A 242,512-nucleotide genomic window follows, 5' to 3' on the forward strand; every position below is an offset into this window, starting at 1 on the left:
TGAGCTTGGACCAGCCTATCTGTATGGCTCTCCCACCCTCTCTGTCCTCCCTAACATCTGGCTCTAATGGGACCTTTGATTCAGCTCGCAGGCTCCCACCTCACCCTCAGGTTTCTTCTCTGACTCTCCCCAAACTATTTCCCCATCCTCCCTCTGGATAGCTCTTCCCAGCACCCCACATTCACTCACTCCTCCCACATCGTTTATCCTCTCCCCCTTCCTGCCTTTTCCACTTCCTATTTCACTCCCCTCTCTTTTGGTCTACCTTTGTACCCTACCTGTCTCCAGCTCTCTTGGAGTCCAGCATCACCAATTAGTCTTTATTTGCATCTCCCTGCCCAGTTTCCTCCCAATCTTCCTCTCCTCGCACCTTGTCACACCTCCCAGACTCGCACACCTCGCTTACTTTGTCTTACTTCATTTTCTCTCTCCTTTTCCCCCCTCAACTCTCACGCATTTCCCATTTTTTTGTTCCTCCCTCTTAAACATGTCTCTATAGGTCTTTCCTTCTTGTATTCAATAAACATATTAAACAACTCAATTAATTTGTTTTTCTATAAAATGCAGACTTTAATGAACTCTTTTTAAAAAATATATTTTATTGATTTTTTTTTTTACAGAGAGGAAGGGAGAGGGATAGAGAGTTAGAAACATCGATCAGCTGCCTCCTGCACACCCCTTATTGGGGATGTGCCCGAAACCAAGGTACATGCCCTTGACCAGAATCGAACCTGGGACCCTTCAGTCCACAGGCCGACGCTCTCTCTATCCACTGAGCCAAACCGGTTAGGGCTTTAATGAACTCGTTTATTCATTCATTTTTGTTCTATTTTTTGGTTAATGGTCTTTTTTTTCTTGTCTTTTTTTTTTTAATTGATTCCAGAGAGGAAGGGAGAGGAAAAGAGGGATAGAAACATCAATGATGAGAGAGAATCACTGATTGACTGCCTCCTGCACGCCCCCTACTGGGGATAGAGCCTGCAACCGGGGCTTGTGCCCTTGACTGGAATCGAACCGGGGATCCTTCAGTCCGCAGGCCGCTGCTCTATCAACTGAACCAAACCAGCTGGGCAATGGTGTTTTTTTTTAAGGTGTTTTCCAACTCTAAAATTCCATATTTCTCATTACTTAAGTATACACAACTTCTCTCCACACTCACTGCCACCACCTCCGGCCAAGCCACCATCACCTCCTGCCTGGACACTAACTGCCTCCAAACCAATCCCCTGCTTCCCTTCTTGTCCTTCTAAAATCTAGTCTCTGGAAGTGACTTTTTCTTTTTCCAAACAAACTTCAAGAATCTTGTCACTTCCTGTTGAAATTCCTTACTGTCTTCCAATGGCACTCTTCTGCTCCTATTGCCCTGCGGGATTTGGCAAATGCCATACCAGACTGCTCTAGCCACACTGGCATCTTTCTGTCCCTGAAACATTCTTCCCACCAAATTGCCTTTGCACACTCTGTTCTCAATGCCTGGATGTTCTTCTCCATTTACCCCCACCCACTTCCCTCTACCCAGCCAACCAACTAATCCTTCAGCTATCAGCTCAAATATCACTTCTCCTAGGAAGCCTGGCCTGACTACCCCACCTCGGACTGAGTCAGATCACCTGCCGAATGCTGTCACCGCTAATTACTTATACTTTACTTTCAACGCTCTTATCACAGTTTGAAACTATTTACATTGTGTGCTTATTTATTCAATGTCAGTCTCCCACTACACTAAGTTCCAAGGGGCAGCGATGTGTCTGGGTTTTATCACCAATAAATATTTGATGGCCCGACTAGCGTGGCTCAGTGGTTGAGCATTGACCTATGAACCAGGAGGTCATGGTTTGATTCTCGGTCAGGGCACATGCCCGGGTTGCGGGCTTGATCCCAGTGTGGAGTGTGCAGGAGGCAGCCGATCAATGATTCTCTCTCATCATTGATGTTTCTATCTCCCTCTCCCTTCCTCTCTGAAATCAATAAAAATATATTTTAAAAAATATTTGAAGAATAAATGAATAAATTTGAAAACGAACTATCTTTTCATACACATGTTCAATAAATACTTCCTGAGTGCTTGTATAATGGACCAGGCACCATGTTTGACACTGAGGACACAGCTGTAACCAAGAAAGATAAGGACACTGCTCACGTGACTTACATTCTAGAGAAAGGAAGCAGACAATAAAATCATAAACAAAATGGCTGATGTTTTGAAGGCAATAAAACAGGTTAATGTGATGAGGTTGGCTCCACTCCCGAGGGAGACCTTTCTGGGAAGTGTGAATAAGAAGCCAGCCATGTAAGAATCATGTTCTAGCCAGAGGTCATAGCAAATGCTGAGACCCTGTGTCGGCTGCCCCTTTGAGACTTGTAGTATTAATTTAAAGCAGGATCTATTAACCTCACACATTGATAGTTGGGGCCAGATAATTCTTTGATATGGGTGATGGTCCTGTGCATATGATATTTAGCATCCTTAACTTTTACTGATTAGATGCCAGTAGAATCTACCCTGAACCCCAGTGTGACAGTAAAAAAAAGGGGGGGGGGGGTGCAGCTCTGGCCTGTTTGGCTCAGTGGATAGAGTCCGAGCCCACAGACACAGACTAAAGAGTCATGGGGTTGATTCCAGTCAAGGGCATGTTCCTCAGTTGCAGGTTTGATTCCCATGCAGGAGGCAACCAATCAATGTGTTTCTCTCACGTCGATATTTCTGTGTGTGTGTGTGTGTGTGTGTGTGTGTGTGTGTGTGTGTCTTTCCCCTCCCTTCCACTCTTTCTAAAAATCAATAGAAGGTGGAAGGAAATCCTTGGGTGAGGATTAATAATAATTAAATTTAAAAAAAATAATAATAATTTTTAAAAATGGGTGCAAGGAGCAAGTAGATGGATCATTGGGATTAACCAAGGTGGATTGCTAAAAAGAGAGAGAAGGGATTTTTAAGGTATTTGCATGAGAGTGTTTTATGTGTTATAAATGCATTTTATTGATTTTTTTACAGAGAGGAAGGGAGAGAGATAGAAAGTTAGAAACATCGATCAGCTGCCTCCTGCACACCCCCCACTGGGGATGTACCCGCAACCAAGGTACGTGCCCGCAACCAAGTTACATGCCCTTGACCGGAATCGAACCCGGGACCTTCCAGTCCGCAGGCCAACGCTCTATCCACTGAGCCAAACCGGTTTCAGCGAGTGTTTTATATGTTAGATCAGTGATATAAATTGGGTAAGAAGAAGAGTAAAAAGGGATTGGTAGATGGTACAAAAACGGATAGGATCAATGGTTTAGAGGTCTCTATGACATGAAGAGAATAATACATGAGTAAGTACATGAGTACTAAATGAACGGGAAGGCTAGGAGGTGATCATCAGGGGTGGGAGGCTCAAGTTCAGTAAATTAGAGGAGGTTGATTTGGAGATGACAAAGCCTAGGAATGAGCTAAAGAGAAAAATCATTGGAGATGAGACTGAAGGCTGAGAGGCTACAATTAGATGGAGAACCCTGATGGATTGTGAATTCAACAACAATGATAGGGACATAAGTGTAAAGAGGAAGTTAAAGTTATTGGTGTTAAAGTTATCGGTGAGTGCGGGTGAAAGAGCAGGCTGGAAGACCCTAGCAACAATTAGAGACAGTGAGTGATACACTTGCAGACATGAACTTCAAAGGAGCAGAGGATTTCGAAGGATGAAGAAAGAATAATGGTCTAGAAGCAGCATTGGGGAGCAATACTGCCAGCTCCAGACCCTGAGGTATAAGAAATAAGATCAAGACATGGCTGGTTGCTCAGTGGTTACAGCATCCACCCACAGACTGGAGGGTCACGGGTTTGATTCCCAGTCAAGGGCAGATACCTCCTTGCAGATTCCATCCCTCGCCCCAGTCAGGGCATGTACGGGAGGCAACCAATCGATGTGTCTCTCTCACCTCTCTCTCTCTCTCTCTCTCTCTCTCTCTCTCTCTCTCTCTCTCTCCCTCCCTCCCTCCCTCCCTCCCTCCCTCCCTTTCTTCTACTCTCTAAAAATTGTTGGAAAAAATATCCTCAGATGAGGATTTTTTTTTAAAGATAAAAAATAAGCCTCTGTTAAGAGAGTTGACAAGGAAGTGTGTCCTCCAAGTCAGCCAGATATTTTTTTAATATATACCTCATTTTAAAAATATATTTTATTGATTTTTTACAGAGAGGAAGGGAGGAGGAGAGGGAGAGGGACAGAGAGTTAGAAACATCGATGAGAGAGAAATATCAATATATCCCTACTGGGATGTGCCTGCAACCAAGGTACATGCCTTTGACTGGAATCAAACCTGGGACCCTTCAGTCCACAGGCCAATGCTCTATCCACCGAACCAAACTGGTTAGGGCAGACAGCCAGATTTTAATAAGGTCTAGGAAAGAAACATTCTGAGAACAGGCTGGGAATATAAGGAGTTCAAAAGTCACAGAGAGTCTGAAAGATCAAGTCTGGTTGGGGGGTTGGGTCAGATTAGGGGATATACACCACAGCATGGAAATGACTGGTGATATGATGAGGTAAGCAACCTGGTATGGAAACCTGACTAACTTGTTTGTTTCTATAGGAAAGTGTGTTCTGAGTTCTGAAAAACTGATAAACATTGGAAACTTGCAATATTATTTTAATACTAGAGGCCCGGTGCATGAAATCCATGCACTGGGGGGGTTGTCCCTCAGCCCAGCCTGCGCCCTCTCACAGTCCAGGAGCCCCATGATCGATCCCCCAGCAGAGGGAGGCCTGGGCCTCCCTCTTTGGGGTGATTGTGGGGCGATGGCGGGGCCCCACAACCAATCACATCGAACCCACCTTGGCTGGCCTGGTGCCAGTGCGTGTCATAGCATGATCCTCTCGACGGTTGTTCTGCTGTTCAGCCGTTTGGTCGATTTGCATATTATTCTTTTATTATTATAGATTATACATTATTACTAAAAAACTAATTATTATATTGATCACTGATTTTTATTTTACTAGTTAGGCCCCAAGGCAGATAGAATATTCCAACTTCTAATTCCACCTTAGTTTTATTTGGGGGGAAGGGGAGGTGTTATTGATTTTTTTTTTTTTTTGAGAGAGAGAAACATCTACTTACCCATGCATTCACAGTTGACTCCCGGGTGTGCTCTGACTGGGGATGGAACCCACAACCCTAGGGTATCAGGACAACATTCTAACCAACTGAACTACCCAGCCAGGACTAATTCCACCTCATTTGGAAATTGTCTTGGTTGGGTGGCTCCGTTGGTTGGAGTATGCTACAGTACATCAAAAGGTTGCTGGTTCAATTCCCTGTCAGAGCACATATCTAGGTCTTGGGTTCAATCCCTGGTCTGGGCACGTTTGTGAGGCAACCGATCAATGTTTCTCTCACATCATTGTTTCTCTCTCGGCCTTCCTCTCTCTCTAAAATCAATATTTAAAAAAATTCCCAGCTGGTGTGGCTCAGTTGGTTGAGCATTGTTCCATGCACCTAAAGGTCTCCGATTATATTCCCAGTCAGGGCATATGCTCGGGTTGTGGGCTTGATCCTCAGTAAGGGGTGTGCAGGAGGCAGCCCATTGATGTTTCTCTCTCACATTGATGTCTCTCTCCCTTCCTCTCTCTCTAAAATCATTAAAAACATATATTTTTTAAAATCCCTCAGGGGAGGATAAAAAAATAGAAACAACCAATGAATATATAAATAAGTGGAACGACAACAAATCAATGTCTCTTTTTATCTCTCTCTTCCTTTCTCTCTAAAACCAATACATTAAAAAATAAAATGGAAATTTATTCTTGGGCCTTCATTGCCTCATCTGTAACATAGGAGTGGAGATATTTTGCCTGCTTAGGAAACAGGAGGCTAGGCCAGACGATCCCCTGTGGTTCAGCCGAGAGTACATATTTAAGATACAGTTCCTGAGGAGTGACAAAGTGACCAGCTCATTTTATGAAGCGAGGGTAATCTCGCTTCTGAAGTCAAAGATATTGTGAGAACCCTGACTGGTGTGGCCCAGTGTGGTTACAGCAATGGCGGCCTGTGCACGAAGAAGGGTCTCGGCTTGGATCCCCACCCCAGGGCATGTGCTGGGAGCCTGGGGGAGGCAGCCAATGGATGTAGGATGTTCTCTCCCCCTTCCTCCCTTCCACTCTCTCTAAAAAAAATCAATGGCCAAAAATGTCCTCCGGTGAGAATTAACAACAGCAACAACAAGATAATGTGAGAAAAGTACTAAAGGCCCACTTCATCTATAAATACAGACATGAAAAGCATTTGATAAGTCTCCACACCTACTTATGATAAGAACTCTTAGAAAACAAAGATTAGAAAGAAAATTCTTTTTCTTTGTATGAGTTTATTTGAGTCAAACAGGGAGCAAGATCTCAAATGCTCCCAGAAAGGAAATTTTTATACTTAATGAAGAAATGTTAGACTTATCTCTTTTATGATGGAAAAAGGACAAAGATGTTCACTGTTTGACAAAGTCCTAAAGGTCATGATTAATACAAGGAAGGAAAATAAATAAGTAGTGCAAAGATTGAAAGGGACAACATAAAACTGATTTACAGATGACATAATCATCTACTTGGAAAAGCAAACAGTATCAACAGAGAACACCAGAACCAGCAAGGATGCTCATTAAGGTTGCTATATACAAGAAAAAAATTTTTTTCCAAAAAATATATTTAATTAGCATTTTACTACATCAGTAGTAACTAATTAGGAAATGTAATAAAAAAAAATAACATTTAGCCCTTGCTGGTTTGGCTCAGTGGATAGAGCGTCGGCCTGTGGACTGAATGGTCCCAGGTTCGACTCCAGCCAAGGGCACATGCCTGGGTTTCGGGCTCGACCCCCAGTAGGGGGCGTGCAAGAGGCAGCTGATCAGTGATTCCCTCTCATCATTGATGTTTCTATCTCTCTTTCCCTCTCCCTTCCTCTCTGAAATCAATAAAAATATATATTAAAAAAATAACATTTAATTTGCACCAGTGACAAAATTATAGAGCATCTAGCAATTAACCAAGTATTCATAGGACCTTGATGGAAAAAAAAACCCTTTTATTTCTAATAAGGTACATAGAAGATGACCTGAATAAGTCATTACAAAGATATCAGTTGTCCCCAGGGAAATTTATTATTTGATACATTACCAATAAAAAACCAATTTAAAAAAAGATCTTGATAAGTTTACCCCCAAATTTGTATGGAAAAATAAAAGACCACAAATGGTAAGTTGACATTGAAAAGGAAGAGTAAAAGAGGGGTCTTGCCCTTCCAGAAATTTAAACTTGCTACAAAGCATCGTGAAAAACAGATATTTGTAGTCTTAATTGTGGTTGTAATAACAGTGCAGCATTAGTGCAAGAACAGACCGCTACACCAATAAAACAGAATCCGAGCTCAGAAACAGATACTTTTATATATCAGAATTTGATATGTGGTAAGTATGGCTCAATAAGAGAAAAATAAATTGGATCTCTAACACCTAAAACAAGGGTGTACTCCAGATGGACTAAAAAGACCTAAATGTGAAAAGTAAAACTAAGCCCTGGTGGGGTAGCTCAGTTGGTTAGAGTGTCATCCTGATACACCAACGTTGTGGGTTCCATTCTTGGTCAGACCACTTACAAGAATCAACCAATAGCCCTAGATCAGTGGTTGGCAAACTGCAGCTCGCGAGCCACATGCGGCTCTTTGGCCCCTTGAGTGTGTGGCTCTTCCACAAAATACCACGGCCTGGGCAAGTCTATTTTGAAGAAGTGGTGTTAGAAGAAGTTTAAGTTTAAAATATTTGGCTCTCTTGCCCTGGCTGGTTTGGCTCAGCGGATAGAGCGTCAGCCTGTGGACTGAAGGGTTCCGGGTTTGATTCCAGTCAAGGGCTTGTACCTTGGTTGCAGGCACATCCCCAGTAGGAGGGTGTGCAGGAGGCAGCTGATCCATGCTTCTCTCTCATCAATGTTTCCAACTCTCTATCCCTCTCCCTTCCTCTCTGTAAAAAAAATCAATAAAATATATTTAAAAAAAATTTTGGCTCTCAAAAGAAATTTCAATCGTTGTACTGTTGATATTTGGCTCTGTTGACTAATGAGTTTGCCGACCACTGCTCTAGATCAGGTGTCCTCAAACTATGGCCCGCGGGCCACATGCGGCCCGCCGAGGACATTTATCCGGCCTGCCGGGTGTTTTTGCCGTTTTGTTTTTTTACTTCAAAATAAGATATGTGCAGTGAGCATAGGAATTTGTTCATAGTTGTTTTTTTTAAACTATAGTCCGACCCTCCAACGGTCTGAGGGACAGTGAACTGGCCCCCTGTTTAAAAAGTTTGAGGACCCCTGCTCTAGATGGTTTGGCTCAAGTCGGCCTGTGGACTGAAGGGTTCTGGGTTCAATTCCTGTCAGGGGCACATGCCGGGGTTGTGGGCTAGGTCCCCGGTGGGGGGCGTGCAGGAGGCAGCCAATCAATGATTTCTTCTCATCATTGATGTTTCTATTTCTCTCTTCCTCTCCCTCCCTCTCTGAAATCAATAAAAATACATTTTAAAAAAAGAATCAACCAATGAATGCATAAATAAGAGGAAAAACAAATCGATGTTTCTCTCTTTCTTCTCTCTCAAATAATCAATAAAAATTTAAAAAATATATATATTTTTATTGATTTCAGAGAGGAAGGAGAGCAAGAGAGAGATAGCAATATCAATGATGAGAGAGAATCATTGATCGGCTGTCTCCTGCACGCCCCACACTGGGGATTGAGCCCACAACCCGGGCATGTGGCCTTGACCAGAATCGAACATAGGACCCTTTAGTCCACAGACCAACACTCTATCTACTGAAACAAACCAGTCAGGGCTCGATAAAAAAAATTTTAAGTAAAACTATAGTTTTTGGAAGAAGAAAATAAATATATGTTTTTTGTTAATCCTCACGCAAATATATTTTTTTCCATTGATTTGGAGAGAATATAGAAAGGAGGAAGGGAGAGAGAGAGAAACATCGACACACAATGAGTGGAGATCCAACCTGCAACTCAGGTGCCTGCCCTTGACTGGGAATCGAACCCTTGACCCTTTGGTGCACAGGCTAACAGCATTCTAACCACTGAGTACACCATCCAGGGCTGGAAGAAAACTTTTTTTAAAAGTCTTTGTGGTGCAGAGATTGAAAAGAACATATGCAAAATTTTCAAATCATCTATAATAATAAAAGTGTAATGTGCTAATTTTAGACCTTCCGACCTTCCGGACGAAGCCAGGGCTGCGAGGGAAGCCTGTGTCCCGGGTGCCAGAGGGAAGCTGGTGCCGGCAGCCGGGGGAAGGAAGAGCTACTCTTGCACGGATATTGTGCATCGGGCCTCTGGTTAACCATAAAGGAATATGTCATTTTAATTACACCAAAATTAGGATTTCTATTCCATGAAGTTCATTGAGGAAAATGTAATGGGTAAATGATAAAATGAGGGAAAATATTTGCAATGTTTGTCTGACAAAGAACCAATTTAATTTTTTAAATGTTGCCAATCAACAAGAAAAATACTCTAAGAGATAATAGGCAGAAACTATAAGAAGAGAATTTATAAAAAAAAAAAAAAAGTCAAAGCACAGACTGGCTGGTGTGGCTCAGTGGTTGAGCATCAAGCTATGAACCAGGAGTTCACAGTTCAATTCCTGGTCAGGGCATATGCCCCGGTTGCGGTTGTGGGCTTGATCCTCAGTAGGGGGTGTGCAGGAGAGAATCAATGATTCTCTCTCATCATTGATATTTCTCTCTCTCCCTCTCTCTTCCTCTCTGAAATCAATAAAAAAAATATTTTTAAAAGAAAGCCAAAGTGCTAATAAGTGTCTAAAGGGATGCTTTAAGCCATGACTAATCCGACAGAACTTCTTCAGTAAAATATCACCTTTCACCCATTGAACTGACAAATATTAGAAATCCAAACCAATTCTCATGTGTTTGATCAAAATCTAATGAGTGTATTCTGGATTTTAAAAGACTGATCAACTTATTTGTGACAACATGGGTGAAAATTGAGAGTACTATGCTAAGTGAAGTAAGTCAGATGGAAAAGAACAAGAACAATATGATTTCACTCATATTTGGGATATAAAACAAAAGAGCAACAGATGAAAACACACACAAATTCATAGATACAGACAACAGAATGGTGATTAGCAGAGGGAAAAGGGGTTTGGGGGAGAACTAAGAGGGTAAAGGGGATCAGATATGTGGTGACAGGGGAGACTAGATTTCTGGTAGTAAACACACAATGGAGTATACAGATATGGTGTTATAAAGTTGTACACCTGAAATTTATATAATGTTATTACCCAATGTTACCCCAATAAATTTAATTAAATATTTTAAATTTAAGAAAAGAGTGACTATCTTAAGTGTTGTTGAGGGTGTAGATGAGTTAGAACTCTCAAACACTGCTGGTGGGAATGGAAAATGCTACGACCACGTTGGAAAGCAGTTTGGCGGTTTCATAAAAAGTGACATATACACCTATCATACAATCCAGCCATTCTACTCCTAGGTATTTCCCAAGAGAAATGAAAGCACATATCTGTACAAAGACACTTGTACAAGAATGCTTCTAGCAGCTTTATTTGTTATAGCCTGACGTTGGAAATAACCCAAATGTCCATCAACAGGTGAATGGATAATCAGACTGATCACCATTAATAATCAAATAAATAATATTCAGCAATAAAAAGGAATGAACTATTGATACATGGAACAACATAGACGAATCTCAAAATAATTGTTAAGTGAAAGAAGCTAGACAAAAAGGGTACATTCTGTATGATCCATTTACATACAATTCTAGAAAATGCAAACTAGTCTATAATAACAGAAAGCAGATTAGTGGTTACCTAGGGAATGGGGAAAGTGCTGAAGGGAAGAATTATAAAGAGTTACAAGGAAACTTCGGGGGATAATGGTTATGTTTATTATCTTTTTTTTTTTTTTAATTGATTTCAGAGAGGAAGGGAGAGGGAGAGAGAGAAACATCAATGAAGAGAGAGAACCATTGATTGGCTGCCTCCTGCACGCCCCCTGCTGGGGATCGAGCCTGCAACCCTGGCATGGGCTCCCTATCAGAATTGAACCTGGGACACTTCAGTCCCCAGGCCAACACTCTGTCCACTGAGCCAAACCAGCTAGGGCTACTATCTTGATTATTTGGACAGTTTCATGGGTATATACAAATGTCAAAAGTTAAACTGTATACTTTAAATATGTGTACTTTATTTTTGGCAATTATGCCTCAATAAAGCTGTGTAAAACAAAAACAAAACAGAAACAGCCCTGGCCAGTGTGGCTCAGCTGGTTGGAGTGTGATCTCATATACCAAAACGTTGTGGGTTCGATTCCTGGTTCAGGCCCATTCAGAGGTCGGCTGATCAATATTCTCTCTCTCCCCCTCCCTTTCCCTTCTCTCTAAAATCAATAAGCAACCCAGCTGGCATGGCTCAATGTTGAGCATCAACCTATGAACTAGGAGGTCACGGTTCTATTTCTGGTCGGGGCACATGCCCGGGTTGTGGGCTCGATCCCCAATGTGGGGTGTGCAGGAGGCAGCTGATCAATGATTCTCTCTCATCATTGATGTTTCTGTTTCTCTCTCTCCCTTCCTCTCTGAAATCAATCAATAAAAAATATATATTTAAAAAAATACGGGGGTGAGAGTGGCCGGGGAGAGGCCAATGGGGGGAAAAGGAGTCATATGTAATACTTTAAACAATAAAGAATTTAAAAAATAAAATCAATAAGCATATCCTCAGGTGAGAATTAAACACACACACACACACACACACACACACACACACACACACACTCACCAGAAACAGAGCCCTGGCCAGTTAGCTCAGTTGGTTAGAGCGTCATCCCAATACACCAAGGTTTTGGCTTTGATCTCTGGTCAGGTCACATACAAGAGTCAATCAGTGAGTGCATGACTAAGTGGAACAATAATCGATGTCTCTCTCTCTCTCTCTCTCTCTCTCTCTCTCTCTCAAATAATAATTATTTAAAAAAGAAGCAAAACACCTTATTCAATTCAATCTATTCTAAGCATTATATGAGTATTACATTATTCACCTTCATCAAAGCTCTAAGATGTAGATACTATTATTATCTCCCTTCTCATTTTACAGATGAGGTAAATAGGGCACAAAGAGCTTAGGTAACTTTCCCAAGGGCACACAGTTAGCAAGTATCAGAGCTGGGCTTCTAACTCAGGCCATTTGGGCCCCAGAGTCCATACTCTTAACGATGCAGCCTTTGGGTGGTAGGACTGAGAGGGTGTGGTGGTAGCAAAAGCCTTCCACACTGCAGATGGGAGTTGAGACTGGGACAGTCATTCTTAACAGCAAGCTCTTAGTCATATTAGGTATAAGTATACCCTGTGACTCAGCAATTCCACTTGTGGAGATAGATATAAATAAAGACATAGACATAGGCAGAGGCAGAGCTATATCCTCCAAGGAAGCTCTCACAGAAGTTCATAATGAACCTTGTATGACAATGTTCATTGCCACATTATTTGTTTAGCTGGGAACTAGAAGGTGCTCCTCAGTGGGGTTATAAAATGTGGTGTGACTGATAATAATAACCACAGAACATGAGTTTTTAAAACAGCGCTTACTGAAAATAAGATCAGAATGAAAGATATAACAAGATGCTATTTATATTAATTTAAAATGTTTGCACACAAAACAATTCATATCTTGCAGGACCACAAATAAAAAATGAGCATTAAAGGCATTATAATGGTTGCCTTTGGAAGGAGAACAAACAAGAAATGGATATGTAACTAAGAGAGAATAGTTTTCAACATAAAAATAAAGCATAGATCAATGAAAACAGTGTACCATAAACTGTGTTATTAATTCAGCCCTCCACATCTGAGACCCTAATACACAGACAAATGTGAAAGGACAAAGGGAGATGATAGCATTACTGGAGCTCAGGAGTCAAGGTTTCCCTCCGGAAGCAAGAAGCAAAGAGGACCTGTAAGAGTAGGAGCTGGAGGCAGGGTGGGGCTGTTGTGTGAAGGAATATGCTGGCTTTCTCTAGCCCACCTATCTCCTAGTGGCATGGGCTGAACTCAGCCAGAAAGCAGTGAATACAGGAGCTTGGAAAACAAAAGCCTGCAGGATTTAGCTCCCATGATATAGGGCAGAGTTTAGGAAGGGCTGCAATTGGTTCTGAAATCACATGGGCCAAGGATTACTATGCTAAATCAACACACACACACACACACACACACACACACACACACACACCCATGCATGAACTCCAATTCAAAGTTCCCACTGTTTCATAAGTCTCTCTCCTTCATTTTCTTTCTTTTTTATGTTTTTAAAATATATACAGAGAGGAAGGGAGAGGGGAAGAGAGATACAAACATCAGTGATGGCCTGGCCCCTGGCCAGTGTTGCTCAGTGGTTGAGCATCGACCCATGAACCAGGAGGTCACAGTTTGATTCCAGGTCAGGGCACATGCCTGGGCTGCATGCTGGAGGAAACTGATCAATGATTCTCTCATCATTGATGTTTGTATGTCACTCTCCCTCTTTCTTCCTCTCTCTGAAATCAATAAAAACATTTTTTTTTTTTTTTAAGAAACATCAATGATGAATCATTGATTGGCTGTCTCCTGCATGCCCCCTACTGGGGATGTGCCCTGATCAGAATTGGAACCATGACCTTCTGGTTCATAGGTTGATGCTCAACCAGAATCAGGCCAGCCAGGCTCTCTCCTTCATTTTATTTTTAATTTTTATTGATTTCAGAGAGAGGAAGGGAGAAGGAGAGAGAGCTTGAAACATCAACGATGAGAGAGGATCACTGATTGGCTGTCTCCTGCACACCCCCTACTGGGGATTGAGCCTGCAACCCGAGCATGTGCTCTTGACTGGAATCGAACCCAGGACCCTTCAGTCTGCAGGCTGACGCTTTATCTACTGAGCCAAACCAGCTAGGGCTCTCCTTCATTTTCAATCTTCTATCAGTCAACATCTTTCTCCCATTTTCCATGCCATTTTTTCTTTCTCTCTCCCAACTCTCTCATTTCTTTTTTTGTAAATCCTTACTGAGGATATGTTTTTATTGATGAGAGAGAAAGGAGAGAGAGAGAGAGAGAGAGAGAGAGAGAGAGAGAGAGAGAGAGAGAGAGAGAGAGAAACAGCGATCGGTTCCTTCTGTACACACCCCAACTGGGGCTTCTTATTTATTTTGTCTCCTCTTCTACTTTCCAATAACTTCTCCACATTTTTTATATCTAGATCTGACTTGCTTTTCTTAATCCTGCTTTTCCTGGGATTTAAATCCCTAGACTGGTCCCTGAGAAGCATCAGAAACAACGCATCTGAAGGAGAGCGGCAATGTGCCTTTGCTGGGGTGGCAGGACAGACCCCAGGAATGGGCCCCAGGCCTGCACTTCACCTGCACTGACTTTGCACCTGTCCCCAACCTGTGCTTCCTGCCTCTGTCCTTCTTTCTTCTCGGCGCCTTTCTCTGCTTTCCCCTCTCCCTGACCTCCTCGTCCCTGGTTCTCCTTTTACCTTCCAGATCAGTCTTCTCTGCTGCCATCTATTGCCTCTTCTCCTTTCTGCTCATAAATGATGGGTTCTTAATGTTCAGACTTCAGTTCTTCACCTACTCCCCTTTAGTCAGATAGGTGAAGCCGTTTACCAAACGGTTCTCTCTGTTGTGATTGCTCCTCAGCAGGTGTTCTTGGCCATTGGGAGCAGACCCTCATTTCACTCACCCTAGGCTGGGTGCTGGGGATACAAGGTGACTTTCTTTCCTCAAGGTTAAAGTACAGAGAAGAAATGATAACAATATACTCTATTGGGGATACATGGCTTTCTGGAGGAAAGCCAAGGAAGGTTTCACAGAGGGGGTGAGCTTTTTTTGAAGGATGAATAGGAGTCCTGTGGTGTTCCAGACTGAGGGATTATTCGTGTGACAAAGACACCAAGGAACGACAAAGCACTGTGTGTTCTGGGCACAGGAAGTAGTCAGGTATTGAGTGGAGAAGATAGAAAGCGAGGAAGAGACAGGAGAGGAGAGGCAGGGGTTTTGTTCACTCTAAAAAAGGGTTTGAACTTGACAGTGGGGGCAACAAAGAGCCAGTGACTTTTGGGGCTCGAGTGATGAGGTTGAACTTTTTTGTATGATACTCTACCTTCTGTGTAAGGGAAAAGGAGGAGCAGGAATACCAGTCCGGTCTGGACCAAATTGGCTGCAGAACAGGTGAAGAAAATCAGATGATTGTGCGTTTCAGAGGTCCAAACACCAATGTTGGTAACTGGATAAACTAGACTAAATGTTACCGTGTAGTTGGAAGCTGTGAGGATTAGGCAATTGTGGCATATTGTGTGCAAAGAGGTAAAGGGTACAGTGGTCGGCAAACTCATTAGTCAACAGAGCCTCATTTCATTCACCCTAGGCTGACCACTGGAAGGGAGCTGCAGGAGAGAAGTTGACTATGACTTCCAAGATTCTTTTTTTTTAATCCTCACCCGAGGATAATTTGTGTTTCCATTGATCTTTAGAGAGAGTGGGAGGGAGAGGGAGAGAGAACCACCGATGTGAGAGAGACACATGGATTGGTTGCCTCCCAAGTGCCTCCCACCAGGACCAGGAGCCTGCAACCGAGGTAGGTGCCCTTGCCCGGAACAGAACCCAGGACCTTCAGTTCGCAGGCCGATGCTCTATCCACTGAGCCAAACCGGCTAGAGACTTCCAAGATTCTGATAGGAGTAACAGGGTTGCTATTGAGGCCATTCGCTGGATCAGAAAGGAGGAGCAGGTTTGGACTCCCTCCAGGCAGAAGCTGAACATTCGGATCTGGAGTTCCATAAAGAGGCCTGAGCTGGACGTAGCAGAAGCCCTAGAAAGGTAGCATGGCCAGGGACCATGGGCCGGGACTACCCTGGCCCGATCCGCAAGCGGGTCCCCGCTCTCCCTCCAGGTGGCACTGCTGCCCCGCGCTTCTGAGCCGGGTTTCCTGAGCCGCGTGCGTTCGGTGTTCATCCCTCGTCCCGCTTTTCTCTGGACGAGCCCCCCTCTAGGTCGCGTCCTCCTCGCGGGGCAGGAGTTAGCTGGGGATTCAAACCAGGAACGGCCTCCAGAGAGAGTGTCCAAGTTGTCCACGCGACCAGCACATGCGTGGGCGCTCAGGGACCTCAGCGTGGCGTGGTTGCTGTGACCACCTGTCCCTCGGGCTGCTTCCAGGGACCAACGTGGGGAGCGGGGGTAGGGAAAGGGCCAGATAGGCTGTGCCGGGAGCAGGGATGAATAGAAAGAGGGCCACCCGACGCGCTACGAACGGAATTTCCCGTCCTCCGTGGCCACCCCCGCGTGGAAAACATGTCGCGGACCCTTTAAGGCTCCGTCTCCCGGCCCTCCCCAGCCCAGGACAAGCCGGGACACCCGGGACTTGACATTTGGCTTCTCCCAACGTGGGAGCTAAAAATAATCGCTGTGGGTTACTTTAGGCCATTGCTTCTCAAGCACCCCGCGCGGGCCGCCCGAGTGCCCTCCCGGGCGAGGATACCTGGCCCATCCCCTCCTTTCGAACCCGCGGTCCCAACTTGCGGCTCCAGACTTTCAAGTCAGTCGCCTCTTCAGCCCCCAAACCTTGGCTGGTGGGAGGAGCCTTCACGCGAGGGGGGCGGGGCCTCCTCGAACCTGGCGGGAACCCGAGGGGCGTGTCCCGCCGGCACGCTATGGGGTGTGGCCTGGCTGACAAACCCGCGAGCAGGTGCCAAGCTCTTAAACCCTTCGTTTAGGGGGCGTGGCCTTCTGGGGTGTGCGGGACCCTGGCCAATGGGTGTCGTGAAGGGCGTGGCCCTTGGTGGGGTGGGGGCGCTCCTCGGGTCTTTTCCCTCCAGCCCGGCTCGGCCAGATCCCCGGAGCCCTGAGGCTCTCGAGCTCCCTGGCTGGCGGCTGTGGGTCCCGCTGGGCACCCCTCCGCACTTCACCCGGGACCCCCGTCGCCCCCGCGCCCTCTGCCCGCCAGGCGGGGCCGAAGACCCCCGGGCGCCTCCCTCTCGTTAACTGCAGCTCCTTTGCCGGCCTCCAGCTCCTAAGACAAGATGCCGTCGGGCTTCCAACAGATCGGCTCAGAAGTAGGGTTCGGCGTGAAGTGGTGGGACGGGGCACGGGTCTCGCTTCTCTCGGGCCGGGGTCGCCGCCGGGGTCAGCCAAGGGGCGGTCCCCGCGCAGGCGCAGGGGTGGGGGTGGGGGTGGGAGCCCGGCTATTTATACTCGGGACGGGACAACCCGTGACTGTCGGATTCCAGTCCCTTCCGCAGGCTGACGGGGTCTGGGGGACTGTTCGGGGCCACGGGCCACGACTGGACTCCGGGAGACCAGGGCTTGCCCCCTTCTCTCGTGCCCGGCGAATTGCGCCAGAACCAGGGACACTCTGCCCTCGATCCAGCTTGAGAAAGCGGATCCAGGCGGGTCTTGAATTCCAGGAGCTTCGTCCCCGGCTCCTGGGAAGTGCTTCGAGGGCCGGCGGCCCCATGCTGGCCCCCGCCCCCACTCCTGGTGGTTCTCCAGAACGCTGAACTTTCCCTTGGCCCCAGGGCTGGTGGAGGGGCAGAGAGGAGTGGCACCCCCCCCCCCCCCCCCCCAGCTCAGGTTTCGGCTCGGAGACAGTCTGTGCCGCCAGTGAGCGACCGCCACCGCCCCTCACACCACTTTCCCGCCCCCATCCCCTGGGCATGGCCCTTCCACGCAAAAGCTAGGCATGGCCCCCTGCCCTTCGACGGGCTTAGAGGGGGAGGGGAGGCCGGGCGAAGAGAGAAAAGGCCACCACAAGGGCCACAGGCAGGGAGGAATGACCGCGATGTCCTTTCTGGAATCACTCTTCTGGAGCCTGTCGGGGGCCTCCAGGAGCCGCGGAGAGAACCCCCAGGGGGCGGGAGGGAAGAGGACCGAGGCGGAGGATGGAAATGCACTGTCGGTTTATAAAACCAGCACTGTCCAGGATACCCTTAACATTTTATTTTGATTGTCACACTTTCGTTGACAGGTAGGCAAAGCAAGCCACATCCCCCCTTCTCTCCTAACCTAGAGGAAAGCCGTGTTCAGGGTGGGGAAGTGACTTGTCCAAGGTCACACAAAGCTGAACTCAGGTCTCTTAAGGCCAAACCTGTCCCAAGGTCACAGAGGAATTGTGAGACCTAGGTCCCCAAATATTTCTCTGCCGGCTGGACGCAAACATCCAGTTTCTCCTCCACGCCCTGGTTACTGTGGGGTTCTTCCTGCTCCTGTTTATACTGAGATCTTCCCGCAAGTCCTAATATGGCCCAGTTTCCCTCACCCAACATGTTGGATGGAACCCAGTAGCATAAGGCTCTGGCTGGGCGCAGGCCCAGGCCCCTGGAAGAAGGAAAGAAACCACGTTTCCGTGTGACATGCCTCCTCTCTTCTTCTGCCTGCCCAGGAAGGGGAACCTCCTCAGCAGCGAGTCACTGGGACCCTGGTCCTCGCCGTATTCTCTGCTGTGCTTGGCTCCTTGCAGTTTGGCTACAACATTGGGGTCATCAATGCCCCACAGAAGGTGAGGGTCCTGCGGTGGCAGAGTGGGGGTGCCCCAACAAGGAAGGCAGGGGACAGCAGGGATGAGCAGAGAGGGAAGGGTCTGCAGGAACTCACTCCTCTGCTGTCTCCCCAGGTGATTGAACAGAGCTACAATGAGACGTGGCTGGGGAGGCAGGGGCCTGATGGGCCTGGCTCCATCCCCCCAGGCACCCTCACCACCCTCTGGGCTCTCTCCGTGGCCATCTTTTCTGTGGGCGGCATGGTCTCCTCCTTTCTCCTTGGCATCATCTCTCAGTGGCTGGGAAGGTACGGGGCTCAAGGACAAGGGTAGGGAACAGGAAGGGGGCTATAGTACAGGCACCCTGACTCTCACAGCCCACTCTCTGCCTGCCAGGAAGAGGGCAATGCTGGTCAACAACGCCCTGGCATTGCTGGGGGGCACCCTCATGGGCCTGGCCAACGCTGCTTCCTCCTATGAGATGCTCATCCTTGGACGGTTCCTCATTGGTGCCTACTCAGGTACCCAAGGGCACCACGGCCCTGCCCAGTGCCCTGCTCTCCTTTACTACCCCTGGGTTTGGTGGGAAGGAGTGGGCAGCCAGCTGCCTCAGCCCTCTCTTCTTCACTCTGCCCAGGGCTGACATCAGGGTTGGTGCCCATGTATGTGGGGGAGATCGCTCCCACTCACCTGCGGGGCGCCTTGGGGACACTCAACCAACTGGCTATCGTCATTGGCATTCTGATTGCCCAGGTGATTGGGCCTGACCTCATTTGGGGGTAGGGAGAGGTTTGGGGAGGGGCTCTGGGGCACAGGCTGAATGATCTGCCATCCTTCTCCCACAGGTGCTGGGCTTGGAGTCCATGCTGGGCACTGCCACACTATGGCCACTGCTCCTGGGCATCACAGTGCTGCCTGCCTTTCTGCAGCTGGTCCTGCTGCCCTTCTGCCCAGAAAGCCCCCGCTACCTCTACATCATCCGGAACCTGGAGGGGCCCGCCAAAAGGAGTGAGCCTCCACCCCATCTTGCTAGTGCCTGTTCCCGCCCCTGAGCCTCTCCTTGTCCTCTCAGTCCTGACCCTCCTCACCTCCAGGTCTGAAGCGCCTGACAGGCTGGGCCGATGTGTCTGGAGCACTGGCTGAGCTGAAGGAGGAGAAGCGGAAGCTGGAGCGCGAGCAGCCACTGTCCCTGCTGCAGCTCCTGGGCAGCCGTACCCACCGGCAGCCCCTAATCATTGCAATTGTGCTGCAGCTGAGCCAGCAGCTCTCCGGCATCAATGCCGTATGTATGCAGCAGCCTCCAGGAAGGGCAGGGTCAGGGAGCAGCCCGAGAGGAGGGGAGAAGGGAACAAGCCCCCTCCCTTAAAACTCAGGGTCAGTCCAGCTTGGTGTGGCTGCAGGGAAGGAAGGAACATCCCTGCCATCCCCTTTTTTCCTCCCCACTTCTAGGTTTTCTATTATTCAACCAGCATTTTCGAGACGGCGGGGGTAGGGCAACCAGCATATGCCACCATTGGAGCTGGTGTGGTCAACACAGTCTTCACCTTGATCTCGGTAACTGCTGGCCTCTGGAATGGCCCCACCATTGGCTTCGCACCCCTTGGTTGTCTCCATCCACCCAGTCCCTTCCACTTCCCATCCTGAAGGCTCCCTGCCAAGCCCTGACTCTCCTTGCAGGTGCTCTTGGTGGAGCGGGCTGGGCGCCGGACTCTCCATCTCCTAGGCCTGGCGGGAATGTGTGGCTGCGCCATCTTGATGACTGTGGCTCTGCTTCTGCTGGTGAGGCCTGGGGAATAGGAAGGGGACCAGTGGCCCAAACCCACGGGGACTGCTCCAAGAGGCTGTGTGTCCAGCAGGGCCACTCCTCAATATGTGTGCTTTTGATCCTGGAGCCGATCTGTGCTCCCTAGGGACCCAGGTTGCACTTCCTCCCAATCTGGCAGCCAGGAGGGAGAGCCACTGTCCAGCCGTGGGAACAAAAATTCCCAAGGACCCAGCTTTAGAACCAAGGGGAACTGATCAGCTTAATGGCTGAGAGTCCACAACATCCCCTCTGTCTTGAATTGGCGTAGGGAAACCAGCTGAATGTCAGTGTTTAGAGATGCTCAAGGGTCTGCTTTAACCTAGGGTGGCAGGCCCCCTTCCCCCACCAGCTGCTGAGGGGGTGGATTTTAGTTTTCTGGGTTGAGGGCAAAGGAAGCTCCAGAAAGACCTGACCTGAATTCCCACCTCCCTGCCTGGTCCCCAGGAGCGCGTTCCAGCCATGAGCTATGTCTCCATCGTGGCCATCTTCGGCTTCGTGGCATTCTTTGAGATTGGCCCCGGCCCCATCCCCTGGTTCATTGTGGCCGAGCTCTTCAGCCAGGGACCTCGCCCAGCAGCCATGGCTCTGGCTGGTTTCTCCAACTGGACGTGCAACTTCCTCATTGGCATGGGTTTCCAGTATGTTGCGGTAGGTGGCCTGCTCCTATCCAGTCTCCCACAACCCTAGGCCAGAGGGGAGGGTGTGGACTCATAGCTAGCCCATTGGCTTTCCAGTCAGGCACTCCCTCAGCTCACAGACCGCTGGTCTTGAAGATCACTTTGGTGGAAACTGAAGACACCTGCTCCACCAGAATCAAAGCAAAGAAGGGAGCTGAACTAGATTGCATAGCAATAGAGGTGTCTTCAAAACAAACTAGTGGCATAACTTATTTAGACTAGGAATAAAATTATAAACGTCATTATTAATACTGTGAATGTCTGGGAATCCACTCTGAGTACAGTAACTCAGGATGGTAAGAGGGTGAAAAACTATAGGAGAGTTGGGGTTCAGAGGATCTTTTTTCACTAAATTCTCATTCCTGGCTATTTCCATTACCCTGCAAAGGAGCCACCTGCTATCTGCAGTATCCCTGTCCCCTAGGAGAGACTTTAGTTCCTAGCTTGCCTGGGACTGCCCCTCCCCTCCCCTCTGTCAACACCTCTTTCTCTGCCTGTCCCAGGATGCTATGGGTCCTTACGTCTTCCTTCTATTTGCGGTCCTCCTGCTCGGCTTCTTCATCTTCACCTTCTTAAAAGTGCCTGAAACCCGGGGCCGGACGTTTGACCAGATCTCAGCTGCCTTCCATCGGACACCCTCTCTTTTAGAGCAGGAGGTGAAGCCCAGCACGGAACTTGAGTACTTAGGGCCAGATGAGAATGACTGAGGGACCAGGCGGGGGTGGGAGAGCCAGTTCTCTCTATGTCCCCAGAGACCCCCTCCTTTCCTCTGTGGCACTTTAACCCTCTCTTCCCCAGCACTTCCAGGGGGAGAAAGCCCCTGCTGCCTGGTGGGACTGGGAAGCTGGAGGGAGGGGTGGTCCGAGACCCCCTCATTTCCCTCGTGTGACTTTGTTGGATTATTTATGTGTTGTGGTTAGGTTGTGGCCATCAGGGTGGGCCATTCTCCCCTCTTATCCCCCTCCTCTTCCCTCCATAGTTCACCCCAACCCGCCTCAGCTCCAGAATACCTTTGCCCCTCTGCTAGAGAGGAGGGATTGGAGGAGAGGCTCTAGGACGGACTTTAGGGGAGGTGAACTGAAGTACAGAGCAGGAGTGGACAAGGGAAATCAGTTTCCTACCACCTTGGACTCCTCCCACTCTGGCACTTTCTCTGAATTCTTGTCACATAGACTCTGGGTGAAGAGGGCTCTGTCTTGACCCCTCCAAGGCAAAGGATGCACCCTCCCAAGGCCTAACCTCACTTCTCTCACTGAAGGCTCAGTCCTCTTGCTCCACCTCCCAGGGCGAGAGGGAACACCTGCCCATATATGAGAGGAAGGGATAGCAAGCTCTCGCCTCTAAACGCAGGGCTCTGCTCCCAGAGGCTCAGCTCTTTCTTCCTCTCCCATTCTGGGTGTTGAACCCAAAGGCTTTTGACCAACTAAGGGAAAGAGAGATTTGAAAGGCTGCCTGTAAACATTAGGCTGGGAGGAATCTTCAGATATTTTTGTATACGCTTGAAAAAGAAGGGGTAGGGAGAATAAACCAAAAGTCTGTTGTACTAAATGTAAATATATAGATACGTATATAAAGTCACTGTATGAGACAAGTGTCCTGTTGTGGAGGCACTCAAGGATGGGCTCAGACAGGGATGGACCACAGCTTCCCCTTCCCCCTCTTCCCCTCTATCCCGCCCCACCCCTCAGCTCCGGGCTGAAGAATCCACTGGATGCTGTCACTCATGCCCCCACTTATATTTCTAGTCATTGCTTTAATTAATAGTAAATTAATAAGTTGTAGCTGTAAGTGTCAGACTGTGCTCTCAGCACTTTACAAAACACTTATTCTGCAAGGGAAATATTATCCCCACTTTACAGATGGGAAAAGTGACTCTCACAGGTATGAAAGTGCTTGTTCAGAGCTCCACAGCTAGAAACATGGGAACGATTCATGACCAGGCCTTGCCCACTGCCCCACAATCTCTTCCCCACCTTCACCCGCTAGTTACCAGCAACTCTCCGAACAGAAAAGAGGCAGAGACCAAGACAACAAGAAAGCCTGTTTTTGTTTTTACTGGAGGCTCAGGTGGCACATGACAGTTCATAAAATGGCTTCAGAGGTAGTGGGTAGAGGGGAAACAAAAAATAAACTGGGGTGGGAAAGAAAAACAACCAGGAGGAGGTAAGAGCTGGCTGGTTCCTTCTCAGCCTGATTTAGGGGAGGGAGTTGATGCCTCTGAACAAAAAGGATGGATCCCTTCCTTCAACCCTTGGTAGGGGAGAGAGGAAAAAAAAGCAAAAAGCTGTTGCTTTGGCCCTCCTGAGTCTCGTGGAAAAGGGGGAAAAGCCAGTGTTTTGATGTCATGAATATGGGAAAGGGGGGAGGGGGTGCTGGGTAGGGTGCAGGTCAGTTGGAAAACCTGGCAGATACCTGAGAGAGAAAAAGAAATGGACAAGTCATGACTAGTAACTTCTCAGGACCCAGTCCCCGCCCTCTTGGCTCCCCACCCTGGGCCCTCTCGGAGCGCAGCCACTCACCAGATGGTAGTTCTGGGTGTCCTTGAGTTGGAATCACTCCAGGATGGTGGTGGTGGGGTCCCCACTGTTGATGGGGGCTGAGGTCTAGAGAGAAGGGTGGTCAGTTGAGACCTTCTTGTTCGTTAGGGCCCCCCAACTTCAATCTTCTCCCATCTTTCTCTTCCCATTCCTATAACCCCTTCCCATTCCTCCTCCAATTCACATCCATAGCAGAGCTGAAAGGGGAGTCTGCAGGGGCTGACCCGGGCTGGGCTGCCTCTGCTGGGGTTTCCCAGTGGGTGGGGTGCCTGCCAGAGGTGGGCCCAGCAGTACTGGCTCTGGTGTCAGGCTGAATGGAAGGGGTGGGGTGGGGTGGGGGCAGGGCCAGGAGGTGGGGGAATAGGAGGATAGAGTGACATGGGAAGGGGAAAGATAAAAAGGAGAGGGGAGGGGGGAGGGAAAAGGGGAACAAAGACAGCCCAAGGTCCTCACCTCCTGGGCTGTGGGCTGCCTGGGTCCAGGGGGCTGCTGCCGTCGCCGCTGGAAGTAGGGGCGGTTTCGTGGGCGCTGGGGCTCAGGCCGAGAACCATCAGTGGGACCTTGGCTGGGTTTGGTCTTGCCATCCCCACCTTCTGTGGTAGGCTGCTGGGGTGGCCTGGGGCGGAAAGGCCTGGGGAGAAAAGTGGGGACCCTAAAGGGCATGGAGGAGCCCAGTGCAGACTGCCTCCTTCTCTCTCAGGACTCCCCAGGAGAGGTGGACCAGCCCGCTTCCCATCCCCATCTCCGCCCCAGGAGCCAGCTTTTTTAGCCCTAGGAGTGGCTTCCCCATGGCACCTGTGCATTAATCTCTCTCTACCCAGCTCCTGGCAACCTCACCCCCACCCCAAACCACCAGCTTCAGGCTTGTCTGAGAACTTAGCTCTTCCCTTTCCCATCCTCCCGACCCTTCCTATACCCCTACACCCCCCACCCCCACCCAATACTGGACAGTGAAGGGTAAGACAGGACCCTGGAAAGTGAGTCTCACCTTCGGTATCTGGGCCGGAATCTGGGTGGGGGAACCCGCTCATCTCCCTGCTGTTGGTCCCCCTCCAATGGGGCTGTCTCTTTAGGTTCTACCCCATCGGTGCCCTGGGAACACACAGAGGCCCTGGTGAGCTGGGTAACAGCAGGCTGCCTGGGAGCCAGGTGTCCACAGCTCTTCCCAGCCCTGGGTTCCATCCTCTGGGGACTCTGGCTCTCTCTTCACCAGCTTCCACTCCTTTCCTAGGACTTGGGAAGCGGGTTCCACATCCCAAGTTCCCCTCACCTCTATAGGCTGCTGCTGGTTGGGGGGCCTTGGGCCTCGCACAAAGCGCCGTCGGTAGAAGAAGGGCGGTGGGCGCCGTCGTCTGGGCCTCTGCCCAGGGTCTTCAGCTCGTTCCCCTTCGATGCATGGTTCTGTCCCACCTGATGGAGCCTCTGCCACCATGGGTGGTGGGGCAGCCGGGCGAGGCCGGGGGATAAATCGGCGGAACCTACGTCGATTGGGGGCATAGCGGCTACCCTTCACTGGCACCCCCCCAGGCCCAGTTACATTAGCAGCTTCTGCACCCTGGAAAAGAGGTGGGGAGAACTTGCTCCAACAACAAATGCACACATTCCCAAAATGGCTCGAATCACTTGTCTCCCCCTTCTTCCAGCTAAATCCCCTCTCCAGCTTTCTTCAGCCCCTCTAACTTCTGTCCACCCTCCCTCAGGGGGGCCATGGCATGTTTGGACCCTTCTAGGAGGGGCCACCTCTGCAACTTGTCCTTTTGAAATAGCCGCTACTGAACCCTATTGAGTTTAAGACTGGAGGGCGAGGGGTGTGGGTGCAAAGTCCTGGCAACTGTCCATCTTACTAGAGAGCTGACTGACTCAGAGCCTGGGGAAGGGCCCCACGTGAAGAACAGACACAGAAATGCTTGAAGTACAAAGAAACCCAGATATGAATTACGGAGTGATAAAAGGGACATGTCCTTTAGGATGTCTCTTACAGCAGCCAAAGTGTTAAAGATTACAAAGACTGCATGAGAGCAGTCTGGGCTAACGCGCCAGAAGAGGAGTTGCTTTAAGGAGGGGCAAAGCCTGGGATGACATCCAGGCCACCTCCCACTCTGTATCCCACACCACAGCCCCCAAACCTTCTCTCCTTCCACGACATCAAACTCCACAGTCTCCCCATCGCCAACGCTGCGCAGGAACTTCCTGGGGTTGTTTCTCTTAATAGCTGTCTGGTTAGGGGAAAGGCCATGAGAAAGGTGAGGACTAGTCTCTCTCACCCCTGCTGGGCCCACCACCCAACTGCACTCTTTTCACCATTTTACTTGCGGGCTGGGGCTGGAGGGTGGAGCAAGGAGAAGGCAGTCAGAGTTTAGTAGGGGAAAAGCCATAAACTAGGGGCCTCAAGAACAATTGTGCAGTTACCACCATCCCTAGGACACACTCCCTCCTTTACCCCTCAGGGATTTAAAAAAGGGAGGCAAGAAACATGAACTTAAAACCAAAAGAATCAAAACGAAAAGCAGAGACAGTCTTAAGTTGCAAAGTGGGTAAAAAGTACGTGCTTCTTACCTCAATCCCACTGAGAGCTCTTTCCACCAAAGCAGTGGTTCTCAAACTGTGGCGGCATCAGAATCACCTGGAGCACTCGTTAAAGATTGCCGCCTCTCCCCCAAGTCTGATTCAGTAGGTCTGGGGTGGGGCCTGAGAATTTGGATGTCAGGTGATGCTGCTGGTGCAGGGACCACACTTTGAGAACCACTAGCCTGTGTCCTTTCCCTCTGAACATCGCCTGTGATTCATTCCTGTGGTGTTAACGGGTCACAGTAGGTACTGAGCATGCCATGCTCAGAGGGCAGCACATACATTTCTAACAGAAAACCCAACACAAGTGGGACCAATGGCAGTTAATTTGGGCACCTGATGCAGATGGGGAGGGAAACTATTTCCTGGTGGACATGCTGCTGAGGTAAAAGCTGCAGAAGCATGATCTGTGCTGCTAAGGATTACGACAAAAGCCTTTCAAGAGAGGGCAGGTTCCTTCCCTCAGAAAGCCAACCTAGCTCTTACCTGGTGAACAAAGACATCCTCCTTGGTGTCATTCCTGCAGAACAGGATGGGCTGTTAGGGGGTGGCTTTAGTGAGGTGCTCACCTCCCCCAAGGGCTTCCTAGCTGCCCATTCCTAAGATCCGTAGGCCCACCCTCTCCAGCCTTCCATGGCTGACTGGAGGTAGACAGGGCCCCAGAAGCAGGTATGAAGAGAAGTATACCTATACCTCGGTGGAAAACGTGGGCTTCATGGAGAAAGGGTGGAGGAGGAAAGGAAATTCACTTTGCAGGAGCTGAGCACTCCACCCTCTACCGCTTAGAACCTGGTAGCGCTGGGTATAACTGTCCCTGTCAACACCCCCTCATCCCCACCCCCATCATGGTTGGAAAATTCCACTCCTGTCTCCTTCCTTCTACAGTCAGGGAGCAAGACAGTGCAGGCAGGAGGAGAGGTGCAGAACAAGTGTGAGATGGGGACAATGTGTCAAGAACTTGCTCTAAACAGCCCCAAACTTCATTCTCAGCCTCAACCAGGAGGTGAACCCCAAAGTCAGGCCCCTTTTCAACACACCAAGGGACCAAGGGTGAGAGAGAAGATAATATTCGGTCATTCTCTATTACTACTTGCCTATTACCCCAGCTTATCCTAGCACCCCAATGCGGGGAGGGGAGGGATTTTCTTTCAGAACCTCCCAGGAGTCCTCAGTTTTCAGAATTAGAGAAGAGCCTTCCCTAGAACAAATATTCTAGCTGTAAAGCACTTGGATCTGCACAAAGGTCAGCCTGCTAAGAGGGAACTAGGGCCTCCCAAGAGGGCTGGGCTGGGCAGGGTGCCCAGGCTGGGGAAGGGCCCCCAAGGGGGGAGACCTGGCTTTGCTCAGAATCTGCCACTAGGGCCTTTCCCAGTGCATGGGGGGGGGGTGGGTGGTGGTGGTGGGGGGGGGGGTGTGAGGCTGCCAAAGAGAAGAGAAGCAGCAGCCTCTGGCAGGGCTGGCTCCTTCCCCAACCCCCACCAGCCTCAGTCCCATCAGGTGGGGGTTTCAAATGAACCAACAACTCTGTAAGGAAGATGAGTTATGAGAGTGCTATGTGTGCTACCCGAAACAGGAAAGTGAGTGCGGCCCAGAGCCCCGGGGCACAGAGAGCAGGTACATTCTGCCCCAAAGGTGAGGCAAACTAAACCAGGAGGTGAGACAGACAAGCTGGGAGGTCGGAGCAGGTTTGCCAACTTCCTAGATCATTAACCCTCCGCTGCCCTTGAAGATGAGGAGCTTCATCCAGCCCACATTTGTGTTACGATTAAAGACTTTCAATCAACATCAGCTGGACATTGCAACCATGTGCTTCGGCAGGCAGGGGTGGAGATGAGAGCGGGGAGGTGTCCAGTCCCACAGGCCAGCCGGGAAGACACCCATTCCTCCCCCTCCCTAGGTTCCTCAGATACCTGTTGATGAATCCGTAACCATTTCGGACGTTGAACCATTTGACAGTGCCCAGGACTTGGATTGCTGCCAGGCAGAGATGCAGTAGGGACAGCAAGATGGGGGGAGAGATGGAGTTGGGCTCAGTTTTGAGACACTCCAAGATCTAACCTACCTTCCTACTGCCTCCGTAAACTTAACTTCAAGCGGAAGTGCCCCCACAGTGAGGCTCGAGCTTTCAAAACCCTCCAGCACTAAGACTTGCTCCTCAGAGCCTTCAAATCCAGGCCTTTCACCTAGAATCGGGTACTCACCTGGCCCACAAAGTCTTAATGTAAGGGTCCCTAGTGCACCTGCTTCCCGGCTGAGCGATTTACGGGGTACTAACCTGAGTCAGCTAGGCCAAGTCGTCCGCCCCGGGGGCGTGGCCAGACCCTGAGGTTCCTTCTCCACCCGAGGCCCTAGCTGGACCTGCTTACCACGCCCTCCCGCCCAGGAAGGCAAGGCAGGACACCCATAGGGACCCCACTTTGGTCCGCTGCCCCTACCCCGGCTAGTCCTTTGGGCCTTGGGCTTTCCAGACCCCACCGGGCTCCACGATGCCCCTCACCCAGCCCGCCCACCCCCTTAGAACCGCCCTGGCTCGTGTCCTCCCCCCTCACCCAGCACCGGCTTGTCCGCCTGGCTCCGGGTTGAGGGCGCGGGGGTCCCCGAGGCCGCCGTCGCCGGGTTGCCAGGAGTGTGGGGGCCCAGCGCCGACGGGGTCCCAGCAGCTGGGCCGGAGGCGGCTCCGACCCCGCCGCCGCCCGCCCCGCCGCCTGCTTTCTGTGGCTCCCCCGCCGGCACCGACACCACCACCGCTACCACCCCTGCCGCCGTCGCGGGCACCGTCGCCGCGGGGGCCGCTGACGCCACCGCTGCCGCCTCCGCCTCGCTCATCCCGCCGGGTCCAGTACCGGCCCCCGCCACCACCTCCTCCTCCGCCACCACCGCCGCCACCGCCCCGGCCCCTCCCCCTGGCTCGCGCACCCGCCACCCCGCTCGGTCCTCGCGCCCCGAGCCTCGCCCGCACGCCGGCAGCGGGCCCTGACCCCAGGCCAATCGCAGCCCGCAGCCGCGGCGCGCGCAGACCCCGCCTCCCGGCCGCAGGCCAATCCCAGCGGACCCGCACGCCCGCCCCGCCTCCCGGGCTTCGCGTCGCGGCCGAAGCCCGCGCCCGCCGCCCCGTAAGTACACCTGGGCCCCGCCCCGTTAACGCCACGTGACTCCTCACAGCCACACCCATTGGCCGGCGGCCTCTTTCCCTCACCCCTCCGCCCCCTTCCACCGGCCGCGGGAAATCAAACGGGCTGGTGGCGCCCCAACGGCCACCTGTGCTCTGCGCGCAGGGCGGGGCGGGGCGGGCAGCTCCGAGGTTGCCCCTAACGACCTGGGTGGGGGCCGGACTCCGCAGGCTCCGTTCTGGCCGTGAGCGGCGCGGGCCACCTCCGCTCTCGAGACCGCCCAGGCCCGCTAGCTGCTCGCGCGTGAAAGCCTCCTCCCGGCCCGCCCCCACCCTCTCTGGAGGATGCGGGCTCGGGCCGCCGGGGCTGCGGTATTGGCCCGCGGAGCTAGCTGGAAGGCGCAGCAGAACAGGTTTCCAGCTCACGGCTCCTTTCACAGCCGGGGACTCTCACCTTTGCTTTTAAGGTAAAATTTACATGCAACAAAATGCACAACTCTTCACTGAGTTTTGGTAAACGTGTTAATCCAGGTAGTCGATATCCTGGTCAAGGTATTCTTCCCTCGCCCCCGGAAGTTCCCTGGAGCTCCTTGCAGACAACCCAGCCTCCCCGCAGACCACCGCTGCCCACCACCCTAGGTTAGGTTTAGGGTCCGTCGTGCTGGGCGCTGTGCTCTCTGCTCAGGCGGGGCCTCCCTCTCCAGCTCCCTTCTGCTGTCTTTTCTCCAGCTGGCCAGACTTAAGGCCTTTGCGCACGCAGTTTTCTCTGCCTAGACGTGTCCTCCGTGCCTTTCAGGTTGACGTCTTCAAATACCAGCTTACATATCACTCCTATTACATCATCCTTTATTTTTTCTCATGGTGTTTTTGAAAATATGAGAGTATTTATCATTTGCTTCTTTATTCTATTCCTGGCTCCCCACCCCCATGGTCCCCTCCGCAACGCTAGACGGTGAGCTCCACAGCAATAAGAATTCCGTAGTGATGCCTGACGCCTGGGACAGTGCCAGGCACAACACAGGCTCTCCATATTTCTTGAGTATATGAATGGTCCCCATTCCACAGATGAGAAGACTGGGGCCGGTGGGCAGCTTGCCCCGGTTTCTCGGGAGCCCTGGAGGTCTGTCCCGGGCGCCGCATTCTCCCTCCTTGAATTATGCGGCTCCAGAAGTCGCTCCTCCTGCAGGCTCCGCGACCAGGGGAGGGCCTGGCCCGCGCCGGGCAGCGTGTATTTTTAGCCGGGACAGAGTGCGGGAACAGCACACGTGCCCCCAAGCGCAGCTCGGCCCCACGTGCGCTTCCCCGGTCCAGGCGTCCCCCGCCAGACCCGGCCTCGGCTCCAGCCGCGGCCGCCGCGGCCTGTCCCGGTCCTGGAGCGCCCTCTCCCGGCGGGTCCCGGGGGCCGCCGGCACCGGTTTCCTTGCTGTGGTTCAATCACACCACCGTTTCGGAATTGAGGATTCTGTTTCCCAGGACACAATGGACAAAAAAGGAGAAAACAACTAAATCACCAGGCGAGGCAGTGAAGAATACAGAAATGATCACCCTCCTTTAGCCTGTTAAGGACCGATTTACCTGTGCCCACCCCTGAATTCAAGGGATGCCGGAAGCAGAAGACCAAGCAAGGCTGGGGGAAGGCAAGCAAGATAGTTCATAATGCAACAAAAGAATGGCGTGGCTCGGTGGTTGAGCATCGACCCATGAACCAAGAGGTCTCTGGTTGATTCCCTGTCAGGGCACAGGCAGGGGTTGCGGGCTTGATCCCGGGTAGGGGACGTGCAGGAGGCAGCCTGTTGATGATTCTCTCTCATCACTGATGTTTCTCTCTCTTTCTTCCTCGCCCTTCCTCTCTGAAATCAATAAAAATATATTTAAAACAAACAAACCAACAATATAAAAAATTAGTCAGGAGACTAGGGGTGGGGGGCTGAGGCCTCTGAGAGATGAAACAACACATGCCTACATACAACAGTTACATACTCTCTTTTTTCGTGGATAAGAATTAGCAGATGCCACCCAGAGGTGCTCAGCTGAATTAATTTCCCTGTTCAGTTGAAGGGTTTGTGCATGTAATTTCCTGGTTATTTAAATATCATTATGTGCTATGGATAACAAGGCATTCTAAGGAAAAGGCTTCATCCTTTCTCTGTCACTCTCTTTGCATTTGCTCATGCCCACCTGAAGTTGTCTCACCTACTTGGTTCACTGTTACAAAGCAAACACCGCCCTGACCGGTTTGGCTCAGTGGATAGAGCGTCCGCCTGCGGACTGAAGGGTCCCAGGTTTGATTCCGGTCAAGGGCATGTACCTTGGTTGCGGGCACATCCCCAGTGGGGAATGTGCAGGAGGCAGCTGATCCATGTTTCTCTCTCATCGATGTCTCTAACTCTCTATCCCTCTCCCTTCCTTTCTGTAAAAAAAAAAATACATATATATATATAAAATATATTAAAAGAAAAAACAAAGCAAACACCACCATGCCTCTTTAACTATTGCCCTGTATATTTCCATTAGTTTAACACCAGACTTCCTGAAAGCAGTGTTTACTGTCTCTACTCCCTCATCTTTCTTTCTCACCCCACCAACCCAAATCCAGTTCCTGCTCTCCCACTCCACTGAGATGGCTTCAGCAATGGTCTTACAATCCCTTCTTTTAAAAAAATTTTTAAAAAGATTTACCTGTGCAACTGGCCAGGCCAATCCCTTCTTAACGGAGACATTCAGTGGGTGTTTTTGGTTCTCCTTCTACTCCATCAGGAGAAGTGCTCTTTCTGTAGCTCCACTGCCCAGCCTTCCTCATGCCTCTCCTTTTGTGGCTTGCCCTCCTCACCAGCCTCAGTCTTTCCTGGACTGTCTTCTCTTGCCACCTGCATCTACCTGTAGGGTTTTATCCACTCCCCTGCTTTGGACGGCCACCTGCTACTCATGGCACTTAAACTTGTGTCTCCAGCGCTGTGTTCTTCCCACCGTCTATCAGACTCTGACCAGGCACTCTAGCCCATTGCGCCACAGGCTTCGGAAACTTGACAAGCCTACCCCTCAGCTCCTCTTTTACCTCCCTCCCACGTCCTCCTTGCTGAGTTATATCACCACATTCCCATGAGGGATCATTCTTCAGTACCCATTCCCCATTTGTAGAGCACTTCCTCCTGGATATGTCCAGACTTAGCACAGCAAAGGCGGAGATTTGTGGCATCAAACTGAGATAATATTTGAAAGATTTAAAAGGTGGGTCCGGGTGAGGCCGTGGGCCCCTGGATCCGGGTGAGCCTGGGTCCCGGGTCCGGGTGAGGCCGTGGGCCCCTGGATCCGGGTGAGCCTGGCCCCGGGTCCGGGTGAGGCCGTGGGCCCCTGGATCCGGGTGAGCCTGGGTCCCGGGTCCGGGTGAGGCCGTGGGCCCCTGGATCCGGGTGAGCCTGGGTCCTGGGTCCGGGTGAGGCCGTGGGCCCCTGGATCCGGGTGAGCCTGGGTCCCGGGTCCGGGTGAGGCCGTGGGCCCCTGGATCCGGGTGAGCCTGGGTCCCGGGTCCAGGTGAGGCCGTGGGCCCCTGGATCCGGGTGAGGCCACGCGCCCCTGGGTCTGGGAGAGGCCACGCGCCCCTGGGTCCGGGTGAGGCCACGTGCCCCTGGGTCCGGGGGAAGCTGGAGCCCGGGTCCGGGCGAGGCCGTGTGCCCCTGGATCCGGGTGAGGCTGGATCTCGGGCCCAGGAGAGGCCACACGCCCCTGGGTCTGGGTGAGGCCATGCGCCCCTGGGTCCGGGTGAAGCTGAATCCTGGGTCTGGGCGAGGCCGTGTGCCCCTAGATCCGGGTGAGGCTGGGTCCCGGGTCCGGGTGAGGCCGTGGGCCCCTGGATCCGGGTGAAGCCGTGCCCCTGGGTCCGGCCGAGACCAAACCAGAGGGAGTCGGTCCTGCATTACCACCATTTGTCCACCATCCAGAGCTGAGGGGTCAGTGCCGACATGTACTCATAAGGAACTGGTGGACATTGATATTGGGTCTCAAAAGAACTGTTGGTCCAGAAAGAAACTCACTACAGACTGATTCATTTGCCTGTCAGCATAACTATTATTGCTCGTCGCACATTCAATTCTTATAAGTATATCTCTAGTGACACATGATTTCGCTCATCTAGGGGAAATGATGAACAACATAGACTGATGAACAAGAACAGAACCAGAAACAAGGAGGCATCGATCGGACTATCGGGCCTCAGAGGGAGGATAGGGGAGGGTGGGGGGAGTGGGGAGAGATCAACCAAAGGTCTTGTGTGCATGCATATGAGCCTAACCAATGCTTAAGTTCAACAGAGGGTTGGGGCATCCATGGGGAGGGGTGTGGGATGGGAATGGGGGGATGAGGACAAATATGTGACACCATAATCAATAAAGAAATTTAAAAAAAAAGATTAAAAGAAATAAAAGGGGTCACTGCCCTAACCGGTTTGGCTCAGTGGATAGAGCATCGGTCTGCGGACTGAAAGGTCCCAGGTTCGATTCCGGTCAAGGGCATGTACCTTGGTTGCGGGCACATAACCAGTAGGGAGTGTGCAGGAGGCAACTAATCAATGTTTCTCTCTCATTGATGTTTCTAACTCTCTATCCCTCTCTCTTCCTCTCAGTAAAAAATCAATAAAATATATATTTTAAAAATAAATAAATAAAAATAAAAGGGGTCACTGCCTGACCAGCGTGGCTCAGTGGTTGAGCATCAACCTATGAACCACGAGGTCATGGTTCGATTCCCAGTCAGGACACATGCCCGGGATGCGGGCTTGATACCCAATGGGGGGCGTATAGAAGGCAGTCAATCAATGATTCTCTCTCATCATTGATGTTTCTCCCTTTCTTCCTCTCCATTCCTCTCTGAAATCAATAAAAATATATGTAAAAAAATAAAAGGGGTCACCTCTGCCCCTAATACCAAATACTCCCAGCAACATTCCCCTCCAACTTTCTTGTTACAGCTCAAATCAGATTTTACTTCTTCTCTCATCCAATTCCTGTTCTCTTATTTCTCACCTGTTACAGTGAGAGTGTTTCATACCTACAGCCTCCACCTTCTCCCATCTACTCTTTAGCTGCTGCTACCTCTGTCCTCCCCTATTTCCAGGCTCTGCTAGCACTCTGCCAAATCCTTGGTCTTTTCTCCACTGTCCATCTCCTTGTCCTATCTACCATATCTGATATTACTTACCACCTCCTTCTTGAAACCTCCTTGTTGTTGTTTTTTTAACCTAAAAGCAGTAACAGCTAATATTTGTTGAGCATTTACTATGTGCCATATACTCTTCTAAGCACATTAGAGGCCTTTAGTCATTTAGTCCTTGCAACTGTCCTGGGAAGTGGATACTATGAAAATTATCCCACTTTTCAGATCAGGAAACTGAGGTGTAGTAAAGTGAAGCAACCCGCCTAAACTCACAATACTGTGGAACACACTAAGCTGAAATTCAAATGCAGATCAGCCTAATTCCAGAGCCCAACTTCCAAGTCATCACCCTCCTTCTACCGTGCTGGGACGACACTTTTCCATCTTCCTCACCAATCTTATGGCCTCGCATCCCCTCTAGTTCTTTCCATATGTCAGGCTTTTCCTTCCAAACTAAATTTCTTGAAAGACTGTCTGCATTACCCAGGCTCTGCTGCTTCTCCTGGTCAGCATTCAAGAAGGACACTGACAGTTGTCATATTACTTAGTTCAATGAACACTTTTTTGCCCTTATTTCTGTCTATGTGGCAGATGCAACTGGAGGCCATTTTCTTCTCACATTTCTTCATGGGCTCCTCAGTCTTTTACTTGCCCCTTCCTAAAGGTCAGAGTCCCCAGCTCTTCTGTTCTGCCTCTGTAACCTCTCCTGTGGAGACTCATCCTCTCCCACTGCTTCAGATATGACCTGTTATGGGTAGAATTGTGTCCCCTAAGAATATATGTTGAAGTCCTAACCCCTGGCACCTGTGAATATGACCTTATTTGGAAATAGGATCTTTGCGGATGTAATCAAGTTAAGGTGAAGTCATTAGGGGGCCCTAATCCAATACGATTGGTGTCCTTATGGGAGGAAACTGCTACGTAAAGACAGATACAAAGGGAGAATGCCCTGTGATGACAGAGGCCAAGACTGAAGTGCTACAGCTACAAACCAAGGAATGCCGGGGGCTGCTAGAAGCTGGAAGAGGCAAGGAAGGATCCTCTTCTAGGCTTCAGAGAGAGGAGAGGCCTGCCAACATTTTGATTTCAGACTTCTACAGAACTGTGAGAGTGAATTTTTGTTGTTTTAAGTACCAAGTTTGTGGTACTTTGTTGCAGTAGCTCTAGGAAACCAGTAAACAACACAAATACAGAGGACTCCCCAATCTATGCCTCCAGCCTAGAACACCTGAGCTCCAGACCCATGATGGCCAACTGCAAGCTGGAAATCTCCAGGGTGCCCTATCTTGGTAAAGGGCTCCACCATATCTGGTTCACACCATCAGCAGCGTTCACCTCCATCACTTGGCTTCTTCACCTCCGGTGGTTTCCACCCCTCCAATCCACTTTTCACAAAGCACCTCACAAGCAAAATAGCCTCCCAGTCATTGTGTTCCATTGCCTACTTCATTTTCACTATGTATTTATTAGTACCTGATATTTCCTTGTTTCTAATTTGTAAGCTTGGGATCTTGTCTGCCTTATTCACTGCTGTATTCTCAGTACCTAGAACTATACCTGACATCCAGTAAGTGACCAGTAAATATTTGGCTGAATGAATGAAAGCAGCCAGAAAGATCTTTACAAAATGTTTTTTTTTCTGGCAATATTTAGGCACATTAAATATATACATTCCCTATGACCCAGAAATTCATCTTCTGAGCACATAACCCAAAGAGATTCTTTTACAGGTCTATAAGGAGACATGCATAAGTACGTGCAGGTGGGAAGTTGGAGGCATCCTGGGCATCCATTGCTGGGAGTGTGATAGGTACGATGTGGTGAGCTGAGTGTATACCATGGAGTATTGTGCAGCAATTAGAAAAAACAGTTAGAAGTACTTATGGTAAGAAAAAAAAAAAAAAAAAGTACTTATGGTAAAATAGATGCTTAGAGAAAAAGTAAGAAACAGAATGACATATACAATGGTTTTACTTAAAAACACATATTCCCAGCTGCTCTTATCTGTGGAGTAGTCACTCTCAGTCTCACTGCTTCCGTAATAAACTCTCTTTCACTTAAAAAAAAAAAAAGACATTCCCACAAATGACAATTATGTCTTGTCAGAATACATGAAAATAAAAAGATATATACTAGCACAATTGCCTATGGAAGGAAGGGGATAAGAATAGGGTTAGAACCCTGGCCGGGGTGTCGCAGTGGCAGTGATGGGCAACCTTTTGAGCTCGGTGTGTCAAACTTCGCCAAAAAACTGAGCATAACTCGGGTAGTGTGTCACTTTGAGGAAAAAACATTATTTTGCAAATGTTTCATCCTCGGCATGCGGCCGCCTCAGCGGCCGCGTGTCATCAGAAATGGCTACGCGTGTCAGTGCTGACACGCGTGTCATAGGTTCGCCATCACTGGGTTAGAGTATCTGCCAGAGCACCAATGGGTCGATGGTTCAATTCCCAGTCAAATTCATGTACCTGAGTTGCAGGTTCGATCCCCTGGCCCTGCTCAGGGCCTCTCTCTCTCTTCTCCCCCTCCTCCTTCCATTCTTTCCTCTCTCACTAAAAAAATCAATGGAAAAAATATCCTCAGGTAAGGGTTAACAAAAAGAAGAAGAAAAAGAGGTTAAAAAATAAAATAAACTTTATGAATGAAATACTCTATTCCGCTTAAAACTCTTCCATGACTTCCCATTGAAGACTCATAGGTAAAGTTCAGATCTCTTAGATTAGCCCTGAAGACCCAAGATCCAGACACCTGTCTTCCCATTGAGTCCCTACCCATTCGGGCCCCAAACATTCCTCCTGACAGGTCTTCCTGACACTGGTCTGAATTGTCCAATACAGTAATCACTAGCTATATTTCAAGAGCAATGGCCATAGGTAGCTAGTGGATACTGTATTAGTACAGATAAGGAATATTTGTCAACACAGTTCTAGTAAATAGTGCTGCTACAGAACTATCTATATTTTTAATGTTTTTATTGATTTCAGAGAGAGAGGGAAAGGGAAAGAGAGATAGAAACATTGATGAGCAACATCGATTGGCTGCCTCCTGTACACCCCCTACTGGGGGTTGAACCTGAAACCCAGCATGTGCCCTGACCAGGAATTGAACTGGGGACCTCTAGGTTCATGGGTCGATTCTCAACCACTGAGCCACACTGGCCAGACCAGATCTATCTTTTTAAATCTCAACTTTCATGATACTAAATCATCTGTTCTCTAATTTCACTGGCATTTACTGAGTACCATTTTCTGACCATGAAGTGAGGAAGACAAGTGCAGCAATAACTAATGATAATTGCAATGCTTGTTAGCAACTCTGTGACTTCTAAAAATATTTCAGATAGTTTACATTAAAATATGCATATTCATTTATTTCAACAAATACGTACTGAGTACCTATTGTGTGCCAGGTATGATAAAAGGTGCTGGAGATATAGTGGTAAATAAGACTTATAAGATTGCTGCCCTCATATGATTCACATTCTAGTAAACAAGACAGTGTATCTGTTTAGATACACATGCTAATTATAGATACAATAAAAGCCCTGAAGGAAATGCACAGGCTGGTGTGACAGAGAAGAGAAGGATGGGGAGTTAATCTAGATTAGGCTGTCAAGAAGACACTGCCAGGATGCGGGTCACAGCTGAAACTGTGACCTGAAGGCTGAGAAGAGGACAGCTAATGAAGGGATGAGGGAAGAGAGTTTGAGGCACATGAAACAACTAGTGCAAAGGCCCTGAGGCAGCAGAGTTTATTAGAGGGAAAAGTTTAGAGAATAAGGAGGAGGGTAAAGTAGGCAGAGCCAGATCAACCAAATGGATGTATTCCAAGAATGATGCGAAGTCTTTGAAGGGTTTTAAAAGGGGGAGTGAGTCATGTGGCCTGATAAACTTATTTTTTTAAAGCCTTTTTAGGTTCACAGCAAAATTAGGCAGAAGATACAGAAACTTCTCATATACTTCCCCTCCATGCACAATCTCCCCTACTTAATTTGTTTTTAAAATATTTGGCTATTCTGTGGAAATAAGTTGGAGGGAGGCAGAGATGCTGGGAGCATGGTTAGTGTGGGGGCAGTGAAAGTAGACCAGCATGAAGTGTGTTTTGGAAACTGTGTGCAGGACTTGGTGGTGGGATGCATGTGTGGGAATGTGTGAAAAGGAATCAAGAAACCTGGGTTTTTAGCTTAGGTGAACTTTGCTGGATGATGATGGTATTTGCTTCAGTGAGAAACCCTAGAGGAGGAACACAGTCAGGAGTTTGGTTTGAAACACCCAAGAGGAGAGCTCAAGCCAGCAGTTGGAGCCCTGGCAGAGTAGCTCAATTGGTTAGAGCATCACCCCATATGCCAATGTGGGTTTGATCTCAGTCAGGGCACATACAAAAATCAACCAATGGGTACATAAATAAGTGGAACAAAAAAATATCTCTCTCTCTCTCTCTCTCTCTCTCTCTCTCTCTCTCTCTCTCTTCCCCTCCCTCTCTCTCCCCACACCTCATCTCCCTCTCTCCCCCTTTCTTTCTCTCTCAGATCAATCCTATATAAAAGGGTAATATGCAAATCAACGGAATGGCTGAACGACAGGTTGCTATGATGCGCACTGACCACCAGGTGGCAGACGCTCAAGGCGGGAGCTGCCCCCTGGTGGTCAGTGGGCTCCCACAGGGGGAGCTCCCCTCAGCCAGAAGCCCGGCTCATGGTTGGCGAGCGCAGTGTTGATGGTGGGAGCCTCTCCCACCTCCACGGCAGTGCTAAGGATGTCCAGCTGACAGCTTAGGAGCAGGCCTAAGCTGTCAGCCGGACATCCCCCGAGGGCTCCTGGACTGCAAAAGGGCGCAGGTCGCACTGAGGCCCTCCCACCCCCCTAGTGCATGAATGTCATGCACTGGGCCTCCAGTTTAAAATAATTTAACAAAAGCAGGCAGTTGGAGGCAGGAGTCTGCAGCTCTGGAGACAGAGCTAGAGTCCTGCCTTTGGAGTCCTGAGTATAGATGAGGTTTATAGCCCTACCATTGGGTGAGCTCTTTACAAAGTACTAGTAAGTGTTAATCTCTCTAGTCTCTTAGATGAGGAAATGGTCTCAGAGAGGCTAAGTTAAAAAAGCAGTGAGGGCCCAGGAGTGGGAAAGGCATGACTACTATGTCAAATGCAGGGGCTATGGAAAGGAAGGAACAGCTGGGACAGGGAGGTTGGCACCTAACTCTGGCAGGCCTTGAATCCCTGCGGACACTTTTTCTGAATTGAGTGGCCCCTGATGGTTGTCTAAAGCCATTTACTGGGTTCTTGGTGGAATTGAATCATCTCTGAGACTGATGCCGTTGGTGGGGATTTAGGCTTCCCTGGCAGACTCCAGAAGGCAATGAGGGTGGTGGGTATTTTTCTGGACAGGCAGGTCTGTGTGGCCTCTCAAATCAAACTCTGACATGACAGCTCAGTCTGGGGAACCAAGGTAGCTCATAAGATGGACTGCTCAGATGAACTGTGGGGCTGCTCGGAGGACTTTGTTTTCCCCAGGGTGGCGGGAGGGGGGACTCCCTCTTCTGTAAATAGGCAGGAGACTTGGGCCTCAAGCCAGGGAGTAGAGGGATCCTCTTCCTTGTATAAGTTCCATCTTTAAGGCTGTTTTCCCCTTTGTAGAGTTTAGGATTTGGTGAATCCCACTCATCTCTGAGCCATCCAGCCCCCTCCCTTCAAAGAAATTGAGAGCACCAGTGCCGAAAGAATCAGATATTCTAAGCTGGACCAAGCGCCCTGAAGAGGAGAGGAGGAGAGGAAGCGAGCACAGGAGGGAGAAGGGCATGCAGGCCTCAGGCCTGTTTCCTGGCAGACAGGACAAGGTGGTCCTGAAGTGTGCCAGGAGTGTATTCTTTAATCTCCAACTTCAAACTCCCATCACACTGATTTAATTCTTTTTTTAAAAAAAATATATTTTATTGATTTTTTACAGAGAGGAAGGGAGAGGGCTAGAGAGTTAGAAACATCGGTCAGCTGCCTCCTGCACAACCCCTACTGGGGATGTGCCCACAACCAAGGTACATGCCCCTGACCAGAATCGAACCTGGGACCCTTCAGTCTGCAAGCCGATGTTCTATCCACTGAGCCAAACCGGTCAGGGCACAACATTCTTTTTTAAGAATCATTATATTGCCCTAGCTGGTTTGGCTCAGTGGATGGAGCGTCGGCCTGTGGACTGAGGGGTCCCAGGTTTGATTCTGGTCAAGGGCACATGCTCAAGTTGTGGGCTCAGTCCCCGGTGGGGGGCATGCAGGAGGCAGCCGATCAATTATTCTCTCTCATCATTAATGTTTCTCTCTCTCCTTCTTCCTTCCTCTCTGAAATCAATAAAATATATTAAAAAAAGAATAATTATATTTATTGAATTTTCAATCAAGTAGGAGAACAAAATGCAAATTAAATGGAATGTTTACAAATAAACCAGTACAAACTAATGTGCAGTCAGATGGAGCCATAAGACTTAATATCCTAAAACCAAAGAAATGACTAAATAAGCCATTACAAGCCATTAAGCAGCTAAAGTGTGTCATAAACTTTTTTACTGGAACTCATACTTGACTCATTATGAAGCCTCTTTAATCATAAACGAAAAGGCCAAATGATTCTTATAGTGTTTAAGTTGTCCACTTGTTCCAGTTACTACCTCAAAGCTTAGTGTATAAAATACAACTATTTTGTTAGGTTCATGAATCCTATAGCTTAGGAATTTGGACATGAATGGCCTAATGACGTTGGCTTGTCTCTGCTCAATGCCCATGGTCTCAGCAAGTACAACTCAAAGGCCTAGTTTCTAGAACTGTTGACAGGAGTCCTTATGCATGGCCTCCCCATATAGCTTCGGTTTCCTAACAGCCTGGATGTGGTAGTTGGATTTCCTGCATGATGGTCCAGGGCATCAGGTGCAAGTGTGTAAAAACAATAAGATGATAGCCGGTTTGAATTAGTGGATAGAGCATTGGCCTACGGACCAAAGCGTCCCAGGTTAGATTCCGGTCAAGGGCACATATGTGCATTGCAGGCTCCTCCCCCGCTAGGGCCCTGGTCAGGGTGCATGCAGGAGGCAACCAATCGATGTGTTTCTCTCACATGGATATGTCTCTCTGTCTTTCCCTCTCTCTTCCACTCTCTCTAAATATCAATGGAAAAATATCCTCAGGTGAGGATTAAAAAAGTAAAATAAAACAATAAGGTGAAAGCTGCATCACTCTTTATGACCCAGCCTTGTAAGGTCACATGGCAGCACTTTCACCCTATGCTTTGGTCAAAGCAACCACAAGCCTGCCCAGATCCATCAGACCTCTTGATGGGGAATGGCAAGATCACACAGGATAAGAACATGTGAGATGAGAAATATTACTGTGACAATCCTACCTAATAAAATAGTAATATGCAAATTGACCACACCTTCGCTATGCCAAAGCCACGCCCACCAGCCAAAGCCACGCCCACCAGCCAATCAGGGCGACTATGCAAATTACCAAACAAAGATGGCGGTTAATTTGCATATGCTGAGGGAGGGAGGAGTGAAGACTGAAGACAACTTAGAAGGAAGAGGGAGGAAAAGCGGAAAGCAAGGTGGCTGCCAGAGGGAAAGCCCCGGCGGGGCAGGCGGCAGCGGCGAGCAGGTGCAGGCGCGGCGGCCACAATGGCGGTGGCAACGGCAGCGCACGCCGGCCGCTTGCAGGATTCTTCCTGCAAATGGGCTACTAGTCTTTGGATAATACAATGTCTGCCCTCTCTCCAACAGTTCACCTCATTCCCATTGCAAAATGCACTACACCCTTCCCAAGACCTCCAAAGTCTCCATTAATTATGTCATCAGGACAGTTTCAGACCTCATCCTCTAAATCAGGCCCATGTATAGATTAGGCTCCCCAGTAGTGGTTTCTCAAGTAGACTTCCTCTTGATCTGAAGACTACTTTGACTATGTATCTGAAGCATCTAAAACAAAATAGTAATTCCTAGGTGTACTATGTATCATTTGTTACCAAACTGATGCATAAATGATCCGAGCTTTCATCTCCCTCTAGGAGAGCCCCTAGCACAGTAAGACCATCTACTTGAAGTGCTAAGAAGACTCAACACTCTTCCTTCCTGATATCCTTTTGAGTTCTTGGCAGTTTCTCCTGCTCAGATTGCCTCCTCCCTCCAATTAATTCATTCTATAAACATTCAGAACGGGCCATATGCCAGGCTGTGTGGTGGGTGCTGGGGATGGAAAGACTCTGCTTATAGTCTGGAGGGGTAGACAGACATGTTGTCTGTAGGACAAGTGCTAGGTCGGGTCATCACAGAGGTAATGAGGCAGAAAAGATGCCCTCCAGGTCAGCCTGGGAGTGACTGGGATGGCCTCAGTGGGAGGAGAAGCTAGATCCCATTCTGAAAAGCACACAAGATGCAGCAAGGGTATCCCCTTGGATTGGAGGCCTACAGCTGAGGCCCCAACCTGCCCTTTCAATCTTTCTTCTCTGAACACAGATGTCACCTGCTCCTCACCTCCTCTTTTTAAAAAAATACATTTTATTGATTTTTTACAGAGAGGAAGGGAGAGTGATAGAGAGTTAGAAACATCAATCAGCTGCCTCCTGCACACTCCCCACTGGGCACGCGCCCGCAACCAAGGTACATGCCCTTGGCCGGAATCGAACCCGGGACCCTTGAGTCTGCAGACTGACATTCTATTCACTGAGCCAAACCAGTCAGGGCCTCTTTTAAATCTTGAGCTATTCTTTTTATGGTTCTAGACCAGCCAAGATGGGTTGATACCCAGCTAATGTATATAAAACATTAGCTGGGTATCTAGAAGTTTTCAGGAAATGCAGTTTTATTCCCTAGAATGAGGGCCGGGTTAATGCATCCCAATATATATATTTCAGAGTGAAGAAGGGAGAGGGAGGGAGAGATATAAACATCAGTGATGAGAGAGAATCATCAACAGGCTAACTCCTACAGGACCCCCACCAGGGATCAAGCCAAAAACCCGGGCATGTACCCTAACCAGGAATTGAAACCTAACCTCCTGGTTCATGGATTGACGCTCACGCTCAACCACTGAACTACACCAGCTGGGCTGTTTCTTTCCTTTTTTAAAAAAATATATTTTTATTAATTTCAGAGAGGAAGGGAGGATAGAGAGATAGAAACATCAATGATGAGAGAGAATCACTGATCGGCTGCCTTCTGCACACCCCCTACTGGGGATCAAGCCCACAACCCAGGCATATGGCCTTGGCCGGAATCGAACCTGGGACCCTTCAGTCCACAGGCTGATGCTCTATCCACTGCGCCAAACCGGCTAGGGCTAGGCTGTTTCTTTATCTTGTCCACAGAACTCCCAGATCCTTCCTCACCTTGTTGAGGGCTGATCCTTCTGATTCCTCAGCTCTGGTGTCTCCACTGCCAAAAGACCCACCAGCCTTCCAGACTGGGTTTGACCCCATCTTGGTGCTCATTCAACTCCACATTCCTTACAAAGGGCTGCATCACACTGCCTGGCTTTCCCCCATTGGCCATAAAGCATGGCACAGAGCAAGGCCTCTGAGACCACCTGGAGAGTGAATGAATGAGCAAATGAATGATCATAGTCAACATGCTATAGTCAATCAACATGTGATTGACTCCTTGAGCTTCCTTCCTCTGTGAGCCGGGTCTATTTTCTGTCCCCAGCCTTGTTTCTATTCACTTGGTCCAGTTATTAAGAAATGTTCTGACTTTTCTAGCACCCAGGGTGAGCAAGATCTCATGGAGGGTGGATAGGTCTTTTCTTCCAGGCCCAGAACAACTCCAGTCTCATTCTTTTCCACCTACAGCCTCTTTTCTTTAACTTCCAAAGAGGCAAGGCCAGAATCACAAAGATCCCTCAGGCATATTCCAGGGGGATCCTCCTCCTACCAACTCTCATTATAAACCCATCACTTACTAGTGATAGACAGGCACTGGCCTGAGCACACAGACCAACATTGGATTTTTGTTTATTATCTAATAATCTCCTCCCCCCCCCCCCCCCCAACTGTGGGGCAGAGATCATACTGCTAAGCTCACCATCATTGTGTCCCAAGTATCTGGTACTTTCTAGACTCAGTAAATATTAACTGAATGAATGGGTGAGTAAGTGAGTGCAGTCAAGATTTCTGCTATGATCCCAGCAGCTGGGTGTTGTAAGAGCAGGTTCAAGACCTGTTCTCCAAAGCGTTACCTATTTGACCATTCTCAAGATCCATTTGATGAATTTGACTTTTATGCAAGCCCTTGAGGGTGGAAGGAAGAATAGATAGTTCCTGCCCAGGTCCCTGGATAAGGATCAGTTCACTGTGAAATATTTGTACCACAGAGAACCCTAATCCTTGCCTGATTTCTCTCTCTCTATGGGAATTCTGGCTTAATTTATCTTTACATGAGGCACAGACACAGTTTACTGTGATCTCATGTATGTTGTTAATCCTCACCCAAGGATATTCCCCCCCCCCCCTTTGATTTTCAGAGAGAGTGGAAGGGAGGGGGAGAGACAGAGAGAAATATCCTCCATGTGCCTGACCAGGGCCCTGTGACCAAGGTACATGCCCTTGACCAGAATAAAACCAGAATGATCTGCAGGCTAATACTCTATCCACTGAGCCAAACTGGCTAGGGCCAGAAAATTTTGTTTTACAAAGGAAAGGGCAGGCATTTCAGAAAATTGAGTGGAAAGAGCTGGGAGTGATAGTATAATCCTATATAATAAAAGCCTAATATGCTAAGTGTTCGGTCATAGGGTTGTCTGTTCAACCAATCAAAGCATAATATGCTAATGAAATGCTAAGGCTGCTCAACCCCTGCTATGATGTGCACTGACCACCAGGGGGCAGATGCTCCAACAGGTAGGTTAGCTTGTTGCTGGGGTCTGGTGATTGGGACTGAGCTAGAGGGTCTGGACAAGCCCTGGATCCCTCCCACCCTCCCCTGCCCCAGTAGTGCACTGGTGGGGTCCCTCGGCCTAGCCTGTGCCCTCTCCCAATCCAGGACCCCTCAGTGGATATCAGAGAGCTGGTTTTGCCCCATCCCGCAGGCCAGGCCAGGCCAAGGGATGCTACTAGTGCACGAATTCGTGCACTGGGCTTCTAGTGTGCTACCTAAATGTATTAATTCAAGCTGATGTTTGCAGCTCACATCTATCATGTCACAGGATTCTTAAACAAGAACCAGATTCCAGATTTTGGATTCTAATCTCAGATATTTAGTTGCCTGTCTTGTTCAACAGTACTGTTGTTCACCTAGCTTACTGAAGTAAACAAAATAGCCATGAAGGTGGTACTGGAAACCTAGGAACTGGTGGGAGACTAGAAGTTTTCAGGAAATGCAGTTTTATTCCCTAGAATGAGGGCCGGGTTAATGCATCCCAAGAGATAGCTTGTTTCCAGCTTCATGGACATCTATGATTTAAGAGAACGTCAGTGGAATTTAACATATCATTCTTTCTTATAATTTTTTTTTCTAAGTGTGCTCGCAGAGAATTGTTTTGGAGACCACAGAGAACAGTTGCCTTGGGGGGAAAGAGAAATTACAAATAAGTATCTTAATTCAGAATTCAGAGGTAGAATAGCCTCTATGTGAGCCATAGGGACCAATGCGGATCTAGCGTTTAAACAAGATGGTGGCTGGGACAGGACCGCTCTATCTTTCCGAATGAAACTCTATGGCAGAGCAGAGCCGAGCAGCTTAGAAACTGAAGCCGAGATGGGTGATAACCCGACCACACTAGCGCTCTGGGAAGACTGAGGGCGAAGAGCTCCGCTGCGCATGTGTGTAACCGGGTCGGAGGCTGGGTGGGTGGGTGGGTGGGGGGCGGTCTTGAGACAAGGAGCCCACCCCACAGGGCAAGTTTTCTGAAACGTGTGAGTCGTTTAGGTCCAGCTAAAGCCGTGGTGGGGCGTTTCCTACAACGCATGCGTTCTAGACGAGACTAGCGATACGGTGGCGTGGTCTTTTCAACGTCCGGCGTATAAACGACGTCTGAGGTGGAAGGGGTGGTCAAGAGTCCCAATACACATGCGCTTTGTGGTCGAGGCGTTTCCTTCAGAGGGTGCGGAGTCTAGGGCTCCTTATTGCGCAGGCGCAAGAACTGTCCGGTAGGGCTAGTGGTCTATCACGGGGAGGGAAGAGGAGGTTAAAGGGATTAAAAAACCGGGTGCGCCTGCGCGTTGCCTACTAGTGGGCTGAACTCAGTATTAGTGAGGGGCGGAGTCACGTATACACGTCATTGGATGGGTAGGTGGGAGGGAGGATGGAGCTTGGGGAGGATCTTTGCGCTTGCGCAGTGCGGGGGTGGAGGGCGGAGGAGCTAGATAGCACGCTTGCGCGGCTGTCACAGGGCTGCTTGGTTGGTCAGTGGGGAGTCGGCGCCTGCGTACTAAGACCCGTGTGCAGCAGCGGCGGCGGCGGCGGCGGCGGCGGCAGCGGGCTCAGAGGCAGCGGTTGGGCTCGCGGCGAGCGGACGGGGTCGAGTTATTGCGTTCGCGCGAGGTGAGAGCGGGCAGGGCGCGCGTGCGCGGAACCTTGACTTGGACCTGGGAGTAGAGATGGAACTGCGCGGGGGTCGGGGAGGGGGCAGAAAGGAGCGGCGGTGGCCGCCGCCGGGGTACGGTCGGCAAGCGGCGCGAGGTGCGGAAAGGCGCGGGTGCGTGCCCTGGTTAGCGCGTGCGGTGACGGTTGGGTCCTGCCGGGTGACGTTGGAGCGACGCAGGGCGGGGGACGGCGAGCCGCGAGGCCGCCACGCGGGAGAGGCCGCCAGGCGGTCACGCCGGGGCGAGGGCCGGGGGCCAGATCGGCCCGCCGGGACAAGGGTACCTGGGCGGTTGAGAACCCGGCGCCGCGTGGCCACGTGAGGTGGGGGAGGGGGCTATTCGGTGAGAGGGCATTTAGGGGGGGCTGGCGGCCAGCGGGGGGAGGGGAGGGCGGCGTGGCTCCGGACTGGCGCGGCCTTTGAGGAGGGGGCAGCTGCGGCACCGGAAGTGCCCCGTACGGAAGGCTGCCCTCGGGGTCAGAGGCCGCATGGCCGAACGTGGACTGGGTCCGCATGGCAGCGCGGGGACCCCTCCCCCCAAGTCCCGGCCACCGGAAGCCTCGGGCGGCCACATGGGCGGGAGTCGGCAACCCTCAGCGCGGGGAAAGCAGGTCCTCGTGGGCGCCTAAGGGAGCTTGGAAATTTGAGGAGTGGGAGAAGCCGGAGTCCGGATCGTGATCACTCGAGAGAGCCCACTGCGGGCATATGTTAGCGCTCTCCCACCTCATGGGCCCCTGGAGCTTTCCCCCCAAACCTCAGGTGAAGTGAGGGGGGCCAGCCAGGTGTAAGTGACACTGTTTCTTGCTAGGAAGTCAGAGAAATGGAGAAAACGAGGGCGATTGGACGGGAGCCCAACTCAGTGGTGCTGACAGCGCCTTAAAGTCCGGGGCACATGAGTTCCCCGCTGTTATAGGTGCTCAAAACCTTGTCACTGTCTTCCTCGATGTGTATGTTTTGGGAGTTCTGGTTTTAGAGTTTTAATTCTACTAACCTAGTATAAGCTATACTACTAATTACTACCAGTCTTTGCTTTCGTTTTATTGTCATTCACCACTCCCAACTCCCTCACTTTCTACGGACTTACAGGCCCCGTCTGAAAAGCCGACAGGACCGAAGCATCTTGGGAAAAGTGGGAGGGCCCTCGAGGAGACGCTGGGTTCCTGGGTTCCCTTTGGGAAACAAGATCGAGGTGTTTGGCAGGGGGATCAGTTAGAAAACAACTTTACTTTCTCCCCCTTGGCTGCATCTACAAATGCCTGTTGGAGAGGCGGGAATCCCCCAAAGAGCCCTTGTGGTTTCCTGTACCAATGACTAGCTTGTGTGTGGATAGGGTGGGGGGGGTGTAACAGAGACGGGTGGGGCCCTGTCCTCCGGTATCCACCCTCCCTTCTCCCCTCCACATTAGCCCCGCCCTTTGGCTGGCTCATAGCTGCTCACCTAATTATAGCCCTGGTTATGTGTGGGCTAAAGGGGTAGTTGGTTTCAGTGGCAAGTAACACCTGAGTCCTCCCCCTCCCCAGGGATTAGGTCTTTGCCCATCTCAGATTTGACATCCTAATGCCCCAAAACTTCTTTTCCCAAGTCCCCTTTAACTTTCATTTGGGGTGGGGATCCAGCTTATTCTCCCCAACATACACATGAGTTCTCAAGTATTTGTGATTCCAATCAGTATTTAATCTAGGAATTTTTATTTTAAGTGGGTAATGGAATAAACATCCTTGCTGACCCCAGTTTTTTTCTTGACTAGTTGGAATCGAAGCCTCTTAAAATGGCAGATGATTTGGACTTCGAGACAGGAGATGCAGGGGCCTCAGCCACCTTCCCAATGCAGTGCTCAGCATTACGTAAGAATGGCTTTGTGGTGCTCAAAGGACGGCCATGTAAGATTGTGGAGATGTCCACCTCCAAGACTGGCAAGCACGGCCATGCCAAGGTTAGAATTCCACCTCTTCACATCTTGCCTTCCCCACATTTCCCATGCCCGTGGGGCTCCTGGCAGCAAGCTATCAGCAGTCCTAGCCTTCTATTTAACTCTTTTCTTATTTTCCAATTTCTTGTGTTCAGCACTCAGCCCTGGATACTTCCTTTCTTTCGACACTTGCTACCAGCCTTGAGCCTCTTCCACCATCATCCTCTGATAACTCCTTCTCCCTATCTGTGTGAATCTGTAACTTTCTTGGTGGTCCTTTATGCTCTGGCTATTTAGCTGCTCCATCCTTATTCATGGCTTTCACTTTTTCTGTTTGTCTTTCTTTCCTTGAATCTTTATAGATGCTCTTTATTTCTATCACTTTGCCCAGGGTTTCTTCAATCCTAATGAAATACAGCCTTCCCTGAAGGAGGCCAGGATAGCTGCCCCCTCTCCTTAATAGAGCCTCCTTGCCTTTTGGGTCCTAACATTCTTGCCCAGTGCTTTTCCTTGGCACTTCAGACTTTTATTTTTTACTCAAAAAAGTTCAACCCTGTCTTCTGTTGACTTGGCATAAATCCTGGGTTACCCCCTGATGTCCTAGATTCTTCTACTTCACGTTTTTCTTATTTCCTAATTGCTTCGTTCTTTCTGATTTCCCCCAAGTAATTTTTTCCAGCTCTCTTCCTTTCTCAGTCCTTCCTGTATTCTCAGCTCTTTCCCTTCTACCTTTCTTATTTTCCAAGTTTTTAGCCTTTTATTTACCAATGATTTGATAGCTCGAGATAACTGTCTACTCCAAAACTAGCCTACATTTTCCCTTGTGCTGTGAACCAAGTCTCAATGGTGGTCTTTTCCCCTCAGGTTCTTTTTAGAAGTTTTAGTATTTCTTGAATTTATGGTTCATTACCAATTCCCCAAATCTTTGCCCAATCTAGTCTGACTTCCCTCACCAGCCAGGGACAACTTGAACTTTTATCTCCTCCATTCTGAAGTTTAGTTGGGTTTCTCTTTGATGTGATGCATACATACAGGTCCACCTGGTTGGTATTGACATCTTTACTGGGAAGAAATATGAAGATATCTGCCCGTCAACTCATAATATGGACGTCCCCAACATCAAAAGAAATGATTTCCAGGTATGTGGATAGTCTTGGTGTAGGGTTAGTCAGTTGGGGTGGGGGCGCAGATACTGATTGATCAGAAGAGCTTGTGCTGGGAGGAGAGGGTATTTGGTATGTCAGACCCTGTGTCCTCAACCTTCAGCTTCCTTCCCTCTTTCCCCAGCTGATTGGCATCCAGGATGGGTATCTATCACTGCTCCAGGACAGTGGGGAGGTTCGAGAGGACCTTCGTCTGCCTGAGGGAGACCTTGGCAAGGAAATTGAGCAGAAGTACGACTGTGGAGAGGAGATCCTGGTATAGTGCCCCACCCACTTTCTTCTGTGCCCAGCTTTGCTCCTTGTGCTTGGTCCCTGAGCTCAGATTTCTGATTCTCCCTTTTGCTCCCCGAAGATTACAGTGCTGTCTGCCATGACGGAGGAGGCAGCTGTTGCAATCAAGGCCATGGCAAAATAACTGGCTCCCAGGTGAGTGTGACAAACTCCCCTCTAGCCCCCTTCACGTACTTTGTGGATGCTTTAGTCTTAATTGTTCTAGGCTTTTGGCCCCTAACCCTCCTTCCTGTTGAAGGCGTTCTTGTCTCACCTGGTTTCTCTTTTGTACCCAGGGTGGCGGTGGTGGCGCAGTGATCCTCGAGCCTGCAGAGGCCCCTCCCCCAGCCTGGCCCAGCTCTGGCCCCGGCCCTTGGCTGGACTCCTACACAATTTATTTGATGTTTTATTTTGGTTTCCTCCACCCCCTCAATCTGTTGGGGAGCCCCTGCCCTTCACCCTGTTCCCTTGGCCAGGAGTGAGTGAGCCATGGCCTTGGTGAAGCTGCCTTCCTCTTCTCCCCTCACACTACAGCCCTTGTGGGGGAGATGGGGTGGGTGCTGCTTGTGGTTTAGGTTTTTTTTTTTTTTTTTTTTTTAATTCTGGAATCAGCCGTGGATTCTGGCAAATGGTCCGTGTGCCCTCCCCCCACTCATCCCTGGTCTGGTCCCTGTTCCTCTAGCCCTTTATCCCAAGCACCTCCCCCACAGACTGGGGACCAGCTCCTTCCCCATGCCTATGTCTCTCCCCAAATCCCTTTAGCAGGAGAGGGAAGAGGAGGAGAGGAAAGGGGACCTGCCCCCTCCTCAGGCATCTGGGAGGGCCCTGCCCCCATGGGCTTCACCCTTTCCTGTGGGCTCTCACCCTGACACATTTGTTAAAATCAAACCTGAATAAAACTACAAGTTTAATATGAAGCCCCAACTTGGCTACTCTGAATAAATGGGTACTTGCTGACTAAAAGGGAAACGGAACCAAAAATGGATTATAGATTAGACTGTGTCAATGAGTTCAATACAATCAACCCAGTGTCCCCAGTCTGGGAACACTAGTTTGCCATGACCTGTTACCTATCCCCCACCCTCTAAGCAGCCCTGGCCTAGCCCAGGTGGGAGTGAACACAAACAGTAGTAGCCAGGGGCAATGGCAGATAGATTTTATTGGCCTAGGACATACCAGGGACCCTCACCCAAGGTGGGGGGTGGTGAGGTTGAAGATGAAATTTGATGGTCACTTGTGATAGAATCTTGGGTTCTGGCTGTGCTGGAGGAAAGGGAGCCGGGGGCCAGGTTGGCTAGTAGCAGCAAAGCTGGACTGGTGGTGGTGATGAAAGGTGGGTTTGTCAGTGTGCATGTTCTCCCTTCTGCTCCATACCCATAGAACCACCCCCAAAAAAGAAGGGAAAACTATGGGTGTGGGCCTGTCCTACCCAATCCTGTTTTCCATGTACTATAGAAACTGTCAGGTGTGTTATCCTTACCTTCCCTGCTGGTTGCATCTGCACAGGGAGCTGGGGGGAGGCGAGGAGTCCAGGGGCTGGATGCAGAGCTTGGGGGTGCATGGGGCGCAGGGAGGACTGCAGAGAACAGAATCAGAACCTGAGGCAGCCTGGGGTTCCCCATAGCAAAAGCCCTTCCCCTGATCTCCCAAGCTCCACACTCACTGAGTCAGAGAAGCCAGTTTGCTGGTTAGCATGCTCCATTTGCTTTTGTAGGGACAGGGCACCACCAGGCTGGAGGAACCCTAGGTGGGGAAGAAGGGTGTGTGAAGTGAGTAGAGAACGGAAAAGGGAGAACTTGAGGGACCAGGGCCCCTGAACGGGGTGTTATCACCTGTCTGGGTGGGCTGGAAGTGGCTGTGCACAGCATAGGGCTGTGGCTGTGGCTGAGACAAGTACTGCACTGCAGGAAAGGCTGAAGGTGCTGAAAAAGGAGGCACAGCCATTAGAACCTCCCTTTAGTCTGTTCACAACTCTACCCTCTGAGCCTGAGGAAAGCACCCCCTCCCCTCTTTTCCCACCACTTACCTCTGAGCTGCTGACTAGGACTATAGGCTGGTTGAGCGGGTCCATAGTGAGGTGGGGGCTGAGCAGTCCCATAGGCACCACCTGGGCTGCCTTGGAATTGCCCATGCTCTGGGGTCCCTGTGAAAGCTGCTGAGCCCACGTAATGCCGGGTCTGAGAAGGATGAGAACTCACTGTAAACTTGAAAGCAGAATCTCAAGTGACTTGTGTATGCTCCCATTTTTCTCTGTACATTAAGTGTCACACTCATTGCTTGAATAGTGGTTTAGTAAGGTGGGTGGAAGTAGGGGAAACACCCCATTTTACTCCTCTTACTGTAAGCACTTGGGGTCCGAACATCTGTTTGGCTCTGTCAGCTGCCATGAGGGTGCCTGGGCGATTGTGTCCTCCAGGGCTCCCTAGAGACGGAGAGGGGCTTCATGATGCTGAAGTGGCAGTCTGCAAGACCCAGGGGGGCCCATCTGACAAGTGGTTTCTTTAATCCTCACCCTGCATGCTGAGGAGATGAGTTCCCGTGTGAACAGTCAGGCTCTGTGGGTATGCAGCTGATGTCAGAGTGGTTAAGTCACTAGAGTGAAAGGAAGGCAGGTCAAACATCAAGGACAAGTGGCCCCTCTTGCCACACACACCATCTTTTGTTACCTGGCTCCATCTATACGTTTTGCCCCAATTTTAATTTTAGCTCTCCAATCCCACCTCTGCTCCTTTCGCCTCCGTTTTTCTTCCTCATGTAAAACTTTCTTGAGCTGCAGGAAAAGCTGGTGCTTCTCCTCCTGAAGGGCCGAAAGCTTCTCTTGCAGCTTCAGGATCTGGAAAAGGAGGGAAGGAAAAGATGAAGGTTAGGAGAGCCAAGGGGAGAAAGCGCTGGGAAAGATCAAGGGACAACACATACCTGTTCTTTGGTTTCCTCTAACGACATTCTCTCTTCCATCTCCTTTTTCTTTCGTCTCTCCTGCTCTTCCTTCATCTTCTGTTCCATCATCTTGTCTACTTCTTCTTCCTCTGGAGTAAGGGTCAAACAGGAAAAGTGGCAGAATGGTTACAGTAATTAGAATGTTAGAGACTGAAGACCAGCAAAAATGGTTGTCCCAGTGCTCTTGATCACTGCAAGGGGACAGGGAGAGGTAAGGTTCATTAGGTGCTCTCCAAGGTCCTTCCCAGCTGAGGAATTCTGGAGTTCAGACCTGGCGATTTAAACTCCCACCACGATGAGGCTGTTCCACCCCTCTACTAGCTTCTGCCGCCGCTGCATTGATCTGCCCGTGGGTGGGGGTCTGGAACAGCGGTGTCCACATGGGGTGTGCCCTCCCGCCTTGGCCCCAGCTCACCCTGCCGCTTGCGCTCCCGCTCCATCATGATGTGCCGGTGCAACGCCCTGGCCATGGCGTTGGAAAGCTTGGGGCGCTCCAGGAGCGCAGGCATGGTGCTGCCGGGGGCGCACGGGCCGTGGGCGCCCGGCTCTGTCGCTGACTGCCAGACCTCGGACTGGGCCTGTGGGCAGGCGAGCGCTCAGGGACAATCGCGCTCGCTCGGCCGAGACAGAAGGCCGCCCGCCGCCCCGGTCACGTGTCCGGGACCCGCCGCCCGACCGCGGGGCCGCCCACCGCTGCTCCAGCGCGCACGCGCGCGTAGGGGTCTCTAGCCTCGGGGCTCCAGCCTCCGGCCCCACCAGCCCCGGCCCCAGCCCCTCCCTACCCTCTATCTCCGCGCTTTCTCCGCTCCCACCTGCGCGCCTTGGCCAAACGTCACATCCGGTAATTGGGCTTAATCCTTCCGGGTTCAGCATCCAGGGGCTTTAAGGGTTGGGCGGAAGGAAAAGGCGGAAGTGCCGAGGACGGGTGCCTGTGGCGTCCAAGCCTCTCCACTGAGCCCGCCCCACGCCGACCAGCCCGAACTCCCATTCTGGCGGCGCGCCAGCCGCCCGGAGCCAGCTCTGGCCCCGCGGTTGGGCACCTGACTGGGCGGGCCAGGAACGCCCTTAGGAAGCGCAAGAGAGGCGACGCAGGTGCTCAGAGACGGTGTTTATTGGCTCCTTCGAAATCAGAGTCATGACAACTGTACAGAGGACCCAACCCCTCCACCGCGCCCGCCCTTCCCCTTTCCTGCCTGGTGGCCACAGGAAAAAGCAGCTTCATGTGGGGCACAGGGAGACTCCTCTGGGATTCACAGTAACCAGGAACAAAAACGGAAATAAATTAAGTGATACAGGGGAGGGAGTCAGAGGGAGTCGTGTTCCCCAAATCAGTGCATGAAGAGGGGTTGCCCAGGGCCTGGAGCTGGGTTCCCCACAAGCTCCTCCACTTCAGAGTGTTCTGAGGCCCTGGACATGGAGATGTCCTCCACTTCCCACCTAAATTTGAGACTGCCTACATGCTCCTGTGCATCTGCCAGAATGAGCACCATGCATGCTGTGGGTCACTGGAATGAGGTGGAGGCAGTCGTCACTCCGAGTCCACGGGCCCAAGGCCCAACTGTGCTTGTAGTAGTGAGGTCTCCTCCCTCATTCCACCCGTACCAGCAGGGCATAGAGGAGTGTGGCCCCCTTCTCCTTGGTTACCCACTCAAGTTCGGCTGGGCTGAAGTGAGGGTCAGGAGGTTCTCTGAGGATAGCGGAAGGAGGGCCGGGGGTGTAGGAGCCAGGGCGCACACACACCTGGAATGCCACCTGGGCCTGGTGTGTCCGCTGGAATTTGGGGTCCCGAAATCTGTCAGGCAAAAAGCAGATACAGGGTGGTGAGGCCTCTGGCCACAGTCACCTCTCCTAACTGCAACTACGGGGGCCTTGCTAGTCCTAGGAATCACTTCTACTTTACAGGGACCTGGCTCCAGCTGTTCTCTCTACTCTAAATGGCCTTGCTCCCAATGCCTGCTCAACTCCCTCACCTCTTCTCCAGCCTTAATGATATCTACCCTGACTACCCTTTTTAATATGCCTGCTCCAACTACACTTTTTTAAACATATGTTTTTATTTATTTCAGAGAGAGAAAGGGAGAGAAACATCAATGATGAAAATCACTGATTGGCTGCCTTCTGTATGCCCCCTACTGGGGATCCAACTCACAACCCAGGCATATGTCCTGACCAGGACTGAATATGTCGTGACTTCCTGGTTCATAGGTCAATGCTCAACCACTGAGCCACACTGTGAAAGGGCTGGGTGGAGACTGAGGAACTAGCAAAACAAGGTGGGAAAGGAGAGAGCAAATCATGGAGACCCAAGTGGCCCTGGGGCCATCTCTTGTGTACTTACTGCACTTTGGATGCCAGGGTCTCAGCCCCAGCATACTGGAGGGAGGGAGAAAGCAGCACTGGAGGGGGCTGCTCCTCCCGAGGAGGTGCACAGTTCTCACCCGGCTCCTCAAACCCTCCCCTGGGCTCTCCCTTCAGGGGCCGGCAGCTCAGGATGGAGGCAGTACCTGTGAGGAGAACTGGGTCAGAGTAGCCCACAGGCTTCAGCCCACAGGCCCAGCCTGCTCTGATTCTGTCAGAGTTACAGTACCTGCTCCCAACTCCCCTCGGTCCAGCACCCTCCGGATGGCTGCCACATTGCTGCCGTGATACGCCATGTGCCACTTCTTGGTTAGTGTCCCAGCCTCCAGGTGAGGATTCACTCTAGGAAGTGGGCAGATAGGGCAGATGCGACAGAGGTTACTGGCTCCCCAAGGTCATGCCCTAGACATGCAGTTCTGTCACTTCCATGCACCCTCTTGGGGCCTTCCTTTTTCAAGGGGGCAAAGAATAGTAAGAGGGATACATGCCCCATATGTACCTGAGGTTGAACCTGCACCAGCCAAAGGGCAGGGCGTATTCCCGGGGAGGTTCCCCACGGCGCCTATGGGCTTCGTCCCCGCGCATCTTCCGGCAAGACTCACAGTAGCACAGGCTACGCTTTGGTTGAGGCATGAAATAATCCTCTGCGGGAGAGCAAGTGGCAGACTTGGTGCTATGGCTCCTGTTCTGGGTCTCAACTACACGGCCTCCTTCTGACTGGTCTCTAGGGCTCTCAGCATGGCCCTGCGCTGGTCCAGGGAATGAGGCAGATTCTAGGGGACTGGGGACTCACCAGGAAGCAGCAGCAGTTCTTGGAATCGGGAACAAAGGGCATGGTACTCGCAGCTCTTGAGAGGGCTGGCAGCAGACGGTGGACCCCAGCATACACTCTCCTTGATCCCTGAGGGAGCGAATGTGGCACAGGTCACGGGAGATGGGCTAGAGGTATGGGGTGGGGTAGGGTCCTGGTCCCTTTGGGCTGGCTCACCATCCACCATGTCAGCTTTCTCCATGTCCCCTTGGGTTCCAGCACTCTTCAAACTGGCAGCTCCTGGTTCAGGGCTCACAATTGTCACCTGCAGCACAGAGGGGTGGTCAGCCAGTGTCCCCAGCCTCCAGAGCCTCCTGATCTCTTCCCTGAACTTCCCCTTTACTTGGACAGTCGTCTCCAGGCATTCCCTCCTCCCTGCCTCCACTGCCACTCACCTGCTCACACTGCCCATAGAGGTCCACGAGCGCATGGCAGGGCTGGGGGACATCTGGCACAGCCACCCCCTGGTCCATCCCATTGACATGGAGATGCAGTCCCCCAGAGCTGTCGAGCCGCAGTCCCAGGATGGTACCTTCAGGACACGTGTCCAGATTTGGCCCAAACTTCTCACAGATCTGGGAGGGAGAGATCTACTGTCTTCCCAGAGAGCAGACTCCCACCAGCAGCAGCCACCTCCACCCTCCACTCTGCTTCAGGTCGCCAGTCCCTGGGCCTTGCCTCCACACTTGCCCACTGTCTGGGTTCTACCCCCTGCTTCAATGACCTAGACGCCACCTCCCCTTCCCCTCACTGCAACATTCTCAATGTTACCAGCATAGGAGGCCGCAAGCCTGAGACTGTCCAGATAATGATACTCACGCCCTTGTGTGAGTCCACTCACTACAGCGCCCCCCCCCCCTTCATATCTGTGACCCTACCTCCAAGCTCAGGATCCTTCTCCTTCTTTTTGGCCAGCTCCTCCCTACTCAGAGACCTGGCCTCTCACTCCTCCCTGCTCCCTACCCACCTTGAGGCCATTGTGGAAGACCCCATGGCCCCGCAACAGCCAGGCTGCCCGCTTAAGGGCACAGGCAGAGGCAGGGAAGTTGAGCCGCTCCGGTGGGCAGGTGATGACTCCCAGGACTAGGGAAGATGTCCACTGGCGGTTCAGGAAGTCTATCCGCACCTGGGAGAGAAGGCAACTATTCCCCGGTCCTGGCCTCCTGGGAAAGAGGCCCCGCCCCCCAGCACAGCCCTGCTTCTCACACCAGCCAGAGCGAAGATGACACCTCCCCGAGTGTGGCCTGGGATGCTGCCCCTTCTAACATGTGGAGGGACTGGAAACTGCAAATTCAGTTATTTCCTCTCCTCTTTCAGCCTTGCTCTTGCTGTGGACTCTGTAAGGATTCTTGTCCCTAGCGGCTCCCTTCCCCTGGCTAACAGTGACATCTCTTAGTTTGCAACAAAAGGGCCCCTCTGGAAAGCCCTCCCTGCTCCCATACGCAGGATCCGGCATCTTCCCTGGAATACCCCAGCTCCTCTCTGCTGCTTCCCTCACTAGGTACCAGGTGGGCACTGACCTGCAACTCCCACCACAGGAAAGGTCATTCAAGGGACATGCCTTTCATTGTCCTCAATCTGGAAAGGCCTTGCTCCAGGAAGGTTGGCCCGGGGTCACCCTGAGCAAGAGTTGCTGGGGACAAGAAGGGGACAGACAAGGAAGGCCCACCTGGACCAGCAGCTGGGGCACCAGGGGCTGACTGATGACAACGATGCCCTGGTTGTAGCTGGCCACCCGGGTAGCTGTACGGTTCCCATTGGACAGGAGGATATTCTTCCCATGGTTCTCCAGGAATTCAAGGGCTGTAGGCATAATGGCCACTTGATCCTCGCCCTGGTGTGGAGGAGAGACTGAGCTGCTAGGGTTGCCAAGGTGAGGCCCGAGCCCCCACTAGAGTTCAGAGCTTGTGCGCATAAGCTTCTATCCATCCTGGACAGGCCTGGAGAACCCAAAAATAACCTGGTGGCCAATGGCCCACCAACCGCTCATCCATGTGCCCCAGGGCCCTGCTGCAGCCTCTTACTCCCAGGCCGTGCTCCTCGTCCTCCTCGTCTTCATCGCCCTCACTTCCAGTGTCCGAGCTGGGGGAAGGAGGCTGGGTGCCTTCGGGCTCCTCCAGCCTTGTGGAGCTGACAATAGACACACTCCGCACTGGCCCGTATAGATCCAGCACGGCCCACACGTTCTGGAGGCACACAGACCAGGAAGTTGGAGAGGAGCAGAAGACCTCAACCCACTCCCAGAATTCAAGGCAAGTCATGGGTCTACCTTGGCAATGCCAGTGGCTGCAGGCCCCATGTCCTCTCCATCCACCAGGATGTGCATTGAGTCATCTGCCCCCCGGCGAATGCCCACACGGCTCCCCACCTAGGACCAAGGTGAGATAAGGACAGATGCTCAGCCCACCTCTCCCTGCCATCCCAACTCCCAACCCCACCCTTTTCCCCAGATCCAGCTGCTTCACCCCCAGCCTTTCTAGGTTCCGGCCATAGTTCATCCTCTGGAGCAGCCCGTCACGCCTCACTTCACAGCTGGACACCATCCAGGTGGTCTTTGTCCGGAGCTCTGGCAGGGAGGGAGGCACCCCAGGGCCACCACCTGCTCCAGGCCCCATCTCCCCTGGTGCCAGTGTTGTTAGCCCTATCCGGAGGGAACCCGCCCACTTCTCATCCAGCTCTTCCACTTTCACCTGTGAGAAAAAATGAGCTTGCAACTAGATGGGGGCAGGGGAGGGGGCAGGTAGGAAGCAGTCTGGTCCTGTTGTGAAGGGACTGGAAGCCTCCTTTTCCTATCTCCACAGCCCACCTCAAAGACTTCCTCAGTCTTGAGCTCCTTGGTGCTAAAGACAAGGCCATGAGCATAGCCAGCTGCCCGCACCGCCCTTGTGCCATCTTCCTCCAGAGTGACATTCTTGCCGCAAATACTGTGGAATCGGTGAGCCACGCCAGCCACTGCGGAAAGATGGTGCCAAAGAACAGAGAAGAATTGGGGCAGCAAGCTTCCGTTAGCACACAGAGCAAAGCTTTCAGGTGAAACAGGAAGTTGACATAAAGGTCCCATCTGACATCACCCCTTTACCTGTGACACCTCTTTTCACCACATTTAGACTCATCCCCAAACCTGGTAGACCCAGCTTATGATGTCCTAGCCCCTTGGTGGTAAGGAAGCATCCAGGCCCTGTGTACCAGGCATAACCCTGTCCTCTTCCTGGCTGCTTTCCACCATGGGTTGTTCCCTCCCCTTTGCCTGTAGCTGCTGCAGCCAGCCTGTCTTTGAACAGCTTCCCTGACCCAGAAGCTGTCTCTCTCAGGCCCACAGCAGGCAAGCAGAGCCCACCCTCCCTCCCTGTTGGCTGAACCTGGGGAGAGCAGGGGGAATGACTTCTCAGTAGCGGTGTTGCTGGTTGCCAGGCTGTTGTCCATGGGGCCGGTAGCATTGGTGATGGACACTTGGACACACTGGCCATAGAGATCCACTACCGCATACACCTCTGGGTAGGAAAGGAGGAGTCAGAACCTTGACACCTTCCCGGCCAGGATGAGGGTGGCAGGTCGAAAGCCACAGAGTAGTCACCTTTACCCGGAGGCAAGCCTGAGCAGGCAGCGCCTTGGTCCTGGCCGTTGATGAAGTAGTGCAGATCTCCCTTGGAAGTTCGCATCATGCCGATGCGTGCACCTGTGCCCAGCGCATCGAGGTCGCACCCGTAGTTGTTGCGCATTGTGTTACCATCTTGCATGATAGCTGTGCCACTGGAGGGATGGCAAAGGGGGAGTTCAGCCTCCCAGCTTCCTCTCCACAGGTCCCTGCCCAGTCTCTGCCTGTCAGATCTTCCAGTGCCTTGGATTAGCATCTCAATCTGGGGTCTGAGACCCAATCCTGTCTCCTACATCCCTGGGAGCTCTCATGAAAAAGTAATAAATACCCTATGAGAGAGGAGGGCTGAGCCGTGTGGAAGGAGGGGGGTGGGTTCCCAGAATTAAAGAGAAGAGGTAGCCAGATTCCCTAGTTCAGTGGTCGGCAAACTCATTAGTCAACAGAGCCCAATATCAACAGTACAACGATTGAAATTTCTTTTGAGAGCCAAATTTTTTAAACTTAAACTTCTAATGCCACTTCTTCAAAATAGACTCGCCCAGGCCGTGGTATTTTGTGGAAGAGCCACACACAAGGGGCCAAAGAGCCGCATGTGGCTCGCGAGCCGCAGTTTGCCGACCACGGCCCTAGTCTATCACACAAGCAGGCCTGAAACCCTGCTTCCCTTGTCCCAGCCAGCTCCACCCAGACCCACCCAGCTGGTCCCAAAGCAAGCAGCCCAACCTCAGCATCCAAGTATCGTAGTCAATGTCTGTCATAGTGTTGGGGAATTCAAGGTCCTCTGGCCGAATAGCAGTCACTCCTGTGAGGAGGCAGGGGTAGGTCAGAGCCGAGCCCCCAGGCATTGGCAGGCAGCACCTCCCCCAACAGGCATACACACACACACACACACACACACACACACACACACACACAGAGCTGCCCCTCACCAGCCTCAATGGAGCCTGACCAGCGGTCCACCATCTTCTGAATGACAATTTCGAACAGCTCTCCATCCCGCAGGGCCCTGCCCGGAGAGTGGCGATCAGACAGGCCCTATTGGGTTGCTCAAGCTGGGCAGTAGGAAAGTGGGGGCAGCCCCGTCCAGACACTGACCGGTTGGAGATAACAATGGCATCATTGAACTCGCTGCGACAGTTGTGACGGAGCGCAGTGCGGCCCCCATTCGTGATGACTGCGTTACTGCCATGCAGCTGGTGGAAGCGGAGGTCGGAGCCCCCCGCCCCTGATGATGGGGAGCTTGGAGACACCTGGTTGTTCCCCTCAGGGAGTGGCTCAGGGACTGGGGTCACCTCTGCAAGAGGGGACATCACCCATTAGGCATACAGTTGTCTCTGAGGCCTCCTGAGGCCACCCCACCATCCTGCCCCTGCCCAGCCCGGCCCTCACCCACGTCGTCCACAATGGTGGCCTGGGCAGCCTGGCCGTAGAGATCCACAACAGCATAGACACCCGGGGGCACATTCCAGGCAGCAGGGCCCTGAGTCATCCCATTGACAAAGAAGTGGAGAGTCCCGTCCTCCCTACGAACCACGCCCACCGTGTCCCCTGCCTTGGAAGAAGGGGGGCTGGAGTGAGGAGTCAGGCAGAGTCCCTGCCTGGGCTGGTCCTGCAGCAGCCCCCCCCGGCCTACTCCCCACTGTTGAGACCTGCCAGCACATCCACTCTCCCACCTTGAGGCGGTCCAGGTTGTGCCCATATTCATCCAAGATGGTTGTCCCATTGTGCATCACCCCATTCCCAGTCATCATCCAGGTCCCTAGGGGGTCAAGGAGCGGCAGAGGACATGAGGGAGAAGCCAGGACTCCTCCCCTTTACCGAGCAGTCCCCACGTTATTCCCCGAAGCCTTTAGCCCAGCCTGCCTTTTCTCTGACAGTCGCTTTTCCCCAGAGAAAGACAAGAAAACTACTGTTCTCACGCCAGCCAGAGCCCTGTCCGGGGCCACTCCTCAGCCACTGACTCAGCCGTCACAAGTGTGACAAGTGCAAAAGGGGCTGGAGAGCACGCGCCAGGGCTGTGAGGACAGCTTCCTCCCTAGGACCCTCTTCTGGCCCTGCCCCTCTCAGGAGCTCACCAGAACGCAAGTTGGTCATGGTGGAGGGCAATTGGAGGTAGGCAGGGTTGTGGGTGGTGACACCAATCTCAATGGAGCCAGCCCATTTGTCCACCATCTTGTCGATGCGCACCTGGAATACCTCTCCGTCCCGCAGGGCTCTGCTGCTCAGCACCACGCCATGATTGAAGTCATCGGTGGCACTGAGGGCACAGCAAATGGGGACTCAGACCCCCAACACAAACTCTGAACATGCCACATCTTTTTAGCCCAAGTCAACCAGATAAACATCATACTCAGAAGGCTCCCCCGCTCTGTCCAGGACACCCCAGACCAGACTCCTTGTACCTCCCACTTCCCCACCCCTCCCCCCAATTCCATTAGAGCCCTTTCTGCAGGCTTCTCCCCACCCCTTGGGCCATACTGGGGCCTCAGAGCAGTGCGTCCCTCGTGGGTGATGGCTGCCTTCTGCCCACAGTTGGGGTGGAAGAGCAGGCGCTCAGGTTCTGCCTGGGCAGCGGGAGCGGCACGGCGGAGAGCACCCTCAGGGGACAGCGCCCGCAGGATGGCATTGTTCCTGCGCAGACGGTCACTGTGGTTGTTATTGTGCACGATGGTCACCTTCACTGCCATCCCGTACAAGTCTACCACACCGTACACCACTGGGGGTGTCAATGGGGTAGCCACGCCTGTGGGGGTGGAAGGCACAGGAATGGGGGCGGGTAAGGAGAGAAGAGTCAAATATAGAGTCGGAGTATCAAGAGGCAGGAGGATGAGGTACAGACCACCCCACCGGGAGCCCCGGCCCGCCAGCCCTCTGACTTCCCCTTACCTTGATCAATGCCGTTAATGAAGAAGTGGAGGGCAGAGTTGGACTTCCTTGTGAGACCAATGTGGTCACCCTCCTATTCAAAACAAAAAAGAACAGTCTGGAGTTCATCCACAATCAGGCTCCAGACAGTTGGAACCATGAGAACGGAGCAGCCCTTGAGCCTTCCCACCACCCACATCACGGGAACAGCTCCAAAAGTCCTCCTGAGCCTCAGACCGCCCTGAGTGCTTCGTGCAAGTCCTCCCGTACTGCAGGAAGTCACCTTACAACCATGAACTTGCCTAACCCTCACAACGATCTGTAAAACACCACTAACAGGCTCATTTTAGACATCTGCAGAAAAGAAAAAACTACCAAAGAGGGTAAGCTTCTTGCCTCAGGTCACTCTCACACATGGCCAACCAGCAAGAGGACCTGAACCCACCTGACGTAAAAACTGAGTGCCTACCTGCGGGCAACCCTGCCTTCTGAGACAGAACCTTTAGGCAAAAGACAAAGGCCGAGCTCTAGACCGCGGGCCCAGGCCGGGATGCAGCCAGGCTGCCCACCCTCACCTGCAGCTCATCCAGACTAAATTCACAGTACTCCCGGCGGGTGCCCTTGCCGTTGGTCAGAATCCCACAGCCGCTCATCATAATGGTGCCTAGGGGAAAGCACACACCCTGGTTAGGGGACGAGTTTCCTTCACCTCAGGTGCCCCAGGCCCCCAGCCCCCACCCTGCCAGTGGCTGGTACCTGACTGCAGATTGGTCATGGTGGCTGGGTATTCCAAATTGTTGGGATTGTGGGTGGTGACACCAATCTCAATGGAGCCTGACCACTTATCTACGAGCTTGTCGATGCGGATCTTGGGTGGAATATGAGAAGGGAGAGGTGGGCATGTAAATGTAGAGAATGGACTCCCAGCCCCTGGTCCTTCCCCAGTCCCCACCCTTCCAGGAGCAAGGATCAAGCCCCGTCTTTAGCTCCCAAAGGGTGAGGTGCCAGCCAGACCCCAGGCTCTTGCACACCTCAAACATCTCATTGTCCCGGAGCGGGCGGTTGGTCATGACAACCCCATTGTTGAATTCATCCAAGGGCCGGCGCCGCTCAGCCGTCTTATTGTTGTTGCTGAGTTTGATGAGAGTTCCACACTTCTCATGAAAGAGCAGGGCGTCATTGGAAGTGAGGATGGGTGAGGTGGCAGCACAGCTAGAGCCTAGTCCTTCCCCTGCTGGTGGGGAGCTCAGGTTCACATTTAGGAGCCCCCCATTATAGGCAGACAGGATGGCATTGCTCACCACCTCAGACAGCTCCATACTGGCAAAGTCTACAGCAGCAGGACGAAAGAAAAGCTGACATGAGGCCCTACGCCCTCAGGTCCGCAGTCCTCTCCTTGCCCCTCTCCTGAGGTCCCTCCCTCGTCCACCTCATTTCCCGCTCCCCTTCCCGGGCCTCCCAGGAGCCCTCACCATTATGCGACTCAAGGCTGTTAGGAAACGTCTCCGGCCGGGCCTGCACTGGGGACACCATGAAGGCTGGGAACCAGGCAGGATGGGAGGGGAATAAGGGTTCAGCCCCTGCTGCAGAACCCACAGCCAGGAGACCCCTCCTCTAGCCCCTGCTCTCCCCTTCAACAGACTCAGGGGTCCGAGTGGCCCTGCCCACACCCAGCCTCGCTTGTCGCTCTGTTTCCCTTCAGCCATCCCCTGGGCCCCACCCCTCCACCACGGCCCTAGCTGCATTCTCACCTTCATCCCTAGAGGTCCCCTGTTCAGCCAAGGCAGAATCTTCAGGGGGAGCGGAGGGCTCGAGGGGAGGTGTGGGGATGGGAGTAGGGGAGCTGAAGCCTGGCTCAGGGGGTAGCACAGTGACTTGGGTGCACTTGCCATAAAGGTCCACAACGGCCCAGACGCGAGCAGGCAGGCCTGTGGCAGCCACACCACAATCCCGCCCATTCACCCAGAGCCGCAGCTCCCCAGCAACTGTGCGCTCCACGCCCACACGGTCCCCTTCGCCAAGCTGGTCCAGGTCCTGACCATACTCCTCCAGCACAGAACGTCCATCCCTCAGCACCGAGCAGCCCGACACTACCCACGAACCCCCCTTCAGCCCTGTGGCGCTGCTTGGGAAGTCCAGCACACTGGGGTCCAGTGCCGTCACCCCAATCTCAATGGAGCCACTCCAGGAGTTGACCTGTGACAGGGGTGGTGGACAGAGGCTCAGGATGGGCCGCCAATGGGCCTCCCACCACTAGGAAACCACAACTCACAGGCCACTGTGTCCTCCTCTCCCCACCGCGCAGACAGCTTAACTGACTTTTCTCTCTTGAGACACTAACCCAGAGCTGCAGCCCCACAAGTGACTTTCTGACTCTGTCCCAGGGAGGTTTGGTCCTCTGCTCTGTACTCTGCTCAGTGTCTGCATCAGCCTTTCCCCATCATGCTGGCTAATTTCCTGGCTCCAGCTCCCTGCCTCCTCTAACTTCATTGGACTCTGTGGCTCCTCAACCACCCAAATCCACAGCTAGCTCTCCATGTCCATATTCCGTGCTCTTGTATATCATTCTCTTCCCTTCTCTTCCTAGGCCCAATTCTCTCCTAGGCTCTGGCTCCACTCAGATTCACTCTCTGCCCAAAGTCAGTCTTTGTGCACCTGGCCTCTTCCCGAAATCACACACACCTCCCACTCCGAGTAGCTCTCCTTACCCATCTTCCCCAACCATCCCTGAGTTTGTCCTTCAATGGTCTGCTCTTTCTCGGTTATCTCTCTCCCCTGCCCATCACATCTCTGACATCTCTCCATCCTCCATCTCCCAGACATTGTCCGGGCTGGCTCCCTACTCGTTCTAGCGGGCGAGGGCCCGTGTCCCTTCCCTGCTCCTGGGTCTTGAGGAAATTCAAGCTCTCCTGGTCTCCTTCAGGCTGAATGCTTCTGTTTCATGCTCCCTCCCTGCACGTCACCTGGCGTCTGAGTCTGTCGGTTCCCCCTCGGTACCCAAGGATGTGGTTCCACTGGCTGACCTCCCCGTCTCCCTCTGGTCCCCTCCCACCATCCTCCACATCTTGGTTTTGCGGCCCCAGCTCCGCACCTTGCGGTCGATGCGGACGGTGAAGACGCGTCCATCGCGCAAAGGTTCCCGGCTCAACACCAGCCCGTGGTTAAACTCCTGGCCCGGCTGCTGCCGCCGCGCTGTACGCCCACAGGCCGACAGGCTGACCAGGCGCCCCGTGCGCGGGTGCAGCTCCCCGCCGCTGCCCAAACCCGCGCCAGACCCCGGTCCTGGGCCGCTCCCGCCGGGGCCTCCACCCCCACCAGGCCCCGGCCCGGGGCCTCCCCCAGACCCCCCACTCCCACCCGACCCCGCCGCCATCGCCGCTGACGCCGGGGCCGCACGACAGCCGCGTTTGGCGGCACCGTAGCAACGGCGGTGCACAAACACCCTGAAGGAATGGGACCCGGGGCTGGGGCCAGATATGCTTTACGGCACTGCCGGGCACTGAAGCATCCCGGGCTAAGGGCTAAGGAACTAACGGCTACCCGGTGGGAACAGAAGGACGACGGGGTCGGAGGCTTGCTTTACGGCACGATGGAGTGGCTCCGAGAGCGGGGAAGACTTGGGCTGGGAGTTTTTACGACAGTGAAAGAAACGACGGCCGCAGCCATCTTTACGACGGAAGGGGGGGGTGCCGGCGCCTGAAACACTTTCAGCTTTGCGACAGCGGCACCGACAGCCCCGCCCTCGTCGAGGCAGGCCACGCCTTGAAGTCGTCGCTTTACGGCAAGAGGAGGCGGTGTCTTCCTTCAAGCTACAAGCTTCGAAGCTGTGTGAACGGGGACCGGGAACCGGCAGCTTCAAACACGGAAACCTCTGCCCTCCACACCGCTGAGACCGGATATGTCTTGCGACAGGATCGCAATCCCTCCACTTTCCACTTTATAACACACCTCTCGTGAGAGGCAAAGCGGCCGACTTTTGGGGGGAAAAGGGCTTGCGGATGTTTCCAGTCAAGCCCACCTTGAACTCCAATTCATTCATACTTAGGTTTTAAAGCTACGAATAAAAAGCCCGAAGAAACCCCGGCGGACAATTTCTAGCAACGGCGCCGACGGTCCCAAAAGATTGCCCCAGAGCTATTAACAAGCCCCCAGCCCGCTCCGACGCTCGCGCTAAGGTTGGATGACTGTGAGGTCACAAGGCTTCTCGCCCCCCGGAGAAAAACCGGAACAAACCCCAGAGACAAAGATCTTTGAGGGGGGGGCCACGGGGGGCTCTCGGCCCCAGGTCCCTATATAGTCTTGATTCCGCCCACCGCGACTCCAGGGAGCAGAGGGGGCGGGGCCCGGTCCTGGCTCCCGAGTCCCCGGCCGGACGCGGCGGGGCGGGGGCGGGGCTATGTGGGGCTGGGAGGCGGGGCGGGGTAGCTGAGCGTGGCCCCCTGGTGGGGCAATGGAGAAGCAGGAGTCTGGGGGGGCTGCGGGCAGCCTCACCCAGGAATCCCCTGGAGGGGCAACCAGGGAGGTGCCAGGAGGCATCACAGGGATCGAGGCAGGCTCCGGGCTGCCCTCCGGAGTAGTCTTGTCCCAAGGTTCTCGCCGCTCCGGAATAGGAATTAGAAGCCCGGATTCCTGCCGTCACTCCCGAGTGGTAGCGGTTCATGGTCCCAGGCCCAGCCAGCATCCTGGGGAGGTTGTGGGCCACAGCCTTGCGTCTGGCACATACCCTAGCGGATTTAATCCCCCCATTCCTGGAACCTTTGCATCCGGGACGTCTGACTTTGGGTCCAAGGGGTCTGGGATGCACAACTCGGGATCCAGTCCGCGTTCCGGTTCAACTTCTTTGCACCCCCACAAACTCTATGAGGATCGGCCCCATAGCATCCTAAAGAACAGCAACCCCACCTTGACACAGAAATCCCCCAGTGCGGAAAAGTAAGGATCCCAGCTTATTGGGCAGGCAGCACGGAGCAAGGAGGGAGGGTTATGGACACCGGAGGGGGCGGAGCCAGGTGGGAAGGGGCGGAGTCCTGAGAACTAGATGTGAGGGCAATTGAGTGGGAAATGGGAGGTTCCAAGTCTTTGGGAGAGCAGCAGGTACCCGAGCTACATAGTACGCGATTATCATTAGGCGTGATCCTCATCCCTAGCCTCCTACTTCTCTGGAACGGCAAGCGGGTAGAAGAAGTTTTTGAATGACTGAAAGAATTAGGGAGGATTGTTAGGAGGAGGTCACTAGAAGGTTTCCTACCCCTGTTTTGTGTCCTTCCCCGACTCAGGAAAAAGGCTCAACACTGGGATGAAATGAATATCATGACCACTTACCACCCTGCTGACAAGGACTACGGATTTATGAAGGTGGATGAGCCTAGCACCCCCTTCCACAGGTGCGCTTTCAGCCCTAATCCTCAGCCCAGGCTCTCGCCTATTCAGCGGAGGGGAGGGGGGGCGAAGGCAGAGAGGCCTCAGGGACGGGATGCTACCTGACACCCTCCTCTCCGCACTGCTTCCTCCCTCTGCAGGCTGCCACCGCAGGACAGTGACGAGCCCCCCCTCACAGTGACTCCTGAGGCCCTCACAGAGAGGTGAGAGCCCGGCCGGAGATCAGTAGGGATGCGCATCTTCCTTCTTCCCCTCCTGAACTCTGGGATCTGAGCCAGTTCTGCTTTTTGGTCCCCTCCGTGGGAGGTACTACACTTCTCATCCAGCCAAGGCGAAGGTGGGGAGTCAACCAGCTGCCCCCATGGTCTTTTCACTTCGTGCTCCCAGCTAGATCCCCTCCCCTGCAGGTTGGCAGCAATGGACAATTTCTCCCCCAAGGTCCTTCAGCAGCACCCTGATAACAGAAGCTCAGGGTCTTCCGACAACTTTTCCAAAACATGTGAGATGAGGGGTGGGGACTGCATGGGAAGGGAAGGTGGAGTGAACCATGGCAGGAAAGCTGAGTTCTTAAACTGGCCCACAGACTCCAGTGGTTTTGAGAAGCACCGCAAGGCACACTACAACGAAGGAAAGTTCCTCAACACTCAGAAAAGCCAGCCCTTGGGTAATAACAAGAACAGCAATGGGGGTAGTGAAGGTTTGGGCAGTGGCGGTCGAGGTGTGATGCTGGGCCCAGAGTCCAGGCCTGTGGAGGGAGGCCAGGCAAGAGGACTGGCCAGAGGAGCCGAAGATGAGATTGGCCTGGTGACCAGGAACCACATCCGAGAAACTCAGGGTTAGTAGCTATGGTGGGGCCCCTGGGACTCAAGGGAATTGTAGTCCAGAACCTTCTTCCTCAGTGTGCATGGATTGGCCAAGGGCCCTGCTGCCTGAGGGGGAGGTAAGGCTGGGAGGTGACCCCAGGAGAGACAGAGGGGCAGCTGGGGTAAGTTCCCCATCAGGATAGTCCCCAGGAAAGTCTGGCTGATGAGGATGAACAGAACACCCCAGAGACCTGTGGGAGATAGAGGGGTCACTAAAGGTTTTCTAGAAGAGAAGGAGGTATAGAGGTGAGATGAGAACCTGGGGCTTGAGCTTCTCCCCTCTGGCGGTGGGAGGGTCACAGTGGACACCTAGGGGCCTGGACACCCTAGATGGCCGTAAGACTCAGATGAATTTGGGTGACTCCTCAGATCCCTCTACCTTCAGAAATCAGTCCCCAGCTTCGGCCATCATCACGTCGGACAAGGAGGCTGATCTGCAACGGAAGGAGTATTATAGCAAAGGGAGATACCTGAGGTGCTGTCCTCACCCGGAGCTTGAGGAGGACACGGAAGATGAACAGCAGGACAGTGACAGTGGGTCCGGGTCACCTGGGGGCGGGAGGACTGAGAGCTAACAGACTGATGGGTGCCCCAACCCTGGTCGGGGATGCTTCCAGGTTCTACAAGCTTGAGCTGGACAGGTGAGAATTCCACAGGAACTGAGGTCCGTTCGCTGGACCACAGAGGAAGCCCCCTTCGGGACCACAGGCCATCGAGAACTCCCTGACAGTGACAGGGACACCATGACAGCCTGGTGAGGGCACCATGCCACCGGGCCTGGCTCTTGGCAAGCTCCCACCCCCCAACCCCCACTCCCTTTAGGCCAGTAGATCTGCAACAGGTGCTAAGGCCCTAACCATCCTAGTGTGCGAGGCCTACATTGTCCAGAGAGGAGCCCGGGAAGACCATACGTGGTTGGGACCCCCTCCAGCTTGACACCATCTGCTGGTCCCAAGCCTCCTCCCAACTTCTCTCTGCCACCTACCCCACTCCTGGTACTTCCCTGTTTTCCAAAGAAGTGGGTCCCAAGCAGTGTCTGGCTACTGTCAGTGTCTGGCATCTAAGGGGCTGAACTGCCCAAGCCCACAAAGCTCAGAGAGGAAAACCAGAAGCAACCCAAACTCCTCAAACCAAAAGGAGTGCAGATATGAGCCTGGGCAGGGGCAAGTGGCTGCATGCACTGGCCAGGGAGGGAGAGGGGCTAAGGGTAGGTTCTAGGGAGTCTGAGGGGTCACACATGAGCCAGATCTCATGCCTGCTGTAAGAAAACCACTCACCCAACCCCTCCTCTCTCCAGATGAATCCCTTCGGCTTTGATGGACTCAGGACGGGGAAGCCACACAGCAGAAAATGTAGCCAGCTGGAGATGGGGAGGGGGCCAGTCTTCCCCTGCCCTCACCACCCTCGGGGTGGAAAATAAAGAGAAGAAGAGCAGCAGTCTGGGTGCTGTGAATTGGGGGCCCAGGCAGACCTGCTCAGTCACTGAAGAGAGGAGAGGAGGGAGGGAGAGTCACACAGGAAACCCCCATGAGCAGCCAGAGCAGAGAAGAAAGCTCGGAGTAGTGTGGGGGACTGGGGTCCAGAGGTCTTCGGAGTCTGAGAAGGCCCAGCTGCAGCAGGATGACAGTGATTGGTGTGATTCAGTCAACATAAACTCACTAGTATCATCTTTAATTCTTACAACAACCCTGGAGGCAGGAGTTGCCATCCCCATCTTCCAGGTGAGGAAACTGAGGAATCAGACAGCTTGCTCAAGGTCATGCACCCTGTAAGTGACCAAACCAGGATTTGAACCTATATCTGCCAGGCTCTCAGTACTCAACCACTAAAGGAGAAAGGAGCAGAGACCTGACCCAGTAGGAAGGTGACAGCATATCTCTGAGGGCGGGGCTGTGGCTTCTCTGATCTCAGGCCCCTCTCCTCTGCCCAGGCCCCGCCTCTGCCCCTCCCAGCACTGCCTGGAAGTGTGGGGTGAGCGCTCCTCCTAGGACACCCCTTCCCCTTGGGGAAAGCATTATCACCCCTCCCAGGCTCTACCCAGGGGGGACGCTTTTCTCCTTCCTCATCAAGGCCCCTTTGGGGGCAGGGAGTGCCTCCACTTGCATTCCCACGCGCCTGGCCCCAGGATCCATCGGCCTGAAGTGATCAAGCTGAGATGACAGTCAAACTGGACTTCGAGGAGTGTCTTAAGGACTCACCCCGCTTCCGGTAAGTGTGCACAGGTCTGGGGGGTAGAGGAGGGGTGGCCCGACACCCCCCTACACACACACACACACACACACACACACACACCCTTCCCCAGGCCAGATGTCCTAGCAGGGAATAGGTCTTAAAGGGACAAGATTGAGCCTGTGGGCCAAAGTAGTGCCTCTGCTATCAGACCCAGAGGTCTCACCGCCAGAGCTGGCATTCCATCCTTCCTCTCACTGGGACCCCTGCCCCTCCCCCAGCACCTGCTCTGGGCGGTTAGCAACTTCCTGCCCTTACCACATCCACCCTCCTTCTACCCTTCCTGCTCTGGCCTGGGCCATAGTAGCTCCTACACGGTGGAGTGAGCAAGCTAAAGAGGGCTGGTGGGTGGGCCTTCCTAACCCACCAGCTTTTTCTGTCTGTACCCTCCACTCTCTAACCCCAACCCCTGACCTGGCCTTGCCAAGGTGGACAGACTACATGGACCCAAGCTCTGTTCCCTTGACACCATCCCTCCTTTCCCAGAGCCTCTATTGAGCTGGTGGAAGCTGAAGTGTCGGAATTGGAGACCCGACTGGAAAAGGTGACTCAGGGTCCGATTTTAAAATGAAAAGGGTGGGACCAGGAAGAAAGTTAGAGACAGAAAATGAGTCCTAGGGATTATTGAATGCTAATCACGTGGGCTAGATATTTAGGGGCAACAGAGAAGCAAAAAGGTAGTTCTATATCCTCAAGGAGCTCGGGATCTTGGGAAAAGAAGTCTCACTTGTGGACTTACCCTGTCAGCTCTTGAGCCCTGCATTATACCAGCCCCGGGCTGTTGGGTAGAGCAAGACTATTTCTGCCTCGGAGCCCACCGACTGACGGGAGGACAAAACAGTGAAACACTTAAACACATTACAGTAAGGCCTTCCCTGGCCGCCTTTTATAAAACAGCCCATGCATGTGCAGGTACAAATACATATACTCCCATCCTCCTAGTGGCTTTGCTTTTCTCTATAGCATTTAGCTCAATCTGACATTATATATTTCCTTGCTGTTTTAGTTTCCTGTTGCTGTATAATCAATTGTTACAAATTTAGTGACTTAATACATATTTCTTATCGTAGTTTTGGTGGCTCAAGAGTCAGGAAGCTGAGCTGAGCCTCCGCTCAGGGCCTCACAGGCTGCTCTCTCCTGAGACCACAGGCTTTTCTCCCGAGCTCTCAGGTCTGGGCACTGAGGCCCTCAAGTCCTAGAAGCCACCGAGTCCCCTTCCTTGTGGCCCTGTCCATAGCAGTTTACTGCATAGCAGCTTATTTCTTCAAGGCCAGCAGGAGAGTCTCCCCTGTGTGAGCTGGCAAGACAGTGCCAATTCCTATCACCCCTGGGGCGGACCCATCACCTTTGCCATGTGGTGTAACCTAATCACGGAGTGCTGTCCCATCATGTTTGCCATAGTCTGCTGGTTAGAAGCAAGTCCCAGGTCTCTCTCACACTCAAGGGGTAGGGATTATGCAAGGGTGGGACTCATTGGGGGTCACCCTGGCATGTGTCTGTCATGATATTTTTGCTGATTTTTTTTCTTCTCTTTTCTTCACTAGAATCTAAGTGTCATGAGGGACCTTTATGTTTTGTTTTTGCTCAGTCACCAGTGCCTCTACCATGGCCTGAAAGTTAGTGGGTGACCAACTAATGTATACAGATATTTTAAAATTAAACATTCTATTTGAGTAAATTATATATTCACAAGAAGTTGCAAAAACAGTACAGGGAAGTCCCACATACTCATCACCCAGCTGCCCCCAATGGCGGCATCTTACGTAACTGTGGTGTACTAACTGTGCTGTACTACCAAAACCAGGAAATGGACATTGGCATGATGCAATGACCTGTCTATGGGGCTTACATGGATTTCACCTGTTTTGCATATACTCTTTAAAAAAAACTTTGTGAGTAATTCAATGACACTTTATCATGTGTATAGATTTTTTAAAATATATTTTTATTGTTGATAATATTACAGATATCTCCCATTATCTCCCCCTATCCTCCCCTCTATATAGATTCTTATAACCAGCATCACACGCAAAATACAAAACTCCTATCACCACAAGGGAACTCTTTCGTATTAGGCTTTGTAATGATACCCTCCCTGCCCCCTTCTCTAATCCATGATAACCACTCATCTGGCCTCTGTCTCTAGACTTTTGTCGTTTCTAGAATGGAATCATACAGTATGTGACCTTTCAAGATTGACTTTTTTCCCGCCACTTAGAATAATGTCCTTGAAGTTTATTCAAGTTGTTGCGTATCCGTAGGACCAGTAGTTCATTATCAATAGTTCATCTACGAATAGTTTATTCCTTTGCATTGCTGTGTACCATTCTATTGTATGGATGTACCAATTTGTCCCTAGTTCAGTCTTACGAAAGTTTCTTACTCAGATATATGAGGGAGAGGGGTGGATAAGGAAAAAACTGGACACTCAGTCCCGCAGCTCCACACAATGGGGTTTTGTCCCTCGTCACAGACACCCCATGGGGACATCTGATAAGGTTTGATCATGACCAGTTACCTGACCATTACTGATCCTGCTAGCCACCTTAAGCTACATTTCCCTGAGGCCTTCGGTAGTTCTAAAAAGTGTTTTCCGGTTCAACAAAAGTTCACTGGGAGATCAACCAAAGGACTTGTATGCATGCATATAAGCCTAACCAATGGACACATACACCAGGGGGGTGAGGGCATGAGTGGGGGTTGGGGGGGGCACTGGGGGGATAAGGACACATACTAGTATGTAATACCTTAATCAAAAAAAAAAAAAAAAAGTTCACTGGGATGAGCTGACAGGCTCCCCAGTCACTTGCTCTATCCCAGATACAGTGACTCAGGCCAGAGCCAAGTGGCGGCACCTCAGGGGCAGTGCAGTTCCTGCAGGCAGCAAGGGCCAGGGGTCAGGAGACCTCACTTTGGCTTCTGACTCAGCTACCTGGCTCTCCTAGTGAGACCCTCCTTGGGCTAGTCACTTGTCCCCTTGTTTATCAAGCCTCCTTGTTTGTCAATGGGACCAGACAGAATGGGCCTCAGGAGCCCCCTAGCATGCCATCTTCATCCTGACCCTCTGGCCGGCCTACTGATCAATTTATATTTATGAGGGAATGTTCAATAAACATAGAATGGGACAAGTCCAGACAGTTAATGCTGTAGAGCAGTGGTTCCCAACGTGGGGCACATACCCCACAGGGGGGCAATTTGATTTTTAAGGGGGGCAATTCGAGAATGAGTTATTAACAGTGAAAATTTTTTTCCATTTCTTATGGTTCTTGTGGCCTCATATACAGTATATAAATATATAGTGACATATTTATGCATTTCATTCCCATATGTTTTGAAACTTTATTTGCTGTTTTTTTCTTATCACTTCATATTATTATTATTATTTTAACAATTTCTTAGTGATTTCTTCCTCAGTACTTCAACTGCCCTTTCATTCTTTTATTTTTCCTTTCATGGATGCCATGTTCTTTGGAAGCTTGTTTAGACCAAGTTAATGGCCTTCTAGGCTTCCTCCACGTGAATAGTTCACTTTTTGAATGATCAGAATTATATATCATAGGGAGGGCATCAGGAATTTAGAGATGCTTAGGTGGGGCATGGCCAGGAAAAGGTTGGGAACCACTGCTGTAGACTTTACACCCATCAGGTGGAGCATTCATCCTGTGAGCCGGACAGTGCACGAGGATGGGGTTTCTGGGGAGCTCTGGATCCAAGCAGTTGGGGCAGGGCAGGGAGAGACAGTTTGGAGGTGAAGCTGACGGTGCCCTTGGTGACAGGCTGGGAGGAATTTTGTTCCGGGCACAGAGCAGTGGGAGTAAAGCAACAGAGATGAGAAAGCACCAGGTCTGTGTTAGAAACTGTGAGAGCTGGACTGGGCTACAGAGAAGTTCAGGCAAGGTTGTGAAGGAGGGTCACAGCCCCGGAGAAGGGGAGAGGAAGTGGGACAGGAGTGGGGGTTGCTACCGACTATGGTGGCACACGGCACGACTCCCTTTTGCCCTGTTGCTTCCTAGCTCCTCAAGCTGGGCAATGGCCTCCTGGAAAGTGGGCGCCATTACGTTGCTGCTGGCCGCGCCTTCATTGCCGGCATTTGTGACCTGGCCCACCTGGGTCCACCAGAGCCCATGATGGCGGTATGTGTAGGGCCCGAACCAGAGTGGGAGGGGGTCTGAGATGAGGAGAGATCCAGTGGAAGCTGGGGACGGGTTGGTCTGGGGTCTGCAGGTCCCAGGCCAGAGCAGGGCTGGTGTTGCCACCTGAGACAGCCATTGGCTGGTCTAAAAACGGGAGGGCCCTACCCTACCCTCGCCCCCACGCCTGCTACTCCCTCTGCCTCTTCTTGCCTAGGAGTGTCTGGACAAATTCACTGAGAGCCTGAGCCACAAGCTGGACAGCCATGCGGTGAGTGGGGGTAAGTAGGGCAGGTGGGGAGAGCAGGGTTGTCTGTAGCCCTGACCTTTACCTTCCAATGTCCGCTTCCCCTCAGGAGCTTCTAGATGCCACCCAGCACACGCTGCAGCAGCAAATCCAAACCTTGGTCAAGGAGTGAGTGTTGGGAGGGAAACCAGTCCTCCAGCCCGTTCCCACAGGAGCCTCCCTGAATGAAGCTGAGACTAAGGGTTTCTGGTGACCTGATTGCTAACCCCCACCCCGAGAACCCCCTTGGAGTTCTGACTGTACAGAGAGGCCAACTGACTGTACAGAGAGGCCAACTGACAGCCCCTGCTCTTGGGGCTTCTCTGCCAGGGGCAGGTGGATGTGTCTGTGATTCTTTGTATCCCCCACCCCTAGAGGTCTCCGGGGTTTCCGAGAGGCTCGCCGGGATTTCTGGCGAGGTGCTGAAAGCCTGGAGACTGCTCTTACCCACAATGCAGAGGTCCCCAGGCGCCGGGTCCAGGAGGCAGAAGAGGCAGGGGCTGCTTTGAAGACTGCTCGAGCCGGGTACCGGGGACGGGCGCTGGATTACGCCCTGCAGGTGCCTGTCCCCACTCTTGGAGCACCGGGGCCTCGGCCACCTCAAGGCTAGAGAGTCCCTGGTGTGCACTGGGAGGGCGCCCTATCTTTTCGAGACTGACCTGAGGTGTTTTTGGGCCCTCAGATCAATGTGATTGAGGACAAGAGGAAGTTCGACATCATGGAATTTGTGAGTTTCAAGGGCACGGTGTCACCCTCTGCATGGAGCCTGCTGATGGAGAACAGGAGGGAAGAGGGAACTGCTGAGGGGCCCTTCCTCAGCCCTGCCCCTCCCCACCTTGACCCCAGGTGCTGCGTTTGGTGGAAGCCCAGGCTGCACATTTCCAGCAGGGCCATGAGGAGCTGAGCCGGCTGGCCCAGTATCGCAAGGAGCTGGGTGCCCAGGTAGGGCCCCATGGAACAGGCAGATGGGACGGGATAGTGGGCTCTGAGAGGACTTTCCTGGCCTAGTTGGGGGAGGCTCAGGCCATCTGAGATGCCCCTCCTATGCCCAGTTGCACCAGCTAGTCTTGAATTCAGCTCGACAGAAGAGGGACATGGAGCAAAGACATGTGCTGCTGAAACAAAAGGTGAGGGCTGGGCCCAGCCAGTGTGGCTCAGTGGTTGAGCATCGACCCATGAACAAGGAGATCAGGGTTCTATTCCTAGTCAGGGCACATGCCTGGGTTTTGGGCTCTATTCCCAGTAGGGGGCGTGTAAGAGGCAGCCAATCTGATTCTCTCTTGTCATTGATGTTTCTATCTGCCTCGCCCTTCCTCTCGCTGAAGTCAGTAATAAAAATAAATACATAAATAAATAAATAAATAAGAGCTGGGACTGCTGGAGGGAGGCAGGTGGGCATAGGGCCTTGCTCTCTGCTCACAAAGTTGCCTTTTGACCTTTCTGTGCCCTCAGGAGCTGGGCGGGGAGGAGCCAGAGCCAAGCCTCAAGGAGGGGCCTGGGGGCCTGGTCATGGAAGGACATCTCTTCAAACGGGCCAGCAACGCATTTAAGACCTGGAGCAGGTGAGGAGAGGACACTCCAATCAGCCAGACCCATCCGATTAATTTTTTCCCCCCAATGTTTAAAATTGATTCCAGAGAGGAAGGGACGGGGGAGAGAGACAGAAACATCCATGAGGAGAGAGAATCATTGATTGGCTGCTTCCTGCACTCCCCACACTAGGGATCGATCCCACAACCAATTCAATATTTTTTGAGTGGTTGTAGTATGCTAAGCACAGCAAGGAAAAAGACTAAAACGCCTGCCTTCAGGAAGCTTATACCCCATCAGCAAAGACAGACAATAATACAATAATTAGGTAAATGTTATATTCATACATATTATGTTCGAAGGTAAGAGTGCCAGAGGAGAAACAATATAAAGTAAGGGACATGGATAGCTGAGGAAGGCTTGTGGTCAGGGTAGGCCTCATGAGAAGGTGACTTCTGAGTGAAGACTCCAAGGAATTCTGGGGAAGAATGTTCCCGGCCGGAGGGGGAGCCAGCACCAAGGCCCTGAGAAACCCGGAGCGTTGGAGGAACAGAGAGGAGGCTATCGGCGTGACGAGGGGAAGGAAGGAGGAAGTGGTAGGAGCTGACGTTGGAATTAATAGGGATGCAAATTATGATAGGGCCTTGTCGGCTTCTCTAGGGACTGGGCTCAACTCTGAGGGAAGTGGGGAGCCATTGCAGGGTGCAGGACAGGATGGTGATCTGCTCTGACTCGACTCCTTCCCCTTCGAGGGCCACTGCCAGCCCATGTGGGGTCTTTGTGCAAATCAGATCCTATATGGGCTCCTTCCCCAAGATACGGAGCCCTTTACCCAGGATACGGCCATCTATCATCAACAACAACAAATTGTAGCAATGGACTTATTTCGTTAGAAAAAGCATTTTACTGTCATCTGCTGTCAAGTTGTCTTCATAAACATATCAAATCAGGTTGTCCGAGATGTGATTAGTGCCCCTTAGACAGTCTACACAACTGTCCCCCTCCTCGGAACATCCCATGGGACAGTCAGCCCCGGTCTCTCTTAGCGGCAAGATCCTTATGGGGCAAAGGACACAGACTCTCTGCTGTCCCTGTCCCAGCCTCATCCTGATGCTGCCCATGTCCAAACCCTACTTCCACCTCCTGCAGACGCTGGTTCACTATTCAGAGCAACCAGTTGGTTTATCAGAAGAAGTACAAGGTGGGTAGCCCGGGGGCTGGACGCCTGGGCCCAGGGAGACTCAGCCCTTGCTTCCTCTGGCTGAGCATCTGCCCCTTACCACCTCCCCTGCCAGGACCCTGTGACTGTGGTGGTAGATGACCTGCGTCTCTGCACGGTGAAGCTCTGCCCCGACTCCGAAAGGCGGTTCTGCTTTGAGGTGGTATCTCCTAGCAAGTGAGTCTAACCCCCGAGGTGATGCTCTCATAGCTCTAGATCTTTACCAGCTGGAAAGGGAGGGCCAGTCTTCAAGGCCCCCCCTGGAGCAGAGGCTGGAGGCCCCCCATGAAGCCCCAGGCATTAACCCTTTGGTGGCTGGATTGTGGGCAGCCTGGGGGAGGGTACAGGGTGATGGGGGATATTTAGAAGGACATAACCTATTGGTGCAGAACTATTTCCCTATGATTGGCACCAGCTGAATACTAGCTGAATGTCAGCCTGCCCATCTGCCACTTGCTCTCCCGGCCTCAGACCCCTCCCTGCTCTCCGTCCCCTTTCCTGCCCAGGTCCTGCCTCCTGCAGGCTGACTCGGAGCGCCTCCTACAGCTGTGGGTCAGTGCTGTGCAGAGCAGCATTGCCACGGCCTTCAGCCAGTCTCGCCTTGATGACAGCCCCCGGGGTTCAGGCCAGGTACCTTAACATGGGGGCCGGGGCCAGGCTGCCCAGGGAGGTGGGGCATCCCTTCCCCTAGACCCCATGGCCACGCTTTCTTCCCATCTGCCCCAGGGCTCAGGACACCTGGTCATGGGCTCTGCTGCCACCCTGGGCCCCGGCGGGACAACCCGGGGAAGGGAGCCTGGCGGAGTGGGGCACGTGGCAGCCCAGGTGCAGAGTGTGGATGGCAATGCCCAGTGCTGCGACTGCCGGGAACCAGCCCCTGAGTGGGCTAGCATCAACCTTGGTGTCACCCTCTGCATTCAGTGCTCCGGCATCCACAGGTCACTCCCCAAAGCCCCAAGCACGGCCCGTCCCTTCCGGCTGCTGGGGGAACCAAGACAGAGCCCATCACACGGCTCTTCCTTTCCTCCCTGCCCTGGCTTCCCCTCTTAGATTCTGGCTGTCACTGGGCTGAGCCTGTGGGGCACCAGGTGGATGCAGGTGGGCCCAGCCTCTCAGCCAGCGATAGGGGACCCACAGTAGTTTATTGGTTTGACTGGGGGAGGTGTGGGGTCAGGACTGCTGAGGATGGGTGAGCCAATGAAGAGCAGAGAGAGAAGAGGCTGTGAGGCCTTAGCAAGTCTATACAGCCCCCACCCCGAGTCAGTCTGGTAGAAGAATGGCAAGAAAGAGTTGTCTAGGCCAAAGCACCAAGAGTGAAGGGAGGTGGAGAGAGAGGGTGAGGCCCTTAAAATGAAATGCAGGAGAAGTGAGAAGAGGGGATGTGAACAGGCAGGATCCTGCCAGATGCCGGTCAAGGCTACAGGGCCCCAGCTGCCCTGCCGCCTCCTGGCCTAGGGCCTCTGCGTGGCCCCCCAGGCAAGACCTTGTCTCCAAGTCTTTTTAGGATCAGCAGCTGCTCCCACAGCCGCTGCCTCACATAGGGCCTGACTTCCACTCTGGCCCTCCAGGAGCCTGGGAGTTCATTTCTCCAAAGTCCGGTCTCTGACACTTGACTCATGGGAGCCGGAGCTAGTGAAGGTGATTTGGGGGTGTTATGAAGAGTGTGGGGGTCGGATGGGTTGAGGACAGGGCTGTAGAGCCCGAGGGCTCAGCCTCTGCCCCCTCCCTACCTGATCGCCTGCCTCTGCCTCGGCACCTGAAGCTGATGTGCGAGCTGGGAAATGTGGTCATCAACCAGATCTACGAGGCCCGCGTGGAGGCCATGGCAGTGAAGAAGCCAGGGCCCAGCTGCTCCCGGTGAGGCTGGCCGGAGGGGCTGGGCTCCCTCTGTGCAGGGAGGGAGGAGGTCTGGGATGGGAGGAGGGAAGACTGTCTCCTCCTTCTCCTCACCCCTTCAGGCAGGAGAAGGAGGCCTGGATTCATGCCAAATACGTGGAGAAGAAGTTCCTGACCAAGCTTCCTGAGATTCGAGGCCGAAGAGGTGGCCGGGGGCCACCGAGGGGGCAGCCTCCTGTGCCCCCAAAGCCTTCCATGAAGCCCCAGCCAGGGAGCTTCAGATCCAAGCCAGGTATAGGGTTGTTGGGCATTCATTGAGCACCTGCTGTGTGCTCAGCACTGTGCCAAACCTGGTGGGAGGTTCAGAGTCTGAGGCCCAGGCCTTCCCTTTGAGAATGCCGAGGAGCCAGACCGCATCAGCACTGGTTTTAGAAGGTAAGAGGTCTAGGGTTTATCGTGAAGAATAGGAAGGAGCACGGGGCTGGGAGTCGGCAGGGAGGGCGATGTAAGGGTGTCAACAGCGTGAGGAAAGTCAGCAGTGAGAATGAGCTAGGGTCTCCAAAGGCCTGTGAAGGCAGGTGTGAGTTTGGCTGGAGCAGAGGGAGCCAAGAGAGCTGAGGCGAACCTTCAGTGAGTCAGCTCACCCACAACATCCCAGCCAGTCCGGGTGGTTGGACAGGAAGAGGTGGGTGATGCTTTCTAGCCCTAGGGACCCCCCCCACACACACACACACACACTCACATACACCTCCACTTCCCACCACTCCCCAGAATCTTGAAGGCCGCCCCACAATTGAGAAGTGACCTACCCCATTACAGCATCAGGGGACTTTGCTGAGGGTTTTTTCCCCAGACTCAAAGCTGGTTCCCCCTAACAGAGCCACCCTCTGATAACCTGGGCAGCCTGCACCCTGGGGCCCTGCTGTTTCGAGCTGCTGGGCATCCTCCATCCCTCCCCACCATGGCTGATGCCCTCGCCCATGGAGCTGATGTCAACTGGGTCAACACGAGTCAGAAGAATGCCACGCCATTGATCCAAGCCACAGCTGCTGTGCGGGTCCAGCCAATCTCCCCATCCCACCCTAAGTCACCTGGTCGTCTTCCCTACTCCTGACTCTCTTACCCCTCCTCCACCTCATAGGGAGTGGTAACCGTTTCCTCATCTGTAAGCTACCTCATTGGGTTGTACTGTGGATGTAATGTATTGATACATGTAAAGAGCTAGAGCAGAGCCTGACACTTAGTTGTACCCCTAAACTCCCGATCCCATACCCTGCCCTCTGAACTGTACAAATCTTTAAATCTGCCTCGAGAGATGCCACCCTCTCTCCCCTTTCTCTACTTCTCAATGCAGAATTCTCTTCTGGCCTGTGAGTTCCTCCTCCAGAATGGGGCGAACGTGAACCAAGCAGACAGCCACGGCCGAGGCCCACTCCACCACGCAACCATCCTTGGCCACACTGGGTAGCAGAGACAGCGATGATGGCCTTGGGGAGGAAGGTTCCAGACAGGATGAGCTGCTGGCTAAACCTGGCTCTTCTCTCTAGACTGGCCTGCCTGTTCCTGAAACGGGGAGCTGACCTGGGAGCTCAGGACTCTGAAGGCAGGGACCCTCTGACCATCGCCATGGAAACAGCCAATGCTGACATCGTCACCCTGTGAGGATACCTGAAGGGGCAGGACTAGCACCTTTCACATGGGAGTGGCTGACTCCAAGACCTCAAGGCCAGAGATGCCTGGGGAGGGGAGTGGTCAGCTCCTGGACCCGCAGCAGACAAGTGCTGATTGGGAACCGGAGCAGCCAGGGTGTGGGCAGGGTCCAAGGACGGTGAGCTCATCCTGAGAGTCATTATTTGTCAACAATGTTGTCAGGCATCTTTTAATCACTAGGCCCGGGGCAAACAGGTGAATAAACAACCCAGCTCAATGGATGGGAGGCTGGGGTTGGGGGGAATGGCTGTCACTCATTCTTTAATTCTCTCCTCTTTAGGCTTAGATTGGCAAAGATGAGAGAGGCCGAAGCAGCCCAGGGCCAGGCAGGTAAAGTACCCCCACCCCAGCCCCATCAGCCCTGCATGGTCACTCCGGGCTTCTGGCCCCCGGTGACCAGCTTCATTGATTAAGTCTGTTATTCAACAAATCTGTATTGGGCGTATTGGACACACCAGGCCTCAAAACAGAGAAAAAAAGGCACGAGTTGTGCCCTGTTAGCTCAGGTGTTTCCTCCGCCCACGCTCTTACCAGGCCCACCCCACTGTCCCCAGCATACTCTCCTGAGCTAGGGGCCCAGCCTTCGGGGCTCCCAGCCCTTCCTCCCTCCCCTCAGGAGACGAGACGTATCTGGACATCTTCCGTGACTTCTCACTTATGGCATCCGACGACCCCGAGAAGTTGAGCCGGCGTGCTCATGACCTGCACACGCTTTGATTCCCGCCCTTCCCAACCCGCCGCCCTCGCCCTGGCCATTAAAGCCTTTGTGCTTTGATCTTCCCTTCGTGGTGCATTTATTGGGCGCCGCCTGGACCCGCAGGATGTTAGGCGCTGTGGCTGCTGGGATGCGAGTGGATGGGAGTTTGTGAGGTCGGATCACACAAGGGCACCGGGAGGCCCTGGGGCGGGACTCGGGCTCAGGCGACGTGGCCAGACCCGTCGGGCAGAGGCGAGGCAGCTCGCGTGGGCTGCGGCCGGCCTTCCCTTAAGGGGGGCTGGCGTCCGGCCGGGCGGAGACGCTGGCTCGGCCACCCCAGCTCAGCGGCATCCCCGGAATGCCGCGGCTCAGCACCCGCCCCCTCGGGAATTCCCGGTGCGAGAGGCGAAGGGAGCGGCGGGTCCGCACGCTCGCAGGGCCGCGCCTGCTCTCTCCGCGGCGGGGGTGGGACTCCGGCCCCGCCGACCTGCGGACGTGAGGCCCGGCACACCTGGGGCCGGCGGGCGGGCGGGCGTCGCGACCACATCCGGAGCGGCGCGCAGGAGTCACCCAGCCGGCCCACCCCCGCTCGCGCCCGCCGGTCCAGCCAGTCCTCCCCGGGCCTCCGGGCGCCGCTCAGCTCCCGCCGCCACCCGAGCCCGCGGGGGCGGGGCGGGGCGCCGCGGGGGCGGGGCTCTCTCTTAAAGGACCCGGGCGGCTGCCCCGCCACTTCCTGGGGGCGGAGAGGCTGAAGCCGCAGCGGAGGCACCCGGTCAGGCGGCGGCGCGCGGTCCGAGACTCCCGGCCGCTTCCACCCGAGCCCTCGGACAGCCGCAGCCGGGAGTTACCGTGCATCCTCGCCCGCAGCCGAGCCGAGGCTCCGCCGCTGTCAGCTCCGGGGAGCCCCGCCTCCGTCTCCTGGGACCCGCGCTGGAGCCGGGCCAAGGCCAGGCCTCCGACTGGCCCCCCGGACCCTGGGTGGGTCTGCCCACGGCGACGGCGATCCGCCCGAGAACTCGGAAGCTGGACCCTTCCCAGAGTCGGCCTTGTGCTCGACCGTCACCTGCTGGTTGGATCCCGGAAGCCCACTGTCTAAAGACCACGGAACGGAACCACTGGCCGCCCAGAATTGGATGCGTCTGGACGGAACTTGCCATCCTCTTGGACTCCCCTGTGCTCCTTTCATCCGTCCTCTCAGCCTCTGGGCGCTCCTGTGCCCGGAAGCCATCCCCTACCACCACGGTAGCTGGGGTGAGCCCCGAATCTTGCAGCCTTGTACTCCAACCAGTGCCTCCAACTGAGTCTGCACCTTCCGACCCAATTCTGCACACACCCAGGAAGTTCTGCCTTTTTCTCTTTTGGTGTCTCCAGTACTCCCCAAAATTTCCCCTCCTCCTGTGCCCTCTTCACCCCCTTCCTTTGGGGGCCCCGTGACCCTGAATGTGGGGGGCACGTTATATTCCACCACTTTGGAGACCCTGACTCGCTTCCCAGACTCCATGCTGGGGGCCATGTTTAGGGCTGACACCCCTATTCCCCCCAACCTCAGCTCCCAGGGAGGTGGCCACTACTACTTCATCGACCGAGATGGCAAGGCCTTCCGGCACATTCTCAATTTCCTGCGGCTGGGCCGCCTGGACCTGCCCCTGGGATATGGGGAGACAGCGCTTCTCAAGGCAGAGGCCGACTTCTACCAGATCCAGCCCCTCCTAGATGCCCTGCGGGAGCTGGAGGCCTCTCAGGGGACCCCTGCACCCACAGCTGCCCTGCTCCACGCAGATGTAGATGCCAGCCCCCGCGTGGTGCACTTCTCTGCTCGCCAGGGCCCACACCACTATGAGCTGAGCTCTGCCCAGGTGGACACCTTCCGAGCCAACCTCTTCTGCACCGACCAAGAGTGTCTGGGGGCCTTGAGGGCCCGATTTGGTGTGGCCAACGAGGAGAGAGCAGAGGGGGGACCACACTTCCGTCTGGAGTGGGCCCCCCGCCCCACAGAACTTCCGGAAGTGGAGTACAGGAAACTGGGGCTGCAGCCGCTGTGGACTGGGCAGCCGGGAGAGCGACGGGAAGTGGTGGGCACCCCGGGCTTCCTGGAGGAGGTGCTTCGGGTGGCTCTGGAGCACGGCTTCCGTCTAGACTCCGTTTTCCCTGACCCTGAAGACCTGCTCAACTCCAGATCTCTGCGCTTTGTTCGACACTAAGAACTAAGAACTGGGAATACTGCCCTTGGTTTGACTGTGGGGCGGCGGGGGGTCGGGGGGAGAGGGTGGGGAGAGAGAAGGGGACAGCAAAGGGGATGAAGGCTCCCCTGAAGACCCTTCCTAGCTCTGCTTTGGGGCTGAGTCAGAGGTCCCATTGCACCTGACTGGAGCCCAAATGTGGGCAGGACTCCCCACTGAGGGCTCACAAGCGGTAGGGAGGGGCTGGACCGGTGCTGATCCTGGGAGGGTTGGAAGGTTGCCCTGGCTCATTCTCACCTGAGCCTGGGGACCTCCAGTTTAATTGGTTGGAGCTCTATTCAGGGGTCTGGAAAAGTGGGGGCACTTCTCTGCCCAGGCTAGGCCCTCAGAACAATGCAGGGACACAGGCCTGGAAGGAAGGGGGACTTTGGGTTGCTCTAATGTGGCCTCCTGGACTGTGACTTCTCCTGGAGCTGAGTGGCCTGGCCTGGCCTGGCCAATGACATAAGAAGGAACACAGGGAGGGAGATTCTTTGCTGTGTCCCAAGTCACCTACTGAGGGAGACAGAAAAGCTACACCCCACCCTAGGCTGGCAGAAGGGAGCTAGGAGAATCCCTACTCACTATGGGGTGGAGCATCCCTCTGGAGACCCAAGGTTTTTAAAGCATCTTGTATTGACGGTGGAGCTGGCCATGGGGAGGAGGGCAGCATCTTTTGGGGCCGTGGCCTACCTTCCTTCATGTGTACGTGCGTGTTTGTGTGTGTCTGACTGACGTGTGAGTCCCTGACATCCGGGCTTCCGTCTGTGCTGCGGGCGATGGTGTCTGTGCGCTGGTCTTTCTGTGGTCTCTGCGTGTCCAGGCCTGTTTGGGGTTGCTCAGAAACTGTTTGGGCACCAGGTGTGTCTATGGGTGTGAAAATTAATAATAGTTTAACCACAAGGGGTGTGTATGTGTATGCATACACGTGCATTCACGTCACCATGTAGCAGGAGGGGCCTGTTGGGATGTAAGTCACTGGGATCTTCCTGGTGAGAGGGGTAAGAGAAGTCACTGGGCTTAGCGGGTCCTTGGAGACCTTTATAGAATTCTTGGTTGTTAAGGCAACCATGGGCCTGTTGCTAGGAGATAGCTGGGGAAAGACTCAAGGCTGCTCAGAGCAGAGAGGAGCTGAAGAGGTTGGGAGAGTCGGGAGGATATGGGAAGTGATGGGATTTTTGCATCTCTGAGGGATGGATATTCATGAACTTCTCTGGGGGAGTCACTTATTATTTATCACTTATAAGAAGAAAAATAAAGTTGCTTTTGGAACCACAGACTTGTAAAGGCTGCTGAGGGCCAGGTTGGGAGTGCTGTCTTCCTTGCAACAGAAGTCCTGCTTTCTCTGCCCCCCTCCCATTCGCACATCGACGTCTTCTGGTCCCCAGTTCCTCGGGCCCCAGGTGTACTCAGGCCAGGAAGGGAGCAGTGGCACTGTTCTGGAATGCTCTAGAACCTCCACTGTTCTGGAACTCTGCAACTTTCCGGCAAAGGACTAGAACCAGGGTCACAGAGCCTCCCCATCCCAGGTGGCGCCAGCAGCCCCAGCAGCCCCCCTGGGCCCCATGTGGATGCTGGCACTAGCCGTGGCTCTCCTGGAGGCCGCCCAGGCCTGTCTCTTCTGCCGCCTCCCAGCGCATGGCTTGTCGGGCCGCCTGGCGTGGCTCTGCAGCCAGATAGAGGCCCAGTGGAAGGACTGTGAGGCCTCCTGGAACTTCTCGACCTTTGCCTTAGGTAAGTCCAGACATCCAGGGGCGGGCTCAGCAACAGTCACCCCCGTGCCCCAAGCAGGGCAACATGTGGCTTCCCAGCTGTGCCCCTCCGCTGCGTCCCTGCACTCACTGGCCTCTCCCTCTGGGAGGGCTTCTTTGGACCGTGGGAAAGTCAAGAATCTTCTGGGCTAATGAGGAAATCACTGGTCCTTGCCCATCCCCACAGATGAGGTGTCCATGAACAAAGTCACGGAGAAGACTCACAGAGTCCTGAGGGTCATGGGTGAGGTCATTGGGGAAGGCACAACCTCGTGGACACCAAGGAGGGGGCTGGGAGGAGGGGGCTGGGAGGAGGGGGCTGGGAAGGGGGGAGGGCAGGTGGAGACAGAAGGGAGTGATTGGGGAGGTGCTGGGTAAAAGGGTAGACGTCAACAGGTACTGTGAGGCCCTGGGCAAAATGGCTGCTCTCTGCCTCCCCAGAGATCAAAAGCTCTTTCTCCTCGCTCCCTCTATATTGGCAATGGCTTCAGAGGACCAAGTTTCCTGAGTACAACAGGGAAGGTACTGATGGGAGGAGGGACCACGGAGTGCCTAGGGCCTGGGCAAAGGGGTGTGTGGCTGAAGTGCTCATCTATGCCCCCCCTCCTTGTCCTTCATTTCAGCTCTCTGCAGCCCCGCCTGTTGTGAGTAGAAAAGGAAAGGTAGTGAGGACCGGGGCCTGGGCTCCCCCAGGAGAGCCTGGCAGTTAGCGGGAGGAAGTGGATACTCTGGAGGGTGGAGCTGGGGCCTCCCCTCCCAGCTCTGGCCCCGCTTCTCCTGCAGGGGGCAGCACCGTCCTGTACAACTGCTCCACCTGCGCGGGCTTCGAGGTGCTCTGCTGGCCCCAGAAGCGCTGCTTCCCAGGTCCTCATTCCCCACCGGCCGGCCTCCCTCACCCAGACCTCTGAGCTCCTAGGCTCCCCGGGTCAAGGGCTGTGGTCTCCAGCATCTTTCACTGTTTCCGGGGTTCCCCGCAGGAAGTCACGATCTTCGGGAAGCCAGGATTCTGCTCCTCTGTGTCTTCGGAACTATCCTGTTCCTGGGCGTCCTGAGCCTTGTGGTGGAGTGAGTGCGGGGAGGGTGAGGGCCGGAAGCCACCTCACTGCCTCGGACCCGCCCAGTACTTTCCACCACCCTCCCCTCCCCTCCCCTCCCCTCCCCTCCCCTCCCCTCCCCTCCCCTCCCCTCCCCTCCTTTCCTTTCCACTCCCCTCCCTTCCCTTCCCTTCCCTTCCCTTCCCTTCCCTTCCCTTCCCTTCCCTTCCCTTCCCTTCCCTTCCCTTCCCTTCCCTTCCCTTCCCAGACCTCCCACCTCCACATTCCCTCAGGTTCCACTTCCTTGAAGCAAAAAGCAACTTACGAAGACGCTGACAGATCCTAGCCTCCAGTTGTAAAGAGAGTGTGCCCATAACTTCCACTTAGCTTGGGGGGCAGGGGGCGGGGGGCGGGGAGGTGTGAGGCCGCCAGCCCCTTAGTTCCAGCCCCAAAGGTCCAGTCTTCCAGATCCTGAAACCCAGTTGTCCCCATGATCCTATTGTCAGAGGGCCTCCAGGGACCCAGGCACCCACAGTTGGAAAGTTCCTCCCCTCCAGCCCTCAACCAATCAGATAGGCCGTCACCAATGCCAGGAAAATATCTACAGAAGGAAAGAATCCCCTCCACACGCACTCCCACTCCCACTCCCACACCCACACCCGGCCTGCCTGTTCCCGTAAAGCGGGGGCTGTTTGCCCCTGAAGCTCCTCCTGGCCCTCCTGTGACTGATTGGGAATCCGGGAATGAGTGTTCTGGAAAACGTCCTCCCTCTCGAGCAAAACCACATCAGTCAGTCTGCTGGCATGCTCCCCCTCCATTTACCATGGTGAAGCCTGGGCCTCCCTCACAGGCTTCCCTCCTGCCAGGCCCAACTAAACGTGCTGTGAAATGGCCTCGCCCCTGTCTGGTCTCTGTCTGCGGCTGGGGTGGGAGGACAGGAAACTTAGGGGAGCACAGTGGTTCTCAAGTGGGGCGATTTTGCACCCCATGAGACATTTGCAACGTCTGGAGACATTTTTGATTGCTTTGACTGGGGGGATATGCTACTGGCACCTAAGCCTTGTGGTGGAGTGAGTGCGGGGAGGGTGTAGAGCAGCATCCCCCCCTCCCCTCCCCTCCCCTTCCCTCCAGGGATGCTGCTCTATACCCTAACACTCACAGGAGAGTCCTCCACCACTAGGAATGATCCAGTCAAAATGTCAATAGTATGTGGTTGAGAAACCCTGGTGTTTGGTCCCGTGGCTGTCAGGAGTTTTGGTCTGGGAGATGGGAGGTGGGACATGAAAAGAGAGGCCTAGCCCTAGCTGGTTTAGCCCAGTGGCTAGAGCGTCGGCCTGCGACTGAAGGATCCCAGGTTCGATTCCAGTCCAGGCACAAGTTAAGGTTGCAGGCTCAATTCCCAGTAGGGGGTGTGCAGGAGGCAACTGATCAATGATTCTCTCTCGTCATTGATGTTTCTATCTCTCTCTCTCTCTCTCTTCCTCTCTGAAATCAATAAAAATATTTGGGGGGGAAAAAAAAGAAAGAAAGAAAAGAGAGGCCTGTCGCCAAGCACAGGGCCTAGGCCTGGAGGGGTCCCGGCCCTCTCCGACCTCAGTGGTTTTTCAAATTGGATAATTGGAGGCTCCAGGGTCAAGGTTCTCAACCAGCTGCACATCAGTCACCTGAGAAGCTTTAAAAATCACCCATGCCTGGACCTCATCTCCAGAGATTCTGAATTCAGTGGTCTCATAGGGGGCCTGGGTTCATCTAACTTACAGCCAGGGTTGGAACCACTGTTTTGGGGGTACCCAAGGAGGTCCTGGGATGGGAAGAAGCATGCCTACCCCTTCCAGGAGAGTACCGCCCATGTTGTTTTACATGTTCTAGTCCAATCCCGTCATTTTACACACACACAAAATGAGACCCGGAGATCTTACAGCAAGATTACACAACTTGCCCAAGATCATGCAACAACTCGTTCATCCATTCATTTGACAAACACTTAGTGAGTGCCCACCAGGTGCCAGGCAGCGTCACTTCGCCAGCTGGGATGGGAAGCCGCAGCCCTAACTGCCCAGGGACCAGCGCTCTCCTCTGGTCTGCAGTAGCTGCCTCGTTCCCTCCTGTGCTGTACCACTGTTCCCAGGCTCCACATTTTGGAGTTGTCCTTATTTTCACACCCAACATGCAGTGGGTCAACCACTGCTGCCCTTCATGAAGGACCTCTACCCGATCTGTCCCCTCCTCCCGCCCCATGGCACCCAGCCCGTTCTAGAACCCTCTCACTGTGGACTTGTCTCCAAGATATGCCATCTGACTTTGCCCGCTCCCCTCAAATACTTTGTACCCTCAGTTCAAAGGCCATGCTGGTCTTAAAACTCCACATGCTCACAACCTTCTGTCCAATATCAAGTGATAGTTAAGAACTTGGGCTTTGTCTCGGAGGGAAGGCAGGGGAGGGTGGGTGTGTGGGAAGTAATCAACCAAGAACCTTGTATGCATATACGCATGGCCCATGGTCACGGACATATGTAATACTTTCAACAATGAAGAATTATTTTAAAAAAAATAAAGAACTTGGGCTTTGGATTGAGCTTCAGATCCTGGTTCTGTCTCTTAGTGGACCTTGGGCAAGTTATCTAACTTCTCGGTTCCTGTTTCTTTATATTTTAAATGCAGATTATGTATTTCACTGATTCTATGGCCTTATTTTTCCTGTTTACATTTTAACATCTCTGAAGAATCCATCTTAAATTGAAGACATATAATGGTATATATTACGACTGGTGATTTCTTAAATTCCATGAAATGCAGCAGTATTCACCTTATAGGATGACTGTGAGGTCCAAATAAGTTCATATAAAATATTTGGAACTGTACCCAACATGTAACAAGCCCTCATTAATCATTAGCCATTATAATATCTTAGTTAAAACCTCCCCTCGCTCTTCCTTGCCTATAGACTATAGACTTGGGCCTGGCTGACATGGCTCAGTGGTTGGGCATCGATCTATGAACCAGGAGGTCATGATTCCGTTCCCGGTCAGGGCACATGCCCAGGTTGCAGGCTCGGTCCTCAGTGTGGGGTGTGCAGGAGGCAGCTGATCAATGATTGTCTCTCATCACTGATGTTTCTATCTCTCTCCCCCTCTCCCTTCCTCTCTCCCTAAAAATCAATAAAAACATCTTAAAAAAGAAAATATAGACTTGGCCCTTGACCCTGGCATTCAAGGCTCTCCATCAGCAAGCCGCTCCCCTGTCTCATTCGGTCCTCAGGGCAGACCTGTCCAAACACATATCAAACCGGAATCTCCACTCGGATGCCTCACAGGCATCTCATACTCCACATGCCCAAACTGTCCTTCCTTTCTGACCCCCCTCCTCTTGGGATCTCTCCCAGGCCTAATGGCAGTGCCAGCGTATCGTGGGCACCCTCTGCCTTCCCTGCCACTTGCCTACTTCTCACCAGTGAGTGGTTTGCCTTTGTAATGCTTCTTGGAACCTGACCCCAACCTGTCCCTGGAGCCTTACCTCTCAGCTCTGTCCACCCCACAGCCACTCTGAGTCACTCAGAGTTGGCCAAACACTGTTTTCTCATGTTTCCTTGCCTGTGCCCGGGCTTGTTCCTATCCCTGGGATACCCTTCTCCTTTGGCTCAGACATCGCTTTTCCTGGGAAACCTCTGAGCCCCTGAGGCAGGGTGGATTGTCTCTCATGTGGCACCTATTACATCAGGTGGTAGTGTTTCTTTACACATCCTACCTCTACACCACGCCTTCCCCTGTAAAGCCACTGCTTAACGTTTTCTGTCTGTGTCCCCCAGTGCCTGGCACCTGGTAGATTCTAGGAAGCACCCCGACAACTCCAGCCCCTTCTCTGAGCCCTTGGGACGTGCCCTCCCCACGGGAGCTCTTCCTGAGCGCGTAGCACAGGAGGCTGGTGGCGTCTGTGTTTCCTTTCTGAGCACAGAAGGCCAGCTCACCGGAGTGTGGCCTTGCAGGGCAGGCCCGGTTTTTCTGAGCCCCTCACCATACACGGGAGGCTGCTATAGGCATTTTAAATAACGGCCCCATGCTCTCTCACATGCCTCCTATACAGAGGTAGGACTTACGTATCCTACCCTTGAACCTGGGCTTCTTGACTGTCTCAACTCTTAAGAAATTGGCACCTTCTGCCCTCTGCCTCTCGGGATTCTCACTCTGGAACAGAGTCACGATGCTATGGGGATTCCTGACCTACATGAAGAGTCCACGTGGAAGAGTTCAGCCAAAATCCAGCATCTACTGCCAGACATAGTAGTGATAGTACAGCCCCCAGCTGTCAAGTCACCCCCAGACTTTCAGTTTTTCCAACTGAGACCCAAGACAGAGTGGAGCGGAGATATAAACCATCCCCAAAGTGTCCTGCAGGAATTCCAGATGCTCAAAATCCAGGAGCATAATGATTTTCCCCACTGGGTATTATTACTCAACAATAGACAACTGGAACAGTGGGCAGAAAAAGGAGCTTAGAACTTGGCACTGAAGGCCCTCAATATGTAGAACTCCCCATGGAGGGCTTGAGTGTCCTTATGACGTGGTGGCTGGCTTCCCCCAGAGTGAGTGATTCAAGAGAGGAAGGCAAAAGCCACACTGTCTTTTATGACCTCAGAAGTCACACACCACCCTTTTCAGAATATCCCATTGATTACACAGATTAGCACCATTCCATGTGGGGACATGGGATACCAAATGGGGAGGGAGGCGGGGATGGTTTCACCAGGAAAATAACTATGGGTTATGTTTGGAAACTCCCATCCCCATCACTCCCAGCAAGGGAGCTCTTAATGTCAAAAACCTTAGCTTCACCCTAGCCAGACGACTCTCTCATCCATTTGTTCAACAGAGGTTACTGCGTACTCATCATCGGAGCCAGGCAACAGACTGGGCATGGGGAACACAGCAGTACCCAGGCAAGATGAAGTCCTTTTCTACCTGGAGCTTTGAGTCTAGCAGGGGAAATAAACAAGTTACTGGCAAATTCTATCAGAGCAATGAGTGCAAACACAGGGGTGTTAGGGTGCAGGGAAAGAGACCTGTTAGGGATAGGTTTCTTGCACTTATCACGGTCAGGCTGGGATAAGGGTGGGAACACTCTTCCAAGCAGAGGGAACAGCCATGCAAAGGCTCAGAGAGAGAGAGAGAGAGAGAGAGAGAGAGAGAGAGAGAGATCCAGAACACTAAGGTGCTTTCCCTTGTGGAGAAGGTGACTGGGTGAGGTAGAAGGGAAAGAGCCCAGAGAGCTCAGGGGTCAGAGCAGAAAAGATGCCAAGGGGGCACTGATGGCTTCCCAAAAGGGGCAGAGAGGTTTCCACAGAGGGATGGGTTCCACCTCCACGCTAAACCCAGGGCAGGAGCGGGGGAGGCGCGTACGTGCCCTCTGCTATCCTCCTGGATCTCTGCCCAGTGAGGGAAGACTTGGCCCCAGTGGTGTGAATGTGCTCATCCTTCTCGAATGCAGAGCCCACAGGGCATGGCAGAGGTTGGGGTGGTGCCTGATTTGGACCTCCAGGTTTAAGTATTCATCTTAGCGTGAAGGAGGTGCTCCCTGAGGGTGGTGAGGATGGTCAGACTGTGCTCCCCAACCCCCACCCTCCTTTACCGGCAAAGGTGGCAACGAGAAGCACTTAACACCCAAAGTAAGAAATGAATAGGGAGAAGGGGAGGACTAAGAGGCCTCTGATGACCTGTTTGTTTTTTTCCAAGCCAAAGGCAAAGGTGGGGCTGAGCCTCTACTTCTTTTCTTTTTTTAATATATTTTATTGCTTTTTTACAGAGAGGAAGGGAGAGAGATAGAGAGTCAGAAACATCGATGAGAGAGAACCATCAATCAGCTGCCTCCTGCACACCCCCCACTGGGGACGCGCCCACAACCAAGGCACATGCCCCTGACCAGAATCGAACCTGGGACCCCTCAGTCCGCAGGCTGACGCTCTATCCAATGAACCAAACCGGTTTTGGCTGAGCCTCTACTTCTGACTTCCTGCTGGAACATGGAGGACCGAGGCCAGTTGATAGTGCCCCATCCTCAGCCTCTTCCCCATCACGTAGGCAGGGCCTAGCCCGGGCCAATCTCTCTCCCCTGAACCAATGGTAAGAGTCGCTTTCCTGAGCTTCCTGCTTCTTCTCTCTCACCTTTTCCCGGTCTCTTTCTCTAGCAAGGTGGTCTGTCATCCCCTATTTAAAACCCTTCAGTGGTTCCCAGAGTCACTGGGTAAGGCCCAATCTCCTGACCGTGTTCTGCAAGGCTCTGTAGGATGAATCCCACCACGGCAGGTGCTCTGTAGGATGAATCCCACCACGGCAGGTATTCTGTCTCCTGTTCACCCGAGTGCCCAGAATCTGGCACAGCGAAAGCTTGCTGGAAGGATAAATTGATGCCCGTTCTGGCTCCTGCTGGCCCTTCTGGATGCATCTGCCCATACGTTCTACATTCCCCATGTGCTCTATACTCATTCAACTCCCGGAGGGCCTCTGGTACACTCAGACCTGTGAGGACACCAGACACTCAGAGAAAAATCCGGTTTCACATGCTCTTCCCTGAAGGAACTTCTGGAGCCATTGTGTTTCCACCAAAAGAGTATGTAACAATAAGATGAGTCTCAAAATGTGTTGAATGAAAGAAGCTAAATGCAAATGATAAACACTGTGTAACTCCATTGATAAGAAGGTCAAGAGCAGGCAAAAGCGATCTATGGGTTTTAGAAATCAGAATAGCAGTTGCCTTTGGGGAATGGGATTGATTGCAGATGGGCACAAGGTAACTTTCTGGGATTGTAGAGTTGTTCCAGGTCTTTATCTGCATTAAGGGATGTGTACCGGTACATTTATTGACGTGCTTTGATTGTATACAGTTAAATTTGTACATGTTACTGAATATAAGTTATAGCTCAATAAAGTACTGTCAGCATAGGAAGTAATGTTCATATAACATAACAATGACCAACAAATAAAAAAGACACACACCCTCAGTGTATGAATTAAACACCACATCAGCCATAACCAAAGAAAGAATTGGTGAACTAGAAGAAAGAGCTGAAGAGATTACATGAATTGCATCATGGAGACAAAAAGAATGAAAGACATGGAAAAGAAGTTAAAAGACATGGAGGACAGAATGAAAAGGTCTAGCATACTTCTACTCAGAGTCCCCAAATGAGAGAATACAAAGAATGGAGAAAAAGGATAGTTGGAGAGATACTGGCTGAGAATTTTCCAAAACTGATGAAAGATGCAAATTCACAGGTACAGGAAATACAACATATTGAGAAGAACAAACAGAAAAGAATCCATAACTAGATACTTTGTAGTAGAACTACAAAACACCAATAATGTCCTAAAATCAGGGAGGAAAGGCATCACCTACAAAGGAATGACAATTAGACGAAGCAGACTTCTTCAAAGTATGCATTGCACCTATTACATACCCACGCTGGCCCAAGTACTAAGAACACAAGATGAACAAGCCAGACTCAGTCCCTACACTGTGGAGCCTACAAGTGTGTCAGGAACAACAGATGTGGAGGGAGCAATGGCAGTGTGATGAGCCGGCCTGGGTAGGTGAAGAGACTTGGCAAGAAAGCCATACAGCTAGAACGGTGAACTATGGAGATTTTCCCATCGATGCTGGAAGATCCAGGTGTTTATCAAGATGGGGTGGGCTTTTCCTTCCAAGGGGCTCTGAGGGCAGTAGCTGCTTTGCTCACAAATCCTGCCTTGGGACAGGAGACAGAAAAGATGCCCTAAGACTGGTGGCTTCCCTAGGACCCCTGAGAGAAAGGAAGGGAGCATTCATCACGGTCCCAGACTGTGTCCCCACAGCCACAGGCCAAGTAGCAGTGTACAGGGCCCCAGGATCAGCAGAGGCTACATGGGGAGAGGGAGGCTATGCCAGAATGGGGCCAGGAGGTGCAGGTGCTGGGGGGAGGGGGTGCCCTGATGTATGGAATGTTGCTTTGATCACCAAGACCAGGTACCAAGCTGGGGTGGGGCTGAGGGGCTACTCAGGAGCTCTGTCCCCACCCCAATACACGCGCATACAAGACTTCCCGCTTGTTCCACCCCAGGGAGCACCCCAAAAGGTCCTCACACTTCAGAGCTGGGAAAGGACACCCTTCAGTCTTGAACTCTGTGTAGACTGGGACTGACTTTCTGCACCAGCATCAACACCTCTCTGCCCTCACTGCATTCCCAAACACCCCGTGAGGTGCCAGGAAGGCCTCTGCCTACCTGGGCCTGGACTGCTTCCGGTTTAGCCTTATCTCCCCGGTGCCGGGCCAGGTGAGCTCTGCCAGGTGCTTATTCATTAAGGGGCGGGGCGCTGGTTGGGGGTGAAGGGTTTGGCCGGAGAGGGTGTGAGGGACCGGACAAAGGAGAAGTGTGGGGAGGGGGGAGGGGTTCTTTGGAGAAGGCTGGGAGGAGGCTGGGCAGGTGGAGGGAGGGTGAGGGGAGGCGAGCAAAGGCCTGGGGGGGGGGGGGGGTTGCTCTGGGTCTGACCTGGCGGGGGGCAGGGCCGCCGCCGCCCACGCAGCCCTCACCTGGCCCCACGCGGGGCTGCGGGCGCGGCGCTGGCCAACCGGCCCGCGGCCAGGTCCCGCCCCGCCGCCTCGGGTCCCACCCTTCTCGGCATTTAGTCCTGGCAGCTCCCGGGGCCGCGGAGCCGCCGCTTCCGCCTTCGCCAGGTGAGGGTCCCGGGCGCCCGGGGCTGGGGCTGGCGGGGCCGCCGTCGCCTGGGGTGCGGCCGCGGGCGCCTCGCCCGCCCGCCTCGCCCGCCCCTGCTCCGTCCTCTCCGGCTGCGGGAGCTCTTCCTCCTGCCCCGCCGCTTTCCTCCTGCCCCGCCGCCAGGCTCCTGGCCTGCCCCTCCCGCCCCGGGCCCTTGCTCGCGCCCAGTTCCCAGCGTGGGGTCCCCGCTTCCTCCCGTTACTGTGTGTGTGTGTGTGTGTGTGTGTGTGTGTGTGTGTGTGTGTGGACAGGAAGAGTTTGTCTGTGCAGGTGTGTAAGGAGAGTGTTTGTGCTGGCAGCCCGTGCCCAGAGCGCCTGGAGGCTGTGGAGTTGCCTTGAAGCTGAGTAAGAGTGACTCAGGTGTGCTCCCTGCTGCAGGGAGGTGGCCCTGGCGGTGGCCCTGGAGGTGGCCCTGGCGGTGTCCGAGCTGGGAGCACGGGCCTGATGCTGCGGCCTCCTGTGCCGAGAGGCAGCGACCCGAACTCCGGGCTGAGGGCAGTCTGCCTGCAGAACTCAGGTGTATGTGACACTGGACCTTGATGCCTTGCATGTTGTGTGTGTTTATGTGGACCTTGGTGCTGTGGGGCGATGTCTAGGGGGGCAGAGGACTGCCCTGTCTCAACTACATGTATGTGAGAGGGTATGTGGCAGTAAGCCTGGGCGTTTTATGGCAGCATATTAGAATGTCAGTGTGTGTGTGTGTGTGTGTGTCTGGGTGTGGGAGGCAGTGTACCTTTGTGTGTATGTGCACACGTGTGTGTGCCTACATGTTTGAGGTTCTGAGGTATGGTGTGGTTAGCCTATCGGGGCATCTCTGGTATGTATGTGTAAAATGTCTCGTGTGTGTGTGAGGTGTCTCAGGTGTATATGAGTATGCAGCGGTGTGTCTCCGGTCTGAAAAGGCGGTGTGTCTGGGTGTCCTAGGGGTAAGGGCGCTGTGCCATATCTGGAGAGTGAGCAGGGAAACATAGCTGGAGTCCGCAGTGGTCAAGTCTCAGGTGTGAAGGAGGCAGGGTTCTCAGTGACGGGGTGGCCTCGGTCTCAGCCATGGGGAGCATTCACTGGGGTGTGTGAGTGGAGTGGAGGGTATCTGTCTCTGATGTGCCCCTCCTTCTATACCTGAGGGTTTCTGATGGGTGAGGGTGGAGCTGGGGGCCACATCCCTGGTGTCTGGGTGTCTCAGGTGCCCACCCGGGCTCTGAGCCTGGAGGAGAGTGCCATCCTGAGTTCCTTCTGCAGACATGGTCCCGGAGGCGGGCTCCCCGTGGCTGCTGAGGCTGCTCCGGGACATCCAGCTGGCCCAGTTTTACAGATCCATACTGGAGGAGCTGAATGTTACCCGGCCAGAGCACTTCGACTTCGTAAGACCTCAGGATCTGGACGGCATTGGCATGGGCCGGCCTGGTGAGGGACCCCTAGCCCCGAGGCCCCAGGCTCTCTTTCCCCAACCTGTCCTGTGCTACAACCCCCATGCCCCCCTCCCCCACACCAGCCCTCTTCTTACCTTTAAATTCCTGGCATCATCCCCCCCTCCCCGATACTACCCAGCCCTTCAATTCTGGTCTCCCCCAGCCCAGCGCAGACTGGCTGAAGCTTTGAAGAGGCACCGTTTGGGACACAAGCCTAAGAACTGGGTCTACAAGGTGTGTGTTTCGGGGTGGGGATGAGAGGTTTAGGGGGCCAGCTTAGGCTGGGGGATGGCTGTGCTGAGTGGCAGGCTTCCACACACCTGATTTCCCACCCCTGTTTCAGATCCTTGGGGGGTTTGCCCCTGAACAGAAGGAGACGACCACCCCACCTTCAGACAACCCTCCATCCCTCCCTGAGCCAGAGGGGGGACTCAAGTGTCTGATCCCAGATGGTGCTGTGTGCAGAGGGGAGCTGCTGGGCTCCGGCTGCTTTGGCGTGGTGCACCGCGGGCTCTGGACACTGCCTGGCGGTCAGAGTGTGAGTACTCAGGAGCCTCCTTCCTTCTGGGTGCCTGGGCCTGGGCCCCTCCGCCCTGCGGCCCCTCCGCCCTGCGGGCCCTCCGCCCTGGCCCTGGTATAGCTCCCCCTGCGGTGCCTGATGGTGCTTCTCCCCACACCCCCAGGTCCCAGTGGCTGTCAAGTCCCTCCGGGTGGCTGCCGACGGCTCCGTGGGCACAGAGCTGAGGGACTTCCTTCGAGAGGTGTCGGTCATGATGAACTTGGAGCACCCACATTTGCTACGCCTGCACGGGCTCGTGCTGGGCCAGCCCCTGCAGATGGTGAGCAGACCTGACCACGGCTCCCGGGACAGCCCCGGGCGGACGTGAGACCGGCGGGTGGGTGGCCAGAGCCCCGTGGGGTCCGCTCACCAGGCGCCGTGCCTGCAGGTGATGGAGCTGGCGCCGCTGGGCTCCCTGCACGCGCGCCTGACCGCGCCGGCGCCCGCTCCCCCGCTGCCTGTGGCTCTGCTCTGCCTCTTCCTGCGGCAGCTGGCGGCGGCCATGGCGTACCTGGGGGCCCGCGGGTTGGTGCACCGGGATCTCGCTACACGCAACTTGCTGCTGACCTCACCGTGCACGATCAAGGTGGCCGACTTCGGGCTGGTGCGGCCGCTGGGCGGCGCCCGGGGCCGTTACGTGATGGGCGGGCCCCGCCCCATCCCCTACGCCTGGTGAGTGAGGGGCGCCCGCCCGCAGGAGTTTATTGGGAGGCCAGGCGGGAGGGGGAGGATCTGGAGGGCGGTAGCGGGGAACGGGTCCTCTGAGGAGGCTGGACCCAGAGGAGTCTGTGGGTCTGGAAGGGCTTGGAAAGGAGGACTTCCGAGGACAGTGGGAGCCGGGGGGGGGGGGGGGGCTCAGTGGGAGGTGGAAACTCCAGGGGCACATATCCAGCCCCCCTCAGCTCCACTTCCGCAGGTGCGCTCCAGAGAGCCTACGCCAGGGGGCCTTCTCTTCTGCCTCGGACGTGTGGATGTTCGGGGTGACGCTGTGGGAGATGTTCTCTGGGGGCAAGGAGCCCTGGGCCTGGGTCCCGCCCTACCTCATCCTGCAGCGGCTGGAGAAGGACCAAGCCCGGCTGCCTAGGCCTCCTCTCTGCTCCAGGGCCCTCTACACCCTCGCCTTGCGCTGCTGGGCCCTCCACCCTGCTGATCGGCCTAGCTTCTCCTCCCTGGAGGGGCTGATCCAAGAGGTGGGAACCCTTGCATCCCCAGATCTCTCTTCCCTCCCTTCTTTCTCCCAGGGTTCCCTGCACAAGACTAACCATACTGACTCCTGGGCTGGGGTCTGGGACCCCTGTTTGCTCTGAACAGAGCAGTCCGTACCTGCAGGGTGCTAAGACCCTGGGGAGCAGCTTGGTGCTACATACATGAAGGCTGAAGGGCTGAAGGGCTGAGGGCTGAAGGCCAAGAGAAGGGGGCACAGAGCAGAGAGCCGCAGGCTGCAGTGGGCGTTTGCAGAGGAAGGTTCAGTGTGGAAGGGGGAAGGCCGTGGAGGTGCTCAGCGGCTGCCCCACGGGAGGATCTGTAAGGCAGGATAGACACCAGAGCTGACCTACAGAGCACTTGATCTGCGTAAGATACTGTACTGACTGCCTCACATGTATCCTTATGCATGTTCACTCATTTAATCCTCACAAAACCCCAACAAGATCATTGTTATCTTGGGGCAGTTCAGGCACTGCCGTTTTAGGTGACTTGCCTAAAGGTACACGCAAGTGGAGGAGTTGGGATCTGAACCAGTCTATCTGACTTCAGAGCTATTCCCTAAATGACTATACTATTTCCGGTATTCTTTTGAAAACATTTTTGAAATCATTTTTCAATTACAGTTGACATACAGTATTATATTCATTTCAGCTGTACAGTGATTAGACATTATATAACTTACTAAGTGATCATCCCAGTAAATCTTGTACCCATCTGATTCTACACATAATCATTAGAATATTATTGACTATAGTCCCTATTTTACACCCCTATGACTATTCTGTTGCTATCAACGAGAGATTTATGTGAGAACGGAACATCAATTGGCTGCCTTCTGCATGCCCCCTACTGGGAATTGAGCCTGAACTCCAAACTCTTGCATGTGCCCTGGCCAGGAATCGAACCAGCAACCTTTCAGTGCACAGAAAGATGCCAACCAACTGAGCCACACAGGCCAGGGCTGTTTCTGTTCTGCTTGTCTCTTTATTTTGTTTTAGATTCAATTGTTGATAGATATGTATTTAATGCCATTTTACTGTTCGTATTCTTTATCTTTTTTTTTCCTTTCCTTCTCCTCTCCTCCTTCTTCTCCCTTTAACATTTCATCTAATACTGGCTTGGTAGTGATGAACTCCTTTAGTTTTTCCTTGTCTGGGAAGCTCTTTATCTGTCCTTCTATTCTAAATGTAGCTTTGCTGGATAATCTTGGTTATAGGTCCTTGTTTTTCATTACTTTGAATATTTCTCACTAATCCCTTCTGGCCTGTAAAGTTCCTGTTAAGAAATCAGCTGACAGTCTTATGGGAGCTCCCTTGTAGGTAACTAACTGCTTTTCTCTCTTTTTAAAAAAATTTTTTTTATTGATTTCAGAGAGGGAGAGAGAGATAGAAACATCAATGATGAGAGAGAATCATTTATCAGCTGCCTCCTGCACGCCCCACAATGGGATCAAGCCCGCAACCCGGGCATGTGCCCTTGACCAGAATCAAACCTGGGACCCTTCAGTCCGCAGGCTGACACTCTAAACACTGAGCCAAACCAGCTAGGGCCTCATGTCCTTTTGTAATGCTCTTGAAGTTCTAAGTTCATCTACTCTTCCGCTAAGTTCATTGAGCATCCTTATAACCACTGCTTTGAACTCTGATTCCAGTAGATTGCTTATCTCGATTTTGCTTAGTTCTTTTTCTGGAGTTTTGTTCTGTCCTTTCATTTGGGATGTGTTTCTTTGTCTCCTCATGTTGGCAGCCGCCCTGTGTTGGTTTCTATGTATTAGGTAGAGCTACTGTGTCTCCCAGGCTTGGTAGAAGGCCTAATGTAGTATGTGTTCTATAGGGTCAGAGGCACAGGCTCCCCATTCACCCGACCTCGGCACTCCAGTTGTGCCCACCCCTTCCTGCGGGCTGTGTACACCCTCCTGTTGTAGTTGAGCCCTGATTGCTGTTGGAGGGATTTACCCAGGCCGGTCGGCTGCCTGCGACCAGCATGGAGGATCAGCTGTGCAGGGGCCCACCCCACAAAGTAGGACTTACTGCAGCAAGGCTCTGGTGCCTGCTGAGTTCGCTTCTTGTGTGTCTTGTGGGTCTGAAGCTGTTCACTGGGTGCGCTGGCTCTGGAGCCTCCTGAAGGTGCAGGCAAAGATCAACAGCCACCTGTGTTCTGCTCAGGTCACCTGGCATGAGCTACAAAGCAATCTGCACATGACCGCTACTTGTGCTCAGCTTGGAGGTGTCCAGGAGAGGCCAAGCTGCAGGCCAAGGACAGCTGCCACTAGTATGGGGCCTGGGGCCCCTTAGAGAGAGGTATGGGGCAGGCCAAAGCCAGACGCTGCTTGCTTGAGAGATTTTGGGAATGTCTGAAGCATGAGCCAAGACAGGTCATTCATATGGAAAAGCCATTGGAAACAACTTGGGTGGGCCTGAAAGTTGGTGGGGCAAGGTCTCAGGGAATCACCGGGACTTGGCAAACAGTGATAGCCAGGCTGATGGAAACTTGGATGTGGTGCCCACCTGCGGGCTCTTGGGGGGGAAGGGCTCAGAAAAGGAATATGGCCTCTGCCAGCACCTCTGTCTGGGAGAAAGCTGCCCCTCCAGCTCTTGCCCTGATCCCAGACACTTCCGTCCCTCCCCATATGTCCCCGGTGCCTTTTGAGCGCCTGCCCCAGGGCTGGAACTCAGAGGGAGTGAATCCAAGTAGGTGTGCTTGAGCCCTTTAAGAGGAACTGCCTGTGACTCCATAAGTCCCCCCCACTCACTCAGCCACAATCCCCACTGGTTTTCACAGCCACAGCTATGGAGACTTCTCTTCCCAGTACTACAACCCTGGAGTGGGGGACCAGGAGTGGGGCTGGGACCCCTCACTACTCAGGGGAGGACCTCTGCAGCCAGGATATCCCTCCCAATTTTTATCTGCCATACGAGTGTGTTAGACTTGCTTATTCTTCATATCCACTCCTCCTACCAGTCTCGATGTGGCTGCTTCTTTATATCCTTAGTTGTAGGACTTCCATTCAGCTAGATTTCAGGCAGTTCTGAATGATGGTTGTTATGTAGTTTAGTTGTATTTTTTATGTGGTTGTAGAAGGATGTGTGTCACATTTACCTACGCTGCCATCTTGACTGGAAGTGTATACTGTTAAAGGAATTTAGTCTTTACTCTAAGGGTACTTGGAAGTCAAGAAAGCATTCTGAGCAGGGAAGGAACAAGACTTTATGTATCACTCCGGCTTGGTGCAGGAATGGGTTAGAGGGATGACACTGAAGGTGGGAAGCCCAGGTTGGAGAAAATAGCTGTAAAGCAGAAGAGATATGAAGAGGTCTGGATGAGGGTTGAGACACTGGAGCTGGAAAGAAACGGAAACTTTCCAGAGGTGCTAGGAGGTGGATGTGATGGGCCTGGGTGTGGAGTAAAAGCAGAATGCAGGACGACGCCCTCTTGATCTCCCTAGTAGAGACAGACCCCCTTCTGTTGCTCCCTGACCCCTGGGCTGTGTCCAGCTTGGCATGGAATCCAGGTCTGCCTCCTCCACTGGACTACAATTGGGCGACAGGGAGGGACAGTCCCATCCTGGGCCCAGAACAGAGGACATAGCTGGAATGGGTTTGATTGGTGGGTTCATAAACAAAGAGGAATCTCTTTCTTCCCCGCTCCATGGCACCCTCTCACTCAGACCACAGCACAGCCACCCTCTCCTCCTGTTTCTACAGGCCTGGCCTCCTGAGGGGCGGTGTGTGAGGGATGTCACAGAGCCAGGTGCCCTGAGGATGGAGTCTGGAGATCCCATCACTGTCATCGAGGGCAGGTGAGTGCCTCATGTTTCCTACGAATCCCCAGGAGGACTCCCTCCCAACATGCCTGACCCTGGTTCCTTTCCTGCTTTCCCCCAGCTCCTCCAGCCCTAACCCTCTGCTTCATTCCCTGAGCGCGCCACCCGTCCTGGCCTGCTGGCTGGAGCATGCCCACAGAGCCCTTTTGTGTGGGGAGAAAAGGCTTTCCTTCCTCCAGGCAGATGCAGCTCCATGGCACCCAGCTGGTGAGCGGAACGCCTGTGGGAGCCCCGCCTCCACTCCCCCCTGGTTTTCACCCTCTTTCCACAGCCCCAGCTCCGCAACCTGGAAGGGCCAGAATAGTCGCACATTAAAAGTGGGCACGTTCCCAGCCTCAGCAGTGATGCTGACAGACACGAAGGGCTCGCCAGCCAACTGCCCAGTCCACCGAGGCTCCCCGGCCTGGGGAGAGCAAAGACGGGGAAGCGTAGATGGGTGAGGACCTGAAAGCGTGGGGACAGAGCTGGGCTGGGGGAACCAACCAAGTTCAGCAGCTGCTCTGCAAGGGAAGCGTGGGGAGGGGCCGGGGTAAAGCTGGGAGGCTGGACGTGCCTTCCAGAAGCTTCCACTCTGGGTCTCAGTCAGACGGGGAGCCCCTGAGATCCTTCGGGAGGAGACATTGGTGTCGGGCGGGGCTGGGGTAGAAAACGAACGGGATCACTCTCCAGCAGGGTCAGAGCCAAGGCAAAGCTTCGGGAGCCGCCTCCAGCTCAGGGGCAGAGAAGGAACATGCCCCTGCAGAGGATGAAGGGTGAGTGTGGGGGAAGGGCAGGGCCCCAGGGTCTCTGGGATCAGGAACAACCCTCAGTTCTGCCCCCTGCTCTGAATCCATGCCTTTGACATATGATTTCCCCACATATGACTTCTTCCTTCCACCACTTCATTCTGCCTGTTGACATCCCAGCTGTCCTTTAAAATCGGCCCTGTCCACGGCACAGCGTCTCCGCCTGCAGCGCCTGCCCTCTCAGGTCTTTGGGTACTTAGCTGCCTGGGCCTGGGTGTCCGTCTTATTGTCCCGGACACCTGAGGACAGCACACGCAGACAGAGAGCGGGAAGAAGGCAGGGCCCTGCATCCAGGCTTCCTCTCAAGATGTTTTTTCTCACTGTGCAGGCATTTCCAAGAGTCTGGAATCTGTTCTGTCCCTGGGCCCCTGCCCCACAGGGGGTGGTTTGAGCCCCCCTGAACTTCGAAAAGCCAGAGATGTCCCCCAGGGGCCCCCAGGCCTGCCACCACGCCCTCCCTTTGCCTCCAGCTCTTCTCAGTCCAACCAGCCCCCCAGGGAGCGGCCTTCCTGGCCCAAAAGAGAACCCCTGCACAATCACCCCTTGGGAGCACCTGGAGCCAGCAAAGCCACTGTTCTCTCTGGAGGTCTCTTGCCCGACCCCGATTTGCAGAAGAGGGTTATGGAGGTGAGGTCTCCCTGAAGTGGCCTGGTGTCCAGAAGGGGCTGCAGGCTGGGGTGAGAGCCTAAGCGAGGCCTTGTCCCCTAAGGTGGAGCTGAGCGTACATGGAGTCACCCACCAGGAGTGCCAGGCGGCACTGAGAGCCACGGGAGGAGATGTGGTTTCTGCCATCCAGAACCTTAAGGTAAAGGCAGACCCTTCTCTTAGGCTCCCACCCCTCCTGCCCCTGCCCCCACCCCCTGCCACTCAGCTGCCCTCCCTCCGCTTCCACAGGTAGACCAGCTCTTCCACCTGAGTAGCCGGTCCAGAGCCGACTGCCGGCACATCTTGGAGCATTACCAGTGGGACCTCTCAGCGGCCAGTCGCTATGTCCTGGCTCGGCCCTAAGCTCTGCTCCTTCAGACATGGACACCGGATGCACCGAGGAGCGGACCGGGTGGGGCCAAGCAGAGCAGAACCGGCCCTGAAAGGGAATACGTTCCCAGCCGAAGAGAGCCTGCCGGAGGCAGGTCCAGGAGGCCAGGGTCGGGCACTGAGGCGTGTCTCCTCCTCCCCTGCCTCTTGGCCTCTGAGGGCTCGAGCTGCCTTGGCTGGGTCATGGAAGGATCTAGTCCACCCTGCCTACCACATTTCCAACCAGGAGGAGGACTTGGAGGAACAGAGCTGCTATACGCCATACCCATAGGAAGCTTGTACCTGCTACAGAGAATGACAAGTGGCCATACTGAACCCTGGGAACAGCCATCCTGAGCTGCCTTCAGCTACACACCGAGCCCCAGGGGAACAGCCATCCCGGATGCCGGGAGCAGCCATACTGACTTGGGGTGCGAGGCCCAGACTGCCTTGGCTTGGGCCGGGGCCGTCATGGTGATGGAAGTTGCCGTCTTGGATGCAAGGACACTCGATCCTGGCAGCATGGATTACGAGACGAGACGGGCCAGCCCCACCCGGCCCAGCTGTCATATTTCCCTTTGCTTCTTCCCGTACCAATTCTTCCTTCTGCCCTCTCCCATTACATATATCTCCCAATGTCCAAAACATTACAAAGTTTATATGAATATAACATACAAAGATGCAGCCTCCTTTGTAGGAACAGGGAAGGAAGGGGTGGTTAAGTAAGGCACACGGAGCTGCAGCAAGCACCAGCTGTGGGGAGGGCCAAGGGGGAGAGGAGGTTGGCACTGGGGCCGAGGCCCTAGAGCCGTTGCTGGGGAAGTGGGGATCCCCTCTGAGTGCCACGTTCTGAGGCTGAACTCATTGGTCAAGCTGAGGCAGAGGTGGGTGGCCATATCAGCCATCTTTGGTGCTGTTTTCCCTTTCTCACCCCAGCTCTGTTGTAAAACCCCAGAGCCCTGGATTCCAAAGGCCCCATCCAGAGCAGAGGCCCTGGAAGGGGGTGAGAGGAAGGGAGCAGGGCAAGTTTGAAAGCCGATATGCCTGTGTGCTGAGGGCTGGCAGAGACAGAGGTGAGAGGTAGCCGGGGAAGGGCTCTCATACACACCCTTCTGTGGGGGCCACAGTGGAGGAGGCCAGGGGAGGAGGGTAGGGATGGGGCGCCATGGCCCCAGCCTCTTAGGCATCCCTGTCTGTCCTCTGCAGTGCACATGGAGGAAAGGGCTGCCTCCGAGGAGGGGCCAGGCCAGGCCAGGTGACCATCTTGAGTTCTGGCTGAGGTGATGGTCCTCACCCTGAGATGCCGTCTAACTGGTGATGGCAGAGGGCCCAGTGCCTCCTCGCTTCTCGAAGAACATGTAGTCCTGAGGGGAGGGTACTGTCAACAGCAGATGCGGCTGGGCCAGCCTGGCTCAGCTGTCACAACCCAGGTCTAGACCTGCAACCCCCCCCCCCGCCGCCCAATAAAGTCTGTTCCTAACCCTTTCCTAGCAGGAGGCCAGGAAGTGCAAGCCTCCAGTGGGAGCAAAGGAGGGAGAGCCCACTCACAATGAGGAACGTGGCTCCCAGCAGCACAGCCTTCACTCTCACGTCCAGGTCCAGCGGGAACTGCAAGCCAAAGTCATCTGCATCCGTGAGGGCTTCTTGGAGCAGCCCCCCCCACTGCTTGCTGATGCGGCCCACGCTGCGGGACTCGTCCGGAGTCTTCACCTGTCAGGAGCGAGAGGGGCAAGAAGGAAGGACCCAACTAGGGTGGATGCAACTGCTCTCGCCCGTCTCCAGCCTTCCTCCCACAGGCACCTGTGTGAACTGTGCGGCTCCACACTTAGTGCATCCTCCTAACAGCCCTGGGTTTCCACGTGACTTCTGGGGAAACTGAGTCACCGTAAGTCACACTGGGAATATATAGCAAAAATCAGGATCCAGACTTGGCTCTGTTCCTCTTGAAGGGCCATGCGTGCCAATTGAACATCAGTGGTGAGAGAAATGGAAGCATAACAGAGTCCAGTCTCCTTAGTGTATGGCTGGTTGTTAGGTTTGTTTTTATTACCAAAGTCCCTGCCACCCGCATTTGGCGCAGTTTGTGCCCCACAGGGAGTAGCTTGGCCAAGAGGGCAAGGAGGCTGCTAAAATCCTGGCTGCACCATCTCAGCCAACCAGGCTCCTAGAAGACCGTGTCTGCCCAAGGGGGTGCCTTTCCTTTGCAAAGCAGGGAGGGCCCTGTCCAGCACTGCATGCAAGCCTCAGCTAGAGGGGGTCCAAGCCCACCTATTGGGGAGAGGGTAGCCACTGAGGACCATGCTTTCCACTGGACCCTCTGGGCCAAGCGGCAATAGGTCCTGCTGACGTAGGTGGTAATTCACAGCGACGCCCTGGTCCTTTTCCTGTGCTCATTCTCCGGTGACTAGAACTATCATCATTTCCTTCTATGCCCTTCCCATCCCCTTCCCTCACTGACCTACCCACCTGGGGCACTTCCTGATGATCAGTCCCACGCTGGGCAGGTTCTCTCCCAGCCAGCCGTGTGGTCCCAAGAGTACAGCCCCACATATGGACCATTCATAATTATGTAAGAGGGAGACTGGCCCTCTGAGAACCCCACAGTCTACACATTCCCATCCAGAAGTGACCAAGTTATATCGTTCCCAACCAGTTCTTACCACAGAATCTTCCCTCAGCTACTAAGGTGACCCAATTTTTAAAAGTAACCTTAGGGAGGACACCTCATCAGATGGCTTATACCTATTGTTTCTTCCTCACCTGCACAGGTAATTAACCCGTAAAGAATTCAAGGATCTGGCCCTGGCCAGTGTGGCTCAGTTGGTTGGGCATTGTCCCATGCACTGAAAGGTTGCTGGTCAGGGCACATGCCCAGGTTGTGGGCTCAGTCCCTGGTAAGAATGTGCAGGAGGCAGTGGATTGATGTTTTGCTCTCACATCAATGTTTCTTTTTCATTCTCCCTCCCTCTCCCTTTCTCTCTTAACAATCAAAAAACTTTTTAAAAAATGCCAAGGGTCTGTAAAGTGCCTTTGTCTCCTACAAGCAAAGGTGCTTCCCAGCCTCACGCTGAAACGGTCTCCACTTGGGTTCTCCAGGCTCCAGGTTGGTGGTAGGAATGCATGGTGAGAAGGATCTCACCTGAATTCCAGGCTGGAGAGGCCACTGGATTCTAGATTGGCAAGGCAAGCCACAGGATGTTAATAAGTTGACTTAGTGCTTGCTCCAGGGTCTGAGCTCACAAACTCATGCACAACAGTCACCCGGGCCCTTCTCCATTCTAAATCCAGCCTGGCCTTAGGTTGTTCCCCTTCTCAATATGGCTGCAGGTGACAATTAGCATTGGCCCTCAAGGTGAAACCCACTTTGTCATGCTCTTATAAGACCAGGGAGCCATCCTATTTCCAAACGGAGGAACACTGGAAATGCGGTAGGAGTCGCAGTGAGTTTGGATCGATGAGCTCAGTGTCTTGACTTTAGTGTTGGCCATCCTGCCTCGTGGAAGCTGCCATCTTGGTTTATGAAGGTCCCAGGGATCTCCCCTTATTCCTGATACCTCAAAGTTGGTGTCTGTGCCACAGCCACAGGTCCAGCAGGGCCCCACCACTCGCAGGATGGTATGGCGATCGGCATCTTGAATGGAGAACTTGGGGAGGAAGGGATGCCAGGTCTGCAGCACATGGCCAATGGTGGTGCCCGGTGGCGACTGTACTTCCATCTGGAGTGGGAGGTAGACAGGGTTACTGCCGAGCCAGGGAACCCTGGCCCAAGCTCTCACCACGCCAGCTCTATCACTGGTCTCCCCTCACAAGACCTCCCATCCCCTTTGCCAGACGGCCTGTCATCCCCCTCAGTAGACCTCCAGGCCCACCTGTTCACTCGACGCCTCATGCTGGTGATGCTCCATCACTGATCCTCCGCATTACCTCCGGGCCCCTACCCGACCCTCTCCCGGACCCATCCCTCCCCGCCCACCTCCTGGAGGCCACACGGGCAGCAGCTGCAGCCACAGTGGAGGGGGCGGAGCAGGCGCAGCACTTCTCGGTCCCCGGGGTCCACCAGCCGCACGCGAAGGGGCCGGCGGGCGCCGCAGCACAGACGTGCACAGCAGTTGCTCTCTTCAGCCGCCTGACCCAGGGGCTGTCCAGCCCCGGAGCGCAGTTCATACCGGTTACTGGTCTCCCAGCCCAGGAGCGCTGCCAAGGGGTGACACGGAGGCTCAGGCACCCGCGCCTGCCCAAGAGCCCACGCTCTGCCCCGGCACGAGGCCCACCCTGCTCGTCCTCCACTCACTCTCCACGCGCCCAGCCCTCTGGTGCACCAGGATCTGATCAATCTGGAAAGAGAGCAGGGCCGCGCCCACCTCAGCGCGCAGCCCCGAGCGCCCGGGCCCCTCCCTGTCGCTCCTCCCTCCCCATCTCCCACTCACCGGCACCAGGAATTCGAGGCCAGAAGGCACCCCGGGCAGTGGCAAGAGGGGGGCAGCAGGCCCGGCGGCGGCAGGCCCCAGGGCACTGGGGCCGGGCGAGGGGAAGAGAGCGAAGCCGGGCGCAGGGGCAGGCACGTGGGCGGGCACTGGCGCCGGTCCGGGCCCAGGATGCTGCACCTGCTCCGGGTACCCCGCGGTCACAGGGTAGGGAGGAGGGGGCGAAGGGGTGTAGCCTGTGGGGGGCAAGTATCCTGTAGGGGGACAGGGGTCGATTAGAGAGACTTGTGACCTCATCTTCTTGCCCCTTAACTAACCTTGGGGGACCTCGAGGCTGCGGGGAAAAAGTGGTGAGAAGAGGCTGAAAAGGATGGGGTTGGGGAGCAGGGCGGCGGCTCCTGAGAGGAAGGGAGGGGCCCCACCCAGCCAGTCCGAGCACATTCCCGGAGGGTGCGTCCGACACCCAGCTCCCAAGTGGGGGTGGGGGGAGGGAATAACGGAGACCCCCGCATTGGGCCCACCTACCTGCCATAGGAAAGGGGTGAGGGCTCGCGGGTTGTCGCTATACCGGAAGCTTAGTTCTGGAAGTGGAGGCAAGCTCGGGGGCAGCCTGACAGACACAGAGACACACACAAGACGCACAGGCAAACGCGGAGGCGGCTGCGCCAGGCGCCCGCCCAGGGTCTCTCGGGCGGCGCCTCTGACTCGGGGAGAAACCGAAAGTGTCAGCGGGCGGGGCAGAGTACCTGGGACCCCGGATTCCCTCCGGGGTTTGCAGAACCGCCCCCTCCCTTTGTTCTCCCATTCTCCGCGGAGGCGGCTGTTGGCAGACGGCAGGACGGATGGACCCGCGACCAGACCGACGGCCCGACCTCGAGGGAGGTTTCCTGACCCCTCTGCGTCCCCCGCTCACCTGAAGCCCCTAAAATAGTCGGGGTGCCCAGCGCTCGGAGGCTCCCAAGAGCTCGTGGAGGCGGGCCCAGAGTCCGGCCCCGCCCCTCCCCGCCTGGGCCCCGCCCCTCCCGGCCTGGGAGCCGCGCCTGCGCAGAAAGGATGCCGGCTCTCCGGCCCGGCTGCGGACCCAGGACCGTGGGCTCCTCCGCGTGGTGGGCGTCCCGCCTCTTCCGTTTGCCGGCTGCAGGCCGGAGAGGAAGTTCTCTCGGGGAGGGCAGCGACAGAGCCCTGCCGCGCTACCCGCCCAGGTGTGCGGACGGAGAGCTCAGCGCCCCTCCGTGGAAAGCGAGGGCAGCTGGCAGCGCTCGGGACCCCAGGCTCCTCCTCCGAGGGTGGTTCGGCCCTCGCTGACGCCGCGGGACACCCTTCACACTCTCCCTCCTTGGCCTCCAGGACTAGCTCCTGGCTCCCGTCCTACCTGCCCGGAGCTTACCCTGCTGTCTCTTATTCCTGGCGCAGCAGTGACCCGCACAGACACCTCGCAATGCCCGTATTCCTAAAGTCGTGCCGGCCACGCGGGTGACAGCTGCCCCAAAGTGTCTGTCACCAGTGAGCGTGCAGGATAAGTTCAGGGAGACCAGAGGAGGCAGTGCAGTCGGCAGGAGAGGCTCCCCCAAAAGAAGGGACTGAACCGAGGCCCCAGGTGTGAGGGAGAGCGGGAGGCCAGCAAGAGTGCGCAGAAGGCCCGTGGGAGCTGGGACTTGGCCCAAGGGCAGCAGGGAACCTACTGAGAGATTCTGACCAAATTTAATTAAGAAAAAGTTATGGTCAAAACTTTGTTTTAGAAAAACCATTAAAACTGAAATGTGGGAAACAATGGGGCACCGAGGCTGGGCTGTTGGCAGTAGTCTGGGGGAGAGGATGCTGTGGTAGTGCAGAGTGGACAAAATAGAACTTCTCTGGAGGATGAGCTGGGGGGTGAAGAGTCCAGGATAACCTCAGGTGCCTCTGTTGACCACGCAGATGAAGGAGAAACTCGTCAATGTGAACATGGGAGCTGATTGTGGGGGCTCCTTTGCTGGTATGTCCATGTTCTCCTGGGCTGTTCAACTGCTCCCACAGCTTCAGTTATCATCTGCTTCAGATAAGGGCTTGACTGCCCTCCACCAAAATGCATAGACATACAGAAATTCAGCTATTCAACAAAGATTTAGTGACACCTACTGTATGTCAGACAGCATTTACGGTGATAGGAATATTTACCAGTTAAAAAATTAACAGGGTGCGGCCGGAAAGGGGGTCGCCCCCACGCCCTTCACACAACGCACGTTCATGTGGTCGTGTGGAACCTGGCGCTAAACCATTCCTAGACGACCTGCTTCTGGGTCTGGGTTTCGTACACAGCAGAGCAGCTCCCTCGCTGCGATCTATTGAAAGTCAGCCCTCGACACAAGGGTTTGTAAAAAAAAACCACACACACACAAAAACAAACAAACAAACAAAAACAATTAAATATTCCTGATCCCCTGGGGTTCACATTCTAGTGAAGAAGAGACAGATAATGTAAATAAATACATCAGAAGTGACAAGTGCTATGAAGAGAAATAGAACAGAATAAGGAGAATAGAGAGTGGTGGGCAGGGGTTGCAATTTAATTTTTAAAAAAATTTTTATTGATTTCAGAGAGGAAATGAGAGGGAGAGATAGAAACATCAATGAGAGAGAATCATTGTTAGGATGCCTCCTGCACCCCACCCCCACCCCCCACTAAGGATCGAACCCACAACCCAGGCATGTACCCTGACCTGGAATACAGCAGGTGACCTCCTGCTTTATGGATCAACACTCAACCACTGAGCCACACCAGCTGGGCATGGGGTTGCAGTTTTAAAGAGGGCAGACTAGGAAGGCATCACCAAGAAGGTGATCGTTGAGCAAATACCTAAAGGAGGTCAGCGATTGAGCTATGCAGACTTCTACGTGAAGAGTGTTTCACGCATAGGAAGCAGGGCAAGGGTCTGGGGCAGAAGTGTGCCTTCATTGTTCAATGAACAAAAAGAAGGCTAGTGTAGCTGGGGGAGAATGCATGAGAGGGAGGTAAGAGGCCAGATCACATATGGCCTTGTAGGCTATTGGATTATACTCTGAGATGGGAAGTGTTGGAGGGTTTGGACAGAGATGAGACATGAGCCTCACGTACTGAAATAATGGTCCTCAACTTCTGACCACAAATTAGAATCAGTTGGGGTGCTTTAAAAATACCTCTGCTTGGGCCCCACTTCATATCAACTAAATTAGAATAGTTTGAGTGAGGTGCAGACACAAGAACTTTGTTTGTATTTTTGTTAATACTCACCCAAGGATATTTTCCCACTGATTTTATTGATTTACTTACTTATTTACTTACTTACTTACTTTAGAGGGAGAGAGGGAGGGAGAGAGAAACATCAATTTGAGAGACACATAGTTGCCTCCTGAATGCACTCCATCTTGGCCCAGGATCAAAGTTACAACCCAGGTACATGCCTTGACCGGGAATTGAACCCTCGACCCTTTGGTGCATGGGCCAATGTTCTAACCACTTAGCAACATGGGCCAGAACCGTAAGAACTTTTTGAGAATTCTTCAGCAGGCTTTAGTGTGTAGCTAAGGCTGAGGACTACTGTGTTAGAAGGATTTCTCTTTCTTTCTCTCTGCTTTGTCCACAGTAGGCTGTAGATAATCAAGGACAGAAGGAAGTTCTTGCATAAAACTAGGTGAGATTTTAAAAAATATATGTTTTTATTGATTTTAAATATTTTTTTATTGATTTCAGAGAGGAAAGGAGAGGGAGATATAGAAACATCAATGATGAGAATCATTGATCAGCTGCCTCCTGCACATTCCCTACTGGGGATCAAGCCTGCAACCCGGGCATGTGCCCTTGACCGGAATCAAACCCAGGACCCTTCAGTCCGAAGGCCAATGCTCTATCCACTGAGCAAAACTGGCTAGGGCTGTTTTTATTGATTTGAGAGAGCGAGGGAGACGGAGAGATAGGAACATCGATCAGCTGCCTCCTGCATGCCCCTCACTGGGGATTGAGCTGGCAACCTGGGCATGTGCCCTGACAGGGAATCAAACTGGCGACCTCTTGGTGTATGGGTCAAAGCTCAACCACTGAACCACACCAGCCAGGCAAACTAGGGGAGATTTAATGGTGGCATGGGCCAGGGGCCAGAGTGGTAGCAGTGGGAAAGGATCAGATTCCAGTTATGTATTCAAGCCAACAGGATTGATGATGGTTTGGACATAGGATGTGAGGAAAAGGGAAGTCAAAGTTGACTCAAGCTTGGCCCAGGAGGCTCTTCAGTGTGAGCTCCACACTTACTCTGTATTGCCTTTTCCTGCTGCCCACTCCATCCTGAGCTCCAGGCGCTCCTGTTCTCCCTCTTGTTTAGTTACCAGTGTGATCTTGTCCCTTTTTTCTGGTGAACTATGCATGCTGAAAACCCAGCAGGTGGACAGAAGTCCCACCAGTCTCCATGCACCAAGAGGTCGCCAGCCCACCTGTTCCAACTTGTAACACTGAACACATTGTATCAAATGTTTGAAGGGTCTGTCTTCACTCTGTTTCTTGGTATGTACATGAAGGAGAGAATTTAGCTCTGGGAACTGAACAGAAGAGAGTTTGAATCACAGCTTACCCAGGTCCTGGCTGCATGATACAGAACAAGTCCCTGTACCTCTCTTAGTTTCACTTTCCACCAACCTTTGGGACTGTTGAGATACAATGTATAGTAACAATAAGGATGAATGATCAAGCAGGCCTTATTTATACTGGTTCCCCAGGAGCCCAGCCTACTGGCAGGACAAAGCTAAGGTATTAGGGATCACATTACATGGAGGGTGGCCATTCCAGAAACCGAGCTCTCCTCCCCCTGGAAGTGTCCTAGGTCCCAGACATTGCCTGAGATGAAGACAGAAATGCATCAAGAGCACTAAACTGGGAGGTAGGAGCCTGAGGACCCAGTGCTGGCTCTGCCAGTGGCATTGTGGGTCACTCTGGGGCCTATTTTACTCATCTTTCAATGAAGAAATGAGAATTATTGCGATCCTCTAATCCACCTCAAATCATGTCTCCTCCCTGGATATAAATGCTTCAGTGGCTTCCCACTGTCCTCAGAAAACAGTCCAACCTCTCAGCACAGTCGCTCCACCATTTGACCAGTGCTATCCGCATCTTTCACTACTGACCCCCTTATGATCCTCAAGCCAGTCACCAGGAATTATTTCAGGCCTCAAATGCTCTGGGCTCCCTCTTGCTTCAGGGCTGCCTTGAAAGCTCTTGCCTGGTTTGGAACACGCCCCTTTCTCTCCTCATCATCCAACTCCTTCAAGACTCCACAGAGCTCTCTGCTACACTGCAGCTGCCACAGGAGGCTGGAGCTCAGTAGGAACTAGGGTGGGAGACAGGAATTCTGGATTTAAAGTTGTGCAGATCCTAATTAAAGATGTGGGGCTGAATGAGGTTATCTAAGTGTCCTTAATTAGAGAAACGGTCTGTACTTTTTTGAATGCACATCTTCAGAAAAATTAGGTATGCACCTCCAATATACTATACAGATAAGCACTTTATAAAACATACACACAGATAGAAATTTAAAAAAATGAAATTATATTGAGAAACCCCCCCCCCAAAAAAATGAAATTAAAATATGTATGCATAGTAGTTCTAATTTTTTTTCATTAAAATTTGGAAACCATTGATCTAAACTGCATAGGGGAGAAGCTGACAAAGTAGCCACAGAGATAGAGAAACCAGAGAGTGGTGTCATGGAAGCAATATGATGTGTTTCAAGGACAGTGTGGCCAATTGTGTCAAATGCTGCAGAGAGGCTGAGAAAAATGAGATCGAAAATCATCCATTAGATCTGGCAACCAGGAGGTCATAGTGAGTTATGGGATCCTTCCAAGAGCATTTATGGGGAAGAAATGGAATGGAAGCCTGACCAGAGTGGGTTGCAGAGTAAATCTGAGTCCAGACTTCTCTCCTGAGCTCCCCAACTACCTGCGTGGCGCCTCCAGTTGGAAGCAACATGTCCAAACTGACCTGCGGATTTGCCTCCCCCTAATTTGCAGCCTCCTTCAGTTTTTCTCATCGGAGTAATAGCACCTCCATCCAGTCAGGTGTATAAGCCAGAAATCTCCCTCTCATGCACCCCTTATGCTCAATCCATCAGCAAGTCCTAGCAGCATTATCTTAAATATATATTCTGAATTGGATCCTTTTCACCCTGAGCCAAGCCATCACCTCACACCTGGACCTCTTCAGTGGCTTCCTGACTGGTCTCCCTGTGGCCAACCTCCGATTGGTTCTCCAGATCTTGTAAACATATCAGATTCTAGCACTCTCCCTTTAAAAAACCTTTCAATGATTTGTTGTTGCACCACAAAGAAGTTCTGAGTGTCTGCCTGCCACATGCAGTGTTTTCCAACTCACCCAATGTCTCTCGCCTCAAAGACTTCCCATCTAGCCGAAACCGGTTTGGCTCAGTGGATAGAGTGTCAGCCTGCGGACTGAGGGGTCCCAGGTTCTATTCCGGTCAAGGGCATGTACCTTGGTTGCGGGCACATCCCCAGTGGGGAGTGTGCAGGAGGCAGCTGAATCAGTGTTTCTCTCTCATCAATGTTTCTAACTATCCCTCTTCCTCTCCCTTCCTCTCTGTAAAAACTCAATAAAATATATTAAAAAAAAAAAAAAAGACTTCCCATCTGAAAGGACATAGCTCCCCTTGAGGTACTCTCCTGCTGCCTCCCTGTTCTTTTCCTTCAAGCACAGCACAACTCACAATGATAAATTTGTTCAGTTACTTAAGGTCCATCTCCCCTACTAAAAGGAAAACCCCATGAGGGAAAGTTGGCATCTGTCTGTTCACAGTTGAATTTCCGTATGTGTCTGACACATGATCAATACTTGATGAGCACTGGCTTAAATACTGCCCCCTAAATATCTTCCAGTTCGCCCCATGCTGGGGGTGCTACTCCAGCCTGCCTTGCTACGTTTTCCCATCCCTTTTCTCAGAAACTTGGCCCACACTGGAGCCCTTTAGTCCCATACTCCTCTGCTCCCTACCTCTGTCTTTGTTTGTGGTTTCCTTCACACAGCAGAGTTCTTTCAAGGATCATCTCAAGCACTGTGAAGCTTTTTCCTTTTTATTTTTGTGAATCCTCACCCAAGGACATTTTCCCCATTGATTTTTAGTGAGTGCAAGAGAGACACCTTGATTGGTTGCCTCCCACACGCACCCCCCACCAGGGCTGGGGATCAAGCCTGCAACCGAGATACATGCCCTTGACCAGAATTGAACCCAGGACCCTTCAGTCCACGGGCTGATGCTATATCCACTGAGCCAAATCGGCTAGGGCTTGTGAAGCATTTTCTAACCCTAATACGTAATGTTCTGTCCCTTCTCTGAATCCCAAAGTATAGTGTAAGTACAGTAGTCCCCTGTATCCAAGGGGGATACGTTCTAAGACCTCCAGTGAATGCCTGAAACCACAGGTAGTGCTGAACCCTACACATACAGTTTCTTCCTGTATAGGCTCAATGCTCTCTGGCATGACAGGTGGCCCTCTATATCAGAACACACTTACTGTTCATGTCTTCCACACACAAATTTAATGCCTTCTCCATCCTAACCAAGCACTTACCATGCACTGTGGCTGTAACTTTTGCAGTGTGAGCTGCAACAGCAAAATTAGCACGAATTTCTTCCTCCTTTATAATTTCATAGATACACGTCCTTACTATAGATCTTAGCAACCTAAGCATGACTTTTTTTATTTCCTTAAGTCAAGCACTTTCACTTAAAAGAAGCACTTTACAGCTTCTCCTTGGCATATCTGAATGGCCAGCATCACTACTCTTGTGCTTTGGGGCCATTATTGAGTAATGGAAGGATTACCTGAACATAAACGCAGCAAGTCCATTACAGTCGATCTGGTAACTAAGATAGCTACTAAGTGACTAATCGGCTGGTAGTTGGACAAAGGGATGATTCACATCACGGTGAGACAGAGAGGATGGCATAGAACAGCACACCTTCCAAAAAGCATAAATTGTTTATTTCTGGAATTTTCTACTTTGTGTTTCTGGGCCACAGATGACCATGGGTAACTAAAACTGCGTAAACGTGAAATTGTGGAAAGTAAAACCACAGGTAAGGGGGGACTTTTGTAATGGCATTCCTCCTGTCCTGCTTTGCCTTAAACCCGGCTTCCAGACTAACTGAGCGCTCAATTTGTGGAATGACAGGGCTGAAAAACCACTACCCTACAGTAATCTTCAAATTCTGGTAAGCACCAGAACCACAAGATAAGCTTATTAAAATATAGAGTCCAGGCCTTGAAGAGGGCTTCCATGAGAATCTTCAAGCATTATTTATCACTCTGTTACGAGTTTAAGAACCTCATAACAGCTAAAACCGGTTTGGCTCAGTGGATAGAGCGTCGGCCTGCAGACTCAAGGGTCCCAGGTTCGATTCCGGTCAGGGGCATGTACGTTGGTTGCGGGCACATCTCCAGTAGGGGGTGTGCAAGAGGCAGCTGATTGATGTTTCTCTCTCATCGATGTTTCTAACTCTCTATCCCTCTCTCTTCCTCTCTGTAAAAAAATCAATAAAACATATTAAAAAAAAAAAAAAAAAGAACCTCATAACAGATTAACTTGAAGTGAACAGAATCCTCAGACCCAAAGCTCACCGTCCAGTCTTCGAAAGGGAGGGAGTCCAGTATTTGAAAGGGAGGGAGTTCAGAGGGTGACAATCCCTACCCTTCTTCCTCCAAGACGTTAGATGAACAAAGACTCCATACTTCTTTGCCTTTCTCTTTTAATCCCCTCCCTGTGTCACCTCTCAGAAATGTACCCAGAAATCAAACACAAGGAAGCTCAAAGAGCCAAGGCAAGCCAGCCCAGGAGTAGAAGGCTCCCTCCCACAGGAGCCAGAGTTTGGATGCTGGGGTCCCCACTCAGAGCCTGGTAGTAAAAGCTGGTGCAGAACAAGGTGGTTCCAGAGGCTAGGAGCAGCCCGGCCTGAGGAGATACAAGGAAGAAAACAAGAAGATCAGCAAAGGGCAGACTGCGAAGGCGTGGGTGGGGCTTGCTCAGGGTTAGGCAAGGGCTAAGTTTACCCAGAGGGGCTTTCTGCAATGGGGCACCCCTAACAGGGCCAGGCTGTGTAAGAAGTGGTGTTTGTTGGCCTTGTCAAAGAGCTGTAAGAAAAAAGAAAAAGAGTAATTGGTGTGTGTGTGTGTGTGTGTGAACTTCCTAAGCAACACAGAAGCCTGGATCCCGAGGGGCAAAAGGTCGTCCCCAAACCGAAGTCTCAGCTTGCCCCTCCCGCAGGCACCCAACCCCTCAGGCTTTCTGCCCTTGCAGCTCCAAAGACCCGCATTCCGCCCCCCCCTCAGGGACCCCCCACTCTGTGCCCTCATAGACCCGGAAATCGGGGAGCCCCAGCGCAGTTACTTCACCTCCTTTCCGTAGGCATCCGGAAACTGGGCGCCTGTGGAAAGGAGAGGCAGAAGTTACCAGCTCTAACGCCCCCACTCCCGGGAGGACCCTAGGGGGCAGTGGGGAGAAAGGGCCCCCCAGGAGGCTTCTGACGGGCGGAAACACGCACGCGCAGTCCTGGGAACCGACTGGACCGGGCTGAGGGACTAAAAGGCTTAGGGCTTCGCAGGCTGTCGGGTGGTTGGGAGCCCTCGCAATTCCCACAGACTCCATCCCTGCACCAGACCCCATACGTCGCCCCAAGCACAGCCCAGCTCCATCCCCAGGCCCCTGACCATGGGCCCCGTAGGAGGCCAAGCCTAGGGCCCCGGCTCCAGACAAGGCACCCAAGCGGCGGAAAGCAGCGCCAGGTCCGGCCATGGCAGTAGATGGTCACGAGCCTGGCGAACACCGCCCAGGCCACCCAAGAGGCCAGCCAATCCCGAGCTTCCATGCAAATACGGTGCACAGGTGCCCAATCAGGGCCGTGTTTATTTCAGCGTCCAGGTCTTCACCCCGGTACTTGCGCCTTTGTAAAGCTCCTGTTGAATGGCGAAGACGTCTGGCGGCGGAGAAATCAGAACCAATTAGGAGCGGAGGAGCGGAGCAGTGGGGGGTGGGGCTGGGGGGGCGGTACTAGAGGATTTGCGTCACGGATTGGCCCACTTTCCAAGTTGATCGCCTCTTCTAACACCCCCTCCCTCCTCCGGCCGATTTCCAAAGATCCAGGTCCCCAAGCAAGTTCCGCCCCTTTCCCCACAGGCTCCTCCTTTTCAGCTTTAAACCAGGCCCACACCCAAAAATAGGCGACCCCACGGACACCCAAGCCCCACCCATCTCCATTGAACCCCGCCCACTGTCCATATGGCTCCGCCTCCAGGCCCGCAGGCCCCGCCTTCTTCACATGAGGCCCCGCCCCTTTTAGTTCTTCCCACCGCCACCAGCCGCGAGAGCCCCGAGGATGGGAGATCTGGGTGGATGTCTCCATCCTGCCCCGATCCGCTTCGTCCATGCGTCGGTCTGTCCACTCCCGCCCTCCTCCACCGTTTCCAATCCCCCCACACTCTGGAGGGCGGGCGGGCGGGCGGGCGGGTGCGAGCGAGGGGTGTGCGCCGCTCTCTCTGCAGGGGGCGGGGGAGGCGGCCGCGCGGTGACGCGCGGGGCTGCTGCGGCTGCTCCGCCGACGGATCATCACTCTCGGGCTGGGATGGACGCGGGGCGGGCGGGCCCTGGCGCGCGGAGCCGGGAGTCCGGGCCTCGCGGCTGCTGAGCGTCCCCCGAAATCTCCCCCTTACCCCCCCTTTCCCTTCTAGGAGCAGTGCTGACCCCCGCCCCGGGGTTCCAGACTCCACTCCCGCCTTCCTCTGACTCCCCGGACCTCCCACTCCCGCCCGCCCTCGGGATCGACTAGATCCCTCCCTCTCCCCGAGGATTCCGGCTGGATCTCTGCCCCTGCACCGCGGATCCTGCTCTCCCGGGCTTCGGGCCCCTGGGGATTGCGGTGGACTCCTCCTCCCGCACCCGATTCCTTAGGATCCTCCGCCTGTACCACCTTCTGGTCCCTCGAAGCCGGCCCACGGAGCCAGTGGATCCTCAATCCAGTCTTGTCCCGTAGCCTCCTCCTCACTCTACTGTCCCCACTGCGGGGTTCCCTGTTCTCGGGTTCCTCCTGACCCCATCCCCTCCCCTCCCCGGGGATCGACTGGATCCCGGCCCCGCCCCCTGGGGCTGGGGCGATCCCCCTCCCCCGCTGGGTGAGGCGCTGCGGGCGGGGGCTGGGCCTGCGGGACCGCGGGGGCTCAGAGGCCGCCGCCCCCTACTCGGAGCCCTGGATGGAGGCACCACGGCCCCAGGGCTGAGCCAGGTAGGAGCTGAGCCGGGCCGGGTGGAGGGGACTGCGTGGCGGTCCACTGGGGTCTCCCACTCCCCATCTCGTTCTGCGCCTGGTTTCCCCCAGCCTGCCGTGTCTGCTTGTCTCCGCCTAGGGATGCTCTCCCGTGTCTCTCCGTCTCAGTCTCTTTGTCTCTGCCTCTCTCCAGCCCATGAATGATCCTTTGAATGGGCCCACAGACCCCGTGTGTTCCCATCTCCCCCTCCCCCTCCTCCCCTTCCCGGCCAAGCCATTTTCCCCCACTGCAGGAAGAGGGGGGGGCTGCGGCCTGAGCCCCTATCCCTCAACTCTTCCCGGCTGGGGGAGTCGGGCCTGGGCAGGAATGGAGAGAGCAAGGCAGAGAGATAGGAAGGGAGGGGGGCAAGATGTGGCAGACAGAAAGGAGAGAAGGGGAGAGGAAATGGGGGAGACAGAGATGGGGAAAGAGGAGAAGGAGAGAGAGAGATAGAAAAGGCTTGAGGGAGAAATTTGGGGAAGGGATTTGAAGGAGAGAGAAAAATGAGAAACACTAAGGAGGGAGATAGAGAAGAGTGATGAAAAAAGACTGAGGGTGAGAGACTGAAGACCAGAGCTGGAGCAGTCTGGACGAGGCTGGGAAAGATGCTCGGAGGGAGTGCTATGGAGAGGAAAGAGATGGGGGGGCAGAGGGAGGGAAGCAGGGAGAGAAGCTGGCAGGGAGAAGGCCAGGGGCCCAAAGTGCCTTAAGGGAGGAGGGGTGACAGGCAGATAGACGGAGTTAGTAGGAGGGGGAGGGGGTGGCAAGGCCATGGAAGCCGAGCCCAGCCTGGCCTGGGCAGAGGAGACCCTGAGGGAGCCAGCCCCAAGCCCCCTCTAGGTGATGGGGGGACGGGAGCTTTAGAGGAACTGACGAGGGGGAGGGCATGACTAGGTGTGTGTGGTGAGGATTCCTGTGTCCTCATCTCTGGAATAAATTGACACCTGCAGAGAGCCACCCGCGGGCTGGCGCCTGGCTCTGAAAACCCCGCGTCAGCAAACAGCTCTGGCAGCTGGGGGGCGGGGGGGTGCTGAAATGACCCTTCAGTCTGATCTCTTCCCTTGTCCTGCTCCTGCTGCCCTGAGCACTCAGGCTTCAGAGCAGCATCTGTGGGGGACTGGCAAGGGGAAGGGGAGGTGAATAGCTGAGATGGGATGAGAAGAAAGCCTAGGTTTGCCCCCAGGACATGGGTCAAAATGCCATGCGTGAAAGAAGTGCCTGTAGTACTAGGCTGTTCAAGACTGGGGGGAGAGGGGGGCAGTCAGTGGGTGCATGTGATGCCCTCCAAACCCACCTCAGCACCCCTTCTACCCAGCCAGAGGCCTGGTCACTAGGACTAGGTTCTGATTGGCCAACAAGGGCCAAGAGGCGGGTCCTTTAGGGTTCTTTAATGCCCCCAATCTTCTGCTCCCCTCAACATATATACTTCTTCCTCTATGCTAAGGTTTAGGGAAACTCTAGCATTCTGATTCCTGCCTCTGCCCTCATGCCCAGAATGGACCCCACAACCAAGCCAGTCCATTACCCTCTTCCTCCAGACCCGAACCCGCCCCCCCCCCCCCCAGGGTTAAAGCTGCAGCCCGTTGCCGAGGTAACATTGCGGGGCAGCATCCCTGTCGCCGGGCAACCGGCTGCAGGATCACGCATCTGTCCCTGGATTTGCCCCCACTCCATCATCCCCTCCCTATTCTAGCCCCTGCCTCAAGGCATCTTAACTTCTGAGGGAAGAAATGGAGAGAGCCTGGGGGAAAGGACCCCCTTCCCCCCCACTGATGCACAAATGCCTAGGGAATGGGATGCTGAAGGGAGGCAGGTGCTGGGCTTGTGCAGTCCCAAGAAAGGTGGGGAGTCTGGCCTGGGGTGGGGGTCCAGTGCCATGAAATCACAGCTCAGGAGTAATTAACACGTCTAAACAAACCCTCCACTTCCTGCTAATTAATGACTTGGTATTTTTATTCTCTCTTCCTTGTCTGTCTCATCCCTCCCAGGGAGGTGGGAAGTGGGACTCCTGAGCTCCCAGGAGAGCCTCCTGGTTGGGGTAAAGCAGCTGGAAGGAGGCAGGCGGGGTCTGGGGAGCTGCCGGTCCTTCCCCTCCGCTTGTGTCCTGAACTTTTACCACATCTTGACCTTACCCCAGCCTCAGACTTTTCTATCTGGGTCCGTGCTGATGGAGGGGGTTTTTAGGGTGGGGAGAAGTGCTGGGGGGCCTGAGGGTGGAAGAGGGGGGTCAACCAGTCTGAATTTCAAGTCACTAACCACTTGTCTCTTCTGTTTCCCCATTCCTTTCTGTCTGCCCCTCTCCCCTTCCCTTCTTCCACCTCTCCTGTGTATTTTCTGTCTGTCTGTCTGTATCTTGCATACCCTCTCCCTTCAACCCACAGGTCCAGCCTGCATTCACCTTCTCCCACTTCCTTCCCCTTCCCCACCCCTTGCCCCCTCCATGGAAAGGAACAGACCCCTTCTCTGTCCAGTCTAACCCAGGTCCCTTTCCACTCCCCTTCTCCCTCCTTTCCCACCCCCTCCTCCCTCCTGGGGCGAGGGGGGGCCTCCCTCCCTCTCCCCCCCCTTCTCTCTCCGAGGGGGGGGTCCCGGGGAGGGAGGGGGGGTCCCCCTATCAGCATGTGGCTCCTGGCGCTGTGGCTGGTGGGGCTGGTGGGGGCTCAGCGCGGGGGAGGGGGTCCCGGAGGTGGTTCCCCAGGTGGCCCTGGCCTGGGCCTCAGCAGCCTCGGGGAGGAGCGCTTCCCAGTGGTGAACACGGCCTACGGGCGAGTGCGCGGCGTGCGACGTGAGCTCAACAACGAGATCCTGGGCCCAGTTGTGCAGTTCTTGGGCGTGCCCTACGCCACCCCACCCCTGGGCGCCCGCCGCTTCCAGCCGCCAGAGGCCCCAGCCTCGTGGCCTGGCGTGCGCAACGCCACCACCCTGCCACCCGCCTGCCCGCAGAACCTGCACGGGGCGCTGCCCGCTATCATGCTGCCTGTGTGGTTCACGGACAACTTGGAGGCAGCCGCCACCTACGTGCAGAACCAGAGCGAGGACTGCCTGTACCTCAACCTCTACGTGCCCACCGAGGACGGTAAGGGCGCGGGCACCAGGCCGGGCATTCCGTGGACACCGCCCCCAAACACACATGCAGAACCTCGGGCACTGGCACAGTCCGGGGTGGGAGCTGGGCTCTGTGGAGACAGGGAGCGGCCAGTATGTCCCTGCCGGCTCTGCATGCCCTCCCGGGTGGGGGGGTGCCGGCTGAGCTGTCCCAGCAATGACTCCCACATAGGCAGCCCCCCCGGAGTCACTGTGCCCATAGAGAGCCAGTGGTAAAGTCAGCAGGCACTCGGCTGGACTTACCCTCCCCGACCCCACAGAGGAAGCACCCGTCACCCTGCCTAGGCACCCATTCCAGCTCTGCCCCACCTCCCCCCGCCCCCACCCCCAGGCCTGGACTTGTCCCTGGCTTGCCCACTTTAGCAACACCTATCCCGCGAGGACAGCATAGACCCCTCCTTCCCCCCAGACCGGTACTGCAGACTTCCATCTGTCACATCACGTCCAGAGCCCCTGCCTACGCTGAGCGCCTCTTCTTCTCAGGATGCTATGTCCTGACTCCCAGACCACCCTGAGGATCAGGGAAACTCCTGGCCAAGGGGCTCTCCACTCACAGCACAGCCCACCACCCTCAGAACATCTTCCCTGCCCTTCACCCAGCTGTCTTGTCAATAAGCTCTCGGCTCACTACAGCTCTGCTCATAGTCCCCCTGGCCAGGCTCCGCCTGCCCCCCTGCAGCACACTAAGGTTAACAGAGTACCTTTCAGAGTGCCTTCCAGCTGTCCACAACAAAGGCAATCAGCAGAACTCCAGCCACCTCCACAGACCATCCTCACAGCCCATGTTACCCTTCTAACACCCATGTCACTACTCCAAAATACCCCACCCCTCAACAGAGACCATCCACTCCTACCACACCCCCACAGGCATTTTCCAACAACTTTACACATAGGTCTGGTACCAGGAACCCCTCTATGTACACCCTATACCCAACACCCCCATATCATGTACTCAAGTCCCTCAACGGATCAGGGATCTCAACTACTCAACATTCAGATCATGTACCCAACCAACCTCCACACTGACCGTGTATATCAGGGGTGGGGAACATCTGGCCCATGAAATCACTTGGTCTGGCCCTGTCCAGGCATCAGGGGTGAGTTAATGAAATGTCTGACCAAATAGAGCGGCTAATTTTAAGTTGATAATTGTGTATGGCCTGTGAGTGATGTGATAAATATCCACGTGGCCCTTGGCAGGAAAAAAGTTCCCCACCCCAAGTATGTGTTCCAACACCCTACAAACTACAATTCCCAACCCCTTCACACAGCACACCCCCCGACACTTCTCTAAAATTGTGTTTCCCATCACACACCTGTGGCTCCCAATCTCCCTGGACATAGATCGTGGGTCTAGTAACACCCAGACAGAGATCGATCTTTATCCCAGTAACACTGCGCCTGGGCCATGTGCTCCTCCAGGCCACTCAGACCACAGCCCCTGTACCCACAGTCCTCTCAGGCCAACCTCAGAACCCCTCATGTCCCTCAACCAACACATGTCCTTTCCAACAACCTTATGGGCCATCTACCCTATATTGCTCATTCCAACCCTAACACCCTAACTACCGATATAAACCATGCCTCGTAGTAACCCAAACACACAATGCATAGAAGTCTCATTCACTCTGATCTCATCCAGATTCCAGGCACCCTAATAGAACACTTACTGAACACCCTCTGCGTGAGAACCATCAACTCCACCTTCTGCCGCCCATGGACTACTCACCCCAACCAGTACTCTCCGATGAATTCTTCACCCCAGTGCTTCCACACAGACTATCCATCTCAACACTCCCCGTTCGTGGACTCTCCACTCCCACATCGTCATATGGGCTGTCCAACTCATGTCCTCCCCAGTGGGTGGGCTCATCACCCCCCATGTGAAACATCCATCCGACACTTCCCGCCAATGGACTACCTACTCCAACATCTCCATATGAATTACCCACCCTGCCCCACACCACCCATGCCCACACCTTCTGTGTTTTTAACCCTCACTTACTGCCAACCCGCTTGGGGCCTGACACATTCAGGTGATCTCACCGAATCTTCACACCAGCTGTGGAAGGAAGAGGTTGACTCAGGCACACACACAGACAACATGGACACTTGATATTCTCACGTACACGCCTGCCTTGCTGACTTCACCCCATTCTCAGCCTGTCGCAGAGAACAGGCCCTGATCTTAATGGCTCCTCATGGGCCATTATTGCCAGTTTGGGAGAAGCTTCCACGGGCTGGCCGGGGCCTTGCTGACCCATCCCTCCCTCTGTGGTTGAGGTGAAACCAGTCAGCCTGGGGAACCCCCTCAGGCCCCTGGGTTCCAAATCTCCCCTGAAAGAAACCTGGAGCCAAACTCGGCCTCGTCTGGGACCTCTCCTTGACAGTGGGCAACGGGCACACTTTGTGCCTCCGAGCACTTCCTGGCACCTTATGTGTTAGGCTGGCTCAGGGCACTGTGTTTCCGGTTCCCTATTTGTGGACTGAACCCCTGCATTGGGGGAGGGGGCTTTTTGGCATTAAAACAAGGTTTGATGAGGGGCGAGTGCCCCTGGTGGGAAATTTACCATTTGGGGGGAGAGCAGGCCTGGGTAGGGGATGAGGTTTTGTGGGGGAGGGGTGCAGAGGGAAGAGGTGGAGTGGAGGGCAAGACCTGATGACCCCTTTCCCTGCTTTGCCCCCCATTGGGGAGATGGGGTGAGAAGCCAGGCCTGTGAGTGCGGATGGAAGAGAAATGCTGGGGCTGAGAGGCTGGGTAGGTGGGCAGGCAGCCTTAGCTGACCTACCCACAGCCCTCCAGGTTGGTCCAGAGGGAAGCAGAGTCCTTTCTGCTGCAGCCCCTCCTCTCCACAGCCTTGGGGAGCAGGCAGGTGCTTGGCTGGCCCTGAAGAGGGTCTGCGTGAGTGGTGGCCACGTGGCACAGCTGGCCTTGGTCTCCGGGGCAGGCTTCCCCTCCCCTCCAACCTCACCTCTAACACAGTTTCATTTCCAGCAACTAGCCAACACACCGACAAGCCAAATCCTTCCCAGCCAAGTCAGTATATCTTAAGACAGGCCTCAGCCCACTTAGGCACCGCGCCCCCCCCCCCCGCCCCCGCCACCAAAACAAGCCTTTTCTTTGGGGCATGACTTTTTCCGGGGAGGGGAACAAAATTGGGTTGTAGAAACGTTTTTCTCTTTTCTTGGTTTCTTTTTCTTGCAAACAAATTTTGCTTTTTTTGGCTTATTTTTTCTGCCCCCCCATCCTCCCCTTTTCTGCGTTCTGTCCTCCCTTCCCCATCCACAACCTCCCCCGACCCCCATCTTTCCCCACAAAATTGTCCTTTTTTCTCTGTTTTGTGTTCCCGGTCTTAGGTCCGCTCACAAAAAAACGTGACGAGGCGACGCTCAATCCGCCAGACACAGGTAGATTTAAAAATCCCGCTGCTGCATGTGGTTGCTGATAAGAGGACGTTCACTCTCACGGCCCTGCCCCTAACTAAATGCCCCCACAGCCCTCAAGGCCCTCAGTTGTTCTCCCAACTAAAAACGAAAAAGAAAAGAAAAGAAAAATTGATAATAATTGGAAAAAAGAATTATGAAAACTTCAAACGAAATTTGAACAATGTTGGACCCACTAGAAAACCTGCAAGAAAAGCTAAACATGGCGAAAACAAAATGAAAAAAGAAATTGGAATGTCAGAAAAAAATAAAACACCAAAGAATTGGATAAAATGTTTAGAGTTTGACAGAAATTTGGACTGTTTTGAAACTTGTGAAATGTAACATTTGAAAAAAACAATTTAAATTTGAAGCAAAACATTTGGAAAAAAAATTTAAGATGGCAAATTGATGACACAATTGAAACATCAGAAACCTGCTACAATTTCCAAAAGCCTGTCAGATGCAGAAAACGCAAACATTTGAAGCAAATTAAAGAATTTGGAAATTTTTGAAAACAGGGCCCAATATCTTGAAGTTTCACCACAAAATTTTGAAAAAAAAAAAAGCAAAGAACTTTTTTCTTTTTTTCTTTTTTTCCAAAAAACGGATCTTTTTTTTTCTTCTTGTTGAATCTGCCCCAAGAGCTTCTTGCTTTTTGGTTGTTGTTTTTTTCTTTCTTGATCCCGTTTTTTGTTGTGGGTTTTGAATTCTTGTTGCCCCAGCCCCCCTTCTTGCTCCTTCCCTTTCTGACTCCCCCTCCCCCCCACTCGGGAGTGGAGGTGCTGGGTGGGGAAGAGGGGGGAGAACTAAGGACATTTAGGACAGGACTTGGACTCCAGCTTGAACTGCTGGAAGGCCACTGGAGGTTCAGGAACAAAGGGAAATTTGGGGAGGACACGGAGGGGGCACTGCCCACCCAGGAGCTCCTGGCCAAAGTCAGGCAGGGGAGGTGGCAGAGAAGGTCCCGAGAGACAGGAGGCAGGAAGCTGGCTGTAGGGGGTGGAGGGAAGTGTCTTAGTGACCTGTTGACCCTCTGGCTAGAAGAAAGTTCCTAGCAGGATGCAGGAGGCTGGCAGGGCCACGGGGACCCACGGTGGAGGCCGGGCCTGGCTCTTGTTTGCCGAGTGCCTAGGCTAGTCAGAGATTGCAGGTGTCTAGAAAGAGGAAGGCCTGAGGGCCAGGGGTCACCCAGCCCTGGTGCTGTAATGAATCATGGAGAGGCTGCAGGGGAGGGTACTTCCTATGTATGTAGCCTTGGGGACTGTGGCAAGTCCTCTCAGACTCCCCCTCAGTCCAGTCTGGAGTGCCTCAAAGTCTACTACATGCAGCAGTGATGATGGGATCCTCTGGGGACGTGACAAGAGAAAGGGCTGGTGCAGAACCCAGGGCTCAGGCCAGTTTGTAGGGGTTCCGAGACTAGAGAGCGGCACCCTGGCTTCATTAAGCAGGCTCTTTCCCACCCTGCCTCCTTCTGCCATAGTAATTAGGCTGGGGGTTGCCATGGTGACTGGGGAGGTGACCTAGAAAGGAATTAGGGCGGGGAGGAGACCAAGCCCCCAGGGACCCTAGGGCCTGGCACCCCCTCATGGACAGACTAGGCTACCATGTGGAGCTGAGGCCCAAGGCCTAAGTCTGAGAAAAGGCCAGGATCTCCCAGCATCTTTAGCTCCAGTGCCAGCCGTAGGAGCGCTCTCTTCCTAGGCACAGGAAGGAGATTTGCTGTGTGTGTGTGGGGAGGGGTCCCCTGCATCCAGATGCCCTGAGGAGGGCCACACCCCACCCCTGCCTCTGCTAGGCTTCCTGGAAGGTCTGCCAGGCTTTGGAAGAAGTGCGATGGAGCAGACTGGCAGGAGATGGGGAGGGACCTTCTGCCAGAGCTAGCTGGGGCGGGAGGGAGGGGAATCCGGTCTTGCCCCCCAGGGATGGGAACGGCATGTCCCCTGAGCTCTGGGCTGGTCTTCAGCAGGCCTGGGAGCTGGGAGGAGCTGCTTCTGGTCTCACTGTGTCCTTGTCCCCCACTCCCGGCCCACCTGCCCACCCCCTCCCCACGCAGATATCCGGGACTCTGGGAAGAAGCCTGTGATGCTGTTTCTGCACAGTGGCTCCTACATGGAGGGCACCGGGAACATGTTCGACGGCTCTGTCCTGGCCGCCTACGGCAACGTCATTGTGGCCACGCTCAACTACCGGCTTGGGGTGCTCGGTGAGGGAGGGCAGCCCAACCTAGGGAGTCCGGGAGGGGGGCCTGGCGGGTGGGGTCCTTTAAACCCACAGCAGCAAAACGGCTTCTGGGATGGGCTGCGCTGCCCAAATAAGGGACAAGGACACTGTAACACCCCCAGGTAGCCCCCTTTCTGCCTTCACCCCCAGGTTTCCTCAGCACTGGGGACCAGGCTGCGAAAGGCAACTACGGACTCCTGGACCAGATCCAGGCCCTGCGCTGGCTCAGTGAGAACATCGCCCACTTTGGGGGTGACCCCGAGCGCATCACCATCTTCGGGTCCGGGGCAGGCGCATCCTGCGTCAACCTTCTGATCCTCTCCCACCATTCGGAAGGTACCCGCAACCTCATCAGCCTGCCAGGCCCGCCCCCTTCCCCACACCCCTGAACCTGCCAGGTCCCCCTTCTCTCTTGGGCTGACACTGCCCAGCCTGAAGCTCGCCTGTCCCACCAGGGTTATTCCAGAAGGCCATCGCCCAGAGCGGCACTGCCATTTCCAGCTGGTCTGTCAACTATCAGCCGCTCAAATACACGCGGCTGCTGGCGGCCAAGGTGGGCTGCGACCGAGAGGACAGTGCTGAAGCTGTGGAGTGCCTGCGCCGGAAGCCTTCCCGGGAGCTGGTGGACCAGGACGTGCAGCCCGCCCGGTATGGGTGTTGGTACGGGGCTGGGAGAGGGCCAGGCCCAGGGCCAGGTCTGCGCTCACCTTGCTGGTTCCAGGGAGGTTGAGGGTGAGAGGTGTCTGCAGGCATTTTACTTGGCAAAGGAGAGGTGGCTTCCGGCCCCTCTGGTGGCCCTGTCTTCTACTCTTGGAAGTCTTCTCCCAGTATGCACAGGGGGCCAGAAAGTGCTCCAGGGAAGACCTCCCCACGGGCCAAGTGCCCTGGAGGGTTCCTAGGAGGCGTTAACTAGGGAGCGGTGTCTTCAGGGCGGAGGCTCAGCAAGCTGTGAGCCCAGGGGAAGCCAGTGAGCTGGTGACGAGACCCTACCCTTCTCCCCAGCTACCACATCGCCTTCGGGCCCGTGGTGGACGGCGACGTCGTCCCCGATGACCCCGAGATCCTCATGCAGCAGGGAGAATTCCTGAATTACGACATGCTCATCGGTGTCAACCAAGGAGAGGGCCTCAAGTTCGTGGAGGACTCGGCAGAGAGCGAGGACGGTGTGTCCGCCAGCGCCTTTGACTTCACAGTCTCCAACTTTGTGGACAACCTGTATGGCTACCCGGAGGGCAAGGATGTGCTGCGGGAGACCATCAAGTTTATGTACACAGACTGGGCCGACCGGGACAACGGTGAGATGCGGCGCAAGACCCTGCTGGCCCTCTTTACTGATCACCAGTGGGTGGCGCCGGCCGTGGCCACCGCCAAGCTGCATGCCGACTACCAGTCCCCTGTCTACTTTTACACCTTCTACCACCACTGCCAGGCTGAGGGCCGGCCCGAGTGGGCGGACGCAGCGCACGGGGACGAGCTCCCCTACGTCTTTGGTGTGCCCATGGTGGGTGCCACCGACCTCTTCCCCTGCAATTTCTCTAAGAATGATGTCATGCTCAGCGCCGTGGTCATGACCTACTGGACCAACTTCGCCAAGACTGGGTGAGGGCCAGAGGGGCTGGGCGGGGCTCCATGCAGGCCAAGGCGCGCACACCTCCACCTCCAGCCCTTCTCCCTCTCACCCCCTCACCAGGCCATCCGCAATCGGCACATTGCCTTTCCAACTCAGACACCTGCTGGACACCTGCTCTGTGCCAGGCACTGAGTTGCGTGTTGGAGATTCAGCAGTTACACAGAGAGGTCCCTGTCCTTTCTGGGGTGGGCTCCCTTGGTGGCTTTGGCTCCATGTCTGTCTCTTCATCCCTCCCTTGCCTGGCCACCCTCTCTCTCTCTTCTCCCAGGGCTCTGCCCTCTGACGGCTCCCATCCGTGTATGAGTATGCGTGAGCGTTTGCGTCTGTCTGTCTCTTTATTGCTGTCTCTGCATCTCTCACTCTGGAAAGCCATTGATATCTCTCCCTTCCCCTTTGATCCGTTCGCTTCTTGTTGCTGATTTCACCCTGGCTGTCTTTCATGTGTCTGTGTCTTCCTGTTTCTACATGTCTCTGTCTCACTCGGTCTCAGCCTCTGCCTCTCTCACTGGCTATTTCTCTGTCTCTGCGTATCTCTGTCCCTCTGTCCTCATCTCTGTCTCTAGCAAGTCTGTCTCCTTCCCTCTTTGTTTTTCTATGTCCCTGGCAATTTCTCTCTCTTTGTATCCATCCCTGCCTCTCTCGTTTTCTCTGACTTTCCTCTGTTCCCCTGGCTCTCTGCATCTCTGCCTCCCTCCCCAGTCCTCCCCCACCTTCGCACGCTGTTGGAGCCTCACCCTCACTCCTCCTTTCCCTGCCCTCCTGTGCCCACAGCGACCCCAACCAGCCGGTGCCGCAGGACACCAAGTTCATCCACACCAAGCCCAACCGCTTCGAGGAGGTGGTGTGGAGCAAGTTCAACAGCAAGGAGAAGCAGTACCTGCATATCGGCTTGAAGCCGCGCGTGCGTGACAACTATCGTGCCAACAAGGTGGCCTTCTGGCTGGAGCTGGTGCCCCACCTGCACAACCTGCACACGGAGATCTTCACCACCACCACGCGCCTGCCTCCCTATGCCACGCGCTGGCCGCCGCGCCCGCCTCCCGGCGCTCCGGGCACACGCCGGCCCCCGGCACCTGCCACGCTGCCGCCCGAGCCCGAGCCCGAGCCCGGCCCCAGGGCCTATGACCGCTTGCCTGGGGACTCCCGGGACTACTCCACGGAGCTGAGCGTCACCGTGGCTGTGGGCGCCTCCCTTCTCTTCCTCAACATCCTGGCCTTCGCGGCCCTCTACTACAAGCGGGACCGGCGACAGGAGCTTCGGTGCCGGCGGCTCAGCCCCCCCGGGGGGTCAGGCTCTGGTGTGCCTGGTGGGGGCCCCCTGCTCCCCACCACCGGCCGAGAGCTGCCGCCAGAAGAGGAGCTGGTGTCACTGCAGCTGAAACGGGGTGGTGGCGTCGGGGCAGACCCTGCCGAGGCCCTTCGCCCCGCCTGCCCACCCGACTACACCCTGGCCCTGCGCCGGGCACCAGACGATGTGCCTCTCTTGGCCCCCGGGGCCCTGACCCTGCTGCCCAGCGGCCTGGGACCACCACCTCCCCCGCCGCCACCCTCCCTCCATCCGTTTGGGCCCTTCCCCCCACCTCCTCCCACCGCTACCAGCCACAACAACACTCTACCCCACCCCCACTCCACTACCCGGGTATAGGGGACAGCTTGGGGGCCTCCTCCCCAGCCCTCCCATCGGCAGGAAGGGCCACCGGAAGGCAGGGAGGAGGACCTGGAACAGGCTTTTCGGTCACGCGTGGAGGGACATTAGGCGGACACGGGTCTCCTCGCCAGGATGCGTGCTTTCCCAGGCACGGAGGCCCCTTTGCTTCTCTGGACCGGGGCCTTTGAACAACGGGAGGGGCGCTTTGTCCCCTCCGTCGGGGACGCCAGCCTTCGGTGTGCGGAAGCGTGGGAGGATTCCCCACGTGGCGGTGTGCTTTCTCACAGGGGGTGTGTTTTCCCATGTGCAGGGTGAGGTTTTTTTTTGCCGCCCTGGACACATGTTGGCCCTCTCAAAGAATTTCTGCGGGGATTTGTACCCCAGAATCATATTCCCTCATGCCTTCTCCCACCTCCTCTCTCCCCCCCCCCCCCACCCCGTGGAGACCCTGGAAGTGGTGTGTTCATGTACAGTGACCCTTGGCCACAGGATAACACAGGGTGGTTCTGGGAAGCAGCGAGGAAACCAGCCCCCTTCCCACGCCGCACCCCTCCGCCCTGGGGAAGCATGCGTTCCCCCGTGGCACAAGTCAGTGAAGCATGGTCTCCTGGGTAGGCCTCGCCTTCCATAGGCGACAGTCCCTGCAGGGGCGGGAGACCCGGTCGCCTGTCCGCCCGGGAACTTGTCCCAAAGGTCCAGGGCACACTCTGAGTGGAAACATGTTCTTGCATGTGGATGTGTGTTTTCCCATGCAGATGGTCCCTTCTCTCCAGTACTTCCCTGCATCCCCCAGGCCTCAGGCCCAGCACCTAGTTCCTCCTCACACAGCAGGCGGGAACAGACTTCAGACTGACAGAAGCTGAGGGGGGTGCATAAACCCTGAGGGGAGAGCGCTGCTCCTCCCTCCCCCAGGGATGCGGAGTAGGGGGTCAGGGCGTGGGACCTGCCTCCCATAGAGGCCATGCATGTTTGACCAAAGTCCTCACTGGGGTGTGAGGACAGCCCTTCCCTCAGTCCTCAGACCATTTCTCATCTGTGCCAAACTGGGTAGGTGGGTTTGCCAAGGACTCCCCAGTCCTGGGCCGGAGTAGGTAAATGTGGGAGCAGGTGGGATACAGGAGGGGGGAAAGTGGCAGCTACAGGGTCCTACCTGTGTGTCTCTTGTATCCCCATCCCTCTGTGCCTCCTCCCTCCCCCTGTGCCTCCTCCCTCCCCCTGTGCCTCCTCCCTCCCCCTGTGCCTCCTCCCTCCCCCTGTGCCCACACCTCTTCCTCCCTCTTTGAAGCCATCCCTGTGTCTCAGTGTCAAGCCAGCCCCCCCCCCCTCAGCTGCCAGGGCTGAAGGAAAGGAGCCGTGGAGGGTGAGGGGAGGAGAGCCAGGGAGGAAGTCTTCATGGCTGGGGAGAGAAGGAGGTCAGCTCGCTGAGAATCAGGTGGAGGGGGCAATGGGGGCCAGGTCTTGGTCAGACACCAGCCGGAAGGATTTGAAAGGCCATGTGTGAGGTGACCGCCCAGAGGGGACCTGAGCCTACAGGGGAAGGAGCCTGGTCAGGAAGCGTTTTAAGGGACACCAGTGGAGGAGAGAATCCTTGTCTGCTGGCATTTTGTGGGTTGCTAGTGCCAAACTTGAGTTGGGGCTGGGGTGCTCTCTTCCGCTGACATCCGGATCCGGAATCCCTGGTCTTGGCTCCCCAGCACTTTGCCTCTTGACCATCCCTTCTCCCACCTCCACCCATGGGAACTTCTTTCCCACCCTCCTCCTGCCTGGTCTAGTTCCTTTCCAAACAGCCATGCCCTCTAAATGCTAGGGCCCTGGGCCCTGAACCCTATAGACAGATGTCTCACAAACTGGGGCATGGGAGAGGGGCTGGGGGACCCCATGATTCAGCCACGGACTCCAATGCCCAATCCCTCTCCCCAGAACAGTTCCCTGACAACCCCGTGTCCCTGCCCTTCGCAGCTCTGTACACATTTTTAAACCTGGCAAAAGATGAAGAGAATATTGTAAATATAAAGTTTAACTGTTGCTTGTGCCTGCTGTGATGTTAGGGGGTGGGGGCAGGGGGTTTGGAAGAAACAAGCCTTGGGGATGTGACTGCTGATGCGGGAGGTGTGTGCCCACAGCCCTTCCCAGTGAATAGCTGAGGCCTATTCACTGAAGGGGAGTGGGTGCTGAGTCAGGTTGCCATGGTAATGGGGCTATTTAGGGAGGGAAGATGAGGACCCACCCTGGCCCGGTGGCTCAGTTAGTTGGCGCATTGTCCCATAGACCAAAAGGTTTCGGGTTCGATTCCTGGTCACATATCCAAGTTGTGGGTTTGATCCCTGATCCGGGTGTGTACAGGAGACAACCGATTGATGTTTCTTTCTCTCTCTGACTCAACATCTCCTCAGATGAGGATTTAAAAAAGAAAAAAAGATTAGGACCCGTGTCTGCAGAAAGAGGCCAAATGGGCCGATGGGCGCAGACACAGGCAGGCTGGAGGGCCCAGTTAGCCGGTCCAGGCAGCTGGCCACAGGAGAGGCATACAAGGTGCGAGGCTTGGCTTCTGCGTGGTCTGGGCCCAGGCTAGAGGGTAAATCCTGGGCCCAGGACTCTCCCTCTTGGCACATTGTGAGGGAGAGCCCCAGCATCATTGTGACCCGCTTACCCCCAGGAGCCTCTGGGTCAGGCAGGCGGGCTGCTGGCTACCGTGTGGCACAGTGGGTTGGGGGTCTAGGGGCCCCGGTGGTCCTAGGGACCCCCATGGCTGTGGCTGAGCAGCCATGGCCCAGGTGCGCCTCATATCATAGCCCCAACACCAACAGCTGCCAGGACCTGGGCAACTCTATCCTGTTGCTGCTGGGCCTCATCATCTGCATGAACATTGGCATCAACATGGTGACGCTGGTGAGGGCAGGGCTGGGTGGAAGGGTGCTGGCAGGCTGGCTGGGGGCAGGCCTGGTGGCCAGGGCCTACCTGGGGTCACTGTGCCCTTCCCCCAGCTTTGGCGCAGACTCCGTTTCTTCTTACACCAAATGTTCTGCAGTATTGTTTCTGAGAAAGGTAAGCTGGGCCTGAGGGGTTGGGGCAGAGGAGGGGCAGATACCCAGTGTTCTTGCCCTTGACCCTAAGCTGGCCCCATCCCCTCCCAGTCTCCCCTCTCAGATGCCATAGCTGTGCAGCTTCTCGCCCCGAACCCTGCTGTCTGCCCCTGTAGGAGCCAGGGTCCCCCGCAGCCTCTCCCCTCTCCCTATCCACAGAAGCTTCTAAGTCATCCTCACCTAGAAAGAAGACCCAGCACCCAAAGCAGAGCTCCCCTGCAGTCCATCTTCGATGCACCATGGACCCTGTGAAAATGACCGTGACCCCCCGGCCCGCTCGCCGCCAGCGCCATCGAGGCTGGTCAGCACGCCATGCCCACCACCCGACAGCCTGGGCCCCCGACACTGACGATGAGGAGAAGCCCCCTCATCAGCACACGGCGATCTGCTCCCACCACTGGGACCACCCCGCGGACTGGGACGGCTTCCAATCCACCCAGGGGTTCTGGGACCCCTGGGCCCAGGACACTGCAGGGCTGCCTGCCCAGGGCATCCGCTTCCAGCAGGCCGTGGAGGGAAGACCCCTCAAAAGAGAGATGCGGTCAGAGATGAGCCTAGAGGCCTACGTGTACCCTGTGAACCCCCCGCCCCCCAGCCCACAGTGCCACAAGAACAACGGCGGCGGGAGGGCGGGCGCTGAGGGGGGGCAGGAGCAGCACTCGCATGACCCCCCAGCCCCACCGCCCATCAGGGGTCCAGCGGTTGTCCCAGATATCCCCCGCAGGCACCCCTCACGCCACCTAGTGTACGATGCCCTAGACGTGAGGCGGCGGCTTCGGGAGCTGACCCAGGAGGTGGAGTCTATGGCCCACTGTTACCCCATGGCCACCAGATCCAACACTGCTGAGGGGGTGAACAAGGACTGGGTGTACCGCCCCCTGACAGAGAGGTGACTGGGAGAAGAATAAAAAAAGGAGAGAAGCTGGTGTGTGGTGGTTTGGAGCGGGGGAGGGGGCAGCGGGAGGGGGGCTGTGCTAGGGATCACCCAGCTCCTAGACGCCCTGGTTGCTAAGGAAATGATCTCCTTGGGAACACGGCCTGGAGAGCCCGGAGGACCCGCATCAACCTCTTGGCCTCAACCTACCAGCCCTGTCCGCAGACCTTTCCCAGGCCTCTTGGTTGTACGGCTCCCATCTGCCTCTGCCCAGGTCTCCTCAGCGCCCAGAAAGGGCCCGCCAATCCGCCCCAGACCCGCAGGCAGCGCCACGCTGGGAGGGAGGCCTTCATCCCGCCCCCCCCCCCCCCCCCGCTCTGGGCCCCCAGGGGTCTGGTTCCTGCCAGAGCCCCGGTCACAGGGGAGGTGTGGTTCCCTCTCAACCCTTGTTTCTTTCTTCTTCTTTTTTAAATCTTTAAACCTTTTTTTTCCTCTTTAAAAATTATTTTTAATCCTCACCCCAGGATATTTTTCCCATTGATTTCCAGAGAGAGTAGAAGGGAGGGAGGAGAGAGAGAGAGAGAGAGAGAGAGAGAGAGAGAGAGAGAGAGAGAAACATCAGTGTGAGAGAGACACATTGGTTGGCTGCCTCCACATGCACCTCTACTGAGGTCCGGGGATCCTTCAACAGAGGTACGTGCTCTTGACCAGGACTTGAACCTGTGAAACTTCGCGGGTTGACGCTCTAACCACTGAGCCAAACTGGTCAGGGCTCAACCCTTGCTTCTTTGGGGAGGAATAACTGAGAGTGAAGGTGGCCAGGCCCTCACAGTTCCCCAATCAGAATACTAGTTCCTGTGTCCTTAAGCAGGCTTAGAGTAGAGGATGAGAAATTGGGGACACTCGCAAGGGCTGTGACCACCCTCTTCTGATTTCTATCTCCATGTCACAAGTGAGGAGACAAGCTCAGAGAGGCCAAGTGAGTGCTGAGGGGGTGGACAGGACTGGGTATACCATCCCCCGACAGAGAGGTGACCGGAGAAGAATGAGAGAGAGAGAGAGAGAGAGAGAGAGGCTGGTTTGTGGTGGTTTGGTGGGAGTGGGGGAGGTCGGTCACACAGACACCAAGGATCAACTTCACGGCCTCATCCCCCTGCTTCTGCAGGTAGAGTCTCATTGCCACTGAGTCAGCTTCGCCCATGAGTCTCCCACCTTCCTTGGTTTGCCATGTGAACTCTTCAGAATATTCCATCCACTGGAGAGCAGCTGGGACCACACACACTCATACACACACACACACACACACACACACACACACACACACACACGTGCGCGCACACAGCTTGGGGACAAGAAGACATGTGAGTGCACCCACGCCGAAGCAGCTGGACCTCACCTTCGTACGGATGGGCTCCTGGAATGGGAGCAGACAGGCCTGTAGTGAATCGCCCTGCTTCTCTGTTCATTTCATTCAGTCAACGCCACTGCCGTTTGCCGCTGATTCCATTCAGTGGGTGTGTATTGAGCACCTACTCTGCGTTTGGAGCCTTGATGGAAAATGCCTACTGGCTGTTCCTCTGTTTCTGCTGAGCAGTTTATTGTGCAGACAAATGACTTATGGTTCCCAGGGCACCCCTTTCACAGACACCAGTGATGAACCCGATTTAAATAAAAAAACCTCCTCTGTCATATCAACAATTACACCTATTTTGTGCTTTGTGAGTTTAATGTGGTTTTCTAAAGGTGGTAGCTAAAGTGGGAAGGCAATCGGTTGAGGACCACTTCCATGGCTGGAGGTGGTCCCAGGCAGAGGCAGAACCCCAGCAAGGTAGAAATCAGTCTTGCTCTGAAGCAAAGGGGTTTCTGAGCTCACAGACCACCAATTCCTAGGGCTGAAATCCCTGGCCAGGAAGGGGTGGCTAGGATAGGGCTAGAGGTATGACAGGGAAATGGTCAGGACGAATGTACAGTGAGGTGACTTCAGAGGGGACGCTTGCTGTCACCCACCCATCTAGTCACCCTAGATCAGTGGTCGGCAAACTGCAGCTCGCGAGCCACACGCGGCTTGCGAGCCGCGGTTTGCCACTCGGTTGACGAATGCGTTTGCCGACCACTGCGTAAGGCATTACCCTTACCCAGAAGTTTTGACTTCAGGTTAAAGGCATTAGTACGTTATGAAAATGTTTTTTAAGTGTTTTTCCTTAAGGCAGTGGTCGGCAAACTCATTCGTCAATAGAGCGGCAAACAGCGGCTCACGAGCCGCACGCAGTTTGCCGACCACTGCCCTAGATGGGAAATACCAACAGCCTACACAGACTGCCATAATATCTCAGAGAACAATGAAATGCTAGTAGAGCAAACCCTTTATGCGTAATTCAATCCCTATGAAGACTGTCTCACTACGGTAGCTACCATTATTTTCACACCAGGAATCAGGTGTTGAGTTAAGCAAGCTCCCATGGAGACAAAGGACAGATTGGACTCTGGGGTATCTGGGGACTGAGCCAAGGGCCAGCCAGGTGGACACCTCTGCATTGTGACTCCTGCCCATGCGCCTCATTATGACCCGGCTCCCTCACCAGCTGGCCAGGGTCCCCAGGTCCGGTCCTAGCATGAGTGCAGTGTGGGCCGGGGCCGGTGGGGGGGTGCGGCCCAGGTGGCCCTAGGACCCCCCCCCCCCACCATGGAAAACAAGCTTTGGGATAACACCCTGGGGAACTGCAATCAATACCAAGAAAATCCCCAGGATGTGGAGGACTTCCTGCTGCTGCTGCTGGGCCTCATCATCCTTGTCAACATTGGGATCAACCTGACGACGGTGGTCAGTGGCGCCTGTGGGCCATCCCTAAGTGACGAGGGGAGGGCGGGAGCCAGCTTCAGCCTGTACCTCCATCTGCGAGAGCAGTCTTGGCGGGGAGGGGCGTGGGGGGTTGCTGGTGGAAAGCTTGGTCTTCACTCCCACCCCACCTCACCCCCAGATATGGCATGGGCTCCAGAGTGCCTCAGACAAGGTGATCAGTTGGATTCATCAGAAAAGTAAGTATGACAGCTAGCGAGGTAGGGGACACCCCCCACCCCTGCTACCACCACAGCCCAAGAAAGACAAGCCCCCATGTTCCCAACCGACAATTGCCCTCCCTCACGGACTCTTGCGTTCCCCAGATGCAATCTTGCAGGCTTGTAAAAGTTCCCCCAAAGATGCCCCAGCCAAGGCCCAAGACATCTACATCCACTGCGCCCTGGACCCTGTAGAAGTGAAGGTGACCCGGCCCTCTTCCTACTCCAGTTCTTCCCATCACCATCCCCGCAAACGCAGCGGCCGCCGCCCGCACCACCACCACCACCGCCGCGCCCCCTACAGCTCCCAGCAGAGACGGAAGAACCACAGGCAATCCCCCCCGAATCACACAGTCTTCCACAGCCCACATCACGGACACAGGCGGTCACAGCTGAGGCCCAAACCCATTTTTGATCAGGAGGCCCCGGACTCCTTTCTGGAGGAGGAGGAGAACCACCGGTCCTTCCCGCGTCCCATGTACGCCCAGTGGGGCTGGGGAGGGCTGTACCATCGAATGGGGCTGCCCTCCAGCATGAGGCTGTGGGGCCGCCAGGGTGGGATCCTGGCCAGCTTGCCGCCTCCCTCCATCTACCTGTCCCCCGAGCTGCGCCGCATGCCCAAGCGTGTGGAGGCCAAGTCAGAGCTGAGGCTGCCGTCCCACGGGCTGCACCGCTCCCAGTCCCGCATCTGGGGCAACGTGGACACCGAGCAGTGGACCTTGCCTCCACCGCCGCCCCACCGGCTGCCTCCTAACCCCTCCTGGGCCCATGGGGGGCACAGCCCTCACCAATCAAGGGGCCAGCTACCGTATGACCCCTGGGACCAGCGGCGGCGTGGTCTGGAGGCCTCTGAGCCTCCATCGGCCCTGATGGCCCGGAGCTCCCGGCCTGAGGCCCGGGAGTACTGCTCCCCACAGTCCCACCGTCGGAGCCTCCCCGGCCATGCTTACAGCCGCAGTCCCTACCCATCCACGGGGCACTTGAGCTACACCCCCCGGGATCCCCACGAGGTACGGCGCCGGGCGGCTGAATGGGCTGAGGCCCTGCCCACTCAGCACCCTCTGACTACAACCACCTCCCTCACTGTGTTGGGCGAGGTCTCCTACCAACGGGCCCTGGCTCCCAGCCAGCCCCTGCCTGAAGCCCAGACTCCTGAGCCGCCCCCCACCACCTTCATGCCGCTCAGCCGGAGCCCAGGGGGCAATGCCAGTTACCAGGTGTACGACAGCCTGGAGCTGAAGCGGCAGGTGCAGGAGAACAGAGCGAGGGCCAACTCGCTGCCGCCACCTTCCACCTCAGCCTCGAGGCCCTCGTTGCACAGGAGCCGGACTGGGAAGCTTAACTGACCAGGGGCACATGTGGGCGGCGGGGCCGGGCGCTGAAAGAGGAATAAAGAGCAACAGAGTCCAGGAAACACTGTGGTGGTCTGTGGCTGAGAAGCGCCACTTCTCCCGCCAGCCTGGATCCCTGCCCTTAGCTCCCGGAAATGAGAAGCGGTGTGCTTGGCCCGAGGCTCCCCGTGGTGGGGGGGCCACAGTCCTGCCTGCACGCCCCTCCTGCTCCCGCGCCAGGGCCCTAAGCAGATCTTGCCCCTGCAGACCCCAAACCATTGGTCTCTGGGCACCTGCTCTGTGTGAGGCTCTGTCTGTCCCCAAAGGGGACTCAGAGGCTCAGCCCCACATAATAAGCTGAGGTTAGATTCCAGACGGGGGCGTTCCACATCGGGGTAGATCCAGGCCTGCAGCCTAGCAGAGGGCGGGAAGAAGGCCAAGGCTCTGGATTTCAGCCTGGCCTTCCCCAGGACCCTGAGGCCATGGTCTTCCTCGTCTCAGAAGTGTTCAGGGGATGGGATGCTGTGAGTGTTTGGATGAGTGAGTCAGCAGGCAATGAGGGGAAAAATGAGGGTGAGATGGGGGCGGGGGCGTGTTGGCTTCTGGGCCCTACTTGACTGTCCAGGCTCAGGTTACTCGAACCCAGTTACCAGGGAATGGCCCTTGGCCTTCCTTTCCCTCCTCCTCCCTCATTGTGACCTCCTGTTCCATTATGACCCAGTTCTCCCCCTCCCCCACCAGAAGAGTTTGGCTCCTAGTGAGTATGTGGGGGCCAGGGGGCCCAGGTAGTCCTGGGACCCCCGGTCATGGGTGAGCAAGCCCACCACGGAGCCCCAGTGTGCTCTGGCACCAACTCCAGGAAGTGCCAGGACCTAGGAGACTCAATTCTTCTGATTCTGGGCAGCTTCATCTTGCTCAACGTGGGGATCAATGTGGTGACTCTGGTCAGGGAGGGGTCTGGGCATCAGGGTGGGGAAGCCCTAGGGTCTGAGGTGGGAGGGGTGAGGTGAGAGGGCTGCTGGGATGTGGCCTGGCTAGGGTTGGACTTCAAGGCTCACCTTACTTCTGGACTCTCCCCTCCCCTGCTTCCTCAGCTCTGGAGGCATCTGAAGAGCTCCTTGCGGATTCTTTTCCATCATTTTTTCCCCAAAGGTGAGTGAGTGGTCCCCAGCATGGACTCGAGAGGATTTGGCCCTATCCCCTTTCTTCTATCCTTGTCCCCGTTTTCAGTCGTTCAGGAACTCAGGCTTTGTCTTATCCCACCTTTCCCTGCAGACAAGCAACCCAGCTCTGTAGGCAACCATCCCACGGGTATGCGCTACTCTGTGGATTCCAAGAACCTCTGCTTAAGAGTCCCTTCCCGCTTCCATCGCTGTCCAAGCTTCCTGCTCAGGAACCCTAACCAGCTTGACTCCTGCATACCAGACACGAATGATGAGAAGGAATTTAGGTGCTACTGGATGAAGCCTCAGTATGGACACGCCAGGGCTCCCATAGAGACTCCAAGGGGACTGTGGAAGGAGGGGATGAAGGGAGCTAGGGAGGCCCCTCAGGTCACAGCCCCAAAGGCCCAAGACACCTATCTCTCCAGGCAAGAGACATCTTCCCAGTTCCCCAGGATGAGCAAGTTGGATATGGTTTCACTCTGCTTGCCCCAAGGGAATAAGACTAAGACCCCAGATTATGCCCCAGCCTATGCCCCAGCTGAGACATGGACCCACCCTCCACCCCTGCTCCCTGAGCACACCCCCACCCAGGCCCAGATCCGCCCCCCAGTCCACCCCTCTGAGCACACCCCCACCCAGGCCCAGATCCGCCCCCCAGTCCACCCCTTTGAGCACATCCCCACCCAAGCCCAGATATGCCCCCCAGTGCACCCCTCTGAGCACACCCTCACCCAGGCCCAGACCCGCTCCCCAGTCCACCCCTCTGAGCACCCCCCTACCCAGGCTCAGATCCACCCCCCAGTGCACCCCTCTGAGCACAACCCCACCCAGGCCCAGATCCATCCCTCAGTCCACCCCTCTGAGCACACCCCCACTCAGGCCCAGATCCACCCCCCACCGCAACCCTCTGAACACACCCCCACCCAGGCCCAGATCTGCCCCCCAGTCCACCCCTCTAAGCACACCCCCACCCAGACCCAGATCTACCCCCCAGTGCACCCCGCCAAGCATAGCCCCACCCAGGTCCAGATCCATTCCCAAGTGCACCCCTCTGAGCACACCCCCACCCAGGACCAGATCTGCCCCCCACCCCGACCCCGTGAGCACACCCCCACCCAGGACCAGATCTGCCCCCCAGTGCACCCCTCTGAGCACACCGCCACCCAGGCCCCGATCCGCCCCCCAGTCCACCCCTCTGAGCACACCCCCACCCAGGCCCAGATCCACCCCCCAAAGCACCCCTCTGAGCACAACCCCACCCAGGCCCAGATCTGTCCCCCAGCCCACCCTTCTGAGCACACCCCCGCCCAGGCCCAGGTCCACTCCATAGTCTGCACCCCTGAGCACACTGGTACCCAGGTCCATGGCCCTGAGCATACCTCAGCCCACACCCTGGCCCAGGACCCAGCCAAGGTTTCCTTGCATGCCTTGGGCCACTCCCTGGACTACATACTTAAGCACCTAACAGTCCACACCCCAACCAGCAACCCTGTTCATCTAACCTATTCCCATGCCCACGAGTTGGTCCCTCCTCCAACCTCTGCCCCAGACCCTCCTCTACCTTCTGCCCTTGCTACTACTCCTGCCCCAGCCCCTGTTCCAAAATTTGCTTCCATCCTTGCCCCAGCACTGGTCATGGCCCCCTCTACCACACCAGTTCCTACTCATACCCCTCCCTCCACCCCTACCCACAGCCTAACTCCTATTCCCTCTACCCTGACTGCCTTCAACGAAGACCTCTCCACTGGCCATGTGTTCTATGCTACCCCCATGGTAAAGAAGAACTTATTCTATGGGTGCCCCACCCAGAACACTGGGTATTCCAGAAAAGACTTGGGTATCTTCTCCAGGCCCCAAGACAGGCAGGGCCTGGTAAACTCTGGTAAAGTCGAGCAAACATTGAAGCAACTTAGTGGGGATACTGCCAACACCTCCACAGGACCCGTAGTAGGTTACCTGGAGTTGGAGAATATGGGATGGAATAACCCAAATGATGCCAAAGACAAGTTCTTACAGCCCAAGACCTTCCCTTACTGCAGCTTCCATCCTTGCAATTCTGAGAGGAGAAACACAGACTCCCAGCCTCCAGCCTATCCCAAATTCCTCGTCTACTCCAAGGATGATTCACCTTCTCAACCTTGCTTTCATTCTCCCACCAGCGTCCAGAATTCAATGTGCGCTGCTCCTCCACCATGCACTCTTTCTCTCCCGCTTGTTTCTCCCAGATCCTTTGTTCTTCAACAACCTACCAACCACCAGGTGAAGCCCTCCACCTCAACACAAACCCCCACCTTACACCCAATCTCAATACCCTCTTCCCAGTTTCCCACCCCTTCCCAGTTCTCCACCATTTCCCAACCCCCAATCCAACCCCAATCTTCTGAACTTCATGAGAGTCCAGGCCTCACCCAAGACTCTGGCCTCCAAAGAACCCCAGGCCCTTCAAAAGACTCTAAAGTTTCCAAGAACCCAGGCCTTGGTCAAGATCCAGGCCTAAAAAAGATGCCAGGCCTTACCCAACATCCTCATCTCTGCAAGAGTTCAGGGCCTTCCCAAGACTCTGGCCTTCGCAAGAATCCAGTTACCCAAGAGTCTGGCCCTGAAAAGTGCCTAGGTCCGCCTCAAAATATAGGTATTTTTAGGAGCCCATGTCTCACCCAACCCTCTGGCCTCCATAAGAACATAGCATTTCTCCAAAATTCTGACATTCAGAGGAACTCAGGCTTTGTGCAAGAGACTGTACTCTGCAAAAGTCAAGATCTCTCCCAAACAACTGGTGTCCATAACAGCCCAGGCCTTTCTCAAGATTCTGGAGGTTACAAGAGTACAGGTAATGCCCAAGATCCAGGAGTCTTTAGGAGTCTAGGCCTCACCCAAGATTCTGGCCTACGGAAGAGCTCAGGTCTTGCCAAAGACTCTGAAGTAAACAAGAGCTCAGGCCAGGAATCCGGTCTCTACAAAAGCCCAGGCCTTGCCCAAACCTGTGGCCTCCACAAGGGCTCAGGCCTCACCAAAGACTCAGGAGACTACAGAAACCCAGGCCTGACTAAAGATTCTGACCCCTATATGAATCCAGGCCTTATCCAAGCCAATGAAGCAAAAAAGAAATGTGGCCTTACCCAAGATGTTGGAATGTACAGGAACTCAGAACATACTCCAAATCCTAACTTCCACAAGTACGCAGGAATTCATCAAGATCCTGGCCCACATAAGGGCCCACGCCTTACCCAAGACTCTGGCCTCCCCTTGACTCACGGCCTTCCCAAGGAATCAAGCCTCCACACGGACTCATGCCTTATCCCAAATCCTGACTCGCACAAGAACCCAGGCCTTGCTCCAGGTACTAACTCTGTCCAAGTCTTGGGTCCATCTCAGACTCCAAAGTCCTCACTGCCCTTGAAGTCATTTGGATGTGAGGAGACTCCTCGGAAGAATGCAGAGCAGCATCTCTCATGGACTCCTGACCCAGTCAGTCAGTACGCCTGCCCGTCCAAGGCCCAGGTGATCTACAGTGACCTGCAAACCTTCTCCGAGGTACCTGTATTGATTGAGTTACAGCCATCCTCCCATCGAGTAGGTGGCCAAGACTGGGTGTACCGTCCTGTGGATACAGTTCCTCCAGCCTGCCAGAACTATCCCCAGATGCCTATGCCTCCAAAAACCAACTTGAAGACTCACTGCCCTGGGTCAGGCACCCGGGTAGGGCATGTGGTCTTCGATGCCCGCCAGAGGCAGTGCGGAGTGGGCAGAGACAAGTGTGAAGCTCTATCTCCCAGGCGCCTTCGCCAAGAGGCATCCAGCAACTCAGTGGAGAACACCGAGTGGGGATATCAGTGTGTCATGAGGCCCTCGGAAAAAGAGGGGACAAAGGTGCATTAGGAATAAAGAGGCGAGAGAAATGTTCTGTGATTGTTTGAGGACTTCCACCCCAGCCCCATGGCTGGCACTGGCCACTCTCAGGGCCTGATGAGGGCTGGAACTGTACTCGCCCCTTCTCCTCCATAGCTGCCGAGCTAAACCCATGATCCCCAAGGCCCCAGAGCTGCATTTTCCAACACACTAGCCATTAGCGACCCATGGCTTTTAGAATGTAAACGAATTAAAATTAAATAAAATTTAAAATTCTGTTCCTTTGTTTCATTATTTACATTTCAAGTGCTCAATACACATGGGTGGCTAGTGGCTACTATATTGGACAGCACAGATTTAGAACATTTTCATCATTACAGAAAACCTTATTGGGCAGTAATGCTTTAGAGTTTAGGGTAACTTTCCTTTCCCTGTCACCCATCCCCAGCTTCTTCAAAACTCCCACAGAGCCCAGAGAACTTAGTTCTTTTTAGGGTGGCTCAGAGGCCACCTCTGGGGAGGAGGTAAGATGTGGGGATGCCAGATGCCTGATTACCCCAGACTGTGCAAGAGAGCCCAGTCTTCAGTCTCCCTGAGCTGGTTTCTTGGGTCACAACCAGATGTATGGGAACCTGCCTCCCCAGTTCTGGGCGGTGTTTGGGGCTCTGAGGTGCTGAGGGAGAAGAGCTCTGTCTAGTGACTAGGACGCCTGAGATCTGGGCTTCCCAAATTGAGCTCCGGATTCTGAGAGTCCCTTCCTTTATAGGCCTCTAGTTTTTCTAGGTGTTTCTGTTTCATTCTCTTGCCCATGGACTATCACTCCAGAGACAGTCCCCAGGGAAAAGGGCATGTAAGAAGTCCTGGTCCAGAACTAACCCAGCAATGGATAGGTCTGATCTGTAAGCCTGTCCCTGGTTTCCTAACGTTTGTCCCATTATTCTGGCCCCCTTGTCATCCTGGACTTAAGCTTTGTCCCTGAAAACAAGTTTCTTCCCCATAATGTCCCTTTTCTCTGCCCCCGCCCAACTGGGAGTTTCCTCTGGATTTGATTTTCAGTCCTGATAACTCTTCTGTGTACACACCAGGTATGAGATTCCAAAGTGTTTTTCCCCATCACCACACATGTGTAAGTGAGGTGGGTATCATTAATATGTCCCTTCCCTGAGTCAGATGTCCATTTCTGGGTCACCACCTGTGTGTTCCTGCCTAACACTACTTCCTCCGCCTCCAAGGGGAGTTCCTTTCTAACCCCTCTCTGGCTCAGCTCTGACCTTGGTCTCGTCTCCAAAATGAAGTTATAATTACATGGAAGGACCCTTCTAGATCTAAATGACCAGGGCTCCTCTACTCACATGGGCTATACATAGAGGCCCCTATTTCTCCCCAGGCCCCGAGATATGTCCATCGTTATTGTTTGCTATTCAGATATGTCCTATTACCCTTCTGCTCCAACTCCAAGGAATGTTTGTGTGGGGCTGACCTGGGCTTGGAAAGAAACAGCACAGTTTATCTCCATAGAAACTACAACTTCAACCAGGCACTTCAGAGGAACAGTAAAGGGTGTGGGGGCGTAGCCTCATCGCTCTTGGTAACGCGGAACACAAACTGCAACTCCCAGGACAGCGCGAGATCTGAAAAAGCGAAAGGCGTGTGGACAGAGGCGGGGCCGGGCCCCAACCACCTGCACAGCTTCTAGAAAGGGGCGAGGCTGGAACTTCAGGGCGTGGCCTCGCGGGCGGCAGGAAGAAGTTACCTGTCGGATTGTTCTAGCCATTCTCTTCCCAACTCGGGCAGTTACCCCTGAGAGGGAAGCCGCAGACCTTAAGCCTTTTCCGAAGAAAGAGGTAAGGGGAGGTAGGCAGGGACGGCGGAGGGCTATCCCATTCCGAAGGCGGGCTTGAGTAGGTGAACCGGTCCATGGGGGCGGGGGCCAGAATATGAGAAAGGGCAAGGACAGGGGAGGTCTTTATTTGTTCATTTTCAAGACTAAACTCACAGCCCTTTATCTGCAGACCCATGGGCGCACTTGTCTGAGGCACTCGGCCTTGGAAAGAGAAGAGCGGAGGTGACTTTTTTGGCCGGTCTAGGCTTCCTCTCGGCTGTGTTTTTCCCTAAACAATAGAGCCATATGGCTTCCGCGGTCTGGGGGAGTGCCCCCTGGTGGGGCCCGCCGCCCCCAGCCCCAGCCCGCCCGCTCACCGACATCGATTTCTGCTCTGGAGCGCAGCTCCAGGAACTAACCCAGCTCATCCAGGAACTAGGAGTGCAGGAGAGCTGGAGAGACGGGCCCAAGACGGGACCAGACCTCCTCCGGGCCAAGGACTTTGTGTTTTCTTTACTAGGTAAGAACCCTCCCCGGCTCCAGAAGCTCGCCGCTCAGCCCCGCCCCGGAGTTGCGTATCACAATCCCTTCTCTTCCCGTAGGTCTGGTTCACCGCCGAGACCCCCGTTTTCCTCCCCAAGCAGAGCTCTTGCTGCTTCGTGGCGGGATTCGCGAGGGCTCTGTGGATCTGGGGCCTTCGCCCCTGGGCCCCTATGCCCGGGGACCTCACTACGACGCCGGCTTCACGCTACTGGTGCCAGTGTTTTCTCTGGATGGCCCTGGGCAGGAGTTGCAACTGGACACGGAGTCCTATTCTGCCTGGCTCTGCCTCCCAGAATTGATGCACGGAACCTCGGTGCGAAAGGCGTGGCAGGACTGCCTGGGACCCCCAGTCCCGGGAGGACGTGAATCGGTCCACCGAACCGAAAGCGAGCAAGGTCCCAAGGATCAGCAAAGCTCCGTGGACCAACCGCACGGTGACGTCACCGAGCTTGACCTGCACGTGTCTTTGGACAAATCACCTAGTCACCGTTCGGGGCCCGAGCCGCCTCGGCCAGACGTAGCCGACCTTGGCTTTCCCGCACCCCTGAACAAGCTGAATGGTGACGTCACCAAAGCAACCGCGGAGAGTCCCGCACCGCCGCCGTCGGAGGCTCCGGAGGCGTGGCCCACATTGTGCCCTGCCAAGGTGGCTGCGTGGTTCTTTGCTGTGCTGGCTGAGGTCGCCGAGTCCCTGATCCCGGTCCCTGGTGCCCCGCTCTTGGTCCACGCAGCCCGCCACGCGGGATTCACCACCATCCTCCTGGCTACTCCGGGGCCCCCACGCCGCCTCCTGCTTTTCGACCTGATCCCCGTGGTGTCCGTGAATGGCTGGCCCGAGGGGGCTCGGAGCCACTCGTGGGCCGGCCCGCTGGCCTCCGAGTCGTCCTCCTTCTACCTGGTGCCGGGCGGGGACCGAGAGCGGCCGGGCGCTTCCGGCTGGCAGCTGTGCTTCGCCCGCCAGGAGCTGGCGCTCAAGGCGCTCGTACCCGCTCCGCTGCTGCAGGCGCACGCCGCTGCCCAGGCGCTGTTGCGCCCGCTGGTGGCCGGGACCCGGGCCGCGGCGCCCTACCTCCTGCGGACGTTGCTCTACTGGGCTTGCGAGCGACTGCCGGCGCTCTATCTGGCGCGGCCGGAGAACGCCGGCGCCTGCTGCCTGGGGCTGCTGGATGAGCTGAGCCGGGCGCTCGAGGCCGGGACTCTGCCCCACTATTTTCTGAGCGGCCGAAAGCTCTGGGCAGGGGACGGCGCGGCTGCGCTGCTGATGGCGCTGGCCCGGCTTCGTGCGGACCCTGCCCGGGCCCTGTGCGCCACGGTGGAGGAGGCCAAGACTGCGCGCAAGGGGGGCGGCTTAGCTGGTGTGGGAGGCGGGGCCCATGAGGGACTCCTACCAGCGTGGAAAGGCCCTCACTTGGGAGACACTTAGCACCCTGGACCCAAAATTCCGTTCTAGAAGGCATCCTTGCGGTTCCTTCCCATCATTCCACTCGCCTCGCGCTCCATCCCGGGTAAAGGTCTTTCCAGTCTGGCTTCTCGGCTCTCCAAATCTGTGGCCAGCATCCCTCGTGCCCCAGTACAGCCTCCGGCAACTATCTGCCCCCGATTCTTACGGTCTTTTAGGAGTCTACAGGAGGGTGGGGAGAGGCCGGAGGGGGAGGACATATTTCCTGACAAAACATGGAAAGGAGAGCGGTATGGAGATCAGAGACAGACTAATTTGTTTCACACAAAGGCAATCATATTAAGGAGGCCGGATTTCGCCCCAGGCTAGACCTCGACTCCCCCCCCCCCCCCCCAATCTCTTCAGTTATTGCCCCCACTTTCCTCATTCAGTTCTGTCCTCCCATCCTGGGCCTTAGGGTTCCTTCACTCTCTGGGTATTCACCCTTCCATTGATCTTAAGCCCAATCCCCCCCCCCCCCTCCAGGGTTCCATTCAGTGGAGTCACCTTGGTTCCTCCTCCTCTGAACCCCGAGATGTGTGGCCTTGCCTCAGCTCCCCCTGCCTCTAAGACCATCCCACTCCCTGCCTCTAAGGAACCCCAGGGTTCCTCCGGCCCAACTTAACCCCCCTTTCCTGGCGTCTCCGCCCCCTGCCCCGCCCCCAGGCTGGCTCTGGGAGACGCGGGAGCTGCGGTTGCCGCGGCCGCCTGAGCTTCCCACTGTCGCCGCTGCTACTGCTGCCACCTCTACCGCCGCGCTTGGTCCAGCCGCCGGGCCCAGTGCTCCGATTTTACCGGACCAGGGCGCTCTGCGAGACACCTTCACTCTTTGGGGGGCTCCGGGCGCCTAGCCAGGCGTGGAGGGAAGCTCCGTTTGCGGGGGACAGGGAGGGAGGAGCCTGGAACCCGGGCCAGCACCATTCGTCGCGAGATCTACAAGACAGGACAGGTTGAGGGGCGTCCGGGGAGAAGGGGGTTGCTATAGGTAGTCCCGGGAGGAGGAGGAAGCCCCGTGGCAGCGGTGCGCTCAGATTTGTAGGGGACCTGTTCACATTTGGGAACTGGTGACCTGGGTGCACGCCTCTCTTGGGGGGCTGGTTGGATTGGAGGGCGTGGGATCTAAACAGCACCAGCTGTTCCTGAGGAAATTGAGGGGCGGTCCGAGAAAAACACCACCAAAACGGATGCTCCTTATCTCCAGGCTGACAGAGGGCCCTCCAGACAACTACCAGGAAGGGTGGGTTTGGAGGTGACTTCAAACATAGTGCAGGGTAACAAGGTGAGGAAAAGGGCTCAGCAGTTTGAACCCTGAGCCACTAGAAATGGGGGTGACTTGGTGAAAAAAAAGAGGTATTGTCTAGAGACGGAGTCTGATAACCCGTTCTCACGGAACAGGAACAGCCTGGATATTCCAAGACATAGTTTGGGGGGATTTCAGTGGGGAAAAGTGGGGGATCCTCTTCACTTAGAGGGTGGCAAAGACACCGAAGTTGGATTCTTCCCTGACATTTGGCAGTGCCCCAGCAGGGGTGGGGTGCGTTCATATTCCCAAAGCTAAGGATCCACATCCTTCAGATTATAAAGGTGGGTTTGGCAGGAGTACAGGGGCCCTGAAATTGGGTGGAAGATGCCCGGGGATGTTGGAACCACATATCGGAAATTGTGACGGTTTTGACTTTGGGATAGGGTAAGTGGGGGCAGAGATACTGGGGAGCAGGGGAGGGGCTAATTTTCTGTAGGGGGCGAAAGTCCGGGGTGGGGTCACCTGAGGTACAGAGGCTTCCGGATCCAGTGGAGCTAGCAGGGGCCCCGAGGGTGAGAGCTGACGCTGGGGGGGGGGGGGTGCTGAGGCTTAGCCCTAAGGTCCTGTGGGTGGGGCGGTGAGTCGGGAAAGAGCGTCAAGAGCATGCCGTGGTGAGCGGGCTTCTCTGGGGGAGCCCAGCGCGCTCCCAGCGCCTGCTGGTTTGGGGGTGTCTCCTCCCGGGGCGCCATGGCGGCGCTGGCCAGTAGCCTGATCCGGCAGAAGCGGGAGGTCCGCGAGCCCGGGGGCAGCCGGCCGGTGTCGGCGCAGCGGCGCGTGTGTCCCCGCGGCACCAAGTCCCTTTGCCAGAAGCAGCTCCTCATCCTGCTGTCCAAGGTGCGCCTGTGCGGGGGGCGGCCCGCGCGGCTGGACCGTGGCCCCGGTGAGTGGCTGGGGCGGGGTCTCCGGGACTGGGGTCTCTCTGCCCGGGAGGTGGAGATGAGGGGCTCTGAAGAATGGAGCCCGGCTGAGGGAGGCTCCCGGGAAGTGAAAAGGGGTGAGCCACAAAGTCTCTGCCAGTCTATGCCTCAGTTTCCCTCCTCTTTTGCCCGTAACCCCGAGTCTCCTTGCTTTTGAGGGCAAGGGGAAGGCTTGAGGGGCTAAGTCTGGCGCCCCAAGCCTCGTGGCTCCTGCTCTTCCCCCACCCCACTCCCCACCCCCACAGCCCTTCGCCTACGTGCAGGCTCTCGCGATTCTTTCCATCCACAGCCGAGGGGCCTGGGGGCTCCGGACGCCTGGGTCACCCCGGGAGTTTCTGCGGCTCCGGCGGCCCCGCCCCCACCCCGCTCCCCCGCTCCTCCACTTCTTGGCTCGGTTCCTCTTGGCCGAGCCTGCCTGGCCCAGCGCCAATCTCCCCAGCTCTCCCCTGGGTGTCCTTGCAGCTACCTCGCCAAACCGCCCCTCTGCGCGCCCTCCTCCCTTGACCTGAGCTTCAAGAGAGGAGCTGGGTTCCCCCCACTACCCTCCACGAGACTCCGAGATCGGGCCCCACGAGCTCAGGGGACCCTCTGCTGCGAGGAGCTCAGACACAGTACCAGGCTGGTGGGAGACCCGCACGCAGACTGGGGGTCGTACCACCTACGAGGGGGTACACGGAAGTCGGCCGAGAGCAAGCGACCGGCGTGGAGAGTTGTGCGGGTTAGCGTGTGGTCCCCGTCCAGGTGCCACAGGCAGGGAGTCCCTCTGGCCCTGCTCCCGCCCGCTCCCAGCTCCGATAGGGTGAGCCCCCTCGTACCCTCCTCCCTCCCCCCCCCCCCGCCGCCGCCGGCCCGCCGCAGTGGTACGGTCCGCAGCCCACCCTTTGAGTGGGACCCAGCCGCCACGTGACTCAACCTGGCTCACCACCTCCCCGCCCCTCCCCCCATTTCCTAGGTTTGGTCCCGAACGTCCCCCACCCCAGGCGGGTTACCTGGCTGAAGGGGAAAGGCTGAGCCTCAGGGAGACCTGGGCCCCCGAGCCAGCGGACTGACAGGTACAGACAGTGGGTCAGTGTCAGACTGGCCGGCGCTGGGCCAAGGCGAGGCCCGTGCCAAGGGAGCAGCAGCAGCAGCAGGTGCTGAGTCAGCGTCAGGCCCAGACCCACCTCCACTCTTGAGGGGGCGCCCCTACCCTCTGGTCACCTTGCTGCCCCCCACATCCGCAAACACAATGTCACTTCAGCAGCCCTGCCTGTCTCCCTCTGCTTTTTGATGTATCTCTCCCCTTCCTCCTCTCTTCCTCTACCCCGCTTCTGGTTGAGCTGTAGAGTAGGAATTAATCCATTTCAATAAATTTCAATAAATTAAACTGAAAGCTGGTGGTTAGAGGAAGCAGAAGGAACCCACACCTCAGCATCCTCAGGAATCCAAGAGAGGCATTTCATGGGGGGTCAGAAAGTTGGGGCCCCAGTACTCTATTCCTTCCCTCCACTCTCCCTTCTTTTTTCTCCTCTGATCCCACCGAGTGTAGGAATGTTTTTGGGAACAGAGATGTCATTTTTAAAGATTAATGTCTCTTTCTCTAGAGCCTCAACTTAAAGGCATCGTCACCAAACTGTTCTGCCGCCAGGGTTTCTACCTCCAGGCAAATCCCGACGGGAGCATCCAGGGAACCCCAGAGGACACCAGCTCTTTCAGTGAGAGGGGAAGCCGGCCCGGGGTGGGAAGGGGGATAGTGGGGCTAGGAGACGAGGGCAATCCCATTCCTGCTTGAGTTTCTGTTGTTTTCAGTCTGCCTCTTTGACTCCCAAGGGAGGAAGTGAAGCTAGGATTGGGGGGAGCTCAGATGGGGGTTCAAGGCCTGGGGTACTGATTCCCCCTCTCTCCATCCCCAGCCCACTTTAATCTGATCCCCGTGGGGCTCCGTGTGGTTACCATCCAGAGTGCCAAGCTGGGTCACTACATGGCCATGAATGCCGAGGGGCTGCTCTACAGCTCGGTGAGACGACGAGGCTGAGTGGCTTGGGGTTTGGAGAGTCCCCAGCTACAACTTTCTCAACTACAGCTCTTTTACAGTCAGGACTCCCTCTCACTCCAGCGCTTGCTGGTGTCCTGTCATTACTGCCCACTCCAGGGCATCTCTAGGGTCCCTCTAATCCTACTCTCACATAGCCCTCCAGATACCCCCAGGCTTCTTGAATGTCCAACTCTTTCAGCCTTTTAGGGCCCCTATTTCTCATCCTACCCCTTCCAGGCTTCATTATTACTCACTGCCCCAGAGTCATTCAGGATAGGGAATGGTCAGGGGCTGCGAGTAGGGGGGAGAGAAGGTATCTTCTCATTCCAGAGTCTAGTTCCTAACCCTCAGGGGCCTACCAGACTCTTCCTTGTCCCTTCTTTCTCCCACTTCCCACATGGATCAGAAGGTGGCCCTCCCAGCCTGAAATGTATGGGTTATATTTTGGCTTGTTCTTCCCAGGGCTCCCTTCTGTCCAGTGATGTGTCTCTTTGTCTCTTTGTCTGTGTGTGCCTTCCTGGGTCTTTCTCTCCTCAGCAACATTTCACAGCTGAGTGTCGCTTTAAGGAGTGTGTCTTTGAGAATTACTACGTCCTGTACGCCTCTGCTCTCTACCGTCAGTGCCGTTCTGGCCGGGCCTGGTACCTAGGCTTGGACAAAGAGGGCCGAGTCATGAAGGGAAATCGAGTCAAGAAGACCAAGGCAGCTGCCCACTTTGTGCCCAAGCTCCTGGAGGGTGAGTATGGACTGGAGAAAATGGGGGCCACATGGGAGGGTATTGACCTTGACATGGACATTTAGTGACATGCATCTCAGGGGCTACAAGTGTGAGGAGGACCAAGCCAGGGAGGCTTTGGCCTTTGGGGGCTTGGGGAGTTCTCCTCCTATGGGGTTGGGGTTCTCAGAGGATGAATATAGGGGAAGGGAGCCCTTTCAGCGCTCTGATTCTGCCTAGGTCTCTCTGTGCCTAATTCTCCTTCCTGCTCCCCTCTCTCCCTTTCACAGTGGCCATGTACCGGGAGCCTTCTCTCCACAGTGTCCCTGAGACTTCTCCTTCCAGCCCCCCTGCCCCCTGAAATGTAGACCCTGGACTGGACACTCCTGCACTTGCACCGGTCTAGCCACCGCCACGGCCTGTCTCCCAGCCCTGCTCCTGGACCTGCTCTCACCCCAGCTGCCATACTCATACCCTGAGCAGCCAGGTCCCACCAGGTGCTCTTCCCCGAGGGAGCCTAGGAGCCGCTGGAACCCTTAGACGCTTGGGCCTGAGAGGTGGATGTTTGAAAATGGTCCTGGCTGATCACTTCTTTCCTTCCACACTTACACCCCCCGCAAAGCCTTTTCCTAAGATGGCACTGGGGGTTTCCAGACAGAGAACAGGACTCAAATACTCCCCTCCCCAGGCTCAGCCAGTTCCTGGAGCCCTTTTCATGGCCTCTGAGCCATAGATTTATAGACCTACTGGAGCTCAGGATTAGTGTCCTGTCCCTACTCCACCTTCTGCCTTGTTCTGAACAGGTTCTGCGACACCAGGCACCTCAGCCAGGGCCATTTCTGCACTAAGGCTCTGTGCTGGATCCACCAGGCTTCCTCAACCCAGACAGACCCCGGGTTTCCAAGTAGAGAGAGGCAGGATGTGAGCCCTGTCCAGCTCTTGGCCTTGGCCTGAATTGGGGCCAGTCTCAGATTACTACAGGTTTAACTTTTTTTTATCCCAGAGACACCCAATACTAGAGCATGGTGTTCTAGACACATATGGAGCCATACTTCCTTCTGAATCTCAGCTCTAGAATATAGACCACGACTCTCCACCCTTCCCTCCAGGATGGAACTGGGGCCTATGCAGCCATATTATTACTCTAGAGTAAGTTCTAGACCCATCCTCCCAACTTCTCTAGTGATACCTATTAAGGATGAGTTCTGGAAAGGACCCAGCTATTATTCAAAAAGAACTAAGTCCTGGATGAATTAAGAACTACTTCTTGTTTTACTTAGGTAATTTTCTAAAAATCATACTCTTCCTCCTAGAGAATGCTAACCTTATTTTTACATGCAGTTTAATTCAGCTGGGTCCAGGAAAAGAAATCTGAAGAAGGGCTGAGGAGTTTTAGAAGGAATCCATGGCTCATTGCGGGGGAGCTAGGATGGGGAAGGGGTCAAAATCATGACATAATTGGACCTGTGCCTGGGTTTGGGGAACATGAACACTTAGCTACCTCAGCAAGAATTCCTTCCAGATCCCCTCTAAAGCTGAGGTCTTTAGGGTAATGGGTCTAAAATAAAAAGAACAAATATGACATAGACCTTACAGTATACAGATGATGTGTTGTAGAATTGTGCACCTGAGACCTGTATAATTTTGTTAACTAGTGTCACCCCAATAATAATAAAAAACATTATATAGACTTCGCCATCCCAGTGAAGATACCCCAATTCAGCAATAAATCCCACCACTCTCCCCTAAGTCGGGCCAAGGAGGGTGAGGGCCTCTCTTGGGTTCCAGACCTCATATAACCCCAGAGCTTCTAACGGAATAGAACTTGCTTTACTTTACAGCTTATAACCTCAGCTGTGTTTTAGGTACCTAAAAAGGGCCTGACTAGATTCTTCTGAAAAAAAAAAAAAAACACACACACACACACAAAAACACGGAGAGCTAGGGGCAGGCCTGGAAAAGATCAGGAACCTACCAGTGAACTAGGAGGTGGGCTCTGGGCAGGGGAGACTGAGGAGGCCTAAAGGGAGGGCGGGAGAGGCAGGGCACTTTCCCTCAGGCTCTTTCTACTTCTAGCTTGTTGCTAGAGGGGTTGATGCTTCCCTCGCCCACATAGACCCCGCCCAGGCCCCACCCGTGTCCTGGCTCTGCTCCCAGGGGACCAGGTTCCACTCCCTGCATTCTCACATAAAGAAGATTTATACAAGGGATGTGTTGTCTGTTGTCAGTGAGTGGCGGGCCTTGGCAGTTGTTCGGGGCGGGATCAAGTCCCAGGGGCGGGGCGGGTGGGCTGGCGGCTGCCCCCCAACAACAGGTGCACATTCTTGGGCGCGTCGTCACTTCCCCTGCACCGGCCATCCCGGTGTCTCACTGAGCGAACTCGCTGAACGCGGCCGGGCCATGACCCCAGGAGCGCTGCTGCTGCTGCTGCTGGGGGCTCTGGGGGCGCCGTTCGCCCCGGGTAAGTCTGGGCCTCAAAGGGACAGGGACAGGGCCAGAGGTCATGGCCGGGCACAGGGCTTCACTTAGTGCTCTCCTCCAGGCGCCCGCGGCTCGGAGGCAGAAGGCCGGCTCCGTGAGAAACTTTTCTCGGGCTACGATAGCTCGGTGCGGCCGGCGCGGAAGGTCGGAGACCGCGTCGGGGTCAGCATCGGTCTCCGGCTGGCGCAACTCATCAGCCTGGTGAGGACGCGCGGGCGGCGGAGGTCAGGCTGAGCGGCGGGCTGGAGGGCGTGGCTCTCGGTAGGGCAGGACCGAGGGACGACGGGGGCGGGGCGAGGCTGAGAGATGGACGGGTCGCTAGCAGAGACTGGGTCGAAATCGGCGTGACTGCTGGACAGGCCAGGGGTAGCGCCGGGTTCGGCGCTGGACCTGCCTGTGGACGGATCTCGAAGTGGAACTGGGGCGGATGCACTGACTGGAAGGCGGGCCTTGCGGCCGGGTCACAGGCTGGGGCGGAGCTTGGTGCTGGATCGCGTCAATCAACAGCAGCGGGCGGAGACTCAGGGTCGGAGTTCCGAGCTGTGGGTGGGGCCCTCCTGGGGCGGGACTCGTGGAGGAATTGACTGACAGTATAGACTGCAGGAAGTCTCGGAGGTAGAGGCGGGGCTTGGGCCCAAGAGGGTGGGACTCAGAAAAAGCGGGGTGGGGGTTTTCCAGGGAGAGCTGGACCCGCCGAACCCCCTCGTTTATCTCCACTTATATAACCTCTACCTTTTCAACTTTTCCCTTCTAGAACGAGAAGGATGAGGAGATGAGCACAAAGGTGTACTTAGACCTGGTACGGAGACCCCCTGGGATGGGAAAGGGTGTCCCGCTGCCTTTACCAATGTCCTCGAATGTCCGGCCCAGTCAAAAATAATGTTTTCATCATGAGCTCAAAAAACACATTTATAACTGAAACAGAAGCTTCGGGAAACAATGCCATCTTTACTGCGGGAGTTGTACTTCATGCATTTTTTTCATTCTAATTTTTTTGAACTATTTTGGGGCCCTTCATTTGATTCCGGACCCACTAACGGGTCTCGAACCGCAGTTTGAAAACCACCGTTGTAGAGGATAGCTAGTGCAGCGTCTTCGTTGTTATAGACTACAAAGTGGGGCCCCGTTGCGAGGGAAGGGGAGTCCGAGCCGGTGCAGGTGGAGCCTGAATCAGAACTCCGGCCTCCAGAAGCTCAGTCCCCCCGCCCCCCCCTGCGCCGCCCCCACCCTGGCACTCACGGCGCGCTCCCTTCGGACCTTCCAAGTTTCCTCCCAGCCGCCAGCCCCGAGCAGCCCCCCTCAGCCCCTGCTTTCCTAGGAGTGGAACGACTACAGGCTGAGCTGGGACCCCGCCGAGTACGAAGGCATCGATTTACTCCGCATCACCGCTCCATCCGTGTGGCTCCCAGACGTGGTGCTCCTGAACAAGTAGGGTCTTTCCAAGGCTGGGGGTGGGCGAGGCCCCGGGAGGGCGCGGCACCCGGAGGGCGGGGCCTGATCCCACCTGAGAAGACTCCTTCCCCGCAGCAATGACGGAAACTTTGGCGTCGCGCTGGACATTAACGTCGTGGTAGCCTCCGATGGCTCCGTGCGCTGGCAGCCCCCTGGCAACTATCGCAGTAGCTGCAGCATCCAGGTCTCTGGGCTCCACCTGGGGAACCCAGGGCGCTCTTAGAAACCCGCCCCCTCCTCAGCTATCCTGACTCGCACCCCTCCTCCGTTACCCCTCATGACCCTCGCATTCCTCTTATCCTCCTGGTTTTCCATGGTTTCATTGCTTACTTTCATTGACTTCCAGTCTTCCTCAGTAACTCCCCTCCATGGCCCATGCCTCCCCTAATAACCTTCCAATTCCTTTGTGACCCCCACTTCCCTGTGACCTCTCCTGGTGGCCCTCATCTTCCTGGTGCTCCATATTCTGTGACCCCTATCTGCCCTGTGATCTCCCTCACTCCCCCAGCCCTGACCAGTTCTCTGCCAGCTCTAGTGACTCCTCCTTCCATTCAGGTCACCTACTTTCCCTTTGACTGGCAGAACTGCACCATGGTGTTTCGTTCCTATAGCTATGACAGCTCAGAGGTCAGCCTGCACACCGGCGTGGGTCCGGATGGGCAGGAACGGCAGGAAGTGCACATTCATGAAGGGACCTTCATTGGTGAGTGGGCCTGGCTCCCACATCCATGGCTTTTATGGCTTCCAGTTTCTAACAGGCTGATAAATATACGCCATCAGCAATGCCAATACAAACCTGTGGTGTCAGCAAGATAGGTATGACTGTCTACATTTTGCAAATATGGAAATTAAGACTTACTTCAGTTTATTAATGATGGGCTGTCCAGCCCAGTGTTCACAGCTAGCCCCTTATCACATCAGCCTCCTCTGCTCTAGAATGTGGTAGAGCAAGCCATATCCGGCACCAACAAGGACCGGGTCCCACATCTGTGTCCCCTTCTCCTGTTCTTCTTCCCCTTCACCAAGAGAATGGCCAATGGGAGATCATCCACAAGCCTTCTCGGCTAATCCAGCCTCCAGTGGGTCCTAGGGGAGTGGGAGAAGGGCAGCATGAAGAAGTCACCTTCTACCTCATCATTCGCCGGAAACCTCTCTTCTACCTGGTCAATGTCATTGCCCCATGCATCCTCATTACTCTCCTGGCCATCTTCGTCTTCTACCTGCCGCCAGATGCAGGTGAGGGAGAAGCAGCCCCAGCACTCGTTTGGTGTGTGTGTGTGTGTGTGTGTGTGTGTGTTTATTGATTTCAGAGAGAGGAAGGATGAGAGGAAGGATGAGGGAGAGAGGGATAGAAACATCAATGATGAGAGAGAATCATTGACCAGCTTCCTCCTGCACAACCCCTACTGGGGTCGAGCCCTAAACCCAGGTATGTGCCCTGATGAATTGAACCTCGACCTCTTGGTTCATGGGTTGACACTCAACCACTGAGCCACACTAGTCAGGCCCAGCCCTCATTTTTAGCAGTAGCTCAGCTTCTTCCTCTCCACCTTTAATCCAGGCAAGGTTTTTCTGTCAAGTCAAGCCACCATGGATTGTGCTTCAGCAATCTTACTCGGGTTTTCTCTTCAACCAGAGCCTTTTTATCTGGATCCAGATTTTTCCTCCAGCCTCAGGCTCTGCCTATCTTCTGCTGCTCACTTCTTTTCACCCAGTAAATTCTGAATACCTCAGAATCCTAGTTTCTCATCCTTGAAACTTCTACTCCTCTGGCCAACAATCTCCCAGATCTAGACAACTCTCCTTTTTCCTGTCCTCATTCTTTGTATCCTCCTTCCCTCACTTTTTAGATGCCTACTAGTCTCTCTCTCTCTTTTTTATTTTTTTTAAATAGTTTTAAATTGATTTCAGAGAGGAAGGGACAGGGAGAGAGAGATTAGAAACATTAACGATAAGAATCATTGAACGGCTGCCTCTTGCATGCCCCCTACTGGGGGTCAAGCCCGCAACACAAGCATGTGCCCTTGACTGGAATCCAACCTGGGACCCTTCAGGCTGCAGGCCAACGCTCTATTCACTGAGCCAAACCAGCTAGGGCTCTTTCTCTCTTTTTTTAAAATACGTCTTTATTTTTAGAGAGAGAGGGGAAGGGAGAAGGATAGAGAGATAGAAACATCAATTGGAGAGAAACATCATGGATTGGCTGCCTCCTGCATGCCCCCTACTGGGGATTGAGCCTGCAACCCAGGCGTGTGCCCTGATGGGGAATCTAACCAGAGACCTCTTGTTCCTTGGCTACTACTCTCTTTAAAAAAAAAAAAAAAAAAAATTTAAATTGATTTCAGAGAGGAAGGGAGAGGGAGAGAGAGACATGACCTTCTGGTCAACGTTCAACCACTGAGCCACGCCTGCTGGGCCGCCTACTAGTTTCTTAAACTCCTTTTTCTCTTGGCAGTAATAGCCAACATTTCTCTAGGAGGCAGCATAATATAGTAAGAGTAACCTTGTGCAAATTCCTTAATCTCTATGTGTCTCCAGTTTCCTAATCTAGAAATGAGGACAATGGTTGTTCCTACAGAATAGGATTATTTTGGGGATCAAGTGAGTTCATGAGCATACCCAGTAAATTTTTTTAAAATATATTTTATTGATTTTCTACAGAGAGGAAGGGAGAGGGACAGAGAGTTAGAAACATCAATGAGAGAGAAACATTGATCAGCTGCCTCTTGCACACATCCCCTACTGGGGATGTGCCCACAACCAAGGCACATGCCCTTGACCGGAATCGAACCTGGGACCCCTCAGTCCACAGGCCGATGCTCTATACACTGATCCAAACCGGTCAGGGCAGTAAATTCTATGTAAGTGGTGGTGTTGTCTTTGCTATTTTTGAGCACTTGCTGTAAGGTAATCAGTACTTACCTCAGAGTTGTTGTAAAGGTTAGAATTGAGTTAATCTGTGTAACATATTAATCAAACTGTGACCTCCTGGTTCATAGCTTGACACTCAACCACTGAGCCATGCTGCCATGCAGGCAGGGCCTGATTTACATTTTAACTGGCCAATGTTGCTCAGTTGGTTGGGTATCATCTGGTGCACCCAAAGGTTGCTGGCTCGATTCCAGGTCACAGCACATGCCCAGGTTGTGGGCTCCATCCCCAGTAGGGGGTGTACAGGAGGCAGCCAATTGATGTTTCTCTCCCTCCCTCTCTCTCTCTCTCTCAAAGTCAATAAAAATTATTTAATTTTTTTAAAAAAAGATCAATCTGGCTGTTCTCTTGAGAACAGAGAAGGGGAGGGGCAAAGGATGAAGCAAAGAGGAGGTCTTTATATTAACTCAGACCTGAGGCAATGGTGGTTTATACCTCCATGCGTGTTAGGGGTGGATGTGATAAGTCATCAGTTTCAGGATATATTTTGAAAGTAGAGCCATTAGGATTTGCTATGAATCAGATGTGGGATGAGAGAGAGAAGAGAGCTGAGAATGATTGAAAGGGTTTTGGCCTGTGCCACAGGAAAGATGAAGTTGTTATTTATGAAATGGGGAAGACTATGGGAGGAGTTGGTGATGAGGGAATTAGGTTTTAGACATGTTAAGTTTGAGATGTCTGGACATCCAAGCGGAGAGGTTAAGTCGGCAGGTGAATATAAGTTTACGGGAATAAGTCCAGGCTGGAGGTATAAATGTAGGAATCATTTGTATGCAGTTGGTCCTTCCAAAAGCCTGTCCTTGAGTGGGCTGGAAACATGCTCACCAATTATGCCATGGGGATTGTCTTCTGGCAAAGCCTAATTCTTCTGCCTTCCCCTCTGCCCCCCAAGGAGAGAAGATGGGGCTCTCAATCTTTGCCCTGCTCACTCTTACTGTGTTCCTGCTGCTGCTGGCAGACAAAGTGCCTGAGACCTCGCTGGCTGTCCCCATCATTATTAAGTACCTCATGTTTACCATGGTCCTCGTCACCTTCTCAGTCATCCTTAGCGTTGTTGTTCTCAACCTGCACCATCGCTCACCTCACACCCACCAAATGCCCCTTTGGGTCCGTCAGGTAAGAAAATCTCCTCTTCTAGCTTGTATTAACTCTTAATCTTAGTAGTTGGCTTTTTTTGTCCAGGTATGACCTCCCCCTCCTACCACTTCAACCTTCCCTTTCACAGACCTGAGGGAGAACTACAACTCTTCACAGACTGTTGAAGTGCCGAGGCCTGCTGCGTGTCCAAACATTGCACCATTAAATTTACCCTCCCATCGTTACCATTTCATAGGTCCCACACTCTCATCCTCAATACAGCCCATCCAGGGTCCCAGGGACACCTTCTCAGGGTTAGGTACTATCAGGCTAGAAGCCTCATAACCTTCCTCTCCAGTCAGGATAGCTCCAGTCCACTTAGGAATTCCGAAGGCTGTGTGGTTGCATTTCCCTGTCTGTGTAGCTCTGTGGACATATGCGCACATGCTTAGAAATGGGCATGTGGCGTGGGGGTGGTTGGCTGTTTCCCTTCTGGTCTAAAAGCATGAGAGCCCCGTCCAACACGCCTCTTCTTCTGCTCTGCAGATCTTTATCCACAAACTCCCTCTGTACCTGGGTCTGAAGAGGCCCAAACCTGAGAGAGACCAGATGCCGGAGCCACCCTCTGTGTCCCTCAGGGAGTCTCCTGGAAGTGGCTGGGGTCGGGGAACCGATGAATACTTCATCCGGAAGCCACCGAATGATTTTCTCTTCCCCAAACCCAACAGGTAGAACCTACTCAGAGAGGGAGAACTACAATTTCCAGAAGACTGTGCGGAGGCAGGCGGTCTAAGCTCCCAAAAGATGCTGAGCATCATGGGAGTTGTAGTATCCCTGCTGCTGCCCACTTTGCTGAAAGGTGGAAACTCCGCCATAGAGATGGGAGGAATTACGGGAGGCTGGCGAAGTCACTGCCGCCGGCGGGGAGAGCCTGAAAGCGCTTGAAAAGGGGCAGGATGTTGGGGCGGGGGCTACGGCCAGAACGCAGGCTGTGTCTTTGCACCGGGGACCTGACCAAACGGTCCCGCCTCTTCCAGGTTCCAGCCTGAATTGTCTGCCCTGGATCTACGGCGATTTATCGATGGTCCAAACCGGGCTGTGGGCCTGCCCGCCGAGTTACGGGAGGTCGTTTCCTCCATCAGTTACATCGCTCGACAGCTGCAGGAACAGGAGGACCACGATGCGGTAAGTCCAGGGAGGGTGGAGCAGGGCAGAGCCTTGGCTCCACCCACAAGCTCAGGCTCCGCCTCTAAATACGTTTTTATTTTTGATTGGAAGCTTTCCTCACGTGGTCCCGCCCCCTGCTTTCCGACTGGTTCTTTTTTTCTTTTTTTTTAATCCGACTGGTTCTTCACTGTCACCAATCGTTGGTAGTTTCGCTGCCTGCCCGTATCTCAGAGCTGTTGTAGGAGGACCAGGGCAGGGTACAGGGACTTGGGGGGTGGCCTTCCCTGGGGCTCAGGGACAGTTTTCTCTGCTTACCCCCAGTTGAAGGAAGACTGGCAATTTGTGGCCATGGTAGTGGACCGCCTCTTCCTGTGGACCTTCATCATCTTCACGAGTGTCGGGACCCTCGTCATCTTCCTGGACGCCACATACCACTTGCCCCCGCCCGACCCCTTTCCTTAGGACCTAGAGCCAAGACCCAAGTCCTCGGTCAGCTGAATTGAGAGTTTGGCCCTATCCCTTTCTGCCTCTCAACTCCTTCACTAGGGATCCAGTCATGTCATTTTGTTTCCAGGGAAAACCTAAGTGGGACTGGGCATACGGAAGCCTTGGGCCCACCAGAAATGCACTGTCAGCTTATTTACCCTTTGGCTTCTTAAAGAAACTCTTTTGACTATCAACACCCAGGTTTCCAGTAAAAAGGAACAAAGAACAAGAACGAGACTGTAAGCCTTATGAGTGCAGGAACTGTGTCTTGTACCCCAGCACCTAGCACATGTCCTCCTTAACATTTGTTGAATAAATAGGGAACTTTTTTTTTCTGGAAGGAAATACAACAATTAATAGCACTTATGTTTGCATGTTGGGACTAGTGGTCATTTTTGTTTTTACCATTCTGTAACGTAATGTGTTTTGAAATAAGTATTATCTTTAAGATAAGAAAAAAAGGTTATTTATAAAAGGATGTATTTGTAATAAGGAGAAAAAGCTCACTTAAAAAAAAATCTTCGAGTTCCAGCTTTGGTGCTTAAACTTTGGACAAGCTAAAACTGCTCTAAGTTTCTAAATTTTACAGTGAAGCTAATAATAGTATCTGCCCCTTACTCTAAGGATCATATGAGAAGAATAGAGGCCCGATACATGAAATTCGTGCATGAGTAGGCCTTCCTTCCCCCTGGCACCCGGGACCCGGGCTTCCCTTGAAGCCCTGCTTCATCCAGAAGGTCATCCTGAAGGACACTGGTCTAATTAGCATATTATGCTTTTATTATTATAGATGGGAACAAAAGCACTATGTAGTGTGTATCAGAGGTTGTAAACTTGTGTCTTGTTTGGCTCATGGTATTGGCCTGAATAATTCTTTTTTTTTTTTTTTTTATCCTCACCCGAGGATATTTTTCCATTGATTTTTAGAGAGAGTGGAAGAGAGAGGGAATGACAGAGAGAAATGTCGATGTTAGAGAAACACATCTGGTTGCCTCCTGTGCACAGGTCCCCAACCAAGGCCGGGGCCTGGGAGGCGGGGAGCCTGCAACCAAGGTCCGTGCCCTTGACTGGATTTGAATCCGGAACCCTTTGGTCCGCAGGCCAACGCTCTATCCACTGAGCCAAACCAGCTAGGGCTTGGCCTGAATAATTCTAAATTTGAATTAGTTAGCTAATTTTAAAATTTGGGTATTTCACAGAGAAATTTGGATTTCTGGCTCCTCTTGAAAAATTTTAAAAAACCTATAGTAACACCAGGCCTGATTCCCCTACTGGCAGCAACCTGCTAGAGCTCATTAGTGGTTGCCCACTCTGATCAATCCCTCAAAGCCCCCGCCCACCTGACCAGCTCCACTCATTTTACTTACCCATCCCTCTGTAACACTAGACAAAATACAGGGGAGGGCATGGGGGTTGAAGCCAATGGGAGGAGTGGAAAAAAGAAAGGTTGTTGTGTCTCTTACAGCCATCCCATATTTTGTGCCTGTTTCCTTCCAATTTGGAGAAAGGGTTACACCTGATTTAAGGCAGTGCCTTTCTGGGACATGAGGATCTTGTGCCCAGCAGGTTGTGTGAACTGAACTGAGTTGAATGTTTCTGCCTGGAGGTCGGACCAAAGTCAGCTGGAGCCTAGTAGGCTGCTGCAGTTACAGCGAAGTACCTCACACCCACTCAGTTGCTGGAGGTTGTTGTCCTAAGAGGGAGAATAGGGCTACAGCTCCCAAGGATCCCTGTGGGACAAGGTCAGCATGTCCCTGTCCAGCCAGACCCACCCACCACACAAATAATTGCACCTGGCATCCCACTGCGGAGCACAGTTTGTTTGTCTTGTTGGTTTATTGGCCTAGAGAGTTGGACACACACACAAATGCGGAGATAAATATTGGTCAATTTCTCTAAATCTGGGTCCTCACTACATATAGAACTAGAGTCTGCAGAATTCTAAATCTCGCGTGCTGTGGCACAGAACCAGTGGCCTTCCTACTCCACCGTCACCCTTCTTCCCAGGGAACACGAGGAAAGGGCACAAACTGACAAGACGATACTTTTCAAAAGATGAAATTGCAAAACCCCAAATTTCCAACACCTGAAATTCACAATATTCAAGTTCCCCATGTCTTTTAATCGCCATTTTGCCACACTCTCATTTGTTGCCCCGAACCACCAAATTCTGGAAACTTCTCCCTAAATCATATTTTCAAAAAAATAAATGTCTACAATCTCAGTTCTCCCTAAATGGTTTTAGATTTTTGACCTGCAGAAATTAAAATTCCCTGGCCCATCCTCAACCCCTTCCATCTCCTGTGCCTTTTTGCCTCAGCGGTTCAGGGTAAGGATATAAGGGGACTGTCATCCCATCTGGCCCCTGCCTCCAAGGCCTTCCTCAGTCTCTCTTGTGATTCCGCTGTGTGTGTATATATATAATCTGTGTGTAGATATAGATATATATATGTATTCTTTATTATGTACTTTTTTCGCAGTTTTTCTAAAGTGCCAGAAACAAGATTTGTGGGAACGTTTTAGTGATTTTTTTTTTTTGCATTTTTCCCTGTTTAAAAATTTTTTTTTTTCTCCCATAAAAATTGGAACTTGGTACATTCAGTAGGAAAACTCTTCACTCGGACTGTGGCCAAGACCAAGAAAAGTGCAAAGAGACAGAGTAGTGAAGGAGCGACACTCCTCCATGGTTAACATTCAGGGAGCCTGGCAAAAACCTCCCCCTTTGTGTAGTCTGGGAGGGTAAGAGGAGGCAGGAGGATGCTCCTGTCCCTTCCCCCAAATTCACCTCCCTCTAAAAGCCATGATCTTGCCCTTTCAACATGTTTTGAGAGGGCAGCCATCTTGGCCCCAGAAAACAGTAGCTGGGAAAAAGGCTGCCATTTTGGTGATAGCAACTTTCCCCCTTTCTAAAACTGCACTCCTCTAATTCCCATTTTTCAAATTTGCTCCCCAAAACTGGCTCTCCCCTTGTGAGCTGGGTTTTTTGGGGTGAGGTGGGTTAGATGGGAAATGCTCATCCAATCACAGAGTGGGGAGGCCATGTTATCAGAGAATTAGGAGCAAATGTTTCTCCAACAACCCACTGGAAGGAAACATAGGGACCCTGACCAGGGTTAACTAGTGCAAATTAGGGATTAGGGACTATTTAAGGTCCCTGCACCCCATCCTAGGCTGGGATCTTTGGGTGTGGGGAACTGAATCAAAGATGGGGTATAAGGTGCTATTTTGGAGGGAAAATTGGTGGGGATACCCCAAAGCCCACCAAGGGAATAGTATGGTTTCCCCAAAACCATCTGGAGTGATTGGTGAGGGAAGTGGTACTGGGGAAGATGGGGGTAAAGGTAAGGATGGGAGGTCATGTGCAAATCTTGAGCTTACCCGCCCATCCAACCCCCATTATTTTTCTGGCTATTTGGTCTAGTCTGGGAGAAACCATCAGGAAGAAAAAAAACAAACAGGGAAAAAGTAGATTCCCTTCCCCATCCCATATGGAGGTCCTCCCTCCTAGCCCCCAAATCTGGTTTAGCCCAGAAGAGGCCATATGTAGAGGCAGAAAGAGATGTGATCTACTCATCTCTTTTGCCTTGGAAGAATCTGGGGCTCACTGGATTTGGGGGTCAAGATAGAACCAAGATTGGTGCTGCCCTGGGCTGGGAAAGAAACAGATGGGTAACCCTCCTCCCCAACACCTCCTTGACCTGGCCTGGAAGAGGCCATCTCCAGGGTCTAGGAGTATGAGGAGGAATATGGAAGATCCAGAGGCATGGAAGCCAAGGAAGGCATGGCATCTTAACGTAAAGGAAAAAGAAACACAGAAATCCACCGTCGGAAGAATAGAATCCAAAGCCAAGCTCCCCTGTGGGTGGGTGTCAGGTATCACAATGGTCTGGTCCAGGCCCTGGGCCAAGAATGGAATGTGCTAGGAAGCATCTGGGCAAGGGCTTAGAGAAAGCTTCAGGAGGGAGGATCATTAGGTAAGAGAGATGGTTTCCCCCTAGGTATACGAATCAGGGGACGGATTAGACATTCAGAGCTGGTGGGGGCCATGAGTAGAGATTCATATAAGTATATTGCTCAGTTGCCCCAAGGGCTGGCCAAGGGGATGGGAGCTGGCCCTGCCCCTCATGGAGGTCATTCCCTGGAGGAGAACCGAGAGGGGAACCACCAAAGATCCCTTCCCAGGAGATAGGAAAACTACAATCTCACACAAAGCAGCCTGACTCCTGAGCTCCAGGGGCCCCTAAGTCCCTGCACGAGAGTGTGGAGGGGCTCCCAAGGGCAAGGAGGCCAGGGAGCTGGTAGTGGCGGGGGGTTCAGGGAGGGTGGCATCTGGTGAAAGGGGAAATCTGGGCCCAGAGCTCACCCCACATCTCCCTTCTGGGTTCCTTCAATCCCTGCCCATTCCCCTTCTCCCTTAGGGGGGACTGGTGGAGGAAGAGTTGGGGGAGGCGGTGTTGGGGGCGGAGGGGGTACTGCTTGAGGATTGACTGCGTAGCCAAAGACCCCTGGTAGGAAAGGGAGGGCGCCCCCGCCCTTCTCGTCAGGTAGGACCATGTTAAGAGCCACTGGGAGAGCAGCCAAGTTGCTGAAGTTGTAAGGGTAGGCAGCAAGGAGCTGGGGGCCATAGACGAGGGGGTAGGGCTCGGGGTAGAAGGTGACTTTGGCAGCTCCTATCCCTTCCATTCGGTCCCCCTCCCTAGCCCCCACTGGCCCCTCACTACCCGGTTTTCCCCTACCACTACCGGGTTCCCGGCCGCTTCCAATCAGAGCCAGTGGGAATTCCTGCACAGGGGGGTATGCATAGGCGCCCCCTCCTGCCACCACCGGGAGCTCCTCACCCCCTGAGATGACAGGGTCCTGGACTGAGGAGGCCTCGGAAGCTTCCTCTGCAGCAGCACTCCCGCCACCGGCCTCCCCGCTGGATGAGGAGACTTGCATCTCTTGGGGGGCCTCCTCCTTGACATCCCCGGGTCTGGTGCCAGTGCTGCCCTTGGAGTAGGCAATGACAGGTGTGGGGGTGCCCCCAGGCCTCTCAGCAGCATGCCTCTGCCCGTGGCGGCTCAGGGCGGCTGCCGTCTTGCACACCTTGGCGCAGTGAGGGCAGGCAAAGCGTGTGGAAGACCTCCGTCCAGCCCGGGAGCTGTGGGCCCCACTGTGGGCCTCCTGGTGCTTTCGCAGCTTCCTCTGGGTAGCAAAGGTTTGGGCACAGTCTCCGCAGCGGTGCCTCCGCTCACCACAGGCACGCCCTATGGGGCCCTCAGCCCCTGGGGTCTCCTCCCAGCTCCTCGGTTCCAGCTTCTGTCTCCAGCGCGGTGGCCTGCGGCCTCTGGGTGTCCCACTGCCCCCGCCTGCGGCACCAGCCTTGCGCTTGGGCTTGTACGAGTAGTAGGGCCTCCAGAGTTGGTCCTCCCCACCAGCCTTCGATTCCTCCTCCTCCTCATCGTCCTCCTCTTCATCCTCCTCCTCACTCTCCTCCACTTCCTCTGTACTCAGTTCCCCAGGACGCAGGTCAGTTTCTGAGATGCGGCGCTTGACAATGGCCTCCTCACCAATTCGCACAGTGATCTGACACAGTGGAGGTGGCACCTGTAGCTGAGGACCCCGGCCAGGCCCTGCGGGAGGACCCCCATCCCCGCCACTCCCACCAGCTGGCTTGGCCATGTAGGTCAGAGTCCTGCCGGCCCGCAGGCTGCGGCCTTTGGTCTCCTCTGTGGCCGTGGCAGGCCCTGCAGGCGTGGCGGGGCTGCCCGCCGTGGCTGGGCTGGTTGGTGTGGGTGTAGGCACTGGGGGAGGAGGTGGGTACTCACGTTTTTTGGGGGGCCTCGGGGGAGCAGTGTAAGTGATGACCGAGGCGGCTTGGGCCCCACCTGTGTTGGCCAGCCCACCCCCTGTTCCACCACTACTACTGCCCCCATGAACAATGACAGAGGGAGCTGTGTGGGCAAAAGTGATGACGGAGGGTGGGGGGCCAGGCTCTGGGGCAGGTGGGGGTCCAGGCGGTGAGCTGGCCGGCATTGCTGTCGGGGCCGGTGTGTTGAGGCTTGGAGAAAGAGGGGCCTCAGGGGCTCCCTGGCTGTAGGTCTTGTAGGGTCGCTTGGCTGCCCGCATGGGGAGCAGGCGGTACAGCTTGAGGGTATTGAGCTTGGGCTTATAGCCTCCATTGGGCGTCTTCTCACTGGCTAGGAGGCCTGGGCTAATCCCGTGAAAGGCTCGCTGGTGGGTCTTCAGGTTATAGTAAGTGACAAAGGTTTCCCAGCAGAAGATGCACTGGTACCTGGGCCGGGACACAGGAAACAGGGTAGGGACAGAGCCAGTTGAGTCAGGAGCCCTGAAGCCAGGGCCTCAGCTTCCCGTAACCTCCACTGCCCTCCACTCAGACCTGGAACTCCCTCAGCCACTTGCTCACCCGCCTTTCCTGCTGCTTACCCACCCTGCCAGCCTCGGGAGGGACCCCAGTCCTGCCTAGCTCAGTGTCCCCACCCCAGCTGTGAGACACTGGACCTCAGCTGTTCCATCTGCGACCTGGGAATAGTCACACACCTTGCCTAATTCACCAGGCCTTCTTCTAAGCTCAAATGACAGGGAAATGTGTTATGAACAGGGACACTTATGGAAATACATATTATAACGACTGGTGGGCACAGTCTTTTCCTGTGAGGGTAACTTTTATCCTTCCTCCTCGGTCTTCATAGCACCAGCCGGGTTGCGGCACCTAGAGGTGCTAATAAGTATCAGCAGGAGGAGCTGGGGCTGAAAGGAGGCAGATGGGTAGGTGATGAAGAGCAGGTGCGCGGGGCCAGCGGTGAGCAGGAGTCTCAAGGTGAGTTCCTAGGCTCCATGCTCTGCCCGCTCCCTCCCTGGTCCAGGTGGTGCCTGAGTGCTGACTGTTGACTCACTGCCCCCCCCCCCCACACACACACACACACTCACCTGCGCTCCCCGGTGTGCCACACCTCGTGCTTGGTGCGGTACTCAGCCAGGGCGAACACCTTCTCGCAGTAGCGGCAGGGGTACTTCCTCCGCCAGGAGTGCACGTTGCTGTGCCGCTTCAGGCTGGACAGGGTCACGTAGGAGCGCTCACAGGCCGCGCACACGTACAGCACGTGGCCGCCCACCACCTTCACCACGTGCTCGGGGCCCCCTCGGAAGCCCACGGTGGGGGGCAGGGCTGAGGCGTCCATTCCTGTGGGGCCACTAGGGCCGGAGCCCCCGACTCCCAGCCCCGCAGAACCCCTGGTGCTGGCCCCCCTACGGCACTGTGCTTCGTGGGTGTGCAGCCTCTTGGGGTGGATGAAGCTCTTTCCACATCGGGGGCAGGGCAGGGGCTGTCGGGACAGGGCGGGCTGCGAGTCAGGGGCCTGGGCCTCAGCCCTGTCACTCTCCCACTCCCTGGCTGGCCTAGGCCCAGGCCCAAAGCCGTCCTCTTCGGGCTGCGAGGTGGCCATGGGGGCTGGGGCCGGGGGTACCCAGGCATCACCTCCCTCCCCCAGGCCTTGTAGGCGGGAGATGCCCAGGCGCCGCCCCAGAGCTCCAATCTCGGCCACAGCTGCCCCATCCCCTCCGCCGTCGGGGAGTGCCAGGCGGGCGCTGTAGATGAAGTTGAGGACATCAGAGAAGGCAGCTGCTGGGACCCCTGGCAGCTCTAGGACCCTGGGTGGGGAGGAGGCAGGGGAGGAAGCTGGAGGTGGAGAAGAGGAGGAAGAGGAGGAGGAAGAAGAGGAGGCAGCTGTGGTGGTGGCAGGGTTAGGGGCTGAGCCCCCAATAACTGGTGGGAGGGGCAGTGGAGCTGAAGCAAGCAGGGCCTCTCTGAAGAAGGGACTCGAAGCAGCCAGGACGCTGCGGTGAGCAGGAAACTTGGTGTCCCCGGCTATGAGGGTGACATCACAGAAGAGGCCACGGAGCCGCTGTTCATTGAGCTGGCGCAGGACAGCGGGGGCATGGGATGGGTCCGTCACCTCTGCTGGGGGGGGCATGGCACCAGCCTAGACAGAGGAGAAGAAGTCAGGGGAGCATCTCAGAGGCTGGGCAGAGGGCAGGGGCCTCAAAACTCAGGGAGGTGAGCTGGAGGTGGGGTGGGGGGTCAGATGTTGTTGGTCAGAGACTAGTGGAAGGCTGACTAACTTCTGATCACAGAAGTCAGGGGTTAACCTTAGCCACCCACGTCTGGCCAGCATCCAACACCGGTATGTCCAATACCTGGGGCTGGAAGATGCCAGGGATACCTCAGGTCTGGATGAAGGTCAAAGGTTAAAACCTCCAAAGTCACAGGCTAGGAAAACAAGCAACGGACACCTCTTTGCCACTGGACTGGTGACCATTTCATAAGACTCGCACGGCTAGACAAAATGGCTGGCCCGCTGCCTCGGGTCCAAATGTTCCCAGCTGCAGACCTCTCACCGCCTCACCTGACAGCACAGCCAACATGGAGCAGAATGAGGGTGGCTCAGCAAGTCCCTCCGGCCGGGCCTCTTCCCTCTGTGAAGGAGCAAACCATGTGCTCAGTAGGAGACCTGAAATGGGAGGGACCCAGGAGCTAGGGGGTGGGAGGGTGCTCAGGGTCAAAGAGGACAGGGGCTGCTCTGCAGACCCTGACCCTCCCAGGGGCCTCTGTCAGGCTATTTGCTTAGCCACCTGCAATGGGACCTGGGAGGCCACACCGAGTATCGCAGCCTTGATCTGCTGGCCCCATCAGTACAGGAAGAAGGGAGTTTGCATATTCCCAATTCAAAACATACAGCAGCTCAGTGCAGTCCTCTAGGCCCAGGGAAGCCTGTTGGATCACTCCCAAGTCCCTCTGGCCCAATCTTAAAGTTCAAAGGAAATCAAACATTTGCATATTGTCTTTTTTATAACGGTTTCATTTACATATCAAAATAGATTTGCTTGAGACTTTTTCTTGGACCAAGCTGCCAGATACTCAGATTAGGAAAGGACCTCCTCTCTCAGGAGCCAGCCCCATCAATCTTTGAGGGAGTTCTGGCCCAGGTGCCAGGGGACCCCCAAAGACCACAATTCATACGCAAGTGCCCAGCTTGCTCCGGTCTCTGGAGGGCACTGGAAAGGCCACCAGGCCAGGGGTGAGGACACTTGGCTCCCACTCCTTACTCTGAGAGCTAGGGGCCTTGGGACTTTGGCTTTAAAATAGGGGTTGTGGGAGGGGGTGGAACACAACTCCTATCTCACCTCTTTCTGGGAAGCTCATCCAAAAGGAATAGTAGGCAACCCCAAGGCGAGCTGTGGCGATCACCACACAGAAGGCACGTCACAGCCGCTCTCTCCCGTGGGCACAGCCAGGGCTTTGGGGTTGCATTTTTCAGTTGAAGATCTGAGTTCAAGAGCCATACAGTGACTTAGCCAAAGTCACACCGAGCTGATAACAACAGGTGGGGCCTGTTCACACAGCCAGGCCTGCTGACGTGAGAGCAGAGCTTTGGGCCCCTCTGAGAGCGATCTCCTTCGGAATGCCCTGGGTCACACGTTCCCTGACGTGTCCTGCATCAGGAGTTCCCCACACAGTTCACACCACCCCATAAAAACCTTATCTTCCCACTTCGTAATCATGCTATCTGGACTAAAAGGCCCTCCCTCCGCAGTCCATTTCAATCCCCCAAATACTGCTCTGACTCCTCCCCTGGAGAACAGGTGACAAACAGAGGTGAACACACAAGTTCAACAGCTCCATGGCCTGGCACATACCTGGGTCGGTGCTACCCTCAGTTGCTGGGTTGCAGGTGGGTCTGGTTGTAACGTGAGGAGAGCACTCCCTCCCATGACAAGCCACTGGCCCACTGGCATCCCCAGGGGTCAATGCTTTACTTGCATTACCTCACTTACTCCTTCCTCTTCACTACCCTAAAAAGTAGCTTAGCTTCCCCATTTTATTTTTAAATTTATTTTTATTGATTTTAGAGAGAGGAAGGGAGGGGGATAGATAGAAACATCGATAAAAGAAATATTGGATCAGCTGCCTCCTGCACGCCCCCTACTGAGCATGTGCCCTGACACAGAATCCAAACGTGACCTCCTGGTTCATGGGCCAACGCTCAACCACTGAGCCACACTGGCCAGGCTAGCTTCCCCATTTTTAAGTGAACAACTGAGGCTCAGAGGTGGTAGGTAACTGACTCAAGAATATATGAGCAGTTAGCGGGGCTGGCACCTGATCCCAGGAAGTTTGACTCCAAAGCCTGTGTTCTTGACTATACCATATCAGGGTGAAGGGCTTGTTTACAGATGTGAGCTATGATGTTCTGATATAATAGGAATATATATATATATATATATCTTCATCTCCATGACAGAGAGCCTCGAAAACTTGAAATTTCCTAAGTGGTAAGAGCATTAGGAGCATCTTTTGTTCTAACAGTTGGTCTTTGATTCTGCTTCCTGACACCAAGCTCCTAAATCCGTGGGGATTTCCTGGGTTATAGGGGCATTTTTTTGTTCTGAGGGGACTGCCGGTGGACTCCTGGATAGGGGCTGGTCACCAGAAAGACCAAGCCATGATAGAAGCTTGGAACTTTCAGTCCCACCCACCCCCAACTTCTGGGGAGCAGAGAGGGACTGGAGACTGAGTTAATGATCGATCATGCCTACGTGATGATGGCTCCATAAAAATTCCTAAACTACAGCGTCAATAGAGCTTCCAGGTCCGCAAACACATCCACCTGCTGGGAAGATGGCGCATCACAACTCTTCGGAGACAATTCTGCTCCTGTGCGCAAGACCCTTCCAGACTTGTCCTGCACACCTCCACATTGTCCGTTCGTCTCTAGTACCATGTGCTTCATTATATAACCAGTAAACATAAGTATTTCCCTCAGTTCTGTGAGCCATTCTAGCAAATGATCAAATCTGAGGAAGGGGTCATGGTAAACCCCGATTTATAGCTGGTCAGTCAAAAGTACAGGAGGCCTGGATTTGCGACTGGCATCTGAAGTGGGGGGCTTTCTGGTGGGACTGAACCCTTAACCTGTGGGACGTGACACTATTTCCAGGTAGTTGGTGTCAGAAGTGAACTGTGGGACACCCAGCTAGTGTCAGAGGATCGATCAGCCAGGGGAAAACCCACACACCTGATGGCAGAAGTGTTATGGGTACAGAAAAATAGCTGTGTTCTTTCAACAGCCCACAGGTTAAAATGAGAGGAGAGGCCCTCCCTCCAGGAAGTAGCGGCCCCGCACAGCGAGCAAAGCGCAGGTTCCATTCCAGCCCCCACCCCCCTGGGCCAGGCCAGGCGCCTGCTGAGGCGTGGCGCCTGCTGAGGCGCGGCTGTGTTGACTTGGACAAGGCCTATTGCGGCTTCTTAGAACCAGATAAGTCCAAAGCTGACCTGGCCCTTAGAGATCACCTAGAACGGCGGTCGCCAACCTTTACCGGTTGGCGACCGCTGACCGAGAATCATCATGATCATGGTACGTACTTGTAGCTGCCATTTATGAAATACTTATGATGTACCAAGTACAGAGCTAAGCATTTTATCTGCATCATCGCATTGCAACACTCAAAAAGGACCATAGTGAGGCAGGGGCTACCATCAACCCCACTGTACAGATGAGGAAACGGAGGCTTTCAATACTCCACACTCCTCACTGTCAGGGAGAGAGAACACAGTGGCAGTGTGATTTGCCCCTGGCCTCACTGCTAACCAAAGAGAGTTTGAACCCAGCTCTCCTGAGTTCAACTGCCCCACCACTGGCCACTGCCCTACAAGGGCTTATGGGAGGTGGAGAACTGGCTGTATGACTCTGGGCAAGTCACTTAACCGCCTTGTCTATGAGAAGTGAGAAGTCCCCTCTTCGTGTGGTTATTGGGAAGAATAAGTGAGCTGATAACTGGCAGTACCTAAGGAGCACCTGGCCCAGTGAATGCTCAGTACGCGCTCACTCTTATTATCATCTACGAACTTAGTCCCAGAAAACGATGCGGGCAAGTGAAGAAAGAGCAGCAGAAATCAGGCTTCATGGTAGGTTTGGTGGCTCTGTGGTTTTTAGTTTATTTGTTCTTGCTGCTTCTCTACTCTTGACTGGCTGTGTGGCCTTAGAGGTGTGACTGAGGTGGGGATCCGGGCACTGCCACCAGACACACTCCACCTCCTGCTGTTCCCTTTGCCCGGAATGTTTTCTCAGCCTCATGCCTTGCTGCCCCCCCTCCTTTAAGTCTAGACTCAAAATCACCCCCAAACCCCCCTCCGCCCCACCAGGCCTTCCCTGGCCACCCTGTCTTCCAAAACTTCCTGTCCATCTCCCCTACTTTATTTTTCTCTTTGACACCTAGTAAAACATATTATTCATTTATCTCTAGAATGTAACCTCCAAGGGAGGAAGAGGTTTTTTTTAAGTTTATTGATTTTTAGAGAGAGAGGAGAGAAAGATTGATGTGGGAACGTGAAACATCAGTCAGCTGCCTCCTGCATGCCCCCCACCAGGGACCAAGCCCGCACTGGGCATGTGCCCTGACCGGGAATAGAACTGGCAACCCTTGGTGTACGGGACTACGCCCAACCAACTGAGCCACACTGGCCAGGGAGGGAGGGAGAGATTTTTGTCTGCTTTGTCCACTGCTATCCTCAGTGCTTAGAACAGTGTCTGATATGTAATGGGAGATTTTTTAAAATTTGGTGAATGCATGAACCTGTCTTCTTCAAAGTCTGCCTGTAGTCTGCCCACCCTTGGGAAGGAAGTCCTCCTCAGAGCAGGACTGAGCTGGTCAGGAGCTGGGATGAAGCGTGTAACTGGACCACTCCTGGGGCGCTCACCCCTTGCCTGACATGCCTCCAGGGCTTTCCACGCATTGCCTCATTTAATGATTTCCCCCAAACGACCACCCAAAGTGGGTATTTATATCATCCCAATTTTACAAATAAGGAAACTGAAGCTCACAGAGGTGGGTATACCTTGTTCAAGGTCACACAGCTTGTGAGGAGCAGAGCAAAATTCAAATCCAGGCCTGTGTGAATCCAGGTGCTGAGTCTTGCCCTCTGCCATACTGCCGGTCCTGCCCCGAAAGGGCCTATGGCCAGCCAGCGAGCGGGTTGCAGAATCACCACACAAGGTCTCACGTGCTAAATGCTAACGGTGTCATGTCTGACTGTCCTTTCCCTCGCTCCCCACATCCGGCAGCCCCCACGTCTGGTCAAACCTGCAGCCCAGCTGGGAAAGGCTTTGGAAGCCTTCCCTTCAACCACCCCTGGCCCCCAAATTAGCTCGGGGCCTTGTCAACACTCACATGGTCCAAGGTCATGGCCTCCCAGCTATTCCCCTGCCTCCAGGCTTACCTCTCACTGAAGGTCAACCTCCCCAATGCAGCTCAGGCGGTATTACTCCTAGTCTGAGAACCCTTCCCTGGTCCCCACTCACTAAAGCTCCGACTCCTCAGCCAGGCACTCAGGGGTCTAGTTCCAATCTTCCTTTCTAGCCTTGCCTGTGTCAGTCTCCCTTCAAGCACCCAGTGTGCTGTACCGCCTCAGCACATCCTGGACCCCCAGGCTTTTGCCTACGCTGGTCCTCCTGTCAGAAATGCAGCCTTTCCTCCACCTCTTCTCCAAAGCCCTGCAAAATATTAAGATCGAACTCAAATGCCACCTCCCTCGTGGCCCTGCCTGACCCACAGGACGACCGGCTCTCCTGCACCTGGCTCATCCTCTTTCTGCTTCTATGGCCAGCGCCCAGCAGCAGCTACCAGCTCACTCCCCACGCTGGGCCTCCCTGAGCTACTAGGCACATGGGCCTTCGGAAATGGACTGGTGGGGGTGCTAAGGGATACAGAAATTGGGGAGGAGTGTGTGCAGAGAGAGGCCCACAGAAAACTGCAGAAGGGCAGCAGGAAGCAGCGTGGAAGAGCGCAGGACCTGGAACCTGACTGCCTGCGTTCGAATCCAGCTTTCCCTCTGACAGCTTCTGGGCCTCAGCGGTCTCATCTGAAGAGGAGAGGTAATTAGAATACCTGCCTCCACGGGGCACTGCGAGGCCTAAATGAGTGATCGCATGGAAAGCTGAGAACAGCGCCTGGTACACAGGAAGTGCTAAATAAGTGTTTACTGCTATTGTTATTAGCCAAGCCCCAGCAGGGGCTCAGCGCGGGCAGAGGGCTGACAGTTGCTGGCACAGGCATAGTCTCCAAACTGTAGCTACTTTTCTGGCACCTTTCCCATACGCTACTTGCTTACAACCCTGTTGGAAGACAGGCAGGGCAGACAATTAGTCCCATTTTACGGAGCAGGAACCGAGGCTCACTCAGGGAAAGTGCCAGTGAAGAAGCAGTAGGGCCAGAACCCCTCAGTTCTAGTCTAGACCCCCTTCCCCTCCACCAGGCGGGGGTGCACCTGTTGTGCAGGCCTCTCTTAGCACCCAGCACCCCCTCCGTGCAGGAGGCCCCAGCCATCGTGCCTTCCTGCCGCTCCCCATGCATATCCACCCTGCAGACCAGGCGAGGCGCAGTTCCCAGTGGCGTGCACACACTTGGAACACACACACCATTCCCCCCTACACACACACACACACACCCCTACAGAAGGGCCCAGGCCCCAAAGGTGAGGAAACCTGTGCTGAGGAATCTGCCTAGAGAGCGAATTCAGACCTTCCACAGTCACAGGAGCTGCCCAGTGTGCGTCACAGACACAGAAGAGATGGAAAAGCAGAGATACAGCAAGGGGGGGCCGAGAGAGGGTGAAGCAAGAGGCGGAGGCTGAAAACTTCGTGTTTCTTTTTTCCATTTCAGTGACAAGAGTCACACCCGACCTTTACGTAAACATGACCAAGGAGCCACTCTGTCCGAGCTCAGTTTCCTTGCAGCCGCCAGGCCTCTCCTCCCCGTGACCCTGACACGCTGGGCAGGCCCGTGAGAGGCAAGCGCTCAGACCCCGCACAAGGACTAGCTGGGCCACCCGGACGGACGACACCCAAGCCTCCCGCCTGCTGCCCTTGCTCTGCCCCGTGTTTATCTCCCTGCCTCCTTCCTAACATAGCCCCACAGGCCACTCACACACACGAAAGGCAGGCACGCACGCACGCACACACGGCTGCGGCTGATCTCTCGACGCTGAGGCCCACATGCCCTTGTCACGCCACCTCCCTCCCCACAAGTGTTTTCTGAGCAGCTCGCCTCCCAGCCCAACAGCAGGGACAGGCTCCCCACAAACAATGTCACAAAAGAATCCCTTAGAGAATGTTGCGCGCACACAACCTTCCCCTCACTAGGCTGCCCACGAGCCCATAAACACAACCTGCACATTCCACCCAGCGCCCCGCACACCAGCGCCCGCTGCTCCACGAGTACTGGGGACACACCCTAGGGTTCCTCCAGTCCCTCCTGCGAGGTGGTACCTGAGTTCTAGATGTGCGCCACCTCCCCATGCGACTTGCCCATCACACAGACACAGGGACCCACCCAGTGGGCCAGCCTCACGAGCGGCACAGAGAGGGACCACACCTCAGCAGCACAGAGACGGGGCCCAGAAGTGACACCTTCCAATTCAAAGGTAAACAACCGCCCCCCCAAACAGGCACCTACAGCCTGCACTCCGGTGCCGCCCGGAGCACTGACACCAGCTAGCTGTGCAGACAACAACAGTTCACAAACAGTTCGTCTGTGCAGGGGGCGGAAGAAAACACTTGCTGCTCTAAACCTGCCTAAAACCCCACATCCAGCAAACTCCGCGTGTACCCTATCCTGCTTGGAATGTGGACCTGTCACCCGAAGCCCCGGGGCCACAGGCTGTAATTCTGCCCCGCAACACTGGACACCCCGCCACCTGGCTTTCGGTCCCCATGGCCCAGGAGGGCCCTACCCAGACCCCTGGCTGCCAGACCAGCACACAGGGGTGCGCAGGAGAGGTTTACCTTGCCCCACCTCACAGCAGGAGACACACAACCTCCAGGACTCACAGCCACAACCCTGCCCCGACGGCACAGGCTCCGGGCCCCTGCTGGTCCTGCGCACCCCGCACACCCTAACTCCGGGGCGCTCACCGGCCCACCCCTCCCCCTCTCTGCCTGGCTCCTACGCCATCGCCCTCCCAGCCGCTAGCAGCGCCGGCCGGGGCTCACGCCCGCCCAACCCTACCCCCAACCTGCCCCAGAGGGGAGGGGGGCATTCGGCTGCAGAATTAACCTTTCAAATGGGGAGCGAGGGCGCCCCTTCCCCGGCCCCCGCGATCGCGCCTCCCCTGGCCGCCGCTGGGTCGGACGCCGAACCGGGGCCCCTAAGTCGTCCCCCTCCCCGCGCCGTGCGCGCCTGGGGGCGGGGCCAGCCTCAGCCCCCGACCCCTGAGCCCCCGGGTCAACCCCAAAGGGTAGCGGTCGGGCGCGGGGCGCAACCCTGGCCCCCGCGGCACCGGGCAGCGGGGAGGGGGCCCGGCTGTTGGCTCCGGTCCGCCTGGCCCTGCCCGGTTTGCCCGGGGCCCACCTGACTGCGATGGCGCCGCGTCCGCCAGGCCCGGCTCATCACCGTGGCCGCCCCCGGCCGCTCCTGTTTCGCCCGCCTCCAGCTCCGGCTCCGGCTCCGGCCCCGGCCCCCCCAGCGCCCGGCCCCGGCCCGGCCCCGCAGCCGCCGCCGCCGCTGACATCATCGGCTCCCCCCCCACCCCGGTCCTACCCCCACCCCCACCCCCGGAAACAGTCCCCCCCAGCGCCGCTGCCGCCGAGAGGAGGCCGGCGTAGCGCTGCCGACACCGACCCAGGGCTCCGGGCTCGGGTGGGGGCCAGCGCGCCCTGCGGCCTTTGCCCCGAACGATCCCGGGAGCGGAACGGCTCGCGCCGGGCGGCCGGGCGGCTGGGCACCCCGCGGGGCGCGGGCCTGGCTGCAGCACCCCCGCAGGATCGCACGACCACCCACTCCCTAGGAAGGGACAGCCCCCTCCCCCGACACACACACACACACACACACACACACACACACACACACACACACACAATGCCCTCCACTCAGCGTTGCACACCGCCCAGAGAAACACAGCCTGTTAGGGCGCAGACACACAACATGGCAGGCTCGGCTCGAAATCAGGCCTCGGTGGGACCCGCAGACCCAGGTTCAACACACTCACAGAGCCAGCACACACACACACACACACACACACACACACACACACACACCCTCCCCAGAAATGCAGGGAACCCCCACCAGGCCGAGGCCCAGGAATGCCCAGCCTCTCAGAACAGGCACACAGATGACTACCGGCGCAGATGAACACGCAGCTAGGTGTTTTGTCCACCAGAGGAAATATCCAATTCTATGAACTTGTCCGTAATGCAGGGGCCTTGGTGTGGGCCTCCTAGGATAGCACCAACAAAACACACAGGAGAAACACATTCCTGGAACTCCAGAGGGACAGTCCCAAAGACTCCTTCCTGGCGTTCAAAAAGTCCAAACTCAGGACACTGAGGAACCAGCCCCCGGAGCTCCGTTCTGAACAAGGTGAGACATAGCAAACTGATTTAAAGCCAAAGACGTCTCATCACAGAGCTAGTCTTAAAGAGAAAAAAAAAAAAAGAATCAGAAGAACTTTGGAATCATAGAGGCATAGATGTAAAGCAAGCAGAGTTGGACACAAAGAGAAAATAGGCCCACCCCCATCTCAGGGAGGTTCCAGGGAGGAACCTCCCACCCACCCTCAGGAAGATTCCAGGGACGAACCCCACCCCCGTGGAATCAGGTCACAATGGCTGGAGCTCTAAAGGGTCCCAGGGGCCCTGAGCCAGGAGGGGTGGAGGAAGTCGGAGGAAAGATGGTGAGTGTGGGGGCTAAGGGGGCATAGCCTCCTTCCTTATAACTCCTGGCTGCTCCCTTTTCCCTCCTCCCCTCACACTTCCCAGCTGTCCTAGAGAAGGAACAAATGAAATTCACAATGGTCTACCCAGATGTCCTGGAACTTGTGACATCACATCAACACATAGCATCAGAGGCCACCTCCTCTTCCTCATACCAGGCGAGCATCCCCGGGTCTTTTTCTCCTCTGAGGAACAACTTACCCAGAGACTCAGTGCTCCAGGACTGCTCACTCCCTACTTCCTGCTGTATTACCACACTGTGCTACCTCATCCGCCTTTCAGGCCCTTTCTAGCTCCCGCGTTCCTCAGCAAGACAGCCTGCCCCTCTACTGTCGCAGGGGGTCCTAACCCCAGCCTGACATTTGCCCTGTCTCAGGTCCCCTGGACTATGGCTGCCCTAATGCCTGAGCTCTTTTCTCCCTGACAAGCTGGCACTCGCCCCTACTTCATCCTGCCAACGTCACCCAGTCATCATGGCTGGCCCTCCACTCCGCCCAAGCCTGCCCTGGCACCTGTACTGTCACCAAGAGTCTGCTTGTGGCTCTGCTGGGCGGGGGCCTGCCCGCTGGTTTCCTGGGCCCCTTCTCCCAGGCGTCTTACCAGGTTTTCCACTTATCCTTGCTGGAACGGCTCAGCTGTTGATGCCTCTTCCACCTCCCCTTTGCCTTGCCCCTGCCTGTACGCCCTCACTCTCTTCGGCCTTGGATGTGTCTACAGCGCAGTTCAGGTGATGCCTGCTGGCAACACTGTCCTCGTTCACAGAAGTTCTTCCATCATCTGCTCTGTTCTTTTCACCCTCTGTCTTGAGAGCCAGGGTCTCGGTCACTAGGACTGGTATGGCCTATTGGGCAGCACCGTGGGACTAATCATCATTGTGGGACCTGGACTAGGGAAACTACAGAAGGGGGTGAAGGGCCTCTACATGGCTCTGAGCTATGTGCTCGCTTTTCTGGCGGCCTGGCACGATCGCTGGGGCTTCCCCTCCTGCCTACCAGCAGTGGTCTTCCTGTTTGTCTTGATGGATCTTGTGGGCTGTGTACCAGGCCTTTCTCCGGTCCCCTGCTGCCCATTGACCCTCTGAGTTGGAGCTGTGTGAGGGCAGTGGTGACCCTTGCTCTGGTCTCCTTTGTGTGTGTGAGCTATTCGGTCACCAAGGCCCACCCTGCCCTGGTGTGCACTATCCTGCACTCTGAGGTGGTGGTGCTCCCCCACCCCCCAATGCGGCAGTATTAATGTGCTCTATGAGACTGTGGCACCTTCTCTTATATTTTCTATTTATTTATTGAATTTATTATTTTTAAATATGTTTTTTATTGATTTCAGAGATAGGAAGGGAAAGGAAGAGACAGAAACATCAATGATGAGAGAGAATCGTCAATAGGCTGCCTCCCGAACACCCCCTACTGGGGACTGAGCCTGAAACCTGGGCATGTGCCCTGCCTAGGAATTTTTAAAATATTGTTTTATTGATTTCAGAGAGGAAGAGAGAGAGAGAGAGAGAAACATCAATGATGAGATGGGGTGTGGGGGGGAAGGCAAGGGCAAATAGAGACTAGAATAAAAACATGGGAGAACAAGTGACTGGAAAAGAACTGGTGTGGGACAGGGATAGACCTTGGAGTCGAGGGGAACAGGGACTTGGTGGAAAGGGACTGCCTGGAAGACCTGGAACAGGCCTGGGCACCAAGCGATGTGGAACCTAGGCTGGGGCTAGAGGCTCAGAGGATAATAAGAAATACTGTCCTGCCCTAACCGGTTTGGCTCAGTGGATAGAGCGTCGACCTGCGGACTGAAGGGTCCCAGGTTCGAGTCCAGTCAAGGGCATGTACCTTGGTTGTGGGCACATCCCCAGTAGGGGGTGTGCAAGAAGCAGCTGATGGATGTTTCTCGTAGATGTTTCTAACTCTCTATCCCTCTCCCTTCCTCTCTGTAAAAAAAAAAAAAAAAACCCAATTAAAAAAAAATACTGTCCGAGGAGCAGATCAAAGGAGCTGAGGCAGGCAGGCCAGGAGCCATGGGGAGCTCCTCACCTCAGCACCGGGAGAAGGCAATGGGGCTGGGGTGTTTGGAGCTTTCAGGCAAACAGAGCAAGCAGCTGCGCTGGGGGGAGGGAGTCTGCCCTTTTTCCCTGAGTGAGATTTCCCTTCCCAGCGGTTGTGTCCCCCTTCCTCTCCCCACCCCAATCCGTCCCCGCTCCCCGGCCAGTTTGGGGTGGTGACGTGACATTGACATCAAACAAGGATCACTCTGAATGTGGCTGTGTAGTTTGTGTCATCTCAGCTTTGGAAGGATAGTGGAAGCCCTCCCCCCACCCCGCCCCCACCTTTTTTCTGAAATATTCTAGAAGGGAGAGGATTCCCTAACGTTCAGACGCTTAGATCCTGAACCCCCCAGGGCTTGCGCCCCGCCCCATGGCTAATCTGCTTTTCCTGGATTGTCGCGGTCCGCGATCTCCCTCCCAGACGGCGGCCGGCCTCCTTCCGGACAGGCCTGAGCTGCGGTCTCTCTGAGCCGCTCCGGCCGGGGATCCCGCACTAGAGCGACGCCGTACAGGGCTCCTCCATCAGCGGCCAGAAGATGCCCACCCGTCCCAGGAGGCTTCTCGGCGGATAGCTACTTCCGGACAAACAATCGGCCTTGCCATCTTGATTTATTCATACATATTCAGCGCGATTTCTGCATATTCATGACCAAGGACGGCCCCCAGCACTACCCCCTCCGGGAACCCCGGCCGGCCCCGCCTTCTTCATTACCGATTCACAGAACAGACCATTTTCCAGCGGGAGGGGGGGATATTAATGACAAACTTTTGCTGAAGATGAAAACACACTCCAAACTAGAATATAAGCAGCCTATATTTACCCTCGATCCTTTAAACCTTAAACCGCAGTACGGGAGTGAGCAGTTTAGGGAGGTCGAGGGATTAAATTCCCCTCCCCCCCCGTCACTTCAAAGGTCGCTCAACCCAGGAGTCGGGAAGGGAGGAGCAACGACTGGAGCGCGCGCCCCCGTGCGGGCCGGCGCAGACTGCCCTGTAGCGCAAGGGAGGGCGGGAAAGGAAGGGGCGGGGATGCAGGGACGGATCTATAAAAGGCGTCATTCGGTCAGTTCTCTTCTCAGAAGCGCCGAGAGCGCGGCCGGGACGGTTGGAGAAGAAGGTGGCTCCCGGAAGGGGGAGAGACAAACTGCCGTAACCTGTGCCGTTCAGGAGCCCGGTTAACTATTTATTCGTTACCCTTTTTCTTCTACCCCCTCTGAACCCTTTTCCTTCCCCCTCCTCTTTTTTTTTCCTTTTTGAGAAGCGAAAAACCTCCGGGAAAAGGCAGGAAAACTCCTTTCGCTCCTTTTTATTTCCCCGCCTCCTTCCCTCCCCCAACCTTTCCCTCCTCCGGCTTTTTCTTCCCTACTTAGGGAAGATCCTTCCCGGTGGCCGCCCCGACGGGGTCTGAGCACTTAGGCGGAGGCGGCGCAGGCTTTTTGTAGTAAGGTTTGCGCCTGCGCAGCGCGCCTGCCTCCGCGATGCACGGGGGTGGCCCCCCCTCCGGGGACAGCGCATGCCCGCTGCGCACCATCAAGAGAGTGCAGTTCGGAGTTCTCAGCCCGGATGAACTGGTAAGCGGATCTGCCCTCGCGCTCCTCTCCCTCCTGCGCTGCGGGCGGGGTGTGCCGCTGGCTGCGGAAACTTGGCGCTTCTCGCAGCCTTAGGCGACAGGCGAGGGGGATGGGTTAGCAACGCCCCCTAGGCAATGTGGGGTCCAGCCTAGCAGCTTCTCAGAGATAAATTTTGTTGGGGTGTTAGCCTGGCCGCAGGTGAGGCTGGAGGGTGAGAAGGGTGACTGGCACCACATCGCAGAGATCCCGACATTAAACGAAATCAGACGAATTTTAGGGGCCCATTGCAAGTTTAGGTAAGCTGGGCTCCAGATTTTCCCCTCCCCTGTCTATTAATATTAACTGAGCACATGCTATGTGGTAGACACAATAGGTGCTGGAGATGCAGAGCTGAACAAAGACAAGGGCCCGCCTTTTAAAGCACTTTCTGTGGGAAGGGTCAGAGGAAACCCACAAAATACATGCAAATAAATGAACAAGATAATTTAGTTAATGGCAAGTACCTTAATTAAAGGGAAACTAATTCGACGGAGAGTCACTGAGGGGAGGTGATGTCAGGGTGGTGTCAGGGTCTAGAAAGGCCTGTCTGAGACGATGGCGTTACCTGAAAGAGAAGCAGCCGGTCATCTAGGCCTGAGGGACAAATAAGCCTGGTGTGTCCCAGGGGCCAAGAGGAGGCCATTGTGGCTGGGATTCAGTGGGTGAGAGATTATTATGGAAGTGGGCTGGTAAAGCGTAAGGTGAGGCAGGCCAGATGGGATATTGTAAATCACGATAGAGGTCTGTATTGAATTTATTTCCAATAGGAAGCCACTGGGAAATCATAAGCAAGAGAGTAGCATCAATTTTCCATTAAAAAGGAAAGCAGCTGCTTTGGTTGTCCTGTGATCAACCGATTTGGGGGGAGTGCTAAGCATGGAAGCAAGAGAGACCAGGAGGAAGGTAGATCTAGGAGAGAGCTGTTGGTGACTTGGACTCCTTTTGTGAAGTGAACTGGAGGGAGCCAGTTGGCTGAAGAGAATGGAGCTGAATGGCTGTATTTGTGGATGGAGACAATTTTGCTGGAGGAGAAGGCTCAGCTCTGTGAAATCTGTGTCTGGAGTTAGAACCTCCTGAACTCACACCATACCACAGAATAAATTCTAGATGGAGTTAAGGTTGAAATCTGAAAGAAAACGATAAAGCATTAAAAAATATAGAAAGCTTTGAGGGGTTGATACCAGGGATAGAAACCCTCAATAGTAATGAATTCATTATAGGTATATTTTATTGAGTGCCTACATAAAGTAAGAGCCATTTCTGTTTATCAGAGACACCATGGCTAGCTAAAAAATAGATATTTGCAATGTGACAGATAGGATTAGACTTATTAACATACATGGAACACTTACAAATCAGTAAGAAAAGCACACATCTATCTACTAGACAAATGATTAAAAGATATAAATAGGCAGTTCACAGGAGTAGTACAAATGGCCAATAAAAAATATTCAGTTTACTAATAACATGCAAATTAACATTTTTTTCCCTGCTGGCAAAAATATTGGGATATAGGCATGCTTATCCATTGGTGGTAGGAGGATAAATTGATACAACCTTTTTGGAGGAGAGTGACAGTTTTATGAGTAGTTTAGTGCGAATATTCCTTGGTGTAGCACAACTACTTCTTGAACATGTCCCTCCCCCTAATGTTGCCTTTAGCAAGCAAGCACTGGCTCCACTATTCATCTACTTGCTCAGGCCAAAAACCGTCTTTGATTCTTCTCTTTTCTTACAACCTCCATTCAGTCCATCTGCCAATCTATCACTTCTGCCTTTAAAAATAAGTCTGGAATCCAGCCATTTATGAGTGTGCATCTCAACCACCATGGTCTACCGCACCATCATCTATCCCAGAGAGGACTGCAGGAGTCCAGCCCCAGTTGTTTCTCCTACAGAGTGCAGAGCCCCTAGAGGAGGGCTCCTCAAACTATGGCCCGCGGGCCACATTCGGCCGGCCAGGTGTTTTTGCCGCCGCTGCCTGTCCTGCTTAGCAGCCGACTTAGCAGTGTGCATAGGAATTTGTTCATAGCTTTTTTTTTAAACTATAGTTTGGCCCTCCAACGGTCTGAGGGACAGTGAACTGGCCCCTGTTTAAAAAGTTTGAGGACCCCTGCCCTAGAGAGAGCCTTTCCTCATATCTCTCTCCTTCATTGATCCTCTTCAAAGGATCCAAGCCCCATGACTCTGTGGCCCTGTATGATCTAGCCCCTGCTTGCTTCTCCATCTCCTCTCCTCTTTGCTCTTCTTTAACCACACGGATCTGCTTGTTTTTTCTAGTATTACAAGCTCATTCCTCCCTCAGGGATTTTCTTCACTGTTCCTGGTGCTCAGAACAGCATTGCCCAGACTCCCTCAGGCCTATTCCTTTACATTGTCAGTAGGTTCTCTGCTCAGATGCCATATCAAGGAGCTCTTTCCTGACCACCCTATTTAAATGACATCCTTCTGCATTCTATAACCAACCCTTAGTCTTTAAAAAAAAAATATATATATATATATATATACACACACACATTATTGATTTCAGAGAGGGTGGGAGAAATAGAAACAATGATGAGAGGGAATCATTGATTGGCTGCCTCCTGCACACCCCTATTGGGGATCAAGCCCATAACCCAGGCACGTGCCCTGATCAGGAATCAAACCGTGACCTCCTGGTTCATGGGTTGACGCTCAACCACTGAGTCACATGGCCCTATAACCCCTGGTCTTGATTTATTTTACTTCATAACCTGTCACTACCTGAGAGAATTCGTTTTTCTGTGTTTGTTTGTTTGTTTTTGGTTCCCTCAATAGAATGTAAATTTCATAAGGACTGTTTTGACTCTTATTTCAGCATCTCAAATAGTGCCTGGCACATAAGGCATGTAATTAAAAAGTTTGTCAAATGAGTGAATGAAATAATTGGACAAGATCACAAAGATACATGTAGAAGTATTTTATTGCAGCATTGTTTGAAATTATAAATTTCCTAAATATTAATTTACTAATAGGAATCCCATTGAATAACTCAGGTTCTATTCTTACAGTAGAACAAGACCTTCCCAATAGATTAAATCCCAAACTGCTGAGGCACTGCAGCAAACTCACAGGTGCCCAGTGAGCGGCTTTAAATTTTCTGGAAACAAGCACACCTGGAACTACTAGTGCCAGGTAGTTCCTTTTCAACATTAGGTGGCACCAAAGCCTTTCAGATGACGTCATGTCTTTGTGAAGCTTGGTTTTTAGCAGTTGCTAAATTCTGGGCAAGATCAGTGTAGAGCAAGAAATAGGGTGGTCCTGTCCAATCTGATTCTAAGATTTGGGAAGTTGTGCAGTGCCCAGCAGGTATCATAAGTAAATAATGGTGGTTATTTGGGGGAAAATGCTTTAATATATTAAAAATGTTTTTTTCAATTTAGTGTATTTTTTCAAATGGCTGTTAAGTTGGTAGGACATAAATACTTAAGCTGTTTGGATCTAAGTACTTAGTTTTTTTTTTTAATGTATTTTATTAATTTCTTAGAGGAAGGGAGAGGGATAGAGAGTTAGAAACATCGATGAGAGAGAAACATCAATCAGCTGCCTCCTGTACACTCCCCACTGGGGATGTGCCCGTAACCAAGGTACATGCCCTTGACCGGAATCGAACCTGGGACCCTTCAGTCCGCAGGCTAACGCTCTATCCACTGAGCTAAATCAGTTAGGGCTTAGTGGTGTTTTTGTGTGTTGTTGTTTTGTGTTTTTTTGTCTAGGGAGTGTTGTGAAAATTACTGAGACACTAAGGCACTGGACCGATAAGTTGAGGTATCTGGATAAATGAAAGCATTACTGAACAGGATGCAGAATGAGGCCCCATTTATGAAAAACTAGAACATTTTCATATTTTAAAAAGCATGAAAGGCTGTTCACAAAACTTACAGGGGTCATTGCTTGCTGTTTATATAGTGCTCCTGTTGTTGTTTTTTTTTAATCACCTGAGGATATGCTTTTATTGATTTGAGAAAGAGGAGTGGGGAGAGAGGAAAAGAGGGAGAGAGAAGAGAAAGACAGCGATAGATATTTCTCACATTGATGTTTCTCTCTCTCCCTCTCTAAAATAAATTTTAAAAAGAAAGAAGCATCAATCGATTGCCTCCCATATGCAACCCGACTGGAGGGAGGGATTGAACTCATAACCTGGTTATGTATCCTGACCTCGAGTTGAACCTGCGGCCTTTTGGTGCACGGGACGATGCTCCAACCAAGTCACACTGGCCAGTTTTGAGGGAATGAAATTTCCACTTTGGGTAGGAGGAGGATGGGTAAGGATCCTCTCGTGGAACAGATATATTTAAGGGTAGAGTATTTTCTCATAAGTCTTGAGGTGGGGTGTATATTGAGGGACTGAGGGCTCTGAGAATTGGCTGCAAGGTGAAGCTATTGTCTTTGCTGTTAAAAGATGTTTGGCCCTGGCCAGTGTGGCTCAGTTGGTTGGAATGTTGTCCCATGCACGAAAGAGTCAGGTTCGATTTCTGGTCAAGGTATATGCCCACAGCACTGTTCGTAACCTGTGGTCGTGCTGTGGCTGACGGGTTCCATTCCAGTGCGACAGCAGCCCCACGGCCACCACACTGACTGACTGATGGTGGCTGTCAGTTTCAGGTCTTGGAGACAAGCATGGGGAGGGGAGAAAAAAAAGGTATATGCCCAGGTTTTGGGCTCCTGTATGGGGTTCATTCGGGAGGCAACCAATCGATGTGTCTCTCACATTAATATTTTTCTCTCCCTCTCCTTTCCTCTCAAAAGGAAGAAGAAAAAAAGTGTTTAGATGTTGCCGAGTAAGGGGAAGGAAGCAAGGAGGTTTGGTGCTGGGGTTTATGAAAAGCTTGCGCAAAGTCAGGGAAATGGGTGCTTGAATACATTTGAAGGCATTGACTCCTATTCATTAAAAGCAACTGTCTTCCATGGAAAGCATATCCCAATTTATTTATACCCCAGCTTATTCCAAGAAGGATTTAAGACAGTAACAGCCCACACTATCTTTTAGGTAGTGTGGGCTACATTGGTGAATCAGAATAGTTATCCTTGTCTTCAAATTACTTACAATCTAATAGGGGATTTCTATACATGCAGCAAATATTTACTGAGCCTCCACCATGTGCTGGTCACTGCTAGGCGCTGAGGATGGAAGGGATAAGTGAAACATAGTCCTGCCCTCAAGGATTACAGTCCAATGGGAGAGAAAATGTCTAAATAAGTAATTAAAAATTGGACTGAGGACCTTGCTACGGTGTGGATAAGACTAGGAAGAGTTAAAGAGGTGACATTTGAACTGGGTCTTTTTTTTTCTTTCTTTTTTTTTAAAATAGATTTTAGAGTGAGAGGAAGGGAGCTGGAGAGAGAGTGAAACATTGATTTGTTGTTTCACTTATTTATGCATTCATTGGTTGGTTCTTGTATGTACCCTTACTGGGGATTGAACCCACAATATGGCATATCGGAATGATGCTCTAATCAACTGAGCTACCTGGCCAGGGCTGAATTGGGTCTTAAAGAGTGAAAAGAAGTTTACTGGAAAGGAGGGGCATGTGAAGACAGGGAATTTTGAGAACTCTTGGCAGTTGAAGCATAAATGGGGTGGAGAGATACCTATTGAAGCTGTTGCCCCACCAGTGTGGCTTGGTTGCGCATTGACCTATGAACCAGGAGGTTGGATTCAATTCCCGGTCTGGGCACATGCCCGGTTGCAATCTCAGTCTCCAGTGGTGGGCATGCAGGAGGCAGCCAATCAATGATTCTCTCTCATCATTGATGTTTCTATCTCTCACCCTCTCCCTCCCTCTCTGAAATCAGTAAAAGTATATTAATATATATATATATAAAAATTTTTTTTTTAAAATCTGTTGTAAGAATGGGTTGAAGCCAAGTTGTAAAGGACCTTGTGCACTTGCTAAAGGCAGAGGAAAGAGAATGAGTTTTTACTGACAATCTAGGGCACACCTCTTGTTCTGTGAACTCAGGGGCACCTGGGACCGGACACTCCTCAGGATTCTAACCTTCATCATGTGGATAGTGAGACCTAGTGTTTGGATAAAGGGTTGGGAGCTAAAATAGTTTGTATATAATCCAGAATGACAATTTGTTAACTTATGGTAGAGGGACAGTCCAGAACATTCCAGGACAGCCCCTGGCCCAGTCTCAATGCCTGGAAGCAGAATTAGTCCTTAGAAGGTGGTTGGCTTGGTCAGCATGAACTTGGAGCAGAGGGAGGTGAAAAGTTTTAAGTGAGAGTTTCCTTAGGCCTTCTGTAGTAACTCTTTTCACGGCCAGATTCAGACCTGCTTCGGCTTTTTTGTGTTTCATTCAAGGTGAGCAAACTCCCTGTGTTTCTCACAGTGCAGCTGATGGGGTTCCAACTCCGTGAACTCAGTCACCCTCCAGACCTGTCTCCCTGAGATTTCATCAGTCATCTTGATGAGTATCATGGGTGCTCAGAACCTCTTCAGCCTTGCAGCTGTAGAACATTTTAATTTCTACCCAGCTGTGGCCAATCAGATCCATTGTGAGGGGATTACTGGTTTGACTGGCAGGGGACAATCTCTCTTTTTTCCAAGCTCTTTGAGGGTGCTTCCCTGTCTCGGAAGGTCCTAAGTAGTTTAGTTCCGTTTAACAAACCTTTATTGGGAGCCATGGGATCCGGGATGGTAGAGAAATGCTGCCTGCCCAAGAGATGCTTAAAACCTATGGGAAGACGGACCCCAGTAGATAATGTCATTGAATGAGGTGTACAGGGGTAGAGGGGTTGCCGAAGCACAGAGAAGGGGTGCCAGTCTGTCTTGGGAGGCTGTGGAAAGGCTTTGAAGAATTAATGCCTGCCCTAGTCGGTTTGGCTCAGTGGTAGAGTGTTGGCCTGAGGACCAAAAGGTCCCGGGTTCGATTCCGGTCAAGGGCATGTACCTTGGTTGCAGGCTCCTCCCTGGCCCCTGGTCAGGGCGAGTGCAGGAGGCAACCAATTGATGTATTTCTCTCACATTGATGTTTCTCTCTGTCTCTCTCTCTCCCTTCCATTCTCTCTAAAAGATGGAAAAATATCCCCAGGTGAGGATTAACCAAAAGAAAAGAAAAAAGGGAAGTAATGCCTGAGCTGAGTCTTGAAATAGCAGTTTGTTTTGTGGGGAAGGACATTTCAAGCATGTACAATAGCATGTACAAACACCCAGAGGAGTGCCGCACACAGCTAGGGGATAGGGGGCCTCAGGGAACTCTGTTACAGATGTGCAAAAAGAAAGAAAGGTGAAAACATCATAAAGCCCTTTTGTAAGCCATCTTGCTGAATTTGGACATCATTCTGAGATAAGAGGGTATGAAGATTAGATTTCCATTCTAGAGGGAACACCCCAATTGTGGCATGTATGGATTGGAGAGACAATAATGACCTATGGAATGCTCTGATGTGGACCACAAAGGAAAGGCCTGACCTCGGGCAGTGGTGTAGGGATGGAGAAGAGGGGCAAACTCAAGAAATATGTAGGAGTTACAGATGAGATACACTAGTACTTGGTGAATGATGGGGTAATTACATCCTGGGCTTATTAAGTCCTTTATGATTACATAATTCATAATTCTAAACCAGGAGTCTCTAAACTCCATTCACGCTCTTTCTACTGTTTTATGCCTGAGGGTAAGTGTTAGGGTCGCCGAAGGAGGAACACATGAAGCCAAAGGGGTAAAGAATTATGAATTTATTAGGTAATCTGGATACCCAGATGGGCTGAGCCCCAAAATGGCGCCAGCATCCAGGGACAGGGAGTCAGATTTTTAAAGGACTCTAGGCGGGCTTTTTCTGAGTGGGGAATTCTCTGGGCGGGTCCTGAGGGGAAAGATAATGGTCTTAGCAAGTGGACTGTGGTCTTAGCAAGTGCTAAGCAAAAGGGAATGTATGTCGTGAAGTGGTCTAAAGGTCGGTTCCCAGGGCAGGGGTGTTCATTCAATTATTCGATCAGACCTAACAGTAAGAAGGCTAAGTATTGGTTTGGGTCTTGAGTGCCACTATCTTAGAAGGGACTAAAGGGAAAGGAGAGATTTTTGTGGAAAAGGCGTTTGATTTTAGACATGTTGAATTTGGTTTATCAGGTATCTGCAGGGGGTTTAGTAGTCGTTTCATATGTGAAATCCAAAAGAAGGGTGATGCCTGGAGGAAATTTGGACCTCATCAGTATATAGTGAAAGTCATGGGGTAGCCTATAGAGTGCTGCGAGGAGTGTGGACACACTGAAACCTTGGGGAGTAGCAGTGTTTAAGGAGGAGCAGACCAAGGCAGAGGAGCCTGGGAAGAGACTAAGAAGCAGCAGCCAGAGAGGTAGGAAGAGAGATGGTCAAGGAGTGATCCAGCAAGCCAAGACAGAAGGGTCTCATCAGGAGTGGTGTTGGGGACGTGGTGGTAGTGGAAGGAGATGGGATATTTAGGAAGATGGCTGTATAATAAGCACTCATAATCATTGTCCTTTGCTGATTTGAATTCACCAGATTTCCCCCAGCACCATGCAGTGGAAAGAATGCACAGGCAAATTCTGGCTCTAATGCTTTCTAGTTGCATGACCGTGGGCCTCAGTTTTGTAATCTGTAAAATAAAGACAGTGGCACGTATTTTATAAATTATGAAAATAGAATGAATCAGCTATCACTGCTCTTGGCACCAAGAAGATGTGTCCTAGAGGTTAAATTGTTGTGTATGCTGCAGCATGGTAGAGTGGGGTGAGCATACGTCTGGGACCAGAAAGGGCTGTGAACTGGCTCCTCAAGCAGTTCACTTCACCAGCCTCAGGTTTCTCATGTCGAAGTTCTTCCCTTTGGAAGGTTAGTGGACCAAAAAGCTTACCTACTTTAAAAGTCTTTGGTTGTCGGTGTGTGAAAACTAAAGGTTTCCTCAACCGACCTTTAGCCCAGGGCAGAAATCCCTTCAATTCATATCTACTTCTGGGCTCTTCCATCTCAACCTTTCTTTCACTGAATTGGTGCCAGTGATTCCTGGCTCCACCTTGTTCAGAATTCTAGACCTTGCCTCTGCCTTCATCTCACCAGGTGCCTGGGTTTACATCTGCTCCAGATAATTTCCACCAACCCTTCACTCTAGTTCCTGGCTCTCCTGTCTTATTATAAAACTAGAGGCCTGGTGCACGAATTCGTGCATGGGTGGGGTCCCTTGGCCTGGCCAGTGACTGGGGCCTATCAGGGCCGTCTTGCCCAGTCCCGATCGGGGCTGGCTGGCCAGGGTAGAGACTGAGGGAGTTTGGCCAGCCACGGGAGGTTGTCTGTGGGAGCGCACTGACCACCAGGGGGCAGCTCCTGCATTGAGTGTCTGCCACCTGGTAGTCAGTGTGCGTCATAGCAACTGGTCGACCGGTCATTTGGTCAACGGGCTGTAATGGTCACTTAGGCTTTTATCCTATATAATAAAAGTAATATGCAAATTGACCATCACTCCAACACACAAGATGGCTGCCCCCATGTGGTCAAAGATGGTCGCCACAAGATGGCCAGCAGGGGAGGGCAGTTGGGAGGGACCAGGCCTGCAAGGGAGGGCAGTTGGGGACGATCAAGCCTGCAGGGGAGGGCAGTTAGGGGTGACCAGGCCGGCAGAGGAGGGAAGTTGGGGGCAACCGGGCCTGCAGGGGAGGGCAGTTAGGGGCAAACAGGCTGGCAGGGGAGCAGTTACGCATCAATCAGGCTGGCAGGGGAGTGGTTAGGGGGTGATCAGGCTGGCAGGCAGAAGCGGTTAGGGGCAATCAGGAAGGCAGGCAGGTGAGCAGTTGGGAGCCAGCAGTCCTGGATTGTGAGAGGGATGTCCGACTGCCCGTTTAGGCCCGATCCTACCTGGATCGGGCCTAAACGGGCAGTCGGACATCCCTCGAGGGGTCCTAGATTGGAGAGGGTGCAGGCGGGCTGACGGACACCACCACCCACCACCACCACCACCACCACCACCACCACCACCCCCCTCCCCCGTGCATGAATTTCATGCACCGGGCCTCTAGTATATATATATCTCTATCTGAACATGGAAGGGTTCACGCTGGCCAGACCCTTGAGAAGAGGAGGTTTTGAGGATGGGGTACCTGACATCGTAGAGTTGTCAGGCATGTCTTGAAGCAGGATACCTGTGCCATTCCAGCGGGAACAGAGGCTCCTGCCAGGGCCTCAGATTCTGGGCTTGATTTCAGCTTTGGGGAAGAAACAGGCATTGTTGGTGTGTGTGTGTGTGTGTGTGTGTGTGTGTGTGTGTGTGTGTGTGAAAACAATTCTTTTTTTTTTTTTTTTTTTTTGCTGTTCAATCCTATGTGTGTTAGTGGCTTAGAATTCAGCCTGGAGGGATGTCTGGTGTTCGTGTCCTAGAGGTAGCAACTTATGTGGAGCTTGAGATTAACCGAATGCTGGTCTGATCACTTCCCCCTAACTCAGACAGTGATGGGGACAGGGTTTTGACTTGTGATACTCAATTTTGGTTATTTCCAGAGGGATTCACATACTGATCCCCCCACTTCCCTCACTCCAGGGTAAACTTGCTTAATCTTCTGTCAATAGCTTGTGGGTCTTTGAGGTTTTAGGTATGTAAAATCTGGAAACGAGGAATCCTATTTAGTTGTTATTGGCCTTCTTCTTCCTTCAGAAGCGAATGTCGGTGACAGAGGGTGGTATCAAGTACCCTGAGACAACTGAGGGAGGCCGCCCCAAGCTTGGGGGGCTTATGGATCCGAGGCAAGGGGTGATTGAGCGAACTGGCCGCTGCCAAACATGTGCAGGTGAGTGTTGGGGGCGGGGGAGCTGGTGTGGAATCGTGAAGGGAAGGAGGAGCCTAAGTCCTTAAGAAAACCAGGCCTGTGTTTTCTCACCTCTAGCTCTCACCTGGAGACCCAGTCTGTGAGGTGAGAGCGGGAGGAAACGTTCGGTGTGTGTTCCCACAGGAAACATGACCGAGTGCCCTGGCCACTTCGGCCACATTGAGCTGGCCAAGCCTGTGTTTCACGTGGGCTTCCTGGTGAAGACCATGAAAGTTCTGCGCTGTGTCTGCTTCTTCTGCTCCAAGTTGCTTGTGGACTCTGTGAGTGGGGATGGGCCGTGGCCGAGGGGAGGGTTACACGGTGCGAGGGCGGAGGAGCAGGCCCAACTGACACTGCTCTGCTCTGCCCCCAGAACAACCCAAAGATCAAGGACATTTTGGCTAAGTCTAAGGGGCAGCCCAAGAAGCGGCTCACACACGTCTATGACCTCTGCAAGGGCAAAAACATCTGCGAGGGTGGGGAGGAGATGGACAACAAGTTTGGTGTGGAGCAACCTGAAGGTGATGAGGATCTGACCAAAGAAAAGGTAGCTGGGCTGGGAGGCGCTGTGGGGAGGGAGGGGGAGGGGGTCCTAGAGGCCGGCCGGCTGTGGAGGAAGTGGCCCGATCCCTGGGTCCTAAAGGCGCCTCCTTTTCCTTGGAAGGGCCATGGTGGCTGTGGGCGGTACCAGCCCCGGATCCGGCGCTCAGGCCTGGAGCTGTATGCGGAGTGGAAGCATGTCAATGAAGACTCTCAAGAGAAGAAGATCCTGCTGAGTCCTGAGCGAGTGCATGAGATCTTCAAACGCATCTCCGATGAGGAGTGCTTTGTGCTGGGCATGGAGCCGCGCTACGCCCGGCCCGAGTGGATGATCGTCACAGTGCTGCCTGTGCCTCCGCTCTCGGTGCGGCCTGCCGTGGTGATGCAGGGCTCTGCCCGCAACCAGGTCAGTGGCTTCTGGACTCTTCCTCTCAGCTGACTGGCAGGTGTCTGAGGGGAGGGAGCCCCGGGGGTCAGGGGGTTATGTGTACAGGAGCCAGTGGTAGAGTACAATGTGCATGGATGACGGACAGATCATCTGAGTCTGAAAATACCCTGCCACTTGCTAGCTGTATGACCTTGAACAAGGTCCCTAAAGTGGTTCAAGTTCATGAAGGAGCTTCTATAACTGGAAGGAGAGGTCAGCCCTGCCTCGGGGTGGGATGAGGTGCTGAGTGCTCAGTGGAGCTGGATTGTGACTGTGCTGACTTCCTACTTCAGGATGACCTGACTCACAAACTGGCCGACATCGTGAAGATCAACAATCAGCTTCGGCGCAATGAGCAGAACGGCGCGGCGGCCCACGTCATCGCAGAGGACGTGAAGCTCCTCCAGTTCCATGTGGCCACCATGGTGGACAATGAGCTGCCTGGCTTGCCTCGCGTGAGTCGGCACACTCCCTGCTCCGGGCATGAGAGGAAAGGGTAGGGGGCCAGCACGAGGCCTCCGAGCTCTGGAGGAGGGGCCAGTGCTGACTGCTGGGGTGCCGCTCACCCTGTGTTTGCTCACAGGCCATGCAAAAGTCTGGGCGTCCCCTCAAGTCCTTAAAGCAGCGGTTAAAGGGCAAGGAAGGCCGGGTACGAGGGAACCTGATGGGCAAGCGAGTGGACTTCTCAGCCCGCACAGTCATCACCCCCGACCCCAACCTCTCCATCGACCAGGTTGGCGTGCCTCGCTCCATTGCCGCCAACATGACCTTTGCAGAGATTGTCACCCCCTTCAACATTGACAGGTGTGCTCAGTTCAGCAGTCCTGCCTGGACTTGCAAGGGAGGCCTGAGCGTGGTGGGCTCGGAGTGAACCGGAGGGAGCATTAAAGTTTGGAAGCTGGCTTCCACCGGGCTGTGCTTTGAGGAACGCCAATAAGGGCTTTCTGGGCAGTTTTTTGTTGATTTCTTCGTTTCCTTCCTAGACTTCAGGAACTAGTACGCAGGGGGAACAGCCAGTACCCAGGGGCCAAGTACATCATCCGAGACAATGGGGATCGCATTGACCTGCGTTTCCATCCCAAGCCCAGTGACCTTCACCTGCAGACGGGTTATAAGGTATGGCACATCCAGGGCCTCGGACGCACCTGAGCAGGAAGCTGTCTAGAATGGGGGCTGGCTGAAGTGGGCCAGCTGTGGCTGTCCTGTTCATTAGGATCCAGACTCATTGACTCTCTTTTCAAAAACCTGCTGCTCTAGGCTAGATTGTGGTTGTTAGCCACTGACGTTCTGGGTGGGAGTCACATAAACCCAAGGCAGCATGTGGGGCACAGGTGGCAGGGAAGAGGGAGCAGCAGAGCAGAGGCTTCTGGCTTAGAATCTCTTAATTTTCTCCCCAGACTGAGTTCCCCGGGGTTGGTGGGTACTGTTTTCTTAGTCATCTCTGATAACCTGGTATCTACCAGGGCCCGGCCCGAAGAGGGTGGTTGATAAGTGTTTCAAGTGAAATAATACCCAAGTATCCCTTTCCATCTGCAAGGCATTTTAGGTCCACCATCATTTCATCCTTACCATACCCCCTTCACCGAGACTTTTCCACACTTCACCTCCCCAGGTGGAACGGCACATGTGCGATGGGGACATTGTTATCTTCAACCGGCAGCCAACTTTGCATAAAATGTCCATGATGGGCCATCGGGTCCGCATCCTCCCCTGGTCTACTTTTCGCTTGAACCTTAGGTCAGTCCGCTGGCTGAGGGCGTCACACTGGGGCTGGGCTGCTCCCTGTGCTTTCTGCAGGCGTCAGGCATCTTCCCAACTCTGACTCCCCTCTCTCACTGCAGCGTGACCACTCCGTACAATGCTGACTTCGATGGGGACGAGATGAACTTGCACCTTCCACAGTCTCTCGAGACGCGGGCCGAGATCCAGGAGCTTGCCATGGTGCCACGCATGATTGTCACCCCCCAGAGCAATCGCCCTGTCATGGGCATTGTGCAGGACACGCTCACTGCCGTGCGCAAGTTCACTAAGAGAGACGTCTTCCTGGAGCGGGTGTGTGTCCTGGAGAGGAAGCCTGGCTTGGGCAGGCACAGGGGCCCCGGCTGTGAGGCTGGGGTTGGGCAGGAAGAACTGTGACGTTTGCCCTGACTTGCTCTGTCCTGACCTGTGAGATTATCTTGCTTGTGAGGCGGAAGGAATGTAAGTCAGGAAAGATCAGAGGCCAAAAGGATGTACGACTTCAGCTCCCCACTTAATTCCATGAAATGTCATGTAATTGCAGGTATTGTCTGGCAAGTAAAGGTGAAGGGGAAAATAAGTGACCTTGTTAAAATTCTGTTTATCTACTTTTTACTTTCACTTATTTCCTAATTGTTAAAAGTAATCTATACTTACTGGTGTGTGTTTTTTAAGTCGCATCATGACAATGAAATTTTTAAATTAAAATTTTGGAAAACATTTTCCTTTATCTATTTGCCTCCAAAATCTGGCTTTCGTCCTTGGGCAGGGTAGCCTCCCCTGGCATTTCCAAGGGTTGAGGCCTGCAGTTCTAAGTCCCCCTCTTCCTTGCTCTGTATCTCACAGGGTGAAGTGATGAACCTCCTAATGTTCCTGTCCACATGGGACGGGAAGGTCCCACAGCCGGCCATCCTGAAGCCCCGGCCCCTGTGGACGGGCAAGCAGATCTTCTCCCTCATCATACCAGGCCACATCAACTGCATCCGCACCCACAGCACCCACCCCGACGACGAGGACAGCGGCCCTTACAAGCACATCTCTCCTGGGGACACTAAGGTAGGGCCTGGCTTCTGGATGTGTGGGGCCAGGACGTGGACATGGGAACCCCAGCAGGGGCCTTGAGTGGGTGCTCTGTCTGCAGGTGGTGGTGGAGAATGGGGAGCTGATCATGGGCATCCTGTGTAAGAAGTCTCTGGGCACATCAGCTGGCTCGCTGGTCCACATCTCTTACCTAGAGATGGGTCATGACATCACTCGCCTCTTCTACTCCAACATTCAGACTGTCATTAACAACTGGCTCCTCATTGAGGGTAAGTACAGGGCTCTGCCAGGCCAAGCCCTCTACGAATCCTCTGCCACTGCTCACTGTTCTCTGCCTTCCCTTTCTCAGTCCTCAGATTGGGTGTCCCTCCTCCTCCTCTCTCGGCTGTGATTCTGTCCCATGGTTCTTGGGAGATCAAAGAAGGTGTTGCTGATGCTTCTTCTTATCTCTAGGTCATACCATTGGCATTGGGGACTCTATTGCCGATTCCAAGACTTACCAGGACATTCAGAACACTATTAAGAAGGCCAAGCAGGATGTAATAGAGGTGAGAGGGAAGGCTGGGCAAAGACTGAACAGGAACCTTTCATGGGCTTGGAACTTATTAACCAAGAGGGTGTGCGGATTAGAGAGAAGGGGAGAAAGACGGGTCGGTGTTTCACTGAGAGCTCTGCCTCCATCTTTGCACCCAGGTCATCGAGAAGGCGCATAACAACGAGCTGGAGCCCACCCCAGGGAACACCCTGCGGCAGACATTTGAGAACCAGGTGAACCGCATTCTCAACGACGCCCGAGACAAGACTGGCTCCTCTGCCCAGAAATCCCTGTCTGAGTACAACAACTTTAAGTCTATGGTCGTGTCTGGAGCTAAAGGTTCCAAGATCAACATCTCCCAGGTGGGAGCCTTGTCTTTTCAGATTGGGGCCAACACTGAGGGTTGAGAGGGGAGGGAAAGGATGTGTTGCTGGGGGAGCAGTGGGGGAAGAACACTGGGAACTCACTCTTAAGGCAGAGGGAGTTAGGTGTCCCCCACCTCGTGTTGTCCCAGGTCATTGCTGTCGTCGGGCAGCAGAACGTGGAGGGCAAGCGGATCCCATTTGGATTCAAGCACCGGACGCTGCCTCACTTCATCAAGGATGACTATGGGCCTGAGAGCCGTGGCTTTGTGGAGAACTCCTACCTGGCCGGCCTCACACCCACCGAGTTCTTTTTCCATGCCATGGGCGGGCGTGAAGGGCTCATCGACACAGCTGTCAAGACTGCTGAGACTGGTGAGGCCTTCAGGTCCAGGGTTTTCCAGGGCTGGTACCAGGGTGTACCACAGGCGGAAAAGTGCCTGGGGGTGGGGGCTGGGGGTTCTCAGGCCAAAATCTTCTGTTCCCAGAGATAGGATTTTGGCCTTCGTGGAACAAATGGAGACTAAAGCTCAAGAGCTAGGCAGATGCCCTTATTTGATTGCTGTATAGCATTTCAGGATGAGGGATAGAGCCTCGGGGCTCCCTGCTGCTGACCTATCACATGGGACTCTGCTGGGCCCTGGTTCCATTTGGTAGTGGACTTAGCTTTTCGTACGAGACCTCAGGGATGATGGGCTACTAGCTGGCTCTTCTGAGTGATCAGGTCGGTTAAGGCTCCAGAATAACGAGCAAGGCTCATCCTGAGATAGGGAGGACGCTTGGGGCTTAGCCTCTTCTTGCCTTGGGTCCCATAGTTGATTACCTCCCTCCAGGATACATCCAGCGGCGGCTGATCAAGTCCATGGAGTCGGTGATGGTGAAGTATGACGCCACCGTGCGGAACTCCATCAACCAGGTGGTGCAGCTGCGCTACGGCGAGGACGGCCTGGCGGGCGAGAGCGTGGAGTTCCAGAACCTGGCTACCCTTAAGCCTTCCAACAAGGCTTTTGAGAAGAAGTGAGGAGGTGGCAGGCGGGTGGTTCTCCCTCCAGCAGCTCAGGCCAGAGTTGTAGGATTCCCCTTTCCACACAGATCACCTGGGATGTGTTTTGCAGTGGACCTTACCGCCCCTCTGACAGCAGCCTGTGCTATGGCAGAGTTGAGACCCATCACTGCTTTGTTCCTGGTGATGGCACAAAGCAGGCTTAGAGGGCATGGCACAGGCTCGGGTCCCGTTGGCAGTCCTTCGGCGTAGATCTTATATTTCCCTGCCCAGGATTCTTGTCTCCAGAGCTCTGTTCCTGAAGAATGTGCACCTTTGGGAGCCTCACAGTGCTCCTGTGCAGAGATCAGGCCCCAGAGCCCACCTGGTCCTGGACACCACGCCCTGTCATCTGCAGGTTCCGCTTTGATTATACCAATGAGAGGGCCCTGCGGCGTACTCTGCAGGAGGACCTGGTGAAGGACGTGCTGAGCAATGCACACATTCAGAACGAGCTGGAGCGGGAATTTGAAAGGATGCGTGAGGATCGGGAGGTGCTCAGGGTCATCTTCCCAACTGGGGACAGCAAGGTGCGTGTGGACAGGAAGGGCTGGGCTGGAGAAGTGTTCCCTGTGTGGCTGTCCCCAACTTGTGATCCTTCCTCCCTCCGCTCCTGCCTCAGGTTGTCCTCCCCTGTAACCTGCTGCGCATGATCTGGAATGCTCAGAAAATCTTCCATATCAACCCTCGCCTTCCCTCGGACCTGCACCCCATCAAGGTGGTAGAGGGTGAGTACCTGCTTTGAGGCCTCCAGGCAAGAATAGCGGTCAAGAGTCTGCTGGACCATGGTCTACAAACTCTTCATCCCTCATTTGGTCCCCAGGAGTCAAAGAATTGAGCAAGAAGCTGGTGATTGTGAATGGGGATGACCCACTGAGCCGGCAGGCCCAGGAAAACGCCACACTGCTCTTCAACATTCACCTTCGATCCACGCTATGCTCCCGCCGCATGGCTGAGGAATTTCGGCTCAGTGGAGAGGCCTTCGACTGGCTGCTTGGAGAGATTGAGTCCAAGTTCAACCAAGCCATTGTGAGTATTATCATCTCATCTCAGCTTTGTTTTTCTCCTTTAACCTCTCTGGGTTCTTGAGAACAGCCCACTTCTGCCCACAGACACCTAATAATAACTCTCATTCATTGTGAGTCTGCTGTGTACCAAGTCCTGTGTTTGAGATTTTTAAAAATATATATACTATTTTATTGATTTTTTTACAGAGAGGAAGGGAGAGGGATAGAGAGTTAGAAACATCGATGAGAAATATCAATCAGCTGCCTCTTGCACACTCCCTACTGGGGATTTGCCCGCAACCAAGGTACATGCCCTTGACTGGAATCGAACCTGGGACCCTTCAGTCTGCAGGCTGACACTCTATCCACTGAGCCAAACCGGTTAGGGCTGTTTGAGGTTTTATACCTTTATTCCTTAGCAGTCTTAAGGGTCGGAATTGCAGTAAGCAGAAAAGAGATTTATAGGTACTGGAATATATGATCACAGTCTTTAAGGATTTTATAGGTTAATTGAAGGAGAGAAGCATTATGATTATAGGCATGCTTTATAATTCATTTGATCTAAATCTAGTTTTATAAATTAAATAATTAAAATTCATTAGGAAATACTACAAAACATGGTTGAAAGAAATTAAAGAAGACATTTAAATGGAAAGATACTTGGTGTTCATGGATGAGAAAACTTGATATTGTTAAATGGCAATAATACTCAAACCAATCTATAAATTCCATATCAAATTCTAGCTGCCTTTTTTGCAGAAATGTATAAGCTGATCTTCTAATTCATGCAGAAATGTAAAGGGACCCATACATAATACCCAAAAACAATTTTGAATAAGAACAACATTGGGGGACTCATTCTTCCTGATTTTACTAGTAAAACTTATTACAGAGCTACAGTAATCACAACAGTATGCTACTGACATAAAGATACATATACACTGAGTGGCCAGATTATTATGATCTCTGAACACATAATAATCTGGCCACTCAGAGAGAGTGTGTGTGTGTATTAGAGGCCTGGTGCATGAATTTGTGCATGGGTGGGGTGCGGCCGGCCTGGCCAGTGGGAGGGGACATGGGCGGTTGGCCGGCCTGGCCTGCTGGTCGAACTCCTGGTTGAGGAGACAATTTGCATATTAGCCTTTTATTATATAGGATATACACTGAGTGGCCAGATTATTATGCATTCAGAGATCATAATAATCTGGCCACTCATTGTATAGAGCAATTGAAGAGAATTGAGAGTCTTGAAATAAACACTCACGTTTATGGTCGCTTGGTTTTTTTTAAATACATTTTACAGATTTAAATTTTTTTTTATTTTTATTTTGAGAGAGAGAGGTGGGAGGAGAAACATCAGTGTGAGAGAGAAACATCGATTAGTTGCCTCCTACACTAGCCCCAACCGGGGATCAAACTCACAACCTGGGTATGTGTCCTGACAGGGAGTCAATCCTGCCACTTTTTAAAAAATATATATATATTTTTTATTGACTTCAGAGAGGAAAGGAGAGGGAGAGAGAGGTAGAAATATCAATGATAAGAGAGAGTCATTGATTGGCTGCCTCCTGCATGCCCCCTAATGGGGATCGAGCCTGCAACCCAGGCATGTGCCCTTGACCTGAATCAAACCTGGGACCCTTCAGTTCGCAGGCCAGTACTCTATCCACTGAGCCAAACCGGCTAGAGCAAACCTGCCACTTTTTGGTGCATGGAATGACACTACAAACCAACTGAGCCCAACTGGCCAGAACTGTGGTCATTGGTTTTTGACAAGGTGTCAAGTCATTTAAATGGGGAAAGTCTTTTCAAGAAATAGTGCTAAAACAACTGAATAACTGCATGCAGCAGAAATTGAACCCTTACTTCACACCATATAAAAAAATTATCTCAAAATATAATAAAGACCTAAATATAAGGTCTAAAACTATAAACCTCTTAGAAGAAAATACTGGGGTATATATGATATTAGATTAGGCAATGGATTCTAGGTATGCTACCAGAAGCATGAACAGCAGCAACAAAAATATATAAATTGGAATTCACCAAAATTAAAAACCTCGGTGATTCAGAGGACATCATCAAGAAAGTAAAAAAGAAAAAAAAAAAAAGAAAGTAAAAAAGCTCTAGCCGGGTTGGCTCAGTAGATAGAGCATCAGCCTGCGGACTGAACAGTCCTCGGTTCTATTCCAGTCACGGGCATGTACCCTGGTTGCAGGCTCCATCCTCAGCCCTGGGTTGGGGCTCATGGGGGAGGCAACCAACCGATAAGATATCAATGTTTCTCTGTATGTCTCTCACCCTCCCTTCCACTCTCTAAAAGTCGATGGAAAAATATCCTTGGGTGGGGATTAACAATAACAAAATAATAATAATAATAATAAAGATTCTCTTTTAAAAAAAAAGTAAAAAAGACAACACACAGAATGGGAGGAAATATGTGCAAATCATGTATCTGACTTAAGGGTCATGCAAAGGACTATTACAAGTCAGCAGCAAAAGGAAAAAAATGTCAAAGGATTTGAATAAATGTTTTCCCATAAATGACCAGCAAGCACACCAAAAAATGCTTTATATTATTAGCCATCAGGGAAATGCAAATCATCCCACTGGAATGACTAAAATAAAATATTAGGAGACAAGTGTTGGCCAGAACATGGCGAAATTGGAACTCGAACTCACATAACGCTGGAGGGAATGGAGCAACTGCTTTGGAAGACATGGCAGTTCCTCAAAAGTTCAAACATACAGCCCTGGCTGGAGTGGCTTGTCCTCCGTGCACCGAGCGGCTGCTGGTTCGATTCCTGGTCAGGGCACATGCCCGAGCTGTGGGCTCCATCCCCAGGAGGGGGCATGCAGGAGGCAGCTGATTGGTGTTTTTCCCTCACATCCATGTTTCTTTCTGTTTCCCTTCCTCTCTAAAATTTTAAAATCAATAAAACACATTTTTTAATAAAGTTTAAACATACAGTTACCATACGACACAGCAATTCCATTCCCAGGAATATACCCGAGAGAATTGAAAGTGTATTTCCACATAAAAATCTGTACACAAATGTTTATGGTAGCATTATTCATAATAGCCAAAGCTGTAGAAACAACCAAAATGTTCTTCCATTAATGAATGGATAAACCAAATTGGTATGGCCATACAAGGGAATATTATTTCATGATAAAAAGTGATAGGCTATCAAGCCATAAAAAGGCAAGCAATGAACCTTAAATCCATAACGACTAAGTGAAGGAAGCCCGTCTGGAAAGGCTATATACTGTATGATTCCAATTAAAAGGTTATATTTTATCGAATATGATTATATCTCAATTAAAATAATACATTGGGGAGCATCTCATTTAGTAGACTATTACCAAATGAATATTTACCCTGTAAGTTTAGCATACTTTTACAGATTTGGGATTTAGATGTTATGGTACCTTTTCAAGTCTCTGCATTTTCCAAATGCCTCTGTCCCGTGTCCTTTAAGAAGATAGTTTCAGCCCTGACTGCATCTCACTTTCATTCACCAAAAGGGAGGGCTGTTTCTGATGCTAGCCTTTACTCTAGGCCCATCCTGGGGAAATGGTGGGAGCTCTGGCTGCACAGTCCCTTGGAGAACCTGCAACCCAGATGACCCTGAACACTTTTCACTATGCTGGTGTGTCAGCCAAGAACGTGACACTGGGTGTGCCCCGGCTTAAGGAGCTCATCAACATTTCCAAGAAGCCAAAGACGCCCTCACTCACTGTCTTCCTGCTGGGCCAGTCTGCGCGAGATGCTGAGAGAGCCAAGGTAGGACCTGAGGGGATGGGCTTCGCGGCAGGAGGAAAGGAGGGGAACTCTTTCTCTTGAATAGGAAGTTTGGGATTCTCTCTACAGGAGGGTTTGAAGAGGCCTTCGGAGCTACCCAAACACTGTCATGGATCCCTCTTTCTTCCCAGGACATTCTGTGCCGTCTGGAACATACAACGTTGAGGAAGGTGACTGCCAACACAGCCATCTACTATGACCCCAATCCTCAGAGCACGGTGGTGGCAGAGGATCAGGAATGGGTGAATGTCTACTATGAGATGCCTGACTTTGATGTGGCCCGAATCTCCCCCTGGCTTTTGCGGGTGGAGCTAGACCGGAAGCACATGACTGACCGGAAGCTGACCATGGAGCAGATTGCTGAAAAGATCAATGCTGGTAAGGCGGGGAGGGCCAGCCCAGCTCAGTTTACCCTGGGATCCCCTTCCATCATGTCACTGCACTCTAGTCTCCAACAAGCCACCTACCCTCACCACTTTCCATGCCCTGGTTCTGGTCCCCAAGGCCTCTCTCCTCCAGTTCCCCTCTCTGTCCCCTTTCCCTTCTGTGTTTCCCCTCCCTCTCTCCAAAGGGTTCTGTGAGAAGGAGGGGGAGCCCAAAGAGCACCCTGTACGGAGAGAGCTGCAGATGGACAGTGACCGGGAAGCGAGTCCAATAGGTGTGACCTTTCTCATGACTCCTCCCACCAGGTTTTGGCGATGACTTGAATTGCATCTTTAACGATGATAACGCAGAGAAGCTGGTCCTCCGTATCCGCATCATGAACAGTGATGAAAACAAGATGCAGGAGGTAAATGGGACCCAAGAGGAACTTGATATGTCAGATATAAGAAATCATTAAGTCTTGTTCATGACCAAAGAAGTTACAATGAAAGCAACATTGAGGTGCCAGTCACACCATCTAATGTAGGAATGGGTAATTGTGGTTAGCAATGATTTTCAAAACTTCTAGCATCAAAAGTCTTTGCAATCTGAAGTAGTAGTCACATAGCTAAAGCAGGTAGCGTTGGAGTGGGGTCAGAGCCCTGTCATCGGCTCTCTCCTCCCCTGACACTCCGGCATGCGGGCAGGGGGCAGGGTGGACAGTAGGAATTGCTGTGTCCTAGGAAGAGGGGTGTGAGAACAGGTGTGACAAGACCAAGGAAGGTGTTTGACGAATGGCTCCACTCTTGGGCGTAGCTCCTTGTTCGGCAGGTGTGGGTGCCTGCCTGGTGCTTTAATAATGAAAAATCTGAACTTACTGTGGAACTGTTGGAGAACGGAGAATCTCACTGAACGGAAGGGGTAGAGTCTGGGCCTGACTTGATGGTTAGGTCCCTGAGGAGGCTAGAATTTGAGGTGAGCCTGGGAAGATTCCAGGAGCTTATCTCACTCTTGTTGCAGGAGGAAGAGGTGGTGGACAAGATGGATGATGATGTTTTTCTGCGCTGCATTGAGTCCAACATGCTGACAGATATGACCCTGCAGGGTATCGAGCAGATCAGCAAGGTCTGCCATTCCCTCCCCAGTAGCCCTTGCACCTCCCACTTCTCTCCCTCCCACCCCCTGCCCCACCCAACCTGAACCCACTCTGCCCCTGCAGGTGTACATGCACTTGCCACAGACAGACAATAAGAAGAAGATCATTATCACCGAGGACGGGGAATTCAAGGCCCTGCAGGAGTGGATTCTGGAGACGGACGGTGTGAGCCTGATGCGGGTGCTGAGTGAGAAGGACGTGGACCCTGTGCGCACCACCTCCAATGACATAGTGGAGATCTTTACGGTGAGCCTTCAACCCCGTGCCGGCCTCTGGCTCAAGGCCCCGTCCCTGGGTCTCTTGGCAACAGATGCATTCTGTGTTTTCCACTCGCGGGCTTTCCTGGGTCAGTGTCTTTACGCCTGCACCCACTTTTGACTCGGCCTCACTGGCTGCCCCTCTGGATCTGGGTGATGGTAGGAGCTGGGAGCAGAGCTACTCTGCCTTGACCCTTCCCCCAACCCCCACTCCAGGTGTTGGGCATTGAAGCCGTGCGGAAGGCCCTGGAGCGGGAGCTGTACCACGTCATCTCCTTTGATGGCTCCTACGTTAATTACCGGCATTTGGCTCTCTTGTGTGATACCATGACCTGTCGTGGCCACTTGATGGCCATCACGCGACATGGAGTCAACCGCCAAGATACTGGACCGCTCATGAAGTGCTCCTTTGAGGAAACGGTAACAGCAGAACTGCTGAGCAGGTGGGAGGAGGGAGTGCCGTGGGAAGAAGGGCATCCACCAAGTGAGCAGGGGCTGGGCGCTGGTGCTGTCCTCCCTGTGCGGTGGGCGCGCCGTCCGGTGTGGAGCGGCCCTGCAGCCCTGCGTGGGGGTCTCACGGGGCCTGACCTCCTCCGGCTGTTCAGGTGGATGTGCTTATGGAAGCGGCTGCGCATGGAGAGAGCGACCCCATGAAGGGGGTGTCTGAGAACATCATGCTGGGCCAGCTGGCTCCTGCTGGCACGGGCTGTTTCGACCTCCTCCTCGATGCAGAGAAGTGCAAGTACGGCATGGAGATCCCCACCAACATCCCCGGCTTGGGGGCTGCCGGACGTGAGTATGAGGGTCTCCGCTCACAGAACCTGGCTGGGCCTTTGAAGGAGAGGCAGGCCCTGGGTGGGAGGGCGGCTGTTACTCATACGTCACTGTGTGCCTTTTGCAGCCACCGGCATGTTCTTCGGCTCAGCACCCAGTCCCATGGGAGGAATTTCTCCAGCCATGACGCCCTGGAACCAGGGTGCAACCCCAGCCTACGGCGCCTGGTCTCCCAGTGTTGGTGAGTGGCCCAGCCCGGGAGAGAGCTCTTTCGGGGATTGGAGGGCTCGTGAAGGGTCACCAGGTTGGAACACTGGAGGCCACGGAGCTCTGGGGAGGGTGTTGGACTCCAGCTCTGTGTTTTTTTGAAGTTGAACACGTTAACTTTATTTCTGTAAAGCCAGAAAATATGACTTGCGGGCTGAGGCCATGTGGATTTATGACATTCCTCCTGAACTAGAGATTTACTTTCCTTGCCTCCCGCCTCCCAGACAGCTCTCCAACTTGCTCGGAGATGGAGAGCCGACTGAACACAGGCTCCAGCTCTGGCTTTAACGGAACGTTTCTCTCACCCGCAGGGAGTGGAATGACTCCAGGGGCAGCCGGCTTCTCCCCCAGTGCTGCTTCAGATGCCAGTGGCTTCAGCCCGGGGTACTCCCCTGCCTGGTCTCCCACACCTGGCTCCCCAGGCTCCCCAGGCCCCTCAAGCCCGTACATCCCGTCACCAGGTGAGCTGTCCCTGTCTCTCAGTGCCAAGTTTATTTCTCCCTGATCTTTCCTTCGGGGCTAGTCTCTACCACTTAACTCCTTTCGGCTTCTCTCCTACAGGTGGTGCCATGTCTCCCAGCTACTCACCAACGTCGCCTGCCTACGAGCCCCGCTCCCCTGGGGGCTACACACCCCAGAGTCCCTCTTACTCTCCCACTTCACCCTCCTACTCCCCTACCTCTCCATCCTATTCTCCAACCAGTCCCAACTACAGTCCCACATCACCCAGCTACTCTCCGACCTCTCCCAGCTACTCCCCGACTTCTCCCAGCTACTCCCCGACTTCTCCCAGTTATTCTCCCACCTCTCCCAGCTATTCTCCAACTTCTCCAAGCTACTCGCCTACATCACCTAGCTACTCGCCAACCTCGCCCAGCTACTCGCCAACCTCTCCCAGCTACTCGCCAACTTCTCCCAGTTACTCGCCAACATCACCCAGCTACTCTCCCACCTCTCCTAGCTACTCGCCAACTTCTCCGAGTTACTCTCCGACATCACCAAGTTACTCACCCACTTCCCCAAGTTATTCACCCACCAGCCCTAACTATTCTCCAACCAGTCCCAATTACACCCCGACATCACCCAGCTATAGCCCAACATCGCCCAGCTACTCACCTACTAGTCCCAACTACACACCAACAAGCCCTAACTACAGCCCAACCTCTCCAAGCTACTCTCCAACTTCACCCAGCTACTCCCCGACCTCACCAAGCTACTCCCCTTCAAGTCCACGGTACACACCACAGTCTCCAACCTATACCCCAAGCTCGCCCAGCTACAGTCCCAGTTCTCCCAGCTACAGCCCTACCTCACCGAAGTACACCCCAACCAGCCCTTCCTACAGTCCCAGCTCACCAGAGTACACCCCAACCTCTCCCAAGTACTCACCTACCAGCCCGAAGTATTCGCCCACCTCTCCCAAGTATTCTCCTACCAGCCCCACCTATTCGCCCACCACCCCGAAATACTCCCCAACGTCTCCTACTTACTCACCGACCTCTCCAGTCTACACCCCAACCTCCCCCAAGTACTCGCCTACTAGCCCCACTTACTCCCCCACCTCCCCCAAGTACTCGCCTACCAGCCCCACCTATTCGCCCACCTCCCCCAAAGGCTCTACCTACTCGCCCACTTCCCCTGGCTACTCGCCCACCAGCCCCACCTATAGTCTCACCAGCCCAGCCATCAGCCCAGATGACAGTGATGAGGAGAACTGAGGATGAGCAGGGCGCAGCAGCAGCTGGCTAGGGCGAAGGGCGGTCCTCTCACCTCCCTCGTGGGGTGCAAGCCGCCAGCCTGGCTCCTTTGTACATAGCTCCTTGTGCTCCCCATTGAAGTTTTGGTCCTGTTTCCAGTGGAGCTTTGGTCTTGTTCTCCACTTGTGCTGTCTCAGAACCCACTCGCCTGACTGTGGTGTTCTTCCTACCCCACCCACCCAAGTCTGTCCCCAAATTGAGGATCCCTCCTTGCCTGTGGCTTGATTGGGGGTAAAGGGTATTTTAACTTCTTAGGGGTAGTTCCTGCTCTGGGTCTTTACATCTGATCCTCAAGAACAAAGCTAAAGCTGCCTTTCTGTGTATTATTTTTTGAAATTTAAATAAAGTTTACTAATTTTGACCAAAAGCATGTATATTGAGTGCTTATTGCTAGGCAAGCATACCCAGGCTCCTGCTGCCTGCCTGGGCTGCTATGCCATGTAGTGTTTCAGGTGCTTCCTGTTAATGGGGGGAGGGGGGAGGGAGGAACATGAGAGCAGGTAGTACATTTCACCTATTGAACAAACACCTACTGTGTCCCAGGCAGTGTTCCGTATCTGTCATCAAACAGATACAGCACTTGTCCCACATTAAAGCAATATTGAATATAATATTGCTAGCCTCAAAAGTGTTTGAGATTATTCCCTCATTTTCTGGTTGTTTTTTGTTTTTTTCAAAGTATGGGATTATCTAGTCTCCAAATATTTGGCAGCACTCACCTGAACTGGTCAGAGCAAGATGCTAGATGTTTTCTTTGTAGGAAGATAGTTATGTACTGATTCAATTCCTTAGTTAATTATAGGACTAATCATGTTTTCTATTTCTCCTTGACTTAGTAGTATTTTCATAGAAACTTATTTTCAAATAAAGATATTCATAATATCTTATTTTTATGACTCGTTCAATGTCTGCCATTTCTGGAGTTACGTCAGCATTTTGTCTCCTGTATTGTTTAATATGTATATATTTATGTTTTTATTGATTTCAGAGAAAGGAAGGGAGAGGGAGAGAGGGATAGAAACATCAATGATGGGAGAGACTCATTGATCGGCTGCCTCCTGCACGCCCTCTACTGGGGATCGAGCCACCACCAGCCAGGCCTCTGTATTGGTTATTTGTTCTGGAGCCTTCTTGCCACAGGGTTGTCACTTTTTCACTTTTTAAAAACTTTATTGTTGAAAGTATTACAGATGTTCCCCCGTTTTTTTCCTCCCATTGACCCTCTCCCCCACCCCCTTCCCTCCCATCCCGCCTCAGGCATCACTTTTTCACTTTTAAATGAACTTTTGGCTTTATTGATTGTATTATATGTTTAAATCCTAATTAATTTCTGTTCTTAGCTATATTGTTTCCTGGCTTTCTAATTTCTTTGGGGTTTATTTTGCTATTCTTATAACGGTTTCATTAGCTTTTTATTTTTTAAAAATATATTTATATTGATTTCAGAGTGGAAGGGAGAGGGAAAGAGAGATAGAAACATCAATAATGAGAATCATTGATCAGCTACCTCCTACACGCCCCCCCACTGGGGATCGAGCCCACAACCTGGGCATGTGCCCTTGACCGGAATAGAACCTAGGATCTTTCAGTCCACAGGCGAACACTCCATCCACTGAGCCAAATCGGCTAGGGTATTCATTAGCTTTTTAGCTGTAAACACATGCATTGTGGGGTTTTTTTTTAAGTACGAGGAAAATAGTCTTTTATATTTGCTTAGCTATTTGGCATTTTCTATGCTCTCCTTCCTTCCTGAAAGTCTGGTTTTTCCCTCTGGTATCATTTCCCTTCAGCATTTCCCATGGAGCAGTGCGGCTGGTGGCCAATGATGGCGGTTTTCTCCTTCACTCCTGAAGGTAGCGTCACTGTAGGGTTCTGCTGCGACAGGTTCATTGTCCCTTTAGCATTTCACGATGTCCTGCCACTCTCCGGCCTTCGTAGTTTCTGGTAAGTTTGCAGCCTTGTGTCATTTTTCTCTGGTTGCTTTCCAGATTTTTTTTTAATCTTTGCTTTTTTTGTTGTTGTTGTTAGTCCTCCAGGATATTTTTCCATTGGTTTTTAGGAAGAGTGGAAGGAGAGGGAGAAACGGAGAAGCACGGATGTGAGAGAGACACATCGATTGGTTGCCTCCTGCACGCACCCCAACTAGGGCCAGGGAACCTGCAGGGTACGTGCCCTTGACCAGAACCGAACCCAGGACCCTTCAGTCCAACGACCGACGCTCTATCCACTGAGCCACACCGGCTACGGCTGTCTTTGCTTTCCAATAGTTTGACTTTGATATACTGAGGTATTGATTTTGTAAATTTATGTCTTTTATCATAATTCTTCTTTTATGATAGTTTTCTGTTTTTAAATGTTTTTATTGATTTCAGAGAGAGAAAGGAAGGGAGAAGGGGGGAGAGAGAGAGAGAGAGAGAGAGAGAGAGAAACATTGATGTGAGAGAGAAACATTGATCGGTTGCCTCCCAAACACTGGGGATCAAACTCAAAACCTGGGTATGTTCCCTGACTGGGAATCGGACCGGCGACCATTCGGTGCATGGGATAAACCTCAACCACTGAGCCACGCCAACCAGGGCCATTATTCTTTAAAATATTTTTTCTGCCCCATTGTTCCCTCTCCTGGCAGTCAATAACATTATGATTTTTTACTTTGCCCTATGCCTGAGGCTCTTATTCATTCAATCTCCTCCCCCACTTTTTCAATTCTTCATATAATTTCTATTGATCTATCTTCAAGTTTACTGAGATTTTTTCCTCCTGTCACCTATATTCTGCTATTAAGCCTATCCAGTGACCTTTTTATTTATTTTTATTTTTAAAAAATATGTTTTTATTGCCCTAGCCAGTTTGGCTCAGTGGATAAAAGTGTTGGCCTGAGGACTGAAGGGACCTGGGTTGGATTCCAGTCAAGGGCACGTACCTCGGTTGTAGACTCAATCCCTGACCCTGGTCAGGGCGTGCAGGAGGCAACCAATCAATGTGTCTCTCTCACATCGATGTTTCTCTCTCTGTGTGTCTCTCCATTCCCTGTCACTCTCTCTAAAAACCAATGGAAATATATCCTTAGGGTGAGCATTTACAACAACAACAAATATATACATATACGTTTTTATTGATTTCAGAGAGAGGAAGGGAGAGGGAGAGAGAGATAGAAACATCAATGATGAGCACGGGCTGGTTTGGCTCAGTGGACAGAGTGTCAGCCTGTGGACTGAAGGGTCCCAGGTTCGATTCCGGTCAAGGGCACATGCCCGGGTTGTGGGCTCAATCCCCAGTTGGGGGTGTGCAGGAGGCAGCTAATCAATGATTCTCTCATCATTGATGTTTCTCTCTCTCCCTCTCCCTTCCTCTCTGAAATCGATAAAAATAAAATAAAATAAATAATGGTGAGAGAGAATCATCATCTATCTGCTGCCCTTTGCACCCCCACTCTTGGGGATGGAGCCACAACGGGCATGTGCCCTCCCTGACCAGGAATCAAACCTGAGACCTCTTGTTTACTGGTCGATGCTCAACCACTGAGCAACACCAGCCGGGCTATGTGTTTCTGTATAAAGACACCTTATTCAATATATATTGTTGATTTGTTATAATTAAACTCATTGTCAAAAGCATTATAACTCATGCTTTAATGAACTTAGCTAACACATATTTTCTCCATAAGATACATCACAGCCTTCTTTCAATTAGGAACATAGACAGCAGCACTTCAGACTCCATTTGGGGACTTTTTTTTTTTTTTTAAACACTGTTTTATTTATTCTTCTCCCTTTACTTTATTATTTTTTTCCATCACCATTTATCATCCATATATCCTCTTCTACCACCACCACCCCCGGTTACCACATCATTTGGGGACCATTTTTGATAACACAAACAAAAAGCAAAAAAATGTGAAAAAATGTGTTCCTAAATATACCTCAGAAAGGACACCTAAGTATTAGAACAAGAAGGCAGAGTGTTGCCTTCTTCAACCTCAGCTTGAAAGTGTACATTGGGTGACTGAGTTTTCATCAGTCCACCTGATGAAATGACGGTGAAAGCATCATGAGTATTGATGTTGGCCTTACAAATAAATTTTTGGCAAGAAGGCAAATTTGAATATAGAATCAGCAAACAATAGCATCAACTCTGTGTGTATCGTGTTTATCTTTCATTCTTACTCTTGAAATTTCATATCTTTTTACTCATTTTAAAAATATATTTCTTGCCCAGCCGGTGTGGCTCAATGGTTGAGCGTCAACCTATGAACCAGCAGGTAGGTCATGGTTTGATTTCTAGTCAGGGGCACATGCCTAGGTTTCCGGCTGGATCCCCAGTAGGGGGCATGCAGGAGGCAACCGATTAATGATTCTCATCATTGAGGTTTCTATCTCTCCCCCTCCCTTCTTCTATGAAATCAATAAAAAAAGATTTTTTAAAAATATATTCTTTCTTAAAAATATATACTTTTTAAAAAATCTTTATTTTTTCCCCCTAGATGGTGTGGCTCAGTAGCTAGAGTGTCAGCTGTGAACTGAAGGGTCCCAGGTTCGATTCCAGTCAAGGGCACATGCCTGGGTTTCGGGCTTGATCCCCAGTAGGGGCCATGCAGGAGGCAGCCGATCAATGATTCTCTCTCATCATTGATGTTTCTATCTCTCTCTCCCTTTCCCTTCCTCTCTGAAATCAATAAAATATATATATATATATAAAATATATATTTTAAAATCTTTTTTTATTGATTTCAGAGAGAGAGGAAGGGAGAGGCGGGAGAGGCAGATAAACATCGATGTGAGAGAGAAACATCCATTGGTTGCCTCCTGCATGCACCCTGAATGCGACTGAACCAGAAACCTGGGCATGTGCCGTGACTGGGAATTAAACCTGCAACATTCGGTACACTGGACAATGCTCAACCAACTGAGCCACACTGGCCAGGGCAAGAGGATATTTCTTTGCCTCATTGAGCATAGTTACAATAGCTGTTTTAAGTCTTTTTATACTAATACCAACCTTTATCTTAAGATAGACCTCTGTTGATTTTTCTTTTCCCTTGGGAATCCATCATATTTTCCTGGTTCTATGTATGTAAAGTAATTTTGGATTGTACTTGTACATTATTAATGTTATGGTGACTCTGGATTCTGTAATATTACTCTAAAGACTGTGTACTTTTGTTTTATTAGGCAATTGACTTAGTTAGACCCACCTGCAAATATTGTCTCATCTGTGGTAGATGGCAGGGGGAATTTATTTCAGCTTTGTTCTCACCCCAAGAGAGCTCTTAGCTGCACCTCACCCCCAGCCTCTCTGGTGAACTAGCTGACCTTACTGCTTTTAATTACGATGAACTACCAGCATCCTCTTATTTGCTTACAAAATCTCCATAGTTTTAGAGAGCACCCTTAAACTTGACCTTCTCTGCACTGTTTCGAATAAAGTCCGTTCCTTTGGAGAGAGTGTCAGATCTCTCTGTTTTTATGAACGGCCTTGTCCCCTGGGGAAAATCTCCCAGCCAATACCCTGGGTGCTGGGTTGGAGGGGTGGGTAGCCTCTGATCTTCTCAGCTGGCCTCTCCCCAGAATGGAGCCTCTGTCCTATGAGTGAGCTGAGGCGAGGACAATTGGGGCTCCAGCCAGACCTGGGATCAAGCCTCTTTCCATTGTACCTGTCCCCAGATTGGGAGCTGAGAGGAGAGGAAGTCTTGTCTTCTTGGCCACACCTGCCCAGAGCTTCCATCAAAGTGGGCTGGGGAGGGGAGGGGGTAGGTGCGGATGTAGAGAGGGAGCAGCGGGTTGTGGTGCAAATGCTGTAGATCCTCGCTGTTCTTACTAAGTTTTAGCGGGTTTTCTTGAGTAAATGTTTCCTCACCTCTGGAATCCTCGTAGGACAATTACCAGACTTTTAAACCATATTTAAAATAGTTTCCACCAGTTATATCTGTTTCACGTGGGAAGTAGCCCATGGAATTCCTCATGCTGCCATCCTGGAGGCGAAACTTCACCTTTCTTCTTCTTGTCTTCTCTCTCTTTTTAAAAGTTAACAACTTTATTGGGATATCACTTACACATCATACCATTCTCCCATTTCAAGTGTACAATTCAATGGTTTTAATTATATTCGTAGGTATGTGCAACCATCACCGCAATCAATTTTAGAACATTTTTATCACTTGAGAAAAAGAAACCCCATACTCTTTAGCTATTGACCCTACCCGCCTCCATCTCTAAACAACCATTTATCTACTTTGTGTCTGAATAGAATTGCTCATTCTGAAGATTTAATATAAATGGAATCATAGTATGTGTTCTTTTGTGATTGGTTTCTTTTTACCTTTTTTCTTGAATGATAGTGTTGCTGATTTTTTAAAAATGTTTTTGTAGCCCTAGCCGGTTGCTCAGTGGATAGAGCATCAGCCTGTTGACTGAAGGATCAGGTTCAATTCCGGCCAAGGGCCTTGGTTGGGGCAGGTGCATGATGCAACCAATCAATGTGTTTCTCTCACATCAATATTTCTCTCTGTTTTTCCCTCTCTTCCATGCTTCCTAAAAGTCAATGGAAAAATATCCTTGGGCGAGGGTTAAAAAAATGTTTTTGTAGATTGCTGTTTTTCACATGTAGTTGGTATGTCTGATTTTATTTTTTAATCCTTAACCAGGATACGTTTCTTGATTTTCTTTTCTTTTTTGAGAGAGAGAGAGAGGAAGGGAGAGAGAAAGAGAAACATCAATCGATCAATTAAACAATCAGTTGCCTCTTGTATGCAGCCCAACTGGGGATCGTACTTGCAACCTAGGTATATGCCCTGACTGGGAATCGAACCCACCACCTTTTTGGCATATGGAATGATGCTCCAACTAACTGAGCCACCTGGCCAGGTTGCTGGTTCTCGAATTCTAGGTTGACAGTTATTTTCTCTCAGAACATGAATGATTATTCTTTTGTCTCCTGGGTTCACCTTTTTGCTGTTGAAAATTTAGTCATCAATCCAATTGCTTTTTCTTTGTAGAAAATCTGTCTTTTCTCTTTGGCTGTTGTAAGATTTCCGTTCCTTGGTGCTTCACAGTTTCACTATGACGTCTAAATGTGGCTTCCTTTCTCTTTCTCATAGTCCTCTTGTAATGTTGTGAGCTTTCTAGCTATGGAGATTGATATCTTTCTTTTTAATATGTTTTTATTGATTTCAGAGAGGAAGGGAGAGGGAGAGGGAGATAGAAACATCAATGATTAGAGAGAATCACTAATCTACTGCCTCCTGCACGCCCCTTACTAGGGATTGAGTCTGAAACCCGGGCATGTGCCCTGACCGGAATCGAACCTGGGACCCTTCAGTCCACAGACCAACAGTCTATCCACTGAGCCAAACCGGCCAAGGCTGAAGATTGATAACTTTCAATAATTCTGGAAAACATTACCTTTTTTTTTCATTCTCTCTATTTTCTCCATCTGAAATTCTGGTTAGAAATATGTTAGGCCTTCTTTAATTGTCCATGCCACTTAATCTCTTTCTTTTTTGTTTTCTGTCACTTTATCTCTCTTGAATGCATCCTGGACAATTTCTTCAGATCTATCCTTGAGTCACTATTTTCTTTAGTTAAGCCTATTCTGTTTATTTCATCTATTGAGTTCATTTTAATTTTTATATTTTTTTCCTTTCTAGAAGTTCTGTATGTGTGTTTTTTGTTGTTGTTTTTTCAAATTTTCTTATCTGCTTGGTCATTCTTTATAGATTCTTATCTCTTGTTAAATTTCTAAGCATCATTTTTATTCCTCTAAACGTATCAACCAGGTTAAGCTGGGTTATGCTGTGGTAACAAACAACGTGAACAGCTGATGAGCTTACAACAACAAAGATTTGTTCCCACTGCAGTTTGGCTGGGCCTGTGTTCTAAGTCACTGTCCTCACTCTGGGCCCAGGCTGATGGGGAGCCCGGGCCGGAACTTTGTTGTTTGCAGTGGTAGAGGAAGAAAGAAATTGGTGATACGTTATTTGAAAAGCTTCTGTCAAAATGTGACACCTCTCTTTTAATCACATTTCATTGTAAGTCATGACTAACTTTCAGGGGGTGGCAAAGTGTAATTGGCTTGCAGGGAGAGAAATAGGTATCAGTGAATAGTAAAAATACCACTCATGCCCTAACCGGTTTGGCTCAGTGGATAGAGTGTCGGCCTTTGGACTGAAGGGGCCCGGGTTTGATTCCGGTCAAGGGCATGTACCTTGGTTGCGGGCACATCCCCAGTGGGGGGTGTGCAGGAGGCAGCTGATCGAGGTTTCTCTCTCATAGATGTTTCTAACTCTCTCTCCCTCTCCCTTCCTCTCTGTGAAAAATCAATGAAATACATTTTTTTTTAAAATACCACTCATGGAAAAAAGTGTTAACTGATCTTTCATTTCTGACAGTTACAACGAGTGAAGTCTCTGCCAGGGCTAAACCTGAGGTGAGGCAAGTAAGACACAAGCACAAAATTTAAGGGGAACAAAAATCTCCTAATTAAAAATATAATTACTATTTTAAAGCAATATTTTTAAAAGCAAAATTAATGTAAAAATCCAGGGTGAATGAAATGGCAACATTTTAAGTGCATAAAGGATCAACATTAGTAATTTTTCCCCCTTTGCCTCTGACGCCCGTGTTTCAGCAGGACACTGGTCTTTGTAGGCGGAATCCGCCCCTCTCTCCTGGCACCGCCTTTGCTTGTGAGTTTTATAGCTTCCGGTTGTGAGCTGGAACGTTATCTGAGGGAGAACTTTGAGTCCTTGATTGAGGTGGCGAGCCTCTGGAACGAATGTGTCTGCTCTGGCTGGGTCCCTGGGCCACTGCCAACGGGGGAGCCCTTTGCATCCCGTGGCTGAGGGTTTCTCGGCTCCGGAGGCAGTGGGCATTGAGCACAGGCCGCGGGAAGGCTGGGGTGTGGCTTCAGGTTCTCGGGAGAGACTGCTTTTTCCTTCCTGAAGGTGAGGGCAGGCCAGTTCCCTGTCCTTCCTTCCCTGAAACGCGTTTTGGTTGCTTTTTGCACGTCTTTATACAGCGGTTGCAGGAAGTCCCGGCCACGTGCGGAAACCTCCCCCTCTCTTGGCAGGGAGAGCCCGAAGTTTATCTCCTGCCCCCCGCATCCCAGAAAACAGTCTGTGCAAAACTCAAGGCCTCCTCTGCTCAGCAGAAAGCCGCCGGGGCCACGCTGACTTCGGAACGCCCTTATCGCTTCGGCTTCCTGACTGAACGTCATTGGTGGCCTCTTAGGAATGCTCTTTGTGCCCGCTCAGCAGCGATTTGTTGTGTGTGTTTTTTAAATACGTTTTTATTGATTTTTACAGAGAGAGAGGAAGAGAGAGGTAGAGAGAGATAGAAACATCGATGAGAGAGAATCGAGCCCGAAACCTGGGCATGTGCCCTGACCAGGAATTGAAACCAGAGACCTCGTGGTACATGAGGCAACACTCAACCACTGAGCCACACTGGCCGGGCAGCAGTGGGCTTTCTCTATTTTTATTTTTACAAAATATTTTATTCTAGATTTTAGTTTTTTCTATTAGAAGAGCTATTTAGGATATCTAGTCTGTTGTAAGGCATCCTACCTCCTGATTGTAGCTTTTATTCTTGCTGTTTTGTCAGGTTTTATACTATTTATTTTCTGTTCTGCAAATATCTCCAGTTATATTATACTAGAGGCCTGGTGCACGAAATTCGTGCACAGGGGGGGGTGTCCCCTCAGCCCAGCCTGCACCCTCTCCAATATGGGACCCCTTGAGGGATGTCCGCAGACATCCCTCTCACAATCCAGGACTGCTGGCTCCCAACTGCTCGCCTGCCTGCCTTCCTGATTGCCCCTAACCGCTTCTGCCTGCCAGCCTGATCACCCCCTAACCACTCCCCTGCCAGCCTGATTGATGCCTAACTGCTCCCCTGCCAGCCTGTTTGCCCCTAACTGCCCTCCCCTGCAGGCCTGGTCCCCCCCAACTGCTCTCCCCTGCAGGCCTGGGTCCTCCCCCCCCCCCCCCCCCCCCGCCGCAACTGCCCTTCCCTGCAGGCCCGGTCACCCCCAACTTTCCTCCTCTGCCAGCCTGGTCACCCCTAACTGCCCTCCCCTGCAGGCTTGATCATCCCCAACTGCCCTCCCCTGCAGGCCTGGTCCCCCCCCCAACTGCTCTCCCCTGCAGGCCTAGGTCCTCCCCCCCCCCCCCTGCCGCAACTGCCCTTCCCTGCAGGCCCGGTCACCCCCAACTTTCCTTCTCTGCCAGCCTGGTCACCCCTAACTGCCCTCCCCTGCAGGCTTGATCATCCCCAACTGCCCTCCCTTGCAGGCCTGGTCCCTCCCAACTGCCCTCCCCTGCTGGCCATCTTGTGGTGGCCATCTTGTGTCCACATAGGGGCAGGATCTTTGACCACATGGGGGCAGCCATCTTGTGTTTGAGTGATGGTCAATCTGCATATTACTCTTTTATTAGATAGGATAGTCTTACTTGGGTATTTAAATGGCTCATCTGTATGTAGTCTTACCACTGCTTCTCCACTGTCATTTTTAAAATTAATCTCTTTAGTACATTTTTAGAAAGATTTCATAATTGCTTTGTTATATTCCCTGAATTCTATTATTTTTGAGAATATCTTCCTGTAGCCTTTAAAATTGAAGCACATCTTGGCTGGATTTTTTTTCCTTCAGGATTTTGTAGACATTACTTGATTTTTGTGTTAGTCAGGATTCTCCAGAGAAACAGAACCAGTAGGGTAGATAAATTGATAAAAGGAAGTTTGCTATGAGGAATTGGATCATGGGATTATGGAGGCTGAGAAGTCCCATAATCTGCCATTTGCAAACTGGAGATGAAAGAAAGCCAGTGATATTCAACCCCAGGCTGAAGGCCTGAGGAGCAGGGGAGCTGATGGTGTAAACTCGTTTGAAGGCCAAAGGAGAGTTGTCTCGGCTCAAGCTGTAAGGTAGGAGAGAAAAGGAATGCATTTCCCCTTTTACCTTTTTTTAAATATTTTTTTTATTGATTTCAGAGAGGAAGGGAGAGGAGGAGAAAGAGAGATAGAAACAACAATGATGAGAGAGAATCATTGACTCAGCTGCCTTCTGCACGCCTACTGGGGATTGAGCCCGCAACCTGGGCATGTGCCCTGACAGGAATCGAACCCGGGACCCTTCAGTCCACAGGCCAATGCTCTATCCACTGAGCCAAACCGGCTAGGGCTAGTGCTTATCTTTGATTCTATTCATGCGCTCAGTGGGTTGGGTGAGACAGTAATCTGCTTTATGAGCTCACCATTCAAATGCTAATCTAGTGGGCACACCATACAATATACAGATCTTGTAACATAGAAACCCACGCCTGAAACCTATATGTTCCTGTTGACAAATGTCACCCCAATAAATTTAATTTAAAAAACACACAAATGCTAATCTAGCCCTGGCCAGGTAGCTCAGTTAGTTAGAGCAACATTCTTATATGCCAAGGTTGTGGGTTCGATCCCCAGTCAGGGGCACATACAAGCATAAATAAGTGGAACAACATATTGATGTTTCTCCCTCTCTCAAATACATTTTTAAAAGTTAAAAACAAATTGCTTGGCCAGAATGTAAGAATTTATACCTTTCTAGTTCTTACTCATCCTTCATATGTCAAACCAGTGATATTTCCTCTGACCAGCACCCCCAACTCCCAACACCCATTAGATAGGGCTTTTGTAATGTGGTCCCCAAGCCCCCACTCCTCTGCATACATGCAGAATTGTTTACCTACTTACTTGCTCCATGTATGTCTCTGAAGAGTCAAACTCCGTGCAGCCGCTGTAGGATTTGAGCCCCATTGCTGGGCTCCTGGGGTCCTGCTAAAGGGGGTGCTGGTTTTGCCTGCAGGAGCCCCTCTGTAGGGCGACTGACTCACCCGTTTACCTGGGACTGAAAGTCCAGGGTCCCGTAAAACACCTCAATCCTAGGCGAGCTGGAAGCTGGTCACCCTACCGTTGGCGCTCGAGGACAGGTTTGGGGCAGGGGCTCTGAGTCTTTATCATGCTCCTCGGCATCCCCCCGAGTCTGTGAATCTAGCTCCCTCCCCGTGTCTATAGGGAGCAGACTGTGCTCTGCCAGCCATGGGCCTTCCTGATCCCCTACGCCACCTCGCCGCCACCCACCAGGCCCGAAGCCGGGTGAGAGGAGCGTGGCCAGGGAGGCAGGCTCCTTGCTCAGCCCTTCCGAAGACTCTTGCTGACCTGAGACACGGGCCAGGCCAAACTGCAGAAGCAGAGAACTAACGCCCTTGGAGGCCAGAGCTCATCACCACCCTCCAGAGCTGCTTTCACCAACGTGCTCTGCCAGCCGTGCTGCCGCTTGCACGCACGGAGGGCTTTCTGAGCAATGCTCCAGGCTGCTGCCCTCAAAACCTGTGAGATTATTCTTTTTAAAAAAATATATTTTATTGATTTTCTACAGAGAGGAAGGGAGAGGGACAGAGAGTTAGAAACATCGATGAGAGAGAAACATCGATCAGCTGCCTCCTGCACACCTCCCACTGGGGATGTGCCCACAACCAAGATACATGCCCTTGACCGGAATCGAACCTAGGACCTTTCAGTCCGCAGGCCAACGCTCTATCCACTGAGCCAAACCGGTTTCGGCGTGAGATTATTCTTCACCCCACCCTTTTAGCAGGTTCTCGGGAGAAACACTTCCATGCAATTTATCTGAATACCCAGAGGAGGAGTTTTCCCGAACAATCGCTTTGTTGTTAATCTCAGGGACTCTTGAAACTGTTACTGAGAAAGTCACTCTTCCTACATTAACTCGGGGACATTCCGAGAAGACTGTGCCTCCCACACAAAGCAAACAGGGCATTGCTAGTCTACACGTTAGAGGTGTTTCTGGTTTGTGATGGCCCGACGTTGATTTTTCATTCTTCTTTCCCCTTCTTCTCTTCACTAAGGTAAAATGACATCCAATTAAGTACACAAGTCTTAAGTACACAATTGGATGAGTTTGGACAGCACAAATGTTGACACCATGTACCTTTCAAACAAACTCTGGAGGCTTTGGCTAGAAATAAATGATTAAGATCTAAGGCAGGGGTCCTCAAACTACGGCCCGCGGGCCACATGCAGCCCGCCGAGGACATGGATCCGGCCCGCCGGGTGTTTTGGCCGCTGCTGCCTGTCCTGCTTATCAGCCGCCTTAGCAGTGTGCATAGGAATTTGTTCATAGTTGTTTTTTTTTTTTTAAACTATAGTCCGGCCCTCCAACGGTCTGAGGGACAGTGAACTGGCCCCCTGTTTAAAAAGTTTGAGGACCCCTGATCTAAGGGGTCGTAGGGTTTGCAAACCAGAAACAAAACTAGGCAATACCCAGAGTGTTCCAAAAAAGAAAGAAAAGTTGTGAGTTCTGGTAGTGAAGACAACATTGTTGAGAAGAATTCGTCCTGCATTCTTCGCTCTGGAGCGGCCCCCAATGTCCTCCCTCCGGATGACGGGGGCTGGAGGATGGATGTCTGGTGGTCCGAGCGCGTGAACATTCTTCCCTTCGTCCTCCGGGGTAACTAGAGGGTTCTCTGGGGGGTTGATGTACACGCAGGCTTTGTTGAAGGACTGGAAAGTTCAAAAGCTTAGGTTCAAAAGCTAGGTTCACAGACTAGATTAAGAGGCAAACATCAATTTGATACATAATTGGGAACAAATTATCTAGTTAAAATAATAGGATCGGTTCCTCATACCTCAACCTACTTGGTTTTAGTAATTCAGCAGCTTGATTGTAGTGACTCCATTTTATTTCTTCACTCTGTTCCCTATACCTGACACCCAAATCAAAAGAAAGAACATTTCTACCACCCAGAACGTTCCCTCACAGTCCTTTACAGCCGGCCCCACACCCTGAAACCACTCTTTCCCTGCTTTTAATGTCTCCTCTTATTTTCATGTATTCTTTCAAATATCTTAATCTTCTCTTGGATGGCGAAGGACATAAATAATTAGGAGATTAAATTCTGGAGAAGCCCCAGCTCTGGCTCATTCCCTTACAGAGCCAACCTCCCAGTTGGAAGAAGGACGGCCACAGAGCAGGGAATGCCGAGGAAGCTCCGAGGGCCGATGCTGCCCTCAATGGCCTTCTGACCAGGCCCTGCTCCCGCCTCCACATCTTCTATCCAGCCTGAGAGCTTCCCAGGACACCGACTCCTGGATGACTCTCGTCTTTATTTCATCGGTCCCTCTCCCTGTCTATCACTATGGACCCTCCACCTCCTTCAACCCATCCCCCAACTCCGTCTTCACGGTTCATCCAGCAAACCCTTTTGCTATGAGCCTATCACTGTGCCAGGTGAAGGGGGGACACTGAGGACTCTGTTAAGTGAGGGGCCTGCTTACCCACATGTGTAAACGTCACCTCTCACTACAAGGCAGTGAGTGACTTCGAAGATGACGCTAAACCTCTGCCCACCAGCCTCACCCGGGCCTCCCTGGAATGCAGCAATTCGTGCTCCTCTAATTTATTCACAACTACTTACCAAGGCCACCAGGTGCCTGGCAGCTCCGACGCTCCGGATTCATCAGTAAACAAAGCAGTAAGGCCCTGCCCTCGGGAGCTCACGTTTTAATGGCAGGAGACACATAATAATGGTAATAAATAAGTAAATCCTGTGGCATGTGAGAACGCGGCAATTGCTATGGCAGAAAGAGAAAGAACGGGATCAGGGTGCTGGGAGTTCGGGGCTGGGGCCAGATGCGGGGTTACATGAAGTGGCCAGGGTAGACCCCCTGGAGCAGGTGCTATGGGAGCAAAGCCTTGAAGGCGGTGAGGGGGAACTCCCAGTGGTACCTAGGGAAGGCTCATTCTAGGCCAGCGGTTCTTAACCACTGGTGATTCCTCCTCTCAACCAGAGGACTTTTGCCAGGTTATGGAGACATTTTTACTTGTCACGACTGTGTGTGTGTGTGTGTGTGTGTGTGTGTGTGTGTGTGTGTGTAGGGTGGGGTGTGTGTGTGTGGGGGGAGGACATCTGGTAGGGAAGGCTGTATAGCCAGTGGTGCTGACGTTGAGAAACCCTGGTCTAGTGGAGGGAAAAGCCAGCGCAGGGACCGGCAGCAGAGGTGTGCTTGGTGCTCACAGAACTCCCGCGCCACCGGAGGCTGGAGGGAGGGAGGGCTGGGAGCCAGGGGAGGGGGGGGCCCTGGGACTCCGGCTGACTCCGGGGTGTGAGGTGAGGGGCCACGGCAGCATTTGAAGTGGAAGATGACGTCACCTCCCTGACTGTGTCAGAGGACATCACCTCCCTGACTGTGTCAGAGGACATCACCTCCCTGACTGTGTCAGAGGACATCACCTCCCTGACTGTGTCAGAGGCTCCTGGGACTGCTGGGAACAGGCTGGGGGCGGGGTGGGGTGGGGGGTTGGAGGGGGTGTCAGAGTAGAAGCTGGAGCCACCGGAGACCAACGCAGTGACCCCGGAGCCAGCTCGGCCTCCTGCTCAGGCGTCCTCCTCTCTCCTTAAAGCTCGGCCCCCATTCCTCTCCTTCCCTCTCAGCGATGACCTGACCACAACTTCACAGCAAAAGCAGCAGCTGTCAGAGGGGACTCCCCCGTCACTCCGCGTCTCCCACCGCCCCTCCTGGCACAGGCCGAGCCCAGGGTGAGGGCCGGGACCCCCTGTGGCCCTTCCCTTCCACACTCAGGTGTGCTCTGGTATCACCCATGTGAAAAACAACAATCAAATGGACAAGACTCTCCTACAACACAGGAAACTCAGGATGGGCCACCATTGAGTGCCAGCCTCCGGATTATTGAATTCCTTTGCTGTGAGGATCCTAGGGTGGGTGACCAGACGTCCCGCTTTTGGCGGGACAGCCCCGATTTTTAACAATTTGTCCCGCGTCCCGCGGCGTTTGAAAAAAGTCCCGATTTTTGGAAAGAATGCACGACAAGCTAGGGAACGGCGGGAGAACGGGAAGGGAATATACGGTTTTCGGCGCCCATGTGGCTATTTAGCCAGGATATGAGTTTTATATTATTTTTGTTAATTTTATAATGTTAAACTTTAATAATAACAAATAATTGTTGAGAACTGATTATCGAGAACTGCTTATCAAAGTTCGCATTGTTGATCAGTTGTTAGAATTCGACCACCATTGTTTGGACTTAATGAACAATGGCATTTTTTGGGGATTGGCAACGACGAAAACATTTTGTAACTGTCTCTCAGACGATACACATCCTACTGTGTGCTAGTAAGCTAGTTAAACAAGTGATGTCATTACAAATCAGCTATTCAGATAATTTAGGTAAGTAATTTATTTATTTATTTCATAAATACATAAATTTTCTTGAATTTAGCAGACAGTACTCGTATTATTTATATTTTATAGTGGCGGCAAAAAGTCTAGCGCCGGCCTTGAAAGTGACACTTACGACTTACGTTACGACAAATTCAGAGGAAAAATAATACAAGTTAGTATTGTTATTATTTAGAAAGAAATATAGGATTAAAATAATTTTTAAAATATAGTTACTTTATAACAATCAAATTAATTTAATTTATAAACTAACAATAAAATATGTTCATGTAATTATGTACCTACTTACTGTTTTTAAGCAATATGTATATAATAATTTATAATATAATTTTAAATTATTTTTTTTAGATTTTTAACATAATGAGTAAGAAAAGAGGATGCAAATTCAACGATGATCTAAGAAGTGAATTTCCTTTTATTAAAAAAAACAAAAGCAATTACAATATAGACCAAATTTTTAATCAAGAACCTCCCTGGGCCGAAACCGGTTTGGCTCAGTGGATAGAGCGTCGGCCTGCGGACTCAAGGGTCCCAGGTTCGATTCCGGTCAAGGGCATGTACCTTGGTTAAGGGCACATCCCCAGTAGGGGGTGTGCAAGAGGCAGCTGATCGATGTTTCTCTCTCATCGATGTTTTTAACTCTCTATCCCTCTCTCTTCCTCTCTGTAAAAAATCAATAAAATATATTAAATTTAATAAAAAGACCCTCCACCCCCACCCGGTCAATGGTGTCCCGCTTTACCAATGTTAAAATCTGGTCACCTTATCCTAGGGGTTCCCAAGATGCTGCTGTAATTGGCTAGTTGCTATTTAACAGGAAAGGAGGCAAGGAAAGACTAGATCTGGGCATGCCATGTATACAGCTTTGCCAAAAAACCTGCATTTAACACTCTCCGGGTCTGTTCCCCGCTGAGCTGATCGATGGGGGAAGGGACTAGACAAAGGCGGTTTAGACGCATGCCCAGTGAGGTCTGAGTGACATGGGAAGGTGCCTACCTGTCTGCCAGTCAGACCTGGGAGCAAATTAGTGGCCAGGATGGGCGTGGCCACTGCAAGCGCACAACCTAACCTCCCCCCCCCCCCCTCTCTCTCTCTCTCTCTCTCTCCTCCCTCTCACGCTCAGGGTCCCTGGCTCTCCGGTGGCAGGGGACGCACTCCCTGTGCCCACATGGCGCCTGGCCATGTTGGCCTCCACTCATGGGCTAATAGACTTGAGCCGATGTTGACCTTCACCGGTTCAACAAGGAACGGCAGCTCTGGACACTGGCCTTGCTTCGGGCTCTGCTGCACGCCCAGCTGCCCCTCTCTCAGGCCTGGCTTGGGGCCATGGGAGAGTGGACACTGAGGAATGTAACTCCAGGCCAATACAATCCTCTTCCACCTCTCATCCTCCCGTCGGGGCTTCTGAAATTCTTTTTCCAGTGGCACCCCAGAACCCCACTCTCACGAACAGTAGAGGTTCCCCACCCGCATACTCCTCCGGCAGCACCACCACCGTGCTGTGTGAGTTCTTATCATGACCATGAACTTTTTCAAATAAAACAGAAAGGGCCCGGCCGGCGTGGCTCAGTGATTGAGCGTTAACCTATGAACCAGGAGGTCACAGTTCGATTCCTGGTCAGGGCACATGCACGGGTTGAGGGCTCCATCCCCAGTGTGGGGCGTACAGGAGGCAGCCAATCAATGATTCTCTCTCATCAATGATGTTTCAGTCTCTCTCTCCCTCTTCCTTCCTCTCTGAAATCAATTAAAAAAACACACACACCAAAAACAGAAAGGGAAAATTAAACATATTTAACAAAAATGATTAAATGCTGTCAGGAAGGGGGGGAATTCTCCCTTCTACCCTTCTCTAGTTCTGATGGTGGGACTGATAATAAAATAAGAAAACTGACACAGACTAGAGTAAGAGGCGAACACCAATTTGATACATGCACATGGGAGACCACATGGTGCTCGGGTCATAAGATGAGGCTCAAAGAAATGATGAACTAGGCACCTTTTTATACTTTGTAGACAAAGAAACAATACATTTGTGAGAACCTGATTGAACAAAGAAAGTTAGTGTTCACTCGAAAGGAATCTAAGCAAGATTTGGGCTTGGGCAGTAAATTAGTAAAGGCCGTATAAGGTTTGTTTACACAGGCTTTTCGGCTCTGGGTTTTATAACTCTTGTGATAAAGCTGTCTCGGCCCTCACGAGCAGGGTGGGCCTGGAAAGAGAGAGAGACAGAGGAGAGTCAGAGCTAGTGCTGCCTTCTCAAATGATTTCAATTAGAAATAATCACCATGCCAGTGTGAGATAACTTGGGGCGGCCTGCCCTGGGCCCCCACAATACCCTCCCACCATCCCTGAGGCCCCCCTTCAGCTACCTGCCCTCCACCCATCCACACATCCCTTGGCAGCCAAACTTCACCTTCACCCACTGCGGTCTGGTTCCCGCCTCCATCTCCACGGAAACTATTCTAATCTCCTTGTTAAGTCAGCACAGCTGGCCCCGCTCTGGGGGGGTCCTGGAGCCATGGGGCCGAGGTCCCAGGCCAGAGCGGAGGCGTCACCTGAAATGCAGTTTCTCCCTGGCAGACCTACGAATCAGAAAGCCTGGGGATGGGACCCCAGCAACTGGTGTTTTCTGTTTGTTTTAAGAAGCTTAAAGAGAGGAAGGGAGAGACCGAGAGAGGGAGAAACATCAATTGGATGCCTCCCGTATCCGCCTTGACCAGGAATCGAACGTACAGCCTTTTGGTAAACAGAATGATGCTCCAGTCAACCAAGCCACTTGGCCAGGGTGCAGCTGGTGTTTTGACAAGTCCTCTAGGTCAGCGGTCGCCAACCGGTGGTCCGTGAGGTCCGAAAGGTTGGCAACCGCTGCTCTAGGTGACTTAGATGCACCCTAAAATTTGCTCTGTCACTTTAAGGAAGAGGCATGTGCAGCAGAAAAAGCAACAGACAGAAATCAGACACTGTGACTTAGCCCTTGATTTTGTACACATTGGCTTTACCTCCCTGAGTCTAGGTTTTTCTTCCTCTATAAAAGGGGATTCTAGTATCACCACAGAGGTTTGTTGTGAGGGTTAAGTTAAGGAACACTGCGTATCCACAGTGCTGAACGTGGCTCCTGGCACACCACACGGCCCCAAATGGCAGCCAGCACCGTTAGCATGGGTTGCGATCAGTCCTCTCCGTGGGCAGCTGTGCAAATTTGGGCACGGCCCCTGGTTTCTCAGGCTCACTGTTTTTTCTCTGTAACACGCAGATAACAACCTTCACCTCCCAGGCTTGTTTGGAGAATCGAAGAAGATAAAACATGAAAGCAGTATTTTATCTAAGCTAAAGCGTGAAACTACGAAAGCACGAACTAAAACACCAAAGATGAAAATGTTCCACCTAAACACCAACGCGAGATGTGACGGGGCTCACGCGGGCTCTCACCCAGATGCCCGGGCCCCACCGGGGGCAGGAGCTGCGTTAGGCTTCGGGGACCCAGGAGGAACCAGTTGCTCATAATTTAACTTTCAACTCAATTAGACCAGTGTAGGCTGCCCATATTTCTACAGTGAAACTTACATATAGAATTGTGTGTAACTTACTTATATAATTATTAAATTTATTAAAATATAAACATTATGTTTGTATTTATGTTCATACATATATAACTACAAAATCCTCTATATTTAATATATAAAACTTTATCTCCTCGTTGGCCTTCGGACTGAAGAGTCCCGGGTTTGATTCTGGTCAAGGGCGCATGCCCGGGTTGCGGGCTTGATCCCCAGTGTGGGGCATGCAGGAGGCAGCCGTTCAATGATTCTCTCTCATCATTGATATTTCTATCTCTCTCTCTCCCTCTCCCTTTCTTTCTGAAATCAATAAAAATATATTTTTTTAAAACTTTATAATGTGTGCTAAATATGTGTGTATATATAGTTGCATAGATCTGAATTAGATCTAGATTGAGGTTAGTTTTGAAAATGCACATTTAAAAAATGTGTTGTCTGGCCGGCGTGGGTCAGTGGTTGAGCATCGACCTATGAACCAGGAGGTCATGGTTCGATTCCTGGTCAAGACATATGCCTGGGCTTCGGGCTGGATCACCGGTGTGGAGCATGCAGGAGGCAGCCGATCAACGATTCTCTCTCATCTTTGAGGTTTCTATCTCTCTCTCCCTCTCCCTTCCTCTCTGAAATAAAAAATATATCTATTTAAAATAAATCAAATAAAATGTGTGACAGTGTAAATATTAAAAACAAATAAAAAAACATAAGTTGTTGATAATTCCCTTCCTTGTTGCGAACAGGTAATTATTTACTTCTTCAGAATAGATGAGACGTGCATATGGAGGATAAGTCCTTCACCACAGTCCCCAGATACCCAGTTTCCTTTCTGCAGAGGAAACTGCTGTTACCGATTTCTTATGTCTCATTCCAGGAGCATACGTTTTTGTATATATACGATGTGTGTGTGTTTTACATTTTTGGTTTTTTCCTCTTAACGTGCTTCTATGCATTAGGTTTTGTCCATTATTTTTCTGCCACAAACAATTCCACAATGACAAAATACACAGCTTTAAAGTGTGCCGTGATGTGACCCCCACTCTCCAGGCCAGCAGAACCCCGCACCCAGGCCGAATTTCTTTCAGCCCATTTTCCCACGTGAGAACCAGAGAGTTGGGAGGTGTTACCAAAGGCCCGAAGCCAGTGGAGACCAGAATTCAGGTCCCCCATTTCCGGACCCACCTCTGGACAAGGCCTTAGTGACTGTTGGAGGACACAATGTATTTTTTTTTTTTTTACTGATTTATGCATTTATATTTGACTTCCCAAAAGGGTCTGACGTGGCTGCCATTGAGGTATCAGGACTTGTGTTTGCTTTCAGTACCTTCTCTCCCGCTTGGAGGGAGTCCAGATGGTCTGACCTATCACAGCCAGGCCAGAGCTGAGTTAAGCTGTAGCTCAGGGCCAAGGCTGAGGCAGGTGGCAAGGGCCGGGCCAAACTCGATCGATCACATTAAGCTTCACGCAATGCACCATGTTGCCAACACAGCCAAGTCTGAGCTTCAGGCCAGACAGCCAGGCCAAGTGGGGGGTGGGGGGTCCGATGCACACAGCAACTGGAAATCTGGCACCTGCTGAACTCAGCACCTGTCCAGGCTGTCTTGCTCTGAGGCAGATATAAAATGGATGGAGAGCTGGGGAAAACAGTAAAAACCTTGGACTCTCAGAGAAGGTCCAAAGGCAGAGAAATGATGACAGTCAGGCTAATAATGGCCCATCTAACCTCGGAATGCTGACCCCTCTCTGCTCACCAAACCCTACCTGGTCTTCAAGGCCAGGTCCTCCTTCTCCTCTTCCAGGAAGTCAAGGAACATGTGGGGAGAGAGGAGGCCAGACAGGCCCTCGGGTGCACATGCACCGAGCCTCTAGTCAATAATAAGAGAGAATCATTGATCGGCTGCTTCCTGTATGCCCCCTACTGGGGATAGAGCCCCCAACTGGGCATGTGCCCTGACCAGGAAGCGAACCGTGACCTCCTGGTTCCTAGGTCAACGCTCAACCACTGAGCCACGCCACTGGGTGGGAATCCTTGTTTTGAAATCAACATAGTGGATATTGGTTCGGGCAAGAATCATTAATGGATGCTAACATCTTCAGGTGAAAGTGTGCAGGAAACAAGGTATTTACAGAGTCTCAAAGTGTTTTTCCACAGACTGTTTATTCATGACAAAGATAAAAGAGGTAACTTTAGAGTAGAGAAGCCTGGCACACATGACCCTAACCAGGCGTCACAGTTAGTAGCACAGTAATGGGGTGAGTTGACGTCCTGTACCCCCTGATGTGAGCGGCACCAAGAAGGACCACAAAGCGTTTCTACGGCTTTCCTCCCCCAAAATGCGCAGCCCGAGTTTACTCATGAGGAAAAGCTAGGGGACATCCCGTGATGTTGTGATTCACAATAAGAAATAGATATTTTTGCCTTCGTCTCCATTTCTGGCTCCTAAACCCTTGGAATTTCCCAAGTGAAAAGAGCAAAAGGAGCGTCTTCTGTTACGATGTTGGGCCTTGTGCGCTCAGCTCCTGAAACAGCTGTGGAGCCATCAGGTGAAAGGACTGTCTGGGTTGTAACAAGCCCCTCCACCCACAGCTGAGCGTGTGTTCACGGGGTGACGTTTGAAAAGCCCCTACGGATGGGGGCTGGTCGCCAGGGAAACCAACCAAGTGATTAGAGGGTTTGAACTTACAGCCCACTTCACCCCCACCTCCAGGAGGGGAGAGGGTCTAGAAATTGAGTTCAATCACCAATGGCTGATGATTTAATCAGCTGTGCCTACTTAATGACGACTCCGTAAAAACCCGAAATGACCAGGTTCAGAAAGCTCCTGGGGGGTGGGACGGGGGGTGGGGGGTGGGATGGGGGGGCTGGGGGGAGTCAGGGGTGGCATGCCTGGAGAACGTACGGAAGCTCCACGCCCCCTCCCGCACACCTTGCCCTGTGCATCTTGTCCACCTGGCTGTTCCCGAGTTGTATCGTTTTGTAATAAACTGGTAATCTAGTAAATAAACTTTGAGCCCTGTAAGCCACTCTAGCAAATTAATCAAACCTGAGGAGGAATTCGTAAGAAGCTCTGATTCATAGCGGGTTCGGAGAAGCACAGGTGACCTGGATTTGCGATTGGCGTCTGAAGTTGGGAAAAGGAGCAGTCTTGTAGGACTGAGCCCTTAACCTGTGCGATTTGACCCAATCTACAGGTAGATGGTGTTCAAGTTAAGTTAAATGGTAGGGCAGGACATTCAGTTGGTGTCACAGAATTGCTTGATGCCTGGAAAACCCACACAGAAGCGAAGCAGCATCGGAGAGTATTGAAGAGCAGAGGAGACATACAGCAGGAAGTGAGTTTTTCTTTCACACATTCTGTAAAACAACTGGCCTCTATTCAAAAATAGCAATGTCATGAAAGACAAAGAAAGACCGAGGAACAGTTATCAACAAAGGAGCCTAAAGGCATAATTCAACATGTGATCCTAAATTAGAAGAAACAATTGCTATACAGGATATTTTTGGGACAATGGGGGAAATTTGAATATCTATATTAGATGATAGTATTGTATAGATATAAAATATCCAGAATTTGGTAGTTATATTGCAGTTAAATAAGAGAAAAAATTTTAAAAAGTTAAAAAACAAAACAACAAAAAGTAACTGCAAAAAAAGAGAAAATCTTTGTTCTTAGGCGTTCCATGCTGTATGTAGGATAAAAAGATCATGATGTCTGCCACTTCCTCTCACATATTTCAATTATTTATATATATATATATATATATATATATATATATATATATATATAGAGAGAGAGAGAGAGAGAGAGAGAGAGAGAGAGAGAAAATGTGGGGAAATGTTTAACCATTGGTGAATACAGGAAAAAAGTCTAAGGGTGTTCATTGTACTATACTTGTAACTTTTCTGAAGTTTAAAATTATTTAAGCCTGGCTGATGTGGCTCAATGGATTGAGTGTCCTCCCATACACCAAGAGGTCACTGGTTTGATTCCCTGTCAGGGCGTATGCCGGGGTTGCAGGCTTGATCCCCAGTAGGGGGCGTGCAGGAGGCAGTAGATCAATGTTTCTTTCTCATTGATGTTTCTATCTCTCTCTCCCTCTCCTTTCTTCTCTCTCTAAAATCAATTAAAAATAAATAAGTAAATAAATATCCTTCAAAATAAAATTTTAAAATAAAAAGCTAAAAACATACCCAATATAAAACACATTGGAGTGGCCCTTGCCGGTATGGCTCAGTGGATAGAGCATCAGCCTGCGGACTGAAGGGTCCCGGATTCAATTCCAGTCAAGGGCACATGCCTGGGTTGCGGGTTCGATCTCCAGCAGGGGGCGTGCAGGAGGCATCTGATCAATAATTCTCTCTCATCATTGGTGTTTCTATCTCTCCCTCTCCCTTCTTCTCTGAAATCAATAAAAAATATACTAAAATATGTTGGAGTGAATTCAATGATCAATTATGGGATTTCTATTTAAACTTCACTTGTGATATTGTTTGGTAAAATAACAAATGAACCAACTTAAAGATAGCATATTTAGCCGAAACCGGTTTGGCTCAGTGGATGGAGCGTCGGCCTGCAGACTCAAGGGTCCCAGGTTCGATTCCGGTCAGGGGCATGTACCTTGGTTGCGGGCACATCCCCAGTGGGGGGTGTGCAGGAGGCAGCTGATCGATGTTTCTCTCTCATCGATGTATCTAACTCTCTATCCCTCTCTCTTCCTCTCTGTAAAAAATCAATAAAATATATTAAAAAAAAAAAAAGATAGCACATTTATCTTCCTAACATAACTAATGAAGGAAACTAGGAGCCAGAGAGGTCTGAGGCCGAGAAAGGCGGGTTTCCCGCCAAAACCGGTTTGGCTCAGTGGATAGAGCGTCGGCCTGCGGACTCAGGGGTCCCGGGTTCGATTCCGGTCAAGGGCATGTGCCTTGGTTGCGGGCACATCCCCGGTGGGGGGTGTGCAGGAGGCAGCTGATGGATGTTTCTCTCTCATCGATGTTTCTAACTCTCTATCCCTCTCCCTTCCTCTCTGTAAAAAATCAATAAAATATATTTTTTTAAAAAAAAGAAAGGCGGGTTTCCCGAGGAGAGAGGGAGGCAGCCGATGGGCTGCACGGAAGGTGCGGGCTGACGATTCCCTGCGGGAGGAAGGGCGGAGGCCTTCGGAGGAGCACCTGTTCCACGGGCAGCGGGCAGTGAGGGCAGAGTCCTCCGTGAATGGACGGGTGTGAGAGCCTGGGGAGGATGGGGACGATGGGGAGGGGTGGAGAGGAAGGGGCCCAGGACAGGCTTTGAGGGAGTCAGGTGTTTTATTAATTGATTGAAGTTAAATAGAGTTTATTAATTTTCACCAAATACGTGTGTGGTGACAGCGTGGGAGAGTGGTGATGAAGAGCGAGTCCTCCCCTGGGCGTGGTAACAGCTCACCTGGTTTGCCTGGGGCTGTCCAGGCTTAACAGCCATGGTCTCTCTCCTGGGACGCTCCTCAGTCGCAGGCAAACCTGAATGGTAACTGTGCCCTCAAGGCCGCTCCCACCATTAAGTGTCACTGTTGGCCTGGGAGGGTATGCGTTTATTCATCCAACAAACCTTTGCTGGCACTGGAACTATGATGGCCAGCAAAGCATACACAACCCCCACCCTTACAGGCCATGTAAAATTCCTCCTTCTTTGCATTTAAAAGATATTAATCAGACTGGATCTCTAAAGGAAACTCAGAAAACCTTATTTTCCCTCATTGTAATGGTAGAAAATTCTAGAAGAAAAGCGTAAGAAGGCAGAGGGAAAAAAAAAACACCATACTGGCAGATTTCCCTTCAGTATTTTTCCTACATATTTCCCAAGTCACTTCCGATCAGCATCCAAAAAAATACAAGTTAATTTTAATTTTGGCTGCAAACCAAGAACAAAAAAGGTTAAGTGTATTGAATTAAATTTTCAAGCCAAAGTTAAAGGTTCTGAGGATGATCCGCTGTCTCCAAGGGTCAATCCTGTATTTTTCCATTAGCAGGTGTGATCAGGCCTAGGTGGATAAAAACTCCCCTCTCCTCAGCAAGGCTTCCTGCTTTACCATTTTTGCTCTTTACAACTTAAAATGCTGCATTCACTTGATAACACTTGGAGTAGAACAGAGATTATGATGAAAAACAACAGAGCCTCACCCCTTCCCATCCTGTTCCACCCACCGCAACCCTTCAACCTAGAGGCAACCTCTTCAACAGTTTCTGTTTGTTTGTTTTTATAATATGTTTTTATTGATTTCAGAGCGGAGGGAGAGGGCTAGAGAGATAGAAACATCAACAGTGAGAGAGAATCATTGATTGGCTGCCTCCTGCATGCCCCACACTGGGGATCGAGCCCACAACCTGGGTGCAACCTGGGCATATGCCATTTCTGCTGGCTTTCAGTGCGGTCTCTGGAACCACAGGCAGCACACAGTTCTTCTTAAAATTGAAGGTGTTTATTGTCGACATGAAACTGATTTCTCTCTGGGCAAGAGCTATGCTCACGTGTACAAGGGACAGAACAATACAGTGACTCCAGGTGGCAAACTGAACAAAACCCGGGAAAGGTAACTCGTGTGCGTGAGAACAGTGGCCTGGTTCCTGCCGAATGCCAAAGCAACCTTCCTGCGAAGGCCTCGGGCACCGAGTCCATGAAGTGTGTATCCCTCAAGGACTTAAACTTATTAAAAAGTAAATAAATAATTGGCTACATACTCACACAATCCCAATGTCTAGGGATGGATTTGTTTAAAAAAAAAAGAGAGAGAGAGAGAGAGAGAGAGAGAGAGAGAGAGAGAACTATTCATTGACTGTTCAGACACTGCACTAGTCATGGAGTATAAACAGAGGAAAAGACATATGTAGTCCCTGGACCCTTGGAACTTTCTGTTCAATCAACCAACAATGTTCATTAAACATCTATTCTGTCCAAGGCCCTGCAGTAGGTTGAGAACTGAAACCTACACTCACACAACTTACATCTATAGTAACATGACTGCTCCCCTCTCTTCATGGCCATAACTATGGTTGCGAGACTTTTACATTTAAGATGAATGTTGAAGCCAAAACCGGTTTGGCTCAGTGGATAGAGCGTCCGCCTGCGGACTTAAGGGTCCCAGGTTCAATTCCGGTCAAGGGCATGTACCTTGGCTGCGGGCACATCCCCAGTAGGGGGTGTGCAAGAGGCAGCTGATCAATGTTTCTCTCTCATCGATGTTTCTAACTCTCTATCCCTCTCTCTTCTTCTCTGTAAAAAATCAATAAAATATATTTAAAAAAAAAAGATGAATGTTGAAAATGAACATTATTGTTTATTCCAGGAACTTCCTGAATAGGCAGCATCAACTGACAGTTTGCACTGTTAGACTGAATCCCTCACCTCAAAATCTTCATTTTCTGTGTTCATCTTAATGAGTACACTATGACTCTGAAGCAGCCCTTAAACAGCCCTTTGAAGACCCTCAGCCTTTGCATATGCCCAGTTCTTTGCAAATCTCCAGCCCGAATTACCTGTAAAACTGCCCATTTGGCATACTCCTTTGCCTACTTCCCCACCCTACCCCAGCATGGAAAGACCTGTCTCTCTTTTTAAAAAAATATATCTTTATTGATTTCAGAGAGGGAGAGGGAAGAGAGATAGAAACATCAATGATGAGAGAAAATCATTGATTGGCTGCCTCCTGCATGTTCCCTACTGGGGATCAAGCCCACAATTCAGGCATGTGCCCTTGACCGGAATCAAGCCTGGGACCCTTCAGTCTGCAGGCTGAAGCTCTACCCACTGAGCCAAACCAGCTAGGGCCCTGTCTTTTTTTTGTTTTTCCCAATTACAGTTAACATCAATATGACTTTGTATTGGTTTTAAGTGTACAGCATAGTAATGGGAAGACCTGTCTTAGGCCAGACTTCAAAGTCTCCATAAATGTGGCCTTGCCCATCTCCCCATGAGGCCTTGTCAGACTGTTAAGGGAAAAGTAATAAACTTTGTCTTAGCAACAGGTTGTTCTAGTGCTACTCAGAGAGCCAACATTTGACAAGGTTCTGGGGCTATCGGAATGAATAATGTCATCATAAAGTTTACATTCTAGAGACAGCCAATAAGCACACAAACCAATAAATATGCAATTTTATATTTTACAATGTAGATGGGTAGATAGTAGTCAAATTGATCATTATAAATTGTGATAACTAAGAAAGAAATAGAGGGCACCAGAATAGAGAATGAGGGCAGATAAGATCCTAATTAGAAAAGATGATCTGAAAAACTCTCAAAAGTGACTTCAGCTAGGGGTGGAGGTGGACTGATTGTTCAGGTTCTTGAGACCCAGAAGCAGGAAAGCGGTTCAGCAGGTTCCAGAACCGAAAGGGAACCAGCAAGAGAGGAGTGTAGGGGGGAGAGGGCAGGACTGAGCAGGGGCACTGGGCATGAGGCTTCCACATTATCCAGAACCACTGCTTTACCCTATTGTTTAATCATCTCTCTTGCACCAGGATTGTTTGGTTTTGTGTGTGTGTGTGTGTGTGTGTGTGTGTGTGTGTGTGTGTGTGTTTTAATTTCAGAGAGGAAGGGAAAGGGAGAGAGGGATAGAAATTCAATGATGAGAGAATCATTGATCAGCTGCCTTCTGCATGTCCCCTACTGGGGATCGAGCCCGCAACCCGGGCATGTGCCCTGACTAGGAATTGAACCGTGACCTCCTGGTTCCTAGGTAGGTGCTCAACCACTGAGCCACACAAGCAGGGCCAGAATTATTTTCTAACTAGAGGCCCAGTGCATGAATTCATACACGGGTGGGGTCCGGCCTGCCAGGCCCCACTCGGCAGATAGGGGCCAGGCCTGTCAGGAGGAAGACACTGTGGGAGGTTGGCCAGGGGGCCACTCTGATCCGTTGATCAGGGCTAGGCCAGCTGCGGGGAGGGGCTGCAGGTCAATAGGGGTGGTGGGGGCCCGTCCAGAGAGGGGCCCGCTGAGGAGAGGGACTGCAGGAGGTTGGCCGGCTGGCCCCACCCCCTATTGGGGTGGGGGTGGGGGATCAGGGGCGGGCATGGCTGGGGGTGGGGGAGGAAGAGGCTGTGGGCCCATGGGGTAGGGCGGGCCGATTGGGGATGGGGCCAGCCAGGAGGAGGGACTGCGGGAGGTTGGCTGGCCAGCCACACCCCCTCCTATTTGGGCATCATAGCGACAGGTTGTTCTGATTGGTACAGCGGTCAGGTCGCTGGCTTTTTATATGTATATAGAAGATACTTCTCACTGCAAATGTGCAGAAGTGAACAGTACAGGTTAAATGAAGTTGTGAGGGCCTTACCGATTACAACAGTGTTTCCATGGCAAAAAGCGTCCAGCTCTTACCAAATTCCTTTATGGAGCTCCAATGAGCCCTGTTATGAGCTCGTGGCCCTTGTGTTTCCAGATGCACCTTTGGAGAACACCGGCTGGGGGTGGGGGTGAGGAGGGATCTGCCATCGTTAGATAAGTTTGCTCAACCTACTTGCAGGACACTCAAGTTGAAATCAACTACCAATTGATTCATTGAAAAGTGAAAACAGTGAACCAAGATGACGGTGGTGAGGTCGTCAGGAGTCAGGTTATGGGAGACCATGACTCCCAAGGCAAATGTTTTGGAGTCCATTGAAGATGCTCTAGAGCAGTGGTTCTCAACCTTTCTAATGCCGCGACCCTTTAACACAGTTCCTCATGTTGTGGTGACCTCAACCATAAAATTATTTTCGTTGCTACTTCATAAGTGTAATTTTGCTACTGTTAATGAGTCGTAATGTAAATATCTGTGTAAAAAAAAAAAAAGAAAAGTGAAAACAGGACCCATGTTAATGATGTTCTCAGGCTCTTCCTTGTTACTTGCAGGGAAGTACTTTAGGTGCAGCTATAAAATCCAAATGTGCTTTGGTCCTCACCATGTTGTCTGAGGGAATTGAGAGTGTTAACTGGAGAACACAAGGCTTGAGCCTTACAAAAATCTAACAAATGTCAAAGGGAAACTCATTCTGTAAGCCTGAGCCTTGTAAAGACATGTTCCCCTTGAGCGAATATCTTACAGGAACTTCTAAGACCACAACTCTTGCACAGACCAGATACGCGCTCAGCAGAAACGGCTGCAGCCCAGCCCAGATACAAATGTCAGCTGAAGCCTGCAGCTTTCCCTCATTCGGAACTGACTTCTTTCTCAAACTCAGTCCACCGGCACCCAGGTGCCTTGAATAAATATCATTTTGATTACACTGAGCCTTGAGTCGGTTCTGTGCGACCCCGGCCCAACCCGGAACCTTTGAGAAATAATGTAACTGGACAATCAATGGGTCTGGGCTGCCTGTCACTACTTAAGCCAGTTCAGCAGAGACAGGGCTGAATCTGTTTGAGCGTTTATTCCAGTCCTGCCGGCAGTATGAGAGAGCAGCAGGTCATCCATAAACATCTGCTCTCCCCGCACCATAAGCCAGCTGCTTATATGGGGTAGAAGGACGAAGATTACACGGGGAAGTAGGCAAAAGCAAGTGCCAAGTGGGCAATTTTACAGGTAATGCGGGCTGGAGATCTGCAAAGGCCTGGGCATATGCAAAGGCTGGGGGTCTTCAAAGGGCTGGCGGCTCTGGTTTCTGCAACAAAGTTGTCCATCTCCCCATGATAACAGGCAGCGCCTGGATGGGGAGGGAATGGAGAGGG

At 52.8% G+C, this 242,512-nt stretch overlaps 21 protein-coding genes across 31 annotated transcripts; 15 read left to right on the top strand and 6 right to left on the bottom strand.

The window, feature by feature from the left end:
- The first annotated feature begins 16,872 nt into the window (after nt 1–16,872).
- On the top strand, nt 16,873–22,758 carry SLC2A4 (solute carrier family 2 member 4). The gene is made up of 11 exons (XM_079796777.1): nt 16,873–17,131; nt 18,457–18,573; nt 18,688–18,860; nt 18,949–19,073; nt 19,190–19,305; nt 19,398–19,560; nt 19,647–19,834; nt 20,002–20,106; nt 20,230–20,331; nt 20,801–21,004; nt 21,537–22,758. Exons 1-11 carry the CDS (start codon nt 17,099–17,101, stop codon nt 21,738–21,740), a joined length of 1,530 nt encoding a protein of 509 aa, XP_079652903.1. The 5' UTR covers nt 16,873–17,098; the 3' UTR covers nt 21,741–22,758.
- Nucleotides 22,759–23,061: 303 nt separating this feature from the next.
- Nucleotides 23,062–28,964, bottom strand: YBX2 (Y-box binding protein 2; the record flags this gene model as incomplete). Its single annotated transcript, XM_079797035.1, has 9 exons — nt 23,062–23,445; nt 23,553–23,636; nt 24,024–24,201; nt 24,559–24,662; nt 24,841–25,125; nt 25,697–25,786; nt 26,625–26,658; nt 28,049–28,112; nt 28,688–28,964. The coding sequence occupies 8 exons, from the start codon at nt 28,962–28,964 to the stop codon at nt 23,586–23,588; spliced, it is 1,083 nt and encodes a 360-aa protein (XP_079653161.1). The 3' UTR covers nt 23,062–23,445; nt 23,553–23,585.
- A 17,786-nt stretch (nt 28,965–46,750) lies between these two features.
- Nucleotides 46,751–51,171, top strand: EIF5A (eukaryotic translation initiation factor 5A). The gene is made up of 6 exons (XM_079797537.1): nt 46,751–46,907; nt 48,695–48,880; nt 49,891–49,995; nt 50,144–50,275; nt 50,372–50,445; nt 50,586–51,171. The coding sequence occupies exons 2-5, from the start codon at nt 48,716–48,718 to the stop codon at nt 50,432–50,434; spliced, it is 465 nt and encodes a 154-aa protein (XP_079653663.1). The 5' UTR covers nt 46,751–46,907; nt 48,695–48,715; the 3' UTR covers nt 50,435–50,445; nt 50,586–51,171.
- GPS2 (G protein pathway suppressor 2) lies at nt 50,866–54,116 on the bottom strand. Its single transcript, XM_079797536.1, has 11 exons — nt 54,009–54,116; nt 53,642–53,804; nt 53,206–53,315; nt 53,010–53,122; nt 52,802–52,881; nt 52,629–52,711; nt 52,316–52,466; nt 52,122–52,211; nt 51,953–52,032; nt 51,770–51,865; nt 50,866–51,603 (listed from the first exon to the last, which is right to left on the bottom strand). Exons 2-11 carry the CDS (start codon nt 53,733–53,735, stop codon nt 51,520–51,522), a joined length of 981 nt encoding a protein of 326 aa, XP_079653662.1. The 5' UTR covers nt 53,736–53,804; nt 54,009–54,116; the 3' UTR covers nt 50,866–51,519.
- A 283-nt stretch (nt 54,117–54,399) lies between these two features.
- Nucleotides 54,400–66,228, bottom strand: NEURL4 (neuralized E3 ubiquitin protein ligase 4; the record flags this gene model as incomplete). 4 transcript variants are annotated; one of them, XM_079797533.1, is made up of 29 exons in its annotated part: nt 54,400–55,018; nt 55,565–55,730; nt 55,814–55,926; nt 56,084–56,228; nt 56,378–56,485; nt 56,573–56,660; nt 56,791–56,970; nt 57,363–57,521; nt 58,065–58,229; nt 58,420–58,581; nt 58,665–58,763; nt 58,861–59,085; nt 59,202–59,347; nt 59,755–59,886; nt 59,976–60,145; nt 60,714–60,792; nt 60,920–60,996; nt 61,086–61,284; nt 61,380–61,542; nt 61,664–61,749; nt 62,066–62,247; nt 62,469–62,733; nt 62,877–62,949; nt 63,431–63,519; nt 63,612–63,723; nt 63,887–64,185; nt 64,328–64,393; nt 64,607–65,051; nt 65,947–66,228. In XM_079797533.1, the coding sequence occupies 29 exons, from the start codon at nt 66,226–66,228 to the stop codon at nt 54,814–54,816; spliced, it is 4,680 nt and encodes a 1,559-aa protein (XP_079653659.1). In that variant the 3' UTR covers nt 54,400–54,813. The 4 variants fall into 4 exon arrangements, with proteins under 4 accessions (XP_079653659.1, XP_079653661.1, XP_079653658.1 ...); XM_079797532.1 differs by having other exon boundaries at nt 54,401–55,018; nt 59,970–60,145; XM_079797535.1 differs by lacking the exon at nt 64,328–64,393.
- Nucleotides 66,229–67,282: 1,054 nt separating this feature from the next.
- On the top strand, nt 67,283–69,571 carry LOC307115035 (uncharacterized protein). Its single transcript, XM_079797998.1, has 4 exons — nt 67,283–67,787; nt 68,132–68,239; nt 68,375–68,437; nt 68,642–69,571. The coding sequence occupies exons 1-4, from the start codon at nt 67,306–67,308 to the stop codon at nt 69,072–69,074; spliced, it is 1,086 nt and encodes a 361-aa protein (XP_079654124.1). The 5' UTR covers nt 67,283–67,305; the 3' UTR covers nt 69,075–69,571.
- Nucleotides 69,572–69,667: 96 nt separating this feature from the next.
- ACAP1 (ArfGAP with coiled-coil, ankyrin repeat and PH domains 1) lies at nt 69,668–82,789 on the top strand. Of its 3 annotated transcripts, none has more exons than XM_079797995.1 (23): nt 69,668–71,068; nt 71,168–71,305; nt 71,813–71,870; nt 75,340–75,459; nt 75,674–75,727; nt 75,813–75,871; nt 76,118–76,301; nt 76,425–76,469; nt 76,589–76,684; nt 76,795–76,869; nt 77,195–77,304; nt 78,422–78,473; nt 78,568–78,668; nt 78,998–79,121; nt 79,218–79,429; nt 80,060–80,129; nt 80,254–80,348; nt 80,450–80,619; nt 81,206–81,378; nt 81,682–81,791; nt 81,875–81,985; nt 82,318–82,367; nt 82,654–82,789. In XM_079797995.1, the coding sequence occupies exons 2-23, from the start codon at nt 71,253–71,255 to the stop codon at nt 82,752–82,754; spliced, it is 2,223 nt and encodes a 740-aa protein (XP_079654121.1). In that variant the 5' UTR covers nt 69,668–71,068; nt 71,168–71,252; the 3' UTR covers nt 82,755–82,789. The 3 variants fall into 3 exon arrangements, with proteins under 3 accessions (XP_079654121.1, XP_079654122.1, XP_079654123.1); XM_079797996.1 differs by having other exon boundaries at nt 69,668–70,818; XM_079797997.1 differs by lacking the exon at nt 71,813–71,870 and having other exon boundaries at nt 69,668–71,305.
- A 75-nt stretch (nt 82,790–82,864) lies between these two features.
- Nucleotides 82,865–84,971, top strand: KCTD11 (potassium channel tetramerization domain containing 11). The gene has a single exon (XM_079798122.1). It carries the CDS (start codon nt 84,234–84,236, stop codon nt 84,933–84,935), a length of 702 nt encoding a protein of 233 aa, XP_079654248.1. The 5' UTR covers nt 82,865–84,233; the 3' UTR covers nt 84,936–84,971.
- A 25-nt stretch (nt 84,972–84,996) lies between these two features.
- On the top strand, nt 84,997–88,119 carry TMEM95 (transmembrane protein 95). The gene is made up of 7 exons (XM_079798123.1): nt 84,997–86,687; nt 86,892–86,948; nt 87,146–87,226; nt 87,328–87,348; nt 87,488–87,568; nt 87,682–87,769; nt 88,032–88,119. The coding sequence occupies exons 1-7, from the start codon at nt 86,519–86,521 to the stop codon at nt 88,072–88,074; spliced, it is 540 nt and encodes a 179-aa protein (XP_079654249.1). The 5' UTR covers nt 84,997–86,518; the 3' UTR covers nt 88,075–88,119.
- Nucleotides 88,120–96,264: 8,145 nt separating this feature from the next.
- Nucleotides 96,265–105,931, top strand: TNK1 (tyrosine kinase non receptor 1). Of its 2 annotated transcripts, none has more exons than XM_079798471.1 (13): nt 96,265–96,439; nt 97,719–97,883; nt 98,052–98,122; nt 98,232–98,426; nt 98,572–98,727; nt 98,836–99,119; nt 99,364–99,637; nt 103,358–103,452; nt 103,748–103,912; nt 104,146–104,228; nt 104,590–104,888; nt 104,971–105,066; nt 105,156–105,931. In XM_079798471.1, exons 2-13 carry the CDS (start codon nt 97,721–97,723, stop codon nt 105,267–105,269), a joined length of 1,995 nt encoding a protein of 664 aa, XP_079654597.1. In that variant the 5' UTR covers nt 96,265–96,439; nt 97,719–97,720; the 3' UTR covers nt 105,270–105,931. The 2 variants fall into 2 exon arrangements, with proteins under 2 accessions (XP_079654597.1, XP_079654598.1); XM_079798472.1 differs by having other exon boundaries at nt 104,149–104,228; nt 105,156–105,790.
- Nucleotides 105,914–110,685, bottom strand: PLSCR3 (phospholipid scramblase 3). Its single transcript, XM_079798473.1, has 8 exons — nt 110,613–110,685; nt 110,225–110,399; nt 109,703–109,953; nt 109,567–109,609; nt 109,249–109,469; nt 108,830–108,991; nt 106,824–106,985; nt 105,914–106,639 (listed from the first exon to the last, which is right to left on the bottom strand). Exons 2-8 carry the CDS (start codon nt 110,229–110,231, stop codon nt 106,583–106,585), a joined length of 903 nt encoding a protein of 300 aa, XP_079654599.1. The 5' UTR covers nt 110,232–110,399; nt 110,613–110,685; the 3' UTR covers nt 105,914–106,582.
- Nucleotides 110,686–116,491: 5,806 nt separating this feature from the next.
- On the bottom strand, nt 116,492–119,546 carry TMEM256 (transmembrane protein 256). Its single transcript, XM_079798760.1, has 4 exons — nt 119,423–119,546; nt 119,108–119,139; nt 118,766–118,846; nt 116,492–118,667 (listed from the first exon to the last, which is right to left on the bottom strand). The coding sequence occupies exons 1-4, from the start codon at nt 119,505–119,507 to the stop codon at nt 118,524–118,526; spliced, it is 342 nt and encodes a 113-aa protein (XP_079654886.1). The 5' UTR covers nt 119,508–119,546; the 3' UTR covers nt 116,492–118,523.
- Nucleotides 119,547–120,032: 486 nt separating this feature from the next.
- Nucleotides 120,033–133,043, top strand: NLGN2 (neuroligin 2). Its single transcript, XM_079797237.1, has 9 exons — nt 120,033–120,144; nt 120,440–120,990; nt 123,394–124,088; nt 127,475–127,525; nt 129,597–129,746; nt 129,914–130,099; nt 130,219–130,411; nt 130,766–131,362; nt 132,165–133,043. Exons 3-9 carry the CDS (start codon nt 123,632–123,634, stop codon nt 133,036–133,038), a joined length of 2,508 nt encoding a protein of 835 aa, XP_079653363.1. The 5' UTR covers nt 120,033–120,144; nt 120,440–120,990; nt 123,394–123,631; the 3' UTR covers nt 133,039–133,043.
- Nucleotides 133,044–135,786: 2,743 nt separating this feature from the next.
- LOC307115668 (spermatid maturation protein 1-like) lies at nt 135,787–137,017 on the top strand (the record flags this gene model as incomplete). Its single annotated transcript, XM_079798973.1, has 3 exons — nt 135,787–135,930; nt 136,026–136,086; nt 136,284–137,017. 3 exons carry the CDS (start codon nt 135,787–135,789, stop codon nt 137,015–137,017), a joined length of 939 nt encoding a protein of 312 aa, XP_079655099.1.
- Nucleotides 137,018–139,681: 2,664 nt separating this feature from the next.
- On the top strand, nt 139,682–141,401 carry SPEM2 (SPEM family member 2; the record flags this gene model as incomplete). The annotated part of the gene is made up of 3 exons (XM_079798685.1): nt 139,682–139,819; nt 139,977–140,034; nt 140,161–141,401. The coding sequence occupies 3 exons, from the start codon at nt 139,682–139,684 to the stop codon at nt 141,399–141,401; spliced, it is 1,437 nt and encodes a 478-aa protein (XP_079654811.1).
- A 6,731-nt stretch (nt 141,402–148,132) lies between these two features.
- TMEM102 (transmembrane protein 102) lies at nt 148,133–154,336 on the top strand. Its single transcript, XM_079798128.1, has 5 exons — nt 148,133–148,245; nt 148,414–148,743; nt 148,826–151,891; nt 154,008–154,118; nt 154,317–154,336. The coding sequence occupies exons 2-3, from the start codon at nt 148,530–148,532 to the stop codon at nt 150,187–150,189; spliced, it is 1,578 nt and encodes a 525-aa protein (XP_079654254.1). The 5' UTR covers nt 148,133–148,245; nt 148,414–148,529; the 3' UTR covers nt 150,190–151,891; nt 154,008–154,118; nt 154,317–154,336.
- Nucleotides 152,086–157,328, top strand: FGF11 (fibroblast growth factor 11). The gene is made up of 5 exons (XM_079798131.1): nt 152,086–152,387; nt 154,008–154,118; nt 154,317–154,420; nt 154,976–155,174; nt 155,444–157,328. The coding sequence occupies exons 1-5, from the start codon at nt 152,195–152,197 to the stop codon at nt 155,512–155,514; spliced, it is 678 nt and encodes a 225-aa protein (XP_079654257.1). The 5' UTR covers nt 152,086–152,194; the 3' UTR covers nt 155,515–157,328.
- An 87-nt stretch (nt 157,329–157,415) lies between these two features.
- CHRNB1 (cholinergic receptor nicotinic beta 1 subunit) lies at nt 157,416–166,437 on the top strand. 2 transcript variants are annotated; one of them, XM_079798129.1, is made up of 11 exons: nt 157,416–157,614; nt 157,696–157,835; nt 158,389–158,433; nt 158,953–159,062; nt 159,162–159,270; nt 159,642–159,789; nt 160,113–160,322; nt 162,910–163,133; nt 163,641–163,822; nt 164,132–164,279; nt 164,583–166,437. In XM_079798129.1, the coding sequence occupies exons 1-11, from the start codon at nt 157,554–157,556 to the stop codon at nt 164,721–164,723; spliced, it is 1,518 nt and encodes a 505-aa protein (XP_079654255.1). In that variant the 5' UTR covers nt 157,416–157,553; the 3' UTR covers nt 164,724–166,437. The 2 variants fall into 2 exon arrangements, with proteins under 2 accessions (XP_079654255.1, XP_079654256.1); XM_079798130.1 differs by lacking the exon at nt 157,416–157,614 and having other exon boundaries at nt 157,793–157,858.
- Nucleotides 166,438–167,179: 742 nt separating this feature from the next.
- On the bottom strand, nt 167,180–181,290 carry ZBTB4 (zinc finger and BTB domain containing 4). Of its 4 annotated transcripts, none has more exons than XM_079798127.1 (5): nt 181,152–181,290; nt 173,931–174,072; nt 173,153–173,222; nt 171,678–172,729; nt 167,180–171,021 (listed from the first exon to the last, which is right to left on the bottom strand). In XM_079798127.1, the coding sequence occupies exons 4-5, from the start codon at nt 172,718–172,720 to the stop codon at nt 169,107–169,109; spliced, it is 2,958 nt and encodes a 985-aa protein (XP_079654253.1). In that variant the 5' UTR covers nt 172,721–172,729; nt 173,153–173,222; nt 173,931–174,072; nt 181,152–181,290; the 3' UTR covers nt 167,180–169,106. The 4 variants fall into 4 exon arrangements, with proteins under 4 accessions (XP_079654253.1, XP_079654250.1, XP_079654251.1 ...); XM_079798124.1 differs by lacking the exon at nt 181,152–181,290 and adding an exon at nt 177,643–180,777; XM_079798125.1 differs by lacking the exon at nt 173,931–174,072 and having other exon boundaries at nt 181,152–181,280.
- A 1,842-nt stretch (nt 181,291–183,132) lies between these two features.
- On the top strand, nt 183,133–183,767 carry SLC35G6 (solute carrier family 35 member G6; the record flags this gene model as incomplete). The annotated part of the gene is given in 4 exon segments (XM_079797036.1): nt 183,133–183,338; nt 183,342–183,555; nt 183,558–183,742; nt 183,744–183,767. Coding segments are annotated over 4 exon segments (519 nt in total), but the record flags the coding sequence as incomplete, so codon positions are not given.
- A 1,875-nt stretch (nt 183,768–185,642) lies between these two features.
- Nucleotides 185,643–212,389, top strand: POLR2A (RNA polymerase II subunit A). The gene is made up of 29 exons (XM_079798642.1): nt 185,643–186,124; nt 196,794–196,926; nt 197,089–197,225; nt 197,318–197,491; nt 197,609–197,890; nt 198,205–198,366; nt 198,495–198,715; nt 198,895–199,027; nt 199,524–199,648; nt 199,753–199,963; nt 200,495–200,704; nt 200,790–200,958; nt 201,143–201,237; nt 201,383–201,586; nt 201,739–201,961; nt 202,420–202,603; nt 202,987–203,158; nt 203,251–203,356; nt 203,452–203,657; nt 207,201–207,425; nt 207,575–207,821; nt 208,133–208,233; nt 208,827–208,931; nt 209,026–209,208; nt 209,436–209,639; nt 209,825–210,011; nt 210,121–210,234; nt 210,572–210,721; nt 210,822–212,389. Exons 1-29 carry the CDS (start codon nt 186,032–186,034, stop codon nt 211,976–211,978), a joined length of 5,913 nt encoding a protein of 1,970 aa, XP_079654768.1. The 5' UTR covers nt 185,643–186,031; the 3' UTR covers nt 211,979–212,389.
- Nucleotides 212,390–242,512: the final 30,123 nt, after the last annotated feature.

The sequence above is a fragment of the Cnephaeus nilssonii genome, assembly GCF_951640355.1.
Source record: "Cnephaeus nilssonii genome assembly, chromosome: 19".
Classification (NCBI taxonomy): domain Eukaryota; kingdom Metazoa; phylum Chordata; class Mammalia; order Chiroptera; family Vespertilionidae; genus Cnephaeus; species Cnephaeus nilssonii.

Bases quoted from the DNA above. Each gene is read 5' to 3' on its own strand.
- SLC2A4 (XM_079796777.1), top strand. From the start codon at position 17,099: ATGCCGTCGGGCTTCCAACAGATCGGCTCAGAA. The intron at 17,132-18,456 runs GTAGGGTTCGGC...CTGCCTGCCCAG, and splicing joins TCCAACAGATCGGCTCAGAA to GAAGGGGAACCTCCTCAGCA. The intron at 19,835-20,001 runs GTATGTATGCAG...CCCCACTTCTAG, and splicing joins AGCTCTCCGGCATCAATGCC to GTTTTCTATTATTCAACCAG.
- EIF5A (XM_079797537.1), top strand. From the start codon at position 48,716: ATGGCAGATGATTTGGACTTCGAGACAGGAGATGCAGGGGCCTCAGCC. The intron at 48,881-49,890 runs GTTAGAATTCCA...GCATACATACAG, and splicing joins GCAAGCACGGCCATGCCAAG to GTCCACCTGGTTGGTATTGA. The intron at 49,996-50,143 runs GTATGTGGATAG...CTCTTTCCCCAG, and splicing joins TCAAAAGAAATGATTTCCAG to CTGATTGGCATCCAGGATGG.
- GPS2 (XM_079797536.1), bottom strand. From the start codon at position 53,735: ATGCCTGCGCTCCTGGAGCGCCCCAAGCTTTCCAACGCCATGGCCAGG. The intron at 53,123-53,205 runs GTATGTGTTGTC...CTCCTTTTCCAG, and splicing joins TAGAGGAAACCAAAGAACAG to ATCCTGAAGCTGCAAGAGAA. The intron at 52,467-52,628 runs GTAAGAGGAGTA...CATCCTTCTCAG, and splicing joins TCGGACCCCAAGTGCTTACA to ACCCGGCATTACGTGGGCTC.
- LOC307115035 (XM_079797998.1), top strand. From the start codon at position 67,306: ATGGAGAAGCAGGAGTCTGGGGGGGCTGCGGGCAGCCTCACCCAGGAA. The intron at 67,788-68,131 runs GTAAGGATCCCA...TCCCCGACTCAG, and splicing joins AAATCCCCCAGTGCGGAAAA to GAAAAAGGCTCAACACTGGG. The intron at 68,438-68,641 runs GTGAGAGCCCGG...CCTCCCCTGCAG, and splicing joins CCTGAGGCCCTCACAGAGAG to GTTGGCAGCAATGGACAATT.
- ACAP1 (XM_079797995.1), top strand. From the start codon at position 71,253: ATGACAGTCAAACTGGACTTCGAGGAGTGTCTTAAGGACTCACCCCGC. The intron at 75,872-76,117 runs GTGAGTGTTGGG...CCCCACCCCTAG, and splicing joins ATCCAAACCTTGGTCAAGGA to AGGTCTCCGGGGTTTCCGAG. The intron at 79,122-79,217 runs GTACCTTAACAT...CATCTGCCCCAG, and splicing joins GCCCCCGGGGTTCAGGCCAG to GGCTCAGGACACCTGGTCAT.
- KCTD11 (XM_079798122.1), top strand. From the start codon at position 84,234: ATGCTGGGGGCCATGTTTAGGGCTGACACCCCTATTCCCCCCAACCTC.
- TMEM95 (XM_079798123.1), top strand. From the start codon at position 86,519: ATGTGGATGCTGGCACTAGCCGTGGCTCTCCTGGAGGCCGCCCAGGCC. The intron at 86,949-87,145 runs GTGAGGTCATTG...CTGCCTCCCCAG, and splicing joins CAGAGTCCTGAGGGTCATGG to AGATCAAAAGCTCTTTCTCC. The intron at 87,227-87,327 runs GTACTGATGGGA...CCTTCATTTCAG, and splicing joins TCCTGAGTACAACAGGGAAG to CTCTCTGCAGCCCCGCCTGT.
- TNK1 (XM_079798471.1), top strand. From the start codon at position 97,721: ATGGTCCCGGAGGCGGGCTCCCCGTGGCTGCTGAGGCTGCTCCGGGAC. The intron at 98,728-98,835 runs GTGAGCAGACCT...CCGTGCCTGCAG, and splicing joins TGGGCCAGCCCCTGCAGATG to GTGATGGAGCTGGCGCCGCT. The intron at 99,638-103,357 runs GTGGGAACCCTT...CTGTTTCTACAG, and splicing joins TGGAGGGGCTGATCCAAGAG to GCCTGGCCTCCTGAGGGGCG.
- PLSCR3 (XM_079798473.1), bottom strand. The intron at 108,992-109,248 runs GTGGGCGGGGAG...CTCCCACTCCAG, and splicing joins GCCCGTGTGGCCTCCAGGAG to ATGGAAGTACAGTCGCCACC. The intron at 106,986-108,829 runs GTATCAGGAATA...CGCTCCTGACAG, and splicing joins GCACAGACACCAACTTTGAG to GTGAAGACTCCGGACGAGTC.
- TMEM256 (XM_079798760.1), bottom strand. From the start codon at position 119,507: ATGGCCGGACCTGGCGCTGCTTTCCGCCGCTTGGGTGCCTTGTCTGGA. The intron at 119,140-119,422 runs GTCAGGGGCCTG...TCCTTTCCACAG, and splicing joins GGCCTCCTACGGGGCCCATG to GCGCCCAGTTTCCGGATGCC. The intron at 118,847-119,107 runs GTGAAGTAACTG...TTTTTCTTACAG, and splicing joins CGGATGCCTACGGAAAGGAG to CTCTTTGACAAGGCCAACAA.
- NLGN2 (XM_079797237.1), top strand. From the start codon at position 123,632: ATGTGGCTCCTGGCGCTGTGGCTGGTGGGGCTGGTGGGGGCTCAGCGC. The intron at 124,089-127,474 runs GTAAGGGCGCGG...TCCCGGTCTTAG, and splicing joins CTACGTGCCCACCGAGGACG to GTCCGCTCACAAAAAAACGT. The intron at 131,363-132,164 runs GTGAGGGCCAGA...CTGTGCCCACAG, and splicing joins ACCAACTTCGCCAAGACTGG to CGACCCCAACCAGCCGGTGC.
- TMEM102 (XM_079798128.1), top strand. From the start codon at position 148,530: ATGGCTTCCGCGGTCTGGGGGAGTGCCCCCTGGTGGGGCCCGCCGCCC. The intron at 148,744-148,825 runs GTAAGAACCCTC...CTCTTCCCGTAG, and splicing joins CTTTGTGTTTTCTTTACTAG to GTCTGGTTCACCGCCGAGAC.
- FGF11 (XM_079798131.1), top strand. From the start codon at position 152,195: ATGGCGGCGCTGGCCAGTAGCCTGATCCGGCAGAAGCGGGAGGTCCGC. The intron at 154,119-154,316 runs GTGAGAGGGGAA...CTCCATCCCCAG, and splicing joins AGAGGACACCAGCTCTTTCA to CCCACTTTAATCTGATCCCC. The intron at 155,175-155,443 runs GTGAGTATGGAC...TCCCTTTCACAG, and splicing joins TGTGCCCAAGCTCCTGGAGG to TGGCCATGTACCGGGAGCCT.
- CHRNB1 (XM_079798129.1), top strand. From the start codon at position 157,554: ATGACCCCAGGAGCGCTGCTGCTGCTGCTGCTGGGGGCTCTGGGGGCG. The intron at 157,836-158,388 runs GTGAGGACGCGC...TTTCCCTTCTAG, and splicing joins TGGCGCAACTCATCAGCCTG to AACGAGAAGGATGAGGAGAT. The intron at 163,823-164,131 runs GTAGAACCTACT...CGCCTCTTCCAG, and splicing joins CTCTTCCCCAAACCCAACAG to GTTCCAGCCTGAATTGTCTG.
- ZBTB4 (XM_079798124.1), bottom strand. From the start codon at position 177,733: ATGGCAGAGGGCAAGACTCAGCACCTGGATTCACACAGGCCTGGATTT. The intron at 173,223-173,930 runs GTGAGATAGGAG...GCTCCTTCACAG, and splicing joins GATGAGCTTCCCAGAAAGAG to AGGGAAGAGGCCCGGCCGGA. The intron at 171,022-171,677 runs GTGAGTGTGTGT...GTCCCGGCCCAG, and splicing joins TGGCACACCGGGGAGCGCAG to GTACCAGTGCATCTTCTGCT.
- POLR2A (XM_079798642.1), top strand. From the start codon at position 186,032: ATGCACGGGGGTGGCCCCCCCTCCGGGGACAGCGCATGCCCGCTGCGC. The intron at 201,962-202,419 runs GTGAGGCCTTCA...ACCTCCCTCCAG, and splicing joins TGTCAAGACTGCTGAGACTG to GATACATCCAGCGGCGGCTG. The intron at 209,640-209,824 runs GTAACAGCAGAA...CCGGCTGTTCAG, and splicing joins AGTGCTCCTTTGAGGAAACG to GTGGATGTGCTTATGGAAGC.